Raw genomic sequence first — 288,358 nt, 5'->3', positions numbered from 1 at the left:
GCTACAACGGGAACAGTGCAGTCCGAATTGTGAGGCCAGGTCCTCTCTGAACCAGAGCACAAGCAACCCAGGACTGGTTTCTCTCTTATTAGAGCTCATACCCCAGGTATAGCTTGGTCCAATGGCAAAATGTACCCACGTCTGGGTGTACCCGTTCCACTTACGGAGAGACACTAAAGTATACAAAAATGTCCACAAATAAAGTAATGAATGGAATGCTTGAATTAATCCCAGCCACTGGCAATTACTCAGGCCGCACCCCAGCATCATTATTCTGCACACCATACCACCAAAGTTTGGAGCTTTGGACCCAGCCACACGGAAGACCGTCGTGACTCTGCTCCAATGGGAACAATCTAGTCCGAACTTGCCAGGCATGGTCCTTCAGGTCAGAAACAAAAGCAACCCAAATCTGGTTTGGTGGCATGGTGAATGAATGAATGAATGAAAAGACTTTTAAAGCGCAACAAATGCCAATGGAGTCAAGGCGCTAATAGCAGTTAGTCTCAGGAAGGGAAAAGAAAGCCAGGAATGGCTCAATGACTGCCCATTAGACAGCAAAAATCCAGGTCTTTAAGGTCTTGTGAAATGAAGCGTGAGATTGAAGACTGGAGATCGAATGGAGAAGCGAGTTCCACAGCATGGATGCGGCCACTGAAAAAGTTCTACCTCACCATCTTGATTTTCTATACCTAGAAACAATTAGAAGATGTTTGCCTGAGGATCGCAGCTGTCTAGAGGAAATTTAGAGTTGAAATAGATTCCCGAGTTGTCCTGGACCTATATTGTCCAGGGCTTTGTGAACCATGCAAAAAGCCTTAAATGTAGTTAGTTTGTTCACAGGTAGCCGGTGAAGTTTCCGAAACCCCTCAGAGCCTGACTGAAATTTAGGGATATCAAAGATTAATTTGGCTGCAGCATTCTGAACAAGCTACAGTTTAGCCAGAACAGTCTTATTAATATCCAGGTAGAGAGCATAACAGTAATCCAACCTGGACATGATGAGTGCCAAGGCCACTTGTTTTCGTGCAGGAAGTGGAGTGAAGGGAAACACTTTAGTCAGGAATTTGATTATCCATAAACAGGTAGAAACTGTCCTGTTAACCTGACTGATAGATTTCTATTGACCACTACTGCAAGATATTTTATGAAGTCTGTTAGAGTAGGTAAGGCCCCCAGCATATCTGGCCACCACAAATTGGACCACACAGAAGGTTTACCACCAAAGATCAGGATCTCAATTTTCTCCCCATTGAGTCATAACTAATTTCTCTTCATTCATGTGGCCACTGCCTGCATACAGTTTTAACAATTGGAGGTAGTTTCATCCATGTCGCTAGAGATAGACACGATGATTTGGGTATCAGCAGCATAAGACAAAGCTTAGCCAGCGGAGAACATACAATATGGACAATGTAGGGCTCATAGAAATGCCCTGAGGCACCCCACATCGTATCATTTTAGACTTCGAGCAAAACGGATCCATCATGACCATCTGAGACCTGTCACTTAGAAAAGAGCCTGAAATTTGAGTGCCAAGTCTGTGACCCCCAGTTGCTGGAGCCGATCGATAAGCCAGGTCGGGGAGATGGTATCGAAGGCTGCAGATAGATCCAACGCTGCAGCCTCCCCAGCATCCACCATGGAGCGGATATTGTTGACTGCAGATACTCCTGCCATCTTAGTCCCATGGTTGCTCCTAAAGCCAAACTGAGATACATCTAGGAGTTGGAATTGTTAGATAGTTCATAACCAGAAGGTTCAGATGTTTCTTGAGGATTTTAGCGGGTATAGGCAGCAAGAACATGGGCCGATCATTTTTGAGTTCTGTAGGGTCCAAATTGGCCTTTTCGAGCAAAGGCGTAACCACTGCTTTTTTTAAAACTCGAGGAAACGACCCAGATGTTATGGCTTTGTTCAGGGTTTCAGTAAGATGGGGAACTATATTCTCAGGTCCTAATTGCAGGACATTAGGTTCAAGTGGGAAGCACGATTTAACACTGAGCAGGCAATGTTCTGTCTTTTGTGTCAACGGAGTAAAACAGGATAGACATGCTGTGGGGCTGTCTTTAGTGGACAGATTTTTTTGTAGGCAAGATTCAGCCTGAGACTCGGCAGTAAATGAGTTAGAGGACTTAGAGTTGTGATGGTCAAGGTCTTTGTATATATCACAAATTAAGAGTAGAAGAATCTAGCCATTCTGTCACAGAAATCCTGAAAGTTCTCCATTTGCGAAGGAGCTGAGGGGACAGATAAGGGGTTGATCAACTTAAAAAGAACTCTGGTGGATATAGTTGAAGCAATCTCATCAGTTCAGTACTGAGGCTTTGCCTCTGCTTTATATTCAGCCAAAATAGCCTTTTAGGCAATATTTGTGGGAGCGAGGTAAGATTTTCCCTTTGCCCGTTCTTGGCGATGACAAGCCTGTCTAAGCAGTCCAAGTCTTTCTGAAAGCCATAAGTTTTGTGGGTCTTTTTCTTTGTATGTGAGTTACCTTGAGGGGGGCCACAATATTAATAGATGCCATGAGCCACAAGGAAAATTCCATGGCCACTGATGATGCCGGCGGGCAAAAGAATGATAGGTTGGAATGCTACCCTGAGCAATTGCCAATGTTTACACATTGCAGGCATTCCTCCGAACTTTCTGTAGTAGAGATAGCGGCTCCCTGCAGGATACCAATACTCATGTTGGAGGATACAGAGACTTTCTTGCCCAGCGGTTAGGGAGATCAGGAGTCACAGAGAGCCACAGAGGTTGTCTCCTCCAAGAACGAAGCTGGTGATGACGAGGGTTGAGCGTTGACACGAGTTGGTTTCGCTGCTCTCAATGAGGAGGTTTTCAGAACGTCAAGCCTTACAATTGAGGCATTGCTATAACACTGTAATGACTGGTGTAGAAGCTGTCCCGCAGGTGCTAGCTGCCCCGCATGATACCTTCCAGCTTCTCGTACCTGTGCAGCGTATGACGCTCAGAGCTGCAGTTAGTTACAGAAGTTGCTTTCTTCAGGAAAGAAATTTGGAAGAGAGGGAAGCTATGCCTCTAAATGGTAGTGTCACTTCAGTGGTGACTTTAATGCGGCAGTTCATTAAACGTTTAGGTACAACAACATCACTGTACTAGGCCTCAATTCGTTTCTTGGTTGTAGCCCACCAGGATGTGGCATAAGGGTCAGAGATACCAACTTTAGAAATGGGGAGTCAAGTTTGAGTAAAACACCCAAGATGATGGACGGAATGTTGCACAATGGCAAAACATTCACCCCCAGATACAGATCTGGGTTTAATTCATCGTTATGTTGCTCACCAAGCCACCCCAGTATAGACATGGCCATATGCAATCAGTCTTGACCCTGTGCCTCATGGGAACAGTCCAGACCGAACTGCCAAGCCATGTCTTCCCTGGACCGGAATCAAGCATTTTAGGACCGGTTTCTGGCTAAGTTTGAGTCCCAGTGTCAGCTCAACATCATGTGATTCTGGGCAAATCACTTAGGGCCATATGTATCATACTTCCGTTTTGCGAATTTTAAATAGCGAATCCTAAGGAATCGCTATTTAGAATTCGCAAAACGGTATGTATGTAGGTAATCTAGGAATTTTAGCGATTCCTTACTATTCCTTGTTTGCGAATTCGCAAATTGCGAATTCCCAAATAAGGAATACTTCCCATTCATTTCTATGGGCCAGGAGGCCCATAGGAATGAAGGGGAAATTTGCTAATCGCTATTTGCTAATCGCAAATTGTGCGAATTTTCAAGGGTGCAGGGGGTGTCTCAAGAACACCCTGCTGCACCCCTGAAAATGACATGTGCGCGCATATGGCTCACATAGATGCCCTAAGGGCAAGTATGTGCGTCATATGACACCCTCACAAATGCACAATTGTGCACATTTACAAGAAATCGCAAATTACCATCAACTACAGGTTGGTGGTAATTTGCGATTCCTAAACCTGAATTTGCATTTTTAAAATGCTTCATGCATAGCATTTAAGGAATCGCAAAATTACGATTCTTTAAATGCTATAGCAAAATAAGGAATCGCACATTTTTGCGATTCCTTATGATGCTATTTTTTGATACATTGCAAAAATGCTAAAAAGGCCTTTTGCGATTCGCTAAGGCCGAAATTCTGCGAATTTCGGCCTTTGCGAATCACAAAAGCCTTGATACATATGGCCCCTAATCTCCTCGTGCCTACTAAAAAGTGAATGTATCCTTGTGTAATGTAACTGGTGCTCATGTAAAGCACTTCAATACTTTCTGGGTCGAATTCGCGCTATATAAAACTGTAAAACAAAAGTCTCTGTAGTAAAATTATGTTGAATATTGAAGCACCTGATTTCAGATTATATAGACCCTGTATGCCGACAGCCCTTGACGAAGGTAGGCATCTTGCTGCTGGGTATGCCACTTCCCTTTAGATTTTGCAGGACATTTTAATCTGTAGCCTGTTCGTATGAAATATCTCTTTCTTTACTTTCTGTAAACTCTCTAATTGATTCATACATATAATAAGCCATAAAAGAACATCAAAACAGTACATCACAACATATTGCATAATTTTGCTAATTAATTATACAAAGGTAATAGTAGTTTATATACTTAATTCACATTTTCTAAGAAAATGAGGAGCTTTCTCTCACGAAAGGGCAGAAATACAAAAGACGTTCCAGCTGAACAAACTTGGGCACCTTCTAAGGTTTGCAAATATAAATATGCCATTCTAAAATCTTAACATTTCCTACTTTAAAACAATGGCTTAAAAAATACTCCCCATAACTCATATTTAATGCGTTGAGAAGTACAAAGTTCAAGGTAGTTTGTCTCGATTTTCCATCACATTGGAAATTTGATCTATCCTTATTCCACTAACCCATTTATGGAAATGCAACCATATTACGTACAGTACCCAAACGAAAATGAGTCAAAACATATCTATCCTGAGTATTATTAACTATAAGGATATCATTTTGTACTTCCTCTTGTTGCAAAATAGGTGGGAAATTTGTAACATTTGGTTTAGTTAGTTCCTTTTAAGTTCTCAGCTACTCATTATTGATAAGAAGTGGCTTTAGTTCATTCTTCATTCTGTTCAATCATGGCTCTGAACAGCCATTGACTCCTGCCTTCCTCAGACTAAGCTAAAAGGCATTCACCAACGTCCACCCGCTCCGTGGTTCAATGACTCCTTAAAGCATGAAAAATCCAAATGTAAGAAAGCTGAGCGTCAATGGAGAAAGTCCTACTCCGTTGAAGCAAAAAATGATTACAAAAATCAATTAAATCAATACCAAAAGCTGTGCAGTAGAGCAAAAGCCAACTTTGTCTGCTCAAAAATTACTGCAGCTTTAAATCAAGCTAAAACACTTTTCAAAACAGTCAAAGAGCTAGCCGGCTCAAATACCTCACCAATTCCACCTGATCTAAATAAAACTCAATGCAATCAACTTGCCGCATTTTTTGTCGACAAAGTTGATAAAATTTATCAGGTCATCCAACCTAATCAGGACAATCATGAGGAAAATCATTGTGACAGTAGTGATGTTAACAGATCAGACAGTGAAGAGACCAATTCTGCCACCCCTTCTGATAAAACCTCTACCCCTTCCCTGAGTGCTTGGCCAACACTCAACGTTGACACTGTCACCGAACTTCTAAGCACGATTAAATCAGGTTCGCCAAAAGACCCGCTACCCTGTTCTATCTTAAAATTACTTAGTATGAAAGCCTTATCTACCATCACAGACCTTCTAAATAAGTCCTTGCAAGAAGAATGTGTTCCACAGGAGTGGAAGCATTCTATGATCCATCCCCTCCTAAAAAAAGCTAATGCTGACCCGAAGGTACCCGCAAACTTCCGACCAATATCTCTCCTACCTATTTTTGCAAAAATTCTAGAGAAGCATGTCCACCGCTGTCTCTCAAATTATATAACGACACATGACCTGTTACCTTCCCATCAATCTGGCTTCTGAGCAGGTTTTTCAACAGAAACCACTCTCCTAGGTGTAACAGAAAATATTCGTCAAATGATAGACAAGGGTGAAACAGTGGCATTTGATACTGTTTCACATGCGGTACTAATAAAAACTCTTCGTTCAATGGGCATCTGTGGCCCTGCTTTAAATTGGATCACATCCCTACTTGAAAATAGAACTTTTCAAATTTTCTCAAATTCTACGTACTCTGATACCTATACCTTTAAACATGGAGTCCCTCAAGGTTCAATTTTAAGCCCACTACTTTTTAATTTATATATGAGCCCTCTTGCTAAAATAGCTAAGGATACTGGGCTGATAATGTTCTCCTATGCTGATGATTCTCAGCTTCTCTTTTCCCTTCCACCAACAGGCAATAATGATCCTTCTATCTTGAGAACAGGGCTTACAAAAATCGCTGGATGGATGAAAAATAATTTCTTAAAATTAAACGGTGAAAAAAACGAACTTATAATCCTAGGACAAAATAAAGAACTCTGGGGACCCCAACACTGGCCCCCAGAAATGGGCTCCCCTCCTATTCCAACTAACCAGGCCCGTAACCTTGGCTTTGTGGTTGATGACACTCTTAGTATGCACCAGCAGGCCATTAAAACATCAGCCACCTGCTTCGTCATCTTGAAGTGGCTAAAGAAAATCTGCTGAATGCTACCAGATCACACTAAAAGAACTGTCATTAACGCCCTTATAACATCCAGATTGGACTACGCCAATGTACTATACTTAGGGTCCAACAAAGCCACAGTCCGCAAACTACAAACTGTGCAGAATGCTGCTGCAAGACTGTTAGGTTAAATTCCTATCCATGCACCCACTACCAAACTCATACGTGAATTGCACTGGTTAAAAATTGAGAACAGAATCAAATTCAAATCACTATGCTTTATGCATAAAATCTCAGCAAACAAAGCTCCTGATTATCTGCGAAGTCTGGTACAACGTTACCGCCCATCCAGGACGCTGAGATCTCCAACAGCGAACAAATTTGCGTTGCCCAAAATAAGATTATCACGCATGGGAGGCAGATCCTTTGCTTACCTTGGTCCCTCCCTGTGGAACTCCATGCCACAAGCTTTGCGCTTAGAGGTTAATTATACCAGATTCAGAAAAGCCATAAAAACCTGGCTGTTCAACATCTAAGTCAGCTGTCCAAATTCCCTTCACTAATTCACAAGCGCCGGGAAACCCTTTGTTGGGTAGCTGTTTGCGCTATACAAACTAAACAAATAAAAAATACATTCTTAGAGTAATATATGATAAATGTGGAGTTATCCAATAAAACTTGATCTTTAAATCTCCTTAATACTTCTCTAAAATGGAAAAGCAGTGGAATGTTCTTAAAATAATTGAGAGACAAACAATGCTTTACACTGGCCTTTGTAATGGGGATTTAGGGGGTAGCTGACCATAGGGAGGACTGCCCATCAGGGTTTTTTGGGGGAAGTGGTGCAGCCCAGAGGATTGCACGAGGGTTTGGGCTATCTTTGGGCTACGCTGGTAGCCCAACATATATAGGGGTTGCCATTTTCAGAACTAGCCACCATTTTATTGTGGTAGCACGGTGGCTGGTTCCCTGCCAGGAGCTTATTTTTTTTTTTGTGTGGAGCCTTTGAGGGATAGAGTGTCACTGGCCTGTAACAGTAAAATTACACTTACCGATGGCAGCGGCAGACAAAGTAGCCATGGCTATGCGATTGCTTGAGGAGGCCAGGCGCCTCAATCGCCTGAGGGATGAGGTGCGTGCCCAGCAGGGGCCGAATCGCACATGTCTGCCCGTGGTGTTGTGGCAGTAGTGCTGGATTGCGCATCAGAGCGCAGGTCGTGGCCCAGTGAGATGGCGCTGGTAAGTAGAAGGGGCCGCTCTCGGGCTAGATGAATGGCCCATGCAAGAGAGGGAACATGCACAGCCCCAGCCCCCAGCCAGGACTGATAACCCCCTCAGCTACGTTTAGGGGGCAGGGCCGAGAGATAAGGAGGATGGCGAGCACAGATGGGCCTCCCGGGATAACCTAGAGGCCTTGCGGGGAATTCAGCCAGTGGAGAAGGGTAAGGCCTTGCTGAGAGAAACAATGGGCAAGGAACCGCCGATGCAAGGGCGGCCTCGCGTAGGGGGAGAGGAAGGGTGGGGGCTAGGTTGGTAGGCAGGGTTTGGTCTCGCGGACACAGTACAATGCCCGGTAAGTAGGTAGCAGGGAGGGTAGAATAACCTGGAGTATGGGGGGACCTGGTTACCAGCACACCAGATTGTGTGTTTCTTTTGCAGGTTGGCACGCGGTTTGGGCGGGCCAGACTCGGACTCAACGGACCTGAGAAGAAGGGACAGTGCTGCCTCATGCGGCTAGCTGGAATATGTCCTTACAAGTCTAAGGGATATCCCTGGACTGACTTTTGAACAACAATGTATATGGTGATATCACTTTAAACACACCTGATCCATACAATACCCTTTAGAAACTGGCCAAAAACTAAAATCCAGCGTTTACACTCTTTTATTAAAAAATAATCAAAAATATCCTTGGTTAAAATTTCAGAAAAAACAGGTATTCTGAAAACATGCAATGTAAAGACATCTCATACATTCAAATAAAATACATACAAATCTAATAAGTACAATACATAAAAAGAACCCTAATATGGTAAGTACATTTCACAATAATTCATTTCATATATTAAAAAAAGGACAAACAACCCCCTGTATTCAGATAGCTCGAACGATGTTTCTACAAATTAGTTAGATCCAATGGCCTTTAAACAATTAATGTAATCACACCAGAGTTCCTAAATTGGCATATGACTGGTGCCTTCTAGGCTTTACTTGGATTCTCTATTACACAATGCGTCGACACGTTTCGGTGTTTATGCCGTAGATGTGGTCACACCTTCCTCAGGACAGATTTCAGTGGGGTCATCGATTTCATGTGACTGGTATCCTTCTTGATGTTTATAGTCGGTGTAGTGGGGAACTCTGATGTAGTATAGCACTGTTCTCGTCAAGAATCGTCATTAAACTTTCCCCCAGCTCATTAAAAGTTTGCGACTTAATGTGTTGGAGTCTTAGAATTTCGTGTCAGTATTGTCATAAGATTCAATGTATTATACAACTGATTTTGCCTGATGTTGACTGGAACACTCCCTCCGTTCGTGTTCTTATGTCTTTGATCTTTTTGGGATCTGTACATTTAATTCTACCTGTGTTCGTGGTTCCCTCTCTTCTTAGATGTCCATTGCCTTTCCTTTAGTATACGAATATCTACCTGGATGTTTATGGGGGCTTTCCGAGTCTCGGTACTGTTAGGGGGTAAAGGTAGTAGAGGACTGCTTTCGGACAATGTGCTTTTCAAAGAGGCTGGGCCTATTTTGCGTAAGACACTGGGATCAGTGGGCCTAGATCCGAGCAAGTTTGGGACTCATTCCTTTAGTATAGGGGCAGCGACTGAAGCGTGTAGGCGGGGATAGGCTCCCAGGACCCATCATGAAGATGGCTAGATGGTCTAACGGTTGTTTTTTTAGTTCCATCAGGGGGAGGTACATGGGGGCGAGTAAGGTACTGGTTATCAACTTTGTTTCTTTTGCAGGTTCTGTTCCAGGAACGCAGTTGCTGGGGATGAAGATATGGATTGTGGGCCACTCCTTCTTGAAGTAGGCAATGCGGCAAGCTAGGGCAAGCAGCCATGGATCGAATTTGGGTTTTAATAAAGACTTATATTTTATCTCTTGGGTAGAGAAATAGAGATGCTTTGGAAAGAGCTCATTCCATGTTTAAATAAACTCATAGTGGGAAGGAAATGCCCTGATATGCTTATCATCCATTTAGGAGAAAAATATTTGGTGGTGCAGAAAGGCTTGGTGCTTATCAAGAGCATAAAGGAGGACCTAGAAGAGATACACAGGCGTTGGGCAGGCCGCACATAATGCGGACGGAATTTATTCCCAGGAGGGTATGGCGCGGAGCGGTAAAACCGTCTGCCATCGACAAAGCTAGGAAGAAATTAAATGAGGAAATGCGAGCTTTCTGTAGGCACAATGGGTTTGGGAGGATCGATCATCCTTATCATCGGTATGAGGACTTTGAATTTTTGAGGGGATGAAGTACATCTGTCGTTCATTGTGATAGAACTATACTTACTACAGAGGAAGCTGGTGTTGGCCAAGGCATTTGGGGTCGAATGATCTGGGATATTTCACGACAGGCATAGCGAAAGCTGGGTGGGTGGGGGGGGGCAGAGAAAGGACGGGGTGGGGGTTGTCCCCTCTCCCCTTCTTCCTCTGGGTGAAGGTGGGCTGAGAAGTTGGAAGATTTACAAAAATGTATTGTTTGTCAGCGGAAGTTCAGGCAGAATGGGACCGGGTAGGAAGGTCACGCCTGGATGACATAAGAAGTTCAAGGTTAGGTAGGAAGTTCACTGAGGTTCAAGGGTAGTTGAGGTAGGAAAAGGGAACAGATTTTAGAGGTCCCACTTTCAGTTGGGTAGCTCTGATGCAAGTATGTTATTGAGGCTTGAACTTATATAGGGAAGAGTTTATTTAGGGGTGGGATAGTTTATCTTAGGTGACTGAAGATGTATTGTGAGGATATAGTTTGTTATTGCAAAGGCCCTAATTATGTTATGTTGTAATGTGCACCTGTTTCAATAACACTGCCCTTTTCACACAATCATGGAGTCAGTGGTCTGTGCTGCCCCTCTTAACCAATGGGGATTTGGGGGGCAGCCGATCACAGGGAGGTCTGCCCCCAGGGGATTTTGGCAAAGTGGTGCAGCCCAAAGGACTGCACAAGAGTTTGGGCTACGCTGGTAGCCCAACAGATCTAAGGTTTGCCATTTTGGGAGCCAGCCACCATTTTATAATGGTAGCATAAGTGGCTGGTTCCCTGTTAAAAACGTTTTCTTTATAGGGACATTTGCAGTGCGGGATGTTTTATATTAGCCTGGGTTCGTCCTGTTGCAACAGGTGTGCAGGGAAAGCTATGTGTTTAGGTTGTCGCTTGATTCAGGGGCATTAGCAGTTGGCTGAGAAGTTGCCATGATTTACAGACGTTTATTGTTTTTCAGCTGCAGCTGAGGCGGAAGGGGAACGGGTAGTAAGTTCACGGTTGGACAACATAGGAAGTTCAAAGTAAGGTTGGAGGTTCAATGAGGTTCAAAGGGTAGTTTAGGTAGGAATAGGGAACGGATTTTAGAGGTCCCACTTACAGTAGAGCATCTCTGATGCAAGTATGTTATTGAGGTTTGAACTTGTTATGGGGGTGTAATTTAGGGACACTGTGGTTTATCTTAGGTGATTAAAGATGTATAGTGAGGTTATAGTTTTCTCCTGCAAAGGCCCAGGTTATGTTGTAATGTGCACCTATTTCAATAAAGCATCCCTTTTCACATAAGCACCGTGTATGTGGTCTGTGCTGCCCCTCTCCCCAAACAATGTGTGTTCCTGGCTCTAAATCGAATGCCATAAAAGTATTGACGTTATGATTAAAAAGCATTGATTGTGGTAGTGATGACTATTCCACCAAATGGATTTACTACAGTTTTGTGAATTCTGCTACTACTGAGGTAGCTCTGTAATTTTTCAGTGGACTGTTTGCAAAAGAGAGAACACTCAAAACAGTTACATAGAACAAGGTTTCGAATTTCATGTAAATAAATCGTGAGGTTTTTCGAGAAACATGAGGTTCACCCCTTAAATGAAGCTTTGACAGTTTTGCATATTCTTGTTTAGGTAAAAGAGTCAAAAGAGGTTTAAAAGAATGAACTCAAGCTGCTTTGGCATCAAATTGGGATGTGATAACATACATTAGAGATAAAACACAGGTTTATCTGAACACACTGCATTAAACAACGGGTTGTGACGCTGATACCAAGTTAGTGCCAGTGGTGTTCAAAAACCCAATATGCTTCTCAGATAGTTGATCTTCAGACATTTTAGGAAGAGTCAAATGTAATGCTTTAGAAAAACAAAACCTAAGTAAGAAGTACTATGATATTGCGAAAAGGAGAAAAGTTTGCACAACTGAGGTTCAGGACTAGATGAGCATCAGAAAACAGTGGAGGAGGAACAAAGGGGAATCTAAGCCTAAGGGACCCATTCATGTGGTTAAGATGATGGTGCGGCTCCTCAGATGCAAGAGTCTGCTCTATTCAATCCTGGTACTGCTCTCATGCCATGAGAGCAGCGCCAGGATTGGTTGGCGCAGCTTCCTGGTCCCGGGTTAGAGTATGCCTGGAAGAGAGACGACCGGTGGAGGAGGAGGTTGTCCTGCATCCCCCCTGCCCCACCACCCTTCGTACATTGCTGCCGCCACTGTTAAGGTGTTGAAAGATTTTGTTTCATTAAAGGAGAAAGGGTGGTGGCACAGGAGGTTTGTTATAAGGCTGCGAAGTTAACACATGAAGGTATTGATACCCGAACAGTGTGCAACTTATTAGGAGTGGGCAGGTTCCAAAATTGGTCCTGGTACTTCAAGTGCCAAATCCTCTGTTGGTGGTGGAGTTTGAGAGACAAATAATGAAGAGAACAGCTCTGTAGCTCGGTGCTTAGGTGAATTGTTTGAAACAGAGGGCGCTACTAAAGGGTATGGTCTATACAAGATGAATGATATACAGTGTAATTCACAGAGACGTTTCTGGGGTGAAGATAACTCAGTAACACTTGCAAAAAGGGTCCAAAGATACCTTATAAATTCGAATATTTTGTGTTATTTTGAGATGTTTGTTTAAAATTTAATAAAATGAAAATGTAAGTATCACCTGTTCCTGTAAAAAAGGATTTATGTTGTATATGTTAAAAAAATGTTGTTCTTAATTTATACTTAGAATTTCTTTATGTTACTTCTGTTTTTAACTTTATCATGCTTGAGTAAAATGTTGTACTGGTTCGGTTCTGCGTTCCATCACACGTGTCAGTGTTTGTGACACTTCAACTAACTCTTATCAGTTGAGCTTTCACCAGTTGATGTTGTGCAGTGATATCCTGTGATCTGTTTCATTAAACGTACTTTTGTAGGTCTCGGGTGGCGTACTGCGCACATGCGCACTCGAGCTCACAAGATTTTATGTTTCAGAGTGAACTTCACTAGCAAGGGTTAAGCCCCGCCCCTCTTCTCCATTGGCTGGCCTCCTAAACGGTGGCCAGCCATTGGAGAAGAGGTCCTAGTGACGTTCTTCTTTCTCTTTAAGCCCCGTCCTTTTCAGATTGGGTTCCTTGACTTACTGCTAAAGTAAAAGGTTTCTTATCTTCTTTATGGGTCCAGATGGCCCCATAAAGAAGATAAGGAACCTTTTACCCCAGCAGGAAGTTGGGGCGCCCAGTCTGAAAAGGACGGGGCTTAGAGAAAAAAGGCTGTGTCATGGCGAGCGCTTGTTTCAAAGTAGTAGCTGATCGCATTTTGTGTCTAAAGGTTTCTTGGTGTTACAGTCTTGCTACTAGACGTGTTTATATGTCGTTTTTGACTGTGACAACCTTACCGGATGTCCACTGCGAAACCGCCACATTTTTACCTTCAGACTAGATCCGTAGCCGAAACTCCAAATAATCTCCTATTCTAAAGGCATTTTCCCTTTAAAAGTGATATTAGCTAAAAAGCTCATCTCTCGCGTTCATAAATCCTGAATAATCACAGACTTATTTTGTCCTGATTTTCCATTTACGTGAACTAAAGACCCAAGTGGATTCCAGCAGTGGTGGTTGTTGGCAGCCAAGCGTATGTGTGTGCATACAATTGTTGCAATCTTGGCTTGATTCATCTCTTGCGTATTTGTTTTGCGTGCGCTTTTGTGTGGGAACCGAGCGCATTCACTTCTCGGAAAAATGGATGGTGTTTACACGGATCTCTCGTTCGTCCTCCCTCGTTCCTCCTCCCTCGTGCGTGGTGCGGGTGGTAGGAGAGCGCCGTTGCGCGAGACGTCGAACTATGTAACTTCTGAATTACGTCCCAGCAGAGTCCAATATATAATTTCAAACCAGTGAAATAATGGGGTTTGAGTCCTTCTCTACCAAACTCCCAATGCGAATCAGCATTGATGAATTTGTTATCCCTACGTTTAATGTTGTTGTGACTATTATTAGACAAAGATGATTAAGCTGTATGCTTTTGCTTAAAAGAGTTCTGTAGTGACATAGAAGATTCAAAATAGTTTGGTTACACAACAGTAAAAGGGTAGGACCTCTTTTAACAATTAACGGTGTCATGAGTAATGAGGCTACGAGAGATAAAATTTTCTACATTTTAACATAGCCCTATGCTCTAAGACGTACCCTCAACCTGTACATGCTAAGGCTATCCGCAGTCAGAGGCATCCAGCTACTCGACAACACGCGCCACTCCAACATTAGTTCTTTCAAGTCAGGCTCTGGTTTCTGTACTGTTGGAACAGCTGCCCAGGGCGGACTGGGTACCAAAAGTGGTCCTTTCAAAGATGTCCAAAAGAACCCCTGCTTCCTTCCTGTCTCCCTTCATGCCTGTCTCTTTCTATACAGTCTCTCACTTTCTCTTTCCCACATGGTTTTGACTGCTGTCATATATCCCAAGGAGCTGGACGCACCGGCAGAGGCTGTCAACCTTGCAAAACTGGACTCCATGGCTCCAACTAACCCTCAAGGACATAAATACCTAATGGAATAAATAGCCATTCCGGCCTTGCACAGACTGTGTATCATTATGGGTAGGTTTGCAGTACTGGATGAATGATAGCTCCCAAAACAAGGAACAACTTGTCAGTCTGGTGTGCTTTAGAGACCTCAAAAGAGTGAGGGGCCATTTATACCAAAGAGGTAGAGAACCAAAATAGACCAAAGTCAACAAAACGAATATCCTCCTTGGTAGACTGAAACAAATCGATTTCCCCCACACAACTGTAAATACACCATATCACCAAAACATAAATTAAAAGTTAAAAAAGGGGGAAAAATGATTACATTCAAAAGGGTCCCAAATATATTTGAACAATTTATTACAATAATCATTAAAAAGCACATACCAGACAATTTCATTTAAAAAAACAACTAATTGTGGTATACACTTTCAGGAGAATATAAAAAACAACATGCATTATATCAATTGAATCCCATAAAAAAAGACGAGTTAACATTTGATTTGAAAAACAACAGAGTGGGAGAACACATTAGACAGTAAACTCATGTCATTACATATCACACCAGTCTGTAATAGATCATTTGTAGCAGTCGCAATATTTCATCTATTATTTTCTCCTTTGACACACAAATGTCCCAAAGATCTAGTGTATACAATGTTTTCTTAAAAACGGCATCAAAGCGTTTCGGTGGGTACTAGCATATGACATCCATCTTCTTCAGGAGAAGCAATATCTCCCAGCTACACTTTGTTATCTTCGAAATATACGTATACCAACTCCTGGTGCACCTCAAAAGGAGTCTATAAAATCCAAATTGGAGGCAAACAATTGTACCTTCCGACCACTTCATAGGGATCTGTATTCCATGTGTAACAAACCACTATTATGTAGATAATGTGCACAAGGAGTCAGCACCTCTAATATTCTTCCAACATCAGACCCCTCAGGCGAGTGATGGCGAGTAGGGGCACCAATATCAAATTTCCATATTAAAATCCTTACTTCTGAACTTTCAGGCGGCACAAGTTGCCTATTTCAACCGGCCGTGAATCGGGGTAGGAATGCCTCAGTTCGATCATTCGTTTTGTTGGCCTTAGAGACCGACAAGAATTATCTCTGTGGAGCAAAGCTGTGTGTGATTGATAATGGAGTCTAGTGGAGGCTGGCTGGTATGTGGCCGGGGAAGGGCTCGAAGTGAGAATGTTCAGGGAAGCTTGTGGAGTCAGAGGTTGTGGATGACCAGAAGCTACAAACATTTTCAGCCCAGCTGTGGTGGAGATCAGATACAACCCAGTGGTTCACTCTTGGCAACAATTTTACCTTCTGACTTAGAGGATATTGAGGAAGGAAAGATGGTAGAGTAGAACAAGGCATGATGCTTTAGCCAGCAAGAGCACAATAGAAACAGGGACATTGGAAGTGGGATCACATTGAAGCCTTGAGTTTTGGTGCCAAAGCTCAGAGCAAGAGAAACTAGAAACGATTAGCTGGCAAACTGCTTTGAAGATGGGGTAACTTTGCCAACTTTTTCACTCCCAACTCATTCCTTTGGTAGGACAGATTTAGAGCTGTATATGGGCAGAGCGTCACAAATCCTGATACCATCAGTGTCAGGTCCCACTGAAGGCTCTTTTCGTGCAGTATAAAGGTACGAGTGTGATGAACCAGGGACTCTAGTTTGCACTGGATGTGCCTTTCTCAGTTAGTCCGAGTCCTTGCACTGGTCCTTGAGTGGTATGGGTAGTCCCAACTTTCTTGGAATACGCATGTCTATTTCCTGGCCACTATCTACGCTCCCTAAAGCCAGAACAATTACTCTCTGGCACCAGGACACAGACATCAAAGGGAGAAAGACTAGACCACTACCTTCAGGGCTCCATCAGTGCTTCCAGTGCTCACTGTTCTGCTGGTTCTTCACAGTCAAGATGTCTGACCCATAACAACTAATCGTCATTGCACACAAGAGATAGCAGGTTCAGATGTCTGCTTTTCCAAGCAGACAACAATGTTATTTCCTTCTGTTCGTCTCAAGTCAAGTTATGTTTTGAGGTGCTGGTGGTGAGAATACTATTTCACAAAAACCTATTGCAATGTCAATAGCTCAAACTCGGGTAAATATGCAACCTATTGCATTGCAAATGCAATAGGTCTCGTATTTGCGAGAGATTAAGCCATTGGCATTGTAAGTGACAATGCCATTTATTTATCAGTTTTCAAAACCAGCACATAAATAAAAAGTTTGTTATTTACAATGCCAATAGCTCTAACGTTTGCAAAGGCGAGACCGCTGCATTGTAAATGCTTGTTCTCTCAAGCTTTTTGGATCATCTACGTTCCCTAGAGTTTGGAGTGAAAAACAACTGCTACAGTACTCACTTTTTGAAGTTGTGATGGGAATATGACCTAAATTCAGGGACACGCAGCTGTTCTTTTTTGAGCCCTGGCTGCAGCACATGCTCCGAGGCTCCCCTGTGGCCAATCCTGACGTTGCTCCCATATTTGAAAGCAGAATCAGGATTGGCCTGAGCGCTGTGAATTTGCACTCCCAGAGAGACTAGGAACTTGTGCTTTGCTGTCTCCAACCCAGCAACGTAGCTGGGTTGGAGCCAGCTCAGTGCGCATGTCGGTTTGGCCTGCCTGAGACAGCCGGCCAAACAGACATGCGTGCTGATAGCCGTGCCCACCACTCACTGTCCTGACTGCTCCGTGATGTCCTCACCCCCAAGTCTAGAACTTGAAAAATATAACAACACTAAACCCATTTTATTATCAAGTTTTGAGGCTGGCGGGTGTGGGGCGGAGCGCTCCTCCGCCGAGCCATCACTGGTTAAGTATGATGATTCAAAAACGATGATGCTCAGAGACTCAAGGGTGAGGGCCAGGACTGTCAGGCCCATAACACCTTGTTTGAAGGACGGAGGAGGGAGCTGAGACCAGAGGGCACATAGCTATGCTGATTTCTCCCAGCAGCGCGAGAAACTCACAGACTCCATGGTAAGGGTCTGGACTGCAAGGCATATAACATTCCATTCTAAGGAAGGAGGCGGGGTCTGAGACCACTGAGCGCATATCTATGACACTTACTCCATGCAGCACAGGACGCTCAGAGATGTAAGGACTAGGACTGCAAGGCCCATAAAGCCCTGCTTAAATGAAGGAGGCGGGGGATGAGACCACCGGGCGCATACCTATGCCGCTTCCTCCCTGGAGCATAAGATGCATTCGGAACACGGCTGGGCCAAGAGCGCTCCCATCTGTGCCTGCCCAGGCTGGGCCCTGTCTCTGACTCTTCACGTCATATTCATCCAGGATACATGAGGTACGAACCCTTCAAGCATCTTTAGGAAACTGTCAACACCTGTAGGCTTTTGAGAATGGGGAATCAAATGAGTAATCAACCCACAGAGTGTGCCAAGAAAAAAAAACATACCATCTAAGTCTATCACTAATTATTCATTAACAGTAATGGATGCTATTGACACTGAGATTGGCAGAGTTGATACAAAGTTGGATGCCACACTGAGGGAACTAGTGATAGTGGTGGCCCTAGCAATCCCATGCCCGCTGAACCCATGTGCCTCCCATGAGCCATTGCCTTTAGTAGCATTTGAGTCCTCTTCTTCTTCAAACAGCCCATGTTTGAAATGAAGTAGAAAAGAGCCTGTAAGACCTAAAGGGGTGAATGCATCATCAACGCTCTGCACCCCAATTCTGCATCCAAGTGTCCGAGTTAAAAGGCAAGCCAGCACCATTGGCAGTAAAGTTCCTTCGGATTTCACTGACTTGGGAAAGAATGTTAATGTCTTTCTTTCGCAAACTTTATTTCGGCAATTGTGCCATCAAAGTGCATATAAACATCACAACAGCACTTATTATGCACAAGAATAAAAACATCAATAAATAAATTGGTTCTAAAACCAAAAATACCCTAAACATTTGCACGATACATGTATACAGATTTAAATACAATAATTCATAGGAAGAAAAGTCGAATAAGCAGTTCAGTACCAATACATGTATGCAGTTTTCAAATTCTATTTCATCAAAGTTATTATAAAAGTCTGAAGGTGAACCTGGAGATATAGGATCTGATACTGATATTGCAGTAGTCATTTTCTATCTAATCATCAAAAAAGTGGGACTACGCATTGACTTGTATCTGTTTTTAAGATTCTCATCGCTTCTTTATATCCTCTAACGCCTATGTTGTGACAGAGTGGAAAGATCAATTTTTTTCTACTGCTTTGGTAGGCAGGGCAGAACAACATGGCGTGCTCTGCCGTTTCTATGGAATTACTAAAGATGGACACAACATATCCGATGCCCTTAGATCACGCACCCAATTGACTGTTAAACAATGGAACGGCATGGTCCTATACCTGAATTGCCGATACAGCTTCCTGGCGGCCGCAGGATCTATTTCATCCAGGAACTGTTCTTCCGCAAATTCATCCTTCAACAAAATGAAAATCAATCACAGGAAGCCAAATTAGACTGAGCGAACATGGTGCTAAATTTGAATTGCCAATAGCCTCTCTTGATTGGTTCTTTGGTGACAGTACAAGCCTCCACGGGCGCCCCACAAACTATCCGGCCCAATCATAGTAAGAGTTGTTTTTACATGCCTAAGTCAGGATATGTTACCTGAGCCAGGGATACATAGAACCTCCTTAAGGCCTAATTAATCTAAGCGGAGCCCTGGGGTAGCCCAGAGCCTCCTCCAGTACAGATTGGGCTAACAACTGTTTCTGAAATGTATCTAAGCCCCATATGCAGTCTTAAGGGAAGTAGCAGGGAACTAATGGGGAGACCAGTCAGTTGTCACATAAAACTATTTTTGACTGCCACCAGAGTGGACACATCCATACGGTCCCACAGTTCAGCGCCACAGAGTGCGGTTCCTTGGGCCTGACAGTTATAAATTTGGGGTGCCAGTGAATTTGGGCAAAACTGGGAGCTTCTATGTATTTTTTACAAAACCCCTGGCTGTTTGCTCTAGTATTAATCTACGCTGGGCAATGTGGGTTTGCCACTCAAGATGCTCCGTTAGGGTAATTCCCAGGTAGTCAAAGGTGTGTACACTCTCCTATGGGGACCTTCTTAGTGTGGGGTTTGGGCGGATGGAACGACAAGGATTAAAAAACATGTATTTGATTTTACCAGTGTTTATGTCTAGTCCCCTCTGCCTACAAACATTCAAATTGATAGAGGATTCTCTACAGGCCCATTCGTGTTTTTGATAATAGTAGCATATCATCTGCAAACATTGTGGCAGGAACCATAATGTTTGCCAGGTTTGGTGCATTGGACTCGCAGTGTTCCAACTAGGCTACCAAATCATTATTAAATAATGTGAATAGGGTAGGTGCAATGACGCGTCCCTGTCTAACCCCTCTGCTAATAGGGAACGGGCTGTTATTTTGCCCAATTAGCCACATCTTACTTGGGCATAATTATTATTGTGCAGTCTAATAATCAGAGACAAGAGATAATGAGGAACCCCTATATTAGCAAGCATTTGCCAAAGAGTAGAACGGTGTATAAGGTAACAGAGTGTGGTGGAAACACCCCTGGTGATGAATCCATGACCCCGCCAATTGTGATCCCCCAAACGGCAGACACTCTGATCTGACACTCCTGGGTTGCCACACCGGATGCCCACAGGGGATGACAATGGAAACATACACTCCCACCACTCAAAGAGGTACAGCTCGACTGGGCTGAGGCACCCTGGTGGTCACTCCGACATTCAACGAAACTGAAAGATAGCCCTCGCACCAGCCCCCACCGTATGGCGGTGGCAGCAGTACAACGCAGACGAGCGGGCAGCTGCAGCGATGCCAGCGGACGGAGGCTGACGACCACTTCCCCCAAAAAAGAACTAGAGTTAGCACATGTTGTGCAGTTTGGACGCATCGCCACAAGGGATAGGTCCTTTTATTTGGTACAGGTTCCTGATGATTTACTTCACTTCCCCCCAGTTTTACATCCTTTCCACATTTCCTGGGAACCAAGCATGCAACATGCAACTATTAGCTCGATTATCAGAGGTCGTCAGTCGGACACAATGGGGGGCCCGAGAGAGGCGGGGACATCATAACACGAGGGGCACCACCCAGACATCAGGCATAAATGACGGCTAGGACCCCCAATACAGACCTGAAAGTTATAACATTAAACGTCAGGGGCATGCATACAGCCAGTAAGCGGTATGCGGTTTATACCTATATGAAAAGGCAGCAAGCGCAGGTGGTACTCCTCCAGGAGACGCACCTTACAGGGACAGAGGTGGACCGCTTGTGCAAAAAATGGCGAGGAATTATCTGCGCCAAAACATACTCCGGATTTGCTAGGGGCATGCTCATCTGGATCAGACCAGGGATCCCCTTCAGAGAACAATCCAGGGTGGTGGATAAGGAGGGCCGGTACTCCCTAATAACGGGTTGTCTTCGGGGCAAGGACATATTGATTGGAAGCATTTATGCCCCCAATGTAGAACAGGAACAGTACTGGGCCTGCCTCAAGGGAGCACTAGCACAACACCGCAATGCCGTGGTTGCTGGGAGGGGATTACAATTGCACCCTGGACATCAGCTTAGACAGATCTCAATCCCCCACCCCCCGCCCCCCCCCCCGGCACATTCACCCGCGCTGAAACAGGCAGAACAGTTTAAAAAATGGGTAACCCACTGGACATTAGTAGATGCCAGGCGAGAAAAGAACCTGAACTCTAGGATCTATTCCTTTTACTCCGCCCCACATAATCTCAGAGTGAGACTTGATAGATTCCTATGCTCAGTAGCGCTGCTCCCCCAAATACAACACATTGACTACCTAGACAGAGTACTGTCCGACCACAACGTGCATGCAGTGACCCTTCGATGGAGGCCACCTCACCCCCCAGTCCCTACATGGAAGCTGCCCCGAGAATGACTCACGGACCAGGCTTTTTGCCATACACATGGTGAGCACATTCAAGAATACTTCTCCCTTAACGGGGGCACAGCATTCTCTAGATCAGTAGAATGGGAAGCATTCAAGGTTGAGGCAAGGGGGCACTGCATTCAACACATAGTTGGGGTGCAACAGGTACTAGAACAGTCACTGCAATCAGCGGAAATGCGACTGGCGGGCCTTACCAAAAAACTAGACCAAGGGGAGGCTACTCCAGAACAGGTGGCGACAGCAAAAACAGCATATGCGGAGACCATGAGGGACCTCCGCAAGTAACATTTTAGAGTATATGCCACCAAGCGCACCGCGAGGGACACAGGGCAGGTACACGCCTCGCCTGGCTCGCGAAACAGGACACGGCCGTGCCACCTGTCACAATACTACAAGATAACACTGGCACCCTTAAACAATCGCAGGTAGATATACTACACATTTTTTCACGACTATTATACAAGAGTTTATCAAGCCCCGCACAGGTCTCACATCTAATGTTAACCCACTTCCTCCAATCTGTGCCTCTACCCAATATCACCGGTGGTGGGGAAGGCGATAGACGCTAAGATACAACTCCCAGACGTCACCCAAGCCATTAGGGCACTGGCGCACCGAAAGGCACCGGGAGAAGACGGCTTTCCCCTCGAATACTATGCCGCTTTTTCGAGGAAGCTGGCCCCGCACCTCGTAACCGTATATAACGAAGCGCTACACAAAGGCGTCCTACCCAGTTCACTTAGAGAGTCTGCCCTGGTGATTTTCTTAAACCTTATGTATATTTAACGAGGACCCCCTGAGTACATGGATTTTGTAGTTCCTAGGTCAGGGAAAGTAATATATTTGAAAAACATATTGACTCATTGTGCCACCTATCTACTAGAGATAATTTTTTAACTTGTGTTTACATTTAACTTGTGTATAATGTTTTTTACAAAAATGTGTTCTATGAACTTTTAACCGGATTATTGTGTTATGTGACTAAATTGTTAAACTTTTTTAATTGTATAATAAAATACCATGTTTTGTAGCCAGTTGTAGCCAATTGTTCATTTCTACTGTTATTGTGTTTTAAACATTAGTTGCCTAGGTTGTTGTTTTTCAAATATTTTCTTAAACCTCGCAGAGATCCCACTCTCCCGTCCTCGTATAGACCCATAACTTTGCCCAACACGGACTGTAAGATTAGAAAAAATACTGGTGGACAGGTACATACAGGTTCTTCCACAACTGATACACCCCAACCAGAACGGTTTTCTCCCCTGACGCAACGTATCGATGAATACACATAGATTCTTTCATGTACAGGACAGAGCACAGGACCATTTCCCACGGGCCGCTTGCCTAATCTTAGACCTTGAAAAGGCCTTCGACACACTCTTATGGCCATATTTATTTGCAGTTCTTCGCAAAATGCAGGTCGGCCTGACCCTATTGGCATACACGCAGCTCCTTTATAAGGGCCTCACCACCAGGGTGAGAGTGGGTAAATATATTTCAGACCCACTTCGGGTGGAGCGAGGTACGAGGCAGGGGTGCCCATTGTCCCCCCTCCTCTTTGCCTTGGCAGTGGAGCCTTTAGCCATCAGTCTACGACAAGAGGGTGAGGCCTGGGGTATCCCAATCGCAGACACGGTTCATAGCGTACCGCTATATGCGGATGATCTCCTGATTTATGTGCGGGATATCACAAACGACCTCACGCAAATCTGGGAAATATTGCAGACTTTCGCACAAGTCTCCGGACTTAAAGTCAATTGGGGTTAATCAACAATTTTCCCCCTTAGCCCACACCTGGCTCCTTTGGAGGTCATGATAGGACCCCAGACGCTTGGCTGGAATACTGCAACACCCAGATATTTGAGGGTGAGATTATACCACTCACCTGAAGACCTCTACGAGGGAAACCACAGCAGAACCCTGGCGGGACTACGTACGGCAGTAGCCTTCGGGAAGTCCCTGCCCCTGGCCCCAATAGGGCGTTTAGCATTAGCAAAAATTATAATGGTACCCAGACTGCTACACTCCTTCACCAATCTTCCGGTGATACCACTGCGCTCCTTTTTTCAAGAGCTGGACACACTACTTACAACGTTGAAATGGGGAGGCGGTAGACACAGGGTAGCCTTACGCACGCTCTACTTGCCGACCACGCAAGGGGGTTTAGGGGCCCCCTCCTTCGAAGCTTACTTCATAGCGGTACAGCTTCAGTGGCTGTCCCATTGTACAGCGGAACGCCACATAGAGGAGACACTTACTAACGAAGGTCGGGTACCCCTCTCAGCCATCCGGAGACTGCTGATGCCGGGCACTAAGCCGACACGAACACACCCCCTCCAGGTATCAATAGCCCGCAAATGTATGATGCGTATTCACCGTATGTCAAGGGGCATACCCCTCTACTCCCCACTGCTCCCACTAGTGGGATTTCCGCAGAGAGAGAACTACTACACATCCGGAGCCTTCCGGATATGGACGGAACACGAGGTGACGGAGATTGAAATGCTGTTTGAAGATGTGCAGCTGAAAACGTATGCCCGCATGAGAGACTGCTATGATCTCCCTCCTGAACAATTCCTAGTGCACCGACGATTAGTAGACAGCGCCCAGCAATGCTGGCATCTCACTGAAGGGGAACCACCGACACACCCGGTCCTCCACACAATCCTACGTATGGGCAGGGGCAGACACTTAGTCACCTGGAATTACAAGGCAATTTGGGAACTGACCACGGCCCCTCTGCAGGCCTTGCGCCAAAAGTGGGAGGATGAAATAGGACTGATGCTGCATGACCAAGAATGGGAGAAGGCTCTGGAGTACCCAAAGAAAGTATCAAGAAACGCACAATTCAAAAACATTCAATTCAATATATTACATTGCGCGTATCTAACACCACACCAGCTTCACCGCGTTTATCCCGACACACACTTCGCATACCCCAGGTGCCAACTGCCGGAGGCAAATTCCAATCACATGTTCTGGGACTGTCCCACAAACCAGCTATATTGGGGTAGGATATATTGGGTACTGAGGGCGACTGTACACCTCATGCACCTTACCTAATGGGAGGCATGGGCCCTGGGAATCTTCCGCAGGCGGAAGACAGAAAAAGTGCAGGGCAGGTTTGCATCCTTAGCCAAACTCCTGGCAAAACTAGGAATAGCCATGTATTGGAGGGTGCCGGCAGGACCCCCTGAGGCAGCCTGGATAGGGGTGGTTAGAAAAATGGGGGGCAGCGGAGGAAACACTGTTGCAGGAGGAGGAGGTGAAAGGTATTTGCAAACACCCCATCTCTATGGAATGGGCACAACTCCTATTTCAGTTCCCGCGAGAGACAACACAAGACGACTCACCCGGAGCAACGCCATCCCAATCCCAGACTCTGCCCCTGTCCCCGATAGTGAGAGCAAATATGTGCCCCCAGTAACCATATCAGATGGAGATCTGGCCCGGAGAGAGGGCCTCGCTATACTAACACCCCGACCTATGGCAGGAGACATAATCTACCATAGCCATCCTCAGCCCCCCCACTTCTGATTCCGAAACTACAAACATCTTGTAGACAAACTGACACCAACCACGCGACAGACACAGACTGCACAGCTTTATAAATGTGGACTTCCCCAGGCTCCCCCCCATTCCCCCTACTCCTCCACAGTTCATTCTTTCAAGTTCTTCCTATAACACGGCAAAGTTGGCTTCTATACATTGGGAACATAAACATGGCCATCGACCAAAGTGATAGACGGGGATAGAGAGGGGGACTTTATATCAACCCACACCCTCGCGGAAACCCGCACACATAGGCACATGGCATTGATCGACACACCGAAAATTACATCAGACCACTGAACGGGTGATCCATGTACAATCTTTGAATGTTTCAAATGTGACCTATGAGATACACGACGAGAAGGATGCTCCATAATGTATGTTTATTTTTTTATGTATATGCTGCCTGAGTTCACGTGACATTATGTATGTTATCAGCGTAATACAATGATGTACCATAAAAATACAAATCCCAATAAAAAAATGTAAACAAAAAAAAAAGAACGTTGTTGGAAAATGCTTGGGTCACTAAAAGTCCTAAGAAAGACCCTAGACTTACTACCTCTCTAGGCCAGGAAATCTCTCATACATGCTCTAGTCACATCCCGGATGGACTATGGCAATATACTATACTTAAGAGCCGTAAAACAATGCCTGAATAAACTGCAACGCATTCGGAATGTGGCTGCACGATTGGCCTAAAACCTCCCTAAAGAGCATCCTCTGCCAGGGGCCAGGATACCCTACACTAGTTGCCAGTGGATAAAAGGATCATCAACAAAGCAATGTGCTACTGCCACAGAATTTTGTGGAGAGGAGGTCCTAGTTATCTACACTCCATGTTAACTCCACATAATCCTGTTCACAATTTGAGGTCAACAGGAGCACATCTGGTTAAAGTGCCTAGAGTCCAAAGGGCCCGAATGCCTGTTATTCCTTCTGGTCCATACGCAGAGAAGGGACCACGGTTAATGTCACCATTTTTTAAAAAACAAATTTAATTCAGTTACATCTCATCAGATATGTACCATATAGAGGGATGAAACTGTCATGCTTCTGGTACCGGCAATCACGGTCTGCCATCGGAGTACGGGAGCAAGCGGAACTACAATACCCAGACTCATTGCGGGGCACACAGCACGTGAGCGACGTCCTCTCCGAGGCCGCAATATCATGGCGGCGTTCGAGGAAAAGAGCGCCGATAATTCGTAAGAGACCTGTGTTGTTGGTGGTTAAGCGCCAGCGACTCTTGCAGAGAATCACAGAGAGGCGGTAAGGGTGCACTTGCACCATACCTACGACCGCTTCCAGATGGGTGTAAACCACTCTGTTTTCTTTGAACCGCTCGGAGGGCTCCGAGAGCGGTGTTTTGCTTCATTGATTATTGTTGAACCCAGACCGAGTCTTCTGTTGGAGGAGACCGTGACTTCCAAACGGTCTCATGCAGAAGCGATTCGGGTCTGGGATTTTGTTTGATACTTTGTTACCTCAAATGAACGAGACTCTCCTTACAGTCTCAAGGGGTATCTAGCAAAGATGTATTTGCTACGGAGGCGTTACAGTGAACTTGCTCACAGGGATACAGCCAGAACTGTTGGTTGGTACTTTGCAATTGGGATCAACCCATACAGAACCGTTATACTTACCAATGTGATTACAAAGGAAAGTGCTCTTGGTTGTTAACTCATTTCTTCGTGTAAAACTCTATGGTCTTGGGATACAAGCCTTCAACGTTTCTTTGTTTTATATTACAGGAGAGAGTAGGGGGGTCAGTACTCACGAAGAGATAAGGTTAAGCCTCGCACCGCAGTGATTATGGTATGCGTGCTCTCCTTATAACATATCTGAAGCGTGATACATGTACAATATAAACCAGGGTAACACGGTATTCTTTGTTTCTTGTGTTGCATTCATAGAGTGTGTAGCCGCCTTCTCTCTTCTATGGTTACAGCACCACGTATTTTGCTTTACAGGTGAGGGAAGGGAGTAAAGCGTATTACCACTGTCATTGTTTGTGCTATAATATATAGAGTGTTACTTATGGTTGTTTCCTTCTTTTGTCTCCCACAAGATCTCCATCTCCGCTGTCCCCTTCCCTCCCCGCGCTTGATTTCCTCTAAGTCTGTGTTGGTTCACAAGCCAGATTTGGGGCGATCTAGAGGTGGGCTTCTTGAACTACATCTGCACCATCCTGAGGATCGAACGGTGGAGCCTGACAGAATTATCGGTCCACGAAACGTATTTCCTCCCGGTGGTGGTGATATTAAGGATGGCTACCCTAGATGACGTACTAGCAGCTTTAGTATTGGTACAAACTGAGCTAGCAGCCTCCCGCCAAGAAACAGCGGTTCTGCAGACGAGGGTAGATTTGATGCAACGTAACCCTTTTGATGCAGGGACTCCCCCTCCCCCGGCATCAGTGGTTGTGGAAATGCCTGTTCAAGTCCCTCTAGCTCCTCCTGAACGGTTTTTTGGTGATAAGAAAAAAGTTTAGGTATTCATGACGCAAATCATGCTCCACTTTGCGTGTAAACCCAAACTCTTCCAAACCAACCAGGCCCGAGTGGCCTTTCTCATTTCCTACCTGGGGGGGATGGGGGGCCGTCACGGCGGCGCAATGGGCGGTTCCAATAGTGAGGGGTGAGGACGCCATGCTCTTTGATTGGGATACCTTCCGGGCTGCCTTTGAGAAGACATTTGATCGGCGGGCAGAAACCTTCTCTGCAGATAAAGATCTGTTGAAACTCAGACAAGGCCCTAATGACTTAGTTACCTACCTGAACCATTTCCGGAGGTTGGTCGCTGAAACAGATTGGCCGGAGGCTAAACAGTCCGTGATATTCTACCAAGGTCTTACAGAAGACATGAAAGATGTTCTGGCGCAAGTGGACCCCCAACCACGGACGTGTGAGGCCCTGATCGACCTAGCCCTCCGATTGGACCATCGGCTCAGAGAACGGAAAGGGGATCATAAAAGAACCGAGACCTCCTTTGTCGACAAGGGACATGTAGCAGTGAAAGCGGAAGGAGGATCCGAACCCATGGAGGTAGGAGCGGTATGTGCGTCCCTCACGTTAAGCGAAAGAGACCATCGGAGAAAACAAGGGTTGTCTTTATACTGTGGCAAAAAGGCCATTTCCTCAGGGAATGTCCAGTAAAACCCAAATCTGGAAGATTCCGTCCCGGTCAGATGGCAGTAGTCGAAAAGCGGGCGGAAAACTCCAACGCTTGAGCCGCACTGAAGGGATCAGCTCAAGCGCTTGCATCATCCCTTCTGTGGATACCAAAGAGTTCCAGGACCCTGATCACTTCTTCATCACTATGGAGATCTGTATCAACCAAGAAACTCAAAGTCTTCGGGCAATGGTGGATTCGGGGGCAATGGGCTGTTTTATGGACAGCAAGGAAGTGGTACGTTTGGGGGTTCAGTTGTTGAGTAAACCAACACCTGAACAGGTGTTTGCGGTTGATGGGCATGAGTTGGAATCCGGTCACATTCGTCAACATACTCAGGAGTATGAACTGACTTACAAAGGATACCATCGAGAAAGGCTCTCGTTTAACATCATCCAAGCCCCTCTGTATGGCGTTATTTTAGGTTTGCCTTGGCTGAAAAAACGCCGATCCGGAGATCAACTGGACTGATCACCCTCTGCTGTTTCAGTCGAGATATTGCCATACGAACTGTCTAGTGGAGCCAATACTACCATCAGTAGTGTTAGCTACGGGATTGCACATCGCCACGGCCGCAGAAAAGGAAGTGGAACTTCCATCTCCCTACCACAGTTTTGGCAACGTATTCAGTGAGGCCCAAGCTGAGGTGCTTCCGCCGCACAGAGAATACGACTGCCGCATTGACCTGGTCCCGGGAGCGGTGGTGCCCTGCGGTAGGATATACGCACTAACTCAACCAGAGAACCAATACCTACGAAAATATTTAGACAAGCTCCTGGAGTTGGGGTTAATACGTCCGTCCAGGTCTCCCGCAGCGTCGCCCCTCTTTTTTATTCCAAAGGCCAATGGGGAATTGAGGTGCCGCATCGACTTCAGGGCATTGAACACGATTACCATAAAAAACCAATACCCGCTCCCATTGATACCGGTGTTGCTGGAACAGGTACGGTATGCATGTATCTATACCAAACCTGACCTTAGAGGTGCATACTACCTTGTCCGCATGCGTAAGGGGGGCGAATGGAAGACAGCCTTCAAGACGTGGTACGGGCTATTCGAATATCTAGTGATGCCCTTTTGGCTGTGTAATCCCCAGCCGCTTTTCAATTTTTTTTAAATGAAGTGCTGCGCGACTTCCTGGACATCTTCGTAGTCGTCTATATAGATGACATTCTTATCTACTCGGACTCTATAGACGACCACATTCAGCACGTACGAAGAGTCCTGCAGGCCTTACAGGAACACCACCTCTTCTGCAAACTCACGAAATGCGAGTTCCATGTTCAAACGGTGGAGTTCCTCTGAGTGATGCTCACCCCCACAGGTCAAGTCATGGCCGAGAGGAAGGTACAAGCGATTTTGGATTGACCTTGCCCCAAAACCGTCAAGGACATCCAAAGCCTGTTAGGCTTTGCCAATTTCTATCGGCGTTTCATAGGCCATTTCTCCAACCTCGTAGCTCCTCTCACCCGGTTAACCAGGAAGAACGCCCTGTTTGTCTGGACCACGGAAGTACAGGGAGCTTTTGAACAACTAAAAGCAGCCTTCACCACGGCTCCTGTCTTAATACATGCCAATCCGGAGCTGCCCTTCATCGTGGAAGCGGATGCCTCCGACGCCGCAATAGGGGCTGTTCTAGCCCAACGACATGCTACCACAGGATACCTCCATCCTATCGCTTTTATGTCTCGGAAACTGAATACATCAGAACAACATTACACCATAGCTGAAAAGGAGCTCTTAGCAATCAGGGACTCCTTCCTGGAATGGAAGCATTGGCTGATGGGGGCGTCACACCCAGTTACGGTTTATACAGACCACAGAAACCCGCAGTACATGAGAGCAGCAAGACACCTAACCCCGAGGCAGCTCAGGTGAATGTTGTTCTTCGCGGAATACCGCTTTGTTATCACCTTCCGTCTGGGAATGGACAACAAGAAAGCAGACGCTCTCACGCGCCAAGAACAAGGGGGTTGTGGCGAAGTACCTACAGAGAGGGCCATCATTGAACCCAGCAAAGTGGTAGGAGTGGTTCAAAATGAAGACTTTCTGGTGAAAATACGGAGAGGAATACAAACCTTCCAATGGAAACAATGGTTCAAGAGACATCCGGAATGGCGCATACACAAGGGCGTTCCCTTAAGAGGCAAACAGGTGCTTTTAGCCAATAACGCCCTAAGGAAACAAGCCTTCAACTGGTGTCACGCACTTCCAAGTGCAGGCCATATGGGAACCACTAAAACCCTGGAAACCTTGCTAAGACAGTTATGGTGGCCCTCCATACGGTTGGACGTCTTCGCTTGGGTAAAAGACTGTAACACCTGCATACAGATGAAAACAGACCATAGACCACCACAGGGGCTCCTACAACCTATGCCTACACCCGAAGTACCTTGGGAAAGGTTTTCTGTAGATTTTGTTGTAGGGCTTCCTAAGGAACAAGGAATGACCGCTATCGTAGTGGTCATAGACTATCTGACTAAGATGGGCCATTTCGTTGCCTGTAAACAGGCTCCCTCCTCCATCCAGCTAGCACACATCCTCCTAACCCAGGTTGTTCGTCTCCATGGCCTACCCAGGGTCATAGTTCCAGACAGGGGCGCTCAGTTTACTGCGGGGTTTTGGAGGGCTTGGTACGCTAAATTGCAGATCTCTTCTTCCCTCTCAACAAGTTTCCACCCTGAAACAGACGGACAGACTGAGAGGTTGAACCAAACACTCAAACAATACTTGAGATGTTTCGTAGACACCACCACTGATGCTTGGGTTGATTGGTTGTGGACAGCGGAGATAACATATAACAACGCTATTCACTACTCCACGAAACTCACGCCCTTCTATTGTACTTACGGTTTCCACCCACGTTTCCTTCCTTTTCTTCTACCTTCCTCAGCTACCAGGCTTCCAGAGGTGCGCAACAGACTACAGTTAATGCGCAAAACCTTTACTGCAGCGCGTAGGAATCTAGATAAGGCTAAGGCAGGCTACAAGGTTCAAGCTGACAAACATCGTAGACCAGGAATAGGTTACCAACAGGGTGATTGGGTGTGGCTGTCCACCAGAAACATCAGGTTTAAGAAACACAGTATGTTCAATCCCAAGTACATTGGCCCCTACAAGGTGGTGAAACAAGTCAACCCTGTATCGGTCAGGCTGCGTTTGCTTGCCCACTTCCGTATACATCCAGTGTTCCATATGTCACTGCTGAAACCCTCGGCCCGTCCTGTAAAAAGGGCTCCTGTTCCTATCTGGGTGCAACATAAAAGGGAGTACGAGGTGAAGGGGATCCTGGATTCCAAACGGGTGAGGGGGAAGGTATGGTATCTAGTGTCTTGGAAGGGCTATGGCCCGGAGGAAGACTCTTGGGAACCTAGGGATGCTATTAATGCTCCCCGCCTTTTGGCTCGTTTCCATCGCTTGCACCCTGAGGTGCTTTCTGGCTGTCAGTGACTATCGGAAGGGGGATGTTCTGTCATGCTCCTGGTACCGGCAATCACTGTCTGCCATCGGAGTACGGGAGCAAGCGGAACTACAATACCCAGACTCATTGCGGGGCACGCAGCACGTGAGCGACGTCCGCACCGCGGCCGCAATATCATAGCGGCGTTCGAGGAAAAGAGCGCCGATAATTCGTAAGAGACCTGTGTTGTTGGTGGTTAAGCGCCAGCGACTCTTGCAGAGAATCACGGAGAGGCGGTAAGGGTGCACCTGCACCACACCTACGACCGCTTCCAGCCGGGTGTAAACCACTCGGTGTTTTCTTTGAACCGCTCGGAGGGCTCCGAGAGCGGTGTTTTGCTTCATTGATTATTGTTCAGCCCAGACCGAGTCTTCTGTTGGAGGAGACCGTGACTTCCAAACGGTCTCATGCAGAAGCGATTCGGGTCTGGGATTTTGTTTGATACTTTGTTACCTCAAATGAACAAGACTCTCCTTACAGTCTCAAGGGGTATCTAGCAAAGAGGTATTTGCTACGGAGGCGTTACAGTGAACTTGCTCACAGGGATACAGCCAGAACTGTTGGTTGGTACTTTGCAATCGGGATCAACCCATACAGAACCGTTATACTTACCAATGTGATTACAAAGGAAAGTGCTCTTGGTTGTGAACTCATTTCTTGATGTAAAAATCTATGTTCTTGGGATACAAGCCTTATTTATTTATTTATTTGTCCAAGGCGGAGCCCGAGTTAGTAGCTTGCAATAATCTAAGGATGTCTGTAGTAATTACTGATGCAAACGCCAGAAATTTCTCTTCTTGAAGAATACTCAAGGGAGACCTGTGGAAGTCCTCTCGTAGACTCAAGGCGACCTGTGGCTCAAGAGAGGTGAAGATGGCCTGCACTTTGTTATGAAAGAATTTAGCTAAAGACTCACAGAGTTCTAAACTAGGAGGAACGGTCACTGGCTTGGGAGTAGCTAAGCCAGCAACGGTGTCAAAGAGTTCTCTAGAAAAGTTCTTTGCCCTCTCAATCCGATCTGTAAAATATGTAGTCTTAGCCTGCCTTAGAAGATCCTTATACATCCTTAGTGCAGCTTTCAATCTGGCCTTGTCTGTATCATTATAGTTGGAGCGCCAGATGCGCTCCAACTTCTTACAAACAATTTTGGCATTCTAAGCTCATCTGTAAACCATGGGGCTGACGGGGCCGATCTCGTTGAGCGGCATACTTTCGGCGGGGCTAGCGTGAGACAGGCCTGATCGATCCATTCCGTATACCTGGCCGCCGCTTTGTTCACATCTATTGGCAACATTGAGCTAGAAGACAGAAGTAGCTCCTCAAGAGCAGTGCCCTTCAGTTTTTTCCAGGGCCTTCTAGTCATTACTGTGTTCCCGTCTGGCGTAGATTTACGCACGGGGGGGAAGGGGGGGCTGAAAATGTTAAACAGCACCACAGCATGGTCTGTCCAGGCCATGGGTTCGACCTTTACAAATCTTATGTCAGAATTGTTTGCAAAGATTTCGTCTAGCGTGTGTCCCGCCAGATGTGTCGCTCCCTTAACCAACTGAGTAAGTCCTACTCCGTGCATTGCTTCAAATAATGTGAGCGTATCAGGATCAGTACTGTCCTCTAGGTAAAAATTAAAGTCGCCTAGGTCTATAAAAGAGTTTGCGCATAGGGCTTCCTCAAGGATATTATTCATCTCTTCGAGAATAAAGAATACACCCTTTAATGGACTGATGATTAGATAACTGGAGCTTAAATCCCATGGCTTCACATGTTTTAAGCACCATAGGCTGAAAGGACCCTTGAATGGAGGCCTGATAGATAATAGCCAGCCCCCCCCCCTTTTCCCTGGCCTATCCAGAGCAAAGTTCAAATAGTTGGGTGGGGTTGCTTTAGCTAGGTCTGGCCCAGAAGCTGCATCAGTCCAAGTCTCTGTGATAAAGGCAATTTTTATGTTTCTATCCTGAATGAGTTCCGCACACTCTACACTATGTTTTACTAAGGATCTTGCATTAATCAGGAGGCAGCTGGTGTTAAGCTCTCCCAGAACCTCTTTCAGAGAAAAGGTCCTATGAAGTGACCGGATCCGCTCCCACATAAACACAGGGAGTGGTATCAAGCAGGATGAACAACGATGCGGTCTTACCTGGCCATCGGTATCTGGCCTATAAATAGTACATCCCTCTATAGCAGTGCTAGGATTAAGCTTCAGCAGCTGATCACGGCTGAAGACCCGTCGAGGCGGGGTTCCAGAGCAATGTGGTCCAGGGATTATGGCGCTAGGCGCAGGTCCGGCGCGGACGGGCGCAGACGGGCTTGCCTTCGGCGCGCCCGCCCGCTGCGCGGGCGAACCCATGCCGTCATTTGAGGAGCAGGAGGAGGGCAGGAGGCAGCGAAAGCTAGACCGCCGACCTGTCCTACCCCCAAGATGGCGGTTCCCTGTGCCCCCTACCGCAACAGCGCTTAATCGGCTGTGCGGGGGTCGGGACGTGTTTGCAAGCAGGTATGTGTCCCTTCAACGTTTCTTTGTTTTATATTACAGGAGAGAGTAGGGGGGTCAGTACTCACGGAGAAATAAGGTTAAGCCTCGCACCGCAGTGATTATGGTATGCGTGCTCTCCTTATAACATATCTGAAGCGTGATACATGTACAATACAAACCAGGGTAACACGGTATTCTTTGTTTCTTGTGTTGCATTCATAGAGTGTGTAGCCGCCTTCTCTCTTCTATGGTTACAGCACCACGTATTTTGCTTTACAGGTGAGGGAAAGGAGTAAAGCGTATTACCACTGTCATTGTTTGTGCTATAATACATAGAGTGTTACTTATGGTTGTTTCCTTCTTTTGTCTCCCGCAAGATCTCCCTCCCCGCTGTCCCTTTCCCTCCCCGCGCCCCTCGCTTGATTTCCTCTAGGTCTGTGTTGGTTCACGAGCCAGATTTGGGGCGATCTAGAGGTGGGCTTCTTAAACTACATCTGCACCATACTGAGGATCGAACGGTGGAGCCTGACAGAAACAGTGCCATCATGTTGTTGAGATCATTTAGCAACAATCACTTTAACAGTTATGCATTACTATGTGCAGCTTTTCAACTAATGTCTCCATTTCTTAAAGTGTACCTGTGTTCATCCATCTTAGCAGTATTTCCAGGAGAACCATGCTCTATATCTCTATAAACTAGTCCTCATTCATATCTATCACAACAATCAACGAGTAACAAAATATCCCCTCTCCTCTCCCCCCCCCCCCTCTATCTCTACTCATCCCCCTCCTCCCCCTCAGGCATGTCGCTCAATCATCTAGCTCTCAGTTGGGAGTAGTATCTGATCATGTAGGGCATCTGGCATCATATTTCAAGAAAGTAGGGATCCACATAGGAGGAAGCCACTATATAGTACATGCTTGCAAACTCCTAAGCTACAAGCTCAGATAGGACAATGTTTCTATCCTTATATACAATTCTCCTAACTCAGGGGGTGGTTCAGTGTCATCAGTCTGGTGCTTGAGTAAGTCCACCAACGACACCTATGCTCTCGCCGTGTCTAAAATTTTTTCATTACTGGTTCTCTGGGCCATTTGTAATCTAAAAATCCCTTCACAGTCAGCCCATTTTGTGAATTCTTGTCGCCATTGTGAGATGTTAGGTGCAGTGGTCGCTTTTCAATATCCAGTAATGTCTCACTTAGCTAGGACTTACCCCAGGTCAATGAATTTGCTGGTAACTTTATTTCAGGCAATATGAGAGAACCACTGCAATAGACAAAATACCGGGGTCAGAGTGCTATCTCTGTCTGTTATTTCACCTAGTGTAGCCGTTACCGCTCTCCAGAACCGTTCTAACAATGGACACTCCCAGCGCATGTGCAAAAATTCTGCGTTTTCTAGCTTATAACGTGGGCAGGCTGTGCAAGTCCCAAAAAATGTGTTACTTTTGCGTGGGGTGAGATACGCTCTGCGGAAGACATAAAACTGAATTCACTGAAATCTCGCCTTTCTGGAGCATTTCCACGCTCGTTCTACCAGTGCCCCCACGGCTTCTCCTCTATGGGGATCCCACGGTCTGCTTACTATTTGATACGCAGGCTCTCTACGGGGCGCCTGATTTCCTGGGTAATCTGCCTATACAGGCAAGTAACCGCTTTGATAGTCCCAGCCGCCGATACTACATACTGGCATGGGACAGAGGTCGGCGGCTCCGCCATCCTCTTCTTCCAGTGCTTACGGATGACTGCTGGCAATGCAGCATGCAAGAGGAAGTCATGCCGGGGCAGATCATACTGTTCTAATAGATCATTTAAGGGTATGAGGGTGTTGTCCTCATAGAGGTCTCCAATAGTGGAGATCCCCGCTTCTTCCCAATCCCGTAGTCTCTGCCAGTCTCCCCCATGTAGCAATGCCTCACAAACCAACAGCGGAATCTCAGGTGCATACGGGAGTCTCAATGTGGCTCTTTTGTTGGCCTAATTCCAACATTGCCGCATCACCCACAGATCTCTCTGGGCCTCTCTTTCGCTTAAGGGAAGCCGAAGAAGTACCAGAGATAGCTGTCTCAGGTCCAGGTCCATGTCCCCATGGGCCTCCCCAGCACGAAGTTCCTCGCCATCCATTTTGTGAACCATTGAAGTTGAGCTGCGTGGTAATAGGCCTCAAAATCAGGGACAGCGAATACCCCTTCCCGTCTAGGTCTCAACATGGTGGCAAGCGCTACTCTGCGCCTACTAGAGCCCCATAAAAATCCAGTACTCATGGTGTTAAGTTGGGTAAATAATTTTTGCGGTATCCATAGTGGTAGGGAGCCAAAGTAGTAAAGTAGTTGTGGTAGAGTTACCATCTTTAGCAACACCACCCTTCCTGCCACTGATAGTGGGAGGGTTCCCCAAAACTCAAAGTTGCTTCTGGTGGTTCACAGTGCTCGTCAGACATTACCTTCAAATAAGTCAGAGTGTGCATGGTAAATCCGCACTCCTAAGTAAGTCAGGCAGTTGCTTTCCCACCTCACGTCCAGCGCATACGGTGGATCGCCTCTACCACTCTGAGCAGAAAAAAGGCACGTCTTATTCCAGTTGACTTTGAGGCCCGCTACTCGCCCCAATTTGGTCAGCAGTTCTCTAGAACCCCGTAACTCATCTGCAGAGTTGGCGAGGAACATAGGAGATCGTCTGCGTATACGGCGATAAAGTGAGACTGACCCATCCCGTCTAGGCGCCGGTAGCATCGTCCCGATCTCGCATGGACAGCCAGCAGTTCCACTGTCAGTGCGAACAGGAGGGGAGACAGCTGGTATTCCTGTCTCGTACTTCTGCCCACAGTGCAGGCCTCTGATATCGCTTGCCCCGTGCGCACCCTGGCAGTCGAGTTTTTGTACAATATTGCCATCCAGGTCACAAATCCCTCGCCCAGTCCAAAAGCTCGCAGAACCCTAAAAAGATATGACCATTCAAGACTGTCGAAGGCCTTCTCGATGTCAATCAACAGGATGCACGCCTCATCCCTGTCTGCGTTGGATTACCCAGCAGTTGAAGCAGTCTGCGTATATTCATGGCCGTATTCCTGGAAGCACGGCTAATGTCACCATGTATGGGCAAGAAGCGGAGGGAGGTTTATCACTGGCTGCTTGGCTACTCAACTGGGGTGGACCAGCCCAGCTTCCTCTGGGCGTGGATGGGCCTGCCTTTGTCCCTGGCTTTTCCCGAGTGCAGCCCAAGCACGTCCCCATTACGGGAGGCCGTGGCGTGCTTTAGGCCCATTGTTGGTGGAGGCCCCACCCCTTCCTCACTCGCTGCAGTGCCTAAGGGCGCTAGGAATTCCGGAGTCGGTCGTCCCTTTCCACAGGACTGGCAGTGCTTACAAGGACCTGGGCCCCCAGGTAACTCGCAAAAATCACACACGTCCCTCACTGCAAGATGCCACGGCATGCTTTAGGCATGTTGTGGACAGAGGTACTGATGCCTTCCTTATTTGCTGCAGCACATCCGCGCTAGGGATTCTGGAGTCGGTGGCCCCTATCCCTGGGGCTGGAAGTGCTTACAGGAGTCTGGAACCTCTCTCAGGAATCATGCAAAAGCCACAAGCATCCCAATTTTAATGACTTTAGTGGAAGAAGTCTTGGCAAATTGGTCAAACTGGATAACCAGTTTGTTAACTTTTGCTCCTCAGTATTGGCCAAGTCAAAAGGTTTGGATGAGAAATTGGTAAACCTTTGTAATCCTTCTGGCAATAACCAGCATCCAGATTTAAATATTCAGACTCTAGCTGGTAATGATCAATAAAGATTCCCGGATGGCTCTTTGCAGCCCCAAACATCAGCTCATATGGTTACCACTAATTTACCTGCTGATGTAGATTCACAGTGGGGCAATGATATATCGGGGACACAAATGAATTACCCCCACTGTAGATTCAAAGGAAACTAGGTTGCTGGGTAACTTTGAAAGTTATAGAGACCCGAGTAAGAGCATGCACCAACAAGCACTCTATATAATAGCCAAATCAAGGACACTGACATTCGCCCCCAGATTCCACCGGAATTTACGCCTCATATTATTGTTTTGGAAACTGTTCCTAAGCTAGTGAATTCATGTACTCTTTATTAAACAAAGTGGTCCATTGGCTTAGGAAGCTTTCGGGTTAGACTTGCAATGTGTATGCAGAGATCATATCTGTAAGGAGAGTCTCCTGGGTTGGCCCACGAACCAAGACTTTACCGGGGACTACAAAAAAAAAACACTTACAAAAACCTGATTTCACACGAGTGATGCTACATTATTTGTACCCCTTAACAATCTTGCATGGGCACATTAAAGCACAACCTTTAGGCTAGTTTTACAGCTGCTGAGTGGCCCTTTTAGACTACCGCCTGAAAGGTCTCATTTACGGGACATTGTGAGTTCCTTCAGGTATCCAGCAGGTATGAAGCTCTTTCATCCCTGGAACCGACTGGTTGAACAACCTAGCACCATTTGGTTCGTATTTATTGACTCAGGGGCCTCTTCTTTTCATGTGGACGATCTTCATGTTGCTACTGTGGGCCCTGCTGTCTTATCGAGCCTTAATGTAATTTCATGGAATATGGCGTGTTTGCGGTCTAAATTGCACAACCTTGACCCTGATTTGCTGCATCTAGTCAGTCAGTATGATAACATCAGTTGCCAGGAGATGTAGGAACAAGAAACTCAGCCTATTAATGGGTATTCCACGTGCTGTATCCCTGCTACCCCGTCACTTGCAGGAAGGGCTAAGGGTGTTCTACTTACCTTAAGTTCTATCAAACTAGCTAACTCTATCACACTCTTTATCATCAAATATTATTGTTCAAGATCCAAAAACCATTCTATCTTACGTTGATAAACTTTTATCAGAAACAATTTCTATGACAAAGTATGTTGATGATTTGGAGGACCATTTGTTGAAAGCAGAGAGCACAAAGAAAAGGGAGACTTTGATAATGTGGGTAAGGGATTTTAATGTTTACACATGTGATTCTAAAATTATGGAGTCTTGTGGGCCTCAGAATGATTTCAGTTCAGTTCAGAGGATCTTTATTCGGTGATTAAAAAACACCACAAAAGCACATATATATACAATTTAAAAAACGATTAAATGCAAATAATTAAAAAACTTTACAAAATTCACAGTCAGGCCTGCTCTCTTGTTTTCCTTAATCTTAAAGAAACTTTCATAAAATTAATTATACAGCACAATGTACGGCACAATGTACGGGAATGATTCGCCCTTTGTAAGAAAAGTAAAGCGGCTTTAGCATGTGTCAACTTGGCCTGTTTTAAAATGTCTACCAAAAATCTACGCCTAGGTGTTGCATAAAAAGGACACAAAAGTACGAAATGAAGGGTGTCCTGCGGTGACCTATTGTCTAAGCCGCAGGCACCCTTCTGCTCAACTGATAATGTAAAACCTGGTGGATCAGCCAGTAAATTAGGTAAAAGATTAAGCCTAAAATGGGACATTAAAAGCCTTTCCTGAGCAGTATACATGAGGTAAAGGTACGGCTCCATACCCTCGGTACTCTTAACAAGGCCATGGGCCCTTACTGAGTGTTTGGTACCTTCAATTGCTGCTCTACGTGTGGTTCTCCAGTCCAAGAACGATCTCTTTATTTTAGGTTTGTCCTATAGTGAGATTGCTGTGGGGTTTATAAAAAGATCCTTCCGATCTAGGTCTTCCAAGGTAATCTTCACGTATTTCAACCACGGTATTTCCAGGCCTTTGTCCCTATCCAAGCAGTCTCTTAAAATTTGTCTACTCAAGACTGCCCCAGGATTTGCCCAGATTTTTATCCATGCCATGATCGGTCTGAGCTTAACCAGGTCCTCAATGTATGGCCTCCCTAGTTCCCAGTGAGCAATTACAGCCCTTAAAGTGTGTGAGCCATTGTTCAGGGAGGATATTTGCACCAATCTCAGGAGCATTACTGTCCTGGAAACACGGTTTGTTAATTATTCTCCAGAATTCTGTCATGTCCCTTCTATCTGCAGCCTCCCTTAAAGCTGCCCATTCGTCTGCTTGGAGTGATAATTTCCTCTTCTTTACTGCACTCTTTTATGCCTGTCTACACTGCACTACTCTTTGTTTGTCCCTAGGATGGTTTTTTAAACTCGTTTTTAACTCCTTCAGGACACGCGAACATTCCCTGTCGAACCATCTCGGGTGGGTAATATTTCTCATAGGGACACTTGACTTAATGAGCCCCTCTACCAAACTAGTTACTAGCCCAAACGCCCTAACCAACAATGGCCCCTCAACCGCGAGATATAGGCACTCGCCAATAGGTACTTTCCCAGTGACCATTAGTGATTTATAGAATGCCTCACCATCAATTTTTTACCACATGAGCCGTCTTCCCTGGTCCGTTACCCTCACAGAGGTACCAGCCACAGGACCTATCTTAGGTCGACCCAAGTGCATGAGCTCTAAAACCAGAGGGTTGTGGTCACTAAATGGGCTCCAATCAATCCCCACCGATCTAATCCAGTTTTTTAATAACCTGGACGCTAAGATATAGTCAATAAATGACAAACACCCTCTCCTTTTAAAAGTTGGGACATGGGTTCCGTCTTGCTCCAGTCTTACCATATCAATGGTATGTTCCAGGACATGGGTTTTAAGGAGTTTACTAAAGGCCATTCCCTCAGTTATGTGTTCGAAATGAGGGCCTTTCTCAACTGGACAGCGGGACCATTCTGCATTCACGGGGAACAACGTTGGACATAAGTGGCAGTAAAGATCACCCATGACTAGAACAGTTGGTTCCAAGGCCCCTTTCCTTTCGGCTATCTCCTGGTTAAGTCTATGGTCTAATTCCTGGAATGTGGGATTATTTTCTCTTGGGGCTCCTGCATTATATACATTGAACAGGATCAGCCTTAGCCCGCTACTCCTAAACCCCAATGCCTGAAGATTATGAGATATCCAGGATGGACTGGTCATGTTCCTTGCAGATTTAAATCTACATATACAGATAGTCCTCCCATTGCTCTTCCTGATCTCGATTTCTGGGCGGGCACAAAAAAATATTTATACCCTGTCATATGGAAGAGAGTACTATCAACCACCCAGGTCTCTTGTAGACTAATTATCTGGAACTTGCTTATGTATTGGTGCCATTCAATATTATCAAATTTACTCGCTAAGCCGGCTATGTTCCACAAGACTATTTTTAGCCCCCCTTCTAGTGACTGGTCACAGGCTGGTCCCTGGGCACTTAGGCTTTCAGTAACAGACCCGTCATCAACCCTTAAAGACATTACTTGAACCCCTTGACAGTGTAGTGAAAGCGGGGATAAATCATCTCTTAACTCCTCCTCACAGCTGGTGCCTCCCGATGCGGGCCCAATCTTTCATTCTATCGTACTGACTGGTTTCACCCCATTAGGTCCTATTAGTGTGTGAACCTCTTCTATAGAGAAAGGATTTATGAGAGCAACCTTTTGGGGCACCCGCAGCCCCACACCTCGCAGTCCCTGCGGGTTCATGTTCCCACCTTCTTTTATTGCTGGCTTCTCAGCTATGAGGGGGGACCTTGTCAGTCAATCATTTTCCTCTAGGGACGTCAAGGAACTAAATCTGTTGGTCCATTTAGATAGTTCCCAATCTCTTGCCACAGGGCCACACAAAGTGTGGCTTCGAGCCTTATTTATATTTGGTCCCTCCCTAGATCTCCCAAAGAGGTGGGCCGAATCATATGAGACAATTTGTCTAGGATAAAAGTATCCTAATGGCAAGGATCTTATACTACTTGCCTGATTAACCGTCCCACGGGTTAAAATGTGCTGCACTACACTTACATCCCTGAAATTCACAATTATGCAATTCCCCACTATACCTTTACACCTGGTGCCCATCCAGATCACCCTTCTAACGTGGAGAATTTCCCCGTTTTTATTACATGCAAGAGGCCTGCTCTGATTCAGCCAATGTGTGGTCTTATTTCTCAATTCAGTGTGTGACTCTCTCTGCTCCATCTTTAAATCTGGAACCCCCGCGAGTACTACTGTGTAGAGGTACGCTTCAGGTGGTAAATTTATGATGGGTAGAGTATCAGTAGTTGATATATTGGCCACACGACCAATTTTGTTTACCGCTAATACTTCAGGTGTGGGAGAATTATTACTTTGCCGTTCTGTCGATGGCAAGGAAAGTCCCACCTCTGCCCGTAAAACCCCCTCTCCAGAAACCATGCCCCTATCGTGGGATGCTCACTGGACATCCTGCTGGATTGCATGACTGTCTGTTGATCTTGACTGGTATCAATAATGATCGAGTTATTTGTGGTACCAATATCCAAGGAAATACCCTGCGCCCTACCCCTATTCTTTAGTTCATTTATAATTTTATCCAGCCTACTAGCTAATGGCTTTATCTGACTTGCAATGAATGATTCTAGATGATTGTGCAAGTCTAAAACTATTTGAGCCATCCAGCTCGGGGGGGCTAACAACTGGGGCACCTGCTCGGCCTTAGCTTCTCTCAGCGAACTTCCTGATTCTGTTGAGGGGAAGCTTGTTTTAGTTTTCTTAATTCTTAGCTTCTTTGGGCAAACTCTTCTTTTCCTGCTAGTTGCAGCTTTTTTGCCGGGCATAGATTCCACCCTATCTACACCGGTACCCAGCTGCGCACAAGGGATGCCCTGATTGGAAGACTCTAAAGAGATGAGTGGGGAAATGACCATCACCTCATTCTCTAATTCCTGGGGCAGAGTGGGTAGGTCAGTTATTGGTGTAAGTGACAAGCGTCTTTCCGTGCGCTCTATTTCGCTCAATACTGCCCCGATGGCTTTCTGCAACATACGATCAATTGCGGTAGGCTGTGCGGTAAAAAGGGGGGGTATACTTTTATCATGTGAAACCACCCGGGGCGTGAGAGGGGAATTCAGCTTTGCTTTAATGGAGCGGGTTTTTACTTTACTGGCCATACTGGGAGAAATAAATACAATATACCCAGGATGAGTCTGATTTTGCAGAACCCAAGCGCTCAAATTGATTCTCCTCCCCTTACCAAAATACAATCCAACATAGTAGAAAGAAAACACAAACCAACCCCCCAACCCCATCCCTCTCAGTCAACTTGCATTTTACAGGTCCCAAAATCACTGTACAGTCTGCCTCCCCTCTGTTCTTTCTTCTTTCTTGATCGCCGTTAGTCCACCCACACTAATGCCAGTTATCACAACCACGAGGGGGGCCCAGCCCGGCCTCCCTTGGCCCCCGACGGCCCGCCCTTTGCCCGGGCATAGTCCGGCGCATGTCCTGCGGGCCGGCAAAGACATCCCCCTTTACACTACTACCGGCGAAAGGGGAGGGCTGTAGCTGGCGCAAAATGCCCCCAAGGCTCCTGGGGCCGGTAGTCTGTTGCAGGCACCCTCTTGCACACCCGGCGCTGTGTTTAAATGTACCATTTACTCACTTTAGACATACCCCTTATGGGGATACCCTGAAAAGAATCATTTTATCAAAGAACCTGGTCTTTGCACAGGATTTAACCACTGTTATTGTTAAACCAGCTCAGACTTTTATTGGGGATGGCTCTTGCCGCACAATTGATCACATGCTTTTCTCATCAGACTTAGTACCTTTTTTTTAACCATGATGTGGTGATTAGCTGTATTAGAGATCATAACCCACTCACAATTCAGCTGACAATTGATCTACTTAACAAAGATGCTCGGGATCCTATGAAATATACTAAGAACAGGGGAGTCCACATTATGTGGAATTCGGTGGACAGGTAATAATTTATGTGGGATTTAGTTGTAAATAATCAGGCATTAATTAACCAAAGTTTACAGCAGGTGGGTGCCCCTAAATATATTATTCAGTCATTTACCTCCTTAAGCACCTATGTTTCATCAATGCTAACCAAGAGCAAACCTTCCAGTTTGGTCAAACCTAATTGGTACCATCAAATATATTCCAAAGCTCACACAAGTCTGAAGTTAGCTCTGGGGAAATGCCAACAGGATAAGTCCAAAATAACAACAGCCAGGTAAGCCTATAAGGCCTGATATGAGCCACAATGTACCCCAACATAGGCCTAGGTAGATGCACAACATTTTACCTACATTTGTCCTACCTTGCTCTACATAACAGTTCTGGCGCTGACCTTTTACCTAGTTATGTGCTGAATAAATGTTGTGTGGTTTTCTTCGAAAAACTAGCCTCATTTAATATGCATAAGGATTCCTATCACAGTAGGTCTACCATCTTCTGTATAATAACTGCACAAAAGCCACCACAATCGTCATCCTTAGACGACAGGCCCACAGTACCATGACACATCTAGGTAGACCCCTTGATGGTACCTTTTGAGTATATAAGTAACACATCGTCACTGGGCAAACCAGAGGAGAAGCTTCCATGCTGACACGAGACGCTGAAGTCCTTGCACACAGATACTCCAGCTCGCAGTGGTCTGACATCCCTTGCGGGGTGTCTCCCTCGAGGCCAAGACGGGGTCCTTTATTCTCTCCCATGAGGTAATGGGGTTGGCTCTTAGGGGGATTCTTGGCTACACACCTACATACATGCTAGGTACATTTAGTTAGATTTGCGTCTTAGGAGCGCTCATGATTACTGCCATGTATCTATATTCCTGCATATATTTACTATTTTAGCACCATGGCAAAATTCTACCTTTTATTTACTCTGTTGGTGCTTATAACCGTATACATCTGTTTCTGTCTAATGGCTGTTGCAGCACACGTATTTCTTACTAGAATGATGCTAGTTCAATAAATGCTTATTGAAAACGTCCCCTCCGTTTATTCTGTATATTTCTCTGAGAACAAGTGAGCACGAGTGACTGAGCGAAAAGTAGTACACTGTTTTCACGATCCCCGAGAGCTCAGGGTTGTCATGTTCGATAGTTGCCAGAACCTATTCGCTCCTTGGTAAGGTTGTGGGGCTTAGAGTGGCACTGTGAGCTAGCTAGACTGCAGACTAACATATGCTTTGGGGGTGTCTGGAATCAGTCTGAACACCAAATCTTTAGTTTATGTTGTCTAAACGTGCAGGTCCTATATAGATTTGTAGGAACTACATGACAGGCCACCATCCTAGCAAGGAAGGCAGACATTAGTACCAAAGCATGGAAAGACCTGAAGATAGCATGTAACTTAAACGACCCCAGTGCTTTTTGGAAATTAGTAAATCACCCTTTATTTTATAGTTATGACAGACAACATATAGACGCTGTTATACCGGTTGAGCACTTTACCACGATCTTTGACCGTAATAACCTGAACCAGACACCTCCCTCTGTGGAAGAAATGTGCTAGGACGTTAAAGCCGCTGTTCGCCTGAGTCAATCAATTGAAGTTACAGATATCATCTTGGCTATTAAAAGCAGACCTCTGGAAAAGTGCCTAGTCCAGATGGAATTCCCTCTGATTTATTTAAAGAGCACCTTTAATTTTGGGCCTTTTTGGTCACAAACGTTTTAAGAGTAGCCCTGTAGGACCATTGGTTTCAACCTGGCATGAGGCAGTAATTGTACTTTTATTTAAAAAGGGGGATAAAGACCAACCTTGCTGCTATCGCCCCATTTCATTCTTGGCTAGCACCGTTAAAATTTTGGGCTGGGTAATATTGTCCAAACTCGAAGATTGGGATTTGAGACCAGAGTATTGTCTGATGTAGAGTTCTGGTTTCATCCAGGCCTGTGCACAGTGGGCCAGAGTCTTAACCTATATCGTAGTACCCAGAAATATGTCAAGGCTAAAAAGGGATCAATACACCTGCCATTTATGGACCTCACATGTGCCTTCAATACTGTCCAACGGTCCAAACTTTGGGACATTATGGATGGCATGGGGATAGATAGAGCCTTAGTTAATCTACTTCGCCGGTTACAGGGGCAAACATCAGCCAAGATGTGTTATATCAGAGAGGGCGACCTATCACCCTAAATTAATTCCACAGTAGGGGTACGCCTCGGCTGTGTATTAGCTCCCTTCCTTTTTTTAACTTTATATTAACATCATTGAAGAATTCCTTGGATCTAGAGAGAGAGATTTGCCTAAGGTCGGCTCTTGCCATGTACCTGTACTACTGTACCCAGACAATGCGGTCCTCATCGCAAGAACTGCCAATGGGCTGCAGACTCTTCTGGGCGCCTTTAATATCTTTATGGATGATCTTGGGATAAAGACAAACCTTTCAAAATCAATCATAATTAAGTGTGGACTCCAGTTTTCCAAATCTCAGAAACGTAATCTTTCTGTAGTAGAGATTACCAAAGCCCAAAACGTTTCATACTTGGGAATCCTGTTTGATGTTGCATTCAATTGGAAGTTTTTGTAAAAAAATTAGAGCTTTACAATTTCAAAGGTTTGTCGATTCTATTTTCTGTTTTGCCAAAAAGCTAGGGCATAAACTGGTGAAGTAACTAGTTTATATTTTTAAAAGCAAGTGCCCAGCTATTGACACATTTGGGGCAGGAGTGTAGTGATACCTCAATGCCTGCCCCATTCAAAGGGTAGAAAACAAATGCATATGCAGACTTTTGCATGTTCCCCAATCCTCACCTACTACATTCTGTCACACCGAGGTGGGCCTCAGTTTTGTAGAGCATTATATTAAACTACAACTCTTGTTATTATGGTTAAGAATCTGGAGGAATCCAGGAGCGTGTCTTACCAGAGACATAATATTGGATTGCCTTGTTCTAGACAACGCAACGGGTATGCTGTGGTTGTCTTACTGAGGTAATAGAAATTTTCAGGTAGCTAATGTGTACCCCCACTCGCACCCTATCCATGCACCCATGTTCCATGTATGTTGTGTAGCTTCTGTTCTATACATGCTAGAAAGACGCAAATACATTTGCGTCCATCCTTAACATGTTAACTTTCCAACCATACCAAGAAATCCAGTTAATTATGTTCCTAGGCATACGATGCCACCGTCTTTATATGGTGCACTTCTGAAATTCGCACACGTTTTCTCCATGTTTCCTGGCCCAGTCGAGCTAGGCCCTTAAACGAGGCCTCTCTGCCCCATCTCTCCTGTCTCCGAAAGCTGTACGCATCCCTGACCCCTGCCTTACTTCCTGCCAGCGCAGCGGTGCCCGGCTCGGCCTGGACTGCCTGCCAAGTTCATGTTTTGCCTACAGGTATCTGCTCAGCCTCCTCGGAAACACATTCCAGTCTAGTGAAATGGGTAAACATATTCCCGGCTGCAGAGCAAAGGGCCCGGCCTTCCTGTCCTCCTTACAAGTGATTTACTGAACCCGTTACCATGGTAGGCCCATGGCTCCGCGCATTGCACCAAGACACGTATGCATGCTAGCATTCAATATTGAATGGCCCCTGCCCGAGAGACCTTTTTACTCCAGACATTACATCCACCAAACATCAGATACCAGATATGCTATAGGTACAGGTTGCCCTGACACTCCAGACACCAGTCTCCTCCACTAGTGCTAAAGTCAAAGCCCCCAGTTTCACGTCATACTAGTTGCACGCGCATACAGGTGAAGGGTTTCTGCTGATTCTGCAACTTTTCTCTATGTACCCACCCCCATGTGACGTATCTTGTGACGTTTCTCTGACATGTACAGTGCACGCCCATGTGTATGCCTCTTTTCACGCCTCCTCTTACGCACATGTGTTCTTATCTCTCTCTTTTCACCTGTTACGCCTACTGTATTGGATTCAATTGTAAAGTTTTACTATATATAATGTGTAATGTTAATAAAACGTTGACTGTCCCTTCCTGAACCTTAGAGGTGACAGAACATGATGCTCCATCCTTGAGGATAATTCCATTAAAGCCCGTATGACTCAGATACCACGGACTCTGCCTCTCATTTAAATGAGCTGTCTTGTATTGATAATTATACGGAAAAATTGCATAGGTAAAATTATTTACCACATTACACTAAGAAGTTTTAAGGAGCTGGGGATTTCAGAGCTGTTTTTAAACCCAGAGAACTCTCTGCATCTGGTCCCCGCTTTGGTTACAGCTTTGTTTTATAAGCAGTGTCACTTACAATGTACCCAGGGCAGACCTGTGTGCAAGTGATTTATGTACACTCCTTTGGACCACCACTGTGAGACCAACCCCAGCAGTTTACCTCTAATTCAGCACTAAAGAGTGAAACAGCTTTCTCCTTACTAGCTACGTCTTAATTTACTTCACTTTTTGCTGGCCTTCCCCAACACAGGATCATGGTTTGCATCACTCCCCACATTCACGTGTGATGGCAACTCCAAGCAAAACACAATGCACCTTATATTATTCTGTTCACTTTACACCTCACAAAGGAAACGTTTTCTTCTTCCAGTTTTACCTAAATATAACATGAGATCCCACAATATGTCCTTTACCTTTTACAGCAGCTAGGGAACCCCAAGGTATGCGAAGCAAGGATCAATTTTATAAAAATGCTCCTTAGCTATCAGAAATAGATATAGACTTCGATAGGACACATAGATTATTTTTCTTGTAATTATTATTGTACGTTATTATATTATTTTTATTGTTCTTGCAAATGTTTTTTGTTTATGATTTTTTTCTTATGCACTTTGTTTAGGATACGCACTTTTATGTCTCAATGAAGGCGAATAATGCATGATGACTGAATGACTACTTTCTGGCTACCATCAAATAGGATACATTGCAGCCATTTTAAAGTGGTACCAGACGAGCATTAGTCAAATTTATGCAAAACACTGTGATCGACGGTCTTTCATCAGTGAAGTTAATTTCAATTGCCAATATCTCCAGTAAAAAGAATAGAGACTTGGTATATGTGTATTACAGTCATGCAGTGCATGATTCAGATCTATTTAAATTGGAAACGAGTGTGGAAAGAGCCAGGCTAGGTGCATTGGGTAGTAAAAGCTGCATGTTTATGTTTCATGCTGTGTGGAGTGCCAGGTTTCGTATTCTGGTAGCATGGCTAAAGTTGCCACCTGACCAGCACTTTCCTGGCCTGGAAAGTATTTCTACTACTACACAGGCAGATAAAAAATCATTGAACTGAGATGTTCTTTCTCCTTTGAAAGACTAACTTAAAGCAACAAGTTCAAGTCGACTATACATCAAGATAAAATACATGCCAAAAGCCCGATTCAGGCGAGTGACTCCCGAATTCTGAGGCCCAAAATTGCTTAATTACGACTATATCTCGCCTGAAATTGCTTCTGATACTATAGAAATCAATCGGAGAAATACATTCTGCGGATTACATTTTTTTAATCTTCCACTTTCCTCTTCTAAAATGTTGGCATGTATGTGATAAAATGAATGCTGGCTAAGCAATTCATAAATGTTTTTCACTGCATGTTGGAGACATAATTATTGTATTACAAGAGAATATAGAAGATTTTACACAAAATGTTATGAGAGTATCAGTTCATGTACCTTCAAAACAAGCCCAAATGTTTAGTATTTTTCTGAGAAAGGTGACAACCCTATTGTGGTCTGTGTGTTGGGACAGATTGGGGGCAATTCAAGGCATTATTAGTTAAATCCAGGGCGTTTCGACCTAAAATGTCCACAATCAACTAATCTTTTGTCATTAGAAGCTAATCAATAATTATGAAAAATATCGAGCTAGGTAGGCACAGCCACCAAATTTCTCGTTGGTCTCTTCTTATCAAATTTGAAAAACATGAACTCAGTGCATACATAAGCTGAAAAAACATTTTTAAATTAAAAAGTGAAGTCACGACAATTAAAGATATTCCAATTGAACGCTAAAATTGGTGAATTGTAAGATAGATGCTGGTCTCAAAACTACCGTATGAGGTGCAATTTTGATTGACTCGCTCTAGATAAATTTTAATTTTAGAAGAGAAAACATAGAAAAAGCATACTTTATATAGCCACATTTGACAAAACAAGATGTTTGTAGACTGAAAGAGATATAAATACGTTTTAGTTACCGAAGGGAAAGGAGGAAAACATTTCTGTTCTTTAAACCAGTTGCCAGGGAACCGTGGACACTGGATATGTTTTGGAATGCGGGCACGTCGTTTTATAATGCAATGGTCAGCTCCACAATCGAATACGTGTCTGGACATGAAAGATGTAACCAAGCTACAGTACATGTTGCTGACCAGAGACATCCCCCGCCTCTCGGTAGGAGGAAGAGGACAGTCACAAACAAATACTGCGTAATGACTGGGACACAAGAGGCACCATACGCCACGTAAACGGCGTAATCATGTTGTGAGGATACGGGTTTGAGGTGGCCGCGTGGTTGCTGTTCACTTGTCTCCAGGCGCGCGGCTGCAACGAGACGGTTACTAGGACGCTTTTCATGCGCCGCAATTAACGTAAACTGACGGCGTTCCCAACACGACAGGCCAATAACTTGGCAGATCAATCATTTCAAAGCGACCAATCAGTGGGCACTACAGCATAAAAAATGTAAATATGACAGCTCTCGTGTTCGGGGTACTTAGCCAATAGAAAGAGCGGTTATGGAAGAAGGTGGTACCAACGGTCTGAGTGACAGACAAATACCCAACCAAAACGGAGGCGGTGTTCTGAAAGGTGTGGAATCACGAGTTCGTCATCCAATAGCAGCCCGAGAGTAGTGAACTAACAGTGACAAGAATTCCATATAAGACTTGTGCTGGCAGTTGGAAGTTTACTCTGCGAAGACTCGAGAAGTCTAGTCTGATTATCTGCCGAAGGCAATACACACGTTGGGAAAATGAGAGAAATCGTCCACCTGCAGGCCGGCCAGTGCGGCAACCAGATTGGAGCCAAGGTGAGGTCTAAAAGTGTGGTACCCGCGATGTATCGGAGATGGAAGCCTGGGTGATTATATTATCTTGTTACTTGTGGCGCAACATAAAATAACTGGAGAGAATCTACGAGGAATAGGTTGATTAGGAACTGGGAAGAACGTTTTCTTGATCAGAATGCTGTTTAACTTGACTGGTGTATGTGTGTGTGTGTGCACGGTATCCTGGTTACTGATTAGTTAACTTGCGAGAGTTAAACGATGAGGCTGTTGGCGGCTTCGCTGGTGTCCGGCTCGTGCCGCGAGCTTTTTAATGTCGATAACTGGGTTCTACGTATGCTCTCGATGCCCCGTTCTCCAGCGTGCCTGTTGGAGTCACGGTGGCAGTGAGTGCTCGGACTGGGTGGTGAGCCATGCTCCGCTGTCCTGACTGGCTGGTCCGAGTAGCGCGCGGACAAACAGGTAGCGGGCGGGGCCTCAGGTGACGGTTGCTCACCGCCGTCCTCGAATTTGACGTTTGAAATGCCCGCTTGGCGCGAGGTTCCTGTGCACTCAGTAGTTGATTGAATTGCAGGCAAGAAGGGCCAAATTCATACAGTGTGCCGCGGGCATTATGACCATCTTTGAGTGGGTGGGGGGCGCAGGTGTCGTAGTGAGCCCGTTGCTAGAACTTTCCATCCGCCGCGAGCTGACAGTGCAGTTACTTGCGAGTGCCGCTGACCGGGGTCCTGAGCCAGGTCTGGACTTCCAGTCACACGGCTGGTGGATTGTGTTTGTTGTTCTCAGCGGAGTAACTGTTGTCTTTGCATTTGATTGATAAACTCCTTAACTTTTTTTTCAGTTCTGGGAGGTAATAAGCGACGAACATGGCATTGATCCCACTGGCACATACCATGGAGACAGTGATCTTCAGTTGGAAAGAATCAATGTCTACTACAACGAAGCTACAGGTAAACCACATCGAGATTCATTCTAAATGACATAATGCATAGTGGAACCTCCAGTTAGCTACAGTTGGTGTATTTTCTGTGTGTACTACACAATGCGGTGATGTGCCGTGGCCATATGTGAAGTATTTTTGTTTTTGGTGGCGCCAGTCGTGACGAAACCTGCTCGAGTACATTGCTCGCTCACCCTTTTTTGGACAGGCAACACCTGTACTAGTTTAGTAGTGCACCACGAACAAACCGAGGCTAATTACTAAAATGTTCATCTGCGTAGTAAATTGACTTTCATTCCTAGAGTCACTAGATTAAGTACGTAGTTCACTTTACGCACTCCTGGTTTCTAACCGTTGTAAATGACCTGTTCAAGTGATTCATAGTGATAGCTTTCACTACCTTAAGTTGATTCAAACTTTTACTGTAGTATTGTTGACCCTTCTTGGGCTTGTCCTTTAGCGGACCAGGTAACTAGAGCAATGGGAAGTCGGGTATTTTCCTACTACGATGCAACTCTGTCCGACGTCTTCCCTAAATGGCTATCTGAACCGGGCCTCTCGCTTACGAACTGGTCCCAAAAACCTTTTACCGAGGGTGGGTTTATTTTTGTTTATTTTCATATTTTTTTTGTCCCTGGCGTAAAACATACAGTGAGCGATTTGAAACTATAGTATTTAGTAGCACGGTAGTAACCCAAAACGAGCATAACTAGCGCCTCTTTCGTGTAAATTCTGCTTTATTTAAAGTTATTTTGCGTATTCATACCATGTAAAATAATTGAGCATCTTTGCCAGTTTACTTTTGTGCAGGTGCACCAGTATTCATAGGATTTTAACATCTAGGTTGTGCACGTTTTGGCGATGCTTTGCATCGATGTCGGTGCATATTTGACGCATTTCTAAATATAAATGTAGCAAACCTGTTTTGATCTAAATAGAAATACTGATTTTTATTTCTCCTTTAAAATGCTGGTCAGGTTGTAGCAAAATATCAAATAGTTAGTAGACTACTGTTTAAAGGCGATATAAGACATGTACTGCTTCATGAAACGTCAATTCTCTAATCGCACCATGTACGTCTTATCAGAAAATGATTTGCATAAATCAAAAATACCTGAGAGCTAAACATTTTATGGAGTTGCACATTGCCCCCCCTCCTATGTTTTTAAGCACTTTTGCAAACTTCAATTGACTCTAAATCTAGCTGTACAGGCCGTTATGTAGCGTTTTTCTCTCAGATATTTGTAATTTTTTTATTAAAGTATTAACGCTTTGTTTTGTAATTTTTAGGCGGGAAGTATGTTCCTCGAGCAGTTTTGGTGGATCTTGAACCGGGCACCATGGACTCTGTGCGGTCTGGGCCTTTTGGACAGATCTTCAGGCCAGATAACTTCGTCTTTGGTTAGTGCAAGCTTATATCTATTGGATCACCCCTAAAAAGGCTGTCCTGGTAACAAGCCAGTTATATTCAGTTGCTGGGTGGGGGTTTACTGGGGCGTGACCGTATCTTTCAGCTTCATGCATTCTGTCTCATCGTGTCTAATAAGTGAGTAATGGTAATGACATGGGCACCCCACACGCTGTGCTTTTTTGGGCTTTAAATTAAATATTGCAAGTCTATAATTGGAGGCACTTCCAATTAGTATTACCTTTTGGACAATTTCGAGAGGTAGTAGCAAAGCTCCAGACATCTTGGAGGGGCACTAGTAGTGGCACCAATACATTTCACCAAGTATGAAAACTTTCCCTTTAGAAGGATATACTGACGGGTTTTAGTAGGTAAGAAATAAGGTGGCTTTGAATTTGAGTGGTTAAACAGATGAGATGTAGTAAAGATGTAATCTTTAAAGACCACGAAAGGAGTGTAATATAACTTATTTGTTCCTCCATTCTAGGTCAGAGTGGTGCTGGTAACAACTGGGCAAAAGGCCATTACACAGAAGGTGCAGAACTGGTGGACTCTGTGTTGGATGTAGTAAGGAAAGAGGCGGAGAGCTGTGACTGCCTTCAAGGTTTTCAACTCACCCACTCCTTGGGTGGTGGCACTGGCTCCGGCATGGGTACACTTTTAATAAGCAAAATCCGTGAAGAATACCCTGACAGAATAATGAACACTTTCAGTGTGGTGCCATCCCCTAAAGTATCGGACACTGTTGTTGAGCCATACAATGCCACACTTTCAGTCCACCAGTTGGTAGAAAACACAGACGAGACATACTGTATTGATAATGAAGCATTGTATGACATCTGCTTCAGAACCTTGAAGCTTACCACCCCAACTTATGGTGACCTGAACCATTTGGTGTCTGCTACTATGAGTGGTGTTACTACTTGCTTGCGCTTCCCAGGTCAGCTGAACGCTGATTTACGTAAACTTGCAGTAAACATGGTCCCCTTCCCCAGGTTGCACTTCTTCATGCCAGGCTTTGCCCCACTCACAAGCCGTGGTAGTCAACAATACCGTGCCTTAACTGTTCCTGAGCTCACACAGCAGATGTTTGATGCAAAGAACATGATGGCTGCTTGCGACCCTCGTCATGGCCGGTACCTCACAGTGGCAGCTGTGTTTAGGGGCCGCATGTCCATGAAAGAAGTAGATGAGCAGATGCTTAATGTACAGAACAAAAACAGCAGCTATTTTGTGGAATGGATCCCTAACAACGTGAAAACTGCTGTCTGTGACATTCCACCACGAGGCCTTAAAATGTCTGCTACTTTCATTGGTAACAGCACTGCAATCCAAGAGCTGTTCAAGCGAATTTCCGAGCAGTTCACAGCCATGTTCCGCCGAAAGGCCTTTTTGCATTGGTACACAGGGGAGGGTATGGATGAGATGGAGTTCACAGAAGCGGAAAGCAATATGAATGATCTTGTATCAGAGTATCAGCAATACCAGGATGCTACAGCAGAGGAGGAGGGAGAGTTTGAAGAAGAGGCTGAAGAGGAAGTTGCATAAAACTTAACTGATGTAATTATGTTGTATGAACTCTTTATTCGTTAATGAACCGTTTATCCTGATGTTTGTCCCTCTTTCCTCCGCTGTTTCCTGCATTCCGTTTCTTTTCTTCAATGCTGTACAGACTTGGCACCACAATAAAAAAAGCATTTTTCATAGTGGCGTGTCTTGCTGTTATGGAGTGTTCGATGGTGGTTCTTGTACTTCAAACCGGATACTGCTTGTATGGCTGCTTAGTTGCACCGTGTGTGATTCCTTGCTTGTATGCTTGCCTGGCTATCTCAGCAAATGTAAACCCGTAGCTCGACCTTGAACCTGAGATAGAAAGACAAAATTACAATTAGTAGTAAGGTCATGATGTAAACTTTATTTTTTTGGTGTGGAGTATAGTTATGTAAGTTTTCTATGTCCGCTTAACATTGTCCACTTAACATTTTACTTCTCTTGACTATTTCATTTTACTTCTCTTGACTGTATTTCAGTAGGCTATCTTGGTAGTCTGAAATACCATTCAACTACCTATCTTAGAAGCACAGTAATTTCACGTCCTCTCATTGGGCCCATGATTACCTGACGTAATATCTGGTGTGCCCCCCCCCCCCTATTTGCTATTAATGCATATTGCTGCAGTTACATAGTCTGCAGCCTCCTGGCATAATGTTCCTGTTGCCTAAAGTGCCCAGCTACTCGGACGCATCTGCTTAGATTTCCAAGCGGCTGTAGAATTGAACGCTACCAAGTCTGCCTTCTCGTACTTTTTTTTATTCAACCCCTGCTTCCCAACTCGGTATACACTAGAAATGGTAGAACTCTTGCTCCTAATTGGGTTAAGGTGCGTCAGTGCACTTAAAGCATCAGTGGTGTCTCCTAGCTAAATTGCATAGGAGGGGCTTTACTCCTGTATCTCCCACATTTTTGTAGTTGGTGATGGAATCTATTGTGCAGTTTTATTTTGATGTGATCGGTTAACGAATTTTCCATTGACTTCATTGGGCTGTAGTATTGCTGTGTGATGACTGGTAAAAATGTTCATACTAATAACATTCTTTATAGAAAACGTACAATGGAAAATGGTGTGCTCTTCTGACTGAGTTTCTTGTAGTTACAATCGGCCTGCCCCTGTCTCAACCTGAGAAGGATGATACTATCCACCTGTTTTAAAAGCATTACAGAATGCTTGTAATCGATCTTCCTGTCATCAGTTATTTTGTCATACTCATTTTGCACAATTGAAAGCCGATTCGAAACGTGACTGCAGACTCCTGAATTCCAACGCCTTTTTGTGGGCCAATCTATTTAAGATGTAACCCTTTCTGCTCCACACAAAGACCACTGATTACTTTAGAAGTGCGCCTAGTAGCGAATCTCTGCGGTTTGGTGTCTTGAATGTTCAACTTTAGTAAAGCAGTGCCATGCTAACCCCTAGTGACTAGTTTTAAGAACACATTTGTTGTTAGACCAAATGCGAGTTCGAGATCTTTGGCAGTATGCTATTGGAGTGGTACTTTCAACGACTGCTTCAAAGATGCTTTAGCGCACGTATGTCCACAAAGATAATGCACTAGGGCAACTGGTCAACCATGATTCAGAATCTGCACTGGTGAGGTGGGCTTATGAGTAGTACCATGGACCAAATTCACAAGAAAGGGGTATGATCCAGTCACTTCCTCTTATCCCTAACCCCCTCCCGGTTGAGCCCAGATCTAATGTAGCTTGAGTTCTGTAGATCAGCTGCATGGGCCATTCTCCCATGGCTACCCGCCATGCAAATGTCTATGTGGAACTAGATGGTAAGGAGTGACTGCACCTCACTGTGTGCTATGATTCACTTCTACCCCTGGAAAAGCCTTTGCAACTCCAGGCCCTTAGAAAGGAATGTATTTGGAACTGCTTCCCCTAACAAATCACACACTGGTTTTAGAGCCTCATATTTTCAGGCAGTCTTCAGAAGTCTCTCAGGCGGTCATTGGACAAGTAGCAGATCTCCGCCTGCAGTAGTTTCTTCCATCAATTGTGGCATTTTCTCACATAAGGACTGTTCAGTATGCTATAGGTAATACAGCATTTGCTGGTCTCTTCCAAGACTGGTTAACACTAGTGCCATATACTTTCAGGATTCACTCTTTCATTCGATAATCCACTCTTGGATTGGTTAAATTGGCCTCAGGAAAGGTCTAGAATCCTTTCAGCTCTGTGCCCCTTTGTTCATGAGAAGTAGGCAGTTTCAAGAGTAGCTTCAGAGGAAGGGGATCAAAGTCTATCCATTGGAGGCTAAGACTCAAATCTGGTACTAGTTGCTCTGACCAACCTCCAATAATCTCCCTCCCAAATCACCGAAAGAATCTGTGATTTATTCCTACTCTATCCCTTGGTCCTGCATAAGTGACGTATAGGCAAAGGGAGAGTTACATATTTTTTTCTTTCTCCAGGCTAGTGTTGTCCCAGTGTGCATCCAGAGATGAGGTAGACTGCTAATGTAATCAATCCAGTTGGTACCAACTACAGAAAGGGCAGGTGTTGTACCATCATTAAAGAACACGAGCCTCTGCCCAGATGAAGGATCCGGAGAGTGACCCACTCACCTCCATCGTAGATTGCGCCTCTGAATACCATTCCCTTATTTAGGTGCTTATAATAGTGCTGTTCAGTGTTCCCTGCACTGGCACACTTGTGCCTGCCTAGTCCCAGTGCAAGCACCATGGTGCCTGCACTGGGGAGGATTGTTTTTGTGCAGGAAGGAATACCTTCCTGCACTAAAATGATCCTCTTTATTCCTTTCTGTACACGTGCTCTGCAGAACGCAGCCTACATTCTAAGGAAGTAATGAGGAAAAATCTAGTTCTCTGGGTAGGTGCACCATTTTGGTACAAAACCATGTTTATAGGTGTTAAAGTCCGGGTTTGCATCTTAATTAATGGGTGGTGCATGGTAAAGCCTTGCTGCACCCATGGTACGCTTTCCCGATGCAAAGTAATGCAAGGCAGTAAGACGCAAGGTCTAGTTATTTAAATTAAAATTAAGCCACGTAAAACAGGCTAGGGGGAGGCCAAACCCATCCTAATTGAGGGCAGACTTGAAACGAGCCATCCATAGATTTGGTAGTCTCTGGATTTAAACATAAACAACTGACACGTCATGCATTAACAAACTTTGCTAAGGTGCATGGGATTCAGACCACCTTTCAAGTCTGATTACTAGACATGACATTTAATGGAGACGACTTGCTTGAAAATGAGGCCCGTTGTGCCTTGCAACCAAAGCAGATACATGCACTGCAAAGGTGACGTAAGCCTTATCAGCAAGGCACCCAACCGCCTTTCAAAGGAGATTTGATCACCTTTACGGTTTTTACAATGCGTTTACTCTATAGTGACTAAAAACGATGATCACAAGCAGTCAGTGGGGGCTTAGGCCTGTGTGATATTCCTGTAGAGGAGGGCCCCATGCAAGAGATAACGGGCAAAAACAAGTGTGATAACTACTGCACGAAAGCTTATTTTAGCCAAGCGGGGGGGGGGGGGGTGTATCTGTCAATCAGTGAATTGAGAAATAGTCGCACCAGAGAAATGGAGCTGGACAGCCTGACTGGGTCACACTGAAATCCTTTGAATAGTTGCCTCTAATCCACGATCCTGTCCGTTTGAGTCAGGGAAACGATTGTCCGCTGAAGACCAACGTTCAGTAACTGTTTTGGAAAAGTACAATAAAGGGCTATGGTGGTTCCTGGGAAAAAATGGGGACTACTGAGGGTGTTTTTTTCCTTGATGCAGAATAAATCTGGATCTCCAGCTCTTTAAGAACTTTTGGGTTTTGAACATAATTATGTGTGCCAGGGTAGTCCTGCTGTTGGTTGTGGTACTGTACCTGGGAGGGCGCTTTCATGTGTCCTCTGCATCTGGCATGACTACTTTCACGTCCCTATTCACAGTAAATATCTTAAAAGACCTTTGATTGAATGTGGAACGGGCGTGCTGGAGGTGCAAGTTCAAGCCCTTCAATCTGCATTCCAGAGCTAGTGTCTACAAAGAGTGTGGTACTGATGTCGTATAATCTGCGCAGGTAAGTGATCCACGTTCTACTACTAAGCAGAGGACTGCTTGGGCATTGTATCCTGAAGAGACTTGCTCAGGTTCCAGAATTGTATCTATTCAGACTGACTGTGAAGCAGAAGTTAATATAAAGGCCTGCATGGAAGACTACACATAGAAGTTTGTCTGGATTCAAAGTCCTGCAGAATACTTCCCGAGGAGCACAGTCCCAAGCCTTCTTGAATGTGACCAGCAAATATGGTGGCAGCCAGATATTTGTTGATGATACCGAGCTTCATGTTATGCTTCATTAGGTAGGGAAAAACCTAACTCCAGCTCAGAAGGGAAATTGGGACATTTGCCCTGTGTAGAAGCAATGTAAATGCAGAAGTTCTAGATTAAGTAATTGAAATCCTATTTAGCAACGGATAAAGGAATCCTGTGCCATCAATGCCACAATTGGTGGACAGAATGCAGAACAAATCAAAACATTCACCCCCAGTCAAGAGATCTGGGATTAATCCATAATTCTTTTGCTCACCATGCCACCCTAGTTTAGACCTGGCCATATGCAAATTGTCTTGACCATTTGCCTCAGGGAACAGTCCAGCCCGCAGTGCCAAGCCAGGTCCTCCCTGGACTGGAAACTAGCATCCATGCCACTGGAATCAAGCTATCCTGGCTGAAGAGGGGTGAAACTCCGAAACCGGTCCTAGGATGCTTGTTGCCAGTCCAGGGAGAACCTGGCTTGGCAGTTCGGGATGAATTGTTCCCATGAGGCACAGGGTCTAGACTGATTTGCATAAGGCTGGGTTCAAACTGGAATGGCATGGTGAGCAAAAAAGTTGATGGTTTTAGGCCCAGATCTCTGTACTGGGATGAATGTATGACATTGTTCTGCATTCTGTCCATCAACTGTTGTTTTTGCTATTGTCACCCGAGTGGGAAGGGTATGCCCAGACGTGGATCCCGTGCTCTCCCTGTCACTGGAATCCGGTCCTAGGATGGTCCCGTGCTCTCCATGCCACTGGAATCAAGCTATCCTGGCTGACTAGGGTTGAAACCCCAAAGATGGTCCTAGGATGCTTGTTTCCAGTCCAGGGAGGACCTGGCTTGGCAGTTCGGGCTGGACTTATCCCATGAGGCACAGAGTCAAGACTGATTTGCATATGGCTGGGTTCAAACTGGAATAGCATGGTGAGCCACAAAAACTTTGGATTTAGGCCCAGAACTCTGTACTGGGATGAATTAATGACATTGTTCTGCATTCTGTCCATCAACTATTGTTTTTGCATTTGTCACCCTGAGTGGGATGGGTATACTCAGACATGTGTCCCGTGCTCTCCATGCCACTGGAATCAAAGCTATCCTGTCTTGTCTGAATAGGGGTGAAATCCCGAAACCGGTCCTAGGATGCTTGTTTCCAGTCCAGGCAGGACCTGGCTTGGCAGTTCGGGCTGCACTGTTACCATGAGGCACAGGGTCCATACTGATTTGCATATGGCTGGGTTCAAACTGGAATGGCATGGTGAGAAAAAAACAATGGATTTAGGCCCAGATCTCTGTACTGGGATGAATGTATGACATTGTTCTACATTCTGTCCATCAACTGTTGTTTTTGTCAACCAGAGTGGGACGGATATGCCCAGACGTGGGTCCTGTGCTCTCCATGCCACTGGAATCAAGCTATCCTGGCTGAAAATGGGTGAAACCCGAAACCAGTCCTAGGATGGTCCCGTGCTCTCCATGCCACTGGCATCAAGCTATCCTGGCTGAAGAGGGGTGAAACCCTGAAACCGGTCCTAGGATGCTTGTTTCCAGTCCAGGGAGGACCTGGCTTGACAGTTCGGGCTGGACTGTTCCCATGAGGCACAGGGTCTAGACTGATTTGCATATGGCTGGGTTCAAACTGGAATGGCATGGTGAGCAAAAAAACGGTGGATTTAGGCCCAGATCTTTTTTACTGGGATAAATGTATGACATTGTTCTGCATTCTGTCCATCAACTGTTGTTTTTGTCAACCAGAGTGGGACGGATATGCCCAGACGTGGGTCGTGTGCTCTCCATGCCAATGGGATCAAGCTATCCTGTCTGAAGAGGGGTGAAACCCCGAAACCAGTCCTAGGATGCTTGTTTTCAGTCCAGGGAGGACCTGGCTTGGCAGTTCGGGCTGGACTGTTCCCATGAGGCACAGGGTTAAGACTGATTGTGCCTCATTTGGCTGGGTTCAAACCGGAATGGTGAGCAAAAGATGATGGATTTATGCCCAGATCTCTGTACTGGGATGAATGTATGGACAGAATGTTCTGCATTTTGTCCATCAACTGTTGTTTTTGCATCAATGTCACAGGAATGGATGGAATACATACAAAATATAAAACAATTTCCCTGTATTTAATTAATAGACGATGAGAAGAGGAATGGGCAGGAGGTGAAAAGTGATCAAAGGGTGAACATGATAGGAAGAAGGGTAGAAAGGTTAATCTACAAAGCCCTACACAGTAATTCCAGAAAGTCTTAAATGTATCCAACATTCCTTCAAAATGATCAGATGTTTCCTAGACAGACAGCTTGAGCAGATTCCTGGTTTCAAAATACTGGTTGCAAGTTGTGAACAGTGTGCTAATGCGCGAGGCGACCTATGTAGAAATAGGTCATTTTGCAAATTACTGATTTGTATTTGCATGAAAATCAAAGTCGTAGGTTGCAATTTTTTACGCCTAGGATTCACTGCCATCACAGGGATCATCTTGTCTGTGCTTCCTTTTAAATAATGAAATATATATTTTTTAAATACAGCCATTTTTCCGTAAAGGGAAACAGTATGTGTTTAAAAATAAAAAATGAAAGTTTTCAGTTTTATTTTTCAAGAATAGGCAGTGGGCTCTTAAAAATATTGTGTAAACATTCTCAGAGAGGAAGGGATCCAGAGAGGATCCCTTCTCATTTGCGAAGGACAAAGTTGGTGGTAATGTACAAATGTTTTGTGACTGCATATCGGGCGCAAAACATTCGTACATACCGCTATGATTTGATATTTGGAAGGGATGCCCTAAACACGCCCCTTCCAAGTACCGAATCGTTAATAGGTTGGTAACCAAAATTGCGATTCAGTAATGTTACCGAATTGCAAGTTTGGTGCATTAGAAAAAATCCTTTTTGTGTTCACAAATGGCCTGATTCTGTAAATCTGGCGTTTTTGACTGCATAAATTTCCGGTGGAAGGGAGTTCCACCATTTAGGTTAAGGCTAGAAGTACGAAACGTGGGTTGCAAATTGCAATCAGTATCATTGGGACTACTGTGACATTTTGTGAACCGATCTATGTACTAATAGGTCAGTTCACAAAATTCGGAATCTTAGTGGGTCACAATCCGACCTACCAAATAAATGTTCATGAGGTAGGCCACAAATTGTGACTCATTAAAAATGGATGCTATCACAGGGAAGGTGGTCTTTTGGAGTCATTATACCCCCAAGTCTGGGATCACATTTAAATGAAGGAGACCTGCATATGCAGTCAGTTTTTGTTAAAGGAAGTCCGGTTGCATTATAAATGAAAAGTGTTTTTCAAAAGGTTGTATGGCACGTTGCAGTAGCCTACTCCCCAACAAACATTTTTTAACATTCACAAAGGGGAAGGGGTGCCAAGAGAGCCCTTCCATTTCGCGGATGAATTACTACCCCAGCTTGGGGATTGGTACCTTTCCAATGGTTTACTACTGCTATTTTGGTCCTTAACCATAGATACATATGAATAGGAGTCGCTATTTGAAAAGGACACTACAACAATCCACTTCCAAATAGTGATTCCTTATCCATTTCGGAACCCTATTTAGGAGTTGGTAACTTTTTTTGGTAACAATCACTGAAACGGAGCATTTGCAACTGAAAAAATGCTTGCTTTGTACATATGGTCCTATGTTTCTTGGAGGGTTTATATATTCTAAATACCACCATTTTAGTCACTAATATTGTCTATATTAAACATTTCTTATGGATCCAACGGTGCGTTGAAACTGATTTATCAAAATGATGCAACATTAGCATATGTTGATTTTTATTTTTTTAACTTGGTGATCTATGACTAATGTAACAGGGTCATTTAGACACTTGTAGTTTGTCCTCCAGTTCAGCAGTGGATCTGACCTCACCTCTCCTGGCAGAGGACTACCTGCCATGCCTACAGATTCCTCCCTGACTGATGGGGAACTCTGTGTTTTTGATGTATCTAATTTCACTAAAGTCTTACTAGGTCTGTCACCCAGGCTATAAATTATTTTTAGATCTCTGCAGTGCGAATTAATTTCTGTTAGAGGGCAGCTGGGTGACCGGAGAAGTATTTAACGAAAAATATTTATCAACTAGGCCTCAAACAAGGGTGCACTCTGGCACCGATTGTATATAATGTTAAAATGGCTGGCCTGGTTTATAATATGTGTTGCCTTCATGCTTTTCCTCCAAAGTTTGAAGCTACACACATACCTTTGTTATATATGCTGACAACCCAGTCTTGTGGGACCATACATTTGTAGGTTTTCGGCATACTTTGGTTTATCTTTCACGATACAATGGACAAACAATATGTGAGTAATTCATTTGACAAATACTTAAATAATTACTTCTGCCCACCAACAACGCGGTGCGAATTGGCACATAAATGATGGGGAAATTGCTAAAACTAAGTCATATCATTATCTGCCTTGCTGTTTCTGGTCTTGTAGGTTCTAATAGTCAGTTAATAAAGCTGGAAGTGAGAACAATGCTTCACTCTTATGATCTTCCCTAGTGTATGACTGTATCTTTTATGGTTGTGTTTGCTTCTGAATAAAGATTTGTTTTTATTATTATGATATATTGAAACTTCAAGGCAATCTTTCCAGTCCATCCATCTTTCCTATTCTCCAAGTTGTGGCAGCTAAAGATTATGCAGCACTGGCATATGGCATGTTTATATTTTGTCTTAACCCCTTCGCTGCGGGGTGTTTTCCCCCACGCAGCGCCCCCATGCTGGTGACGAGCCATGAGGCACAGCGGAGCTGCTCTCATGACGAGCTACTGAGCTCGTCGCAGCCGCCCCCGTTTTTAGAACGTTCAGCACAGCGGGGAAATTAGCCCCGCGAGCTCAGCTCGTCATGAGTACAGCTCAACTGTACTCCATGACGAGCTGAGCTCGTCACCAGCATGGATGGTGTTAAACTCTACAGATGTTTAAATCTCTTCCATTGTCAATGCTTTCAGAGAAGGTTTGGTATGAACAACTTTGTTTCTTAAGCCTTAATTAGACTAAAGCTTAGAGAAGTGAGGATTTCAATGATGGCGGAGGGCCTCTTTCTAAATACTTTGTCAAATTGACATTTAACTAAATACTGGTACACTTTGTGACAAGAGTTCATACCTTGTTCTAATTGACATATTTTGAAATCTTGTCCCCGAGTGCAGCTAGCTCAGCCTTTGATTAAATATCAGTTTGTTCCAGACTACCTGATTGTGACTCAGCAGCAGTTGGGCCCATTTGGAATTTGCATTATTTTTAAGTTCGACCCTAGAGCCAGCGTATGCGCTGCTCTGCGAGGCTTATTGTAGAGGAGTAGGTGAATAGAAGCTTCGCCCATATTTGCGATTGGCTTTTGTCATTGTCTGTCCTAATTGCTGGCTTCTGATTCATCGGTAGGCTTGGTAGTCCCTCCTTAGTACCACCTCCTCTTCATTTGCCACCTCCCATGGCGACTTTGAGTGTTACACGGTACCTGCTATTTAGACTGGCAGCACTATTTTCGTTAAAGAGGTTCTCCTACTGCAGGCACGACGTGCTTTGGTGCCTTCTCTCCCCCCACCCCATCCCCGCCGGTTGTCCCTACCTTCAAAATTCCCCCACTCTCCCTCCTGTTGTCCGTGCCTTCTCCCCCCCCCCCCCCCCCCATTGTCCGTGCCTTTTCACCCCACCCTACTCCCACCCTCCCGTTGTCCGTGCCTTCAAAATCCTTGTGCAGGACATCTAACCTGGGCTTATATTGGAATTCTATAACGCATATTAGAAAGCCCATTATCGCCGTTTTAGCGGCATTTTCCTGCCGCTAAAACGGCGATAATTTTAACGAGGTGCTTGTTAACATGCCCCTGTCTTCGTTTTTTTGTTTTTGTTTTGCTTGATAAAGATTATGGGGAATTTTTCCCGGAGATATTCTAAAGCAGTACTAAACATGTAAGGAAGGACGTCGAAATATGAAAAAACCCACCATCGCAGATGATTGTTTGGCATTCACTTCTTGAAAGTGTATTTAAAAAAATCATCATAGCAAGACACACTGGTGTTGAAAATATGTTAAGATGTGGTCAGTGCTTTTCTCCTGTCACACTTACCCTGGACTCTAACAAGCCTGTTTACTACGGGCCCATTTCACATGACGTTCCAAACATCTCAACTGATCTTCAGATTAGGCTGGGTGGTTCTGCATTCCATAGATATTAACCAGTCCGTCTTGTATTGCATTCACTGGTTGAAGGTTTGATAATCATTTGTGATCTGTTCTTTTTATTAACTAGAGCTTTAACTATGGATTGGTCCTCTAGTGACACCGTGGGTCCCACTGTTCTTTATTTGTGGATTCCCTATTCTGATAATGTTCACAAATAATGACAGTACTTTTGACCAGATGATAAAACAACAATTCGTATTCACATATTCAAAGTGACAACAATGCTGAGGTTCCCCAGCCCTCATTATTTAGCAATTCTATTTCTTCATTTGAGTTTTTCTTTGCCACTTGCCTAATCACTTACACCTGAAACACAATTTCAGCACTCCAATGTCTTTGGGTTCACAGAGTGGAGCTATACGCACACAGCTAGCCCCCATGCCATCTAATCAGTGCATTTCGTGATGGTACTACATCCATTGAGAAAAATGAGAAAAGCCACGAGTCACAGATATTGAGCATTTTAACATACAGGCATAGTCTTGTCATTTCATCTACTTTTGTAAAAACACCCCTGGGATGGTGAATGTTATATTTTGTAACTCAAGAATTTCAGCACAGCTATCATCTTGCACAGTCCATTGAAAACAATGGGGTGAACCCAAATAATCAATAGGACCTGGGTAACAGTAGTTATGTAGAAAAGGTGGTCCTAGATATAAGTCTTAGACGCGGCTAGTGATGTAGATGTTATTACTTCATAATCAACAAAGGATCAGAATGAATCTGAATATACAACCACATGGAGATGTAATGCAAGCTTAAATCAATTCAAAAAATGCAATACATGCAAGTAACCCAACACAGCCAATAAATTCAACAAATGCGACTGCAGTTTATTTACAAATTTATAAAATTCAGCAAAGGGAAAAATTGAAAGGAAAGGAAGTTGGTGCTCAAGTGAAGGAAAGTAAAGGGATAGATTTAAGGGTGATTGAGTGCAACAGAAGGATTATTTATACATTGCACACGTAAAGCCTACCCATTTACAATCTATATACAATTTTATATACAGGGGGACAGGGAAGGGCCGGTGTAGGCTAGGAAGAATTAATGGGGGGGGAATCGTCGACGTTTCGACCCTGGCGCAATATGGGGGAAGTCACGACCTCTGCTGCGGGTCTTCTTCAGGACGGTAATGGGGGCAAGGGACAGGGAAGCACCTGTAATAATAAATATGAATATTTTACAATTTTTAAGGGGAGGTCAAGTCTAAAATGATAAAGGTTGTGTTGGGTACATTACCAAATAAAATTAGAACGGTGTCACGATTCCAGGTCAGTTGGGCGGTACACCTATCAAAGGCAAAGACAAACCGGAAAAACTGTTAGCCCATCTCCAAAGGCACAGTCCTCCCAGGATTGTCAAGGTAGAGGTGAAAGGCAAAGTTAAAACTCACCTCTGAATAGTAAATTCAGCTCAGGATTGGGGTTCAGTCAAGAGACAATATGTCCTCAATGGGCACTCGAATTCATTCGTGCTGCGTAAGGAAAATTGAGCCAATCAAACCCATGGTACGGTTAACCTCACGGTTTGTAAGTGTCATATATTAGAGAAAAAAAAAAAAAAAAAACACACTCACCCTAGTCCGATATCATGATGGACATTGTACCAGGTGACTGCAGGCGAATTATAATTCAAGTAAATCTGTATGAAAAAGGAACCAGGTATGAAACCTATGTTATAATTTCCTACACTACACATGTAAAAGGCTCGACAGTGAAAGTTGCCATACAAATGATCGGTGATCACCGAGGGGTTAAACTAGGGTGTATTCAATAGAGTAAGCTATCTCAGGCCAGGTCTAAAAACACCCGTCATAATTGCCAATGCAGGATGTATCCTGCTACATACATATTCCTCAGGCTCTGGTGTGAGAGTCAACCCGGTAATTCAATCAAAAATCACTTCCAACCGGTTACAAAGATAGTCGAGGAGATGCACAATTAACGTGCAACGAAGCGCTACTGTTGATTAAATAAAGCTAATAATGCTTACGAAGCCGCCTACCCTGCCGAGATGATGATTACCTTTGGTATTCGGCTTTCGCTCCAAAAAATTCACGGGGACAAGAGCAGAAATTGTTTCAGTCGCTCAGACTCGCCCGGCAGCTTCCGTGTCACGCGACCGGTTAACCACGTGGTCCGAGGCAGCCAATTACAACTAAGTAGGCGTCGGACTCGAGAGATTAATGAAGGACTAAAGAATTGAGGACGCACCGAAGTGAAAGCAAGGAGCTAGCTAGGGATGTGGCAGAGACATATTGACAAGTGGTTATTTACCACGCTGGGGATACCGTGTTAATCGAAATGACCCTATGGCAAGTGGTTATTTAACACGCTGGGGATACCGTGTTAGTCAAAAAGCAGACCGCAGGGTACAGATAAGCGGCCAAAACATTGTTCCACATTTTATAAAAAATAACAATTATTAATTATTTGGCATTTTAACAAGTGAGACATTGTTCCACATTTTCTAAAAAATAACAATTATTAATTATTTGGTATTTTAACAAGTGATTTACATGTTTACTTTTCATGACTATCCAAGGCAAAAGTAATTCAACCAGTTAAATTTAAAATGATGTACATAAAAAACACAAATAATACAATCACATGCAACAATATATATCAATTGCATTTACATAGGGATAAAGTGTTGTAGCTGATATTAACACCTATTAATGAAGAGTTGCCAATTATAGTGGTACATGACATATGACAACCAAGCAGAAGGGGGAGTTCCTACCCAAAGGAGGAAGAGAGATGGTCAGCCAGTAGGTAGCAGTGCCATTTGTCTCATGACTTCCTCCTGTTCAATCTATCAGCTTCCGTGAGTGCAGATGGATGCATTTCTTTGATACGGTCAATAGGGGCCTGAATGAACAGGAGGAAGTCATGAGACAAATGGCACTGCTACCTACTGGCTGACCATCTCTCTTCCTCCTTTGGGTAGGAACTCCCCCTTCTGCTTGGTTGTCATATGTCATGTACCACTATAATTGGCAACTCTTCATTAATAGGTGTTAATATCAGCTACAACACTTTATCCCTATGTAAATGCAATTGATATATATTGTTGCATGTGATTGTATTATTTGTGTTTTTTATGTACATCATTTTAAATTTAACTGGTTGAATTACTTTTGCCTTGGATAGTCATGAAAAGTAAACATGTAAATCACTTGTTAAAATACCAAATAATTAATAATTGTTATTTTTTAGAAAATGTGGAACAATGTCTCACTTGTTAAAATGCCAAATAATTAATAATTGTTATTTTTTATAAAATGTGGAACAATGTTTTGGCCGCTTATCTGTACCCTGCGGTCTGCTTTTTGACTAACACGGTATCCCCAGCGTGTTAAATAACCACTTGCCATAGGGTCATTTCGATTAACACGGTATCCCCAGCGTGGTAAATAACCACTTGTCAATATGTCTCTGCCACATCCCTAGCTAGCTCCTTGCTTTCACTTCGGTGCGTCCTCAATTCTTTAGTCCTTCATTAATCTCTCGAGTCCGACGCCTACTTAGTTGTAATTGGCTGCCTCGGACCACGTGGTTAACCGGTCGCGTGACACGGAAGCTGCCGGGCGAGTCTGAGCGACTGAAACAATTTCTGCTCTTGTCCCCGTGAATTTTTTGGAGCGAAAGCCGAATACCAAAGGTAATCATCATCTCGGCAGGGTAGGCGGCTTCGTAAGCATTATTAGCTTTATTTAATCAACAGTAGCGCTTCGTTGCACGTTAATTGTGCATCTCCTCGACTATCTTTGTAACCGGTTGGAAGTGATTTTTGATTGAATTACCGGGTTGACTCTCACACCAGAGCCTGAGGAATATGTATGTAGCAGGATACATCCTGCATTGGCAATTATGACGGGTGTTTTTAGACCTGGCCTGAGATAGCTTACTCTATTGAATACACCCTAGTTTAACCCCTCGGTGATCACCGATCATTTGTATGGCAACTTTCACTGTCGAGCCTTTTACATGTGTAGTGTAGGAAATTATAACATAGGTTTCATACCTGGTTCCTTTTTCATACAGATTTACTTGAATTATAATTCGCCTGCAGTCACCTGGTACAATGTCCATCATGATATCGGACTAGGGTGAGTGTGTTTTTTTTTTTTTTTTTTTCTCTAATATATGACACTTACAAACCGTGAGGTTAACCGTACCATGGGCTTGATTGGCTCAATTTTCCTTACGCAGCACGAATGAATTCGAGTGCCCATTGAGGACATATTGTCTCTTGACTGAACCCCAATCCTGAGCTGAATTTACTATTCAGAGGTGAGTTTTAACTTTGCCTTTCACCTCTACCTTGACAATCCTGGGAGGACTGTGCCTTTGGAGATGGGCTAACAGTTTTTCCGGTTTGTCTTTGCCTTTGATAGGTGTACCGCCCAACTGACCTGGAATCGTGACACCGTTCTAATTTTATTTGGTAATGTACCCAACACAACCTTTATCATTTTAGACTTGACCTCCCCTTAAAAATTGTAAAATATTCATATTTATTATTACAGGTGCTTCCCTGTCCCTTGCCCCCATTACCGTCCTGAAGAAGACCCGCAGCAGAGGTCGTGACTTCCCCCATATTGCGCCAGGGTCGAAACGTCGACGATCCCCCCCCCATTAATTCTTCCTAGCCTACACCGGCCCTTCCCTGTCCCCCTGTATATAAAATTGTATATAGATTGTAAATGGGTAGGCTTTACGTGTGCAATGTATAAATAATCCTTCTGTTGCACTCAATCACCCTTAAATCTATCCCTTTACTTTCCTTCACTTGAGCACCAACTTCCTTTCCTTTCAATTTTTCCCTTTGCTGAATTTTATAAATTTGTAAATAAACTGCAGTCGCATTTGTTGAATTTATTGGCTGTGTTGGGTTACTTGCATGTATTGCATTTTTTGAATTGATTTAAGCTTGCATTACATCTCCATGTGGTTGTATATTCAGATTCATTCTGATCCTTTGTTGATTATGAAGTAATAACATCTACATCACTAGCCGCGTCTAAGACTTATATCTAGGACCACCTTTTCTACATAACTACTGTTACCCAGGTCCTATTGATTATTTGGGTTCACCCCATTGTTTTCAATGATCTCTTGAGCAGGGAATCCTGCGAGGGTTGTCTTCTGTTTGTTGAACTGTCTGTATTTTTTGTATGTTTATATCTCTGTTGGGAAATGTCAGAGAATGAGACATTGACCTATAGTGAAGATTACATTAAAAACCTCATAGATAAACAAGGAAGTGGTAGTTTCTTGGGCCGTACTACCTAAATGAAAAGGTTAATAAACTAGAAAGGCTCGAAAAGAAACTCATAAGAACGAGGCTACACGGACACTCCCTCACCCAATATCTACAAGCTAATGTTATACCAATAGGGTTGCAGGTTCGTAACGAGCCCGCAATCTTTGTAGATAACCCTAAATTCAAGGGTAAGTTCAGCTTCATCTCAAATAACTGTTCTAGACATTGGATGGTCTTGGGGGTGGAGACTGCTTTGGAAGAGGTTGAGCGTCTAATAAAAGAAATAGGAGATCTAAGAAAAGAAATCACAGAAGATTCGGCTTTACTTAATGCTAAGGAAGCCCTTGAACGACTGGAAGTAACGCTGAAGGAATTTGATATCTTTACGCAATCCACCAAGTTGGACAAGTTGTCCAAGGATATCAAATTCTTTGATAAAAAAGCTGTCTACCCATACCTAGCAGAGGGTTACTATAATCAGGACTCCCAGGGTAGATACAGTACTAGAGGAAGAGGAGGGTTTAGGAGGTACAATACTTTCTCCAACTCCTCTGTCAGCAGTGCATCAGATTCAGAGCAACCCTCTACCAGCACATCTGCACAGCAAGACACCCACCCTGATTTTTTAGAGCAGGACCCATGGGAGGAACAGCGCGGCAGAGGCCGCCCCTGGGGTCGTCCCAGGGGACGGGGCCGTACCAACTGGAACCAGGGCAGGGGACAAACGAATTGGAATCAGGGGCGAACACACTCTGGGAAACAGGTCCAATTCCGACAGGAATCACATGGAGAAATTCAAACCCGCAAACAACACTACAGGTGGTAAATCCCATTGCCTTGGCTCACCAGCCTAGCTCTCTAATCAACCTTTCCAATCACGTATTGACCAATGACGAACAAAAAATCCTGGAGAAGGGTTTATCTTTTGTCCCGGCCAACCTGCCGAATAGTTTCAATCTAAAATTGGAGCTTCACCAGTTCTTTCGGAAAGTCAGGCTGAAACAATTCTTTAACAAAATACCACATCAGCCGGTGTTTAGCAATACAGGTCTGAGACCACCCTCTACTTTTACACCACCCGCTCACATGATGCCACACAAGGTCTTAGCATTTGAGCAAATAGTCATGGGTGATATAAATAAACTACTGAGGGACAAGAAATATGTGAAATATAATGTCTCTAAACAGGAAAGGATTGCGCTCCAAAGCTTGAAACAAAATCAAGATATAGTGATCAAGCCCGCCGACAAAGGCGGGGCAATTGTAATTCAGAACAGGGATGATTATGTAAAAGAAATCTGTAATCAGTTATCTGTGACTGAAAACTACATTAAACTATCAACCAACCCCACCAAGGAAATTGCCATAGCAATTAAAAAAGTCACAGATAATGCACTCTGTGAGGGATTTATCACCAAACAGGAACATGAGTATCTGAATAATATACACCCTCGTGTACCCACGATCTATACCTTACCCAAGGTACACAAAAGGCTCCATAATCCACCAGGGAGACCTATTGTGTCTGGGTGTGGCTCAATTCTTGAGCCATTATGTAAATTTATAGATGTCTTTATCAAACCTATTGCCGAGAACACAGCTTGTTATCTTAGAGATACCATGCAGGTGATCAAGTTGATAGATGACAAAGGATTTAATCACAGTGAAGAACTATTGGTAACTATGGATATCACCTCCTTGTATACCAACATCCCACAACATGCAGCCCTAGAGGTGATCAGAACGGTACTGGATGATAGGGTTAGGCCACATAGAGTCCCTACCAAGTTCATAGTAGACCTATTAGAGATCGCTATGAAACGTAATTTCTTCATCTTCGATGGAGATTACTTCATGCAGATAAACGGCGTAGCCATGGGTGCCAGCTTTGCCCCAAATTTGGCAGTGATCTATATGGATCATTTTGAACACAAATGGGTGCTTTGTGAAAACAACCCACATAGAGGCCATATCAGTTTATGGCGTCGTTACATCGACGACGTCCTGCTGGTGTGGAAGGGCTCGAAGAGCGATCTACTTGTTTTTTATAATTGGCTAAACGGAAGAGATGCTAACATCCAGTTCACAATGGAATGTAGTAATCAGGCTATTAACTTCTTGGACATCACCATTAAGGAGGAACATGGTGTGTTACATACCACCTTATTTCGCAAAGCAACAGAGAGAAATACCCTGTTGCGATATTCCAGTCATCATCCCCGTAATCTCAGGGACAATCTCCCTTACGGACAGTTCCTGAGATTGCGGAGAAATTGTAGTTGCAAAGTGGACTACTTTTCTGAGTCTACCATCTTGATGACTCGACTGGTTGAGAGGGGTTACCCAAGAAGCCTGGTGAAAAAGGCTCGAAAACGAGCATGGTTCTGCCATAGAGAAGTACTGCTAGAACCAAAAATAAAGAAGGTGAGCGAAGAGGAGAGGCTGATATGTGTTACCACATTTAATACCAAGAGTACAGAGATCAAAAGAATTATTAACAACCACTGGCACCTGGTAGCAGAAGAGACAGGTTTGCCGGACCCCCCTATGCATGCCTTTCGTAAAGGAAAGAGCGTCAGGGATTTTGTTGTACATTCTATGCTGCAGAATAAAAATGGGGAGAGTCAGACTACATTATGGAATCTCCCTAGTGTTGTGGGTCATTTTAAATGTGGATCCTGTAAAGCTTGTGACATGGCCTTGGAAGTCAAGGATTGCACATATAATGACTACACTCACACCATGCGAAACCACACCAACTGTAATACCAAGGGGGTAATATATGCCATCTTTTGCCCCTGTGGTTTTATGTACATAGGGCAAACTGTCCAAAAGGTGAAAACCCGCATTCTGCAGCATTGCAGCAGGGTCCGGTGTAAAGTACAAGGGGCACCATTAGTTGATCACTTCGTCAGATTCAATCACACACCGGAAAGTCTCAGGTGGTGTGTTATTGAAAAAGTCAATTCCAACCCTAGGGGAGGGAATTTGGCACAATCTATCAGCTTCCGTGAGTGCAGATGGATGCATTTCTTTGATACGGTCAATAGGGGCCTGAATGAACAGGAGGAAGTCATGAGACAAATGGCACTGCTACCTACTGGCTGACCATCTCTCTTCCTCCTTTGGGTAGGAACTCCCCCTTCTGCTTGGTTGTCATATGTCATGTACCACTATAATTGGCAACTCTTCATTAATAGGTGTTAATATCAGCTACAACACTTTATCCCTATGTAAATGCAATTGATATATATTGTTGCATGTGATTGTATTATTTGTGTTTTTTATGTACATCATTTTAAATTTAACTGGTTGAATTACTTTTGCCTTGGATAGTCATGAAAAGTAAACATGTAAATCACTTGTTAAAATACCAAATAATTAATAATTGTTATTTTTTAGAAAATGTGGAACAATGTCTCACTTGTTAAAATGCCAAATAATTAATAATTGTTATTTTTTATAAAATGTGGAACAATGTTTTGGCCGCTTATCTGTACCCTGCGGTCTGCTTTTTGACTAACACGGTATCCCCAGCGTGTTAAATAACCACTTGCCATAGGGTCATTTCGATTAACACGGTATCCCCAGCGTGGTAAATAACCACTTGTCAATATGTCTCTGCCACATCCCTAGCTAGCTCCTTGCTTTCACTTCGGTGCGTCCTCAATTCTTTAGTCCTTCATTAATCTCTCGAGTCCGACGCCTACTTAGTTGTAATTGGCTGCCTCGGACCACGTGGTTAACCGGTCGCGTGACACGGAAGCTGCCGGGCGAGTCTGAGCGACTGAAACAATTTCTGCTCTTGTCCCCGTGAATTTTTTGGAGCGAAAGCCGAATACCAAAGGTAATCATCATCTCGGCAGGGTAGGCGGCTTCGTAAGCATTATTAGCTTTATTTAATCAACAGTAGCGCTTCGTTGCACGTTAATTGTGCATCTCCTCGACTATCTTTGTAACCGGTTGGAAGTGATTTTTGATTGAATTACCGGGTTGACTCTCACACCAGAGCCTGAGGAATATGTATGTAGCAGGATACATCCTGCATTGGCAATTATGACGGGTGTTTTTAGACCTGGCCTGAGATAGCTTACTCTATTGAATACACCCTAGTTTAACCCCTCGGTGATCACCGATCATTTGTATGGCAACTTTCACTGTCGAGCCTTTTACATGTGTAGTGTAGGAAATTATAACATAGGTTTCATACCTGGTTCCTTTTTCATACAGATTTACTTGAATTATAATTCGCCTGCAGTCACCTGGTACAATGTCCATCATGATATCGGACTAGGGTGAGTGTTTTTTTTTTTTTTTTTTCTCTAATATATGACACTTACAAACCGTGAGGTTAACCGTACCATGGGTTTGATTGGCTCAATTTTCCTTACGCAGCACGAATGAATTCGAGTGCCCATTGAGGACATATTGTCTCTTGACTGAACCCCAATCCTGAGCTGAATTTACTATTCAGAGGTGAGTTTTAACTTTGCCTTTCACCTCTACCTTGACAATCCTGGGAGGACTGTGCCTTTGGGGATGGGCTAACAGTTTTTCCGGTTTGTCTTTGCCTTTGATAGGTGTACCGCCCAACTGACCTGGAATCGTGACACCGTTCTAATTTTATTTGGTAATGTACCCAACACAACCTTTATCATTTTAGACTTGACCTCCCCTTAAAAATTGTAAAATATTCATATTTATTATTACAGGTGCTTCCCTGTCCCTTGCCCCCATTACCGTCCTGAAGAAGACCCGCAGCAGAGGTCGTGACTTCCCCCATATTGCGCCAGGGTCGAAACGTCGACGATTCCCCCCCCATTAATTCTTCCTAGCCTACACCGGCCCTTCCCTGTCCCCCTGTATATAAAATTGTATATAGATTGTAAATGGGTAGGCTTTACGTGTGCAATGTATAAATAATCCTTCTGTTGCACTCAATCACCCTTAAATCTATCCCTTTACTTTCCTTCACTTGAGCACCAACTTCCTTTCCTTTCAATTTTTCCCTTTGCTGAATTTTATAAATTTGTAAATAAACTGCAGTCGCATTTGTTGAATTTATTGGCTGTGTTGGGTTACTTGCATGTATTGCATTTTTTGAATTGATTTAAGCTTGCATTACATCTCCATGTGGTTGTATATTCAGATTCATTCTGATCCTTTGTTGATTATGAAGTAATAACATCTACATCACTAGCCGCGTCTAAGACTTATATCTAGGACCACCTTTTCTACATAACTATCATCTTGCACAGGGCTGCCCTCTCCAACAACTAGGACCGTTTTATTCCAGTATGAGGTATTCATCTCCAGATTCCACATACAGTATCCAAGTTTTCCCTGAGGAATGATTGGTCATCCAGTGATACTGAGATCTCCAAGTACTTGAAATGTTCGATCCTGGTGGGAATGGACAGTCCCCCTAACCTCCATCGGCCCAGACCTACATTGGACACAGCATTGACTTTTCCTAATTCATGTACTGCTTTGAATATTCTGGGTAGATCTACAAATATGTTTTAGTCTCACAAGGCAGCCCTCATTGAAAAGTGACTGACTTCTTGATTGGTATGACAAACCCTCTGGAGACTCCAGTGTTGGGCATCTCATATCTCCATTGCCAAATAAATTGGGACTGGCCTCCCAGAAGACAGGCTTGCTGGAGGTATATTATGTTGCCTTTTGCAGATATCATCCTCTGTACTATTCGCCTTTTAATGTTATTGCCAAGGCAACTGATGTTCCATGTCATAAAAATAAGTGACCTTACCATGTTGGGCCACAGAGGTTATCACTTCTATTTGGGCCAGGTAGGGCACCCAATATTTTGGGCATCTCCTTCATTTTACCACAACCTCTGCTCATAATGCTGCAAAGAATAATTCAAAATCTCTACTGTCACCTCCTTCACATCACCATGCAGTGGATTTAGAACTTCCTACCTTGCCCTTATATGATGACCCATCAATGAACGTTTTTTACTTGTTAGAAGATGATTACCAACAAATGTCATTATCATATCAGAAACTAATCGCTTGGGGGCAGCCAGGTCCAGTCACTATCTCTTTCCCTTCCCTTGTTTAAGGGAGAGGTTTCGATCATCATGTATTATTTGCCAGGCCATAACACTTGAACAGACCACAATGCTCTAAAACATAGCTTAAACACATTGGCAAAGCCAATCGCTCTTGCTAAACACATATAAGGTCCTAAAGGCCAGACCTACTGGCTATGCCAATGGTTGTTTCATGCAGAGTGGGTAAAAAGTTAGTTATGCAGGTTTGTTGCTACAGCTGCTATCTATAAAGTAGGTTTTAATCTGTACACATTAGACTGCTACCTATCGATGGAGCAGAACCGCATCTACTTAAAAAATATTGAAAACAAGTTATACGACAGATAAACATCGAACAAAAAGCTCATCAAAATAAAATAAAAGAAGAAACCGAACCGCTTAATGCTAACTTGCTGAAAAATATAGATAGGACAATACTCAATTGATTGATATTAGCAAATAAATAGAATCGATCATTCACGTTCAGCCAAAGCTAGTAACAATGCAGCAGTGCCACCTAGTGGCCGAAGTTCCTTATGGCACCATGGGAGTATGAATTCGGTTTAAAGCGACTAATATTCATATGGCCATCCCGGGATGCCTGTCACCCCCTCCCAACACAATCCCCAAGGATGGGAAGACGGACGCAGTTCTGAACTTTTGGAAGGCGGGAGGGAGTTACCCTCCCGGCCGTATTTATTAAATATGAAACAAAATTAAAACATTAAAATAAACGTTTCATATCATGTACAATTTTTCATTTATAACATTCCGATGCAGACACGTTTATTGGCTAACCTTAACAAATCTCTAATACAAAGGTTCTCCTAGCCGAGTCTAAACATCCTGCAAATGCATACTTTCTAAATAAAAATTGTACATCCTAACATTACGGGCCAACGGCAAGGTCTTAACCGGTGTCAGATCCCTACTACCAGAACTCCCCCCTCACAGTGTGAGGGGCGGGCGCACAGAGGACTGTACCTCTGTGCCAACTTCCAATTTCCCTTGTCTTAGCGGGGGCCCTTTATTTAACTCGACGCCATCTTAGTGGTCGTCCGAGGACTCGTGTGAGGTGTCTAGAAGGTAGCGTGGACCCCCCTCCCACCCCACACTGTTCATCACATCCGCCGTCGCGGATATCCTGGCCCCGGGAAATTCCTAGGAGGGGCATCGAGCCGCCTCCTCCCCTGGGAGGGGCCTATGACCGCCTTCGCTTCGGCGACCCCATACTTAGTGGGTGCCGCCTCCCCGTGTGAGGGGCCAATGGCCGCCTCCCCCCGGGCGCTCCCATCCATAATGGGTGGCGCCCCTCCTCTAGGGACCTTGAAATTACTGCTCACCGATCATGACCTTACCGCCCGACCAAAATAAATACGACGTTTTATGAACCTATTGAAGAAAAGCGAATAACTTAACATTCTAATATTTTTTCAACACATTTCTCAATTAGACTATGATACTCCGCTGCACTGGGGGAGAAAATGTTATGAAGCAAATCACTTTATTGCAATAAAACAGCAACATCTTTAATAACCACTACAACCAAAAAGGATACTATCAAAGCAAATCAATTTTTTATTGCACTACTAACGTTGCCATAAGGGGCTGGTGGGTGGGTCAAAATTGCTCCTTGTTCCGTCGAGGGCTTACGTGCAACGAGAGGGTGCAGCTTCCAAGCACAGGAACAAGAGGATGCTTCTTCGGATTGTTGCTCCTTTTATTCCTCTTCGGGAGGGCGTGTACCCTTCTCCGGTACGCCTACGGGGCGTGGCCAACGGCGTAGGTGTCTAGGACAACCCTTCTTGGGCGGGAAAAGGCGCGCCCCGGCTACGCCGCTTCGGGCATACCAGCCGAGACACGCCCCCCGCCCAAAATGGTTTCCCGGGGGGATCCGGGCCCCCTACCATACGTTCGGGGGGACCTAGTGGTCGCCCCTTTCCATATGGCCGGGATGACTGTCACCCCCTCCCAACACAATCCCCAAGGATGGGAAGACGGACGCAGTTCTGAACTTTTGGAAGGCGGGAGGGAGTTACCCTCCCGGCCGTATTTATTAAAATATGAAACAAAATTAAAACATTAAAATAAACGTTTCATATCATGTACAATTTTTCATTTATAACATTCCGATGCAGACACGTTTATTGGCTAACCTTAACAAATCTCTAATACAAAGGTTCTCCTAGCCGAGTCTAAACATCCTGCAAATGCATACTTTCTAAATAAAAATTGTACATCCTAACATTACGGGCCAATGGCAAGGTCTTAACCGGTGTCAGATCCCTACTACCAGAACTGCCCCCTCACGGTGTGAGGGGCGGGCGCACAGAGGACTGTACCTCTGTGTCAACTTCCAATTTCCCTTGTCTTAGCGGGGGCCCTTTATTTAACTCGACGCCATCTTAGTGGTCGTCCGAGGACTCGTGTGAGGTGTCTAGAAGGTAGCGTGGACCCCCCTCCCACCCCACACTGTTCATCACATCCGCCGTCGCAGATATCCTGGCCCCGGGAAATTCCTAGGAGGGGCATCGAGCCGCCTCCTCCCCTGGGAGGGGCCTATGACCGCCTTCCCTTCGGCGACCCCATACTTAGTGGGTGCCGCCTCCCCGTGTGAGGGGCCAATGGCCGCCTCCCCCCGGGCGCTCCCATCCATAATGGGTGGCGCCCCTCCTCTAGGGACCTTGAAATTACTGCTCACCGATCATGACCTTACCGCCACAGGCCGGATAGTTGACCGGCTATCCGGCCCCCCCACAAACTCCTACTAAAGGTCATGCTTTACAAACCCCTTAACCATGCTATGAAGTCTCCTACGAGTAAGACATTCCCCTCCCGGGACAAATGGACCCCATCTTCGAGATACATGTGATCCCCCCGAATACATCCATGCGGAATACTGTGCAACTGTTCCGAACGAAACAACCTACCAAGCTTGTTATTGACTTTCTTTACTGAATGATGCAAAGCTGACACAGAGAGGGCCCCCGCTACACCTTTCTGGGAATAATGTGCGACCATGCTATCGTGCACCCCAGGATCCTTCTCGCCAATCAGCTAACAGTGGATAGAACCTGCTCGAGGAGTACCCGCCGACCGAGCGTCACCAAATCATTGCCTCCCAGGTGTACTATGATTATAGACGGCGGTGACCTTGTCCGCCCTAACAGTCCCTCCACAAAACATTGAAACTGGTCAATACAGAGCCCGCCCCTTCCGTGGAAGGTCACCCTGTACCCGTATTCCCCAGCTGCGTGAATCATGTCACCTGCTTTGAATACGTCCCCGGCACGCCTCACGTATGAGTGGCCCACGACCCACACCACTCTCTCCTCAGCCGTTGGTCTTTGACCGCTGATCCCCAGGTGTCGGGTCGACTGCACAGTCCGCCCCGCATCGCATGCTCGCGAAACTGTAAACCAAACAAAAACAAGAAGCGTGAGTGCATGACATTGGCTTCACAACATGTGCAACCGCACATACCTTTTATAACAGTTCGAGGACCATCGTCCCAATTGTTTCACCATTTCCACACTCTGACCCCTGGCTGTAGCTTCTGTAGCAGCCCCTATCCTAAAGGAATGGGTCCCAAAATCGCCCGGGTCCAAACCCGCTGCCGCGATTGCCATAGTTAACACCCGCTGAAACTGAAACCTTGTCAGTGGGGTGGCGTCAGTGTGTCTCAGCAAGCTTCCCCCCCATGCTACCGCCCTTTGCGCTAAATATTCCTCAACGCATTGTACTGGGCACATGGGGGACCCTCGCATGCGCTGAACAACAATACTGTCCCCCATCGCACCCTGATCGGTTTTAGACCTGGCTATCGTGATCACCATTGAATCACCCTTGATCAGGATGTGTTCTCGACACAGACCTCCCCCCATATCCTTCTTATTTTTTGCTACCAGCTCGCTCACCCGCATAGCCCCATGGAATGCTAATGCGAAAGCGGACCGAAATAGCACTGCCTCGGACTGGGAGGAACATATCGCGGGGAGTACCGACATCAACAGGGACAACATTTGTAACCCAATAGGGCGCCTTTTGTCTACTCTATGACCCTCGAGGCGTTGCCACCCACGCAGTGCCTTTTTTACTAAAAAGGACGATGTGGGGTCCTTGATGCCATGCGCCTGCGCCATGAATGCAATGGCGGCCCGGTGCGTATTAGCCGTCGCTGCTGATCGGCCCGCCTTATGGAGTGCTACTAAAAACTTCAGGACATACTCCTCCTGACCCCAGTTATCCCCTCCTGCTGGACCCAAAAATGCACAATAGGAACGAAACGCTCCTTAGTACGCTTTCCTTGTCCTGGGGGCTAGGCTTGCTCCCACGAGGTCCTGTAACCCGGGGCACCGAGCAACCAGAGAGCTTCGGGGAATGGTGCCGCCACTATGTCCGCGGAGGGTAGATAACCCCTGAAGGCCTGCATGTGGGAACGAGAGAGCGCATCAGCCGCATGATTCAACACACCCGGCACGTGCCTCGCCCTAAACTGCACGTTCAGTCTCATGCAAAGTAGTACAATTTCCTTCAATAATCTCAATATCCACTTCCAGCGTGCTGCCTGGTTATTTATGCATTCAACTACGGTCATGTTGTCGGACTAAAACACCACCGAGCGATCACGAAACTCATCCGTCCATGCCTTCAAAGCCACCAAAATGGGGAACAATTCAAGAAACCCAATGTTACCTTTGAGCCCACTGGTGTGCCACCACGCCGGCCATGTTTGCGCCGACCATCGATTACCAAAAATGGCGCCAAATCCAACGCTCCCCGCCGAATCGGTCCACAAACCCAGCTCGTCCGAGGATGCTGGTGGCTTGCTCCACACCACTCGACCGTTGAAATCCGCCAGAAATGCCAACCATATGCGCATATCCTGGCGAACCTCTGCAGACAGTCTCGTGCGATGGTGTCCTTCTTTGAGACCGACCATGGCTTGGGCAATAGAGCGGGAAAAAGGGCGGGCCATTGGTATTACTCTAAGGGCAAAGTTAAGCTGGCCCACTGCTTGTTGCAACTGATGGAGAGTCATTTTTTCTTTGCTAATGCACAATTCCAGAGAAGCCCTGAATTTCATTACTTTGTCCCTGGGCAAACGGAAGCATCCCTCCACTGAATCGAGCTCAATTCCAAGAAACTCGAGTGAGGTAGATGGTCCCACCGTTTTCCCTGGTGCCAATGGCACGCCGAACCTTTTCATGAGATTGCAAAATTCCAACAAAGCCTGTGCACATTCCGTGTCACCGTCTGGCCCCAAGAACAAAAAATCATCTAGGTAATGCATAACCTGTGTATAGCCCGTAGCTCTGGTAAACGCCCATTGCAGAAAACAACTGAATTTCTCAAAATACGCACAAGAGATGGAGCAACCCATTGGCATACACCTATCCATATAGTTGCGTCCTTGGAACATAAAACCTAACAGACGCTGATCCTGAGGGTGTACCGGGAGCAACCGGAACGCTGATTCAATATCTGATTTAGCCATCAGCGCTCCGGGCCCCAGGCGATTCAACATGCCGACGGCCTCATCAAAGGATGCGTACCGCACCAAACAAACTCCTGGGTCAATCGCATCGTTCACCGATAGACCCCTAGGAGCCGACAAGTTGTGAATTAACCTAAACTCACCCGGGTCCTTCTTGGGGACTACTCCCAACGGTGAACATACAAAATTAGCAACTGGCGGTTGCCTATATGGGCCGGCCACCCGGCCACGGGCAACCTCCTTTGCAATCTTAGTTTCCACCACGGCCGTATTCTGCTGGACCGACAGTTGGTTTTTACACAGTGCTTCCCCCCGAAAATCCCCCACCGGGATGTGGAAACCATACGAGAAACCGTCCCGCAACACCCCGGCGGAGACATGATCAGGGTATTCATTTAGCCAGGGGATCATTGCCATGATATCTACGGGGGTAGGTAGCGAAGCCCCGTGGTCGACATTAGACCTGTTTGGCCCCTCCCTTACCCCCTGTGTCACCATTTTTGGCTCTACACGAAGTCTCGGGGTGTGAAGAGTGTCCGCACCCCGCACACTCATGCCTGAACTTACATGTCCCTTGTGGCCTCGTGCACTTGCCTCTATTAAAGTTCCAACAAACCCCTTCTCTACCCCAATTCCCACCGTTCCTCGGTTGGTGGTCAACTGCGGGGCCTGTCCGAAAGGGCGCCGCCGATTGATGGCGGGAGGGCGCTGACCCATTCCCGCCAAGCGAAGATGACTTCGTCGCGCCCGGCATGAGCTGCTTCTGCCAAGATATGGAGTCGAGACAATCCCACGTCAGAGATGAATCGTGCTCCTTGGCCTTATGAAACTTACTATCATAACCCATCCATACATCACCCTCATACGTGTCATAGAACTCCATTATACGTGTCTGATAACAGGCTAATTCCGACAAAACCTCGGGCCTACGTTCCCCCATGACTGCAGTAAACATTGCAAATGCCCTGGCCCAATTTGAGATTGTCTCATCAACCCTGAAACCCGCCATTTTCGCACGCCACACACTCGGGTGCCATAAATCCTTCTGAGATTTAACATACTCCACCTCGTGATGATCAGTCAGGAGAGAAAACATATTCACATACTTATCAGCCCAAATCAATTCCTTCGTGGCCAGCGGAATATGTTGGACCACTTTTTCCCTTCTTGAAGGCAACACCCCTTCCCCTGCCATTGGCAATGGCTGCTTACCCGAATCCACCGCTGGTCCTGCTGTTTTTCCAATGCCAGACGCCGGTCGTTCTGGAGGAACCTGTGAGGGGACAAGAGGGAGATTCGCCTTTGCGGCATCTCGCAATTGCCGCAACTGCTTCATTAGTAGCCTGGCCTCCTCGGCCGTGTCTCCTGGCGCCGTCGTACCCTCGATACTTTTGCCGAGCCATGCGGCTAACTGGGCGGCCAATTCTGGAGGCATGTCCTCCCCATTAGTGGGCGTAACTACAACAGGGATCGGTTGGCCCGCGTCCGGCATCGGGACCGGGGCCTCCATCGGACTAACCGGGCTCGTCGGGGGTGACTCGGGAACCGGGGCCTCCCCCCCTGCCGCCCTATTCCTAGCCCTTTTACCTCTCCCCGCGGGGACTACTCCCGGCAATGCTGGCCCGATGACCTTCTTCGGTCTGCCCGTATTATTCATTGCCGCCATCTGTTTTTTCATGCTCGCCATATCCTTCATCAACATGCGAAGCATCTGTTCAGTCCCTGCCTTCTTTCCGGGCCTCTTGCCAGGCATCGTTGTGGGATATTCGGTCCTTGCTGCGCAACGAGGTCCTGGATCCAAAGGTGGGAGACGCTGAAAGAGAAGAACAAAAATTACAAGTTCTCAAAATTGCTCCTTGTTCCGTCGAGGGCTCACGTGCAACGAGAGGGTGCAGCTTCCAAGCACAGGAACAAGAGGATGCTTCTTCGGATTGTTGCTCCTTTTATTCCTCTTCGGGAGGGCGTATACCCTCCTCCGGTACGCCTACGGGGCGTGGCCAACGGCGTAGGTGTCTAGGACAACCCTTCTTGGGCGGGAAAAGGCGCGCCCCGGCTACGCCGCTTCGGGCATACCAGCCGAGACACGCCCCCGCCCAAAATGGTTTCCCGGGGGGATCCGGGCCCCCTACCATACGTTCGGGGGGACCGAGTGGTCGCCCCTTTCCATTCACCCTTATTGTATTGTATTGTAATTGTATTTATATAGCGCATACAACTCCTGATGAAGCGCCAAATCGCTTTTTCGGCGAGTAGCACGCTACTCCGGAACCCAAAAGGATTAGTGGTAAACTAATATAGTGAAATAAGAAATCAATTTGGGCGGTGGTTATGTTAGTATGTTATTTGGATTGAGAAGGACAGTGGAGGGATAGAAGAAGGAAAGGTGTGTATTTATATAGCGCTTGCTACCCCTGATGAGGTGTCAAAGCGCTTTTTGTCGAGTAGAATGTTACTCCGGAACCAAAAATGGATTAGTGGTGAATTAGTGCAGGGTGATATGAAATTAATTTAATTTTAGCAGTGGACGTGTTAGTCTGTTATTTGGATTGTAAAAGGATAGTGGATGGATAGAAGATTGAAGGTTTTTTATTTATATAGTGCTTGCTACTCCTGATGAGGTGTTGAAACGCTTTTTGGCTCTTAGCACGCTACTCCAGAACCCAAACAGTATTAGAAGGGAATTAGTATAGGGAAATATGAAATTAATTTGAGCGGTGGACGTGTTATTTGGATTTATTGGATTGAAAAGGAATATTGGAGGGAAAGAAGAGGGAAGGGGCTAGAAAGGTTTTTTTTTGAGTTCATAGCAGTAGGAGGGGGTTTGGGATGAGTAAAGAGGAGGTGGAGGGGAAGAGTCAGAGGGAAGGGTTTAGAAAGGCTTGTTTGTGGGATCTGAATATTAAATGAGATATGAGAAGATGCAACAAGGGGAAGAGGTGAGAAGAATCTAGAAAGGGTTATTTTGGGCATCATAGTAGTGGTATGGGTTTTGGGATGAATGAGAGAGTAGTGGTAGAGGATATATTGAGAGAGGTATAGGGTGAGAAATAGGGTAGTGCATTGGAGAGAGTAGTAGAATGAGGTTTGAGGTGATTCAGAGTGGAGGTAGAGGATATATTGTGAGAGAGGCTTGGTGCGCCCCTCCAGGTCATAGGACAAGCCCAGGACCTCACGCATGTCAAGAGACAGGTGTATAACTCTGCACACACACTAGATTAGTGCAGGAGACATTGCCATCCCATTAAGGCCACAAAAGATGATGGGGTGAATGCTTGCAATTTGTCTAACCAGAGGCAATCGCTTGGGGAGCATAAAGAACTGCCAAGCCAGGTCCTGTTCAGAGTGGGCCTTGCTTGGTAGTTCGTGTTTGGACTGTTCCTGTTGGAGTAGGGCCAAGACTGATTTGTGTATTGATGCATCAAATCTGAGGATGGTGGGCGAAAGAACAATGGGTTGGAAAGCTATTCCAAGTGATTTACAGTGACTAGACTTATTGGAAGCATTCTTCAATCACATTTTCAGTATTTGATGTACCACACTAACCGGCCACGGGTATGCCCAGACTTGGGTCCCTTGGTCACCATGCCACTGGCACTGAGATACATCTGACTGAAGAAAACCACTCAGGGTGAAATTGGTCTTTTGTTCTTGTGTTCCAGGTCAGAGAGGTCCTTGGCTTGGCAGTTTTGGCTAGATGGTTGCTATTGGAGTAGACTCCAGACAGATTTGCATACAGCTAAATCTAATCTGTGGGGGCATGGTGGGCAAAAGAACAATGGGTTGGAATGCTACCCCAAGCAATTTCCAGTGATTAGAATTATTGCAAGCATCCATTTATCACCTTTTTTGTGTTTGATGTGCCACCCTAGGGGTCAATAGTAAGCCCAGACATAGGTCCCTTGTTTACCGTACCACTGGGACCAAGGTACACCTGACTAAAGAGCCCCCATGAGGGCAAAACCGGTATTTGGTTGCTTGTGTTCTGGAAAACACCCCATTAATGACCTAGACTTTGTTGGCACTTATCAACTCTTGTAATTCTTTTTAGGTATACTGTATATTGCATCAATATTGATGCAATATACAGTATACCTAAAAAGAATTACAAGAGTTGATAAGTGCCAACAAAGTCTAGGTCATTGATGGGGTGTTTGCTTTTTGAGTGGAGGGCGACCTATGACTAGCTTTACCCTCTAAGCTCCGGGTAGTTTCAATGCTTGTGTTCTGGGCCTGGTTTGGCAGTTCAGCTGAACTGTTCCAATTGGAGCAGAGTCAAGGCTGCTTCTCAAGTGGAGAAGTGTGGCTCAATGGTTAGAGCGGCAGACCCTGATGCAGAGGTCTGGCCCGGGACCAGGGTTCAATTCCCGCCTCGGCGGGTCTTGGGTTCAATTTCCTCAGACCTGATAATTCTCGCCTCAGTGCCTATTCTAATCATGGGTCCCACTCTGCAACTCTGGGCAATAGCTTGCTTAATCTCCACAGCGGCCCCAACAGCGCTGAGGTGCCTGGATTCACCTTGAGGGTGCCCTGAAGTGGACATTTCACAGGGAAAAACCAGGAAGGGTTCCACAGTGTATGCGTTACACCACCAGGACACCCCAGTTGGGGTATTAGTGCGCTTTACAAGTACAAATTACATTTACAATTACATATAGCTGCTTCTAATCTGAGGTGGGATGGTGGTTGTTAGAACTGGGGGTCTCTAGTTGGCTGAGGTATGTACCATAGCCCAAATAGGGACCCTTGCTTCTAATTCAGGGAAAGGAAGGACACCTTCTCAAATAGCCCCTGCTCATCCCCTCAGTAGCTTGGCATGAGCAGCCAGACTCATCTCCAAATGTGTAAAGTATTTGCAATCATGTTCTCATTAACCAATGTTTAACACCACAAATGGACTCCACACGAGTTTATACAAAAGATATACGATGAGACCACACAATAAAAATCCAAGGCTGACGGGTCCACTACCTAGCTGGTGCTGCGAACGACCGTTGGCCGACGCAGCCCCACCCATTTTTCGAACGTTCCTCACTGGCGGGGAATGTTCGAAGCAGCTAAGGTATTAATAAGCAATTCTCGATGGTCCAATGCAGTCTTAATGCAATGCTATGCAGTTCATGATGCAAGAATCAGGCACTTCATAATGTAAAAATAATGCAGTTCATTATGCAACAATCGGGCAGTTCGTAATCCCAAAATATGCAATTCATAATGCAACAATCAGGCAGTTCGTAGTGCAAAAATGATGCAATGTGTAATGCAACAATCAGGCAGTTTGTAATGGAAAAATAATGCAACAATCAGGCAGTTTGTAATGCAAAAATAATGCATTGCGTATTGCAACAATCAGGCAGTACCTAATGCCAAAATAATGTAATGCATAATGCAACAATCAGGCAGTTCGTAATGCAAAAAAGAATGCAATGCATAATGCAACAATTAGGCAATTCATAATGCCAAAATAATGTAATGCGTAATCAACAATCAGGCAGTTCATAATTCAAAAATAATGCAATGCGTAATGCAACAATCAGGCAGTTCATAATTCCAAAATAATGTACTCCGGCACTGATCGCGGTGCTCTGGACGGTCTCTATGCCACTCTTATTGACTCGTGGTCAGCTACAACCAAAATATGCCCCCAAACACGGGTATGATGGAAAACAAAGTGCAGCTCCACACTCCGGCCCCGGTACTGCCACTTTTCGGCAAGTACAGGCCGCGATACCAACTTGAGCGGAGGCTCACACTGCAAAGATGGGAAAGGCAGAGAGCGTTTTTCTCGTAGCCCGCACTCTGCCCCAGCTAGCTACACACGCAGGCTCGCTGAGCATTACCTGGGAGGCATAATCTCACTCTCCTCTCCTCGCAGCTTAGGTCTCCAATGCATCTTTGTTGATCTTAAGACAGTGGAACTCGGACTACCAACGGTGAAGGTTTGAGGTCTCTCCTTGGCACAGACAGGCTCGGGCCGGCGGCGGTGAATTCTCACAGCTCCTCTGGGGATGCCGGTCCGGGTCGATGGCAATGACCATCGCAGCGCTTCTGGTCACGCTGTCGATCAAAACAGAGAACACGACTGCTCTGGGACACACAGTCATGGGGCAAGTTCCCACGCAGGTCTCTGGCTGCACGAAGCATAAACACACAGCCTCACTGAGACTCACTTGAGCTCCCGGTGCGCACGATCACAGGGCAATCCCCACGAAGGTCTCAGGCTGCACGAAGCACATGCTCACAGTGTTGCTGAGACTCCCTTGGACTTCAGATGCACACGATCACAAGACAATCCTCACGAAGGTCTCCAGCTGCACGAAGCACATGCACACAGCATCGCTGAGACTCACTTGGACTCCGAGTGCAAACGATCACAGAACAATCCTCAGAAAGGTCTCAGGCTGCACGAAGCACATGCACACAGTGTCGCTGAGACTCACATGGACTCTGGGTGCACACGATCACGGGGCAATCCTCACAAAGGTCTCAGTCTGCACGAAGTACCCGCACACAGCGTCGCTGAGACACACCTGGAAATTTTTATGTTCCCGAGTTTCCACAACTGGTTACCAGCTCTCCTCGGGCCCTTGGGGACAAGTTACTTCAGGACACAGCACACAGCATAATCCTTTCAAGCTGGGGGACACAGCACACAGCAAAGTTCCTTTGCCTTTCCTTGGTTAAATCAGCAAACTGCAGGCCAGCCCCAGAGCACACAGAAAGGGTTAGCCCTTTCCTTCAGTCTCTACAGCTGTTTCTTCCTTGGCAGAGGTTCCTCTTGACTACAAAGTAGTTTCAATCCTTTACAGTCTTGATCAGTCCAAAGTCCATGGGTTTCAGCTCTCATAGTTATACCCCTAAATGTCTTTGAAGTCTTTGTGTTCAGGGGGACACTGACCCCTGTCCAAATCAGTTCTGGGTATCTCCCTGTCAGTGACACCTTCTTCCTTTGATAGTGGGGGTCTGGATCCTCAATCACTCAGCAGGAGATGGAGCCATTGTTTTATGGCAGCAACCCAGGCATCTTCACCTCCAGGGGCTACTCCTCCCCTCTACACTCCAGATGCAGGTCATCTTGTTGCTATCTCACCTCCTTCCCTGGGTGAAGACATTCCCCAGATCCTACCACTTTCAAATCTAGACAGTCAATCCACAACCAGGCAGAGACACACAGAATTGTTAAAACACAAAAAAACAGCCACTTCTAAAAGTGGGGTTTCTAAACACGCAATGCAAAAACCACCTTCACAAAAAGATGTGTTATTAAATTGTGATTGCAGGCACACTAAACCTCACCTCTCCATCTTAAGCCTATGGGAAGATAGGCTGGAAACATTACACAGCCTCCCCATTCTGTCATATGGGCAAGATGGCCTTTCAACAGTGAACAACGAAATGGAGAGTATTTCACTGTTAGGACATGGTACACACCTTAGTACATGTCCTACCTTTCAGAGACACTGCACCCTGCCTGTGTGGGGGGGGGGGTACCCTGGACCTACCATAGGGGTGTCTGATGTGCATGGAAAGGGAAGGGTAAGGCCTGGCAAGTGGTTGCACTTGTCAGGACAAAATGGCAGTTAGCAAACTGCACGCAGGCATTGCAGTGACAGGCCTGAGTTCTCTATTTAGGGCTACTTGTGTGAGTGGCACAATTAGTGCTGCAGGCCCACTAGTAGTAGTTGCATTACCAGCCCTGGCACACATAGTGCACTTTACTAGGGACTTTACTAGTAAGGCAAACATACCAGTTAGGAACAACCAATTACCATAACACTTTATACAAGGAGCACTTGCACTTTGACACTGATCAGCATTGGCAAAGTGCCCAAAGCATCTAAGTTGGCCATGTCAGAAAAAAGGTCTAGGGGGAAGGCAAAAAGTTTAGAGAACCTTATCCAAAAAGGGCCAAGTCAAACAGTGCGCAAAAGAACAATGTGTTGGATAGCTACCCTGAACGATTGTCAGTGGTTACACTTATTGCATGCAGTTCAGTTCAGTTCAATAAGCTTTATTCGGTTGAGATAAAATCGAACACAAAAGCACACATTAAAACATAATTAAATCTGTAAAAATCATTAAATCAATGGAATACATTCTTGACATTAGGACACATTTAAAACATCATACTTTTCCTTAGATTAATTGATTTTAAAATATAAGTTGCAGTATAAAAACAAATATCAGGCTCTTGCATGGTAAACAGCAGGCTCATAGCAGCATTTGTACTTAACCTCATAGATGCTCGTAAACATCCCTCCCCAGTGCTGCGCTGTCCATTGGAACTAGTGCTGAATGGACGTCCAATGGTCGTGCGCAGCACTGGGGAGGTAGTGCTGCCGTCGGCCAACGCCCCGACGCAGCACTTAAGGGGTTAAAGTGCAATATTTTTTAAACAAGAATTTAAGGAAGGCAATACGGAGGTTCAAATATAAGTCACAAATAAGGAGAAAGTGCAAAGTGCTCTGGTTAGTATGTCCATCGCATGGGCACGGGGTAGTGGGATACTTTTTAACACAAGGAAATGCTACCAAATTGTGGACAAGGCCTAATCTCATTCTTGTAAGAACGAATCGATGTGATGACCTGGTAACCTGACACAGATAGGCCTGGAACCCATTAGTTTCTAAATGAGAGTAATAGAACTGGCAAGTTGTCAAAAGCTCACTCCTTTTTTTACGGTCACAATTTTTCTCCCGCAAAAACATATTTTTCAGTTCAGTCTTAGGAATTTCTATTACTCCATTGGGGTTTTCCAGGATATTTATATTACATAGGTCTTTGAAGGTTTGCGCTATATAGTTGAGCCAAGGAATCTGAAAACAATTGTCTAATCAGAGACAGTTTTTAATAATGTTTCTGTTAAATGTAGTCTCTTCTTTCAACCATATAGATCTCCATAACAAAAATGGTCTTAACCCAATTAGATCTGTCAGGTAATTAATCCCCACTTCGCTATGTATAAGATCAGAGGATGCAGAAGTGGGCAAACAGAGCAACTTTTTGAGAAACTTATTTTCCTCTTTTTGCAAGTCATCGTGATGGTAATGGCCCCATACCCCGGCACCGTAAAGTGCAATCAAGGTACATCTGGACTGGTAAATATGCACCATATCTTTAATTCTACAGTCGCCGATTTTGGCAGCAAACCTAAAAATCCGGTGCACACTTTTTACCAATTTGGACCTTACATTTATCATTTCCTGCGACCATTTACCGTTACCGGAAAAAGTTATCCCTAAGTAACAGAACTTATCTACTGTTTGTATTTTCTGTCCTTCTACAAAAAAGTATTTAGTTTTCCCGGGCCTCACGCCACAAATCATAGAATAAGTTTCGGTCCTATTACTCTGCAATGTTCTACCCTTAATAAAAGCAACAAATTTATCTATTAACCTCTGTAATCCTATAGGAGTTCTCGATAGGAGCACGGCATCATCCGCATAAAGGAGAATTGGCACATCATGGCCATCCACCTGAGGAGCATCCGACTTAACAAGTTTAAGCTCTGCGTCCACTGCATTAATAAAAAGTGTAAAAGGCAATGGAGCAAGGACGCAGCCTTGCCGGATGCCCAATTTAACTTCAAATTTAGTGGTACACTCGCCATAAAGCCTAGCCAGAAAAAAGTTTATAGGCTCTGGGGCACTAAGACCTAGTAGGATCGGCAATGCATGCATGGCCGATCACCTTTTATGTGTTTGAGGTACCACCCTAAATGACCACGGGTATGCTCAGACATGAGGTCCTTTGCTCACTGTGCCAGTTCAACCAAACTACAACCGACTGAAGAGCCCCAATCAGGGCGAAACTTGTCTTGTGTTGCTTGTGTTCTAGTTCAGAGACATCTTGTCTTTGCAGTTTAGGGTGGACTGTTCCTATTAGAGCAGGGCCAAGAGTTATTTGCATATAGATGTGTCTAATCTGAGGTGGCATGGTGGACCAAAGAACAATAGATTGGAATTCTACCCAGAGCGATTGCCATTGGTTAAACGTATTGCAAACATCCTCCCATCACTTTTTCTGTATTGTATGTAGTGCCCTAAGTCGTCACGGGCATGTCTAGATGTGGCTCCATTGCTCACTGTGCCATTGGATACAAGCTACACCAACTGAAGAGCCACAAACAGGACAAAACCTGTCTTTGGTTGTTTGTGTTCTGGGTCAGAAAGGGCCTGGATTGGTGGTTAGGGTGCTCTTTTCCTTTTGGAGCAGGGTCAAAACTGATTTGCATATAGCTACGTTTAATCTGAGGTGGCATTGTGGGCAAAAAGAACAATGGGTTGGAATGATACCCCTAGTGATTGCCAATGGTTAGACTTATTGCAGCATCCTCCTACCCTTTTCTGTGTTTGATATACCGCCATAAGTGGCCAATGGTATGTCCAGACGTGGGTCCCTTGCTTACTGTGTCATTGAAACCAAGCTATATCCGATTGAAGAGCCTTAATCAGAGCGAAACTGTTCTTGGGTTCCTTGTGTTCCAGTTTAGAGAAGGTCTGCCTTGGCAGTTCGGGCTAGACTGTTTTTATTGGAATAGGGTCAAGAGTAATTCGAAAGTAGCTGCGTCTAATACGAGGTGGCATGTTGAGCAAAAGAACGACGGGTTGGAATGCTAGCCTGAGCGATTGCCAATGGTAAGGCTTATTGCAAGGATCCTCCCATCACCATTTGTTCATTTGACATTCCCATCCCAACGTACACTCTCAAGCTGCCTCAGCACTGGCCTGGAACCCTAGGACTCAAATAATGAGACAGCTTCTCCTTTGTGAATAAGTTACCACCCCCTTTGAAGTGTTGATTACCTTTGAATGGCTTGTGGTTGCATTAGCTACATAGCATTGTGAATTACAATTAGGCAGGGACTCCCTTCTCAGGGCACCTCCCAATTGCAATTGTTAGTGATTCACAAAACCCCTTTTTTTGAGTTGAAAAGACATTTCGCACTTGAGAAATGTGTTTAGGACATGACCACACACCATTTTGCGGTGGTAAACCCTGTGACTCCACTAGTTGCATGGCTTGGAAACTCAAAACAGTGTCACATATCTGGCCCATAGTTAGAACTGTGATTAGGAAAAGGATGAGGTGGTGATGGCTTGATTTGTTAGCAGCAACCTTTATTACAACGACCCTAAATAATCAAGCCTTTAACTGTGCATAGTGGAATCTGTGGTGGGAGAAATGTATTGCCATGTTTTTAAGGGTAATAAAAGCAATTTACAATATACAAGCAGCATTTCTTGTACTATGCGCTATAATGCTGCCGAAGCATAAACTTAAACCAGTGCTAATTTAATCAAAGATGGTTTGAGTGCCACAGATAGCAATACGAACAATGAGACTGTATGGTCACTTTGAGTGTAGGCTGCTATGAAGCAATATACTTTGGAGTGGTAGGATGTTTTCATGGTACTGCATCCTTATGTTTACCATCTATTTTTAAAACAACTGCCATTGCACCTGATATGGTGTTTTGTTCAATTCTCAGAAGGCTTAGGTAATGGCGGCATTATTTCCAAACTCACCTGGAACGAATCCTGTATATCTAGGGATGATTCCTTCGGGGCGGTAAATTTTAACCTTAGGCCAATGAGTTAGCAATGGGTGGTCTTCTGATCTTCCGAAAGGGGATCTTATCTGATGCTGAGAGAGAAAACAATGCAATAACTGATTTGTGAATGAAAAGGTCCCCAGTAATACATAATTATGAACAGTTGTGACTGACAGGCCAATAGCAGCCCTGATAATTCTGAATGCTCAAAACTCTGTTGTCTAGTGCCAAATCTACTTTCCACTAACAAAATACCAAACACAATTTCCCAATACCCAGTAGTGTACAGCAAGGAGGCTTACTAAATTAGACATTTATTTATAACAAGGAACTGTAGCAACATGAAGAAATTCCTCTTATAACAGATTTCCCTGCAGTGGCAGCAGATTCCTGCCACGAGTGACACGTCCAGAGCAGCATGTTATAGTACAGCTTCAGTGTACTTGTGTGTGTGAATAGTAAGATGGATTTCAATTGCCCCAATCTGCATGGTTGACTGCCTTTGTGTTTGTTGTAAGAGTTGTGCAGAACACACCACATGCTTTCAGTGCTACTTGAAGGAAGAAAGCCCCAAGGATCTACAGAGATATGTTTGACTGAGAAGCCAGGGGAGTAGATGTTCCAAATAGGTACCTAGCATTGCTTTCTCCTGCAGATCAATTTTTAGACTACATGGTGTGCATCCATCTTAGATAAAGGCAAGGCTATCTTTGGGGACATTGAGTTTAATTGAAGCAGGGGGAGTGTATGTGGCTTGATTAGGTCTGTATTTTTTAAATGTGGTTCGGTAGAAGGGCAGACTGAGGAAGAGGACCAAGAGATTTTCCTTCTTTGGCTTATATGCCACTTGGGAATGAAGAAGATCTTACCTTTGCGTTTCCTCAGAGGAGAGTGGAGCGCCTGTGATGGTAGGGGTCATGCATACAGTGTACGCCGCTTTGGTTGGAGGATTGCCCTATAGCACCAGAATAGAGACACTGTGACCGAGCCACAAAGTGTGAGCTGGCTTACAGTGTACCTTCTGCTGCATATATGTTCTTTTATGTAAATATTCAGGAATATGCACTTTTATTGAACAAAATCGAGGGGAATAAAAACTGTATGTTGAAGCAATCCATGAAATGTTTTCCATATTTCATGGGTCCCTTTGTGGGTGGGCCTGGGTGGGCTGTGAAATATGAGTTTCATCATCATAATGATAGCCGTCATCCACTATACAGAGCTGTATCATTGTGTTATGGCCACTAGAAATATGTTGCAACAGAAGACCACATAGTATGGCATGAATGAACATTGTGATTAATAGTTGAGAAGGGTGAGAGCCCCGCTCAAATAATAATCACAATCATTGTCATTTCGAACCACAAAAATCACTAATTAAACCTGTACTTAACCCTACACCTCGGGTAGCTTGGCACAAATCAGTCAAGCTTAACTTAGAGGCAATGTGTAAAGTATTTATACAGCACTCAAACAGTAATAAAGTGAAAATACAACACAATAAACCCCCCAAACTGTTAGACCTGGCACCCTTAGAATGTTTCCCCTAACGTTTTGCCTTCAGACCTCCTGTTTTTGCGGACTTCGTTTTCCTGGTCTTAGGATTCTGGGCACTTTATCACTGCTAAACAGTGCTAACGTGCGGATTGGTGACGGTACAACGCGTACCGTCACAACGCGTGCTGTTACAACGCGTCCCTTACAATGCAAGTCGTTACCAATTTGCGTTGGGGGCGCGGATATCGAATAGTATAATTTACTATTCTAACACCAGTCCCCGTGGACACTAGGGAAGGTGTTGGAATAGTAAATTTACTATTTTTAATCTTCTAGCGCCCTCCAGCGCAAGTCGTGGTAACGACTTGCGTTGTTACGGACGCGTCGTAACAGCACCGCGTTGAAACATCCGCGTTGTAACGGATGTTTCCCCTAACGTGCTTGTGTTTTCCCCTAAAACGTGGTAAAATTGGCTTATTCACAATTGGCATATTTAATTTACTTATAAATCCCTAGTAATGTCCACTACCTCTGCCCAGGGCCTGTAAATTACATGCTACTAATGGGCCTGAAGGACTGATTGTGCCACCCACCTAAGTAGCCCTGTAGACATGTCTCAGGCCTGCCACTGCAAAGTCTGTGTGTGCAGTTTCAAAACTGCCATGTCAACTTGGCAAGTTGAACATCTTGTCAGGCCCGGACCTTCCTTTTTTAATACATATAAGCCACCCTGAGGGTAGACCTTGCACAGCCCAGAGGTAGGGTGCAATGTATATAGAAAGCAGGACATGTACTTTTACATTATATATGTCCTGGTAGTAGAAAACATTCAAAAAAATAATTTTCACTACTGTAAGGCCCATATTACCCATAGAATACCATTGAGATCACCTTATTACATCTTATAGGTGTAATTTACAAATGGGAAGATATAATTGGTTCTTGTTTGGTGTCTCTGGATTCTAATTTAAAATCCTAATTTATGGTGAAGTTAGACTTTAAATTAAAATTCTGAAAATCACACTTTTTTGCATTTTTTTGCATTAGCCATTTGATGTCTTGAGCCTGTCTCTGATCACCTGACTGGATGTAATTGGCAGTTGGGCTTTGTGTGTTCTCCATAGAGAGCCACACACAATGGAAGCATTAGGTGTTACTGAGTGGGCTGTCTTTACAGGATAGGACCCAGACTAACTTAAACTTGAATAGGCTGTGACCCTGCCCCACACAAACAGCTGCATATCCCCTTTAGAAAGACTGGACCAGGGAAGGTAGTGCAGGGCAGGGCATCTGTGCACTCCAAAGACACGTCTTTAAAGTCTCCCCCACTTCAAAGATACCACTGGGTATAAGTACTAGACCTCAGACACCACCACTTGAGTACACGTCTGGATCTGTGGATACTCTTCCAGGAAAGAAGTACTGCTGTGCTGCTGAAAGGACTGCCACTCTCCTAGACTGCTACTCTGCTGGACTCCTGCTTTGCCATGCCGACCTGCTTCCCTGTTGCCAGGGTGAGAATGATTGGACCTGCAGCGCTTGAAGCCAGGTGGCTGACCTCCTGATCTTTATTTTTTATTTAATAGGAGTTTTATATAGCGCTGGCCAGACCCGAGGGTATTGGAGCGGTTCACAACAGATTTAGAGCAGAAATCGCATAAAAAAGGCAAAGGTAAACGTAAAAGTTTGACGGATTCGTTGAGTTTTGCGTCCTTGAGGTAGGGAGGTCCTGAGATAGCATCGGTGAGTGCACAATGTCCTGGGTTAAACCATTTTCCAGGGGGAGGAAACAGGGAGGGGGTAGGGGAGCGCGAATGAGGTAGATAGTGGCGGAACATTGCCAAAGGGTTGTAAAGTGCAGGAAGAGGTAGGTTGTGGTGGAACATTGTCAGGTGACAGTGGACTTCAGGTTGGTGCGTTTCATCAGTGATTCTCGTTTCGGGAAGGCATGGTTGAGGTAGAGGTCTTTTAGGAGACTTGAATTTTATAAAGGAAGGGATAGTCCTGATATTGACTGGGATGGGGTTCCAGATTTTGGGTACGTTTCCAGTGAAGGATCATGCAGCGGATTTTTGTTTGCGTGTTTTCATCGGGATGAGTAAGAGGGTGTTGGAGCTCCTGAGGTTTCTTGTCTGGCCAGCTTTCTTGAGTTTGGAGGCCAGGTATTCCGGTTTCCCTGTGTGCAGGGCTTTGTGCATGAGGCAGGCAGTTCTGAAGCTGGCACGCATTTTGACTGGGAGCCCTTTTAGTTTTCTGAGTGCGGGAGATAAGTAGTCTCATTTCTTAACCCCGGAGACCATTCTGGCAGCTGCATTGAGGGTTGTTTTGAGTGGCGCTAGGTATTGAGCTGTACCGTTGAGGACTGCGTTCCCGTAGTCGAGTCTAGATATCACTAGTGATTGTTGGCTTGTTTGAGGTCATTGGGCGGTATCAAGGGCTTAATTTTGTTGAGAAGCTTCAGATTGAGGAAGGCACTCTTTGCAGAGATCTTAATGTGGTCGGTCATGTTCAGTTTTGCGTCGAGGGTGATTTCTATAGATTTTATCGAGTTAGCCAGGGTGAGATTGCGTTGAGAGCATTGATTGATTCCAGCCACTCTGCGATTTGGGGGTTTTCTTCTTTGTTGGAGATGAGTAGGATTTCGGTTTTGTCTTGATTGAGTTTAAGGTGGTTTGTTGCTGGCCACTGTTGAATTTCTTTGAGAGTGTAAATGAAGGGTTACAGACGCAGGAAGCTGTGAATAAGTTTATTCGGCTCAAGAGCAGCACAGCGACAGGATCATAGTACAGCATCCAACTGACCAACTGTCAGCATTCCACTCCCAGCCTCAGAACTCCCAACACTCAGGGTTCCAACTACCAGTGCCATAAGGGCACAAACACAGAATACTACATTATCCTCATTTCTGCAAACAAAAGGAAGAAAAGAAAAGAGTAAAGAGATACACAGAAAAAACAGAAAAACAAAAAGAGAAACGAAAGAAGGAAGGAAATGAAGAAAGAAAGAAGGAAAGAAAGAAAGCCTGACAAAACACAAAACAAGGTAAGCACCTAACATAGCAGGACAGGGAAGAAAAGCAGAACTATCTGAACCTGACAGGAATCCTGGGTACCCTCAAACTCCTGCGAAGTGTGGGCGACAAATCTTCTTTACAACAATTGTAGCCAGAGTTGGTGGATTCAGAGGAGGCAATTTTAACTTTGACAACCTTACAGACATTCCACCAATGGTTGTTGTTAACTCGCACAGCATTGCCACAAACCTTGTTGACAACAAACGGTTCAGAGAATTTACTCCTGCCTTTGGTGACATGAGCAGGATTCTTAATGCGAACAACCTCACCAACACAGAAACCATGAGACACCACCCTTTTCCTCTCATCAAAATGACTTTTCTGCCTAGCCTGTGCTTTGTTAACATTTTCTCTCACAAGACCATCAATGCCATCTATGACATTCATCTTGACCCACTTGGACATCCAACCTGGACAAATCTTAGTCGACGGTTTCCTCCCTCTTAGAAGCTCGAAAGGGGAGAAACCAGTGGAAGAATGTGCGGTCGTACGGTAAAACCATAACATGGAGCGAACAGCGTTCTCCAACACACACTTACTGGCAATGGCCCATTGCACACAGTTATTCAACACACGGTTCATTCTCTCGACAAGACCATTGGACTGGGGATGGTACAAGGAACTCTTCTTGTGAGAGACGCCACTTTGTCTGAGAAAACACTCGAAATCAGAACTAACAAACTGTACCCCATTGTCGGTCATGATGCATGAAGGAAAACCCTCCCTAAGAAAAATATCCTTCAGGAACAGAATGACATTTGCGCAGGAGGGCTCATTGACGAACCGAACCTCAGGCCATTTGGAATAGTAATCAATGGCCACGATTGCATATCGTGAGGTGGGTGGTAAGAGGTTAAAAGGTCCGACCAGGTCAACTCCAATCTTTTCCCAAGCTCTTTCTGGAAGTTGAACCGGTTCCAGGGGGGGCGTCCTCACTTTAAGACTTTTGTCAGAATAGTTGCATATAACACAACCATCAATCATTGAATCTACACACGCATCCATTTGTGGCCACCAAAAAACATCTCGCAACCTGCGTTTGGTGAAAGTTTTCCCTAAGTGGCCTTCATGCGCACCATCCATAAGCCGTTCCCTCAAACTCTCCGGAGGAATCAGCCTACCACATCGCAAAAGAATACCATCCTCTACAGTGAGTTCTTCGGCAACCTTAACATACGTCTGAAAAGGTCCAGAGACATACTTCTCCCTCGGCCAACCAGACTTCAAAAATTCAATGACACGAGCAAGGATAACATCCTTGGCCAATTCTCCTCTCCATTCAGTTTCATTCACAGCACACATGCCTTCTAAGTCTAATGCTGCTACAAAACAATCCTCCTGATCATCTTCCCTCTCAACCTCGGAGTCGTTACCAGAGATAGGAAAACGTGAGAAATAGTCTGCCCTGACATTTTTTGCTCCAGGCAAATAGGTTATGTCAAAATCATACTGTAGAAGCTTGGTCGACAACCTTGCAATCCTAGGGGTCCTTAATCTTTTCACCAGACAAAATTGAGACCAAAGGACTATGATCCGTGCGTATAGTGAAATGACTGCCCCAGAGAAAGGAATTGAATTTTCTGACTGCCCACCAGCAGGCCAACAACTCTTTCTCGATGACCGAGAAATTCATTTCTGCACCACGCAAAACTCTTGACGCATAAGCTATGGTGTTATCAACCTGACCATTCTTCTGGGTGAGCACAGCCCCTAGACCAAACCCGCTAGCATCAACAGTCACCACACATTCCTTATTGGGGTCAAAAGCTCTAAGTACACTGTCACTCACTAGCTGAGACTTGATCCAACGAAAAATTTCATCACAGTTCTCATTCCACACAAAAGGTACATTTTTCTTGAGCATGTTGGTTAAAGGTTGAATTTTAGACGCGTAACCTTTGATGAATCTAGAGTAGAATTCACTCAAACCTATAAAGGATTTTAAACCAGGTTTATCCAGGGGAGGAGAGGCATCGACAATGGCTTTTACTAACCCTGGACGTGGTTCAACCCCCTTGTGAGAGACTACATGACCAAGGAATTCCATTTTCTCTTTGAGAAAAACACATTTCTCCCTTTTAAGAACAACACCTTTACTTTGCATAATGCCTAACACCTGACTCAAAGAAACATCATGTTCCCCTTTGCTTTGCCCAAAAATTAAGACATTGTCTTGGAAAACGATCACTCCGGGAGTGTCCTTGAACATCTGAATCATTAACCTCTGGAAAACTGCTGCCGCAGAGGCAAGACCAAAGGGCATTCTACAGTATTGGAAGCTGCCAAAAGGCGAAACGAAAGCAGTTAAATGCCTAGAAGACTCACTCAACACCACCTGGTGGTATGCAGATGCTAGATCCAACTTGGTGAACCACCTAGCGCCCCTGGTAAGAGACAACAAATCGGTGATCTTAGGCAAAGGGTGCGAGTCAACCCAGATGTTTCTGTTAAGGCTGCGTAAGTCGACACAGACGCGCAAATCTCCATTCCTTTTCCTTGCAACAACAAGGGGAGACAACCACAACGATGACTCGATAGGTTCGATAATTCCTTTTTTGCACAAATCCATGAGTTCCTTTTCAAGACTATCCCTGACACTAAAAGGGACACCCCTTACCTTATGCTTGACTGGACTGGCCCCTTCCTTAACTCTGATTTCGAGTTCGAAACCTCTAATTGTTCCAAGCCCTTTACTGAAAACAGAAGGAAACTTAATGGCCAAACCTACCACATAGTCATCAGTTTCAACAACTGCCAAACTCTCTGAAATTAAAACATCCTCTTCCATCCCAACCTGTTCTTTTGCACCTGGTCTTAATATTAACCGAAACAATCCACCATGGAACCAACCCAAAATGTTAAGACCCTTGCAAGCCACATAAATTTTCCCAAAAATCTTCCTCCCCCTGAACTGAATGATATCCTCAAAATACCCATCCAATGCTATTCTGCGCCCCTCAAAGGATACAGGAGCTCTGTCGGGAGGTTCTAGCTTCCTTCCTGGCCAAGTCTCATCAAATAGCTCTTGGGTGATCATAGTGACCTTTGCTCCTGAGTCTACTAATAAAGAAATGATTTTATCACCCACACCAAAATTTTCATAAGGATCAACACAATCCGAAGGGTCTCCAACAATGACTCCATCATCACGCACAGCTATGACCATGTCTTTGTCGATTTTGGTAGGCACATCAACGGAATTCTCCCCCTCACGAACTACAACAACCATACCTTTAAGATCATCTTGGATGGTACTAATGTGATCTTCCCCCCTGCTGGTGTTTTCATTGGATTCTGCAACACATCCTACCCCAGTAGTGTTAACCTGACTCTGAGACTTATTGCCAAAACTCATATTCCCCTGCCTTGGATTTTGGCAAATTTTTGCAAAATGACCATATTTCCCACAGGTGCGGCAAGTAGCACTCCTAGCCGGACAGAACTTATTATCCTTATTGTGAGAGGGATTCCCACATCTATAACATATGTCACGTCTAGAAAACATATTCCTATCGTTGCGTTGTGGATAAGAAGGAAAGTTCTTCTCAAAAGGTTGTTGACCAGGACCAGTTCTGGTTTCTCTGTTCTCCTTGGACCTCACAATGGAGACTGTCTCTTCGTTCTTTTTTTCAAGTTCTTTAACCTCTTTCTTCGATAATTCAATACTTTTGGCTGTGCGGATTACTTCTTCCAGAGTAGGATTCCCTAACGTGAGCAACTTCTGTTGTATCGACTTGTCAGTGCACTTGCAGATGTACTGATCCCTAATCAATTGTTCTCTGAATCCTTCAAACTCGCACTCAGCACTCAATTGTCTCAGAGTGGAAACATAGGTTTCCACATCTTCGCCTGGGAGTTGGTCCCTTTTGAAAAACTTATGTCTGATCACAACGAGACTAGGTTTCACGTCAAACCTCAACTCCAATTTCATCCTTGTCTCGACATAGTCATCGATGTCATCTTCATTGTTTCTTGCAATAGGAGGTAAGTGTTTAAAGATTTCCCTACCCTCGAAACCCAAAGAATGCAACAGAAGACACTTCTTCCTTTCTGCGCGGTATCTAGACGCGCCTACTGCACCTAGATAGGTTTCGAAGGCGTCAAACCACTTCCTCCAAATTATCGGCGGATTCCCTGGTGTCTCCAGGAAAGGCGGTGGAGGCGAAACTGATTGCATTGCAAGAAAAAGTAAATTTGAGTGAAAAAGAAAGCAAAAGGAAAACAGGTCTTGTGATGTCGCTGTGCCAACTGAAGAATAATTTTTTCCTTTGAACGTTCTGGATGCTGGCTAGTAAAGTAGCAAAACAGGATGCAGCAGTGAAAACTCGTTTTGCTTAAATTAATTTCCTTTTTGGTTCTACTAACTGTTCATGTAGGAGTAGAGCGTTATGGAGGAGAACGTTGTTTTTGTTTTAATTGTTCCTTGACCCACAGCGTGTAACGCACAACAGTATATTCTGTTTAATTTTGTTTGGCGCTTTTACATTGAAACTTGCCCCACAGCGTGTAGCGCACAACAGTATTGCAGATTATTCGTGGTTTGCCAACCACGTTTGATTACATTAGTCAAAATGGCCGCTGCGTGCGTGGTCCCGCGTTGCCAACCACAGACGTCACTGTCAAAATGGCCGACGGGTCGTAAACAGCGTGCCTAACGCTGCCAACCACACGCTCCACTCAGCGCCAACCACGACCGTTGCGCGGCAGCTCTCCGCCCCCAGATGGACGCGCAAAGAAAACAATTCGGAACACTTATCTGGAAGTGTCCGTCGTCGTGCGCTCCGCTCAGGACAGATTCCTTCTGTGGGGTTCCGCTCTTCTCCCTCAACGCGACTCCTCTTCCTCGCCGGCGCTGAGGCACTCCGACCTTCTCTCTCGATTCTCCAACATTCACGAGGTGAGACTGCAGGTCCGTTTCATGCTCTTGAGCATCGTCGCCAACATTTCTGTAGTGTAAATGAAGGGTCACAGACGCAGGAAGCTGTGAATAAGTTTATTCGGCTCAAGAGCAGCACAGCAACAGGATCATAGTACAGCATCCAACTGACCAACTGTCAGCATTCCACTCCCAGCCTCAGAACTCCCAACACTCAGGGTTCCAACTACCAGTGCCATAAGGGCACAAACACAGAATACTACAGTGTTGTTGAGTCTTAGAATGTTGTTACTGGAGGAGGTTTCCAAGTAGATCTGGGTGTCATCTGCATATAGGTGAAAAGGGATGTTGGCTTCTTTGAGAAGGGTGGTGAGGGGTTCCATGTATGTGTTGAACAGTTGAGGGGAGATCTAATGCCTCCGAAACATAACAGGTTTCCAACAACCATGCATCTGCACCTAGACTCTGCCATCAGAGAGTCTATCCTGCCAAGTGGTGTCACTCGAGTCCTGGACCCTTGGAAGTGGGCCTAAGATGCTTACCAGAGGAACCAACGCATCTCCTCTGCTGAGCGGCGCATCCTGGAGCCCAACCAACATCTCCGACCCAGGTCCTCGCATTTCTCATTGACGCCAGGTCGAGAACGACACCATCTTCCACATCGCAGCCTCTCAGATCTTCAGAACCAACTCCTTCCGAGCTGTGTGCCGCATCCTTGAAGCCCTGACTTTGGATCCCAAGCCCCGTCAATGGGATTCCTGATGACAAAGCAACAGGACCTCACATAGTAGCCTCGCGGTATCTTAGAACCAACGCATTGCACCGACTGTGCGATGCTTCATTGCCTTTGATCCACACAGCGCTTCACAACCAGGATTTACTATAATTTGTTTAACCCTTTCGATGCTGATGACGAGCTCAGCTCGTCATGATGCACGGTTGAGCTGTGCTGATGACGAGCTGAGCTCGTCATGAAGTATAGAGTTTACAGAATCCCAGCACAGGGGAAAAATATGCCTAGCAGCCAAGGTGTTAATGAGCCTAACTCGGAACCTGCAGCCAACCCACGCCCCATCGTGGTCAACCAGAACTTGTGATCTGGCCCGGTCTGGCGCAACCGTATATCACCTGTTTGCGCTTTGTGCTTTTTGGAGCTATTTCAACTTAAAACTTTAAAAATCATAATCTCCATTCTACTAATTGGATTTTGTCATTTGGTCTGGTTTTATTTTTTTGTAGTCTACTCTATATTTCTGAACCCGGTGTGGGAACTTTTTGTGTAGTGCATTCACTGTTTTACTGTTTGAAGTGTTGCACAAATACTTTACACATTGCCTCTAAGTTAAGCTTCTGCCAAGCTACCAGAGGGTGAGCACAGGTTAATTTATGGTTTGCCTGATTTTACTCTGATTAGGATTGTGGTTGCTGCTTCACCAGGGCTCATACCACAGTCAACCGGTAATCTAATTTCTAACACAAACCCATATAGAAAACTAAAGTAAATTGTAATACATACCATGACATCAAACAATTAAAAGGTATGAGTTTTTGGTGAAAACAGCTCCAAAAAGCACTAAACACCACTCACAGCTATCTGATCACATTGGACTGGGTCAAAGTCACAAGTGTAGGCCAACTGCAATGGAGTGCAGGTCAAATGCAGGGGCCAAGTTCATCGCTGGGGGGTTTTAATTTTTCAAAGTTCAAGTTCACGTGAGGAGCCTCAGCAGGAGGTCATTGTTTGAGCGAGGAGCAGTTGTCACTGGAGCTTCGCGCTGACAGGAGATGCAGGCGATCACTGTTTGGCACAAAGCACAAGTCACTGTCGGGAACTTTGCATTGGCAGAAGACACAGCGATAACTGGTGATGCGAGGAGCCCAATCGCAGTCATGAACAGCCCAAACGTCTGGATTTTCACCTTTAACTTGTTTATGAAGCAATAAGAGTACACTCTGATGCCAGCCAAGGGTCTAAGGCATTGGGGGCACCTCTTGGGGATCAGGACTCATTTCAGGCAGAGGCCAGCCAGCAGCAGGGCTCAGGCAGGTACAATTGGTGCTGGGCTGTGCAGTTGCAGAGAAGACCTCTGAAAGCTTATTGTGTCCTTGTAGCTAAGACGGGCGGCCAGCCAACTGACCCTAAGAGTCACTTCTGGGGATCCTGGGTACAAGGCAAGCAGGTCCAGTCTTCCTTCTTCAGACAGCAGGGCAACCCTTCTTCTGAATTTTCCACAGGTCCAGGAGTGTTCCATGGAGAGGTTCTGAAGGTGCCTCATTTCAACCCAGTACCAGCCTTTGTGTGGGGCAATCCCTGGCCTGATTCCAAACTTGTTTTGGCCAGTTGTTCACTTCCCTTGGAATTGGCTCCATTCTGTCTACGATAACAAAGAAAACGGCAGGCCTAGTGCTAGGTTTCTTTGTGGGTGCTCTCGGTTGGGTGCTTTGAAGTGTAATCAGGGCAGGGCACAACTTTCCCCTAGCGATCATGTCAGGAAGTCCCACTTCCTCTACACCCACATCCCTTTTGTCCAAAGTCTGGAAGGATTACACACCACAACACATGAGAGCCATTACAATCATGCGACCCTGGACAATGGCAGAAAGGAACATTTGGTTTAAGCAGAAAAATTACAACTGTCTAAAAGTGGCGTTTTCAGAATAGTAACTTAAAATCCAACTTTGCCATTAAATAAGATTTTAAATTACAATTCAAATTAGTGGAAGAAGTATTGCTATATCTGCTCCCAAACTGGTTATCATTGATTAATTTAATAAGTGGATAGTGTTTTTTTAAAGTATATATTAATTGATTAAAGATATTAATTGTGTATTTCTTTTAATTGTTATGTGTTCGGTTACATATTTAATTACTTTATTTTTGGGTTGGGAGAGTAGCATTTTAGTAGCATTTTAATTAAAATATAAATTATTTGATAACCATTGATGTTAATTTTCAAATTACTAATTATTTATTTACATGTTAAATGTTATTTTATTTATTTATTTTTCATTTGGGTTTATGGGTTTATGAGTTTATTGCGGGACTGGATGGCTAGTATTTTAATTAAAATATAGAATTTGTGATGATAATTGATTATTATTCTAATTATGATACAGGTTGAATGTGCATTTTTATGTCCATGTTTAACTTGTTATTTCATTATTTTCCGTTTTAGATTTCTGAAGCATATTTGTGGGTAAATCAAACTTTTTGGGGGATTCATTGCACTGGTCAAGAAAATTGTGGTCAAATGTTGAGTGAAATCTTGCAACAGGCCCTGATCTGCGGAAAGATTCTCCATTCCCAATTACACTTGGAAACCCCATGCCTTCTCTTTTTTCAGACAGTCCAGAATAGTATGTTGAGTGCCCCTGCAATTCTGGGTTTCCCCGCAGGTAACTAGAATGGTTTTGACACAGATACCAGACAAGGCTGGTCGAAACACAGGCACTAAAAACTGCTACACTACTGTTTCATACAATCTCATTCACTACTCTTCACACAATCAGAACTATTCTCGCTGCTGGGCAGTCATTTTGAGTAGCTGGGGAAGCTGACACCTTCCTGAATTATCTTACGGTTCACAGGGCCGAAAGCACACTGAGAACAAGCGGGTTCCAGCGACCAGGCATGTATCCATGAAGCGTAAAACTAAAATAGGAGTGGATTGCGTCCTTACAGTTTTCACTCATCCCTCCCAGAAGAACATCTATAATCTCTAGCCCTAATTCTGAGATAGTCGGAGGAGTAGGTGTTATTTTCTGAACCCAACAAAATCTGACTCTCAGGGTTCGCAATTTTATCGGGTGTGATAAATAGCACCTATCCTGACTTTTTGGGAAAACTATGCAGATTGTGTTACTGTAAATACCATATTGTTTTTCCCTGTTATATTCTGCCACGTTTGACCTGCAGAAATTTCATGAAGGGTGATCTATTTAACTCCTCGGGCTATTTGCCGGGCAGTGAATACAACCCAACATGGTCTTCCGGCAATGCACACACAGGGGTTTGCGCAAGGGTCTGAAAACTCTGATCAACTCAGACACAGCTCGTCCATGTAATACCAGCTGGACAATCTATAAGAGTAGGAGGCCACACCCTTGGATTCAAATGACTCTAGCGCTGCCTTAAAGCTACAGTGGTAATGTCCGTAATTATTGATGATGCTTAACCAATTTTCTCAGAAATAGAGAATAAATCTGAGTTCTGCAATTATTTTGCTATTCTACATTGTTACCTGTGCATGCTTTGGTACTGCACACAGAGAAGGATTGTGTATACTTCTCCTTCTGCAGTGGCGTAACTTGGACAGTAAGATTGGGGGGGGGGGGGGAGCTTCAGATTTCCCAACAATCACGCTGGTGCATAATGTTAAAATACATTATACGACAAGCAGGGCTCACGAGGGGGACTTATGGGCAGCAGAAAGGGAGAGGAATGCAGTTTGGTAGGGGTGCTAAGTGAGAGAAAGCACATTATTTTGTTAAATAACCAACATTTTTTAAGTCTTTCCAAACAGAGAGTGTGTGTGTGTGCATTGTTGACTGGGTGTATAATAGTTCCTGTTCAAATCCGACAGATTCCTCACCATATCCGAATGAAAGCACCTGTGCCCAATTATTTGTCACAAAATACATTTAGGAACCCCCCCTTCCTTCCAAAGCTATACTCCTGAGCAGGACTCATACTCAGCTCCGAATGGCCTTTTGCTAATTTCAGTGACTCCTAAACCTCTTGTGAGGCGCATTAAACACAACCCATGATCACAGTAGGAAGGGAAAACCCTATAGACTCACCAGGAATCATTTTGACCAGCACCTTTCTAAATTTACCTGGATTCTGGTTGACTAACCCTGAGTGGGCTAGGTAGAGTGAGAAGGAAACTTTTGTCCATGTTCCATATAGCATTCCCGTAGGGTACTTACCCTCTCCTGACGGGCAACACACTACACATGCTATTTAACAGAGTCATTGCCAGTTACTTTACAAAAAGTATCATTTGTACCTGTGCGTTCTCAAACTCATTCAATGAATTCTTAACTCCTGTCCGATAATTCTCCCCAATGTTCCAGGTGAACCGTGGTATGAACCCGGAGTATCCTTGCAGAGGAAAGATAAAAGAGAGTCCATTAAATCTCATTTCATTCATTCTCATCTCCAGCTGACTTTTTCTGATTCCAGCAAACAAAGGTTTCAGAAGAGGAAGAAAGATCAACTCAGCTGTTTTCTTACAGAATATGTAGGTTTTCTGTTATCTTTCATTTCATAGTGAAATCTACAGCTTGAATATAGATCTATGCATCTGTGATTAAAATATATACTTCTACCTACTTGCTTTCTATTAAACGCAAAATGTTGTTTATAGTTTTCGAATAATAATAAAACATATTTTTAGTTGGTGTGAAAAACCTCCATCCATTCACCACAACTGACTATTTGTTTTTTATGAGATATGTGCTGTCAACAAAACCTTAATAACTCTTCATGACTAGTGACAGATCAGCACTGGCCCTTCTCAATGAACCTTCACTGTATGTCAAAATCATCAACACTGCCCCATAGCACTATTTAACCTTCACTGATCATCCTCCTTATTGTACTGACATCAAGCAGGTTTGTTGTCTGCCAAAAATATCACCAAAAAAAAGTTTCATGTAGCCACCCACGCCACTGCCCCTTGACACTTCTCACACCAGCTGGCAATGCCAAGCCTCATCAAGCACCCTGCCACCTGCAAATCCCTATTCCCTTGTCCGTAGACCACCATGAGCCTCCCTAATGTTTCCATAATTTGTCCTAGTTGGTCCTTTCCTCTGAAACAGCAGCGCTTGCCCACGGAATTCTACCCTATTCCTCTCCAAATCAAAACATGATCTGAAATCTCTTTTTCTTAACCTGAAAAAACCCTGAAAAGACCAAGTTAGTGAAACCATATATCACCCTTCCGCCATACTACTTCCGATTGAGCGTAACGTGCCTTCAGTTCGTCGGAGAGATTGACTGCAGGATTTTTTTCTTGCCTGTGGTGGAGCACCACCATAAGCACAACATGGAAAGTGTAAATAAGTATATATCTACCTACAGCACAAATTAAGTTTCCAAATACACCTCCTGGTATTGATTCCAATGGTGCCATACCTATTTATTTGTTACTACTCAAATCTTCATGTATCACATATATACCCCTGCCACCCCAACACAAATGTTCCCATGCACTATTTGATATTAAGTGCAGCTGTCTTGTTAAAGCAGGGGTCTTCAAACTGCAGGCCAGCCCCCCCCCTAGGAAGGCCTCAGGTGATCTCAGGGGGTGCCCCTGGCTCTGGCCAAAAGAAGCATTATGCTCTGTAATGGGCCATCACTAACCTCTTTTGTCGTTTTTATACTAGTTGGGAGTCAAAAGGAAAGGGACTCCAAATATTCTTCGAAAACCCCAGAGACACACTGTGGATACTTCTAATAGATACAATTTAATAGAACAAATGTGAAAAATTCTGAGGGAGCCTGATGATTTCTTCACCCCCTGGGGAGGGGGAGGCGTGCCATTAAAAAGTTTGAAGACCACTGTGTTAGAGGGGCTGAACATTTCAATACTTTTCAATAAATAGATCATTGCTCAGTTGAGATTGATACATCTGGCAGGAAGGCTAATAATAATAATCAGGGGATAAGGAACGAAAGGTCTTTTGTCCCCTCTCATCATGATCAATATACATTACTGCCTTTATGTTGAAGCTTGCACTCACAGTCAAAATGTCTCAAGTCTAAACCTGTGCTTCGAGTTATAGCTCTACTACTGACGCTACTCAGACTCTTGTTTTTTTCTGTAGTATGCCATTTTTTTAATGGCCAATGTTATCTACATTTAAGTGAAGGTCTTTTCTTTTTTATATTTTATAGCTCTGACTGGACATTGATTTTAATATGTGCAATTATGATTGAACTACTAAATAATGGCTAGGACGTTCGACCTCGAAGCTGGGGAGCCAGGTTCGACTCTCGTCAGGCATGCTCAGCATCCTGTGATTCCTGGCAAATCACTTAAAGGCACATGCATCAAAGCTATTTGCGATCGCAAACGGTGCGAAGCGCAAAAAATCAGCCATTTGCGATCGCAAAATTAGCTTTTGCGATGCATGAAACAACTTGCCACCGACACTTTAAAAAATCGCAATTATTTGCGAGTTTTAAAATTGCGATTGCATTTAAGGAATTGCAATTTGCGATTCCTTAAATGCAATGCAAGAACCACTTGAGAATAGCGATTTCGCTAATAGAGGGTGCAAATTACCATGAAGTTGAACTTCTTGGTAATATGCAAAAACTTTGAAAAATGCACTTTGGTGCATTTTTCAAAGTTTCATGTTGCGCTCACACATGACCTTAGGGCAAGTGTGTGCACAACATATGTGCACAGATAAATTTCAGGGGTGCAACAGGGTGTCCTTTTGACACCCTTGCACCCTGAAATTGCATGCACAATTTGCGAGGACCTATTGGTACTTGCAAATTGCACATGCAATTTCCTATTCATTCCAATAGGCCTGTAGGCCCATAGGAATGAATGGGAAGCCATTCCTTATTTGGGACTCACAATTTGTGAGTGGCAAATAAGGAATGTGTAGGAATCACTATTTTTATAGCTATTCCTACATGCATTGGCTTTTGCGAGTCCTTAATTGCGATTCCTTAATTATCACAATTAAATTTGCACTTGAAAATCAGACCTTGATGCATGTGCCTGTTAATCTCCCTGTGCCTAACAAACATGATGTGTCCGTCTGTTAAGCAACTGGTGCTCATGTAAAGCGCTCTAATACCTTCGGGTCGAGTTCGCCTTATATAAAACACCAACCCCAAAAAATCAGATAAAATATCAATAGGTAAGTGCCTTAAGGGAAATATAGATTTGCTACTCCTAGCTCCACATCTACGTACCTTGAAGATATATGTACAGCGTCGGTACATATATTTGAAGTTAAGTACAGAGGGCTCGATTAACAGAACTAACTTAAGACAAAATCCTAAACTTACTACCATTTTGGTATTCACAGAAGGCACTTACTCATTTTGGTATTCACAGAAGGTACTTACTCATTTTGGTATTCACAGAAGTTAGTAGTCCTAACTTTAGGACTCCTAAATGCCTTCTGTAAATACCGAAAGTCTTAAAGGTAGGATTTTTCTCAGTATGGGAGTAGTAAAGTTAGGACTCCTAACTGTAGGACTCCTAAATGCCTTCTGTGAATACTGAAAGTCCTAAAGGTAGGATTTTTCTCAGTTTGGGAGTAGTAAAGTTAGGATCCCTAACTGTAGGACTCTTAAATACCTTCTGTGAATACTGAAAGTCCTAAAGTTAGGATTTTTCTCAGTTTAGGAGTAGTAAAGTTAGGACTCCTAACGAGTCCTAACTTTACTAATCCTAAACTGAGAAAAATCCTAACTTTAAGACTTTCGGTATTCACAGAAGGCATTTAGGAGTCCTGAAGTTAGGACTCATAACTTCTGTGAATACCGAAATGAGTAACTGCCTTCTGTGAATACCAAAATGAGTAAGTGCCTTCTGTGAATACCAAAATGGTAGTAAGTTTAGGATTTTGTCTTAAGTTAGTTCAGTGAATCGGGCCCAGAAAACCCAGACATACCTGTCAATATATATTGTTTTATATTTTGTCCTCGATACTTTGTACCCTCGATATTCTGACCTCGATATTTAGTATGCACACATGTAATTACTGCTGTGGAATATTCTAACCGATTTCCAAACCATACCATCACCTTCTGCATGAAGCCTTGAATGTTTGGCATTCTATTGAATGGTGCCCCCTGGCACCCATTCTGCACATTAGTACTATGGTAACTGATTTATTCAAATATGTAAGATTCTTTTTTCTTAATTTGTCCAACAATCTTTACTTCTTGTCATTGACACGACTAAATTTCGAATCAGCCTTGTGTATCTATGGGTATGATATCAGAATATCACATACTAAATATTGAACTACAAAAATGTTGACAAACAAAAGATTAACAACTAAAATAATGACACAGCTAGTATATTTATATAGGTAAGTATAAGGTTACTATACTTAAATACACATATAATCAATCAATCATATAATTTGTAAAGTGCATTACATACCCGCAAGGGTTTTAAGGTGCTGAGGGGTGGGGGGGAAGAGGGTGCTATTGCTACTGGTCAAACAGCCAGTTCTTGAGTTGTCTCCTGAAGGTTAGAAGGTCTTCGGTTTGTCATAGGATGAGGGGGAGGGTGTTCCAGGTCTTGGCGGCGTGGTGGGAGAAGGATTTGCCTCCTGCTGTGGTTCTACGGATGTGCGGGATGGCAGCATGGGAGAAGTCTGCGGAACGAAGTTTCCTGTGGGGTACGTAGAAGGAGAGTCGACTGTTGAGATACTCTGGGCCGGTCTTGTGGAGTGCCTTGTGTGCGTGTATCAGGAGCTTGAAGGAGATTCTTTTGTCGACAGGGAGCCAGTGCAGGTTCCTCAGGTGGGGGGCGATGTGGTCGCGGCGCGTGACATCAAGGACCAGGCGTGCAGAGGCATTCTGGATTCTTTGCAGTCTGTTGATGAGCTTGGTCGGGGCTCCGGCGTAGAGGGCGTTTCCGTAGTCGAGTCTGCTGCTGACTAGGGCCTGGGTGACTGTTTTCCTTGTGCCTGTCGGGATCCATCGGTAGATTTTGCAGAGCACACCGAGGGTGTTGAAGCAGGAAGAGGAGACAGCGTTGACTTGTTTTTTTTTTTCAGAACAAATTTTATTTCGTTGACAACTGGCATATAGGACACCGTCCCTCAAAACACCGAAGGACCAGTGAGCAAATAATAAGGCATTGCAGACATTTCAGTTCAATCAACGTTTTTAAATTAAAACAGCCCTCCCAACCCCCACCCCCTACCCTCCACCCCAGTTCCAACCCCCCTCCCCTCACAGTGTCTACAGAGTCCAAGAGCAGAGATAATCATGTCACTAACAGTGTGTACTTCCATTCACCCGGGCTCAACTAAGAATTGTTCGGCATCAACGTCCTGTTACGCAGGCGGGTCCTGCCATAGCCCTCTGTAGTCTGCCCATCGCTTCCATATCTTAAAATGTTTCCGGGGGCAGCCCCTAGCCTTAAACACTGGACGCTCCAACCCCATGCAAAAATCCAAACCCCTCTTCCACACTTCCAGCAAAGGGGCCCTGGGGTCCTTCCAGGCCCGGGCAATGTCCCTTTTGGCTACTGTGAGGCCCAGGACCAGTAGATGGCGCTTATATATGTTTCCTCCAACTTGTTCCATGATATGCAACAGGCCCAGCTGCGGCGAGCGAGGAAGGTCCCAGCCCAGCACCTCAGACAAGCAATTCCACACTCCCATCCAAAATCTCGACAATTTTTCGCACGACCACACTGTATGGATAAACGTGCCCACCGCTCGCTCGCACCTCAAGCACTCAGGGGAGGCAATCAATCCAGCTCTCCACAGCCGGTCCCTGGTGTAATAGGCCCTGTGTAAATATTTTAATTGGATGAAACGTAAGCGCACTGCTATTGCCGCTCCTCTCGGGGCTTCTAGGGCCTCACGCCAGTCCTCCTCCTCGAACTCCCCGATGTCACTCTCCCATACGGAACGCAATTTGTCTAGTGGAGAGGAGCAATGAGGGACCAGAGTCTGGTATATGTTGGATATTTACTTTTCTTCTAGTTCCCCATAAACACCTTAGCCTCTAGGGGACTAAATTCAGGCAACGAGTCCAGGCCTACAAGGGAGGGGGACAGGGCGTGTCGCAGCTGTAAGTACTTTGGGTTCGGGGCCAGGGGCGTAACACAAGCCCCCGCAGCCCCCGCATTGCGGGGGGGCCACGCGCTCCAGGGGGCCCTGTCCGGGCCCCTCTTCACGTAATAAATACACATGTGACGCACTGTAGGCTCTAAAATGGTGCGCAGCACGGACCCGGCTGGGGCCCCTGCGGGAGTCTTTGAAATGGTGCAGGGGCCCAGCCGGGGCCCCGCGAGTCTTTGAAATGGTGCGGGGGGGGGCCCCGGCTGGAGCCCCTGGGAGTCTTCGAAATGATGCGGGCCCTAACCGGGGCCCGAGTCTTCGAAATGGTGCGGAGGGCCCCGAGAGTCAAGTCCCAAATGATGACGGGCCCCGGCCGGGGCCGTCGCCCGTGTGAGTGTCTGAGTGAGGCACTTTTGTGTGACCAGTTATTATTATCACCAGTCCACTCGAATCTATGAAATGGCGGCGCCGTGGACAGAGTGGATGCATGCGAGCGCAGCGCGCACACACTTGTTTACTCCCGAGAGACTGAGAGTCCTGACTTTCACTTTCCGTTGCCGCGTTTGCGCAGGGGGGGGGGGGGCAGGGCTGTGAGTGGTGACCAATGCCAGGCAGCCCCAGGGGTACAACACATGCGCAAACGCCGGCGGCGCTGTGCGCAATGAGCTCACACGTTTGAGTAAAGTGTGGCGTGTGGTATCACCAGGGCGCGCATAGCCATAGTCAAGAAGACAGAGAAGAACGAAGACAAATCCAGGCCCGCCCGCCCACGCTCAGGACTGTCCGAACTCCGAAGTAAGTCCGTAATCGGCGGGGCCTCCAGTGTGCTTGACAGCCTGGAGGAGTGTATCTCCATCTGTTTCTAATGTGCAAATGGATCAGGAAGGACCCGGTGAATACCCCCATAGCTGCCAAGATTTCAGATTGTCATGTGTGACATTTTCAAAATTTCAGTGTAGTTATGAGTGACATTTCAACAACTATGATTGACATCAAGTGATGAAGACCAGGGAAACAAATATCAGAAATAACCGACATACCGAGCCCCCTGCCCCCCCCCCAGACAGATGTGTTTAACTTTAAGGGTATTGGTATCATTTTCCTAACTCAACGTTATAAGCAACGGCCTTTACATTTAATTAGAACTGTAAGTTTCAATTCAAATTTACACTCCAAATTATTTAGTTGCAAGTGTGACTGGAAAATCAATAAATATTTGCGCACCAGACACAAAAGCTAATTTAAGCTGTTCCTTCAGTTGAGCCAGTAGCGCAGCACATACGATAGCTCTGACCTGAAAAATCGCTGCCTACACATAATAGCAATAGATATCTCGGTAGTCCGTATTTCAGGCAGCTGCTCAATCTTTGCGCGCAGATACAGACAACCCAGGGAAATTTGCGTTACTCTCTCAAAGGCGAAACTCGGTTTACACAAAAATATCAAACATCTGCTAAAATAAAGTATTTCTTTAAACTCCAACCCCTGTGGTAGCTTCCCGCTTTTCCAACAGGGCAAGTTAAGCAGTGTAATTTAAAAAATAGATGCACACTGCCCGGGGGTGTGGTGTGCATCCTCGCGCTATTTTTAACGAGTTGCACGGGCCTCTACCCACCCAGCACCTACCACTAAGTAAAACAAGCATTTGCAATGCATTAGGTCTCGCATTAGGAAAGTTTGAGCTATTGGTATTGTAAATGACAAATTTTTTAGTTATGTGTTGGTTTTAAAAATAGCGAAATAAATAGCTTTGTCATTTACAATGCCAATTGTTTTAACTTTCGCAAACGTGACCCCTATAGCATTTGTAATGCAATATGTGTTTTATTTACGTACACCTGCGACTCGAGCCCTGGTGGTTGGTATGGATAAGTGAGCTGACAAAAACACCCAACGCTTCCGCTCAGCATCCTCATTTAATTCACTACCATTAGCAAGGGGGGCACATGTCTGTCCACCCAGGGTGCTATTTTAGCACAATCCAGCTCTGCCTATGGAAACCCTCCAATCTGGCAAATGCTAAGCCTGACAGGGGCATCATCCGAGAGGTACTGTGGCCAGTTTGAGAATAATAAAAAGCAAACATGTGTTTAGTAATTATTAACCGGTGGTATGGGCGCCAAAGTCAGTGAATTCAACATGGTGAAATGATGAATCACCGAAGCCAGGATTGCAACCAGTAACCTGCAGGAAACAGTTCCTTCGGGTAGACTGACCCTATATGTGCTTTAACCCACTGAGGTGCAGTAGCAATGGGGCAGGAGTTCACTGACCAGACAGACCACCCCAGAACCACACAGCCCAGACACCATCAGAGGCACTCCCAGTGCTGCAAAAGAACCCCCCGCATGGCTGTCAAGAGGCACTTTGTCATGAATGTGACTTTGCCTCAGTCCTGTTTTTTCAGCCAGCCGAGCAGCGCTGGAATGTGGAGTTTCGCGGTTCTCATGCGGGCCTGTGGGCTTAATGTACTGGCTGAGATCCCAGGGCTGGCTGACAGTCTCAATCAAGATTAGGGCAAGACCAGTCAACAGCTACACTACTACAGAAATACCCCTGGAACTACAAGACTCCTACGGCAAAGTTGCCAAAGGCCCCGCACGTAGCTATTGACGCACTCAGCCCATCCTAGCTTTTCACTCTACAAACTTTTTCATGTTGGGATTTAAAAACCTCTAGTTCTAAATGGGAAAACGAAACTACAAGCCGCATGAAGCCAACACTGCTATTAAAACAAGGGTAGTGGCGAAGTGACAGATGACGTGGGGCACTGCACAGCCTTGCTCCTGAAATTCAAGAAAAAGTACACCCCTCTGCCCCAGCCTTACAGTTTAGTCACCATAACAACCTCACGAGAGATCTCCTAGTACAGTAGAAGGGCCATGTTAGGCGCCACAGGAGACGCCCGCAGCACTAGAAGCGTGTCCTCAGCAGCACTAGGCGAGACAGCCTCAGCAGCGATAAATGAAGCGCCCCCTTAGCACTGCACGAGTGAGTCCTGTGTCAGCTCAACTGAAGAAGCCCCAATGCAGCCAGAAACACAGGAGCAACAGGCAAGGGAACTCTTAACACTAAAGGAGAGTCGGCCTCACTAAGGAAGAGAGGCACTCGGGCCAGGCCTCTGCAATACTACAGACGAGACATGCTGAGCGCCAAAACCGGAGAGACAGCTTCAGTGCCACGACTGGACAGACATCCAAGGCACTGCCGGGCAGACAGCCTCAGCACTACAGGAAGTGCACACGCAATACAGGCCCGCAGCACTACTGGAAGGATAGTCTCACTCACACTCTAAGAGAGACAACCTGAAGGGAAACTGCCTCTACAACACCACCAAGGAGGCCCGCTTGAGCACTGCTTAAGGGGCGCCCTTAACCTGCCCAGGGCTGTGGCCTCTCCGCAGAGAAGCCCTCGGCACACTTGATATAATGTAAGAGAGCAGCCCGCTCGCAGGACCCCCGACCCCCCCCCCCCCGTGGACGCAAATATGCTCCGCTTCCTTACCAGGTCCTGGGCCGCGGGGCTGAGGCAGTTCTCCATTTCCTCCATGGTGGCCTCCACTAAAGCTCAGAGTTAAGCCTTCCGTGCCGGCGTCCCAGTGCCGGGCAGACCAGCTTCTATCCACTCCACTCGCCGCCGCCTCGGTCCAAGACGAGCCTGTGGTCCAAAACTTCCTATGAAACCACCCGGCCCACCTCAAACAGCAAGCAGAGGGGTCAACGGGGCTCCCCTCAGTAACTCAGCGAAGCCTGCACGGGGATGACGCCCCCTCCACCCTGACCCGGGCGCCCTTCTGGCCGGTCCGCGGCGACTCCTAAGCACGGGGACCTCCTTGGACGAAGAAAAGTTTCCACCGGAAAAACAGGTTGCACAGGTGCGTCTCTGAACAGCGCTCGCGCGGCGGCGAAGCACCTGCCTCGGGCCGGAGAGTGCACACAGGGCTGCCGGCACGAGGTCTGCTCAGAGGGGGCGCGCGCCTCAGAGCCCGGGGCCGCAGAAGCTGAGGGCCTTGGGTGGGGGGGGCTGCGCCTCACACCGAGCTCGCTTTCGTCATGGAGACGCCCCGTCACCTTCCTGTGGGCTCCTCAGACAGGACAGCGCCCGCCTCGAGCACTCCAGAGCCGGCCGGTGTGTGCCAGGACGCCTGACTCACCGGGAGGGCGCGTCCCCGGCGGGCTCCACCTCTCTCTTCCTCTCATGTTCGCTCCCCACTCGGGCGCTAATCGCTATAACAAGTTGGACCAGTGCAGCCAAATTTAGATACATGCAAACCAAAAAGTAACACAAAACTTCCTGTTGTTCCCAGTATGTTCAGCTGTGACATCTCTACATAGGTAATAATCAGATATGTACATATCAATTGCTTTGGAAAACAAGTCCCGCGGCGACCCGGAAGCTCTTGGCCGGCCGGCCAATCCGGTCGCGGCCGACCGGAAGTCCCGCCTCCCGAGGTCCGCGAGCTGCCGGCGCATGGAGCGCCCTGCCGGTCCGAGGTAGCCCGGGTCCCCAGGAGGGGGCCGGGGAGAAGGAGGAGTGTGGCGCCTGTTGCGGGGCTCCTCGGACCTGAGGGAGCCCCAATTGAGAAGAGGAGACGAGACGAGACGCGCCGTGAGGAGCGGAGCGCGAGAGGAGCCCTGCCGGAAGAGCGCAGTCGGTGAGTGGGGCCCAGGGCTGATGTGAAGTGCGTGCGTGCCTGTGTGTATGCCTGGGGGGGGGTGGAGGAGGGGGGGGAGTGTGTGTGCGTGTGTGCGCGCGAAGGAATGTGTGTGCGCATGCGTGACTATGTGTGATTGAGAGAGAATGCGAGGTAGGGGATAGTGTGCCTGTATGTGTGCCGTATGCCTGCGTGTGCATGCGCGTGCCTGTGTGTGTGTGTGTGCGTGCATGCAGAGGGGTGGGGGCTGCCTGTGTCTGTGTGTGAGCAAGGGATTTGCTTCGCGCATGAGCAGCTATCAGACGCTCGCTCCCGAGGTGAAATCTGACCTCGTCAAAGCGCGCGTCTGATAGCTGTCCACATTCCTAAATACGGGCCACAATAGGTCTGAAGCAGACACCTTCAATGCTCACGCATTGAGGGTAGGTCTGCTCGACCTAAAAAACTGGTCCTCCTCAGAAACTGGTAACTTTTCATTTCAAGCGCCGACTCCATTTCTGAACAGCAGGGCGTCGCCACGGGAAAGGAGAAGGCAAGGGGCAGCAGCACAGCGGAGATACTGCCAAGGAAGAGAGAACGGCACAAGCACCCCCTGCGGCTATTGTTAACTCTACCACCGCGCCAAATTGCCAGGCAAACTTTACCTCAATTAAATCACAGTGGCAGGAGTTAACTTATAAAAACAAACAAATACTGACCCTATGTATGGATTTTTAAGTGACATGTTTTTGTTATGGAGAAAAACGTGACCTTTAATTGCAGGTCCCTTTTATAAAAGCTATAGTTAAAAGACCACACCAATTACATTCTTCATTTCTTTGAGACCACCTTTATTGCCAAAGCCGATCACTAGAGGCAATATGAGTGTACTGTGGTAATATGATAGATTCTAAGTAACAAAATACCTCTCTGCGGGGTTTATTGCAGTGTAATAGAAATTTTACGTTATATCCAGGGTCACTGGAATTATGCGACTGTGCAGCTGCAGCGACTTTAGCATAATTATTGATTTGCCACATAATCTGCAGATTTTAACAAAAACATTTTTTATTTCTAGTTGAAACGGTTAAAAAAGTGCTAAAATGCAGCATCATGCGTTGCTGCGCAGTGAAAGGCCCTTTGCAAAACTGATTATAACTGAATATTGCTATATTTGGGTGTTAAAATGGTACTAATGAGATGCAATCAAAGACCATACAGTGTTAACAAGTTTAAAATGATGAAATAATGAAGTAATACTATTACAAAATGTGCCACATTATGCCACATAGTTTGGCCCTCTCCTGACGCATAATTCCAGTGGCCTTGATTATATCCCTAGTCACTTTTTCATAGCTTCTCATAATAAATGGATTTGGCCTATTGCTTAAAGTAAAACTGATTTGAATCATTTTAGAGAGCTAGCAGGTAAGCTAAAGTCTTTTGAAAAAAGTACAGCCTATGTGCCTCAGCCTCTCACTTTCCTGAGGCTTGCCTGGTACTGCGACGAGCTGGACAGCGCTCAGAGTCCGCAAGTCAACTGACTGTAGTGACTGAGTAATTATGGTAATTTATTATCAGGCATCTGAGATTATCAGTGCTGGGGCCTCTCACATCCTGTTTGGGACAGTTGGGGCCCACAGTGCCCTTCTATTTGTGGTGCTTTGCAGCAGGTTTAAGATCCTCTTAGAGTTTCTTGTTGCTCAAAAGGATGTTATTTCTGATATTTATAGGTTTCCCACGGTCTTCATTGCTTGATTTTGCTCTCGAGAAAGTGTTACTCATAGCCTTTGAATGTCACTCATAATTACACTAATATTATGAAAATGTCACACATAAGCAATCTGAAACCTTGGCAGCTATGCACTTACACACAAGGAAACTGTGAATGAATCCCTTTATGAGTGCAAAAATGACTTGAATATGAAACATATTTTTACACTTGTAAAAAAGCTATTTACATTAAATGTATACAAAAAGGGTTGGGGAATCAAACCCTGTATCGGTGTACAGAGCATTTTTCCACATATTGCTTCTCAATCACATTATATAGACTTCCCTGTGTTTTGGACTGCTAACGTGATATTTTTGTCATATGTTGTAGTAGAATGTATTTTCATATTTTTGGACATTTTTTGAAATGGGGATGCAAGTATAGGCTCTTGTGAATCTTGATAACAACATGTTTTTTCTTTGATTCCTCTTTAGCCAGATGACCTTCATAAGAACTGGAGTGGTATGAGCAAATTTAGAGCTCCTAGTGGTATTCGGAATGATTATTATTATTTTTTTTTTGGCATACCATGTAAAGAATGTTTTCACGATTTATCATTTGCCAAATGATTACCCACAGAAGTTTGGCTTCCGCTATCTTTATTCTAAAGCTTGCAGTTTCCAGTGGAGATGGTTTGTGGTTGTGTTGGGTATACTGTTGTATTATGCTTCCTCTTGTTTGGCTTCTTTTTGGTAAGGATTTTGAGAGTTCCCATGGCGTTATCAGGACCACAGTTGGTGCTGCTGGGTAAGGTTATGTGGGACTACACTTTTGTGAGTTTTGTAAGGGTGGTCTTGTAACAATGTTAGTCACCACTGAGACTAAACCAATCGGCACCCTTTAAATGTTTGGGGATCAAAAGATCACCATCAAGAGTGTCTGATTCTTTTGTTGGGTCTCGTGTGGAACCCAATATTGTGATTTAAAAGTAGATTCAATTGAGGCTCTGGGTATATATTACATTATATTTTTGGGGGTGCTGATCCCTTGGGTGGTTTAGGTTGTTATTGTCTTGGTTGTGCTGAACTCACCCATGAACATGTATTCATTTCAGACATCCAGTGAAGGGGAGAACTAAAGGAAAACGTTTGTATTTTGCCAACAGGCACACACCAAACTTCTCTTATTCTGACAAAGGTCAAGCCAGACACATTTAGGCAAACTGTTGATTCCGATAAATGGAGTAACCTATTTCCAGACATTCGTACTTGACACAAATAGACTGACCAGGCAGAAAGGAAACACTATCTAAGATGTAAAGGACTAACATGACTTATTGCTGGTCAGATTAACAATATCCAGTGCTCCAAGTCCTGACAAATTCCTTTTACCCTTTTTGGTTGGAGACAATGCAGAAACCTATCAACATATATATGTGGGGGGCCCAAGCTCTAGTCGGCTCTGTGCACAGGCAGCAGGCCTCTGGCTTGAGAGCTCCTGACTGGGTCTGGACCATGGGGGGCCCCCTCTATATATTCTGCAGGGGGGCCCCCTCAAGTTTCGTTACGCCACTGTTCGGGGCATGGCATATTCCTCACGCAACGCCTGGAACGACTTAAGTGTCGTGCCTTTCATAACATGCCCCAATGTGGAAATGCCTATGGCATCCCAGCCCCGAAACCCCTCCAAGGACGCCAGGGCCGGTAGTTGTCCTTTCTGCCACAGCAGAGTCTCTCTCGTCAATTTGTTCCACCACCCCATACGGCGTAGAGCTCCCCGCCACACTCGGAAGACCACGTGGGTGACCACGGGAAGCCTCTTTCTGATGGTCACGGAATATAGGATAGTATGTAACGAGTTTGGGTCCATCATATAGCGCTCGAGGGCATAAGCCGGGTCGCCCCGGTCCCCGTACCACCATTCGTTGAGTACCAGCAGGTGAGACGCTTGATAATAGGACAGAATGTCCAAGGTGGCTAGACCCCCACAATACGTAGAGAGAAAGCAAGTACGAAGGCCCAGAGAAACTGGCTTAACGCCGAGTTCACTTGTCGAAACCACTGCGGCGCTATGGGGTATGGATGGTTTTGCAGCTGATACAGGAGGCGCTGGAGGGCCACCATCTTGAATATTGCCGAACGACCGTAGATGTCCAGGGGCATTCTGGACCATGTCTTAATATCCGATCGTACGCGATCCCAAACAGGAACCACGTTACATGCCCAGGCCACTCCCGGTACATTGGTCAAGAAAAAGCCAAGATACTTAATACCGACAGCCGCCTCCTGCAGCGCAGACGCCCAGGGCCCCTTCTTTTTACGTCCCCCCAGCACCCACAGCGTAGATTTCCGCACATTCAAGTGTAAGCCTGATACCTCCCCAAAAATACGCATTATCTCAAGAACTCTAGGCCCTGACCTGTCTATGTCCGTAAGAAAGAAGAGGACGTCGTCAGCGTAGAGTGCGCTGCGATCCGACGGACCCGACTCCCACTTGAGCCCTCGTAACTGCGCGTCCATCCGCACCCAAGCCGCAAGCGGCTCCATAGCCAATGCAAATAAATAGGGTGATAGGGGACAACCCTGCCTGGTGCCCCGGCCGATGGAGAAACGGTCCAACACCACCCCCGCCACTCTCACTGACGCCGTCAGGTCTGAGTACAGTAATTGCAGATATGAGAGGAAACGAGGCCCAAGATTCAGGCGGGACAGAAGCGCTCGAAGATAGACCCAGCTTAGAGAGTGAAAGGCTCTGTCTATATCGGCCAGCAGGAGCGCCGCCGGGATCCCGGTGGCTCGGCCGCCTCTACCACCACCTGGGCACGACGAATGTTGTGTCTCGTCGCCCTATGGGGCATAAATCCTGCCTGATCAGGGTGAACTAGGTCCGTTATGTAGGGGAGAAGACGATTGGCCAGGGCTTTCACCAAGAGTTTTGCTTCGAAATTTTGGAGCGAAATTGGTCTATATGAGGAATGGTGTTCGGGGGGCCTCCCGGGTTTACAGAAAACCACGATTCCGGCGTGTCGCCAGTCCGCCGGAAGGCGACCGCGCTCCCTGGCCGCCTCTAATGCTTTCCTATAACGCACCCCCAATTGAAGATGAAAGGTTTTCAAGAACTCACATGGGAATCCGTTAGGTCCCGGGGCCTTTCCAGTGTTGAGCTCCCCAAGCGCCGCACCCAACTCCTCCAGTGATAACGGGAGCTCCAGCCGATCGCGACCCTCATCCGAGAGCGCGCGTGGCGGAAGGTCAGCCAAGAATTTGTCGACGTCCTCCGCGGGGAGAACGTCCTGAGGGGCATAAAGGCCCGCATAATACTGTGCAAAGCTGGCTGCAATATCCTCCGGGGCCGTCACTGGGCCCCCCGCTCGTCGCGGAGCCCCGGCAGGGACTGCGCATGGAAGGTATTCTGGCAGAGTCTGTAGAGCATGCAACAGGACTTATCCCCCCACTGGTAGATTCTACTCTGCATGGCTAACCACAGTTGGCGTGCCTCGTCCAGCAACAGGGACGTATAGGATTGCTGTGCTAATAGCAGCTGCCCTACAGCCTCCGTCGTACCCCCAGTGTTACTCTCCCCCTCCAACTCTCGGACTCCCCGCGCCGCCTCCTCTATGGCCCCTCTGCGGGTCCTACTGGCTCTCGCACACCAGGCAATGTCGACTCCCCGGATCACGGCTTTTAGAGCCTCCCACAGGGTGGCGGCGTCCATGTCGGGCTCATCATTGTCCTCCCAGTAGTGAGATATGGACTCTCGAATATGCGACTGATAGTCGTCTTGTTGTAAGTGCCACGCAGACAGGCGCCACCGAAAGGGTTGTCGCTGCTTATCAAGGCCTAAGTCTGATGTCACAGGAGAATGATCGGAAAGACCATGTGGAAGAATAGACGTGGAAGCCACTCTCCCTATCCAGGGGGAGGGAGCAAACAAGTAGTCCAACCTAGAAAAGGACTGGTGCACCGTGGAGACGTAGGAGTATTCGCGACCCAGGGTATGCTGGTATCTCCACGAGTCAATCCATCCCATTCCCTGCACCATGCCGCTCAGTTTCGTGGGGGTGTCTGCTGGGGGCCTGTAGCGATCCATTCGTCCATCCATCACATCATTCCAGTCACCACCCACAATCGCCAGTACATTTGGGATATCAGCCCACACCGCAAACAACTTTTCAATGAGTGCCTCTTATAACGGGGACGGGGCACACACGCTTCCAAACACCATTGGTTTGTCTCCAACCATACCTTTAACGAACGCAAATCTACCATGGGCATCGATCCATTGAGTCTCGTGTACATAGGGGAGTCTGCGATGCACGAGGACTGCTACACCTCGAGATCCCCTCACAAAGCCCGCGTGAAACACTTGTTGGTAGCCATATCTCTGTAATCTGAGGGTTTTAGTGCCCTAGAGGTGCGTCTCCTGCAGGAGGAGGACATCCGCCCTTTCCCTTTTCCCCAGTTGCAACACCGCTCCACGTTTAATTTTATCCAACATCCCCCGGACATTCCAGCTCACCACTCGCAACAACGCCTGTAGACTGCCCGTTCCCCGGACGTCAGCCATTATCGATAGGAGGGATAAGCAAGATCCCGGACATCCGGAGCAACACACACACACATATTTGCAATCGAACTCGCGCAGAACCTGTGCTCAAAAAGGCAACCCCCCAACCACCCCCTACTCCTCACCCTCCCCCCGTCCCACCCAACTGCCTCCGCAACACCCTCCCCCTCCCAACCCCCACTCCCAACTGTCCCCGAAACACCCCATACCTCAGCAACATTGAAGTACCTGTCGCGGTTTAGATCGTCATCGGCCCCCAGCGGGAGTTCCGAGAACCACTATCCCAATGGATCCCCAAAAAACACTACCCACTCAGTTACAACTACCCCCCCACTCACTACCCTTCCGAACTAAGGGCTCATAACCGCCCTCTCTAAGTCGTCCCCCAACCCTCGCCACCAAACCACAATGTTACTTGTTCAGCTGAAAACTCAAGTAGTGATCTGCAGCAGTTGTCCATGTTCAGGAGAGGTGTAGTTCCCATATCAGGTCTGAATCCGAAGTCCTTCACACCCCTTAGAGGCTATGATGTCGGATTTTGGGAGTCCGCAGTCTCAGCAGCGTCTGCAGCAGCAGTTTCATGGGGAGGATTCTTCTTTGTGCGGGATCTCCAATTGCTCCTGCTTTGTGACAGCCGGGGGGTCCGAGGAGGCCCCGTTATGGAGGATGTGTCCGAGTCCCGACCTGGGGAGTATGCACTCTGATCCGGACTGTCTCGTCGGTCCAGGTAAAAACTTCCTCCGGAGTGTTGAAGAATTGGGTCTTGGATTGAAAGACCACCCGCAGGCGGGCGGGGTGCAGCAGAGCGTACTGGATGTTTAGGCCCCGCAGTCGCGCCTTGGCTTCAGTGAAGGATTGGCGCTGCTGCTGTACCAACCTGGTGTAATCTGGGACTATAAGGATTTTATGATTGTCAAACAGCAGGGGCTCCTTCATGCGCGCTTGCCTCAGGATCGTGTCGCGGTCGGGATAGTTAAGTAGTTTGGCGATCACTGGTTCTGGGACGAGCTCCCGGCGGAGGTTTTTGAATCAGCGCTCAGTGCGCGTGTTCTATAACAAAACAGCGCGAAAGGGAGTCCAGAGGGAGCCACCCTTCTAGCCAGTGGATCAGGAAGGCCTCCATGTCGCCCTTCTCACAGCCCTCCGGAAAGCCCACAAAGCGTAGATTGTTCCTGCGTGCACGTCCCTCAAGCATCCTCAACCGGTATGGCTAGGCCCTTCTGTATTCCCTCCATATGGGCCACCTTCTTTTTCAGGGTCACCACGTCGTCTTCCACTCCTGTGATCCTTGTCTCCGCTTCTGTAATGCGAGCCACCGCATTGCGCAAATCCTGGCGCAGTAGCGTAACATCGGCTCCAACCGCCCCAATTTTTGTGTCTAGCATGTCCCTGGACTGAGTTATCGCCGCCATGAGGGCGGCGTTATCAGGGCCCAATGCTGAGGTACTCCCGGCCGCTCCTGCACTCCCGGTCGGCCCAGTGAATTTATCTATTGGGCCTTGCTTCAAATTGTGCCCACTGTTGCTACCCCTCGTCATGCTGGTCTGTGGATGTAGGCAACAAGTCCAGGGCATTGCGGGGGCGCCGACAGGAGTTTGGGTGTATGCTCCTAGGCCTGTGAGCTCGGCTGCCTGCGCCGTACCTCCACCCCGCGCCGGTGGCACCGCGTCGTGCTTGCTCCTCCTATAACGCCCTGGCCGGCAGGCGCACGATGGTGGGCACCGAGGCAGCGCCGATCTCCCTGTCGTGCATGACGCCGTGAGTGAGGAGCCGTCCAGGTGAGGCAGCCAGTCCCAGCCGATCGTCCTCTGGTATGCAGCGCCAAGGAAATAAGTTCAATAGGAATTTGGGGGGAGAGAGGCGCCCCGCCGCGCCCTGGCTCCGGCCCGCAGCGTCCCCGCAGTCCGATCCGACCGCCGAGTGGGACCCGTGCGATCTCTGTCACCACCACACCACGCCTGTAGTGGAAGTTGGGGTATTTCAGCCGCGCTGTCAGGCACCGTAACCCGCTCCCGCCGCGTCGTGAAGCACACAGCGCAGGCTCAAGCACCGGAGGGCTCGGACCGCTCTCTTCTCCTCTGCCACGCCAGCCGCGTCCCACTTCCACCCGGCGGCCCGAAACTCAAGGCCCCGGCTCTCCACGTGCAGCAGGCCGCACCACCTCAGAGCTCGGATCTCCGTCCAACAGTCGACTCCAGCTTCCAAATTGCAGTCAGGGCACCGCTACCGGTTCAGACTGCCAAATCGTCTGGTTTGGGCATCCTAGGGTCGGGGAGACACAGGATTTTCGCCGGATAAGTGATCCGCGGGATGGAGCTCGCTTAGGCTGCGTCCGCCATGTTCGCCGCCGTAGCCACGCCCCTCTGCGTTGACTTGTTTGGTCATGGTAAGTTTCGAGTCAAGGATGACTATCAGGTTGCGTGTGTGGTTGGTGGGTGCGGGGGGTGTCCCCAGTGATGCGGCCCGCCAGGAATCGTCTCAAGCTGAGGAATTGGGCCCGAGGATGAGGATCTCCATCTTGTCTGTGTTCAGTTTAAGGCGGCTATACTCCATCCAGTCGGCGACAGCCTTCAATCCCTGGTGGAGGTTGGATTTGGTTGTGAGGGGGTCCTTGGTGAGAGAGAGGATCAGTTGTGTGTCGTCGGCGTAGGAGATTATGTTTAGGTCGTGATGTCGGGCGATGCGCGCGAGATGCGCCATGTAGATGTTGAACAGCGTCGGGCTGAGGGAGGATCCCTGTGGGACCCCGCAGATGATCTCGGAGACTTTGGAACAGAACGGGGGGAGGCGGACTCTCTGGGTTCTGCCGGAGAGGAAGGAGGAGGTTTAGTCCAGGGCCTTGTTTAGGATCCCTGCGTTGTGGAGTTGTGGAGAGGTCCAGGAAGCTGAGGTCCGCCGTCTCGCTGTTGTCCAGTAGTATCCTGATGTCGTCTGTGGCGGTGATGAGGGCGGTCTCGGTGCTGTGGATGCTGCGGAAACCTGACTGGGAGAGGTCCAGGATGCTGTTGTCTTCGAGGTAGCGGGTGATTTGGATGTTGACTATCTTCTCGATGACCTTAGCTGGGAACGGAAGCAGGGATATGGGTCGGACGTTTTTCAGTTCGCTTGGGTCCGCCTTGGGTTTCTTCAGTAGGGCGTTAATCTCGGCGTGCTCCCAGCTTTCAGGGAAGGTCGCGGTCTCAAAGGAGAGGTTGATGACGTTGCATAGGTGGGGTGCGATGGAGCTGCCGGCTTTGTTGAAGATGTGGTGTGGGAAAGGGTCAGACGGCGAGCCGGAGTGGATTGTGCCCATGGTCTTGATTGTGTCTTCGATGCTCGCGTTGGCCCAGGTTGTCAGGGGATCGTCAGGGGGTTGTTGTCGGAGGGGTGAGGTGGTTCCGGTGTGTTGGGGCCTGTTAGGGACATCCAGGGGTTGAAGCTATTGTGGATGTCGGCGATCTTGCGGTGGAATAAGGAGGCGAGGGAGTCGCACAGAGCTTGCGACGGTGGGATGCCGTTGGCCTTGGAGCTGGGGTTGGAGAGTTCCTTCACGACGTTGAAGAGCTCCTTGCTGTTGTGTGCGTTGTTGTCGAGGCGGTCTTTGTAGGTGGTCCTCTTGGCGGTCCTGATGAGGTGTTGGTGGTTGCGGATGGCGTCTTGTGGGCTGCGCGGCTGTCTGGCGACTTCTCGCTGAGCCACATGTTGTCCAACTTCCGACAGGGGGTGAACCAGTTGGCTCTCTTGATGGTGTCTTTGAGGGTTGGTTTTTTCAGTGGGGCTTAGGTGTTGGCGCAGTCGTCCATCCATCATCTAAAGGTGCGCGCACCCTCGTCAGGGTTGGTCGGTGGGTTGAGTGCGAGGTTTGTTTGTAGTTGTACTTCGGTGATTTTGCCCCAGCAGCGACGGGGGATCTGTAGGGTGCGGCAATGTGCGAGGGGTTTCCGGAAGGTGAAGTAGATGCAGTGGTGGTCGGTCCAGGTGCGTTCGGAGATGTGGCTGAAGGAGACGTGTGGCCTAGAGGAGAAGATGGCGTCGAGCGTGTGTCCGGCGATGTGGGTTGGCAAGGTGACGAGCTATTCCAGTCCGATGTTGGGGAGGTTGTCTATCAGGGTGGCAGAGTTGCTTTCGTTATTGTTCTCCAGGTGGAAGTTCAGGTGTCCGAGGAGAATGTAGTTGGTGGAGGTTAGTGCGTGCGTGCTGATGAAGTCGGCGATGGCGTCGCAGAATTGCGGTCGGGGTCCGAGTGCTCTGTAGACGAGGGTGCCTCTTAGGGTGGTCTTGGGGTCCGTGTGGATCTGGAAGTGCATGTGTTCGGCGGTGCAGAGAGTGTCGTCGGTGTTTGTTGAGACCCTGATGGTTTTCCTGTGGATGATGGCGATTCCTCCTCCGACTCCGTTGGTGCGGTCTCTGCGGGCGATCTTATATCTGTCGGGGATGGCTATGGCGATGTCTGGGGAGGAGGCTTCGTTCATCCAGGCCTTAGTCAGGAAGGCGACGTCTGGAGATGCAGTGTCGAGTAGGTCCCAGAGCTCAACTGCATGTTTGCGTGCGGAGCGGGTGTCGATCAGGATGCATCGTAGCTGGTTGTGTTTTGTCGTGGCGGGTGTCTCTGTGTCTTCGATGCAGGAGAAGCAGCAGTTCTGGCAGGCGATGGGGCCGTGGGTGCTCTTCTGGGTGGCTCTGCACCAGGCGGGGGTCCGTCCTGGGTTGAGAGCGATGAGGGTGCTGGTGTCGTATCGGAGGCGATCTTCATGGCTGGTGCGGGGGCCAGGGGTTCTGGCGCTGGACGCGGTCCAGGCGCGGACGGGTTCAGACGGGCTTGCCTTAGGCTCGCCTTCGGTGCACCAGCGGCGCGGATGCGCAGCTGCCGCCATTATATGTACCTTAATGAAATATATGTCTTCAGGTATGTTGAATTGGGAAAAGTAAATATAAACTTACCTTTATATTCTTACCTTCATGATATTTTGGTTGTCAATATTTGTGCTATAATATTCTTGTAATATGATGTTTAGTACACAGTATTCTGACATACAACCGTTTTCAAAAATGTGTCAGAGGACGTATCTGCTAGGAAAATCTAGTTTCTTTTGCAGTATCTGTCAATGTAGCCTGCTGATCTGTTGTCAGATTGATGGAGACACTGATCAGATCTATCATTTTACTTCCTCAAAGTGGATTAGATATAGGTCTACATTTTTGCAATCCTCTTCCGGTAGGAATGCCATCCTTTGGGCCTGACCAAAGTTCAGTGCTGGCGTGAAAGATGAATTTTTCTCCAAAGATGCGCCCATTCTCCTCCTCAAACCTAATACATAGTGCAGTATATGCAGTATATTTTGAAATGGAGGCTAGGAATATATATTCCCATCTATTCCTCAACAAACATATCAAACATAGTGGCCAAAATCAGGGTAGAAAAATGATATCCCACCTCCAACTTGGGTGTTTATCTATTGGCAAAACGGATGCACCTAGCATAATATCTTGTGTTTTCTTCATTATTTCTTTCATGCTCAAATAACCTCTTCAAAATTATTTGTACAACTTTTATGAAGGCCAAATGCCTTGAGTCTGTAACTGGGAGACTTTGGTACAAGTGCCATGCCCCTAAATGAGCCCTCTACACGTATGCACGAATGTCAGGCAAAGCCTGTGGCTAACATTGGAGTTACCATGGATGTCAACCCGCAGAAGTCTACTCTGCTGAGGATATAGGACAGTCTTCAATATCCATTTCCGTCTACAAGGGAGCATTCAGAAGAGAGAGTGTAATGAGGGGTGGGCCTTGCTTGCTTGTGCCTTGGCTCTTACCTCTTGCTTTATTATAAAAATACGTTCTACCTTTCTAACATGTAGGAAACAGTATCTATCAAGCACTGAAACATATAAAACATTTAAAAAATCCATATTTCATGGTGTTCGTGCATCAAGTGACCTATGAGCATACCCAGATTATATGCACATAAATAGGGCACAGAAACGTTGAAGATATCTCACCACAGCCCCCAGATTTTCTCATGCTTGTGATGTACCTGTAGCTCAATAAATCATCTCCTTTTTTTGGGAGCAAAGATCCATACTTCTCATTCACTCTGACCAAAGGGGCCCTGTCAGACCACCAGTATTTACCAATGTTTTGATTGGTTGCAAGAAATCCCACTCCCACCAAGGGTCCCACCTTGAAGGAGCCACCCAGCTCTTTTGTAAGTCCCAGGAGCTCTAGTTTGGGTGTTAAGTCCATCGAACACCTCCACAACTTCCAAATTGGAATGAAGAAATCACCTCTCACTCAATTGCACTTAGGACAGTTAAGAAACTGAAAGTTACCTCTCTTCTAGAGGTGCTTTGTGTAGCGTCTTCCCAGCGTGGGTACCCGTACATGACAACGCCACACACAGAGCTTGGTTTAACACATCTTTAATCTTCTGCGTGTAACTGCAACTCAACATTCTAAAGCAGCCTTCACTGCAATATACTCTATCTATTATGTTATAGCTCTACGGAGTTAATCATGAGCCAAAATGGTTCCGTTATTGTTAACTCGCAAGAACATTCCGTTTTCGGTATATTAAACTCTGATATGCTATTTGAACTGGAGCAGGCAAAGCCTGGCTGATATAGTCAAATGTTGGGAGTCCATCCTTGCCTTTCTCCATTCCTCTTTTGCCATCTGATACCATTTTAGCTCCCAAAGGGTTTGCAATGCCAAGATTTGGTTGGGAGTGTTTATAAAGAGTGATCAGTAAATCTGTGAGAAGCTCTTTCCTCTTGGCTCTAGCAGGCTGCATTTGGAAGATTTACTAAATCTTCATGGTAGACCTCAACAACATGTCTCATCGGCAAGCATTTGTAGCAGTTTGAATTCCTTTCTAAATGCTACAAAAAAACTCATGTACACTCACTCCAATATGTCCCCCAGCTTAGCAATCCCTAGGTGGACCCAAGACGAAAGACAGGTAAACCAACAAATTCATTAACTATTTTACTTTCCATAGTAGTATTTCATATGTAAATATGCCATCCTGTGTCCTCCAGCTTGGGGCAATACTCACGCAGTCTAAAACCTCTTTTGAAACGGAGGCGAGCAAACCAGGTATTGACAACCCATAACTGTATTGCAATAAGTCAGGCCCTCAAAATATTCTATATATCTTCTCCCCCCACCTCTCTCTACCCCTTTTGATGTTTTATTTCTCAGTTCACTCTGTAAATATGTAATATTTAATTGTCCAAGGCTAATCGCTGGTAAAATGTAATCATGAGTAAATTTACTATTTGTATATATATTTATATATAACTCTAACCACTAGTATATGTAGTAGACCTTTGTACTTACTACCATTCCTATGAGTTTAGAGTTTATCCGTTTGTATCTCTTCCTTGAGTGACTTTACAACTTGTACATTTGCAATTTTTTTTGTGGGTGTATCTCTTCGTTGTGTGACTTTACAACTTGTACATTTACACATTTTTCCTGTTTGTATCTCTTATGTAACTCATGTAAACCAAAGTCCTTATGTAACGCAACTGGTTCTTTTGTAAAGCGCTCTGACACCTTCGGGTAATGTTTGTGCTATATAAAATCGCATTAAATGAATATGGAGGGCAGGTTATACGTACATCCCAAGAAACCGTCTTTTACAACTATTACTTGAGTTACCCAATCATAAAGGTGCATATCATCATCCATCATACACTGTGTGGATACACTTGTAAAATGCTATCCACTGTACTTTGCTCCCCCGCAGAATAGTAGTCGGTATTTTCTAGTAGCTCCAGCAATACTCAGTTACGTTTGGATCCATCTGGGGTTATTGGAAGGATATAGACCATCTTTATTCTGCTGTCTTCATTCCTACGTATTGAACAAAGTTAATCTTGAGGTAATACAGAACTCAAAACAGCACTCAAGCACTTCCAGACTTCTTTTAGAATTGTTTTGGGCCTCATAGTCTCATTTCAGATAAATCGTTCCACGTAGCTTGTGTATCACATGAATTTCTACACTTGCTCATCCTTGGCATGTTGACTCAAGCTTTCAGTGTGTGGAAAGTCTTTTTGGGCCTTACAGATTCCTTGCTTTCTGGAAATTTCCTCTGCTGCTAATGACTGCAGCTCTCCTCTCACCAAGCTTTGCCATACTTCACGTTCATGTCCTCTATAGCAGGGGTTGAAAAGACTTGCCCCCTCTTACTTTCTTCTTCTGTTTTGTTAGTGTTGCTGATCTTAGAGACTGCCCTGTTTGCAGCCTGCAACCTGTTTGGAGCCACCCACATTCCTCATAGGGGTGCATTGTCACGCAACCTATCGGCTTACACCAGATGCAAATAACCATTCTACTCCTAGCCTCGGTTCTCTGCCACTCCAGGAATACCACTGCCATTGAGAACCTTAAACTGCAGTCAACAGAATACTAATCCCTGTGTCTCTGTGCTGGGATATCTACTATTGTGGCGGCAGACCTATTTTCCTTAACACTGCAACTACCTGTCCATTCAGCCTGTAAATACGTTATTGTGTTTGGAGGACACATGCCATGCCCAAAAACTCAGCTTCTGGCCTTCTAGGGGATGCAGCAGTACACTTCAGCCAATCTTCCCTCTACCTTTGGATGAATTATGGATTTCTGAGTAAAGCGCAAAGGACATACCTTTTTCCCTAAAATGCGAATCGCAGTTCTTGTAATACATGAGCTCACAATATCAACGCTTAGAGCGAGCCTTGAGTTTGGAGTTTGTTTAGGGTAGTTTTTTTCGGTGAAAGTACCCTTGGGACTAGGAAAAAAGTGATTATTGAGAAAGTTACTGTGATTTTTTATTGGGCCTAACTAGGCCAGGAGTTCCCTCCCTGTGATCCTTTTTTATCCACTGTTTGGCGTGGTCCCTTTAGCTCTTTTGTTCTATTCAAACTGGTCTCTTTTGCACCTAAAATCTAATTTACTCAAAATAGGCTGGAACACTCCACTGCTTTATCCTAGGAAATTCGTCCTTTTGAGTCCAGAATCATCCGGGGAACCGTGAAGGAGCCTTTGCAAAGCCACCGACTACAATCTTCATCTTCCTGAAGGCGTGATGCACTGTGAGATACATTATTTTCCGTCTTACACACATCAACATGACAATGATTATGTCCTGTGAATCCTTACCTTTAATGCAGCTACTCTTTGATCTTGGTGCATTTGATGCCCAGCGCTTGCAGAATCTAACCAATCTAATATCGTCTTAACCTCATGCTTTAAAGAATCATTTCCAAGGTTACAGGACAACATGCCAGGTTCTAGGAGTTCTACTATCTGCGCTGATGAAAGTGTTGGGATTCTCCTTCTACTGGCATGAGAGCGTGAAGCACTGTTGGTTAACAAAACCAGCCCCCAGCACTGCTGCTTTTGTTACTTGGAGCAGATATAGCAGCATCACTGCACAACTGCCCCCCAGTAACAAAACCAGCTCCCACCACTCCAAAACCAGCCCCACCCTTCCAGCCTCCTGGGCAAACGCGCAATGCCTGCTATGGCCAGTCCAGCCCTGGGCTACGGCAAGCAGTATTGCACAGCCCCTGCCTGCTGCAGCCCGAAGAGCCCGACTAGCAGTCCTGCTGACATTTTGGACATTCTCAGAGAAGGCGGAACATGTCTTTTTCCACCGAAATAGTAAACAAGCGTTTGCAATGCAATAGGTCTCGCATTAGGAAAGTTTGAACTATTTGGTATTGTAAATGACAATTTTTTTTATTTATGTGTTGGTTTTGAAAATAGCGAAATTAATAGCTTTGTCATTTACAATGCCAATAGTTTTAACTTTTGCAAATGTGACACCTGTTGCATTTGTAATGAAATATGTGTTGTATTTACGTGACTTAGATGTATTGATATTACAAAGAACAATGTCTTTTAATTTTTTTTTAATAATTAATACTTAAATAAAAGTTATTATAATTTATAATGGCAATAGCTTAAACTTTTGTAAATAACTTTTGTGAAGATTATGTTCAGTGTTTTTTATTGTGACGAGAATCCAAGAACAGAAGTGAAATATTAACATATTTTTGTGACATTTGTAATAAAGCTTGAAACATTGAGAGAACATATTTAAACCAGTTGTTGTTGAATGGTTGCACAGATTGATGCTTTGGTGGCGCTGAGTGATGTTGTGTTGGCGACGAGTGATGCTGTGGCATTCAGTGATGCTGTGGTAGCACATAGTGATGTTGTGGTGCCCCTGAGTGATGCAGTGGTGGTGCTGAGTGATGCTGTAGTGATGTGATAGATAGAGTGAGGGCGATAGATAGATAGAGGGAGGGTGATAGATAGATAGAGGGAGGGCAACCGATAGATAGATAGAGTGAGGGCGATAGAGTGAGTGCGATAGACAGATAGAATGAGAGCGATAGATAGACAGATAGAGTGAGGGCGATGGATAGATGGCGATAGATAGAGTGAGGGCGATAGATAGATAGATAGAGTGAGGGCGATAGAGTGAGGGCGATAGATAGACAGATAGAGTAAGGGCGATAGACAGATAGAGTGAGGGCGATAGATAGAGTGAGGGCGATAGATAGAGTGAGGGCCACAGATAGAGTAAGGCAATAGATAGAGTAATTATGTGGTGTGTAATTATGTGGCACTGAGTGGTATTTGTAGTGTATGTTGCGTTGAGCGCAGTGTAATTATGTGGCGTGTAATTATGTGGCACTGAGTGGTATTTGGAGTGTATGTTGCATTGAGCGCAGTGTAATTATGTAGCATATAATTATGTGGCACTGAGTGGTATTATGAGGAGTGTATGTTGTATCCAGTAGAGTGTAAATGTGTGGCGTGTAATTATGTGGCACTGAGTGCTATTGTTTGGAGTGTATGTTGCATTGTTTGCAACTGCCTCTGAGCATGTTCCATTACAGGGAGAAAATAATTGTCTTAGTAGAAAGGTTAAGTGGAAGAAATAGTCACAGATGTGGTTTTGTACAAAAAAAGAATCCCAAGTGAGGTACAGCAACTTATACGCTTATGAGCTAAAAGGTGCGAATCCCAGGTTCAAGATCTCTGCGGTCAAGCATTGCAAGAGTACTGCACAGTATCCGCACTGCGGTGCATAATTCTGCAGCGAGTCTGCTATAAGTAGAGCTTCAGGCAGTGCACAGAAAAAAGAATAATGCATACAGACAACAAAAGTAGGGAACATTATATAATGATGGTATTGTGTTTTCTTTGGTTTGTTTAACAAAAAAAAATAATACCATTTGGTATAAAACAAAATCCACAAGAGGGCGACAAATTGCATCCAAAAATGGCCTTATTGCTAGAAGGATGGGGAAGCATCCAAATGGGAAACAGTAATTTTCCTGGCGCTTCAAAAATCCTAAAACTGGAGCTGTAGACGGGCTGTGCCACACATTCTGAGCCCTGTGACCGAAATATAAGCCATTAAGGGCTTAGGCTCCTAAAAGAAACAACTCCGGCTTCTGGTGCTGTCCCGGAGAGTTGCGTTTATCGAGCACCTTATTTTATGGAAGACTGGTGCCGCTCGGAGACTACGTTGTCGTTTTATCACTGCAGAAATATGAAATTGTGGTATTGGAGGCGTGAATTTCGTGGCCGAGGTACCTATTGTGATCTTTCTGCATCGAAATTGAAATAAGGGAGAAGAACTTGCGATTGACCTCTGAGGCGTTCCGTAGTCTTGAAAACAATGTGTATTGCGGACAGTTCTGCATCTAGCCACAAGATGTCAGAAGAGCAAAATCTGACCTGCGGAGCGCGTGAAGTGGATGGTGGCAAATGGACTCGAAGCGGCCGGTCGCTTTGATGTTCTTGGCTTGCTTTGTGGGATGGCGGGGGAGCAGCTTGGGAGGCATTCCATTGAAGTCTGGTGCGAGGCTGATGGGTTTGACGTGCACTCGTGTCTCACACGACTGGATAACATGAACTGCACGTAATCCGCGCTTGGTCAAGAGTTTGTTTCGCCTACTATATACTCGCTATTAATCCCTGGAAGATATAGTAGCGAGACCTAAAAACTACCTGGAAAAACACCTGGTAAACCTGGGAGTGAGCGGTTATACTCCATTTTTGGAAAAACTCGTAAGGCCAGACTTTGCAGCGCCGGCCAAAACTATTTTGGCCCTCCACTATGTCCTCTGCAAACTCTGGGTAACTCGTAGCGAAGTCCTTGGTGTTTGATACACTTGGAGGTGTCAGAACATACTCTATCGATGCTCGGGACAAGTCATGCCTTTCTAGAGGCCAACCATGGTTCTAGGTACTGTACAGTGGGCGACACACCCATACACCACTGCAGATAGTGTCACACATGAACAGCAGCTGCACATGTCTATCCAACATGAGACAAAGATTTAACTGGGCACATCCGGAGAGAATATTGATATTCTCAAACAATGATTCATGCTGGACAAGTGCCCCCAACAGACAAGGTAGGCAGCAGCTCACATGTACAACTAGATGTCACCCAATGCCTGTCACTCCAACTGCCTAAAATCGTTTCACACTTGGATACATATGACTGCATCTCAGAATATGCACAAGCGAAATGCGTCCACAGAGCTAGGAAATATGGTGTAGATGGAGCTCATTGTGAACAACCTGATGATGGCTGACGAAGAACCCACCCTAGATGACCATGGACATCTTATGAAGGAACTTTCTCTTCAGAGAATGAAGAAATAAGGAAATTCTATGGTGGGTAGTCACAAGTCACCAGTGCCATGCAGTGGCAAACCATCACAGGAGGAAAGCAAAAGCCAGATGTATTTGCTGTTATGACACAGACCAGAGTCACCTTTCTTGGCACAGGTAAGGCAAAGGCTACTTACTACGTATGATTGCTTTGCAGTATTTCTGTTAGCAGGAATAAGTGCCTCAAGTTTTTCCCACTTTCACTGCATTTGAGGCACTCCCTCTGCTACAGAATCGGAACCTCAATAGTACCACCTGACCTCATGTCCTCCACCTGTCCTTCATAAAGAAAGTAAATGCAGCCATGCAAAGAACATTCAATCATTTTCATGCACACATGACTATTCCTAAATGCCATTTGTGAATACAAAAAGTCGTAAAGTTAGGATTTTGTCTCAGTTTAGGAGTAGTAAAGTTAGGAATCCTTACTTTACTACTCCTAACTGCCTTTTGTGAATATCGAAAGTCATAAAGTCAGGATTTTATCTCAGATTACTTTTATGAATTGGGCCCATTGTTTTTAGGAAGTGAGTGCGAGCGGAATGAAGGATGCAAGGAGCTTGGAATGCAATCACTTTTAAGGTTAGTCTGAGACAGAGCACGTGCTGTCTTGTAAAATCTCTTATAAACAAAAAAAGAAAAAAATGGGCTTAGAACCCGCCCATTAATAACCAATGGTTGCCTTCAACGTCACTCTCAATTCCTTGTTTGTTTCTGATCAGGGCCTTCTCCTTTCCAGTGTTGTCCCTGGCATGGATCATGTACCAGCTAAAGCTTTCTGAACCCAGTGTTCTTTGAATGATTGTACTTTACTGTGGATACGTTTTTGTTTTAACTTTTCGGGTTGCACTCTAGGAGAGTATATGTGTTTGCAGTGCATCCACATTTCACTGCGGTCCATCATCTTGCCTCTCCCAGTCCTTCTTTGTGCTGATTGCCAGCGGTTTTGTCTGCCAATGCCACAATTTGATTGCTCCATCCCAGCCTTCATCCTGCTGTAGCTTCCTCCCTCCTGCCATCTGTGTTATTTCACCAAGGTTGTCCACTAACCCTCTTCCCGATGGCCGTTGTTTTATTTCCATCTCGCCCCTTCCAACCCTATTTTGCCACACTACAAAAAACACATTGACAAAGCTGTGCAACATGGCTGAAAATTAAAGTAAGTAAAAGCGCTACAACACACCCAGCAATGAGCACATCATTGCACTTTATTTTTATTAAACTTTCAGGCATGTTGCACACCAGCCATGCTGCTGTACAGCATGGCTAAACACATTGACAAAGCCAATAGATCCTGCATGAGTAAAACCAATGATTGTTTCACTGGCAGCCAAAGAAGTCTTTTGGTCTTACCAAATATTTGGTCAAATTTAGGAATACCATAGAAATACTCACTCCAGCATTTTTAATGCACTGAAGTCTATGTAAACCTTTTCCCAGTAGGATCAAATAGACTCCATTTCAGTAAAGCATGCACAAGTGGATACCAATGTTTAAGATAATGACCTAATGCACAACATTCAAAATAAACAAAACATTGAGGAGTAATTGCAGCTGGGAGAAACTAACTAATGTGATTGCAGAAATTTGTAGGGCAGGGGATAATTTGGCATCAGCCATGACTCCAAAAATATCCCTTATGGTTTTGTGCGCAGGCATTTTGAAATGGGCCACAGACTCCCAACAGTTGGGAGCAGTTCTATGCAAGAAGTAAATTGTATTAGAAGTGTAGGAAAGTGCCACATTTTGTATGGTCTTCCCCCCCTGTTTGCTCCAAATGCTGATGGTTATGACTCTGATAGTGCACTGGAGTCTTCTGCCCAGACCCCAGTACTCTCTCCGATAACTGTTATGTTCAACTTGATAATCCCAAATTGGCAAAAGCTTTACCCCCATATAAATCGGTAGTATATGTACCAGGGGTACCAAAAAGGAGTCGCTAGGGCTGCAGCACACGTTTGTGCCACCCTGGGTGACCCATGGAACCTACTGATAGCAGGCCAGCAATTGCTGATTGCCAGAGCAGTGCAAACTGCTCAAACTCGACTGTGCCCTCACCATGTGTGGAACAGTCACCTACACTGCCTTTAATGTATGTAAATTATAAAAAACAACAAGGGCACCCAATCGAGTCAGCACTGGACCTCGGGGAACATATGAGTAAAGACAACCCTGCCAGATACGTAATCACCGTTTAAGCTGCCCGTTTAAATTGGGACTATCCGGTTGATCAGCGGATAACAACTGCCCCCTACTCCCTTCCACCGGCCGGCACCCACTGTGTGCGCCTCCCCCAATGCGGCTATGTCGCAGGGTTTCGTTCTCTCACGGAACTGTGTACAGAGACCTAGAACCTGGGTGAGTTAGGGTCACCCACAACTCACCTTTGTTTCAGAAATCCCCTTACCAAGCTAGCTACAGTGTCGCATCGGCAGTAAATACTTCCCAATGACTTAGACAATCCAGAACATGAACTTAGAATACCTCAGGTATCGTGGAACACATGAACACTCTTTCGTTATATTATCATTCCAAACCGAAACTGGGAGGCAATGAAAACACGTGCAAGTTTGAAATGTTTATTTTTCAATGCAGCATTCTCAAACGCAGTATCTTGTATAATATCAACATACATATTATAAAAATCAGAGTCAGCAGCATAGTCACTAATCCATAGTAAGCAAAAGGTGATAACATGTTATGATGCAAAATCTATAGAATTCTGTATCACCTATATTTTGCGCACCCTAATTAGCATATTATATTATATCTAAGAAGGTCTCATCTGGGTTCTTAGCAGGGCGGACCCATACCTCTAATTCTCAGTAGGAGGAGATCACATCAACCGCTACCAGCTCTCAGCATGCGAAGCATCAAGTGTGTTGATTCATTCCCTGTAACTGTTTCTTAAACCCACGTAGAGCCAAATGTTGGCACAAACATTATTTGTGTTATGACTAACGTGGTGCGAGGATCAGGCCTGCAGCAACCTTGTGTTAGGTTATTCTGAGAGTGTGCAGTTCTCAGTGTGCAGACAGTTGTACCAATTGTACCAAGCACGACTGATATCAGTGCAATAACATATTATTCTCAAATAAATCACATCTTTCGTCTAGGTTAAAAGCTGCAATAACAATTAGGTGTCGTGTGCAAACCGAAGCAGAAAGAAAATATGGCGTTTAAACATTTAATAAGCACATGCTAACTTAACACAATATATAGAAACGTAGTAACCATATGACACCCCCCCAATGATCCGAGGACGGTTAAAAGAGAAAAATATAAGCCAATACTCTATGAGAGGCAAGACATGAAAGCAGAGTTCAATGATATTGAGCCAAGCTAAATGTATGTAAATGTATGTAAAATTTAAAACACAAAAATGTATGTATGAATGCCTATAGTGGCCACACAAAATATAAAAAGTCGAACTTGAGGCCTAATTTCAATTAATAGGCCTAGAACATATGAAAAAAATCGAATGTTCGTATTGAAAAAGGCACCATTCAGAATTACTAAAAAGTCACGTGCCATAATGATGGAAGTATTCAGAGTCATTCCTCGTTGAATGAATATGCAAAATAGGTAGCTACAGCTTCCAACATGAAATCACTGCCATCATCCGAAAACAGTTCAGCCATCCAATTAAGCAATGGGAAAGAACATACGTGCTCCTCCAACACTGATTCCTCTAGCAACATCAGAGGACAACTCAGTGGGTTCTCGAGAACGCTCTGTGCCAGAAAGTCATGCGCCGCTGCGAATATGTCCCACTGACCCATTAGTCCATGCATCGCTGCCACAGCCATAACCCTTTCGCCAGAACAGACCAACTCGTGAGCCACTACGGGGTACATCAGCTGATCAAAGTTGACGTCAGGAGAAGTCGGTAAACAGAGACACAAATCAATGGCCCAGTCGAAATCACAGCTCAGGCAATGAAACACAGGCTGGACACAGGTGAAATAGGAAAATCTGAAGGATAATCCAAAAGCCGTGCTTAATGTCGCAAGCGGCAATGATCCATAATAATCAAGCATCCGGTTGCGAAACTGCATCAGTAGGGGCTGTGCGTTTCCTTGCGCAGGATGGGCATCCATGTTTTATAAAATAAAATATCACCAGAACGCCTGCAGCCGAAGCCAGCAAAACAGGAAATCCGCCAAACAGGCTAGCGAATATAGAATGAAAGAACGCAGGGATAATACCAAATACTTTTTCAAATGTAGTCACGAGACCACTGCTAACCATTTTAAAAAAATGAGCCAGGCTCGTTGTGGAGGAGGCATTGAAGATTTGATGAACCAGCTCGCAGAAATGAAACGGCAAATCAGTACTTAAAAGTGCTTGTACTTCTGTGCGTGTGTTTGCTATGTGAAGGACATAAGTTTCGCGGGCAGAGCTCAGGGCCACCTGTTTTTGAGACAAAAGGGCTCTTATACGGCCTAAACCATTGAACTCAGCTCTCAAGGTTGGTATTCTTGGCCAAATTAAAACTTCTGAATTCCCATGCGTGGGTGGATACAACACATTCTTGCAGCAAACCACCCTTTCTGACACGGTAACCACATAAGCGATACCAGCCTCTAACCCACAACAAAACTCGTTATTCAAAAGTAAATAACTACCGTTGGACAACAACGTGAACGTGGGAACTATTGCAGGAACTGGTGTCCCTTTCAAAACACAGGCCAAATTAGGTTTGTCCTGATTACAAGAACCATGCAACTGGATGTGTCTGCATATTAGTGAGCGGTCAGGCGACTGTGTACATTCTTCACCATTCAGATTCACTTCATTGCCCTCCTTAAGGCATCTGTAAGTGTATGGTAAAGACCATGTCTCATGGAGGAAAGCGCTGCCTAATGGTTCATATCGCCCGATGGCTATATATTTCATACAATTTGTAAATTTATACAAAGCAAAAGGTAATGTTATAACACCATGAATAAGCCATGTTGCTGCAGTCACTTCAGCCACCGAAAATGGCAGGGATTCTAATTTTTCAATATGTAACATAGAAAATGTTGCATCTCTCATCGATAGCATGCGCTGTTTTTCAGTCAGATTAAACGGGGCAAATAATGATGAGATGTTCATAAAAGTCCAGGGCACTCGACCAGACTTAAGAGTCTGTAGTGTCCACGCAAATTGCATCACAGAACGCAATTGATTTTGACCATGATATAACACGGACACTTCATCATGTACAATGTCAACAACAGAAGACACAATATTGTTTAACGTGTAAATTCGGGAAGAAAGCGTGTTAATGCTGTTATCAACAACTGCAAGCACCTTCTCTAAATTAGCTTGATCAATAGCTCTCAGGCGTTTAGCAGCCTCAACCTGGGTAACTTTCCAAATTTCATTGTAAATCGCATACAGCCATCGTTTAGATCTACCTTTAGCTGGGCCTTTTATAAAATCGTTCAAATCCACATCATCATTTAATAGAGACAGATGTAGTTTAACTGCAGCTAAAGTGGAATGTTGTAACCAATTCTGACACAGCTTCCCTACTGAATAAGTCGTGACAGTATAGTCTTCTTCAAAACGGGGATCGAGTCTGACTTTTGTGAACCCCTTAGCCAAACCCAGAAAACGGTGTTGGCAAGAATCAGCACTCCTATGCCATACCAGCCAACCCTTGGAATCCAAACTGGAAATGTTAAAGGACGAATTGTGTAAAAGAGTTTGCAACTCCTGAATGGACAAATCAGTAAAATTACTCCAACCTGTATATTCCTCTAAATCTGGGATGGTTGGTTTATTCAATTTTTTAGAAGTAGCCAATCCAAAGCATGTTGTTTGGAAAATGGATGAATTTAAAAACAACATGTGATTCGGGATGAGACATGCACGCTGCAAAGCCTCAGTGCCTTGTACCTGCCAATTTTTGGTACCCCAAACCGATTTAAGGTCAATTGTTCCTTTCCAAAATTCGTAGCCATCTACAGCCAACCTGTCTAGAAAGGACTTCGAATACAGCAATTTTGTATCGGTAAGTCTAACTTTGGACATGGACTTTTGTGTCATTTTAAAATAAAATGATTCGGGATTAGATTGATTAAAGTCTGTAAAATAGGTGTATTTTTTCAGAAACGTATTGGAACTGCCCCCAAATGGAGTAGGGCAATGTTCCCATTGTGTATAATTTACAGCAACCCTCCTGGAGTTTGTCTTATGTAAAAAATGATTACCATAGTGTTGAAAACAAAACAAATCACCATAATTAATAGAATCTGTGTACAGATCTTCAGCATCAAAGGCAGCATAATACTTTAAATCAGAGAATAATGCTTCTACGGCCTGAATATCCCAATCATCAGAACGTATATCTTGTTTAATTACATCTCCCATGTTTACTCTAAGCACATTTGGAACATTAATCACTTCAGTAGGCCCATGTATCTGAAACCTAACCGCATCCCACACAATCCCATCAAGGACAGGCCAAGCAGTAATGTTAACTGTATTTAAGTTTCGTTTCAGTCTGTGCGCAGAATGTGAAGAGGAAAGAGGGGCCAATGTTCCATTAAGGTACCGAATTCCTGTTCTTTCTTTAACGTAGTGACCATCAATCAGGCGGAAAAAATAAAACACAAAACCAATTGACATAAAAAGATAGAATGAAAATAGGATCAACCAAATGTATGTCCAAGGCGGAATTAAAAAATGTTTTTTAAACAACGTGGCATATCTTGCAATGTTTGTGGGTTTCTTTGAAGTTTCCGAAACAGAGTCAAAAGAGAATCTGGACTGGCCTGCCAAACGGGTCTGTAAATCAGGCATCGATAAATCAGCAGGATAAGTGTAATTTAGCTCATCAATGTTAGTATCAGGAATAGTATTTAATAAAGGACTGGATATGGCAGGCATCTCGAGGGACACCTCCTGTTCTGCACCAGATGTAATAGCCAGCACAGAGTGCCTCACCATGGAAGGACAGGATACAGCCGGTGTCATGCTATGAAGAATCGGCCACCCTGTGTGTCTTGACATTGTCAATAGAAATAAATCTGTTTTCCTTACGACCTGGAAGTGGTGGTAAAATGACTGTTCTTGTGCCCTTCACTCCAAGAACTCGAACCGGTGCTCGATATGAGGGACCAAACTCTTTCTTGTTATCGATCTTCTCTCGAACCAGTTCTCCAACTTGGGGTAGCCAGCCAACTACCGGGATCTGCAGCGCATCATCCGATGTGGAGGGCAAATGTTCCTTTGCAAGACTGTCTCTGGTCTTTTGTAGATTCTGTAAAACATTGCAATGTTCATCTACGTCAAAGGACGTGGCCTGGGCCTTGCTGTCTAGCCCATTGAGGTCAGGTACATACATCTTGATACCAAAGAGCATTTCGTATGGGGTCCGCCCACCCAGAGACCTTCTAGGGAGATTATTAAGCGCACGCTGCACGCCTATGAGGTGGGCTAACCAGTTTCTGCCAGTGCCTATAACTCGAGCTGTCAAAGATTGCTTTAAGTCGCGGTTCATTTGTTCAACTACACTATTACCCTCGGGTCTGTAGGGACTCGAAAATTTGACTTGGACCCCCATCGAACCCATAGCATCCTTATACGCCTTAGAGGCAAATGCCGGACCCTGATCCGAATGGAAGGTACCACAGGCAAAAATTCCCACAAAGACTCGCAAATCCTTAATTACAGTACGTGAATCAGCGCTCCGATGCGGCCATACCCACAAAAAGCGTGTGCATGAATCAACTGCAACTAAGATGTACTTATACGCAGTATCAGAAGAAAATGGACCGCAGTGATCCAAATAAACACATCCAAGCGGTTTATTCGAGATGTACAACTGTGTCTGAGGCGGACGCGCAGCAGTCAAAGGCTTAATCTGCTGGCAAATGTCACATTGAAGAACATATTCACGCGTCTGTTTGTACAGTCCCCGCCACCAGAATCTCTGTTGTAGCTGAGTTACAGTGGCCGAGACGCCCGCATGCGCAGACGCCACACCTTCATGCGCCGCTGTAATCAAAGCAGCTCTGCGATCCGAGTTGGGAACTAGACGTTCGCCAACTTCAGGGATTTTCACATAAGGAACCTTATCGGGACTTAAGTGGTATGTGTATTTAGAAGGGAACCCCGCAGGATATTTACTTCCCTTCTCCGTTGCAGCAATAGCTGCCAAGATGTCATCATCTATTTTGCTTTTGGACCTCGTGACTGCTGCAACTAAGTATTTTGATACCGCTGACTTCGCTGCTTCATCAGCAAGCGAGTTGCCAACAGCGTGGACCCCCACGCGCTGATGACCGAGAGTATGAATCACAAAGACGAGTGGCAACTTCTCTTTAAGTTCCGCCACTCGGACCCAGATCGTTTTATGTTTTATTGTGCTACCTTTGGTGTCACGAAAATCATTCTGAATCCAAAAGAACAAGTTTTCATTGTAAGACTGGACACAGTAGTAAGAGTCACTTACGATCAAAGTCGTCACACTAGGATCTGCGTACTCCAATGCAAGCATCAGAGCACGAAGCTCTGCTAATTGTGCGGTGCAGTCCCCAAGCGTCTGCGTGTGCACGACACTGGACTCGAACTCATCGTTCACCATGGCACCGACCACAATGGCGCAAGCGGAAACGTAGGCATGTTTAGAGCCATGCGCAACCTGCGCCGAACCATCAGTGTAAATGATGCAATGGAAATCCTCCAACGGCCGCATTGCTAATGGAGCAGGATGAACAAATTCATACTGTAAATACTCCTGTGACCGTAAAGTGGCGTCAAAAATAAACGTGACATCCTGGGACGTCAAGGATGCAGCCCATTGAATCCACCGAGGGTGCAAAGCTTTGGAATTAGGTACACTGGCTTTCGTAACCGCCTCTAAGGCAGGACACGGGGTAACAACCAACATGCGCTTTCCTTGTGACAGGGCACGTTCCTTAAGAATTGCCATCTGCACAGCCGTTAAAACTTTCTCCACAGTGGAAAAACGCAGTTCAGCCGAAGTGTACAAGTGTGACTTGTAAGCTATAGGTACTGTATCTCCTTCATTAAAAGTCAGGTACGTGAAACCCACCGCCCCAGGGATAATTCTTATCACCAGGTTGGTCTGGTTATCACGAGTCTGTAAGTATTCAGAAGCGAGCAAATCAGCCTGCAAAGACTGCAGAATGGCCGAATGCTCAGGCAGCCAGCATGATTTGGAAAAAGATGGTTGTATCAAAGCATACAAAGGCTTGATACGTTGGGCATATTCCGGAATGTATGTCCTCCCGAAATTCAGAAAGCCCAGAAGAGATTGTAATTTTTTCAGTGTTGTCGGAGAGCACATTTGTGCGCATTTCTCCAGAAAATGGGGTGCTAAACCCTTCCCTTCATGGTTAAGCTCGTAACCTAGAAACAACACTGTGTACTCTGCAATGTGCGACTTTGCAAAGTTAAACTTGTAACCCATGTCAGCAAAGTTACAAATTATGCTATTTATTCGACACAGATGCTCCCAAAGATCGTCGTCTGTGAGATAAATGTCATCCACATACGAACAAGCAACTGGATCGAAGCTCTCCAAAAGAGAGACAATGCGTGCGGAAAAAACTCCAGGACTGTTCTTGTAGCCCATTGGGAGTCGTTTAAACATTTTTTGCACACCGGCGCATGTAAAACTGGTCCATTGGGAACTTAGACCGTCTAATCTATGGGCATAAAAACCATTGGAAATGTCAAGCGTGGTTTTGAACCGTTTACGCTCAAGACTATTCACTAACGCAGAGCCATGCGTATTCTGTACTGCACAGTTACGGCAATGCGAGTTCAAATGCCTATAATCCAAAACCAAACGATATGAGCCGTCCGGCTTGTTCACAGTAAAAAGGGGGTTATTCATCGGTGACACACACGTTTCAATTACACCTTGATATTCCAATTGTTCAAGGATAGCTGCGACTGAAGCTTTCGCTTCACGCCGTATGGGATATTGAGGTTGAGGCTGTGGCTGCGACCGTAAAGGAATCTCGTGGCTTGGTGACAATTTATCCCAGCCACACTGATTGCGGTACACAGCCGGCGCAAGTGCCAGAGCCCACTCTTCTGCAAAATGCAGCGCCTCCACCCTCGGCACAGTGTGCGCGAAGCTGGGTAGGATTACCTCCTCCCCTCGCGGAGCTGCGAGAACAAAAGGTGGGGGCCAGTCAGCCTCCGAAAGCAAAATGTCATATGTAGACGAGAGATTTTCCCAAAATACCCCTTTTACAGTTCGCTGCATGTCACCTTCAATTAACAGGACAATTTCAAAAAGTCATTCAGGGGGAGCAACATGCGTATCAGCAGTTTCAATCACAACATAAGAATCAGTCGCTGGCACCTTCAACAGTGGACGGAGGGTCTCTCTCACTATGGTAATCTCTGCTGCGCTGTCCAGCAAGGTCAGAGCCCACGTCAGATTCCGAAGCCGCGTTCTCACTATCTGGGGCATAACGATGCGCGGTCAGGGCAGCAACTTTCTTCGTGGTAAACTGTGGCCTCTTGGGCGTAGAGCCTTCCTGCTGATCTCCACTGGCACGCGGGCGGGGCTGACCACGTCCTTGCTGGCCACCCCGGCCCCTGCCGCCCCCTCCACCACCGGTTGACAGAGCCGATGAGTCCTGAAAGGAACGAGGAGAGCGTTGGTCAGAAACCTGAAACCTCTCAGGCGATTTAATCATCGCGCGGTCGCGCAAATCATAAACACGATCCGACTGCGCAGGCAACGGAGACGCAGGAGCAGAAACCTGTGTTTGTTGTTGTTGTTGCTTACCCTGATTCTGCTTTTTAGGCCAATTTTGCTTTTTGGACTTTTGTTGACCACTAGTTTCCGATGTCTGACCCTGGGGCTGTTTCTTCTCCTTTTCAGGAAAAGATTTAACCCCCTTCGCATTGCGGCCAACCATTCTGTAAGCAGTCACAATAATCTTTGCCAACTGTCGGGGTCGGTCGGCCTCGGGAACCAACGCTAATGCGTTAGCAACTTGAAAGTTCACTGCATCCCCCTTGACATTCGCAAGGATCAGATCGCAAACCACATCAAAGGAGCCACACAGGCGCATGCCCAATTCAACAGCCGCCTCTGGTCCGTGTTCGTCTTGAACACGTTTAAGGACCCCACCTAGATTGGTCACAGACGGGGAGCCATAGCACCTCGAATAGACCGCTGCAAAAGTTTTTCCCCAGGTCTCACAGTCAACAAGGTCAGGAGCCAGATCTTTCGGTAAACTTAGTGTAAGAATCCGGTGTTTATCACCCGGACTCGTATTGGGAAACACAGCTTCCAGCTGGCCGAACTTCTCAGCAAGCCAGAACGGAAAATCGTCCTTTTCCTGGGGCTTTTTACCCATCACGGAATTAACCATGACCGGATTGATTTTCAGACCAGCATGTTCTGCTCGAAGCTGTGCGCCTCTAGGGGCCGCGTTCTGAACATTACGGCTAGTGTAATGAACAAGCGCTCTAATCACTTCCACCGCGACTTCATGAAGCCGCCTCAGTTCCCCCACGTTACAAGTGGCACGTCGGGGGTGAGGAGTAAAGCCAGCCAAAGCGGGCCAAGGAGTGCCCGGAATGGACAATGGGCCTAACCTCGGAGCGGTTAAAGCGTGCGGTAGGGCGCCACCAAACCAAACTCCATGCTGCCAAGCGTCAATAGGAACTTCCAGTGCTCTGTACGGAGCGTACGCAGCCGGTACATCTGAAGCAGTGTATGAGTGGAACACACCAGAATTAGCGTCCACTGACGGAAATGTCACCCACGGAAAAAATAGTTTGTACGGGTAAGCATGTTCCGCACTCACCACCAGAACCACAGCCAAGCCCTCCAGAGGAACATCATACATCCGCAAATGGTCACGCACCGCAATGCGACTATGCTGCGGGATGTCCACGGCTTGAGCCATGTCAGCACAGGAACGAGAAAAAACAAATAATACTTTGTAGCACAACTGGGTAGTAATTCAAAGAAACCGTTTTAGATAGATTCAAGCTTGGAAAAGACCTATTTCAAAAATAGGTAGGTTTTTCCGACACTGCCGTTTTCCGGAAACGGGAATGTAGGCGTTAAGGTTTGAATGATATACTACTCGAGTGTCATGAAATAAGGCCAATCAACGTATGGGCGCCATGTCGCAGGGTTTCCGTTCTCTCACAGAACTGTGCACAGAGACCTAGAACCTGGGTGAGTTAGGGTGACCCACAACTCACCTTTGTTTCAGAAATCCCCTTACCAAGCTAGATACAGTGTCGCATCGGCAGTAAATACTTCCCAATGACTTAGACAATCCAGAACATGAACTTAGAATACATCAGGTATCGTGGAACACATGAACACTCTTTCGTTATATTATCATTCCAAACCGAAACTGGGAGGCAATGAAAACACGTGCAAGTTTGAAATGTTTATTTTTCAATGCAGCATTCTCAAACGCAGTATCTTGTATAATATCAACATACATATTATAAAAATCAGAGTCAGCAGCATAGTCACTAATCCATAGTAAGCAAAAGGTGATAACATGTTATGATGAAAAATCTATAGAATTCTGTATCACCTATATTTCGCGCACCCTAATTAGCATATTATATTATATCTAAGAAGGTCTCATCTGGGTTCTTAGCAGGGCGGACCCATACCTCTAATTCTCAGTAGGAGGAGATCACATCAACCGCTACCAGCTCTCAGCATGCGAAGCATCAAGTGTGTTGATTCATTCCCTGTAACTGTATCTTAGACCCACTTAGAGCCAAATGTTGGCACAAACATTATTTGTGTTATGACTAACGTGGTGCGAGGATCAGGCCTGCAGCAACCTTGTGTTAGGTTATTCTGAGAGTGTGTAGTTCTCAGTGTGCAGACAGTTGTACCAATTGTACCAAGCACGACTGATATCAGTGCAATAACATATTATTCTCAAATAAATCACATCTTTCGTCTAGGTTTAAAGCTGCAATAACAATTAGGTGTCGTGTGCAAACCGAAGCAGAAAGAAAATATGGCGTTTAAACATTTAATAAGCACATGCTAACTTAACACAATATATAGAAACGTAGTAACCATATGACAATGGCTAGGAATGATTAGGCTTTACTCAGTCCTGATGATGATCTCTGTAACTATGTAATGGGATCGAAACGCCGTCGACAACTTCTACACCATATACTCTGTTGTGTATCTGTTACTATATTTCAAGTAATGGTGTAAATGTGAATTCTGTTATTGCTATATGCACAGAAAACATTAGCTTTTGCCTAAAAACCTTTCTCTACCTTCTATCCACTCCGCTAACCATGACAATTTGTAAACGTCTGGGCACCGGCTTGTGCCCATCTCCAAGAAATTGTTGAAGGTATCTCCTAATATTGTGGATCTAAAATTAAATATTAGACCTCTGCCCGGCTGGGCAAGTCAATTTACAATATAGTTTCCATTGTGTCTATATTTACCTTTTGACTATATTCCTCCTTGCATAGGACCACTTTAATGTATGTAAGGCACTCCTAAGGATGGTCTCCTCAGCCCAGGAGGCAGAATCTGTTATATTTAAGGTGTGGACATACAAGTGCAGGCATATATGTGCCTGTAGTGGCGTTCCCCATTGGAAACCACTCTATGTGTTAGCGGTCTATTGGATAACATGGACTGCCATTCAGGCACTCTCAAGAGCGCCTCACCGGCGGCCAGGTTGGACCTGATCTTATTGGACCTGGATTATTGTCCCTACAAGACGGTCCACAGCCACCAGGACAGAGGTGGTTTACTGAGATATTTGGAGATGTGTGATAAAATCCAACATCACTATATGCCATGATTCCCCTGGCAAGGGCAGTGCTAATAACATATTTCGAGCCCCCGAACATAACTGGCCACCAACATTGTTGCAAGATCAATTACATATTTTAGATTGCTCTGGATAACATCTTATTACTCTTGTTTTTCATCATTTAGACTCCTTATTGCATTCTATGTTCAAGTTCAAGTTCATGTTTATTTGTTTGATTAATTAATATCTTACAAAACAAATACATTTTAAAATATCTTTAAGTAATCAGTAGTTTCAAAAACGTCATGCACTTAATTATGCTCATATTTCATTAAAATGAAATCTAATTAAAAACTTTCCTTAAGATTTTTCATGATCACAGATAAAAATTTTACAAAAGCTGAATTCATTGGTAGATCTTTCGGGTTTAGACAAGCCATTACTGCTTGTCTACAAGTCCTTATACCTCGGGCATTAAATAACCTCCTGAGGATTACTTTCCTTTCTGTATCCATTACAGAACACAGACATACCAAATGCAAAATATCTTCATGTCCCCGTTTACATAACCTACATGTCGTATTGCCCTCATTAGTCTTCCATGGTGGAAGATGGCACGAGCCTGGCCAGAGTCCAAAGCGTACTTTTGTAAAAGATCGCTTACTTTGTTGGAACCATGGAGTTTCCAGGTATTTTTGGACTTGCTTTTTTTTATATTCGTTTATAATTGGCCATGCGTGCTTTCTTTTCACCAATATTTCTTTGTCTTTTAGCAGTGATAGGTGAATAGCCAATTTATTAATTGTTTTTTTAAAGCTTTCTTGGGTGATTGTATTTTTCCAAATTGCTGTTATTCCAAATTCTTCTTTTGCTTTGTTTAGATAAACCCATGCTTGAAGTTTACGATTATCTCTTACTTCATACCATAAAGCTCTAGATAATTGATTATCCTGGTCGTTTTTACACGGTTCCAGACTTTCAGAATTTGGCCTTGTCGGGCATATTGCTGATTGTTTATCCCAAACTCCAGCCTTACTTGTGCCTGCGAGGCATTGCGTGGTAACTGGAACAGTATTTTGTAGGTTTTTGCCACTGCTTTGTTAATTAAGTCCGCATCCTTACCATTTAGAACTTCGGCACCGTATGTTAAGGTCGGAAATAGTTTGGCAGATGTGATTTTTAGTAAAGGACTGTATGTCAGAGCAGTTAGTTTCTTTTGAATGATTCTAAAAGCAGCAATCAAGCTGTTTGCTTTCCTGGTGATATCTTTCCTCTGGGGGAGAAAGCTTCCATTCTCATTAAATAGGACACCGAGATACCGATAGTTGTCAACTTGCTCTAGCTGAGTTTGTCCCAGCATCCATTTGTTTTTTTGTCTTCTATTCCTTGTAACTACCATTACTTTTGTCTTTGTCTCATTTATTACCATTTGATTATCCTTTGCATAACTAAGTGTTCGATCAATTAGTCTTTGCAGTCCCACTTTTGTCTGACTCAACAACACCACGTCATCTGCATACAACATATTTGATAATTGTGTTCCTGCTAGCCTTGGTGGATGTGAGTTCACATCATTTAATGCATTGGTGAGGTCAGCTAAAAATAAGTTAAAAAGTAGTGGTGCAAGGACGCAACCTTGCTTAAGGCCACGCGTCACCGGTATTTTACTGGATAAGATTTGCCCATCTCCGATCCTCACCCTGACCCAGTTTTCAGAATAGAGTAATTGAATAAGGTTCAGAAGTGAGCCCGGGATTCCATAATCTTCAAGTTTTTTCCATAGAAGGGACCTGTTGACAAGATCAAAAGCCGATTTAAAATCAACAAAACAAAAGTAGAGGGACTGCTTAGATAAAAGTGCCTTATCCGTTAAAACTGATAAAATTAAAATATTTGTTGTGGTACCTAAACCTTTAACAAACCCGGTTTGGTTTGGGGGTAATGTTAGCTTTTCTTTAACCCAATCTGACAGAGTTGTTAGTAAAAGACCCGCAAATAACTTTGCATCCGTATCTTGGAGAATGATCAAGCGATAATTTTCTGGTAGTTGCCAATTACCCTTTTTGTAAATGGGAGATATTAATGATCCTCTCCAGGTTTCCGGTATTTGCTTTGTTTGGACAACTTCATTAAACACCTTTGTCAGGTAAATAGCCCCTAGAGCCGGATCTTCCTTATAAAGTGCAAATGGTATTCCATTGGGTCCCGGTGCTCCATCCTTTTGTCTCTTTATTAAATTGGCTACTTCAATTTCTAAGAAGATTTTTACCACATCCATTTCTTGCCCTCTTTCAGTCTTCAATTTTTGATTATCCTCCTCCGAACGGAATTCTGTTTCAGCATATAGGGTCTTTTTAAGAAATCTCACCTAATCCTCTTCCGTTATTGGGGAGGCTACCACGTGTTTGTTGGATCTATTTAGATCATTAATTATTTTCCAGAATTCTCTAGAGTTCGTTTTGGTTACTTGCGTGAAAATTTTTTGTCCACAATTCCTGCTGGGCTTTGTTTTTTTCCGACCACAACAATTTTCTCATGTTCTTGTTCGCACTTCTCAATTGATTTCTTATTTCCTTGTTCTCCGGTAACCTGGTTAGCTGTTTCCTAAGATTGTTACGGGTCCGCCTTACCTTAATAATTGTGTATGGAAGGTTGATACTAATATCTCTTTTTTCATTGATCCTTAGTTGGGTTTTTCTACTATTTGAAGTACCTTCATCCAATTCGACCGCTTTCTGGGTAAACTGTTCCCATTGCTTAAGAGTAGATTTGATTGAATGTTCATTAAAACATTTTTGGACCAATTTTTGGGCCTTTTTTTCCACAACATATTTTTTATCCGATTTCCAAATAAGTTTCCTATGGTTAATCGTACCGATCTGACCTTGTGTAGTTAAATAGTTTTGGTGTTTTGGAAGTTCAAAATACATTTCCAGTATTTGCTGGCTATGGTCACTCTCAATTACTTTTTTTAGTCTATAGGATCCAATTTTATCAAACATGCCTATTGACATTAATGTAAAATCTATTCTTGATTTTGATCCTTGATTATGAAATGACCAGCCAGCAGGTTGATCGGTTGGGAACCTATCGTTCAATGCTCGTAGACCCATTGCTTCCAGATCCATCAGTAGGTATTTTCCAATTGAGTTTTATTTTGTATTTACGCTAATATCAAGTACCTGTTCCGGGATGGACCATTCATAATTTTGGGATTGGATAAAATCATCCCGTGTCATTTGGATCAGCAAGTTTATATTAAAATCCCCTGTAACTAGAATATTAACGGTCGGGTCCAGTATTATTTGATCCAGTACAAATGCTACTAGTTCGACACTTATGTTCTTGCGCGATGACTGGTTTGGTGGAATATATATGTTAAGTATTATTAATGTCTTTCTGTTTTTTTGCTCACAGGTTGTAAATAATATCTTAACTGCTTGTATATTTGCATTATTGGTGACCATCTGTTCGTGCTTGATTTGCAGGTCAATCCCAATAAATATTGCCAATCCCCCACATGGACGACCAAATTTGCAATATCTGATTGCTGGCACATAGTACCCTTTATAACCTTGCAGAAAGAAGGGGTCAATTTCCCATGTCTCTTGTAGGCATATGATTTGGTAGAGATTTGACAGGGAATCTACTTCTGCATTTTTGATCTTTTTACATAATCCATTTATGTTCCAGGAGCATATAACAACCGGTTGCCGAGCAAACTTCCTTTCTTCCAATTTGTTTTGTTTTTTTCCCTGTCAGTGGTCATGTAGTGCAGTCCTTATCCAATCTTCGTTTATTCGATTAAATTCTACAACTTTTATTTCTTCCGTGCTCTCTTCATTGGCCTGTTGTGTACTACCCTGCGGGTTTTTTAGTATAGAGTACACTGGGTTGTTCTTTAATTCCCTAATAGCCTTTTTTGGAAGTTCCTCCTTTTTAAACGGAGTTGGGTAAGGCTTGGGCATAGGTTGACTAATTTTTATCCCCCAACTTTCAAAGATTTCTTGCTCCTGCATGATTTGATCCACTAAGCAAGCAGTGTTTAACGTTAAGACCGTGAGCGGTTGAGTGCCTTCCGAATTTTGTACAAAGCCCACCGATTCAATGTCCTTTGTTGTTATTTTTTCTAATGAAGGTATTGATTTCATTAGTTGTAGGATATTACCTCGATTCAAAATATCGCTGTTGCCTCTTGAATCATATAACGGAGTCAAAAGTAGTTGTTTCAAGATCTTAAAGGGTACTAAATCTGTCTTGTTTTCATTTCTTTTTTGATGGGTTTTACAGATAATTAACTTCTCTTGGCCAGTCTTTGTAATTGTTAATTCTTCATTGTTACCTATATAATCGCTAATATCCACCTTTGTATTTGCTGGTTCTGAGTTAATCGCAGCTTCACATAACTGTTTTCCTATAGAATCTGAGTATTTTCTTTGTTGAACGGAGTTTGTAATTGCATTCAGAAAGATATTATGATCTTGACTAATTGTTCTCTGTAGCCTTAACTCTGAGTGATTTTTTTCGACATTTTGCGGATTGTTAGACTCTACTGCAGAAAACTCGGTCTTTGTTTCGTTCGGGTTACTTTGAATTTCCCTTGAGTGGCTCCAGGAAATACATCCATTTCCTTTTTGAGAGCGTGTTATTTCCTCATCGTGGATTTTTTTCCCTTCCTCTTGTTGTTGTTTTTTATTATTATTTTTTTTATCTTTGGTTTGCCCTTGCACCAGTTGTTTTTGGGCCATAATATCTTCTAATTTAATTTCATTGAGTGCATGTTGTTTGTTATCTATGTGAGTTTTTGTTGACTTATTAAAGATGTCAAAGTATTTTTCATTTCTTCCCACCATTTCGGATTGAGTTGCCTCCACCTCACTTTTTTCTAGATCTGTTTCTTCTTGTATTGATCCTTCCTGATTCATTTCTACGGATTTCTGTGACAGGGGGTATATTTTTACTAGGTTTCCATTTTTTACCTTGTTTCTAGCCTTACGAATTTTTTTCCTTTGTTCCTTCGAAATTTTATAACCTTGACCATTTTCCTGTTCCGTATTTGTGTTATCATGAGTTTCTTGATTGGTGGTAATTATCAAGTCAGTTTCCCCATTTTGGCCTATTCTATTTTCCATTTGCTTTGATTTATTAACTTCCATTAGTTCCCCTTGTTTACTTAATGGAATATTTATATGTTCATAACTGTGGTGCGGAGACTGACCTGTCTCCTCCTTTTTGTTGTTATATTTTTTTTTTTACTATATCTTTAACGTCCTCCAGTATGGTATTCACTACTTCAGGTATAGTTGAAAGTTTATTTATAATTGGTTCACAAGTGCATTCAGAGGTATTACTTGCTGCGTATTTTTGGGCTTTGGTAATTAAGTGGTTTAGCTCTGACAATTTTCGGTCGATTCCGGCGACTGCATTAGCCATTACTCCCAGTATTTCTATTTGTGTGTCCATTTTGTTTGACTGATATGTCAGTGCTTCTAGTGTTAGAGCTGAAGTTTGGTAAAATATGTCCCATATGGCTCCTGGATCTTGACTCATTATATTTTTTGATTTTTGATCAAAATGTGTTTTTGTAGCCTGGGTTTTATTGACCATTTCCTCTGTTTCCTCTATATGGTGTGCTCCTTCCAGTTTTTTCTTTTTTACTAAGTGATCATCATTATCTTCATTATCAATACCATTTGGCGTCTGTGATCCTTGTCTTTCCCTTTATGCGTTTATCTGGCTTGTGATGGTACATTCTGCTTTTACATGACTCACATCCCCATATATTGGGATAACACAATCTTGCTTTTTTTCTGTTTGATCAATGGTATTGTTCCCGAGCTTTTTTAATGGTGTCGTTTCTGCTATATGTGTTTTCATTATGTCAGTATCGATTTCGATGTTGATTACTTCTTGTAGTTTCCGCTTTTTTGTTATTTCCACTTTAACTTCTATTGGTATTGGAATATCCCATGCTGGAAGTCCTGCGAGGTGTACAGCAGGTTGTTGTATTTGCTCTTCAATCTCGCTTTTGACCTTAAATATTCCTTCTGCATATTTTTTTTGTTGCAGTGGGGTATGAAGTATTAGTTCCCTTTTTTGGTCCAAAGTTTCACCTAAAGAGTCATTTTGTTTAATCTCAAATATACAATTTTTTTCCTGGTCTGATTCTTCTGTATCCCTGTTTTTTTCCTTAAAAATGTTTAATGGTTCAATTGGGGTTTGCAGTCGATTTTTAGATGTGTCTGCTTCCATTGACATTAGTGTCCCAGTCGGGTCAACCAAAAAATCGAATTTCTGCGGTATTTTGGTTGATTTTTCAAACATCCGAGCAATTGGTGAAATCAGGGTTTGGTTTACTCCTTTTGCCTGCCCTTTTACCTTTTTTTGTACCTTAGGGGCTTGGTTCTTCCGCACCCTCTTGGTCTGGGGACCTGCTGATCTTTCCTTCCCGGAGCGCATCCCCAGTTGTCTTATTGTTATTCCGCTGCACAATTTACTAATCTGCTTACCGCTATTAACACTCTGTCTTTTAGGTGTTTTAAGTTCCCCCTGGTCCCCCTATTGTTATAGGCTTATGACCTGTGGGTTGCAGCGGCGTTGCAGCAGGGTGGTTATCACTCCGCCGATCTCCGCGCTCACACCTGCACGCAACCTGTACGCAACCTGTGCAACCCGTGTGCCACGTACCAGCTCAGGTCTTCTCAGGTCTCCTCAACACTCAGGGCTCGATCTCGTTCGGTCTCGCCCTCGAGCCGATGGCTTCATTGCTTGCTTGGACCTGGGATCAGGGGTTGAGTAGTGGTGGTCTGGCCCCGGTGGCGGCTAGGCGGCAAGGCTTCTCACTCGTTTCTCACTCGTTTCACACTCCTCACGTTAGCGCTCACCCTCCCAGGCCCGTCTGCCCCATAGGTAAGGGACAGCTGCCGTTAGGGAGAGGGCGGAGGCGGAAGGTAAGTGCTGGGCGATATGCCTGTTTAGTGGCTACTCTTAGTCAATTTATTGTCATACAATTCGAAAAGATATCTCAATCAGTGTGTTTTTCTATATTGGATAAAGCAGGGAAGAAGGATAACGGGATGGAACTACCACTCGTACCACTCGTACCCCGCTACCACGCCTCTGGCCGTGTAGTCCGCGAGCAGAATTGCGAGCAGAATTGCACTATTTTAATCACTCAATCACAAGCCGGGCCAGCCACCCCCCCCCCCCCGTATCCTCACTCACCAAATGCTGCAAACTGGGTGAGGGGAGGGGTTTTTTCTCGACTCATCTCTTTGGGCCAGTATGCTGCTTCTGATAAGTTGGAGCTTTTGGTGCGCAGCCTGCTGCCTGGGCTGAGTGCACCTACAGGAGGAGAAGTCTTGATTGTGTCTTCGATGCTCACGTTGGCCCAGGTTGTCAGGGGGCTGTCGTCGGAGGGGTGAGGTGGTTCCGGCGTGTTGGGGCCTGTTAGGGACATCCTGGGGTTGAAGCTATTGTGGATGTCGGCGATCTTGCGGTGGAAGAAGGAGGCGAGGGAGTCGCACAGGGATTGCAACAGTGGGATGTCGTTGGCATTGGAGCTCGGGTTGGAGAGTTCCTTCACAACGTTGAAGAGCTCCTTGCTGTTGTGTGCGTTGTTGTCAAGGCGGTCTTTGTAGGCGGTCCTCTTGGCGGTCCTGATGAGGTGGTGGCGGTTGCGGATGGCGTTTTTGTGGGCTGTGCGGCTGTCCGGCGACTTCTCAGGAGAGCTTTGATGCTAGGAGTTCCGGGGTGAACCAGTTGGCTCTCTTACTGGTGTCTTTGAGGATTGTTTTTTTCAGCAGGGCTAAGGTGTTGGCGCAGTCGTCCATTCATCGTCTAAAAGTGCGCGCACCCTCGTCGGGGTTGGTTGGTGGTTTTAGTGCGAGGTTTGTACTTTGATGATTTTGCCCCAGCAGCAACGCGGGATCTGTAGGGTGCGGCGATGTGCGACGGGTTTCCGGAAGGTGAAGTGGATGCAGTGGCGGTCGGTCCAGGTGGGTTCAGAGATGTGGCTGAAGGAGACGTGTGGGCTAGAGGAGAAGATGGGGTCGAGCGTGTGTCCGGCGATGTGGGTTGGCGAGGTGACGAGCTGTTCCAGTCCGACGTTGGCGAGGTTGTCTATCAGGATGGCAGAGTTGCTGTCGTTGTTGTTCTCCAGGTGGAAGTTCAGGTCTCCGGGGAGGATGTAGTCGGTGGAGGTCAGTGCTTGTGTGCTGATGAAGTCGGCGATGGCGTCGCAGAATTGCGGTCGGGGTCCGGGTGGTCTGTAGATGAGGGTGCCTCTTAGGGTTGTCTTGGGGTCCGTTCTGGAAGTGCATGTGTTCGGCGGTGCTGAGAGTGTCGTCGGTGTTTGTGGAGACCCTGATGGTTTTCCTGTGGATGATGGCGATTCCTCATCCAACTCCGTTGGTGTGGTCTCTGCGGGCGATCTTATATCTGTTGGGGATGGCTATGGCGATGTCTGGGGAGGAGGCTTCGTTCATCCAGGTCTCGGTCAGGAAGGCGATGTCAGGAGATGCGGTGTTGAGTAGGTCCCAGAGCTCGACTGCATGTTTGCGTGCGGAGCGGGTGTTGATCAGGATGCATCGGAGCTGGTTGTGTTTTGTTGTGGTGGGTGTCTCTGCGTCTTCGATGCAGGAGAAGCAGTAGTTCTGGCAGGCGAAGGGGCAGTGGGTGCGCTTCGGGTGTCTCTGCAGCAGGCGGGGGTCCGTCCTGGGTTGAGAGCAATGATGGTGCTGGTGTCGTATCGGAGGTGGTCTTCATGGCTGGTGCGGGGGCCAGGGGTTCTGGCGCTGGGTGCGGTCCAGGCGCGGATGGGCGCAGACGGGCTTGCCTTAGGCGCACCTTCGGCGCTCCAGCGGCACGGACGCGCAGCTGCCGCCATTATATGTACCTTAATGAAATATACATCTTCAGGTATGTAGATGTTGAGTTGGGAAAAGTAAATATAAACTTACCTTTATGATATTTTGGTTGTCAATATTTTTGATATAATATTCTTGTAGTATGATGTTTAGTACACAGTATTCTGACATACAACCGTTTTCAAAAATGTGTCAGAGGACGTGTCTGCTAGGAAAATCTAATTTCTTTTGCAGTATCTGTCAATGTAGCCTGCTGATCTGTTGTTAGATTGAAGGAGACACTGATCAGATCTATCATTTTACTTCCTCAAAGTGGCTTAGGTATAGGTCTACATTTTTGCAATCTTCTTCCGGTAGGAATGCCATGCTTTGGGCCTGACCAAAGTTCAGTGCTGGCGTGAAAGATGAATTTTTCTCCAAAGATGCGCCCATTTTCCTCCTCAAACCTAATGCAGTATATTTTGAAATGGAGGCTAGGAATATATTTTCCCATCTATTCCTCAACAAACATATCAAACATAGTGGCCAAAATTAGGGTAGAAAAATGATATCCCACCTCCAACTTGCGTGTTTATCTATTGGCAAAACGGATGCACCTAGCATAATATCTTGCGTTTTCTTCATTATTTCTTTCATGCTCAAATAACCTCTTCAAAATTATTTGTACAACTTTTATGAAGGCCAAATGCCTTGAGTCTGTAACTGGGAGACTTTGGTACAAGTGCCATGTCCCTAAATGAGCCCTCTACACGTATGCACGAATGTCAGGCAAAGCCTGTGGCTAACATTGGAGTTGCCATGGACGTCAACCCGCAGAAGTCTGCTCTGCTGAGGATATAGGACAGTCTTCAATATCCGTTTCCATCTACAAAGGGAGCATTCAGAGGAATGAGGGGTGGGCCTTACTTGCTTGTGCGTTGGCTCTTACCTCTTGATTTATTATAAAAATACATTATACCTTTCTTACATGTAGGAAACAGTATCTATCAAGCACTGAAACGTATAAAAACATTTAAAAAATCCATATTTCATGGTGTTCGTGCATCAAGTGACCTATGAGCATACCCAGATTATATGCACAGAAATAGGGCACAGAAAAGTTGAAGATATCTCACCACAGCCCCCAGATTTTCTCATGCTCGTGATGAACCTGTAGCTCAATAAATCATCTCCTTTTTTGGGAGCAAATATCTATACTTCTCATTCACTCTGCTACCAAAGGGGCCCTGTCAGACCACCAGTATTTAGCAATGTTTTGATTGGCTGTAAGAAATCCCATTCCCACCAAGGTTCTCACCTTGAAGGAGCCACCCAGCTCTTTTGTAAGTCCCAGGAGCTCTAGTTTGGGTGTTAAGTCCATCGAACACCTCCACAACTTCCAAATTGGACTGAAGAAATCACCTCTCACTCAGTTGCACTTGGGACAGTTAAGAAACTGAAACTTACCTCTCTTCTAGAGGTGCTTTGTGTAGCGTCTTCCCAGCTGGGGTACCCGTACATGACAACGCCACACACAGAGCTTGGTTCAACACATCTTTAATCTTCTGCGTGTAACTGCAAACTCAACATTCTAAAGCAACCTTCACTGCAATATACTCTATCTATTATGTTATAGCTCTACGGAGTTAATCAGGAGCCAAAATGGTTCCATTATTGTTAACTTGCAAGAACATTCAGTTTGAGGTATATTAAACTCTGTTATGCTATTTGTACTGGAGCAGGCAAAGCCTGGCTGATATAGTCAAATGTTGGGAGTCCATCCTTGCCTTTCTCCATTCCTCTTTTGCCATCTGATACCATTTTAGCTCCCAAAGGGTTTGCAATGCCAAGATTTGGTTGGGAGTGTTTATAAAGAGTGATCAGTAAATCTGTGAGAAGCTCTTTCCTCTTGGCTCTAGCAGGCTGAATTTGGAAGATTTACTAAATCTTCATGGTAGACCTCAACAACATGTCTCATCAGCAAGCATTTGTGGCAGTTTGAATTCCTTTCTAAATGCTACAAAAAAACTCATTTACACTCACTCCAATATATCCCCCAGCTTAGCAATCCCTAGGTGGACCCAAGACGAAAGACAGGTAAACCAACAAATTCATTAACTATTTTACTTTCCATAGTAGTATTTCATATGTAAATTTGCCATCCTGTGTCATCCAGCTTGGGGCAATACACACGCAGTCTAAAACCTCTTTTGAAATGGAGGGGAGCAAACCAGCTATTGACAACCCAAAACTGTATTGCAATAAGTCAGGCCCTCAAAATATTCTATATATCTTCTCCCCCTCCCCCCCGCTGGTAAAATGTAATCATGAGTAAATTTACTATTTGTATATATATTTATATATAACTCTAACCACTAGTATATGTAGTAGACCTTTGTACTTACTACCATTCCTATGAGTTTAGAGTTTATCCGTTTGTATCTGTTCCTTGAGTGACTTTACAACTTGTACATTTGCAAAATGTTTTCTGGTTGGATATCTTCGTTGTGTGACTTTATAACTTGTACATTTACACATTTTTCCTGTTTGCATCTCTTATGTAACTCATGTAATCCAAAGTCCTTATGTAACGCAACTGGTTCTTTCGTAAAGCGCTGTGACACCTTTGGGTAATGTTTGCGCTATATAAAATCGCATTAAATAAATATGGAGGGCAGGTTATACGTACATCCCAGGAAACCGTCATTCACAACTATTACTTGAGTTACCCAATAATAAAGGTGCATATCTGCAATACCAATCATCCACCATCATACACTGTGTGGATACACTTACGCTTGGATCCATCTCGGGTTATTGGAAGGATATAGACCATCTTTATTCTGCTGTCTTCATTCCTACGTGTTGAACAAAGTGAATCTTGAGGTAATACAGCACTCACAACAGAACTCAAGCACTTCCAGACTTCCTTTAGAATTGTTTTGGGCCTCATAGTCTCGTTTCAGATAAATCGTTCCACGTAGCTTGTGTATCACATGAATTTCTACACTTGCTCATCCTTGGCATGTTGACTCAAGCTTTCAGTGTGTGGGAAGTCTTTTTGGGCCTTACAGATTCCTTGCTTTCTGGAAATTTCCTCTGCTGCTAATGACTGCAGCTCTCCTCTCACCAAGCTTTGCCATACTTCACGTTCATGTCCTCTATAGCAGGGGTTGAAAAGACTTGCCCCCTCTTACTTTCTTCTTCTGTTTTGTTAGTGTTGCTGATCTTAGAGACTGCCCTGTTTGCAGCCTGCAACCTGTTTGGAGCCACCCACATTCCTCATAGGGGTGCATTGTCACGCAACCTATTGGCTTACACCAGATGCAAATAACCATTCTACTCCTAGCCTCGGTTCTCTGCCACTCCAGGAATACCACTGCCATTGAGAACCTTAAACTGTACTCCACAGCATACTAATCATTGTGTGTCTGTACTGGGACATCTACTATTGTGGCGGCAGACCCATTTTCCTTAACACTGCAACTACCTGTCAATTCAGCCTGTAAACACGTTATTGTGTTTGGAGGACACATGACATGCCCAAAAACTCAGCTTCTGGCCTTCTAGGGGATGCAGCAGTGCACTTCAGCCAATCTTCCCTCTACCTTTGGATGAATTATGGATTTCTGAGTAAAGCGCAAAGGACATACCTTTATCCCTAAAATGCGAATCACAATTCTTGTAATACATGAGCTCACAATATCAACGCTTAGAGTGAGCCTTGAGTTTGGGGTTTGTTTAGGGTAGTTTTTTTCGGTGAAAGTACCCTTGGGACTGGAAAAAAAGTGATTATTGAGAAAGTTACTGTGATTTTTTAATGGGCCTAACTAGGTCAGGAGTTCCCTCCCTGTGATACTTTTTTTCACTGTTTGGCGTGGTCCCTTTAGCTCTTTTGTTCTATTCAAACTGGTCTCTTTGGCACCTAAAATCTAATTTACTCAAAATAGGCTGGAACACTCCACTGCTTTATCCTAGGAAATTCGTCCTTTTGAGTCCAGAATCATCCGGGGAACCGTGAAGGAGCCTTTGCAAAGCCACCGACTACAATCTTCATCTTCCTGAAGGCGTGATGCACTGTGAGATACATTATTTTCCGTCTTACACACATCAACATGACAATGATTATGTCCTGTGAATCCTTACCCTTAATGCAGCTACTCTTTGATCTTGGTGCATTTGATGCCCATCGCTTGCAGAATCTAACCAATCTAATATCGTCTTAACCTCATGCTTTAAAGAATCATTTCCAAGGTTACAGGACAACATGCCAGGTTCTAGGAGTTTTACTATCTGCGCTGATGAAAGTGTTGGGATTCTCCTTCTACTGGCATGAGAGCGTGAAGCACTGTTGGTTAACAAAACCAGCCCCCAGCACTGCTGCTTTTGTTACTTGTAGCTGATATCGCAGCATCACTGCACAACTGCCCCCCAGTAACAAAACCAGCTCCCACCACTCCAAAACCAGCCCCACCATTCCAGCCTCCTGGGCAAACGCGCAATGCCTGCTATGGCCGGTCCAGCCCTGGGCTACGGCAAGCAGTATTGCACAGCCCCTGCCTGCTGCAGCCCGAAGAGCCCGACCGGCAGTCCTGCTGACATTTTGGACCTTCTCAGAGAAGGCGGAAAATGTTTTTTTCCACCGAAATAGTAAAAAACTACCTGGAAAAACACCTGGTAAACCTGGGGGTGAGCTTTTATACTCCATTTTTGGAAAAACTCGTAAAGGCCGGACTTTGCAGCGGAGATACCGGCCCAAACTATTTTGGCCCTCCGCTATGTCCTCTGCAAACTCTGTGTAACTTGTAGCGAGGTCCTTGGTGCTTGATACACTTGGAGGTGTCAGAACATACTCCTTCGATGCTCGGGACAAGTCATGCCTTTCTAGAGGCCAACCATGGTTCTAGGTACTGTACAGTGGGCGACACACGCATATACCACTGCAGATAGTGTCACACATGTACAGCAGCTGAACACGCCTACACAACATGAGACAAAGATTTAACTGGGCACATCCGGAGAGAATATTGATATTCTCAAACAGTGATTCATGCTGGACCAGTGCCCCCAACAGACAAGGTAGGCAGCAGCTCACATGTACAACTAGATGTCACCCAATGTGTGTCACTCCAACTGCCTAAAACCGTTTCACACTTCCTGGATACATATGACTGCATCTCAGAATATGCACAAGCGAAATGTGTTCACAGAGCTAGGAGATATGGTGTAGATGGAGCTCATTGTGAACAACCTGATGATGGCTGACGAAGAACCCACCCTAGATGACCATGGACATCTTATGAAGGAACTTTCTCTTCAGAGAATGAGAAAATTAGGAAATGCTATGGTGGGTAGTCACAAGTCACCAGTGCCATGCAGTGGCAAACCATCGCAGGAGGAAAGCAATAGCCAGATGCATTTTCTGTTATGACACAGACCAGAGTCACCTTTCTTGGCACAGGTAAGGCAAAGGCTACTTACTACGTATGATTGCTTTGCAGTATTTCTGTTAGCAGGAATAAGTGGCTCAAGTTTTTCCCACTTTCACTGTATTTGAGGCACTCCCTCTGCTGCAGAATCGGAACCTCAACAGTGCCACCTGACCTCATGTCCTCCACCTGTCCTTCATAAAGACAATAAATGCAGCCATGCATGGAACATTCAATCATTTTCATGCACACATGACTGTTCCTAAATGCCATTTGTGAATACCAAAAGTCGTAAAGTTAGGATTTTGTCTCAGTTTAGGAGTAGTAAAGGTAGGAATCCTTACTATACTACTCCTAACTGCCTTTTGTGAATATCGAAAGTCATAAAGTCAGGATTTTGTCTCAGATTACTTTTATGAATTGGGCCCATTGTTTTTAGGAAGTGAGTGCGAGCGGAATGAAGGATGCAAGGAGCTTGGAATGCAATCACTTTTAAGGTTTAGTCTGAGACAGAGCACGAGCTGTCTTGTAAAATCTCTTATAAACAAAAAAAGCAAAAAATGGGCTTAGAACCCGCCCATTAATTACCAATGGTTGCCTTCAACGTCACTCTCAATTCCTTGTTTGTTTCTGGTCAGGGCCTCCCTATTTCTCCCTTCCAGTGTTGTCCCTGGCATGGATCATGGACCAGCTACAGCTTCCAGAAGCCAGTGTTCTTTGAATAATTGTACTCTACTGTGGATATATATTTTTTTTTACTTCTCGGGTTGAAGTCTAGGAGAGTATATGTGTTTGCAATCCATCCCCATTTCACTGTGGTCCGTCATCTTGCCTCACCCAGTCCTTCTTTGTGCTGATTGCCCGCCGTTTTGTCTGCCCATGCCACAATTTGATTGCTCCATCCCAGCCTTCATCCTGCTGTAGCTTCCTCCCTCCTGCCATCTGTGGTATTTCACCAAGGTTGTCCACTAACCCTCTTCCCGATGTCCATTGTTTTGTTTCCATCTCGCCCCTTCCAACCCTATTTTGCCATACCACAAAAAAACACATTGACAAAGCTGTACAACATGGCTGAAAATTAAAGAAAGTAAAAGCGCTACAACATACCCAGCAACGAGCACATCATTGCACTTTTTTTTTTTAAACTTTCAGGCATGTTGCACACCAGCCATGCTGCTGTACAGCATGGCTAAACACATTGACAAAGCCAATAGATCCTGCATGGGCAAAACCAATGATTGTTTCACTGGCAGCCAAAGAAGTCTTTTGGTCTTACCAAATATTTGTTCAAATTTAGGAATACCATAGAAATACTCACTCCAGCATTTTTAATGTACTGAAGTCTATGTAAACCTTTTCCCAGTAGGATCAAATAGACTCCATTTCAGTAAAGCATGCACAAGTGGATACCAATGTTTAACCACATGGCTGCTAGGCGTTTTCCCGTCCTGTGCTGAAGATCCAAAATCACCATAATTCATGACGAGCTGGCCTTGTCATCAGCGCACGGCAGGTAAGCGCCATGACGAGCCCAGCTCGTCATTAGCTTCGAAGGGGTTAAGATAATGACCTAATGCACAACATTCAAAATAAACAAAACACTGAGGAATAATTGCAGCTGGAAGAAACTAACTTATGTGATTGCAAATATTTGTAGGGCAGGGGATAATTTGGCATCAGTCATAACTCCAAAAATACCCCTTATGGTTTTGTGCGCAGGCATTTTGAAGTGGGCCACAGACTCCCAACAGTTGGGGGCAGTTCTATGCAAGAAGTAAATTGTATTAGAAGTGTAGGAAAGTGCCTCATTTTGTATGGTCACCCCCCTGTTTGCTCCAAATGCTAATGGTTTTGACTCTGATAGTGCACTGGAGTCTTCTGCCCAGACCCCAGTACTTGTGATCTCTCCTTCAACTGTTATGTTCAACTTGATAATCCCAAATTGGCAAAAGCTTTACCCCCTATAAATCGCTAGGATATGTACCAGGGGTACCAAGAGCATTAATGGCAAAAGGAGTCCCTAGGGCTGCAGCACACGTTTGTGGCACCCTGGGTGACCCATGGAACCTACTGACAGCAGGCCAGCAATTGCAGTCACCTACGCTGCCTTTAATGTATGTAAGGCACCCCTAAGGATGGCCTCCTCAGCCCAGGAGGCAGAATCTGTTATATTTAAGGTGTGGACATGCAAGTGCAGGCATATATGTGCCTGTAGTGGCGTTCCCCATTGGAAACCACTCTATGTGTTAGCGGTCTATTGGATAACATGGACTGCCATTCAGGCACTCTCAAGAGCGCCTCACCGGCGGCCAGCTTAGACCTGTTCTTATTGGTCCTGGATTATTGTCCCTACAAGATGGTCCACAGCCACCAGGACAGAGCTGGTTTACTGAGATACTTGGAGATGTGTGATAAAATCCAACAACACTATATGCCATGATTCCCCTGGCAAGGGCAGTGCTAATAAAAACATATTTTGAGCCCCCGAACATAACTGGCCACCAACTTTGTAGCATGATCAATTAAATATTTTAGATTGCTCTGGATAACCTCTTATTACTCTTGTTTGTCATCATTTAGACTCCTTATTGCATTCTATATTTAATTACTATAGTGGGCCATGAAGAATCCGAAATAGTCCTGGTACATTTCATATATGGTCATGAACATCCTATGTTTCTGGTACAGCTTTAGCTTTTCTATACCAATCTCCTACTATTTCTTATCCTTTGTATGATAAAATTCTGCTTTCCTTCATACAGTTTATTACAAACTGCTATCTTGAGCGGGGCATATCAATGGGTTTATATAACCATAAAAAATATCATGATCAGTAATAATTTTGCATGGTATTTTTGTGTCTTCCAGGTGCCATCTAAATTTACTACAATCATGCGTGTCAGAACTTGTTTGGGGGTCTCGGGAAGCAGAGGTTTTGGGCCTCGATTGTGGTGATGTTGTCTGTTTACCTTTGGCGTCCACTGACCATCCTATTATGGACCTTTTTTAAAATAAACACCAACTGCTCCCCTGTAGCACGTGATTCTCAGGCAGCAGCTTACAGAGTTGGAGGCTTACTTGGAGTTGGTGTGGGGTTAGAGACTCAGAACTCAGTAATACTCCATGTAGTTCTTAATAAATGAGTTGTCCAGCCAGTCCTGTATCTTAGATACCAAAAACTACTTTAATCTACACACACAAGTACTGGGGAATTGTACAGGAATTCCTTCACCAACTATGGGAAAATAGACAGGCAATGCTCACAGTGATCAAGTGATTTGGATCTGTCCGGAACGTTGACCCTGTGGTCACTCCATATGTGTGTGGGGCTGTACTGTCCTGATGGCAAAACTGAAGGTACCCAGGTGACTCTCAGCCCACGGTCCTCTGTGCTGTTGTCTTCAGTCTATGGAGGGCATTCAGTAGGTGCAGCCACCCACTGGCAGGGTCACTGCCGGCCGGTGTCTTCTCAGACCTCTCTCCAGATAGCAGAGCAGTTGCAGCCAGGCAGAGGAAAGATTACAGCTCTTCTCACAGTGATCGCAGGTCCAAATAAATCAACCACCCAAATGAAGAGAGAGCACGCTCCAATAAGTCTTCAATGCTGTGAAATGGGAGTCCAGTGGGGGATTCCGAATGTTCCGGGAGTTCACACTTCAAGATCCCCCTGAACCACAGACACAGAGGGAGGCCAGCTATTGCAGGGGCAGCATAGCATTTGGAGGACGTCAAAAATCACAAGTGAGCCTTGCAGCAGCAAGGCTCCCCAGTTAAGATATCAGACAAATGCAGCACACACTGGTAACACTGGTAACACCAGTGACTCACCCATGCCAGAGAGAATGGCTGAGGAAATGCCTAGGCCCAGTAAAGGGCAGCCGGGGGCACACACGATGGGCAGAGTGCAAGAGCTGACCAGAGCCTCTCCACTGATCTCTCACTGGGCACAGCAGTGTCAATGTAGATAGTGGTTTCTTGATAAGGCCTCTTCTCTGGGCAGCCACTCTTGCAGGGTCACCCAAGTGCCCCACTCTTAGGCTCCTCATTAAAATGAATCTTCAGCTCTTTCAGAAGATTGTTGCTGACTTGCCAGGTCACATCTCCTCCCCTAGCTGGGAAGCTGGATGTCAGGGACCATAGCTCTGAAACTCAGAAGTTTCTTCCACACCCTGCAGGAGGTCACCTTGGGGTGGTCAATGAGCACTCCTGGAAGAGTGACTTGGATTCAGCCCCTTTTTTATACCCTATGTGCGGATAGGGTTTGTGGATTCTAATGGCACAGCCTCTGTCTTCTCAAGTACCTGATTACCAGATTATAAAGTATCCAGGCGACAGCAGCGAAGTTAGCACTCTCCCGACCACGCTGCTCCTCTACAACACAAGCACTGGCGGATCTACATTGGCTCCCAGTAGCTCAACGGATCCGGTTTAAATCATTGTGCATTGTGTTCAGAGCACTCCATGAACAAGGACCTAAGCCACTTCAGGATAGGTTTCAGCGGTACAAGCTTACCCGGAATCTTCGCTCTTCCACTGCCAATTGTGCGAGAGTGCCCAAAATAAGGAGGGTGACCCTGGGAGGAAGAGCCTCCAGCGTGGCAGCGGCTCGCCTTTGGAATGATCTCCCTTTAGAAATCAGGAGAACACAAGGCCTGCTGCTGTTCCATAAGAAAATTAAGACCTGGCTCTTCCCCAGGATATACTATGCCTCCACTTGAGGGTAGAAGTAGATTTTCTGTATGATAGACCTTTTTTCATCATGTAGCCGACAGCTCCTGTGCTGGATAGTTCTCTTAGCGCCAGGATGCCCGCAGGGTTATAGTGCGCTCTATAAATGTTTTATAATAATAATAATAAGTTAACATGAAGACGGAGTGTGACTGGGGACATCCTGCTAGGAGAGACCCAAACCATGGGCACAAAAGGGAGTCACGCCTTCATGCTTTGCACTAATTACACATTTGGAAACCACCCCTTTTAGGCAACAAAAGAACAGGACATGACAAAAGGCTAGCCCTGAATTTATAAAGACACTGCTGTCCTGAATTCTCTTACACCTCCTATCAACCTTACAGGGATAACACCGGAAAAGAACGAAAAAGCAGGACATGGAAAAAGGCTATCCTTACACTTTCACAGAGAACACTGTTGCTAGCCCTCTCACGCCCTTGAGTGTGGCTCAATACAAAAGCTACAGGAATGCTAGCAATGCACGTCACTTGTCATCCATTTTGGAAATGATCTTTAAATTGGAGATCCCAAACTAGATTCCGCTAGTTCCCACTCTCATCGATGGGAGATAAGCTTGTGATATATCTTGGTGTACACTTACTGCATCACACATGTATGCGGCATCCACACATGCAGGATACCCGGGAATCCCCCTTTGCAAATGATGAACAAACAGAGGTGAGGTCATTAGGCCACCAATCCACTGCAGGTTAAAGTTAAAGGACCTGTGCTGCTTCTTATTATCCAATGTTACCACCACTGTTGACCTTGCGTAATCCAATGAGCTAACAGTAGTCATGCTCATGATGGGTCACAAGCCATAACTGTATTGGAGCTAAGAGCACATGCATGATTGTTTTGTGCATCAGTACTCTCTTCAGAAGTATTCAAGGACATGGGTAAATGCTTTCAAAATCATGTGGGGGGATTCGGAAAATTAAAATCCCATACTCTAAGCCAATAAGACTATTCTACCTGCCTATCTTGCAACAAGCTCAACAACCTCACTGGCTCTTAGCACAACTACAGCCGGGACACCATATGACTAGACATTCATAGGTGCATAAAACAAAAATAAAGGCAAAAAACCACCAGTATTATTGCACTAAGGGTCTGGAATGACACCCCTTCATCCATCACCTCCTCAACAACCTTTGTTCAGGAATGAGCCGAAGACACCTGTCTAAAGCTCACTACATCTCAATGAAATAACAGTCGTCCTCAGCTTTTAACTCAGGTTCTCTTCCACTCATTTACTGCATGTTTGGCCCTGTACAATAGGCTTGATTTGTGGTATACAAATACAACATGAATACGTATTTATTGATATTAATTACAATGAAAAAATAGATTAGGCTGGTTTCTGAGAATGCATGGAGTTTTAATAGGGAACTGCAAAACTTTAAATTATTCTTTCTTCATCGATGCAACATTTCTTCCAAGAACCATTGGACCTTGCCCATTTCTCTCCCCTCTTATTACTGTCTGTAGTACACCAGGTGATTGGTACTGTGTGGTCTACAGGCAGAATGCAGGAACCCCATCATCTTCCCCCCTTTCATCGAAGTGTTGCAGCATTGCGGCTCACCCTTAACTTGGGGGCAAATTTCCTATCTACGTTTGACAATCAATTGCATGAATGATCTCTGACTAGAAAGCCACCCAGAATATTTTGAAATATATAAATACTGCATCACTTATATGCAGCTTGTGCAAAGCAAGTGTTGAATGGTGCGTAATTATACTCAAACTGTCTCGAGTGGTGAAAGCGGTCTTCCATTCATACCCTTCCTTAATTTCAAAAGGATCTAGTTTCATCGTAGATGTAGTCTTAACACTTTCTCAAACAATTTTCCTGTTGAAGGCAATGGATTAATGTATTTGGCATTAATCCATTTGTCCATATCTTTGGCATTAATAATATTGATACTGCTAGAAGTAATACAGGTGCCCAAGTTATCCAGAGAGAATTTAGGTATTATTCCTCGTGCGATCCATCTCTTTAGCCTGCTCAGCACCGTGGGATCTCAACAAGCACTGGGCAGGTTCTACTATCTCCTCCTGTTACACATATGTGTGGGGTGCATTGTGTTTCCACTCAACCTGCCAGCCTCACCACTGGTCCGCCACACATTACATGGGTTTTTGAGCAGCGGACACCAATTTCCAATCAACCTTCAGGATACACTTTCGCCATGTTCGCCGAATACACTTTATGATATTGTTCCTGGTCATAACCTAAATCGTTGCCACACATTTTACACTATGAAAAAGAGCCTTGATTTGACTTAATTTACAGTCCTGACCACTCAGTGACCTGACACCCTTCATGAAGTATCTCCTGAAGGGAGAATGTTTAATGCCCCTCTTCACTTCACTGATTCTATTAGGTCAGAAATAGCAGCTGCTGAAATTTAAAACTGCCCTTGAAGTCTGGCAAAAACTCGAAACGTCATAATTGTCGCTGAATGCGGGCCGCATTTCCGTCTTTATCAAACTTCGCCCGAGGTGAAGTCAAACCTTCCAAGTCCACTGAAAGTCTGGAGGTTTTCTTGCAGGATGTCCCATAAATGGTTGATTCTGCAGCAGTACAAGGTTTTTGGTGGCTTGCAGCCCTCCCTGAACATGTATAAAGCAAACTAAAGGGAGGCGTGGGCGGTGCTTGGTGTATGGGGGCTGTGGCAGGAGACAACACAGGTGGCAGGGGGCTGGGCTGAGAAAGAAGAGGACAACTCTGGATTGTGCCCTAAAGAGAGGGAATTTAAAGCAGGAGATGTGGGATGATTGTACTCGTCCACTAGCCCCCTGGGGTCCCTCATGGCAAGCTGAACGATTTCTGGCTGCTGCAAAAAGCAGCGAAAGCCCCTCTTCAGTGTTGAAAAAAAACGTTGTTAGCATCATCTACTCTTGATGAGTCTATGACATGAGCACCCTTCAGTTTCACAGGCAATTATTAGGTTGCTGTATCATGTTTTTATCAAAGGTTGTGGACGAATATGGTATATGACTTGAGCCTGCAAACAATTCCCTGAGGTCATTCTGGGTCGGGGTATCGTGTGCACAGTATTCATCCTAGGGAGTGTGGTGCAGTACATTTTCCATCTCTAGCCCACAGAGGTGCTGTGGACGTAGGTGCCAAATATATTTTACAACGGAAAGTTATTGTAGCCATTTTTATTGCTGTAATAAGTGAATTGGGGTGTTCTCTTTAATTTTTTTGTGCACTACTCGAAAGGAAATAAATAAAATTCAAGTGAACTTCTCTACATCTGCAGAGGCTCACTTTGTACATGCCTTCGTACACGCATCGCACCATAAAACAAGCCCAACTTTTGTAGTATTTTGTTCTTCTATGGTTTTTCTTTAAGATCCGTATGAACAAATCTTTCTTGATAACTCTTAAATTTCGGCAGGCTTTATTTCTAAGTAATTACCCACGCCTTTCTTTTCAATACTTGTGAATGGTATAAGGGAGGGTGAGGTTGTGCAGAGCAAGCCCGGCTCATTAGGGATCAGGGTAGTGACAAATGTGTAAACCCTCATCAGGGGCTGGAGAACAAGATGTCCGCCAGTTGGGGCAGCTGGGCTCACCTGAAATGGCCGTCCGCTGGAGCTTGTATGGCAGCTGCAGGTGAGGGAAGCTATCACAGCGCATAAGCTCTTCATCACACCTAAGCTTTGGTTGAGGAAGACATGGGTACTGCTTTCGAAGAGGCTGAAACCAAAAAGAAACTTGAGATCAATCATAAATCCAGTGGAAAACACACGTACTCCTAGATTTGAGGCCACCATACTAACATAAGGTTAACAAATGGCTGCACACCACCAATGATGCGACACATCTGTCCTGGGCTTTTCTACTATGAATCATAATTTTCAACTGTCTTAGTTCATTTGAAACAACTGAAGTACATCAGAACTACAATTCCCAGAATTGTTGTTAAATTAACCCCTGAACGTGAGCACCATGCCCTTGATGATATGGAGTCACTTATATGCATTCTTGTACTGCTTTTATCAAAGGCTTCATGTGTGACATAGAACAACAATCACACATATACAAAAGAATCCTCAGGTCTAGAATTGACAAACAAAGAAGAGACACAAGAGATTATATCTCGGAGCTTATGGGGGGATCCCTCCTTTAGGACGAAATCCCATCACCGACCAATGGTGGCATTCTTAGTGGGAAAACCTAGCCCCGCCAAGGGCTACAACCTCTTCTCTGAGAGGGAGGAGCTAAGGGATGTTTTGTTCTTACTCTATCTAGGATCTACTAAATCCAGCAGATGAGAGGAGAAGAACTGGTTGGGTGAAGCTGCAGGTGCACTGTTTTTAACCCTGGCACTGAAAACGAGTTAATAAAGTTTCCCCTTCGCTCTTGGTAGATAGTTTTAACACCACTATCCCCACTTTTTGTTAATTTTGTTGCGCTGCGCTCTTCACCCAACCAGTTCTTCTCCTCACATCTGTTGGATTTAGTACATCCAAAGAACAAAACATCTCTGAGCTCCTACTAAGATACACAAACAGTTACATGATCTGGAAATTTGGAGCCTGGACCACATACATATGGACTAAGACACTGTGACATTCATGAATAGATATAGCACATACAACCGGGATGTTCAGGCTTCACCCAGGCTGGCTAGACCCATGCCAGATTTTCGGGATTTATGCCATGTAAATCGGTCCTATTAAGATTCACTCTATGTAGCTCCATCTTAGGTGGATAGCCTCAAAAAAAGTCATGGATCAGTCATCCTGTGTCTCTGCGAAACACCTCTGATCTACACAACCCAATAGGAAGAGCCCACTAACTTCACAATACTCACGCAGTTGTGAGTACAGAGAAATTGTGGAAAAGGCAGATGTGCTTTACAAATACCACCTAAGAATAACATGTAACGGATTGACTGCAAGCGCTTAACTTGAATGGAATAGGCTGGCCGATTCCCCTGAAAGGCTAGTGAAAATACTGACAATGCTGCTAAAATATTATCCAATCTGCCTGGCTGATGTAATTATTATGACAGGTCATAATAAATGAAATTGTGCATTGACTTGAGGTGGGTGGACTTTGCTAGACTTTGGAAAGTGCCATTGGTCTGATTTATAAGAGACAGCCAACAGGAAAACAATATGAAGAATGTCAGGCTTCGCATTAGTATATCTACCGGTACCACTGCCCTATTCAGTGTACCCCAGATGGCAGGGCTCTTAGAGCCCCACCATCAGCTCGACCAAGGATCAGATAAAGTGGTGGAGCAACCACCCAATCTAGGGAGACTGACGCCATGTCTGCCACCACGTGCTGGTGAGTCAATACTGTGAGTGAAGAATTGCAGAAGATAAAATGTCAGACTTTCACCAAAAGGTAAATATAGTGTCACAATGTACCCAAATGTTGGGTTTTCTTTTCCATTGTAATTATTTGATGGTTGACATTCTGCGAGGAGTTGCAGGCATTGATGGAGTTTCCACTAGCAGTTTTCTCCCTAATGTTTCCTTATGTGGTGAATGGAGCCTATTTGTTGGAGAAACCTCTGCCACCCTGGTGGCAAACTTTATGCACTGACTTGGTGAAAGTTTGCCAGCCAGACTGTAAATCTGGTCCTATGTGACCTTGTTCCTGTTGAATTTAAAACTGATGATGTAGTCAAAGTCGATTGCTTGTCCTAGCAATTGAACCAGCATTTGAAGGAATAGTTATTTAAACTAATTTACCCAAACCTTTTTTAAATACTGGGGTAAAAGCAATGGAAGAAAGATATCAAAAGGCACTTTGTGACACAATTCAAGAAGTTCCCAGTATTATATGAGCTGTTGTCTCTGTGGAGGAACCCTAAATTTCCAAAACAGATTTTCAATCATACCATCTGGAGACAGGTTCACAATTTAAAGATATTGAGATGGAAGGTCTGTTGAAAAATGTGTTAACTTCAGAGACATCTAATTTCGCAGGCCCAACTGGCCGTTTCTAATGGCTATAAATAAAAGTTGTTACTAGAACCAAGGAATTCCTATCTTTGGGAATACTAACTATAATTACAGAGTGGCAATCGGATTTAATGTGATTTCTTTATTTTTATCTATTATATTTGGCATGTATTTGTTTATATATTTGCATAATCATGTGATAAAAAATGTATCTTTTTTGTTCCTGCAGTAATTCAGAAACTTTACAGATACGGTCTAGTTTATTTTTTGGGCTTCCTCGCTACTTTTTAATAGGATTGTGCTACTTATGAAGCCCAAAGTGAATGAAAGCCAATCACTGTTGTTATAAAAAATTAAGATTATTATTTTTTTCTAATGGCCAATTACCATTTCCTCCATATAGCTGTTTGTGTAGCTCACTGCTAGGTTGCATTTCCATTTTGTTGCACAGGAATACATAAGGAAGAAGTTTTATGTTTGGCTTGTCAGGCACAGTTTTATTTTGTGAGCCAGAGAGCATGCACGGAAAACTTATGATGATTAAGATGCATTCTACTTGTTATGTATTTGTTTATAGGTTTCCATTAGCATGTGGTCTTTCAGTCTTTTGTGTAGTATTTTTTCAAGTTTTTTCTTTGTGCTTCCTTGCTACTTTTAGTAGGAGTGTGCTACATATGAAGGCCAAAGTGAATGAAAGGCAATCATTCTTTGTGTTTAAAAATTGCGATTTATTATTTTTCCTAGTGACCAATTATCATGTCATCCAAATAGTAGTTGGTGTGGCTCCTTGCTAATGCAATTTATCATTGTGATGCACAGGGGTGCATTAGAAGGATGATTTTTGTTTGGCTTAATGGGCCAGTTTTATTTTGTGAACCACCGATCATGAAAAGAAAACTTATGTAAATTAACATATAATCTATTTGCTATGTATTTCCATTAGCATGTGACCATAAATGGAACTTTCATTTGTTCATGTAGTAAATCTGAAACTTTACATATGCAGTCTAGTTTATTTTTTGGGCTTTATTGCTACTTTTAGAAAGATTGTGCTACAAAATCACTATTACTAAGATGTTGGCCCTTATAACTTCATAACCACTTCATAACATTACTTGCAATAGCAAAAAGATTTGTCTACATAGTCTAATGTACGTTGCTGTGAAATTTAATTACAATCCACTCAGCCATTTTGCCACTATGTGAAATACAAAAGTCCATGTGAAATGCATTGGATTTCAAGTGCTTTTTGGACCCCCCTTTTTTTATTTGCACCCACTTGACCAAACACCACAAAACCTTCAATCCTCTGACAATGGAATAGGTGCAACAAGTCTGAGAAAGTTTTGAGAAGATTCGTCAAATGGATAACATTTTATTAAGGGACAGATTTCCAAGAAATCCCTATATCTAGTAACCTTAACTATGACTACAGAGTGGCAACTGCCACTCTGATATATTTCATATCCAAAATTCAAAAGATCCCTTGAAAGAACACATATCTCCTGGCCACAGTTGACGTTGTTGCACTGTATACCTGCATATTTGTTTAGAGACAGACCGTTAGCAATGTTTGATCACTCAATGCTTCTACTTGAAATGTTAAAATTCTGTTTGGAGAATCATTTTTTCCTTTTTGAGTACCAATGGTACAACAAATTACAGGGATGGTGATGGGAAGCTGCTTCGCTGCAAGCTATGCCTGTATGTTTATGGGGTGGTGGGAAGCAGAGCATATCTGGAATGAGACGAATGAGGAATACATGAGTCATCTGATCCTGTGGACTTGTTACATAGACAATATTTTTCTGATGTGGGGCGGTCCACAGGATATATTGGAAGCGTTCCTGAGGGGAATAACTGATAAAAATTTGAACTTACAATTTAACAGCAAACTACATTGCAAAACCATTGAGTTTTTGGATATACAGGTTGAAATGAGGGATGACACAATTCACACTAGACTATTTAGGAAAGAAGACATTCTCCATGCCTGTAGCCACCATCCAGATAAACTAAAGAGGAGTATCCCATATTGAGAACTTCTGGTGGCGAAGAGGAACTGCAGCACCAAAGAGACATATGCAGCAGAGGAAAAAAGGATGGTAGGAAGATTTAAAACGAGAAGGTATGCTGGAAAAACTATTAGAGCAGCAATTGAGAAGGCAACTAAAATAGATAGGACAAGTTTGCTAAGTTTGCAGGATAAAAATAAACAGGAGGTGAGATTGATATCAACTTTCAATTTTGAATCCAGGAGTAGGATGAGGATCTGTTCTTATTGTTACCCCCACGTTTTGCTGGTGTTTCACTGTTTTTCGACTTTAGTATGGCTGGGGCAATGCTATCTAGGACCCCAGCCTAGCTGCTTCCTCTCTAAATTGATCCCATGTACTATAGGTACACCCCAGTTTGGTTACTGGGGTACCCTTGTGAGTCGCTAGTATATGGTACCCTAGGTAGTAAGGGGCATAGGTACCCCAGAGGCCTATCAGGGGCTGCAGCATGTATTGTGCCACCCCTGGGAAGCTTTCCTAAATGACACCACAGGACTGCTACTGCAGCCTGGGTAAGGTGGTGCATGCACCCCTTACTAAGATATAGGTTACCTATATCTACCTTAAATCACTGCACACAGAAACCTATCAGTCACCCCTATGGCAGGCCTTATCAATCCTGAAGTCAGGGTGCTTGGTTTCATGTTAGAGGGTGCCCATGCATGAGCAGGGACCCTCTGCAGCCTTTGGAATCTATTCTCTGGGGATGTTCTGTGATGCAGCCAGTCCATATACTCTTAAGTGCATTATAACTTTGCGGTAAATGCTAACTTTGGAATGGCTGCACGGAAACATGTTGTGTTTGGTGTCAAACACTTTAGAAACAATACCCCCCACTCGCCAGTACTGGCAGCGGGGGTATAAGCCCACCCTTCTAGAGGGAGAGACATGTACACACCGGTATACCCGGTAACAGTTTTAAAGAGCCCTGGCATCACAAAATGGATGCTGCTGCCACAGACACAAGTCTGGCCTCCGGCTGCTGGATGAAACTCCGGCAGGGGAGGCCTGGACAATAGGTTTCCTGTCACAGGGAGGTCTAACCATCTCCCAGACAGGCTTTAGTGTATTGGGGCTGGGTGAGTGCACTTCAAAAGTGCTTTGAAGTCTGCACTGCGGGCACATTTGGTGTCTCTCTGCATAGTCTAGTTCAAACCAATTGCAGGGGCTACCAGCCCCTGCTCTGGCGTGAAACTGGACAAAAAAATGGGTGTAGCCACCCCTCTTTCTAAACCCTCCCATAGGTGGGTCCCCAGAGTATGTCCAACCCCTTCCGTAAGGAACCCTTGGCTAGAGGACTTTAGGTTACACCTGGACGAAACTCTGCTACAGAAATCCCAGAACTTCGATGATCTACACAACTAGACGACTGAAGAATCTCCCTTGGAGTAAAGGAGTTACTGCCCTGATTGGCAGGCACCAATGAAGCATTTGCCGGTCTGCATCTCCAAAGCTCCCGGCGGACTCCGAATAGTTTGCAGCCCGGGAGTTGAATTTCCAGACTTCTCAGAGGCTGACCCGAATCCCCAGCAAAGTTGAGACCCGCAGCCCTCGTGCGTAATCTGGAACCAGAATTCCTGGCCACCGTGCACATTTGCAAGTGCATCAGCATCTCGACGTCTCTTGAAGCTGGGCTTTGGGTTACTTGTAGCCAAAGCCCCAAGCACCATTTGCACCAAAGATTGCTGGCCTACACTCCACGAGTGTTCCGTGAGCCAGTCTGAGTGCGTCCGCTCGAGGCCCCTTCACGATCCCTGGTCTGTCGACTGGTGGGTCCCTGTGAAGGAAACTCTGACTTTCCATGGGCTTCCCTGGTTGCTCCAGGTGTGCCCTGAGTCTCCACCACTTGGTGAGTCCCTCAGACCTTGCTGGTCTGCACCGAAGCATTTCTTCTTTTCCAGCGTGGGTTACTGTTGCCAAGGCTTGCTGGGTCCAATCCTAAACTCTAAAACACTACCCCCGGCACGACCCCCTACACTACCCAAACACCACTGCGCTACCCAAAACCCTAAAACACTACCCCCAGCACGACCCCCTACATTACCCAAACACTACTGCACTAGCCTAAACCCTAAAACACTACCCCTGGCACGACCCCCTACACTACCCAAACACCACTGCGCTAACCTAAACCTTAAAACACTACCCCTGGCACGACCCCCTACACTACCCAAACACCACTGCCATGTGGTGCTTTTTAAGTTGAGGAATTAATTCCTCTTCAATCTTGAGGGTCCCTGAGGGCCAACTAGCCCACCAGGTACCTCCAGTATTATTTATTATTTTATGGACTTGTAGAGCGCAACTTAACCCGTAGGCATCAAGGCGCTGGAGGATGGTAAAAAGAAAGCTCAAAACTCAGGAGTCGTCAGAGGAAAAGTTACAGATATGCTTTCTGAAATAGCCAGGTCTTAAGGGCTTCGCGGAACAGGGTATGGGAAGTATGTGCCGGGGAGCTGCGTTTCAGTGAGGTGTTCTGAGGCCAGGCCCCTTTTTACACATCTCTGCAACGCAGCTTTGTGGAGCTTACTGGAGGTAGCTGGTGGGCTAGTTGCACCTCAGGGACCCTCAGTATTAAAGGGGAGTTATTCCCCCAACTTAAAACGTGCCACGTGGCACGTTTGCACAGTGGTGAAGGGAGGGGGCGGGGCCTGAGTTCACATGTGTGCAAACACACCCTGTGGCGCGGTTTAAGTTGGGGAAATAATTCCTTGTCAATCCTGAGGGTCCCTGGGGGCCAACTAGCCTACCAGGTGCCTCCAGTAAGCGCCACAGAGCTGCGTTGCAGAGTGTTGTAAAAAGGGCATGGCCTCTGAACACCTCTCTGCAACGCAGCCTCCTGGCTCATTCTGGAGATACCTGGTGTGAATTAATTCTCTAACTTAAAATGCGCCACAGGGCGTGTTTGCAGACATATCACCTCAGGCCACACCCCTTCCTTCACCACTGTGCAAACGTGCCCTATGGCGCGTTTTAAGTTGGGGAGTTAACTCTCTTTCAATACTGAGGGTCCCTGAGGGCCAAATAGCCCAACAGGTAGCTCCAGTATGCGCCAGGGAGCTGTGCTGCAGACAGGTGTTCAGAGGCCATGCCCCTTTTTACACCTCTCTGTAACGCAGCTCTGTGGCGCTTACTGGAAACACCTAGTCGGCTAGTTTGACTCTAGGGACCCTTAGGATTGAAGGGGACTTAATCTCTCAACTTAGAATGGTGACAGGGTGTGTTTACACAATGGTGAAGGGAGGGGACGGGGCCTGACGTGATGTGTGCAAACACACCCTGTGGCGCGTTTTAAGTTTGGGAAGAATTCCACTTCAAACCTGAGGGACCATGGGGGCCAAGTAGCCCACCAGGTGCTTCCAGGAAGCATCACTGCGCTGCGTTGCAGCGAGGTGGTGCAGGCCGTGCCCCTTTTTACATCTCTCTGCTACGCAGCTCTGTGACGCTTACTGGATGTCCTACAAATTCCAATTTACTTACCTTTTATCAGGAGAGACCTCAGTGCTGCATCTTTTAACCCAGCACTGAACCTGAAAAGTAATTCTAACCGTACTTACCAGTAACTTGTATTTCCTTGTATAGGAATCCATTGTCTGGTTTTCACCAGAAAAGTTTCTAAGTGATGATTTTCACAAACTACAAATATTCCTTAAAAATCGCCTCTATGACTTAAACGCATTCTTTCAACTGTTTACAGGAGATGCATCAGTGCTGGATCCAGGATCCACCACTGAGTAAGAAAAAGTAACGATAACACTACTTACCTGCTAAGTGAATTTCCTCCCATAGGATAACATTGGTAATTCTATGTGAAAAAGTTTCTGTCAACTTTTAAAATACAATAATATTCCTTAAAAATCACTACTGTAACCAAAACGCTTTTACTCAACTGTTTACAGGCGATGCCCAAGGACTGAATCTAGGATCCAGTCCTGTGGTTAGAAAAGTAATCCATAAAGTAACTAATTGCATTTAACTAGAATTTCACATTGAACTCAATGTTGCATTGTATTTGAAATTGTGTTGCCCATTGCACAACTGTAAGTACTGTACTTAAAGGTCTATTGCCTATTTCCAAAGTATTTAAACTAAAGTAATTCATTCTGAGAAGGTATATTTTGCAACGTAATGTATAATGTAAATATAATGTAATTTTAAAAAAAAATATCTAAAAATAAACAGTGTAAAAAAAATGTAGTAAATCAGTATCAAAAAAATAAATATAACAATTAATATATTTAAAATTAGTCATTTACAAAACCTTTGAAATTCACTGAAAAAACCATAGGTTTCAGACATGTTATAGTTAGGAATTAGCATTTAAAAAACCTTCGAAATTCACTGAAAAACCATAGGTTTGAGGGCTGATATAGTTAAGAATTAGCATTTAAAAAACCTTTGAAATTCTCTGAAAAAACTATAGGTTTTAGGGGTGTTATTGTTAGGAATTAGCATTTAAAAAACCTTTGAAATTCACTGAAAAAAACATAGGTTTTAGGGGTGTTATAGGTAGCTGGACATTTCACTCATACAAAACCATTGAAATTCCTCCAATATAGTTAGTTGTAGTAACTATAACTAGCGCGCCCACAATCCACTGCAGATGATGTCACATATTACATCATTCATGGCATGGTCAGTGACATCACTGATGACATCACTGATGACATCACAAATGACATCACGGATGGCATCATTCACGTGACAATCTGATACATCTCATCATACACTAGTATAACCTTTCAACACTCATTATAAAATATGGAGTACCATATTTGAAACCATTGTCACACCAATACAAGTTTCTAAAAACCCACCCAGTGAGATTCACTCATACGTGCTAACAAAGATCAATAGAACACTAGTAAATATATTTCCAAAGGTCGTAGTCAAATCCTGCTTTCCGCAGAACAACGAAAGAAGCGAAGACCACCAAGTAAGTGCAGTTTCTCAGCGTGGTTTATTCAGTGCAAAAGATCCAAGCCTGCAATGTCGCCATGACGCGTTTCACCTCGTAAAGAGGCTTGCTCACACAAAGTGTCATGAACACAAACGAGGGTTTTTAAAGTGCAAATACATAATTAGTCACACCTGTGCAAATTGCATTTTTTTCAAATACTGACAATTCATGGAAAGTGAAGACAAACTTCATATTTCTAAATTTGAATAGAGGGCATAGTGCCCAAAGGGTCTCAAATGTGCAAAAACGCAATGTTCTAAAATGGTCATCATTTTTGTACAAATATATAAATATATAAATAAATTACATTATATATACATATATACAACGCTACAAAAATATATATATAGATCCCTATTGGGCTATAAATATAATACTATGGCCCCAAATATTTCATATATGTACACAATGATTAAGACAAAAGTCTCTAAACAACCAAAAATGGTAAACTCAAACGACCATATTTTCATATATATACATCCACATAATTTTTACAGTATATATAGCACATTAAGTTTGGAGATCCCTCATTTATCATCACTGGGCATGTTTGTCTTCATTTCTTTAAAAGAAAATGTAAAAAGAAATTGTGCCCAAGTGGGCATATTTAAGGCAATATCACAAGGTGTTTAAATTGAAAGCATGCACTTTATGACAACCTCTTTTAGTCACTGTATAGCAGGAGAAATGTTTATAAAGTGAAAATAGTGAATCTATACTAATGGTTAAAAACATGCTACAGTTGACAGCAGGTAGCAGAGTCAATTAAAAGAAAACCAAAAAATGGTATAGGGGGAAATTACTATTTACATCCAAGCAACACTGAGTATATGCCTACTTGAGGAAAAGATTGTATATCAGTTATTTAGAGGCAGGTGTAAAGATCCTCGCTATTGTTGAGACCTCCCGGGCTTTTGGTGTTGAATTCAAGAATGAATCTGGTTACCAGGAGGCGCAGTTTTGCGTCCCGGTTACCCCCTCTTTTTAGAGGCAACACTGTATCGACCAAGAAGTACTGTAGGCTACTGGGATCGCTCCCATGTACAGCTTCAAAGTGTCTGGCCACTGGGTAGGCCTGATCCTTCCCGGAGATTGCCCTTAAATGCTGTAAAATGCGCTTGTGTGCAGGTGGGCGAGTACTTCCCACATATTGCAATCCACAAGGGCACTGCAAGACATAAACAACATATTCTGTCTTGCAGGTTAGTCTTTTATTGATGATAAAGGGTTTATCCGAGAAAGGACGTTGGACCTGGGTTTTGTTAATCCCGTGGCGACAAGCCTTACACGTGAGACACTTTTTGAAGCCAGTGATGTTATCTATCCAGGACTTAGTGGGCTCTAACATGTTGTTGACTAGTGCACTGGCCAGGCTGGGGGATTTGCGAAACGTTATACTTGGTTTGTCCGGTACCAGGTCCCCTATAATAGGGTCACCTTTAACCAGGTTCCAATTTTTGTTTAGGATCTTTCTAATCTGGGAGTGCTGGTTGCTATAGGTCACAATGGCTCTAGATGTAATACGCTCATTGTCATCCCCTTCCGCATCGAGTTTAGACTTGGGCATGAGTGCATCTGATCTCGAGATATCCCTAGTACGTCTGATAGCTCCTTCTATCAGAGTACTGCTATACCCTCTCTGTAGGAATCTCGCTTTGCTAGCTTGTTGGGCCAGATTGCATTCCAAATCAGAACTGCAAATTCTCCGCAGTCTTAGCATCTCCCCGTAGGGGATGCTGCGTATCAAATGTTGGGGATGCTGGCTGCTGGCATGTAGGACCGTGTTTCCGGCAGTCGCCTTCCTATGCAATCTAGTATGTAAGGCTCCCTCTCTGATGTATACCTCCACATCAAGGAAAGTGACCTTTTCCTTATCGATGTGTGATGTAAATTTTAGGTTCAGATTATTTACATTCAATAAGTTCGCAAATTCAGTAGCCTCATCATGTGTGCCTCTCCAAATAAAAAACAGGTCATCAATATACCTTAGGTAGAGCACGACCTTATGTTGCATTATTTCCATGTGTTCGCCCATTAGGACCTGTTCCTCCCAAAGCCCCATATGGAGGCAAGCAAAGCTTGGGGAGAAACAGGCCCCCATAGCTACACCCCTCATTTGCTGGTATATTTGATTATTAAAAACAAAGAAATTTTGTTCCAAACAAATTTTTAACATACCAACAAGCATTTTGTTGTGTTGCATGCATTCCATGGGGCGTTTGCCTAGGTAGTGCTCAACAGCCTTAATACCATCACGGTGTCGAATTGATGTATATAATGAGGATACATCCATGGTAACAAGTAAAAGTTCATTGTCCCAGGTAATTGAGGCCAGTTTGCACAAAAAGTCAGTTGTGTCCTTCACATAAGAACCCAAGTTCTTTACCCATTCCTGGAGAAAGTAGTCTATATAGCGAGAAATACATTCAGTAGAGCTGTCTATGGCCGATATAATGGGCCTGCCAGGGGGCACAAGGGGGTCCTTGTGCACCTTCGGAAGTAGGTAGAAACTGGGGATGACTGGATAATCCTTCTTTAAATATTTATATTCATCAAATGAGATGAGACCACCGCTGCGCCATGCCATTAGTTTCGAGTTCTGGTCCGCCCATGCTGCTTTTACAATCGATAAGTTGCTCTTTTTATAGCAGTCAATATCGCCAAGCTGGAGTTCTGCCTCCTTGATATATTCCTCCCGCTTCCATAGGACAATATTACCGCCCTTATCGGCAGGCTTAACTATGACTTTGTTGTCATTCTTCAATTTTTTGACCAGATTGTAGTAGCAGGCGTTTTTCCTGTTGACTATTTTCTCTTTGTTATTGGAGGCAATGTAGAGTTTTTTCAAGTCACCAATTATAAGCTCATGGTACACATCCAAATTGTCATGAATAGATATTGGGAGGAAAGTGGATTTGGGCTTGAAAGGGGTTGTACTGGTGCCCCTGCCGCCGATTTCATCACCTGTCATTGGAGCTCCCACATTCTCACATTGCAGCTCTAAAATTTCTTGCATTTCCAAGCCTTCACTGGCCGTTAGTATCGATGGACTAATTGGAGCAACTGATTTGGACTTTTTGTAGGGGTGTTGTCGGTGGAATTTGTTGAGCTTTAATTTCCTCACATACCTGAAAACATCCATACGGGTGTCAGCATAATTGAAGTCCCTGGGGGGACAATACGACAGTCCCAAAGATAGAATGGAGGTTTCATTGTCAGTTAAAGTTGTATCCGTGAGGTTAATTACTGAGGGGGCGCCGCTGTTTGCCCTCTTTTCCTGTTCCACCTTCCCCTGTTTGATTTCTTTTCTCCTCCTTGCTTTATTGCATTTCCTGCGTTCTGCCCGCTTCCTGTTTGTCCTCTGTTTCCTTGTGGGGCCTTTTGTTGTGAGCTTGAGCGCAGAGTGTCCCTTCTGTTCTCGCACAGGCAGCTCACCTCCTGTGCTGGGGTAAGTTTTGTAAACCCCAATTCCTGCGTCTGCGCTCTGGAGGTACCTTCTTCTGCCTCACTTTCAGCTGCTGAACTCAGGTCCGCAGAGGAGATGGAGACTGAGGTTGTTCCCCTTGTTTTTCGTCCTGTGTTTCCAAATTTAGCCTTGATTCCATCGAATTTGCGTGCAAATGTGAAGATGTGTCCATTCACATAATCAAGCCTGTCTCTTTCAAATTTGAAAGCTTTACGTTTCTTGATGATGTCCTCTTCCTTTGTCAGTCGGATTTCCATTTCCTCCCTCAATTTCTTCATTTCCTCATTCACATCATTTTTGGCCAGCTCCGCCTCTATTTCCTCAATTTCCGTTTGGAGCTTAAGTCTGTCACTCTCGGCATACTTAACAAGAATTCTCATTAGCCTTGCCGATGACTCCAGGTTGGCAGTGGCCCATTCCTCGAGCATATCGGGGTCCGGATTGTCGTAGCTCGGGGCTAATGTGATTCGAAGTCCCCTAGGGACCCGCCCAACCTCCAGGTATCTTGTGAGGGATTTATTCTCCCACCACTTGGCCTGTTCCTTCTTCGAAAGTTTCTCCAACTTACGGAAAGTGTCTCTAACGGTGGGATTGGTTTTAGTTCCCTCCGGTTGCTGATTGGATGTTGCAGGTTCTCCCCCTGCCGGGCTTTCAAAGACTGACTCCGCAGCCTGCTCTCTGTTCCGCAACACCGCGGCAGACATTGCAATTTGTGGCAAAACGTTGTTAAGCACTCAAGCCAAGAAACACAACTAGTGGCGCACGCTGTATAGTATCAGCGCGCACTTCACACGGCACACTTTCCGCTGCAACTGTTGTCGCTGTCTTACCCGGAAATGGGCTGCCAAACACCACGGTTTTTCTTCGGCGTTAACGGCTCCACTTTTCCACGGCAGACGTGTGCTTGTCTCGCAGGGGCGTACACAGCTTCCTCCTACCGGAGTAACAAAGAACGGTTCCGGGTTACAGAACCACTGCTTCCTGCCGTGTCGTCGCCCAGATGGAAAGGGGTCTCGCTCGTGACCAGGAAGCTTCCAGTCACAAAATACGTCCAAAGGTCGTAGTCAAATCCTGCTTTCCGCAGAACAACGAAAGAAGCGAAGACCACCAAGTAAGTGCAGTTTCTCAGCGTGGTTTATTCAGTGCAAAAGATCCAAGCCTGCAATGTCGCCATGACGCGTTTCACCTCGTAAAGAGGCTTGCTCACACAAAGTGTCATGAACACAAACGAGGGTTTTTAAAGTGCAAATACATAATTAGTCACACCTGTGCAAATTGCATTTTTTTCAAATACTGACAATTCATGGAAAGTGAAGACAAACTTCATATTTCTAAATTTGAATAGAGGGCATAGTGCCCAAAGGGTCTCAAATGTGCAAAAACGCAATGTTCTAAAATGGTCATCATTTTTGTACAAATATATAAATATATAAATAAATTACATTATATATACATATATACAACGCTACAAAAATATATATATAGATCCCTATTGGGCTATAAATATAATACTATGGCCCCAAATATTTCATATATGTACACAATGATTAAGACAAAAGTCTCTAAACAACCAAAAATGGTAAACTCAAACGACCATATTTTCATATATATACATCCACATAATTTTTACAGTATATATAGCACATTAAGTTTGGAGATCCCTCATTTATCATCACTGGGCATGTTTGTCTTCATTTCTTTAAAAGAAAATGTAAAAAGAAATTGTGCCCAAGTGGGCATATTTAAGGCAATATCACAAGGTGTTTAAATTGAAAGCATGCACTTTATGACAACCTCTTTTAGTCACTGTATAGCAGGAGAAATGTTTATAAAGTGAAAATAGTGAATCTATACTAATGGTTAAAAACATGCTACAGTTGACAGCAGGTAGCAGAGTCAATTAAAAGAAAACCAAAAAATGGTATAGGGGGAAATTACTATTTACATCCAAGCAACACTGAGTATATGCCTACTTGAGGAAAAGATTGTATATCAGTTATTTAGAGGCAGGTGTAAAGATCCTCGCTATTGTTGAGACCTCCCGGGCTTTTGGTGTTGAATTCAAGAATGAATCTGGTTTCCAGGAGGCGCAGTTTTGCGTCCCGGTTACCCCCTCTTTTTAGAGGCAACACTGTATCGACCAAGAAGTACTGTAGGCTACTGGGATCGCTCCCATGTACAGCTTCAAAGTGTCTGGCCACTGGGTAGGCCTGATCCTTCCCGGAGATTGCCCTTAAATGCTGTAAAATGCGCTTGTGTGCAGGTGGGCGAGTACTTCCCACATATTGCAATCCACAAGGGCACTGCAAGACATAAACAACATATTCTGTCTTGCAGGTTAGTCTTTTATTGATGATAAAGGGTTTATCCGAGAAAGGACGTTGGACCTGGGTTTTGTTAATCCCGTGGCGACAAGCCTTACACGTGAGACACTTTTTGAAGCCAGTGATGTTATCTATCCAGGACTTAGTGGGCTCTAACATGTTGTTGACTAGTGCACTGGCCAGGCTGGGGGATTTGCGAAACGTTATACTTGGTTTGTCCGGTACCAGGTCCCCTATAATAGGGTCACCTTTAACCAGGTTCCAATTTTTGTTTACACACCAGCACACATCATATTGGCTTATGTAGTCATCCTACTCACTTATGCAAATATTTGATCATACTTACATTTACTCAGCTACACACTTATACAAACACCACTTTAATTCTTTATATAGTAACTCAGATAGTAACTCATACTTAGTGTGTTATAAAATCACTATTGCATGTATAAAGTTTTCGATAGTCACTCATACAATCACTGAGTCTTATGTATACTTATTTATAAACAACAACTGTCACATACACTGCCTTTTATATGTCTAGTTTGTTGGACATGTATCATTGAGAAATATATTTACTCATCAGCACACCCATAAAGACATTCACTCATCCAAACAATTGTTTCCACATACAGTCTTAACCTCATTTACCTACTAAATCAACTATTTACACATCTTTGGACAGTCACATACCTCCCACCCAACTACACACACATTCACTATCCCATACAAATACTCATCTAACTAATTATTAAGTAATATAGACTTTCAAATAACTGGTAACCAACTTATGTAGTAGTTTACGCAACAAGAGATAGAGTGATACAGATATTCACACTGTTTAATCACTATCCCATATATTTAGAGAAACACTTTAGTTTAGTCACTTAGACAGGCAATCACAGTGCTACTAAATCCTCCATCAAGACACTTATACATCCACTTAGTCTTCAATGCACATTGCTATATATGTAATACTTACTTAAATATCAAACCAAACCACATTCACTGGATGATGCCATCAGTGATGTCATTTGAGATGTCATCAGTGATGTCACTGACCATGTCATGAATGATGTAATATGTGACATCATCAGCAATGGATTGCGGGCACGCGAATTATAGTTAGTACAACTAACTATATCGGAGGAATTTCAATGGTTTTGTACAAGTGAAATGTCCAGCTAACTATAACACCCTTAAAACTTATGGTTTTTCAGTAAATTTCAAAGGTTTTTTAAATGCTAATTCCTAACTATAACACCCCTAAAACCTATGGTTTTTTCAGTGAATTTCAAAGGTTTTTAAAGGCTAATTCCTAACTATAACAGGCCTCAAACCTAGGGTGTTTTCAGTGACTTTATATATATATACAGACACACACACACACACACATATACACATATAAAAAACAAAGGTTAATGCGACTTTATAGTTAGATGACTTTTTAATTTTTTTTTATTTTTTTGATTAAGAATTCATGAAATACAATGAAAACCAATTTACATGATTAGAGGAAAGAGGATAAAATACAAAATATACAATCGACCATCATTATAAAGACAGAAGTAATGCAGAGATCGATTTGGCAACATACATAAATTAATATCTAATTAAATTGATTCCTTTAAATAGTTAATAAACCAATTACATGCGATATCATATATCCTGTGACGTTTTGAGACAATTTGAGGACCGAATAAGCTCGCTACACTCTGTTTGCCCGCCAAGCAGCCACTGGTGCCCAAATCTTCAGTCCCAATTCTTTTGTTTTTTTTCCCTTAAGTTCATATAGGGCCGCCTCAACATTATGTATTCCTAAGAGTCTAGACATCCACATTTGAAAGGTTGGGGCCTCAGTATCTTTCCAGGCAGCTGAGATTAATATTCGAAGTACGGCTGTGGAGATAAAAGACCAAAGCCTCATCTCGATATTTAAATTCAGTTTACTTTCACATCCTACGATCATAAGTGTTGGGGACAGGGTTATTTTAGCATCTAACAACCCCTCCCAGAATGCCTCAATTTTCTTTTTAATTGATACGAGTTTCTCACATTGATGAAACATGTGGATGATGTCAGCCGGAACTTTAGAACATCTGGGACAGTTATGATCCACCCTCTTGCCCCAATCATAAAGCTTGGAGGGGGTGTAGTACAGGTTGAATAATGTTTTGAAGTGCTGAGCTCTTAGAATGGAGGAACGTAAGAATCTTCCATCCATAAAAAAAGGGTCTATCCAGGTCGATATCTGGATCCTCCAATTTAGAAGCCCAGGCTGCCTCAGTTTTACACATGTCATCCTGGGATCCCTCCACAAACAGCCTGTACACTCCATTGATTCTTAGGTCTCCCCCTTCATATAATCCAGTATTTTACACCTCTTGTTTAAAATGATACGAGGCCTTTTTGATCTGATTGTGCTGACCACCTGAGCATATTTATAATCTTGGTTACCCTGGAGGGAATACCTTTGTTTCAGTTCTTCGAGAGATCTACACTCGTCCCCTACCATAACTTGCCCCAGTGTCAAGATACCCTGTCACTCCCAGTATCTCCAACACCCGTCATTGCTTAGGTTAGGGAAGAGACCAGAATTCCAAAGTGGAGTGTGGTGGTTATATTTAGATATTGACAAGGCTTTCTGAGCTGCAGCCCAGACACCCATATCCCTTCAAGTATTTTATAGCTTGTTTTTTTGTAATACCTTCTTTCTGGTCTCCTTAATAATACCCCGGTAGCCTCGCTGCCAAGCAACATTTCGAAAATAGAGGGAATAGCATCTTGTCTGTTCGAGGTATTTGCACTGCTTCCGACGGGATAAAATAATATAGCCATCTGCGTAAGGAGACAAGACCAGTGATAGTATCTAAGATTTGGCAGTCTCAGGCCCCCCTTTCCTGTGGCAAAGACATGTATTTCATGGATCTTCTGACCTTTCCATATTGCCACAGGAACTTCATGAAAATAGCTTCTATTTCTTGGATAATTTTTCCCTCTATTTTAAAGGGATCGCCCCGGAATTTGTATAATACCTTAGGGAACATAGTCATTTTGATGACATTGGCACAACCTATTATTGAGAGTTGCAATGTATCCATTCTTTTCAGATTCTCCCTCATTGATTTCATAAGAGGGATGAAGTTATCTCTAATTATACGCTCCGTCTGTGCGTTAATCGTTACCCCGAGATACACCACGGAGTCGACGAATCTGGAGTCTGATTTAATTATAATCTTAGAACACAATACCTGGGTCTTGCCACACATTTAAGCGATACCCTGACTGTCTCCCGAATAGGCTCGTGATTGCCACCACTTCACGCAAAGCCACGTCGGGTTCAGTAGTAATGACAGCCAGATCGTCGGCATATGCCAAAATTTTTGTTTGGAATCCCTTCATGACTACCGGTTTAATTACAGTGTTATTCATTATCTGGCGTATTAGAGGATCGATATATAGTGCAAATAAGATGAGTGAGCACGGGCATCCCTGCCTAGTCCCACTCGTAATATAGATCTTCTCCAAGCTCTCACCCATCATTTGAATCTTAGCAACTGGGGTAGTATACATTGCCTGAATAGCCTTCCAAAACTTTGGCCCAAACCCCCTTTCATCGAGCACCCTCCAAAGAAACTCCCATCTGACGCGGTTGAAGGCTTTCTCTGCGTTGAGGATGGGTCTAGATTAGACTACGCAAACGCCCTTTACCTAGGACTCCCTAAATACCTCGTGGGGCGACTTCAAGTAGTCCAAAATTCAGCTGCCCGTGCCATCTACGGGCTTCCCAGACGCGCTAGTGCCTCTGACCTGTTAAAAGAACTGCACTGGCTTCCCATAGCCAAGAGAGTCCTTTTCAAAAGTCTGACGCTGACCTTCAAAGCCCTTCATGACATTGGCCCTAGTTACATTAGGAAACGTCTTGTTTTTTATAAGCCTAATAGAGCTTTAAGGTCCGCCTCTTTGTCTAAAATGGTAGTTCCGACCATCAAACGCGCTAGACAGGGCGGCCGCTCTTTTCACCACTTGGCTCCTCGTGCCTGGAACGAGCTTCCCCTTTCTCTTAGACAGACCCCCAGCCTTATGTCCTTCAGAAAGGCTTTAAAGACTTGGCTTTTCACCAGATAGGGCCCCCGCCTTTCCTTACTGTTCAGTTATGTTGTTGCCCCCGAAGGACCTCTTCGCCAAAGCGCCGGGACACTCCTCTTGGAGTAGCTGTTGCGCTATAGAAGAACGTGTTAACATAACATAACATAACATCATTGCGACCCCCCCCTCCCCGGCAGCATGGATATCGAACAACGTGATGGCTCGTCTGATGTGGTCCGTAGTTCCCCTACCGGGAATAAATCCATGCTGCCAGGGAGAGACCAGGGTCCCAATGATCCGTCCCAAGCGGGCAGCCAAGATCTTAGCATATAATTTATTATCCGCGTTTATCAGGGATATCGGCCTGTAGGAACCGTTTTTTTTTTTGGGCTTACCCTTTTTGTGAAACAGCACGATATTCGTGCTCATCCATGACTCCGGAATTATGCCTGTGTTTATTATTCCATTTAATAGGTCTAACAAAAGTGGGGATGTTTCCTCGAATTCCCATTTATAAAATTCCAGTGGAAGACCATCGGGGCCAGCAGCCTTCCCTGCTGCTTTATAGTTAGATGACAATGTCAGTTAAAACATAATATTTTAAACAAGAATAACAATGAAATTCGCCAGTTCTAGTTTACTGAAGTAACTATAACTTGCAACCCTGCCAAGCACAGTGATATCATCAAATATGTCATTTCAGATGTCATCACTGATTATATGACCTTCATATTATATGCCATGAGTTATGTAATATGTGAGGTCATAAGCAGTGTATGGCAAGGTCGTACATTATAGTAACTTCAGTAAACTGTAACTGGTGATTTTGAGTGGTGTTTTGAGATTAAAATGCAACATTTTAACTGACATTTTCCCCAAATTATAAAACCACTTTAGCCTTTGCTGGTTTCAGTGAACGTCTGGGTTTTCTTAAAAAGTAAATTAAGACTTTTTTTACCATACCTAACTATGCCAACACCTTGCTGCATCAAGCAAGCCGGGCTGAAGACCGCTGGAATGCCAGAAACCGGTCCTCGGAAGATTGTTTCCGGTCCAGGGAAGGCATGGCTTGGCAGTTCGGGCTGGACTGTTCCCATGAGGCACAGGGTCAGACTGATTTGCATATAGCCATGTCTGAACTGGGGTGGCAGAGTGGGCTAAAGAATGGTGATGGATTAAACCCAGATCTTTTGACTGGGTGTGAGTGTTTGATTGGTTCAGATGCTCCGTCCATTACCACCCCCTTTTGTACCGCTTTTGGCCGCCATAAGTGTGGCAGGGTATGCTCAGACGTGAGTCCCTTGCTCACTTAGCCACTGGATTCAAGCAAGCTGGGCTGAAGACAGCTGGAATGCCAGAAACCGGTCCTCGGAAGCTTGTTTCCGGTCCAGGGAAGGCATGGCTTGGCAGTTCGGGCTGGACTGTTCCCATGAGGCACAGGGTCAGACTGATTTGCATATAGCCATGTCTGAACTGGGGTGGCAGAGTGGGCTAAAGAATGGTGATGGATTAAACCCAGATCTTTTGACTGGGTGTGAGTGTTTGATTGGTTCAGATGCTCCGTCCATTACCACCCCCTTTTGTACCGCTTTTGGCCACCATAAGTGTGGCAGGGTATGCTCAGACGTGAGTCCCTTGCTCACTTTGCCACTGAATTCAAGCAAGCCGGGCTGAAGACGGCTGGAATGCCAGAAACCGGTCCTCGGAAGCTTGTTTCCGGTCCAGGGAAGGCATGGATTGGCAGTTCGGGCTGGACTGTTCCCATGAGGCACAGGGTCAGACTGATTTGCATATAGCAATGTCTGAACTGGGGTGGCAGAGTGGGCTAAAGAATGGTGATGGATTAAACCCGGATCTTTTGACTGGGTGTGAGTGTTTGATTGGGTCAGATGCTCCGTCCATTACCACCCCCTTTTGTACAGGTTTTTTTTTTGGGCTTACCCTTTTTGTGAAACACCACGCTATTGGTGCTCATCCATGACTCCGGAATTATGCCTGTGTTTATTATTCCATTGAATAGGTCTAACAAAAGTGGGGATGTTTCTTCGAATACACATTTATAAAATTCCAGTGGAAGACCATCGGGGCCAGCAGCCTTCCCTGCTGCTTTATAGTTAGATGACAATGTCAGTTAAAACATAATATTTTAAACAAGAAAAACAATGAAATTCGCCAGTTCTAGTTTACTGAAGTAACTATAACTTGCACCCCTGACAAGCACAGTGATATCATTAAATATGTTATTTCAGATGTCATCACTGATTATATGACCTTCATATTATATGCCATGAGTTATGTAATATGTGAGGTCATAAGCAGTGCAAGGCAAGGTCGTACATTATAGTAACTTCAGTAAACTGTAACTGGTGATTTTGAGTGGTGTTTTGAGATTAAAATGCAACATTTTAACTGACATTTTCCCCCAATTATAAAATCACTTTAACCTTTGCTGGTTTCAGTGTACTTCTGGGTTTTCTTAAAAAGTAAATTAATACTTTTTTTTACCATACCTAACTATGCCAACACCTTGCTGCATAAAGTCAAAGGTCCGGCATGCTACGGGGTTGGCATCAGGGCTTGGCCTGCAGGCAAACCCTGCAGCCCACCCTTGTTGGCGGCAAAACCTCCACAGGTGGACAGCACTACACAGATTCCTATCCCCAAATTAGCCCTTATTTTGCATTTTTATGATCCCATGGGACCCCAGTTAAACTCCCTTTTAGGGACTAATTTTGTCTCCACGTGGTCACGGTGGCCATGGGATCGCTACCCTGCTTATTTTTACTGTAAACACAGGACAGAGGGACCAAGTCCCTGAGTCCTGTAATGGTGGCAACAACATTTATCTTTATTTTATGGCGAGCCAATCACAGCCCTTCAGGCCTGTGGGATCGGTCTCGTTCCCACTGGTCCAGCCAATCAGAATGCTTAGTTTTGTCATTTTGTCCCATGGGATTCACTTGGCGCTCCCTTAGGAGTCCTGCAGCACTAGATATCTCTATGTTTTTAACCTTACTTTCACCGGAAGAGCGGTACACATTTATACCAATCACAAAAAGTATGCTATCTTTTTAACCTTACTTTCACTGGAAGAGCAGTACCATTTACACCAATCACAAACAAGTATGCTATCTGAGTAGAGATCTAGCTTTCTGTCAAATTTGGTATCATTCTGTTCAGCCATTTTGTCTGTATCATTGTCTAATTTTCCCTTTGGAAATTGCATGGGGGAAAAGTGTATTTGACCACCCTTTTTTCGGCCTCTATTTGATGGATCACCCCACAACTTTCTAGGAAGGATAGCAAGGGCATGGGGAAAGAACCAACCACCAACTGTGACTTAGTGGTGCGAAGACTTAGACTGGTGCTGTGTGGAAGAAAAAGTGGTGTTTAAAAGCAGAGGTTGCCGGAAGAAATGGGATAACATTTGGGGTTGTTGGTCGAAATATAGAGTACATTGAGAGCAGAATACTTGCATGAATCAGTATACATCCATAATGCATGAAGTGCTCCATACTAAAGTTAAGAAACAAAGGACAGCTGTGGATGACATTGAACTCATTATTGTGATACCGTAGTATAAATGTAAGCGAGTGAAAAATATCCCTATATATGTATGAAGACCATAATCTGTCCTATGAAATCCAAATGTATTGGCAAGTTTGTTAATATAAAATATTTAAAATATTTTTTTTTGTACTTTTCAGGAAAGAGCTAAGGTTACTGAACATTTTTTTTAAACTTTCATGAAGATTCATCAAACTTTGCAAAGGAAAAAGCAAGAGAAAAAAACGCTCTTTCTATGGAAGCTCTGACCTAACTGTTATTAAACAGTGGCAACCCCCACAGAGTGAGTGAGTGAGTGTGAGAGGGAGAGAGGAAGACAGTGTGTGTATAAGCACATTATACGCATGTTTGCTGAAAATGTTTAACTCTGACTTTGTATGGATGTACTAGATATCTTTACCTATGTAGGTATGTAGAGATACACATATACTCAGAAAATGTAAACCATTTTAAGCAGCAAGAGGGCTCGTGCATTGCCTCAAATTCTGCTTTGCATTGAAAGGAGAATGGGCAAATACATGTGCAGGCCGGGTGCAGGGGCACATTCAACAGCTACAAGGGTAGGGCCCAAGGGAGAACCAGGGCAAATAGAGCTGGCGCCCTGGCTCCACTCAGCACTCCCTCTAGCGACGCCACTGCAGGTACAACTTAAGATATATTTACCCTCAGCGCGTGACTACAACAAGCGATCTGCTCGGCCCGCTCTCTCTTGGCGATTGTTTTCGACAGGGCTCCCAGGAACTCCTCCCCGGAGACAATAGCCGTCTGTCCAAATGTCTTCCCGTTCTGGAATTTCGCCACCGGCAGGTACCCTGCGAACCGAAAGAAGACATGCACACTCTTGAATGCAGTTTATAATTTAAGCAAAACCTGACTGTCGAGGACAAAACATAAACTGCAAACAAAGCAGGCGCTGATAGACTCCAGGCAGTACAAGGGAAATCCCACGCTGGCGGAGGACACTGGGCCGCTTACAGGACTGGATGGGTCATAAACTTAGGCCATCGGCAAATACCAAGAAAGGCCACTCTTCGTTCCACCACGTGCATTTTTCTATCACGTGACAAGCCCTTGACATTCCTGTCTGGGGCGGAGCCTCATGGAGATAGCTACCGAGAGGCTCTGCCCTCCACCAATCAGGGTTGGATTGGGATCAGGATTGGGATCAGAAATAGGCCTAGACACCCAAAACAGGCCCGGGCACCCTAAAAGAAAGTGTCCCAGTCCCACTGCTTCCGTTTTTAAGTATTCTAAAAAGAAGAGTGGGTGGGGGCAAGAGGCATGTTTATTTAGCTTCACTGAGATAAAATAAAATGCAAACGTTGCAAGGACTTTTTGTGCATTAGTTCACAATGGTGAACCTACCTGACTATAAGTGAGGCCACTTCTACTTCAGCACCATGCTCCTGCTCAAACTGCATACAACAGTGGGCTGGTTCAGTGAGAGACAGGGAATGACACCTCCGCTCCTTGGTAAAAGGGAGATAATAGAGGCAAAAAGGCCGCTCAGGTCCCCACTGGGCCACTGGAGGCATCTGAACACCACAGACTAAATCAGTCTTCACAAAAAAGCAGCCCACAGCTGGGACTTAGATACTGGCCCATCTCCCACTACCTGAGTGCCCGCCTTACCAATCCAACGCTGCAACCAATGCACGTACCCCCTTTCCAAAAAACAAAAAATCACAAAGGGTCTTTGAGGCTGTCGCCAATGTCCCTGGGTGTTTTCACACCTCTTAATGGACATCGGCTGCTTACTGCCTCCAGAGACAAGCTGTAAAGCCACTCTGTGCAGTGCTTTCCAGCATGTCTTCCCTGCCTCCCTGTGATTTTGACTACCCTAGAGGTGTCCGCGTGAAGGCAGGGGCGGCCTTAGGCATGTGCAAGCTGTGCACCTACACAGGGCCACCAAACCGCAGGGGCCACCACACCAATATATATTCTTAATATAATAATCCTATGAGGATGGATACATATTTGCGTGGCGGCCCCTGGCAGGGATTTGGCGGCCTCCGGCTCAGTTCCACTTCCAAACCGAGAGGTAAACCAATTTACGCATCCACTGACCACTCAAGTAACCACTAGTGCCACAGTTAACATTGCATAATCATAGCCGTTAAACACAATAATATAACGATCAGTAGAGTTTGGCCATTAAAAAATACACAGTTTATTCAATACAATACATTATTCTGTACAGAAGTATGGCGACAACTTATAACTAAAGCACAAACAGATATCCCCCTATTAGGAACAAGCACGGACCAGGAACTGAAGCTTATCTAACTTTTGGTTCCAGTCTCCATTTAAAATCAACACTGACTATGTAACAGGACACTGGCATAAGTAGCTACTGGTTGTAACTAATTTTGAAAGTTCCTTAGACATGCTTTGCAGCAAATTATTCCCTGTTAAGAGTAAGACCCTAGATAGGTTTATAAAAAATTAGGTAGAGGACATGATAGCACTATGTGTATTAATAAACCATAAAGCGGGTCGTTAGTAAAAACAAATCGCCGCTTATCATGTTACAAACAAGATAAACAATTTTTGATTAGAACCCCCGGAATAAAATGACCATGCAAATTTAAGGAAAAATAGAGAATAGACGCAAACAAGGCACCAAAAGTCTATTAGCCTTAAGGAGATAAAACTGTTAGAAAATACAGAATAAGGAATTAAATGTTTTTTTGTTCTTTGTAGATGGTTAATTTATAAACCACGTAAGGAGGACTCCCCTTGAAAAAAGCGCTGTCATCACAATCCATTATCACATGCGCAACCCAGGCTGTATATATATATGCTGGGCTGAACTTTAATAAAATCAATTTGCACCACGTTGGGTCTCGCTGATTCCTGATTGACGGTGTGGCTGACTGCGCTGCGTTGCACTAGGGACTGGACGTACCTCATATATATATATATATATATATATATATATATATATATATATATATATATATATATATATAAAAAAAAAATTTACTAGGTAAGTTGTTTCCGGTAAACCTTGGGTATAATTAAGGAATTTGAGACATTAGTTCAGTACAAATTAAAATGAATATTCATTACTTTCAGTTTCCTGTGAGAAAACACAGACCTCGGTGGCTCCCTTTTACACATCTACATCGAGCTTACTCGAAAACTCTAAGGTAATAGGTCTGTCATAATTTTAAGATCGATATTAATCAAGACCAAATCAGTGTAATAAGCGGGTTTCCTTATCTATACCAAAAGGTTACTTTTAATCAAGACGATTTAGATTCCATTCAATTGATGATACAAAACCTCTGGAATCCAAGAAGAGATCCTCAAAATAATGAGAAGTCTCGAATAGAAATTAATTGATGGAGGTATGCAATTAATTTATCATTGGTGACATGCATAGGCTTCTTTCAATGTTCTATTATTAGCAAAGAAAAACTTTGAGAACCCTCTATAGTTTATGTAATCTGTGCTCTCACTGAAAAACTCATGTAACAATGTTGCTCCACAGCCTGGAACCACAAGCCACTAGTTTGCCCTTAAGAGTGCCCTTAAGTACCATAAAGTTTTTTTGAAATATTGTGAAATGTTGTTCTTAGAGGATTGAAAAAATCAACATCTGTATAAATTTTGATATGTGTGGAAAAAAGTGTTGAAAAAGTACACTAATTGTATGTTTCTTTTGTTAAATAGAAAACTGTCCTGATGAAGGTTTAAAAGCAAATACTGAAACGCTGCGTCGACAACTTGTTTTTTCTTTTTTAACGTGTCTATGTGTATTTACACATTTTTAATTTTGTTTTATGGTACTACTGTGCAGAATAATGTATTGTATTGAATAAACTGTATATTTTTTAATGACCAAACTCTACTGATCGTTATATTATTGTGTTTACCGGCTATGATTATGCAATGTTAACTGGTGCACTAGTGGTTACTTGAGTGGTCAGTGGATGCGTAAATTGGTTTACCTCTCGGCACCATATTTGGTTGGTAAAACTGTAGGGACCTGTTTGTTTACTGTACTTTCTCTCCTTGTCCCGTATTGGATTTTTAAGGAGACCTCCCTTTTTCTTTCATTTGCAAATCTAGGCATCAGTTATAAACTTGATTCTTGCCTCATTGGCAGTGTAGGTTGTATAGGCTTGGAGAGATGTGGGTTCAATTTCTTGTTGAGGGTATAAGTCTGGCTGTAGAGTATATTGTGGCTTTCAGTGGAATGAGCAAAGACTGAGGCATACTTGTCAAGGTGACATTGTGAAAGTCAAGGTGAGGGATGACCAGTGCATGGGCTTCTGTTCTAAGGTCGTCAGTTGAAAGAAGTTCCTTATTTTTAGAGCATGGAGATGAAGAATTTCATCTGTTGCTAACTAGGTATTGTAAGACATTAGTGAGAGAGAAGAGTCCAATGTAAAGCCTAATTAATGACTTCACTGTTGCAGAGAGGAAGGGTGAGAAGCATTTTACTCTAAGTTCATTTGTTTTGTAAACAATAGGGGGTCAGGAAGGTGCAGGGTGGACTGGTCAACACTTCATCTCTCTTATGAAGATGGAGGGCTTGTGGCCCCAGCCCTACAATCATATTATTTGGTCACGTAACTTCCATGGTTTGTCCCTTGGCCAGAGTCAGGGGCTCTAGGGAAGCTCAATCAGCACAGGGGGCATTAGGTGGAGTTGCTCTTTTGAGCATCCATCTGTTTGCATCTGTACCCCTCTTGGGTAGCTCTTCTCCCAGACACTGCGAGATACTGCTGGAGCAGATCCCTGCGAAGCAAACTCCAAAAGGTGGTGTATGCACCAGAGATCCCGCTTTTGTCTCTGCAATTCTCTATTTCAGTAAAGAACATAGCAAACTATACAGAATTGAGCAGAGCAGGGGGTAGCACAAGTCGGCCATATTTGATTTGGGTCTACTGAGAAACTTCACAGACAGAAGAGAAAAGTGCAGGTTTCAGGCAGGTCCGTTCCTTTCATCTGAGGCCATATGCAACTCTGTTGGTGGTACTTGGGTAAAAGCTTACACAGAGATGGATCAACCATTAAAAGTCCTACTGACGTGGGGTGCAGGGTGTCACTTAGTGACCAGTTTCTACAAACACATAAGAACGAAGCAAAAAACAGATCTTTTGGAATTCAAGACTAAATAGGAGGAGGATTTGGAGTGCAAGCTCACTGACAGGGACTGGACAGCCATCCTCAGGTACACCCAATAGATCTTAAGGTGTGGCTTAAACAGCTTCAATTGAACTTTTTACACTAAACTTACCTGACACTGGGCAGGTTAAATTTCATGTTCCTGACCTTCAATGAGGAGACACAGGCAGCTTTTGATTGTATGACATGGCTATGTCCTGTACTGCAATCTTTTTTGGGGGGAGTGGTGGGGCTGTTGTTAGAATGAAAAGGGGGTGATTGCACCCACACCTCAAGCATGTCTCCTGGGTCTACTGCCCAGATCGAAGTTAAATAGAGACTATTGGGATTTTGTGGATTTAGCGTTGGCCAAAAACGCCATCGCTACTCACTTGAAGTCAAATTATTCTCCAATCCTCAATGGCAACGGGAATTGAGAGTCTGCGATGAGACAAAAGATTGGTGAGACAAGCCTCAATTACAAGTGTGGGAGAGGAAATAAAGTGTCAGCGTGGGACATCTTGTTGAAGTTAAACCCTTCAGCGCTGCGCGAATTCCGCTGCGGCGCTGAAGGTTCTAAAGAACCTATGGACTCATGACGGAACGGTTCCGTCATGAGCACAGGCCAACCGACGCTCATGACGGAACCGTTCCGTCATGAGCATGCAAGGGGTTAACTTCGAAATCTGATAACAAACCACCATGACCCTCTCCTCCACTCTTTGAACTCTTAACAATTGCAGCCTGATGAATGTTTCATTGTAATTGGAAACCATTCTAACATGTTGTGCACCCTACTGACAACCTCTAGCCATATTGACTTAATGGTTTGCAGTATTCGTTGAATGATGTAATGCAGTGGTTCCCAAACTTTTGACTCCTGAGGACCCACATTGACTCACCACTGGAAGCCGGGGACCCCCAGCAATTTATATGATTGAAATTTCAAACATTAAAGGAGTGATTTAAAAAAATAAACACACATGTGGTGCACACAAAAAAATACACAAATTACTACGGATTTTAGTATTTTATATTGAAAGAGTTTGAAAAAACAGAAAAGTTTATTGGGAATGTTGGTGCTGCATCTCCGTGAATAACTTTTAAATGGTTAGTTTTATTTCACAGTACAAGGCTCCTGCCAGGAAACTCAAAGTAGCCCTGGCAAATGTTTTCAGACAAGTCCCCATACAGTGCACACCAAGTGCAGTGAGTGAGCCTGTCCACTACAAAGGGGGCTTTGGGAGGCTCTCCCCACAAGAAAATTTAGGATACAATGGTGCATTCTACAACACATTTATCATTATATATTGAATTATATTAGTTATGAAAGAATAGTAAATGAGGACCTTACTATGCACCAGGATACAACAATATTTTTTTGATTTAACATTTTATTGAAAAACAAAAGCAGAGTCATCATCCAGTAAACAATCAATACAATACACAATCAGATATAATGGGCATTACAGAAAGAAAATCACATTAGAGATCATTACAACGTCTAGGTCCAGCCTTATCCATAGCCATATCCACAGTAGGGGAGGTACAGATCTCACCTCTATATACATTCCAGTGTCCCCACTTTTTGTCCCATTTTTTGGGGCATCCCCTGATCTTAAATACAGATTTTTCAGCCAGCATGCATATATCCATTTCAGCCACCCAACCCACCAGGTGAGGCCTCCGGGGGGCACCCCATTGCATTGCCACTGCACGTTTCACCAACAGGAAACCCAAGGCCACCCATTGAAACTCCACCTCCGTGAGGTCTGTGGCACCCCACACGTTAAGAATCCCTTCTTTAGGGGAAAGAGGAATGGGTTTCCCTACCGCTTCTGTCATTTTGCGAGCTGCCCTGTCCCAAAACTGCTGGATTACTGGACATTCCCACAGAACATGGTAAAAGGAACCAGGGAGTCCGCAGCCTCGGAGACACATGTCATCAGGGCGCCTACCTAGTTTGGCCAGGAGAGGAGCGGACATATAGACTCTGTGTAGGATTTTCAATTGGATCAACCTGAAGCGGTGATTTATCGCCGTTTCCCTGGAGGACATCAGCGCCGATCTCCATTCGTCATCATCCAGGTTTCCTACATCCCCCTGCCACTTGTCTCGCAGGGAGAGTCGGGCATATTGTTGCATAATTTACGGTATGTGCAAGATATTGCCTTTGTCAGGAGAGGTTCCGAGAGTAACCTATCCTCAAGAGGTGAGGCCTCCGGAAGGGAGGAAAGGTCGGACACATTTGTAGTGATAGCATGTGTAATTTGGAGGTACCGGAAGGCCTCGGTCTGGGCAAGAGCCTGTCGCTGTTGGAGATCGGTGAAAGTCAATAGTTTCCCCTTGTGGATCAAGTCACCTTGGTGGAGATGCCGATCATGTCCCATCTATCAAACCCCTTATGATGGCAGAGGGAACCTAGCTTCTGTGAGGCCCAGAGCGGGGTAGCCTTAGTAAACACATCGGACCATCCCAAGCTCCTGGTAGCTCATTGCGAAATAGCTATGGTTTGTGATATGGGTCCCACATAGCGATTTCGGGGGAATTTACCATATAGGGCGCCCAAGTACCCCTCCCATCCTGTCTGGTAGCGTTCTCAATGAAAGGCCGGGTTTGTAGGTGACCCATGAATCCAGGAGTTGGTAGCCACCAATTCGGATGCCCAATAATAGAGGTGCATGTTTGGCAAGGCAATACCCCCATGGTACCATCCCTGAGTAAGTTTGTTCAGGGCAATTCGAGGCGCCTTTACATCCCATAGGAGGAGCCACAAGTCACCCTCCAATGCACGGAAGTAGGAGTCAGCAATTGGGAATGGACAATTTTGAAGGACATATAAAAAATGTGGGAGTGCTAACATTTTGAAAAGAGCCGCTCTGCCAGGAAGGGATAAGGGCAACGCACGCCAGTGAGATACGTCGCTATGGAGCCTCTGTAATGGGCCTTTTAGGTTGTGATTGTAGAAGAGTTTGGAATCTAGAGTAGCAAAAATGCCCAGATATTTGAATCCGTCCTTGGCCACGGCAATTGAGAACCCTCTTGGAAGAGCGGGTGGAGGGCCATGGAGACAAAACAAAACCGATTTGGACCAATTGATTGAGAAACCAGAATATTTACCCAAATTTGTAATGACATGTAACAGACTGTTAATGGAGGATCTGGAAGAGGAGACATAAACAAGAATATCATCTGCATATAAGGATATTTTATCAATCGCATCATCATTCCACCGCAACCCTTTGATGGAGACATCAGTTCGTTTCTAATGGGCTAAGGGTTCCAAGGTAAGTGCAAACAGGAGGGGGGAGAGGGGACACCCTTGTCTGGTCCCTCTATGCAGTTGGAATTGTCTGGAGGTGTGGGCGTTGACTCGTACCTGGCCCAACAAATCAGTGTATAGTAATCGGACCCATTGAATGAAAACAGGGCCAACCCCAAAACGTTTCAGGACCTAAAAAAGGTAAGACCACTCTATGGAATCGAATTCCAGGGTGGCATCAAGGGACAGAATTGCGGCATCCTCCTGTATGTAGGGCTGCCTAGCCAAGACATTGTGTGGTCTGCGGAGGTTTAAGGCCGTGTTTCGGCCCGGAAGGAATCCCGATTGGTCTTCATGCACCAGGGAGGGGAGGACTGTAAGGAGTCTGGTAGCCAGAAGTTTGGCCAGATCGTGACCTCAGCATTTATGAGAGAAATCAGCCTATACGAGCCGCAGTCAGTGGATGATTTGTTAGGTTTATGGATGACTGCTATTGAGGCCAGGCGCTGGTCAAGTGGCAGACTGCCACGATCAAGACTTTCCTCAAACATAGCCTTCAAGTGAGGAATCACCTCTTGGGCCATCCCCTTGAGGAATTCAATGGGGACACCATTAGGCCCCATAGCCTTGCCCGATTTAATAGCAAACAGAGCATTCATAAGCTCCTCATTTGTGAGATCAGCGTCCAATCGTCCCTATCCGAGTCGGAGAGAGTGGGTAACTGCATTTCCTCCAGAAGGAGTCAGGATTCGTCTGCTGAGTAGTATGCCCTAGAGGAATAGACCTCTTCCAGGTGATCTGCAAAGGCCTCAGCTATAGCCAGCGGGTCAGTGATGCGTGAGGCATTGGGATGGATCAGCAGCGGAACCCATCTAGAGTCCTGTTCGCGGCATTCTAGCCAAGCAAGCATTTTACCTGCCCTGTACCCCAGCTCATAGACTTGGTGGTGAGTTTGCAACAATTGAGCTTGAGCCTTTTCTAAGGCCATCATCTTGTATTTACGCTGTTTAAGTGTGAGACGGGTAGCTGTCTCATCGGATGGGTTAGTGTTGAGGTCTGACTCCAGGTGGAACAATTCGGTTTCAGTCTGAAGCAGTAGCTCGGACTGCTTAAGTTGATATCCAGACTTAAGAGCTAGCGCCATCCCCTTAATAACAGCTTTGTACGCTTCCCGGATCGTGACGGCCGACTGGACCGAACCAAGGTTCTCGGCAAAATATTACTCGGTATGTTCAAGCAGGCTATCTCTGATGTCAGGGATTTTCAGAAGCCATGGATTGATGACTATGGGTCCCCTGGTCACCTGCCGATGGTAGGTAAGCTCGACAGTGAGCGGAGAATGATCTGAGATACCTCGGGGAAGTCCCTTTGGGTTGCAAAAGAAACCAACATCGACCGTGTGGCAAAAAATATAATCAATGCGGGACATACTATTGTGGGCATTGGAATAGTGTGTGAAATAAGAGGTGTCGGGATGAGATGTCCACCAGAGGTCTTCCAAACCCATCGCCTGCGTAAAGTCTAGAAGGTCTGAACCCTGCCTTTGGGAAGCACGCTGGGGATGTCTATCTATAGCGTCGTTCATCGTCATGTTAAAGTCCCCACCAATTACCAGTGTACCCTGGGGGAGGTCTAACAGCAATCGTTCTAGGGTCATCAATGCATCTTTGCTCAGTGCTGGTGGGATGTAGGCCGAGATAACGTTTAGGTGTCATCCCTCCCATATGGTCTCGGCCACCGCAAAGCGGCCCATGGGGTCAGCCCATGTCTTAGTACAGGTAAGTGGAAGGTTTTTCTTGACAAGGATGCCAGTGCCTCGAGAGCCAGAGGTGAAACCGGCATGTACCAGTCGATTGTACCCCCCTCGATGGAGTGCCCGACAAGGGTTGCCCATCAGGTGTGTCTCTTGGAGCAACACCAAATCAAGAGCGTGACGTTTGAAATACTGCAAGGACCAAGAAAAAATGGAAAAAGGAGGAACCGATCTACATTGTTTTTACAAAATAGGAGACAATCAATTCGCCTATTTCTATGCCATAAGTTCAATGTTAAATTAATCAAACATCCTAGACGTCATCACTCGCACAAGGGGACATGATTGTACATTTTATTTTTTGTAATCGACATAAATTCTTTTTATCTCATTTCTTATTCTCTTTTTTTCTTTTAACAAACATAATGTTTTTACAAGCACTTTATACACCATATACCACTATATACATACCTATATACACCTCTATATACAAATTAACAACATAAACACTTTTGACAAAAATAACAAATGACAAAAACCCAGAAACTTTTTCTTTTTTCACCCAAAAGAAATATTGCAGCAAAGGCTGAGTGCCCTCCCATTAACTCTAGGGGGTGCACTAGGAGGTAGTCGGACAACAATGGTTCAATGGGTACGGAACCAATGTCAGCGGGCTCGATAAATCTCGCCTCGGTGCCTCTCTAACCATGGGTCCCACGCTGCAACTCTGGGCAATAGCTTGCTTAATCTCCACAACGGCCCCCTCGCTGCCGGGGATGCCTGGCTTCACCTTGGGAATGCCCAATAGGGACCATCTCACAGGGAAAGCCAGGACGGGTTCCCCAGTGGTACACAGCGCCAAGAAACCCCAGGGTGAACGTGCGCTCTACAAATTCATCATAACATAAATGCACAAATTTACAGAACCCAAATCAAAAAAAGGTGTCACAAGGCATTAATTTCCAAAATCAATTTCAACACAAGGACTCCTCCATATGAAAAGTGTCGACGCGGTCGCGTTTCGGCCTTCCGGTAAATCTGGCCTCTTCAGGACAGGGCGATAAAGAACAAAAGAAACTCAATCCGGCAGCAGCAGGTTACTGGTCACTTAAGGAACACCAACAACTTCTTATAACAAGCTGGCTGTGTTGTATTTTCATTTGCATCCCAGTCTCTTTTCTTTACAATGTCCACAGGCTCACTCTACTCAGCAAGTAACTCCTCTATTCACCAACGCACGGGGCCGCCATCATGGTTGGGAAATACTGCAGCATCACTTCTCTCTTTATTTTGCTTCCAAGGCCATTAACATTCCAAGTCATGAGAGTGAGAGCCCTAGTGTGGGATTGTGTCATGGTGGTTTGTATGCTAAAAGGTGGCTATAGGTCCCACCTGGAGGAGCTATCGATAACTTTAGGGCCATCAATGTGAGTATGGTTGCAGTCAGGGGCTGAGCCAGATGGGAACAAGGACAAGCATCGCTCAGAGATAAGGTGGCAACAGGGCCGGACAGTGGCGTCCATTATGCCCAAAATCGAGTAGGACAATAACCAAAAAGAGGAAGAAACCCCCCCTCCCTCCTGCCTCCCATATTCCCACCCTACCCCCCTGCCCGCGGACTTGAAACTATCCACACCCCAACTTGGCTGGGTGCCTGTCGCCCTCCCGAACATGAATGGTGTACTTGGTGAGCCGAATAAGTCCCTCGCCAATAAGCATAATAATATAACAAGTAAACAGGATTAGGTTCTAACTGACCTGCATGCAGTGGTATATCTTAAAAGAGCATAACATACGTTTCAGATGAGCGTCCCGCCCCACGTTCGACCAAGAAAAGTTGCACAACACATTGAGCTTGGTATTCAGTTTGCCCCTGCCAGAAAGGCACAACATTCAGCAACAGTGGATATCAGGGGCACCGCTCGACACAGGAGACGTCCATTATGTACGCGGGAACAACTGTACTAAGCTGATTATTCTCCTGTCGACCCGGCAATTTGCTCTGGTGGAAGGTCTCGGCGTTCGCCCGCTTCAGTGCTTCTACGATTGTCCCTAGGAGATACGACCTGACACCATCCGTCCAGCCACTCCCACACCAAATCTGGTGACTCAAAAAACCAAGCTTTGCCCTCGGATTCCACACGTAGCTTCGATGGAAAGAGCATGGAGTATTTGATGTCCTTGTCCCTTAGGGCTCTTTTCAATTCAAGAAAGCTGCGTCTCCTGGCCTGTACTTTCACAGTGAAGTCTGGAAAAAATGTTATCTGAGTATTATCCAGGTGCAGGGGACCTCCCGTACGGGCCGATTGAAGGATGGAGTCTCTGTCCCGGAAGTTGAAGACTCTCGCAATGATGGGACGTGGGGGCGGCCCTGGTTTCGGGTGACCTTCAGGGACTCTGTGTGCCCTTTCGATAGAGAAGTAGGCAAAGAGACGTTTGGGTTTGAGGTGTTTTTGAACGAGTTCCTCCACGAAGAGGTCCACTGTTTGCCCCTCCATTCGTTCCTGAACTCCTAGGATGCGGATGTTACTGCGCCTCGATCTACCTTGGTAGTCGTCCAGGAGTTCGCCCATGAGGAGCTGCTGCTTCTGAATGAATGAATGAATGAATGAAAAATAATTTACAATGCGCAGAACAATAACCCGCAGGTATCAAGGCGCCTAACAGAAGATCAGAGGAAGATCAAGAAAACTTAGGACCTTAGACATAGGCTTGCTTGAAGAGAAGGGTTTTTAAGGCAGAGCGGAAGTTCTGAAGGGACGGGAGAGATCTCAAGTCCAAAGGAAGTTCGTTCCCGCCATTTAGGAGCAAGGGTGGAGAAGGCTCTGCCTCCCCACTTGGCTCTTCGTACACGGGGGGCAGTCAGAAGCAGTTTACCCGAGGAGCGCAAGTTACTTCGGGGGGCATAGAAGGAGATGATGGATCCTATTCCGGTGTCACTCTTTTTAGCAATGGCTCTATAGGTCATGCAAAGGACCTTGAAGCGGATTCGATGTTCCATCGGTAGCCAGTGCAGTGTTTTCCTGGCTGCAGTGGCCGAAGAGCGTCTGGGCAAGTCCAGGACAAATCTAGCTATGGCGTTTTGGACTACCTGTAAGCGCTGCAGCTGACCTTTATTAAGTCCAGCATACAGCGCATTACAATAGTCCAGACGCGAGCCGATAAGAGCCACAGCTATTTGTTTTCTTGCCTGGAGAGAGAGATATTTCCTGACCCTGCGCAGGGTGTGGATCAGGCCCCAGCAGGTGGAAACAGTTCTGCTCACCTGATTGCCTAAGTCGAGGGCGGGATCTATTAACACCCCGAGATTTTTAGCAGAGGATGTGGGGGAAGGGCAAGTTCCAAGGGAGTCAGGCCACCAATTGGCTGACCAGATGTTTTCTTTCCCCCCAAACACCATCACCTCTGTCTTCTCCCCATTCAGTTTCAGAGAGTTCCGGATCATCCAATGACCAACCGCCTCCATGCAAGATCTAAACTTGGAGGCGATTAGGTCATCTGAACGGGGAAGAGAGACAAGGATTTGAGTGTCGTCTGCGTACGAGACTACCTCCATCCCAAATGATCTTATTAGTTTGGCTAGAGGGGTAACATAGATATTAAAGAGGGTCGGGCTAAGTGCCGACCCTTGAGGAACCCCACATAGCAAAGGATGGGATGGAGATAGAAACTCCCCAAGCTTGACTCTTTGTTCCCTCCCCGTGAGGAAGGAGGTCAAGAGATCCAGAGCTGCGTTCTTCACCCCTATCTCCCTCAGCCGAGATGTAAGTACTGAGTGGGAGAGGGTGTCGAAAGCCGCAGTTAGATCTAGCAGGACCAGGAGAGAGGTCTGGCCCTCATCTACTGAAGTGCGGATCTTATCAAGCACGATGGTGAGGGCTGACTCGGTGCTAAATTCTTTCCTGAATCCATGCTGGGAGGAGTCTAAGCATCCCGAGCTTTCTGTAGGAGTGCCACCTGTTGTTGGAGTGTCGATGTGTCGTCGATGAGGGAGGCGGTCTTAACCTCAACATCCTTGACTTTAGAATCAATCTTGCGGAGGTCCGCCCGTAGGAGGGTGACCTCAATGTTGACAGAGTCAATACGCGTTTCAAGAGAGGTACGTACCCCAGCAATCGCCTCCATCACATCCTCAAGCGTAAGGGATTTCGTCGCAGGGGAGGAGGGCGCGCCCCTCTGGTCTCCAGCAGGAGATTGGTCCCTACCGTCACCCTTAGTCGCCCAAGTAAATTTGGTAATTTGCTTCTGGGAAGTGGATCTATTGCCTCTGTTGCCCACCATATTGAAGGATGCCGGCTGAGAGCCACGTTGTGCAGGCAAGTAGTGGTTACACTCCACGACAGCTGGTTTAAAAACAGGGGGGCAGCCCGATCGGGTCTACCAGGTGGTCAGCGTGTGGAGGCGGTCATCCCAGGCGCCACAGCAGGCCGAGGGAGGCCAATCCGGTAGGAGAGGTATAGCTAGTCCACCCCGTGCACAGGTCCAGTATGGCGCCAATTATGAAGATTGACCCAAGTCTAGGGCATGAGCGTCCGTCTATCCCGACATGGCAGGGATCCTCTTAGGGTCAGTATTCACAGAGCACCTGAGTACTACAGGGTGAAGGCCCCTTCAGAGGTGGGTCCAGTGCTCAACGTCTATCCAGAAGGTCCAAAGGGCCGCGGAGGGCACGCGACACACCCTGGGGGCCACTGGATGGCACCACCATAAATGCCGCAATAAGCGTTGTTGGCCAGGGGTCAAGGGGGGCCAGGGTTATAGCCAACCCGGCACCTAGGCAGTTCACAGCGCAGTCTAGTGGGCCGTCCTCTCAGGCAATAGGAGGCCAGTGGGTACACCCTGGTAGCAGGGGTCAGTCTCCCGGCAATCGGCGCCTCAGCTGCTCCAGACGCTCCTGAAGGGACGTATGGCACCCAAGGACCACCACCCGGTCTGTAGTTCTGGGCCGAGCGCGAGCGCCAGTGGAGCGTTCCGGGGCACGTCTCTCTCTCTCCGCCCCGCAACACCAGGTGACAATAGGGCTCTCAATGGGCGCGGAGGGTGGAGTTGCGTAACATTTCCGGGGTCCAGCACTGTTGAAGAGAGGTCCAAATGAGTCCCGGCACCAGGCCACAGGCCGGGGACTCTTGTAGTCTGGCAGCCGGCGGGAGGGGCACGTCGTGTTTTCACAGCGGGGGCCACCCACGAGCAGTATGAGGCAGGCGGGGCTCACCTAGGTGGCAGGTAGCAGTCTTCCGCAGCTCCGACGCCGCAGAGCTTTCCCCGTATCTGTCGCAGGAGCAGGCAACAGCCTCATCAGCGGATCCCTTCGGAAGTCCGCGATCGGGGCCGCCATCTCGGGGGAGCAGCAGTGCGAGCCACCGATCGGGAGATGTTCCTGCGACAGCTAGGTAGGACGGTCGGGAGTGGGGCCACGGGTCAGCAACGGATCCGATCCCCAAAAAGTGTAGGGTCAGTGAGCCATGGAACGGAGTTTAGAGCGGATAATTAGGCGAGGGCCGAGGAGCCGGTTCAAAACGCGGCCATTCCTCTCGACTGCAGACCACGCCCCCGCTCGGATACCACAATATTTGTTTGGATTCTTCAATGATTCCCTTATTATCACACTCCAACAGGGCCACTCATCTCTCCATAGTACATCTGTCAACTGTATTTCATTTGTTTTATAGCGTCTCTCATACCATAAATTTGTCGAAAGGATCCTGTTTTGAAATACTTTGCTGAATCCCCTCAACTGAACCTCGGCGAAAATGAGGAATTTTGTTCATGCAAAAATCAGAAAAATCAGAAAAATGATGCTTATTACACAAATACATTTAGGCTGTTGTCAGTGTGAAAATTGCATGTGAGGTGTGGCTTTGCATGCAGTGTACCTGTACTTTAGTTACTTGAGTTCCTCCCGTGTACAAAAGTCATGGGATGAACCGGCTCAATGTGTAGTTTTATTACAGTATTGCAAGTAAAGTACAGGTACATTGCATGCAAAGCCAGAAGGTCCAAAAGACAAGACCTATTGGCTTTGCCAATGCTTGTTCTTTTCAGCACTAAGGGACAGATATATTATGTACAGGTCGCAAAAATATGTTTGCACTTTGAGATCAGTATTTTTGGGACCAATAAAGACATTAACCAACCTACTTAAGTACTAATAAGTCAGTTTAATAAATCTGATTCGGAGTGGGTCTCAGTCCAATCTACCTCATGTATATTAATGAGTTAGGCTGCAAATTGTAACTCACTTTATCACAGAAATGTTGGCCTGCTAGGGTCAGCAGACCACCATATCTCTGGTCACCTTTCAATAAAGTAAACTTTTTTTCCCTTGATTGAAAAAAAGGCTTTTTTTTGTGGAAAGTTTTTTTAGAATATGCAGTTATCCACTGGGTCACTGCCTACTTCCCAACATTTTATTTTTTTACATTTTCCAAGAGAAATTGGCCCTAGTAGATTACAAGGAAGGGGTTCCACAAGGGTTATGTTAGACCTAACATCCTTGGGGTGGTTTCACCCTAACTTTTAGCCTCCCGACCTCCTTTTTCGCTGACTTCGTTTTTGCTGGCTGTAAGATTCTATGCACTTTACCACGGCTAACCAGTGCTAAAGTGCTTGTGCCCCCTGCTTAAAACACAGTAACATTGGCTTATACACAATTGGCATATTACATTTAATTATACGTCGCTAGTAAAGTTTACTACATTTGCCCAGGGCTGGTGAATTAAATGCTACTACTGGGTCTGCTGCACTGATTGTACCACCCACTTTAGTACCACTTTAAACACATCTCAGGCCTGCCACTGCAGCCTGTGTGTGTGGAGTTTGAAACTGCTGTGTCAACCTGGCAAAATAAACCTTCTCCCAGGCCCAAACCTTCCTTTTTAATTCATATAAGTCATCCCTCGGGTAGGCTTTGGACAGCCCAGAGGGCAGGTTGCAATGTATGTAAAAAGGAGGCATACTTTTAAGTTTTACATACCCTGGTAGTGAAAAACTCATTTCAAAATTATTTTTTTCACTACTGCAAGGCCTACCTCCTCCATAGGATAACATTGGAGTTACCATATTACATTTTATAAGTATAACTTCCAAATGGGAATAGGTAACCAGTTCTTGTTTGTTGTCTCTGGGATCACCTTTTAAAATCCTAACTTCAGATGAAGTCAGATTTTAAACTGCAATTCTTAAAAATGCCACTTGTAGAAAATTGGAATTTTGTTGCCTTAGCCATTTGTTACCTGTAGCCTGTCTCTGGGTCACATGACTAGGTGTAGCTGACAGTTGAGCTTTATGTATTCCTCCTAGACACACACATTGGGGAGCTTAGGATTGATTGGATGGGCCATCACTGGCAGGATGGGAGGGAGTAGTTGGGCCCATCACTGGCAGGATGGGAGGGAGAAGTTGAGCTCATCACTGGCAGGATGGGAGGGAGGAGTTGGGCCCAGCCCCACCTGCACTTGAATAGGCTGTATCCTGTCTCCACACAAAAGGCTGCATACCTCTGTAGTTATGATGGAGCCAGGGCCAGGTAGGCAGGGCATCTGTGCACTTCAAAGGCATGCCTCTAGAAGGTTCTCCCCAATTCAAAGGCTTAACTGGGTATAAATACTGGACCTCAGACACCACCACTTCAATTGGAACAAACTTCCGATTTGCCTCAGACTGGAAACATCGGAAGTCAAGTTTAGAAGTCTTTTAAAAACTCACCTGTACAGCTCATAAAGCTCGATGGCGGATTGAATTGTTGCTTCTTATGTTGTTGCCTGCTGCACTTCTCTCCATAGCGCGGGGACACGCCGTGATGGCGTCACCAAGCGCTTTACAAACTACTTTATTATTATTATTATTAATACACTTCTGGACCTGTGGATTCTCTGCCAAGGAGAAGGACTGCTGTGATGCTACAGGGAATGCCACTCTGCTGGACTGCTGCTCTAAAAAAACTGCTGCCCTGCTGTGCTGACCTTCTGCCCTCTTGCCTTAGAAAGCAAAACTGGACCTGCAACTTAATTTTGAACCCCGGACCCCAGAATATCTCCAAGGTCTAGTCTGCTAGCCTCATGATCTGTGCCCCAGGGAAATAAATGGGCCCCTAAATAGCTCCTGGACCCAGCGGCAACAAGTTCCTGACCCCCAAGTGGTGCCTCTCCGGTTCTGTACCTTTAGTGTGACTCAGGGGTGCTGAAATAATGCTTTTGGGTTCTTCCCAATCATGAACGGGCCCATTTGCACTGAGACCGCGCAACTCACACAGAAAATCCACATGGAGGGCCGCTCGCCCATCTCTTCACACTGCGGCATTAACAGCTCATGGGGAACTGCTATCATGAAGCTCCAGCCTATCCCACCGCAATGCCCAGCCTGCTCTTTGCACCACAGCAACAGCCTCCAGTGATGCTCTCCTCGCGGCCCTCTCCAACGTGAATGGGACTCTCGCCACAAAACACGAGAAGGTAGAACTTCAGCGGGTCTAATCTGGAACTGTGTCCGAACTGCGCTTCATCTCAGTTGTCCTAAACCTTTGATTTTGACCCAGTCCAGCGTGACCAGATCGCCCTGGTTGCCACTTTTGTGCTTTTAGGTGCCATTTTACACTTTATTCTTTAGAAATTCTGGTTCTATTGATTGGATTTTTGTCATTTTGGTCTTGTTTTAGTTATTAAATAAGCTCTATTTTTCGAAGTTGGTGTGGGATCCTTTTTGTGTGGTGTTTTCACTGTTTGCAGTGTTTCACAAATACTTCTCACATTGCCTCTAAGTTAAGCCTCACTGGTCTGTGCCAAGCTACCAGCAGGATGAGCACAAGCTAATTTGGGGATTGCTTGTGTCTTAACCTGACAAGGATTGTGGTTGTTGCTTGACCAGGGCTCACACCACAATCAACCAATAACCCAATTTCTCACAGATTACTACCTCAATTCAGGAGTCAATAATTGTTCAATGTTTTTCAACCAGACTAAAGTTGCAAAGCATTTATACATCCCTTACAATTCGCAGTTTGGGAAGGACACTTACTAATGCCCAAATGCGAATCAGTATCAATTTGCATTCACATTTTAGGAGTCTGTAGAAGTGTACCAGCTCCTAAAATCGAATTAGTACATAGGGAGCACCTGGTTTGCATTGCAAATACTTCTATTTTAGTGAATCATAGATTTGCTACCGCAGACTAGGTTAGTACATCTGCCACTTACTCTGGACCTCAAAAACTCTCTTCCGCTTACTTACAGACAAAAAAAATTCAGGTGAATTATCACAAACTGATTAAAACTAGGGATTTTACGGCGATGTGGAGTTGTTTTGATACTACTTCTCTTCCTGTAGCACCAAGAAGCTTTTGTAGTGATCGAGCGATTTAAAAAAAAATGTAGAAGAGAAAAATGTTTTAGGAAAACATCTCAGGTGCCGCTGAAAACTTTAACTCAATACCAATTGTTCTTCAGTTTAGTCATAGTTATATAAAACATGTAGTTTTTGAGGGTTTGATTTATGAATTAATTGAGATGCAAACATTTTGTAGAAGATTAATGGACCTCTTAAGGAAGACTGGAAATGTACCTATTATTACCCTGCTTTCTGCTCAGACGCCTGTTGAATTGCAGACTTAGGAGGAACAGTACTAGCTGCTGTTAGCGCAAGACGTTGGCAATAGAGACTTTAGAAATAAAAATGTAAATGAAGGTGAAAGGCCGAAAACAGCCTTTTCTCAGGACAATTAATGCTGGTAAGAAATTCGGTTATTAGTTGTTCAAGATATGAGGGCTGCGGAGTAGGAGGTCCACAATTCTTTCCTTACTGGGAACCAAGAACCCCACTGTAGCATTTTCCTCACTCAAGGTAGCAAAGCTGAGCAGTTCAAGGTCTACTCAGGGATAGTGGTGTGGGCTAGTAATCACAATTAGCTGGCACTTAATAAACGCACTGATTGTCCAGTCAGTGTTTTGTCACTACTAGATAATAAGCAGTCATTTACAAATATATGCATCAGGCAGATTGGAAATACTTTAGGTGATATTCTGCAAACACATTTGACCCCTAATGGGACATGATCCCCACATTCAGAATACCCAGCCATACCAGCTAGAACATCACAATATAGGAGGATATCACTTTAAATAAGGCAATCCTATTGGCTTTGTCAAAGGCTCATAGTAATAAGGCAAACCTATTGGCTTTGTCAAAGGTTCACCATATTAAAGACAAATTATCCATGCTATCAACAACCATTATATCATTTTAATTAATTACCATGTTTAAATGTAATGTATGGTTTCTAAAGCATTTGAAATCAACAAAACATGTGTTTGTCTTTAACACATTTAGCTGACATAGAATGCAGACACAGAACCGATCCGTAAAGGGCATTGCATCCCCAGGCTGTGGAACAAAAGTTTCTGCCTTGGGAATAAACGAGAAACTGTAGAAAAGTTTCCCCATGTCATGCATTTTAAGTCATGGAAGACATAAGGTCAATATTTAAAATATTAAGAAAGTGGGGCTGTGGCGCTCCTGTAGACTACAAGCAGTTTTTATATATGTTGGTTCCTCTGCCCATTTTGGGGCCACCAAAAAAAAGCAAGGCAAAATAGGCAAAATCAGCCCCAGAGGGCATTATGGGGCAGGGGATATTAATTAGTGGCTCTCCCGTTGCTTTTGGAACAGATGAATTATTAGCAGGTTGCGTTGTTGGTAAGTGACTTCTTATTTTGTTGGGGATGTCCGATCCCTCCTGGGCACCTCAACATCTCCTATGGTTGGGGCTGTGCAGGGGAGCCCACTCTTGAGCTGACCAGCCAGCTCCATGTCCAGCTGTCTATCTCTGGTTGCACTGGCTCCCTGCGCCAGCTTTTATCCTGGCCTTTATCTCTGCTGCTCTTCTCCTCCTGCTGGATGCAGAATCCGGATGTTCTCCCAACTGGTCGTTAGGGTGTGTAAGGGAACCAGCCTCACTGGTTCTGGAGAGACCCATTGGTCCTGGGGTCAGCTGTGGGCAGAGTCTTTAGTCCTTTAGGGCATCATGGGCTTGTCCTTCCTGCTTTTCATAGTGTTGCAGTTGTCCAATTCCAGTGTTCAAATCTCTTTCTCCTCTCTCTTGTGCAAGAGTTTTTAAATGAAAGGTGGGGAGTTCTAGAAGTCAGACACCTCTGGCCAATCTTAGGGTGCCACATCACCCCTCTACCACTTTCCCAACCCTCCTGCATAGCATGCTGGAACAATTTGAGATGGTGCTGTTAAGTGATCTCTGCTCACATTCCCTCTGGAGGCCTTAGCTCCTCCCCTAGCTAACATCATTGCCATGCACTTTCTCACCAAAACTTAAAATGGGAACCACCTCCTGTCCCAACCCTGGTACAGTGTGACAGCTAATTAACAGATGCCTATTTTCTCCCCACCCCTTCCTCCTCAGGAGGTAAGTGATGCACTGTTAATTACTCCTTTTGTCTGGGGAGGCCTTTGTTCCTTCTACTGGGGAGCAGTGTAATTAACTTGGCCCAACAGGGTGACACACGGCCTGGAATCTGATCATGAGCTGAGCCAGAGAAATATGACAGTTCTGGGTGACCAATAAAGTGCTCATGTAGATGCTTGGGACTTGCATATTCAAACTTGGTGTACACGTTTCACCCAATTTTGATAGTTTACTGGACCTTGCAAGCTCCAAGGGAAGCGAAGCTGCGCTTTTAGGCATAAGGCAGATTCCCCCTATGTGAATAACACAGTGACACTGCAGCTAAAACCGTAAAATCTACTGACCTTACCTATGACTGCCCATCAATATTATAAGGCTTATCCCAGGTCAACATCTAACCTTGTGGAGTCCCCTCTGCGCCAGGCTACCTGTGCACAGTTACCAGGCAGCACACAATGGTAGTCTCACATGCACAGCCAGCACACTTGTGCACACATATGTGCACAAGTGTACACATGTTACCAGCTGCATTGCAGCCTTATCGTAACAGGAAGACACTGATGGTAAACATACACAGTGTATTTACCATGTGATTACCATGGGTGAGACACAAGTAATGAGACACACTGACAGTAAAAGGTCCAAAACCGGGTGATCGAGAAATAAAAAGTCTTGGCGTACTAAATGGGCGGAATCCATTTGAAACAATGGCATAAGCCCAATCAAGGTATTTGAGTAAAATGTGATTCTCAAAAGGCCATCTGAGATGTCCCATTTAGCATTCCACAGTCTGTTCCTATCCATCTTTACTCAACAAACTCTGCATTCTAAATTTGAACCACTTCAAACTATATTCCTCCGTAAGGTATAGAGAGCTATACAATCATTCATAGTTGAGTGATAGTAATGGAATTACTTTTAGATTATACAAATGCTCTTTCACAACAATTAACATATGTTTTGCAAATATTTTTGCAATAGCATCCTACACACACACACATCTATTTAAATAGCAATCAAGCATGAGTTGTAGAACCATATTAGTAACCCTATCAGATTCTGTGCTTTAGACCATTTGGAATTCTGGTATTTTACTAAGCAAACAGAACCCTCAAGTGATTATGAACTGAATTCCCTATGGCTTTGATACACCCAACAGGAATGTTGACCCTTTCAACCATGCTTGTTTCTCTCCATAGTATTCAAAAATAGAATTGTGACAATTGTCTTCCAAAATCAGTGGGGTTTTTATGGTTACATTTTCCCTACTTGGGTCACCTTTCCAAATGATCTTTAATTAATATTTTTAAGAGAGACATTGGTAATCACAATATTCAAATTTATGTACTTTTATCAATGCATTATGGTCCTATTTGCTACCATAATGATCTTTAAACATTCCTCCTTTGGCTGGATAAAGGCTCTCCTAATATTCTTACTTAGAGGTCATTTTTTAAAAATACCGGCTTAGCATACAAACCTTTACACCCACTGAAGACTACTCTTAGAATTGCAGTTTCCATGTGCTATTTTATTCATTACCGTTTCAAATATCTATTCATACAATTTATTTGGCTCCAATGTTTAAGCATTCATTTCTAAAGGACCTCTCCTTCAATACTGGCAGATCATTAGACTTCTACTGTACCTGTAAGCTTTTTTAGCACTAACTGCCCAATAGCTTTACATTAGTCTCTTGGGGCCAGATGAAGGTGGGTAAATACCGGTCGTAATGCCGAAATTCTGTAAATTACTGTGTTACCGACCGGTATTTAGCCCTGTGCGATGTAGGTGACTTTAAATCTACATGCAAATTAAGGAATCGCAAAATAGCGATTCCTTATTTTGCTCTTGCATTTAACACTATCAATGCTACAGCAATTCCCCCTCTGTGCTGATGATCTATGAATCCCATTGTTCATGACGAGCTCAGCTCGTCATGAGCACACAAGCAGTGTACTGCATGACGAGCTCAGCTCGTCATGAGCATGGAAGGGGTTAAGGAATCAGAAATACCAATTCCTTAAATGCAATGTACGTAGCCCTAAAAACAGTGCACCTCAGCCTTAAGGAATCGCTATTTACCATCAACTTCAAGTAGGTGGTAAGTAGCGATTTCCTTACAAAAAGCACTTTGTTGCTTTTTTTAATGTGCCATGTGGCACACATCCATGCCCTTAGGGCATGTATGTGCGCCACATGTGCACACAAGCATATTTCAGTGGTGCAACAGGGTGTCCTTTGTACACCCTGGCACCCTTGAAATACCTCCCGCTATTAACGATTCGGTAATACCGAATCGCTAATAGTGAATCTCTTCCAAGTCTTTCCTATGGGCCTCCTAGCCGATAGGAATGATTGGCTAGGTATTCCTTAAGAACGAATCGGAATTAACGATTCGTTATTAAGGATTCGGTAATAATTGCTATTAAGGACTCGCTAAATGGAAGTTACCCACATCTGGCCCTTGGTTTTATATGAAATTTAATTGTTAATGTTAGATGGCCGTAGTCCTATGATTGGCTGTCATCACTGCTTAAGATTCAATTAGATAGAGGGGCACAAGCATCAATCCCACATTTTGCGATTTTTAAATAGCAAATTTTACCGAATCGCTATTTAGAAATCGCAAAATGCAATGCATGTAGGATTTGCATAAAAAATGTGATTCCTTAAAATTCCTTAATCGCAACTCCCAAATTGCGAGTCGCAATTAAGGAATTGATTCCCATTCATTCCTATTGGCCTAGAGAACCATTGGAATTAATGGGAATAGCATGCACAATTTGCAAGTACTCCATAGGTACTTGCAAATTGCGCATGCCATTTCAATGGTGCAAGGGTTCCAAAAGGATACCCTGTTGCACATTTGAAATTCAAATTTTTACACACGTTGCGCACACACATGCCCCAAGGGCATCTGTGTATAAAATGTGTCTTTGAAAAATGCACGTTAGTGCATTTTTCTAAGAAATCACAAATTAAAATCAACTTTAGTTTGATGGTAATTTTCGATTCCTAAGATCGAAATCGCATTTTTTTAAATACATTGTATTCCTTAAATGCAATTGCAATTAAAGTAATCACAATTTTAGCGATTCCTTCAGTTGCGATTTTTGCATTTGGGATGATGCAACCCACATGCAAAAATTTCGGTCGCAAAAGGGCAGATTCTGCATATCTGCCCCTTTGCGATCGCAAAAACCAATCATGCATGTGCCCCAGAATGCTTTACAATGTTATCAACATACAGGTAATGCACCATTCACAATTTATGCATTATACACATCCGATAAAATAATTTAGAGTATTCCCCTGTTGTGACTTTACCAGTTGACAGTAATGATCATCATATTTGTAATACCACATTCTTAGCAGTAGCTGTCTTCAGTGCCACATCTACTGCTAAAGTCTTTATATTTTCCATTTCACACTTGAATAAACTCCTTGTTCACCAGTCGCTCCAAACAACCACAGATTCAGGCATTGACAAGAACTACGTCACCCCCAAAATGCCCGGAAGCATACAGGAGCACTTAGAAGCAGAGTAGATTCGTTAGTTTACCTGGCACACGTTTGGGGTATAAGTTAGGGCAATAAAGAGCAATTTTTTTAGATGTTGGGAGCAGAGTCAATGATCAGAGTAGATTATCAACCTTTCTTGATATTTGACATATTGTGAAATTACATAAAATGTCTGAAAGGAAGACAGTACAAAGCTTGGAAGTCTAATAGTTTTTTATAGGCACATGGTTGATTCGTGTTCAGGCTGTGAAGCTGCAGTCATAGGGTGTATCCTAAGGACCTCTTTCGGTGGTGGGTCTCCCACACCAGATGCAAAGGGCAGTCTTGTTTTTTAAAAATATTTTCTGGATATTTTATTGAACATGTTATTATTGAGTGTACTTTCTTATATCTAAGCATTAACTATTAGCTAATGCTTCTTAAAACTAATTGAGTGTGGCATCTTGCATATTACCAGAGGATACTATATTCCAATGGCTTTGTGCTATAATGATGAGGTACCAGCTGGCAAGGGCCTCAGTTGCCTACACACTGGTGGAAATCGCCCACAGTTGAAAGGCAATGCAAAATCGCTGGGTTCACCCGCGACACAGAACTCACAATTAAAGAACCCACCGCCAGAAAGACTAAGGGATGCATTCAGACATGGCAGGTGAACTGTCTGTACTTTAGTTGAATGATTTTTCCGGAAGTCTGATCCTAAAATGAGTGACAAGTGGGAGCGATAATTATTGGCCTGCCCCGCATTTTATTTTTAGTTTTTTACAAACAAGTTAACAAAGCAAGAATTTGTTTATGAAAAACAATCAATGGCTCTGACACACAAGTATTTTTTTTTTCCTGCACATGGGGCTGTTGTAGGTTTTGTACCTCCATGCCCCACATAACGGACAAAAGGTAGAGAAAATATGCATCCGGCGGACCACCCCAATTGGCAGAAGGGTCTCTGCCTTCTATGGTAGAAGTATCACTGCTTCTGAGTGGTTCTCCACCTCTAAAAGAGGCAGCGGAATCAACTGCATCATCTGTAAAGCCAGCACGGCTCGCAGCCCCGCCTATCTGGCTGTCAAGCTCACCATTTTCCGGTGGATCTTAGCACACCCATGGCCAGGAGACCATCCGAAGGAAAAAAACTGCTAAAAAGCAAAAAAACGGCAACAGGCCATCTCCGTGGACGCATCCTCAATCTGTAAAGATGTCTCTGTTAATATCAGGGCAAACACTTCCTTTCTTCAGTTTAGGGAAGGACAGAAGACATACCACTTTAAGATTACTTTTGGGTATTACAAGGGGATTGCACCACCGGAACGTCACTTTTTCTGACGTTCCGGTGGTGCAATGCCCTGCTCCATATTTACAAAGTGGTGTATAGCCACTTTGCATTGCTTAACGCCGCTTTGTAAATATGGTACCCTTTCACACAGAAATTTGCGTGAAAGAGGCATACAATGGGTGTTGCTGTGGGCATTCCAACACAACACCCATTGCTTTTTGACACTGCCCCAGATTTAAAAGGATGTGTAAATCTGAAGAAGCGCCAAAAACTAACGCCATTCGAAAGCAGGTGTCAGATTGGCACAACAAGGAGAAATGCTGTTATTCCTCTTCGTTTTTGCTCTTTCTATGTGTGCTGTATTCATTAAAGTAAGTTTACGTGAAGGAAACAATTATTCTCTGCAACACAGCCACCCTTGCGCCATAGTGCAAGGGTACATACATGTCTGTGTTGGTGCTAGGCAGCTATTTATAAAACAGAGGGGTGCGCCATATTCTTGTAAATATGGCGCATCCCTGAGTTTTTTAAATGGGTTGGCGCTGCAAAATTGTTCACAGCACAGTGCTGCACCATTTCCTGGTAAATACAGCTCACTATGTTATGATGGCGTAACATGTCTACTTTCCTCTCCGAATTAACACACCCTCACTCTGTGATTGTATATCTGCCTTGGGCTCTCTACAGCGATTCGCTGCCTTTGGGCTTGATTTGCTCAAAACAAATACCACATACATACGTACATACCTCCATAATAGCACAAGTGTGCACCCCTGAAGTGAGTGCTTCCTCATATGCGTGGGAAAGATAAAGGAACCATTGCATGCAGCCTCAAGGACATTACAGAAGATAATAGGAAATCATGCAAGTGAGCATAGTACCTTGCAGTTTGTTTAAATCAGATTTGATGCACTCAGTATCCAGATATAATCAGCCACGAGCAACTGTGCGGGGAGTCTTCCTGAAATACATGAAAAGCCCAGTTTGGTAGATCTTGCCAGTAGTACCAGAAGAGTTTATTTTTCACCTGTTACTGTATGTGTGTTGTCTGACAGCATGTTTGTCGGTATGTATGTGTGTATATTTGCCTTAAGGTCCTGTTTGTGTGTAGTTAAACATATATACATTTTGCATTTTTCCACATATAGTTGTTTTAATGCATTTATAATGGATCACTGAAACAATATCGATGTAAAAAATATCGAGTTACAAAAATATCGAGGTAAAAATATAGAATACCAAAATATCGACCTCCTTTCTCTAAACAGGTAGGTACAAAAATATCAAATCAAAAATATCGATGTAAAAAATATAGTTAGTCAAAATATCGAATTTTTAAAAATGCTTTAAATTAATTAAAAAATAATTAAATAATAAATATAATTAACTTAAACATACTTAAACTACTTAAATAACCTTAAAATTAATAATTAATTAATATAATTAAAAACATTTTTTTACAAATTAATTTGTTAATACATATATATATAAACATAATATTATTAGAATATTTACAATATTTTTACCGTAGGATAGCGGAAAGTGTAAAATTTACTATAACCAGTCCTTTAAATGCAACAGTAGAGAAAGCGTTGGATAGCGAAAGGGTTAAAATTACTATTCCACTCCAAAGAGTGCAACAGTAGGGAAAGTGTTGGATAGCGGAGGGGTAAAAATTACTATTCCCACTCCAAAGAGTGCAACAGTAGGGAAAGCATTGGTTAGCGTAGCGGTAAAAATTACTATTCCCACTTCAGAAAGTGCAACAGCAGGGAAAGTGTTGGATAGCGGGAGGGTTAAAATTACTATTCCCAATCCAGAGAGTGCGACAGTAGAGAAAAAGTTGGATAGCGTAGGGGTAAAAATTACTATTCCCACTCCAGAGAGTGCAACAGTATAGAAAGCGTTGGATAGCGTAGGGGTAAAAATTACTATTCCCACTCCAGAGAGTGCAACAGTAGGGAAAGTGTTGGATAGCATAGGGGTAAAAATTACTGTTCCCACTCCAGTGAGTGCAACAGTAGGGAAAGCGTTGGATAGCCTAGGGGTAAAAATTACTATTCCCACTCCAAAGACTGCAACAGTAGGCAAAGCGTTGGATGGCGGGAGGGTTAAAATTACTATTCCCACTCCAGAGAGTGCAACAGTAGGGAAAGCGTTGGATAGCGTAGGAGTAAAAATTATTATTCCCACTCCAGAGATTGCAACAGTATAGAAAGTGTTGGATAGCGTAGGGGTAAAAATTACTATTCCCACTCCAGAGAGTGCAACAATAGGGAAAGCATTGGATAGCGAAGGGGTAAAAATTACTATTCCCACTCCACAGAGTGCAACAGTAGGGAAAGCGTTGGATAGTGTAGGGGTAAAAATTACTATTCCCACTCCAAAGAGTGCAACAGTAGGGAAAGCATTGGATAGCGTAGCAGTAAAAATTACTATTCCCACTCCAGAAAGTGCAACAGTAGGGAAAGCGTTGGATAGCGGGAAAGTTAAAATTACTATTCCCACACCAGAGAGTGCAACAGTAGGGAAAACGTTGGATAGCATAGGGGTACAAATTACTATTCCCACTCCAGAGATTGCTACAGTATAGAAAGTGTTGGATAGCGTAGGGGTAAAAATTACTATTCCCACTCCAGAGAGTGCAACAGTAGGGAAAGCGTTGGATAGCGTAGGAGTAAAAATTATTATTCCCACTCCAGAGATTGCAACAGTATAGAAAGTGTTGGATAGCGTAGGGGTAAAAATTACTATTCCCACTCCAGAGAGTGCAACAGTAGGGAAAGCATTGGATAGCGAAGGGGTAAAAATTACTATTCCCACTCCACAGAGTGCAACAGTAGGGAAAGCGTTGGATAGTGTAGGGGTAAAAATTACTATTCCCACTCCAAAGAGTGCAACAGTAGGGAAAGCTTTGGATAGTGTAGCAGTAAAAATTACTATTCCCACTCCAGAAAGTGCAACAGTAGGGAAAGCGTTGGATAGCGGGAAAGTTAAAATTACTATTCCCACACCAGAGAGTGCAACAGTAGGGAAAACGTTGGATAGCATAGGGGTACAAATTACTATTCCCACTCCAGAGATTGCTACAGTATAGAAAGTGTTGGATAGCGTAGGGGTAAAAATTACTATTCCCACTCCAGAGAGTGCAACAGTAGGGAAAGCGTTGGATAGCAGAGGGGTAAAAATTACTATTCCCACTCCAAAGAGTACAACAGTAGGGAAAGCATTGGATAGCGTAGGGGTAAAAATTACTATTCCTACTCCAGAAAGTGCTACAGTAGGGAAACTGTTGGATAACGGAAGGGTTAAAATTACTATTCCCACTCCAGAGAGTGCAACAGTAGGGAAAGCATTGGATAGCGTAGGGGTAAAAAATTACTATTCTCACTCCAGTGAGTGCAACAGTAGGGAAAGTGTTGGATAGCGTAGGGGTAAAAATTACTATTCCCACTCCAAAGAGTGCAACAGTAGGGAAAGTTTTGGATAGCGTAGAGGTAAGAGTTACTATTCCCACTCCAGAAAGTGCAACAGTAGAGAAAGCGTTGGATAGCGGGAGGGTTAAAATTACTATTCCCACTCCAGAGAGTGCAACAGTAGGGAAAGCGTTGGATAGCGTAGGGATAAAAATTACTATTCCCACTCCAGTGAGTGCAACTTTAGGGAAAGCGTTGGATAGCGTAGGGGTAAAAATTACTATTTACACTCCAAAGAGTGCAACAGTAGAGAAAGCGTTGGATAGCATAGGGGTTAAAATTACTATTCACACTCCAAAGAGTGCAATAGTAGAGAAAGCGTTGGATAGCATAGGGGTTAAAATTACTATTCACACTCCAATGAGTGCAACAATAGGGAAAGCATTGGATAGCGGGAGATTTAAAATTACTATTTCCACTCCAAAGAGTGCAACAGTAGGGAAAGCATTGGACAGCGTAGGGGTAAACATTACTATTCACACTCCAGAGAGTGCAACAGTAGAGAAAGTAAATACTTCATATATGCAAAAAAATAAATTAAATATTAATAGCAAATACAAATTAATTAACAATAAATAAAATTGTTATATCATATAATAATTAATCATTTAAAAATACCCCAAAAATAATTATTACAAATAATTACCTATTATTACAAATTATTTACCAATTAACAATTAATTAATTAACAGTTAAAAATGTTTTATTAATTACAACAAAACAAAACCAAAAAATAAATAACAATATTTATTTATTCATAATTAAATTACTTCCCACCCTATTCCCCTATAAACCCACAACCCACTACAGAAAATAAATTAATAACATTTATATAATTAACAATTAAACTATTAATTAAAATTAATGATCAATTATATTTTAATTAATTACCAATTAAAAATGTATACATCAATTAATTCCAAATAAATACCAAATAATAAATTTAAACATGTAATTAATTATAATTAATTTACTTCCCACCCTATTCCCCTATAAACCCACAACCCACTACAGAAAATACATTAATACAATTACATAATTATCAATTAATGAATTAATTAAAATGAATTACCAATTATTTTTTAATTAATTACCAATTAAAAATTTAAATATCAATTAATTAAAAATAAATACCAATAAATACATTAAAACATTTAAATAATTAAATGTAAATTACTTCCCACCCTATTACCCTATAAACCCACAACCCACTACAGAAAATACATTAATAAAATTAACATAATTAATCAATCAATTAAAATAATTAACAATTATATTTTAATTAATTACCAATTAATTATCAATTAACTTTTAATTCTAAATAAATACCAATAAATAAATTAACATATTTAATTAATTATAATTAAATTACTTCCCACCGTATTCCCCTATGAACCCACAACCCGCTACAAAAAACACATTAATAAAATTAACATTATTATCAATTAATCAATGAATTAATATAATTAACAATTATATTTTAATTAATCACCAATTAATTATCAATTAACTATTAATTCTAAATAAATACCAATAAATAAATTAACATATTTAATTAATTATAATTAAATTACTTCCCACCCTATTCCCCTATAAACCGACAACCCGCTACAGAATGATATTACGCAAAAATTAAATACCATAAAATTAATTAATTAAAATAATTTATAAAACAAATATACACTTTTCATACATATACTAAAATAAAAAATACTTTAAAAATTATTATTAACTTACTTACCTCAAATTCGATATTTTCGTTGTCTATATTCTGTCATTCTATTTTTTTGTTGTCTATATCCTGTCATTCTATATTTTTGTTTTCTATATTCTGTCATTCTATATTTTTGTTGTCTATATTCTGGCATTCAATGTTTTGTCCATTCTATATTTTTTGATTCGATATTTATGCTATTCTATTTGATACTTTTGTAGTCTATATTCTGTCCATTCTATATTTTAAACTTGATATTTTTGTAACTCGATATTAAAAACTCGATATTTTGACTGTATACCATTTATAATATATAATTTTCCGCTTAGTACATCTGTATATCTCTCAGCGTAACATTCAGTAATATATGTATCAGCGGTGGCTGCTCCGCTAAGGCAGAGGAGCGTCGCCCTACTGTTCTCGGAGAGGTGGAAAAAGGAAAAATAAAATGATAATAACAGAAAGTTATTATCATTTGATTTTTAGTACGGGCTATGAGACAGGTAAGGGCGGGGTGGGGCTGGGGTCACAGGGAGGAGGAAATGTATGTACCATAAGTGCTCATGATAGTTTGGCCGGCCAGTCATGCACACGTAGCATTTCTTAATCCCTTCCTCAACTACATCTGGAATGACTCGCTCAAAACCGGAATTTTCCCGGAGTCTTGGAAACATGCCCTACTGGTCCCGATTTTAAAGAAAGCTAATACAGATCCTAATGAGCCGGTGAACTATCGACCCATTTCTCTGCTCCCAGCCCCTGCCAAGGTCCTTGAAAAGCTAGTGCAGCAACAACTGGCAGGTTTTCTTGAAACCCACGGCCTACTTCATAAATCCCAACATGGTTTTAGAAAGTGCCATAGCACTGAGTCTGCCCTTATAGAAATGGCCGACTCTGTGCGGTGGAAACTGGATGGGGGTTCCAGAGCGGTGCTGGTGCTGCTCGACTTGTCGGCAGCATTCGACACTGTCTCTCACCCCATCTTGATTGACCGTCTTCGGTCGAAGGGTATTCAGGGGAAGGCCCTGGAGTGGCTGACCTCTTTTTTGTCTAATCGCACCCAGGCAGTCTATACTCACCCTTTTACCTCTGTTAGCCGTACCCTGAAATGGGGTGTCCCTCAAGGCTCGGCTTTGAGCCCACTATTGTTCAATGTTTATTTTTCTCCTCTGGCTGAACTCATTGCAAGGTCGGGCATCATAGCTACTTCCTATGCAGATGATATTCAGCTGCTTTTCTCCTATGAGAGTGCCACGCAAACTACTTTTGATCCTTTGAAGGATTGTCTGCGGGACATTTCAAAATGGATGGACCATAACTGCCTCCGGATGAATGCGGCGAAAACGGAGGTTCTCTTTTTCCATCAACCCTCCCCTCTTGATTCAACTCTCTGGTGGCCACAGGAACTCAGCCTTCCCCCTGTCCCTAAGGACTCTGTAAAAAATCTAGGGGTCAAGTGGGACTCTAATCTTTCTTTTAGCAACCAAATACAGACCGTTTCAGCCGCTTGTTTTTCCAAGATCAGGATGATTAGGAAATTCATCACCTATCTCCCTAGTGATACCAGGAAAACCATAGTCCAGGCATTGATTACATCTCACCTGGACTATGCGAACGGCCTGTATTTAGGGTTGCCCGCGGGCCTCCTACATCGGCTCCAGACAGTCCAGAATGCGGCTGTTCGGCTGGTCTGCGGGGTTTCCCTACGCACCCATATTTCGCCACATCGCAGAGCATTACATTGGCTTCCAATCCATCAAAGAGCTGCATTCAAAGCCATGACCTTAGCCCATCGAGCAACTAGGGGTAGGGGATCGGCCTACCTCTCTGTTAGTATCCGTCCTTATTGTAACTCTCGGAACCTCCGTTCCAACTCCCAACATCTGCTTTCCATACCAAGATTCAGGAAAGCACGTTCTGGAGGTAAAACCTTCCAGGTCTGTGCCACAACTCTCTGGAACAAACTCCCGATCGCAATTAGGATGATCCAGGAAGAATTACCCTTTCGTAAGGCACTAAAAACTTTTCTCTTTTGTTAATTCCCCCAGGACTATCACTCTGCTTTCACTCAGAAGCGCCGGGACACCCTGTTGGGGTAGCTGCGCGCTATATAAATTACACAAATAATAAATACATTTCTCCATCTGGCTGTGTTGCACAGCCGGGTGAAGAACAGTCCCAAGGCTCCCAGGCATTGTCTGAGTGACCAAACAGGCCTCTCTGACCAATCATGACGCTGCTGTCATGCTGGGGACAGCAGCATCGTGATTGGCTTAGGTGAGCCTATATGCTGCGGGAGCCAGGAAGAGAAGAGAACAGAGGAGAAGCTGCGCCCATGATCAGGTAAGTGATCTTTTTACATTTTTTATCCTCCTCCCTGCTGAGCCTCACCCCCCCCTGTTTCATAGCAGCCGCCACTGTATGTGTTAGACATATTGGCCCCGATTAACAAAGAACCTCTGCACTCATGGCGGAGGCTCCTCACTCATGGCACTATCTCAGCAATGGGAAATTGAAGTGCCGAGATTCTTTATGAATCGGAACCATTGTATTACATTCATTTCCGATGTTGATCAAAACATGGTGCTGCAAATTTGTATATATGAATATTTAACAACAAAGTGTGGGTCTTTGTATTGTTTCACTTCTCATGTCTTTAGCTTTTTATTGTTTGTACTTGCTTAGGAGTGAATTTTTCCCTTTTTGCTGGAGAATTTTCGAATACTTGGAAATAAAGGAACAGATTAGTGAGTGTGTTTGAGGTGTGCATTTTTTCCTAGTTTGTGCGACTGTGTTTTTGTAATGTAATGTAATGTAATGTAAAAAATTCTTGTAGAGCGCACTTACACCCAGCGGTTTCATGGCGCTATAGGCAGTGAAGAGGCAGAGAGAAACAGGTGAGACAGAAGATAGAGGAATTAATTGTGCGCCTTTCGGAACAGATGTGTTTTCAAGAGGGACCTAAAATGAGGGTAAGAGGTAGTGAGCCTAAACTCCAAGGGGAGTGCATTCCAAAAGGAAGGGGCAAGAAACGAGAATTTGAGCCCTCAATGTCTCTTGCGTTTGAAGGTGGAAGTTTTGTGTAGCGCAAGATGGGAGGACCGGAGATTCCGGGGGGGGGGGTGGGGGGAGGGGGAATGTGGTGTTGTAAAAGGGAAGAGATGAAGGCTGGGCCAAGGCCAGCCAGTGCTTTAAAGATCGTGCATCCCAATTTAAAATTGCACCGTTCAGCAACAGGGAGCCAATGAAGGGTTTTCAGTAGTGGACGAACGTGCTGGTGCCTAGGCTGATTGAAAATTAATCGTGCCGCCTGATTCTGGACCAGCTGTAATCGGTTTAGTTGGTAGTCAGGGATGCCAACATAGAGAGAGTTGGCATAATCGAGCCTGGAAATAACCAGGGCAAGTAAGGCCAGGGTGAGGGCCTCTGTGGTTAGGAATCGAGATATCTTACGGATTTTACGTAAGTGAAAGAAGCTAGAAGAGACCACCGCGTTAATTTGGGGTTTCATCGATAGGTCCTTACAGATGACCACCCCTAGGCTTTTGACAGAATCAGCAGGGCGAGGGGGAAGGCCTAGGTCAGTAGGCCAGAAGTTGGAATTCCATGGATTGGATGTACCCCCGATAAGAACCAGTTCGGTCTTATCGGGGTTAAATTTCAGGTGGTTTGCTCCCATCCAGTCACTGATGTGACATAGAGTGGACTGGAAGTTGTGGATAGATTGATCCGAGGAATCGATGTCGAGGATCAGTTGAATGTCATCTGCATAATTAAATGCAGTGACATTACTGCCTCGTAAAGAACGAATGAGAGGGGCAAGGTACAAATTAAAAAGAAGGGGGGAAGAGAAGAGCCCTGCGGGACGCCACATGTTAACTTAAACTTGTCAGCAGAGAACTGGGATAGGCGGACAGCCTGATGACGATTGCTCACAAACGAGCGAACCCAGTCAAGGGCAGAACCCCGGATGCTGGCCTCCTCGACACGGCCGACCAGAATATCATGGTCGACCGTGTCGAAGGCGGCCGATAGATCGAGGAGTACCAGAGCCTGGCTGGTGTTGCCGTCCGCCCCTCTCCACAGCTCCTCCCTCACTGCGAGAATGACTAACTCAGTTGAGTGGGCGGGTCGAAACCCGGCCTGTTGGGAGTCAAGGAACTGTGAGTGTTCAATGAATGGACTCAAACAGTGAGTAACATGGGCCTCGAGGACTTTGCTGAGGTAGGGTAGTAGGGAGATGGGGCTGAAATTATTCATAAGGGAGGGGTCGGCATTGGGTTTCTTGAGGATAGGCACCACGACCGCGGTTTTAAAGGAACTAGGGACTAAACCTGTTTTGAGTGAGTTATTGAGGAGAGTCAGAGGGGGGATAGGGCAGGCCGAAAAAGCATCACGCAAAATGTGGGTGGGGGGGCAACAGTCAATAGGGGAGCCGGAGCTCACCTTATTTAACAGAGTTCGAAACTCGTCTTCCGAGATAGGTGGTATCTGTGTAATCTGCTGCGAGTTGTGATCTGTAGACATTGAAGCAGAGGAGGATAAATTAGGGGGGGGGCCGAGCAAGAGATACTGTTTTTTAATTTAATAACTTTTTCAATAAAAAAAGAATTAAGGGAGTCACATAGTGCCTGGGAGGGGGAAGGTTTGATGGTAATCCTATCTGGGTGTGAAAGTTCTTCCACAATAGAAAAAATGTCCCTCGCCTTGGAGGCTGAGTCAGTAATTTTCTTAGAGAAATAAGATGTTTTGGCTTGCAAAATAGCTAGCTTATAGTCTTTAAGCAGGGTCGTGAATACCAGCTTCTTATCAGGAGTGTAGTCTCGCCGCCAACAGCGCTCAGCCTGTCTAAGTTTGAGTTTTCTTTCTTTAAGTTCCTCTGAGAACCATCTTTGCGCGTCATGGGGGCGTTTTAATCTAACCTGTTTCAGTGGGGTTACAATGTCGCTAGCAGACTCAAGCCAGTGCTGCAGGCCCAGCGCTTGGGTGTCCAGCGAGTCGTCCTCCGGTGGAAAGGAGGCTCTAAGTAGAGTGGCAAAGGAGCCTAAATCGGCCCTATTCCAGTTCCTAGCAGAGAGGTTGCCCTCAAGGGTACAGCTTACATGGGTAGTAATAACAAGAGAAAAGGTAATAATAGAATGGTCTGACCAGGTGCAAGGAAGGACAAGGGGAGAGGAGATGTCCAGTTTGTAAGTCCATACCTGGTCAAGGCTATGGCCCTTGATGCGAGTTGGTTGGCGAATGTGTTGAGAGCAGTTCATACCCAGCAGCAGGTCGGAGAAGGTGGACGAACAGACACTCTCTCTATCATCAAAGGGCCAGTAGTTAACGTTTTTTAGGGCTAGAGTTGTAATTATCTTTGACTGAATTTTGTTTGTATTATTTTATTTATTGGTGGTTCTCATCTTCACTACCATGGGTTGTTTGGGCTGTGCTTTTATTTATCGATGTGTTATTTTGGCTAGTCGCCAGGTTACTACTTCTTTCTTTCATCTACTAATCTGTGGGACTGTTGTTGATCTCCAGACTATTTCTCGCTCTTTTTCCTACTAATAATGGCAAATCTAGAAATCTGTTTCAGATTTATTTTGGTTTGAGTGTGTGAATAGACCAACCAAACAGTGTGCACGGGCATGTAACTTATCCTGTGCTACAGTTCTTCTGGTGTTCTCATGACCTCCATCAAATATGTATTGATGACCGGGTAGTTTTATACCATATGATTATTGAAGTCTGCTTTTTGGATAGAGGATCTGGGGCAAGACATGCTCATTTGGGCATGCATTTTATTTAATCTTTGGGGGTAAGATGTGTCCTATGTATATAGTTTAGCTGGACTTACTGAATACTTAAATCTAGCAATTCTTAACAGGTTTTATGTACCTTCTAAAGCTTTATCCCATTCTTTATCAGTTGATTCTTTATCTAGATCCAGCTCCCCTTTATTAGCCACTTTTGTTGGTTTAGTCATGTTATGTATAGCTTTGTCATCTAAGCCACATGTTCTTGTCTGTGTGCCTTTATGTATGCTCTCAAAGCGTATCACACACCACCATATGTTCAGTACACACCAACAGATAGAAATAAAACAGCACAAACCTATTGGCTTTGCCAGTGATGATTGCCACTGTCATCATAACAAGACTTTATTTTATTTCATCTGACAATATGATGGCTCCTAAAGGTCACATGGAAGTTTAACTACTTCACCTCCCCTTCCTATCATATCTTTTTGTTTACAGAACATATATACTAGCTGTGAAAATGTGATGCCCACAGTTTATTACAAATCACATCATATCCATAAAGTTGAAAGTAATTCTTGATCTAGACCAAAACGTGTTGACGGAGACAGGATTTCAGGCAAGATTGTAATTTGATTTGCACTGAGAGCAGATTCGTTGATTCCCACAACTTTTCTTTCTGGTTAGATGATTGCCAGTTCTAATATTTGTTTACTGCTATCTATTGGAATTAATTGAAAAGGGTACACGTTTACAGAGTCCTTTACTATTATCACATTTTGTTGAGAGTAGCCACTTAAGTCCTCCATTCCGCAGCTGACGAGCTTGTTATTTCCTTCATTGGTTCATCATTTTGTTCACAAAAAGCCAAATGAGAAGATTTTGGTTGAAAATCAGTGGCGATTGGATTAAGTACTTTTGGACGCAGAGAGTCTTGAAACCTTACTTGGACACTGTTTGGGTAATTCCTGTCCGATGTTATGCCATCAGATGTTATCTTTTCTATTATTTTCTTTTAATCTCTTTCTTCGTTATTGGTGATAACAAACACAGAATTGTTGTTGTTCGCTTGATCTAAAATAAGGAAACAAACAATCTTCACTTTTTAATACAATTGAGAGATCCATTAGGTGATTTTGCTTGTTAACTGTAAAGTTCTAAAACAGCTTGAACCATTCCTTAAAATATATGTAATATATCTTCTTCCTCATGAAATTTAGAGGCTTCTAATATATATATGTTGTTTTACCGGTCTTAGATTTGAAGATGTCCAATTACATTAAAAAACAAAACTAAGATAAAGTTGAGCATTTCATAATCGTGTTTCCTATGATTAGTTACTTTTTTCATTGACTTGAAAATTGATGGAATAAACTTGGATATTGCAGAAATTTAACAGAAATAGAAGAATTTACCAGTTAAAACTAACAGCTTCATGCCACAATGATCCTTGTAAAGAGGAGCTCAACTTCGTTATAGGAAATAAAACATTCTGAGTGCTTATAAGGATGCTTTATTAAAAGAAAGATCTGATTGAGCTAATTAGACATTACATACAACATTTCCATGTCTTTCTCTCCATCCCTCCATTTTAACATTTAGGACCTCATTCTGCACAATCAACATTGGTAATTCTTCACCCAGGATTTCGAATACTGCCAGGGTTTTGAGAAGCAGAATTACCATACCATTCCAAGTTTTCTCCTATTCAATAGGGAATTCTGAAAATCAGTGTTTTTGTATCAATATAAACAGGTTATTCTCAGATAATTTATAATCAAGTATTTAAAGAAATACCCTTTTCAGAGGAAGTAGGATACACAACTTTCAAGATTTGCCTATAGTACCAGGAGAAGAGTTAAGACCGATGGCTAAACTTGTCACCATTACCAATTGTTGACATTTGTTTGTTTGCTCTCCTGACCCAATCCGAACAAGCACTGGTGCAGAGCAGCAGCAGGTGATTTACCGCAACAGGTAGAACACAGGGCTTTAAAATAAGCTGCAATTAAATTAAATGGCTATTCTATGTGACTCTTGGTGAGTTTCCCTTAGAAAAAACATGTATTCTCAAAGAGGTAGTTTAAAAAGGTGTATTAATTTAGGGAAACTCTCTGGCAATGAGATTAACTGTTTGAAGGACTGCCTTTCCACGATTCACGTCTCTATACTATTCTTGTATGGGAACTCCTTAAGGCAACAGTAAGGTAGTGCAAGTTCAAGATGGGCCCAGAATTGATGCTCAGTTGATTCACTCATGTATATCAGACAGTATTAAATCAGTTGGCTTCCCCATTGACAAACGCCTCAACTTCAAGACATACATTGCAGAGAAGAATCAGACAGAATAGTGCCAACTATCATTGCCTTAGTACTTCTGCAATCCAATTTCAGAAGAGCCCTACACCCATTAATCCTTCCACAATAAGATGGAGGCAAGGCTCTTTTGGCTAGGTGCCCAGACTCTGACCCCACTAAAACGAGTTTTCCACACAGCAGTAGGATTCATTAGGAGCTTAGAAAGCGACCAAGCCTATGATCAAGGATGTTCACAGACTCCTTCAGACCACAAGCAGCAAATTCAAGAACTGCTTTAGTAGCGCATATCCATATGTATCTGGTGAGCACAATCAAGATCTCTAGTTGCCTATGTACTGCAAGCAACAGTGATATCTGTTTAAGGAGAAAAGAAAATAAGCCTTCTCTTGCTACACATCTAGGTTCTGGAATGCCATCCTGAATGGTATGGCACCTGAATATCGACTTCAAAACAGTGCTTGACATCATGGTCAAAATAATGAGATTGTAATACAGGTTGTCCTGGTCGGCACTCCTAAAGTTTTAAGACATTTCAAAGGATGCTGCAAACTATGTCCTCTTTCCCTGTGGAAGTGAAAAATGTGGGTTCTCTTTCCTGAGCAGTGAGCACACTACGGGGGCCATTATGATCTTGTCCCGAAAGCATTTCAACCGAATCAGTTCCAGAATGCTTTCCGGACAACTCAGATCGAGGGAGTCCGACCGAGCGATTTAGATGCATCCGGATACGATTTGGTCAGACTCCCATTGACACAGGCTCCCAATGAAGAAAGGGGTGGCTGGGGAACATCATGCACTCTTTTGTGTTCAGGCACCATTGCGATTCCTGAGTATCTCATATTTTGCCATGTTTTATTTTTGTGATTCATCATATACTTAGCAATTGCATATGATGTGTCCTTGTTTTGAATCTCTCTGATGTGTTCTAGCATTCGTTTCTTGAGAGCACAGATTGTTGATCCAATATAACGTTTGCCACAGTCCCATTCTAACAAATAGACTACAAAGTGTGATTCACACGTGATTTTATTCTGGATTTCAAAGATTTGTCATTTTGGGTCCTTAAGCGATTTTAGGTTTTTTTCCACTTTGCAAGCTTTGCATGACATGCATTTAGTAAATCCTTTCTGTCGCTTTTGCAGCCATGTTTCTTTTTTTTATCTGTAAAGTGGCTGTTAACCAGTGTGTCTCCAAGAGAAGGTGGTTTTCTGAATGAAATTAGAGGTCCATCACCAATTAGGTTGCCAATGTCCGGATCTTTTTTAAGCACATTCCAATATTTGGTTACAATTTTTCTATTTGTGCACTTTCTTTGGAGTAAGTCAGTATGAGATGTGGTTTGTCTTCATCTTTTTTTTGATTTTTTTTGATTTTTCTTCTTTTTTGTTTTCAATTAGGGTCTCTGTTCTTGTTTTTCTTCTTGCTCTTTGTTCACCACGATTTATGGTCTTCTGTTTGTACCCTCTTTTCACGAAGCGTTGTTTGGTCTCCTCAAATTTGCTCTCCATCTCCGTTGCTTCGGAGCAATTACGCTTCATCCGTAGAAATTCACCATATGGAATGTTTGCTTTCAGTGACACAAAATTTAACGGGGCTTGTCTTTGCCTCGTCGCCGGCACCAACAGAAGGGACGTTTGCTACTAATATATATATATATATCAAGAGACCACTCTTCACGCCGCTTTCCTAACGGCGCCCAAGTTTCCAAGGGAAAAGAGAGACGGACACCAATTGTTCTTTTTACCGCAGCCGCAGGTAAAATTTATTCAGCATTTTTCTTAAATGTGCATGTTCCGAACAGGAAACCCAAACGCGTTTTTCGGCGTTCTCAGACGCCTTGCTCGCTGGTGATCAGTGCAGATATCCCCGCCCCTTCTTTAAGTTGAGGCTAACCCCGTGATTGGTGACCGGTGCATGATAAACATGGAAAACATACTGGTATTTTGTCAACAAACAGTTATGAGTCTAGCTTGCTGAAAACATATTTTAAACACAGTTACTTTGCCCCATTCTCTAACTCCTGTGTGTTGTTCCCCATATTTAGAATTGATCATTTTACAGTCATACTTATACGTTTTCTGACAGTTTTTGCACTCGAGTAAATGTTAATTTCATATGCCTGTTATTCGAGGTCATTATCATTTACAGTTAACATTTCTCAAATGTTGACAACTACAATTCATAACATACTATGATTCCATGCGTTGTTTGTATCATAATCAAACTTAGTAATTTTCCATTCATTTTAAACAAAGCACCTTTCCGGTCACAACACCCCTAATAGTGAAAGTGAATTTAAAAATTAATTAAACAGTGCAATTGGTTTAATGGAGCCTCTCAGCCGAGAGTTAAGCTGCAGAAAACCGCCTGCTTGATAATAAGTTGGGATAAGGGTATGAGGGATAGAAGCGTGCGACTAATTCTTATTCATGGTGGAACTATTTCTAACTGTACAAATACCTGGGCAGTGTTGAACTTTAGCTTATAGGATGGCATATCTGATCGAGCACACTACTCTTTCTAGAATAGTGGGTATCCTATGTCCTGAATGATATATCTTTGGAATTTTATATTATGAGGTTGACAATTCATTGTGTAATCTGTGGTCATGAATTAAAAAGAAATGGCCTTTATTATTAACGGCTCTTCTGATCCTCTTAAATTTCAAAATTCATGATGGATCGCACAAATATCTTGTTGCCTAAAATCCATCTATGATTGTTACATGAGGACTGTATCTAAGACAATAAATATGTGATTTGTATTAAAATGTTTAAGACTCATATTAAACACTTTAGAACTAGACTACACATATACATATCAGTAGTTGTTACCTCTGGACAAAAAATGCCAGTTTATCTGTCATACCCCCATTTGAAGATTTTTACAAAAAGTGAAAAAGATCTTTGCAGATATTGAGTCCTTTAGGGCTCTTACTGTCTAACTTGATTATATATCTAGTTTCGAGTTGGCGAAGCAATTTCTCCCTGTCACCTCCTCTTTTTCTGCCAGGAACATGGTCAATGACATAATAGGTGAGCACATTCAAGTTGCTCTCATGTTCAGCTTTAACATGGCGTGCAACCGGGTACGAAGGATCCGAATTAACGGTCGCTCTTAGGTGTTGGAGGATTCTGGTTTGCACTGGTTTTATCGTGCTGCCAACATATCTCAGCCCACACTTACAATTCAGAATATACACTGCATACTCTGTCTTGCAGTTGAAGTTCCCTTTTATTTTTATGGGCTGATCAGAGTATGCGTTAGTATACGTGGAAGTATTCACTCCAAATTTGCATGCTCGGCATGTATGGCATTTAAAAAATCCATTTCTGGAAGGGAGCCAATTCTTATTCCAAGTCTCAGGATTGGTTTTCACTAATTTGGATTTCATGAAAATGTGAATTGAGGTTTTTGATTGTAGATCTCTCTCAGTATGCCATCCGTCATCACTATGGGCCACTCTTTACTCATAATTTTTCTGATTGTGTTGGATTGCCTACTGTATGTTGTGATAAACCTGCATGTTTTATTCAGATTGTCTGTATTGGGGGCCTCTATTTGTGAACCTTGGTCTACCTGTTTTTTCAATAGATTCTCCCTAGGGATCAATGAGACCTTGTGGAGGGCATTACGCAAAGCTTTCTCCTTGTAACCCCTTTCTAAAAGTTTGGACTTCATTTGGGACAAAGCATTTTCACACATAATGTCTGTGCTGCATGATCTCTTTACTCTCAAGAACTCACCATATGGTAAGCTTGTTATTGTGTGTTTTGGGTGGAAACTATTAGCATGGAGCAGGGTATTGCCTGCAGATGGTTTTTGAAATATGCAAGTTTCTACCTTTCCATCTTGAATGATGATTTCTATGTCCAAAAAGCTAATCTTGGAGGTATTAATATGATGTGTAAACTCCAGATTGCATTGATTTACATTGATGTTATTAACAAAGAGAAGCGCTTCCTCCTTTGTGCCATTCCACACTATGAAGATATCGTCAATAAACCTCCACATACTCACTACATGTTGGTCAAAGAGAGCTTTGTGTTCCCTCTTGAGGACATGCTCCTCCCACCAGCCCACGTGTAAACACGCGTAGCTGGGGGAGAAGCATGCCCCCATTGCTACACCCTGTTTCTGTCTGAAGATTTTACCATCATACAAAAATCGATTATTAAATAGGCACCACTTAATCATTGTAAGGAGCATTTTGTTGTGACCATAAAGTTCTATATTTCGTTGATTTAGAAAGTGTTCCACTGCTGCCAGTCCTTCATTATGCCTTATGCAGGTATACAGTGCTTTGATATCCAGAGTCATCAACAGATAATTATCGGACCAATCAAGTTCATTCAATTTTATCAGGAAATCTCTGGAATCCTGCATAAAGGAGGGTAAGTTTTTTACAAAGTCCTGTAGGTAGAAATCCACATATTTCGACGTGTTTTCAAACATATTGTTTTGCGCTGAAATTATTGGTCTGCCCTGTAATGGGTCCAATCCTTTGTGGACCTTCGGGATCAAATAGAAGTTAGAATTAGAATGAAATTAGAGGTCCATCACCAATTAGGTTGCCAATGTCTGGATCTTTTTTAAGCACATTCCAATATTTGGTTACAATTTTTCTAATTTGTGCACTTTCTTTGGAGTAAGTCAGTATGAGATGTGGTTTGTCTTCATCTTTTTTTAGATTTTTTTGATTTTTCTTCTTTTTTGTTTTCAATTAGGGTCTCTGTTCTTGTTTTTCTTCTTGCTCTTTGTTCACCACGATTTATGGTCTTCTGTTTGTACCCTCTTTTCGCGAAGCGTTGTTTAGTCTCCTCAAATTTGCTCTCAGTCTCCTTTGCTTCGGAGCAATTACACTTCATCCGTAGAAATTCACCATATGGAATGTATGCTTTCAGTGACACAAAATTTAACGGGGCTTGTCCTTGCCTCGTCGCCGGCACCAACAGAAGGGACGTTTGCTACTAATATATATATATATATATATATATATATATATATATATATATATATATATATATATATATATATATATATATATATATATATATATATATCCCAAACATCCATCCGACTCCGGAGAGTAAATGGCACGTACTCATGATCGGTAGGAATAGGGCAAATTTATTGGTTCAGGTCTCCCACGACCCCGCAAAGACAGAGAGACGCGTTTCACCTGCGCAGCAGGCTTTGTCAATCCCATTTGGCGCCTAAATTTTAAAAGTATATATAGCCCTCCCCTCTAATGCAGGCACTGCAGGCACTGATAAACATGAAAAACAGACTGCATAGGTAAATTCGTGTGTGGAAAAACATACATAGCATGTTAGATAGGTAAAGTGCATAATGCAAGTTAATAAAAACAAAAGCCGCATAATGCAAAGCCATCCTATTAAGTGAATTATGTCCTATCATATACATTATGTCAGTGCATTATCAGACTGGGAGAGTGTATATATCAGTGCTTTGAATAGTGTGTCGTAACATATTGTGGTATTCCATACAGTCATTTTTTTAATGTTCCGTATCACCCCAACTCTCCAGGGCAGATCGAGAGAATACTTCTTTATCAGGGTAGTCTTGTTCTTGTGGTGAGTCCGTGGGTTGTTCTGTGCCATTCCTTGCTATGAAATGTTGAAATGCCTATTTGTATGGTTTTTTCTGGTGGGCCTGCTAATGTTGCTTGTTGTGGACCATGGTGATCAATCTCTCCATGCAGTCTGTCACTTTCCATTTGCTCCACTTGTGATTCCTTCTCCTAGTGAGTACCAGAGAGGGGTCCGTAGTCATGACAATACCAGGCCCTGGAGGCGTATGTTATAGTCTGTCAGCGCTGCAGCTGATTCCTTACATTTATGTGCACTCATCTCTGTGCTCAGGCCACAAACCCACACAGACATCTGTTGAGGAGCATCAATCCAGCCCCTTATCACATGGGGCCCCCAGGCACCCGGCATGCACCCTCTCTCTCCGGAGATGGCCCGCTGCTGTCCCAGGCTCCCCAACAGCTTCACCTCCTGCCTCCACAATTTTGGGCCACTCACCCAGCCACTGGTTCACTCTCTCCTCTGACTTCTTCTTGTTCCAGGTGGATCACCAGCCACTACTGCTCCCCGGGGTTGGCACCATAATGGGGCCCAATCTTGCCCACAAGGTGGTCTTCACCCATACGGTCTCATGATTCAAGGATGCTGCCTCCGAATCCGGCTGGGTGGCCACCTTTAACTGCGGCTTGCAGAACCTCTGCTTTCCTGCTGTGAGCTCTCCTTCAGATCAGCAGAATTCAGCCCCATCTGCCACACAGGTGTCTCTGCTGGCTCAGGATCTTAGTGGGGACAATCAAACCCACCTGGTTACACAGAATTATGACTGGTGGCGCCGTCATTGGCGGAAGCTAGGCCTTAGTATGCAAACTTGCTTTGGCTGCTTGTCCATGCCCAGAATCAAATCCACCTGGTTACACAGAATTATGACTGGTGGCGCCGTCGTTGGCGGAAGCTAGGTCTTTGTATGCAAACTTGCTTTGGCTGCTTGTCCATGCCCAGGACCAAACCCACCTGGTTATACAGAATTATGACTGGTGGCGCCGTCATTGGCAGAAGCTAGGCCTTAGTATGCAAACTTTCTTTGGCTGCTTGTCCATGCCCAGAATCATTAATTTATGCACTTTCCTCCAATTTGGATTATGAATAGTAGATTGCCCTCTTCCAATATATAATCACTTTTTCCAGTGTCTTTCGGACTGGAATTAAAATACTAACTCCTCCTTTTTTGATGCACTGTCCACAGTTTTAGTTGGATTGGAGTTGGAATAGTAAATGCCAATCCTTTTTTTATGCAATTCACCAGTGTTTGCATGACTGGAGTAATACAAATAAATGTCATCCTTTTCACTTATGCCCTTTTCACAATTTTTGTTATATTGGATTTAGAAAAATAAATAGCAAAGCATCAATGTATGCACTTTCCTCAATATTGTTTGGGCTAGGGTAAGAATACTAAATGTCACTCCTCTCATTTATGCCACCGCCATTATTTTTGTTAGGCTGAAGTTAGAATAGTAAATCACTTTCCTCAATGTTTGTGGGACTGGAGTTAGGATAGTAAATCATACCCTTCTCATTTATGCACTTTTCCCTATTTTCGTTGAATTGGAGTTAGAATAGTAAGTTTTGCCCCTCCGATTTATGCATGTTTCCCAATGTTTGTAGGACTGTAGTTAGAATAGTAAATCTCACACCTTTTATTCATGCAATTTCTCGAATTTTAGTTGGATTGGATTTCGAATAATACATTTCAACCCCTCAATTTATGGACTTTAGTCAATTTGTGTTGAACTGGAGTTAGAATGGTAATTATCATCCTTTTATTTATGCATTTTCACCCAGTGTTAATTGTATTTGAGTAATAATAGTAACTGTGACAATTTCATGCACTTTTCCCAATGTTTGTGAGAGTGGAGTTAGAATACTAAATCTATCCATTTATGTATTTTCTCTAAATTTATTCCAAATTAATAGTGTGTCATATAGGTAGATTTATATATATACGTAAATGTTTTGGAAACGTATTTTCTACATTATACATTACGTTATAATAGCAATAATATTCAAAAGCAAAAGGAACTTAATTTTTTTAAAGGAATTACATTTTATATGAAAAAATGTTAAAGTGCAAGATCTGTTTTTAAAATGCAGATATATTTCTAGTGTAAAATTATTAGGATTTCAAGGAATATTATGTTTAAATGTTTTAGTGCTTAATATAGTTCTGATAATTGATATTATTGTAGCAGACATTATCGACTTCAACATCATAGGTATGAAAAGTTTATATTTTTGTTGTAGATATTTTTACATCAATAATCTTGTGGATGAGAATCATGACTGGTCCCCGATAAGTGGAATTCATAACTTGCAAAAACTAGTAAGCTCTGTCCATAACAAACATTTCTGTAATTTGTGAGGCCGTCCTAGGTGATTCAGCAACAGGCTTAGTGGTATCCCGGCAACTGGGGGCATGGGCGGCCTTAGGCATGTGCAAGCTGTGCACCTGCACAGGGCCCCAAATCCCAGGGGCCACCACACCAATATATATCCTTAATATAATAATCTTCTGAGGATGGATACATATTTGTGTGGCGGCCCCTGGCAGGGATTTGGTGGTCTCTGGCTCTGTTTCACTTCCAAACACCCTGACCCCCCCCCCCCCCCCTCTTCACTGGCCTCCGAGCTCCGCCCCACCCGGACCCCCTCTTCCGGGGCCCCTACCTACGCTCCCTGCCGAGGGCCACCATGAGCCTAGAGCCGCCCCTGCTGGGGGAAAGCTAGCCATCCACCAAATGCCACAGTAAAAGCAAAGTCCTTTTTTCTTAGGTCGTTCACATTGATTGAAGGGCAGGGTGTGTTGTGATCCCTGCATGGGTTCATCAACTGTAGCCATAGTTTTATTTTTATTATAATTAGTGGTATGACAAGCAACAAGTATAATTCCGACACTCAGATTTCCCCAGTCACTCCTGTGCATCAATCTGCAGAGCTAAATCAGTGAAATCTGAGGATGCGGTTGGTTGATTCCCTACTGATAACAAGGCATCCTTCAGCTCATTTGTGAGTCCCTGATAAAAATCAGTGGCAGCTGACTCATCCATCCAAACAGCCTCATTGGCCAGGTGTTGAAATAGCTGCAGTAACTCACGAGGTCCTTATTGCCTTCTTTGAGAGCTAGCAAGCCAGTGTAAGCTAATTGTATTATATGTCTGATTCAGCAGATAGTGGTAAACTGTGCCTTAAATTGAGTCCACAGTGTAGTTATACTTTGAGATGGAACTTCCATCGAAGGAGCTTTTTTTGTTTTGCTAATAACTTTGACTCCACTTCATGAATCATCAAGAAAAAGCTCATCCACCTCAACTCCTTTCTGCTAATCAGCAGAGATGCGCCAGAGGAGTTGCGGCGCATCTGTCCACCCGTGCGCCACCACTGATGCGCCGCATATACCATGAGGCGCACCGTGGCGCTCGGATGGGCAGATGCGTGACGCATCCCCGACGGAAATGCGGCGCCGCTCCAGAAAGTCTCGGGGATGCCCTATCTCTAACATGCTGAGTCAATCCTTACGCCTGCTTCAAACAGGTGCAGGGTTTTGACGCAGCATGGCCTTAAAAGCGACTGAGTGAAATTTTGTAGATTTGGCTCAGCCACTTTGAGGAGGCATTCCTGCACCGGAACGTCCCCCCCCTGCCAGAATACCTACATTTGGCGCAGGGCTTTACAACGTGACCCATCTCCCAGATGAGTCAAATTGTAAATACCCCGTAGCATTGCACTGGCTTTGCGCCGCCGCTGCGCCACAAAAGTGACGCAACAGCGGCGCAAAAGAGGTGCAAGGGGCTTGAAAATCTGCCCCTTAGAATTTTATTACATGACGTGCAAGGACATCCCAGCACAGTGATATACATTTACCCCCTGGTGACTGAGGTCAGAGAAGCCACCAGGAGGCATGCATTGATTGTAGATGGGTAGCAGTGCAAAAAAGTAATTTTGTTTGTGCAACAGAATACTTTTAATTTATTAAGTCGATAACATGTCCTAAAGATTCCTGCTGCATTTTTCCATCAAAAATCAAATATGTATGCTGCTTTGACCATAATGATAATTTCTAAGAATGATCATGTTTTAACCAATGAACTATAGCAATGAGGACAAGGTCAGGGAGGGGCTTGCAGGCCACCAATATTTGACCGGCCCTTTCTGGGACACCAAATGCCATTACTGACATTGGCCATTGGTTTAGCTGAAATGTCTTTAAGTAAAAAAGGCATTAGTCTCTCTTTTAAGAATTGTGGTGCGTTAATGTAGTGAGAGGTGGGCTAGCATGAGAAAGTGAAATTAAGTCATGATGACTGTGAGTCATTCAAGATGTTGGGTGTACAGGAATTGTATGGCCCCTAAACAGCACACACTGGTCACTCTTTTGCCTACTGCAGTCTGGATGCGTCCAGCTTTTCTATCAGAATTGTGGGTATTCCAGATAAGAGACCATATTAGCTCTAGCAATTACCATGTTTATAGTCAACAGGTGCTTACTGAGAGAAAAAGACCTATTATTTTATAATTTAAAGTACCTTGTGGAAGTAAAGTGATGAACCTGGGATATGATGAATTTCTGTCTCCACAATAAAATGGAGTGCAGCAAGATTTCTAAGGTTGTCACCTTCACAATTCGAATTGTGATACGTAAATGCATTTGTTGACTTTTGGTTGAATAGCTCAGCAGAGTCAAACATTTTGAGGTCTTTTAAAGTTAACCAGCTGAATAGCATTCTGCTCATACACCAAATGTAAATCACCAAAAGAAAACTACATTGATTAACCGCATCGCTGCTGCGGTGATTTTTGCGCTGTGCGGCTGTTTTCCCTTTTCCGCGTTACATGATGAGCTCAGCTCGTCCTCAGCACACGCCACCCGTGGCTGATGACGAGCTGAGCTCGTCATCAGCGTCGAAGGGGTTAATGACAACATCAAAAGAAGGAAAACACAACTCAACATACTACAACACAAGGGGAGAAAATCAACAAATGAAATTTAACAGAAAATATACAGGTAAATAAACAGCCATCGCAGCAACAAAAAGGTAACACTATTCCATGTGCAAACTTTTTATCAATTACCCTTCTAAAGAACTCAACATGATTCTGGTAGAATTCACAATTTGAAAATATGGAAAATTACCTTAAGGGAAACACAGCTAACACTCGCATGACACATAACTCAAATACCATAGAGAGGCACATAAGCAATCCTTCACTACGTAATACTTTCAAAATCCTCTTAGAATAATAATTTCACAAAATTATCATTGCAAGAAGAGAAGCAGGATCACCTTGTTATGTTATGTTATGTTATGTTATGTTATATATGGATTTGTATCACGCACTGCTACTCAAGAGTGTCCTGGCTCGTTGGGGAAAACAGTGACCGAGCGGGCTGGGGCGGCTACACTACTTGTTTAAACAGATATGTTTTGAGAAGTTTTTTAAAGGTGGTAAATTCTTTTGTGTGTCTTAGCGTATCCAGCAGGGCATTCCACATGGTGGATGCTCTCACCGCCAGGGACTAACCTCCCAGGCGGGCTCTTCTAAACCTAGGGATTACCAGCCGCCTTTGCGCAGCAGAGTGCAGATGACTGGTCGGGAGGTAAAAAGCAGACCTAGCACTCAGGTAGGAGGGGCAGGGGCCATGGAGAGCTTTATGTGCCAGGACCAGGGCTTTAAAGCGTACTCACTGAACAACCGGGAGCCAGTGAAGATCACTCAGTTGCTTGCGGACACTTAGTCTCCTCGGGATGTCAAGGAGGAGTCTGACCACCGCGTTCTGCACAACCTGTAATTTCCCCAAGAGAAATCCAGGAGAGCCGATGTAAAGGGCATTAGTGTAGTCCAGGCGCGAGAGTATGAGCGCCCTGGCTACAGCCTCCTTTGCGACACGAGGAAGGAGGGGGAAGAACTTCCTGAGGGCTTTCAGGGTACCAAAGCAGGCTCCTGAGAGTCTCATGATCTGTTTGCGGAAGCTCAGATCGGCTCCGAACCAGATCCCCAGGTTCTTGGCTACCCCACAGTCCCCCTTGGGACAGGGAAATCCCTTGGGCCAAAGGGATTCCCTGAATGCCATCGGAAATTGTCTATAAAGGAGCACTTCTGTTTTTGTCCTTGTTGTATTTCAGGCTAGCATGGGCCAGCCAGGCAAAAACCGAGGATAGACAACGCTGGGCCTCAGCCGTCTGGAGGTCGTCACCCTTCCAGGTGAAGAGAAGTTGGGTGTCATCGGCGTAAGCCATAATTTTGGCCCCCATTCTCTCCACCAGGTAAATAAGGGGGGTCAGATAAATGTTGAATAGCAAGGGGCTCAGCGTTGACCCTTGCGGGACCCCTGTGGCCACTTTACTGTCAGTTGAGGTAAAGGGGGGCATCCAAACTTGTTGAGACCGATCTTCCAAGAATGCCTTCGCCCAGGCAAGGGCTCTGCCCGTAATACCAATATCTGACAGCCTGGCGAGAAGCTGGAGGTGGGGTACCATGTCAAACGCGGCAGAGAGATCCAACAGAATCAATGCTGCTCTGCCGCCCCTGTCCAGACACTCTCTAACGGCTTCCGTAACCTCCACCAACGCTGTCTCGGTGCTGAAGGATGTTCGGAAGCCCGATGGAGCAGGGTGCAATGCACCCGAAGATTCCACAAATTTTTCCAACTGTATGAACGCCACCTTTTCACACCTTGGCCAGGGCTGGAAGAAGGGAAATGGGGCGGTAGTTGGATAATAGGAGCAGGTCCGCCGTAGGTTTTTTAATAAGGGGCAGAAGTTTGGCATGTTTCCATTGAGGGGGCACCATGCCTGTTTGAAGTGACTCATTAATCAAGGCCCCCACCACAGGTGCAATTATTTCTGCCACCCCGCTCAGGACCCTCGCAGGGCAAGGGTCCGCTGGTGACCCCGATTTTAGGGATTTCAAAATGGACAGAACGTCCTTATCTTCGGCCCGGTCAAAATGCGCGAAGAGCTGACTCGGCATGTTATTCTGTGGTGACAACAAAGTAGGGGGGTGTTGAGCCGGGGTAGGAAGCCGTAGGCTTGCCTGAATTGTTTGAATTTTATCAATAAAGTAGGTAGACAACTCCTCGCACCACTCAGCAGAGATGGGGGCAGAAGATGATTCAGCCACAGGTGACATAAAGCTGCGAACAACAGCAAAGATCTCTTTACTGTTATTGTTGGCTCTGAAAATTCTCTCAGCAAAAAAAGTACTTTTGGCTACCTTAATGGCAGCATGGTATTCTCTTCAGACCCCGTACCTCCAAAAATCCTTAAAGGTATCCTTCACACTACCTACATAGGGGAGGTAGCTAGGAGCTTACTCAGCATGTCTTTGGAACAAGGGTTTTCCCACCAGAGTTAAAAAAACTTGTATTTTAAACCACTCCTCAAAAAGAAAAACCCTGACCCACCTGGCACAGCAAATAACAGACCAATATCTAATTGTCTGTTAGTAGGTAAAATAATAAACAGAGCAATTTTTACTTAACCTGCCATGTTTATGGAAGAAAATGACTTGATGTCAAACCGACAATCTGGATACAGACTAGGTAGATGCACAGTCAGGCCACATATCAATTTACGATGGCCTAAAATTTGCAGTGAACATGATCGGAGTTACAAACCTACTTTTTCAGGACCTATCAGCAGCATTTCACTCTGTGCACCCCACATGCTACTTCAGAGACTCCATCATCTTGAATAATGTAAAACTGCTAAAAAATGGGTTGCCTCTTACCTCAGCTACAGACAAAGCTTGGTATACATAGTGTTTTTCCATCTTCCCCTCACACCCAACACTATGGCATCCCTCAGTGGCCATTATTTCTCTCTTATTATTTAACATCTACCTAACCCCCATGACAGATCTAGTTAGATCATTCAACCTCACCTGTTACAACTATGCAGATGATATGCAAATCATTATAAAATAGATGGCCTGAAAAACCTCTACAAATCAAAACTTGACAACTGCCTTTTCACAATAAATGCAGTCATGATGAGTAAACACCTAAACCTCTAAACTGCAAATACAGAGATCATGACGTGTGGACAATGTTAAAAACACCAGCCTACCACTGTATGGACCAAGAAACTTGAGATCCCTCTAATGACATCTAGAGAGGTAAGAAGCCTAGGGCAACCATGAATAGACACGTATCTTTGACACCACATGTCAACAAAATCACAAAAAGCAGCTACTCCACAATGAAAACACTGCAACACATCTTACCATTCTTTGGATACTAACAAAAGCTACAGTCTATCCTCACACTTGTAATCTCCAAGCTTGACTATGCTAACAGCCTATACTTTAGCCCCCCCAGTCTCATCATACGCAAACTACAACTAATATAAAAAGCTGCCATAAGACTCCATCACCTCAACCCCAAGATAACACAAGACTCCAGTCCTGCAATCACTCCACTCCTACTTGTAGCTATACGAACAAAGATCAAGGCACTCTTCATTGTCCACAAAGCCTCCAAAGTAAAATAACTACTATAACCTTCAACATAAATTAAAGCAACAAAAAAACAAAATAGGACACAGTATTCCGGGCTTACACCACGGATCATCATACCACCTTAATACAGGAAATCCTTAAGAGGCACTGTTTTCTCATTAAAAGCTGCCAAGCCCTGGAACTCAATACAAGCCAAGATTCAAAACATTCTGGAGCGTTTACATTTCATAGGAGAGGTTATAAAATTGCTATTTCCAGGATAACTACATCATCCTATAACCCTGGTAAAGAATCCAGAATAATAATCAGTCCTTCAAGTATAATCTATGCACTACTGTCCATAGATATGAAACAGACGAACTTGGCACAACTTTCTCCAGCTAAGTTATGAAGGGTTGGACTATACCTAGCCCTGGTATTATATACTAATTTCAATGAATTTACACCCAGTACTGTCCCAGTCCAGAACAATAAACCATCCATCAGTAACTGAACTTGCACGGAATAACTGAAGAGATGTGCCACATACTGCTGGCCAAAGGAAGACTCTAATTTAGTCTGAACTAGCTACTTACAAAGAATGCTTCTTGGCTTTTCACAATGACATTCGTATATGGGTTGATAGTAAAAAGGTAAATACCAGCAAATCTCCCTACCATCTCTCACTCCAACCTATGCCTGTTCAGGGTCGTACATTTTATGCATGTATGTATGTATGTATGTATGTATGTATGCATGTATGTATGTGTGGTATTTTAATAGCCTGAACCCAGGCAAAAGTCAGCAGAGCTCTAAACAGGGTCAAGGACAAGCATAATGTCAACGAGTAATAGGAGGAAGCGTAGGAAGCGGCCGCTCCCCGTGCATCCTGCCTGACTGCCACAGCGCTTTACAGAGACTGGTATTGTAGCGCTATACGCCTGCCTGCCATAGTTTTGCCTGCCACTGCTGCCGCCTTGTATACCTGCACTTTATGTTTAAAAATTGCATTGTGCGCTCAATTCCGATTTTGCTAACGTGCACCTCGGCATTTTAACATCGATTGTCAGCCAGCGCTCAGACTCACTTTTCTAACTCTACGTAGCGCCGGTGCCACTGCCCTCAGCGTCTATCCTCTCATCCACCCCAACCTCGCCCAGGCTGTATTTCGATCCCCCCACCATTTTGGTTGTTGTGCCTAACCAGCACCTAGAGCCCACCTCCCGCCTCCCAGCTGCCCCTCCCCCGCTCCGCCCCCTCCACTATCCATTAATGTCAGATGTCCCAACGCGCAGCGTCCACGCGCTACGGCCGCGCCGAAGGTGCGCCAAAGGTAAGCCCGTCTACGCCCGTCCGCGCCTGGACCGCGCCCAGCGCCAGTCCCCCTGGCCCCCGTCCCACCCACCCCACCCGCATTACTTACGCCGCCTCCACCCTCCTAGCCCGTAACCCCGGCCGACTCTTCAACTGCGCCCAAGCCGCCCCTGGCCACACCCATGGACCCTTCTCTTGCAATTCCTGAAAGTTCGACGGCACCAAGACCAACTCCTCATCCACGAACACCAAACAGAGCTCCGACGCTAACCACCTTAAATGCATCCTGCTCAACACCCGATCGGTCCACAGGCACGCCATCGACCTCTGGAATCTACTAGACACCATCTCCCCGGACGTAGCCTTCCTAACAGAAACATGGATGAACGCCTCCTCAGCCCCAGACATCACCATTGCCATCCCGGAAGGATACAAGATCATCCGTAAGGACCGCACCGACCAACAGGAGGAGGCATCGCTATCGTCCACAAGAATTCCATCCGCATCTCAAAAAGCTCAGACGTCAACCTTGCCAGCGCCGAACACCTTCACTTCCAGATCCACACTGACCCCAAGACAACACTCAGAGGCACTCTCCTCTACCGGCCTCCAAGGCCCCGTGCACAATTCAGTGACGACATCACTGACTTTATCACCCCACACGCCATCCCCTCCGAGGAATACATTCTATTGGGTGATTTCAACTTTCACCTGGAAAAGAGCAACAACAGTAACACTACCACCCTCCTGGACAACCTCGCCAACCTCGGACTCAAACAACTTGTCACCACCCCCACCCACATTGCAGGTCACACACTCGACCCTATCTTCACTTCCAGCAAACATGTCTCCTTCAGTCACACCACAGCTCTCCATTGGACGGACCACAGCTGCGTTCACTTTATCTACAATAAGACCACAACCCACAACCATCCTCATCCTACCCTGCGAAGAAACTGGAACAAAATCACCATCGACCAGATCTCCTCTGTGCTTCTTCAAAACCCCCCTGCCCACCCCTCAAACCCCGACCAAGCAGCCATTAACCTCACCCAATGGCTATCCAACAGCGCCGACATCCTAGCACCGCTGAAAAAACGTCAAACCAAACTAGGCAGCAAAAACGCCTCCTGGTTCAACGATGATCTTAAGAAATCGAAGAAACTGTGTCGCTCCCTCGAGAAGGCCTGGAAAAAAGACCCAAACACCAGCACCAGGGACGCCTTCAAAAACGCCACCCGCATACACCACCAACTAATCCGGTCTGCCAAGAAAGCCGCATTCAAAGACCGACTAGATAACAACGCCCACAACAGCAAGGAATTATTCAACATCGTCAAAGAATTCACCAACCCATCAGCCAACTCCAACGACATTACCCCCTCCCAAGCCCTATGCGACTCACTAGCTTCCTTCTTCCACAACAAAATAGCAGACATTCACAACAGCTTCGACAACCGACCCGAAGACCAACCCACCCAACCTTCTGCCGTACCTTCACCCCCCTTGAACATCCTTAATGACTGGAACCCAATCTCCACTGAGGACACCATCCGCCTGATGAACTCCATCCACTCAGGATCCCCAACAGACCCATGCCCTCACCACATCTTCAACAAAGCAGACTCCTTCATTGCTCCACACCTCCGAGACGTCATCAACTGCTCCCTCAACTCCGCCACCTTCCCGGAAAGCTGGAAACACGCCGAACTCAGCGCCCTTCTGAAAAAACCCACAGCTGACCCCACCGAACTCAAAAACTACCGCCCCATCTCGCTCCTTCCATTCCCGGCCAAAGTCATCGAGAAAGCTGTCAACAACCAGCTCGCCGCCTTCCTCAAAACCAACAAATCCCTCGACTCCTCACAGTCCGGCTTCCGAGCCAAACACAGCACTGAGACCGCCCTCATCGCAGCAACAGACGACATTCGAACTCTACTGGACAATGGAGACACAGTCGCCCTCATCCTCCTCGACCTCTCCGCAGCCTTCGACACAGTCTGTCATAGCACCCTTCTACAGCGCCTCAGAAACATCGGAATCCAAGGAAAAGCACTGGAATGGATCACCTCGTTCCTCACCGGAAGAACCCAGAGAGTCCGCCTCCCACCATTCAAGTCTGAGGCCACTGAAGTCATCTGCGGTGTACCACAAGGATCTTCTCTCAGCCCCACCCTCTTCAACGTATACATGAACCCCCTCGCGGCCATCGCACGCCAACACAACCTCAACATCATCTCCTAGGCTGACGACACTCAACTGATCCTCTCACTCACCAAAGACCCAAACACCGCCAAAACCAACCTACATGTAGGAATGAAAGAAGTAGCCGAGTGGATGAAGCACAGCCGTCTGAAACTGAATTCAGACAAAACAGAAGTCCTTATCTTAGGTACCTCCCCCTCCGCCTGGGATGACTCTTGGTGGCCAGAGGCCCTTGGAAAAGCACCCATCCCGACGGACCATGCACGGAACCTGGGCGTCATCCTGGACTCCTCGCTCTCAATGAACAGACAAGTCAACGCCTTTTCATCATCCTGCTTCAACATTCTTCGCATGCTCAAAAAAACATTTCGCTGGATCCCCACCGAAACTAGAAAACAGTCACCCACGCACTGGTCACGAGCCGCCTGGACTACGGAAACACCCTATACGCCGGTACCACCGCAAGAATCCAGAAAAAACTCCAACGCATCCAGATCGCTTCAGCCAGACTCATACTAGACATCCCGCGTAAAGACCACATCTCTGGTCACCTGAAAAACCTCCACTGGCTCCCCGTCAATAAGAGGATCACTTTCCGCCTCCTAACCCACGCACACAAAGCACTTTACGAACTGGGACCTGAATGCCTCAACGCACGACTCTCCTTCTACACCCCCTCTCGCCAGCTACGATCCTCCAACCAAGCCCTTGCTACTGTACCTCGCATCAACAAAACAACCATGGGAGGTAGATCCTTCTCCTATCTAGCAGCTAAAACCTGGAACTTCCTCCCTACCCACCTTCGCCTCACTCAGAACCACCTAGCATTCAGAAAGCAACTTAAAACATGGATATTTGACAAGTAATTCCCCACCCTTCTTCAAGCGCCTTGAGACCCTCTGGGTATGTAGCGCGCTATATAAATCTTTTGACTTGACTTGACTTGACTTGGTTTGTTGATAATTAATGCATTATGATGCAGTGTTCTCTAAAGACATTGTGATCAACCTATTTCTAAATTGGGCCAGTGTTGGGGGCATCCTGACTGAGGGACGTTCTTCCAGATCCTAGGTGCATAGATGGAACAAGCCTTCTACCTTGTTTTTGTCTTTTGTACACTTCTTAGTCTGCAGTCTGATATTGTCCAGACTGCAGGTGTGCCTAGAACCACCAAGGATGGTGACCTTGTCTGCAAGATAAGCAAGGTGTTGGTCGTCATAGCTTTGTAAATTATGAATCTGGTTTTCAAGATGGCGCAGACCAGAAAAGGGAACCAATGGAGGTAGATCAGCACAGCAGTGATGTGTCCATATTTCTTTACACACTGAATCAGAATTCTGTGGCATGTAGGATGCCCTAAATGGATGCCATTATGCCATCTGGGAGACCATGGAACAGTGCAAGATAACAAGGGCTTGAACAGCACCAGTTTCGAGGTCACTTTCTGGAAAAAATAGATTCACATTCTCCAGAAGAGAGAGCTGATACTTGCCATTTTTGTGTTTTTTGGCAATGTGTTGATTGAGAGTGATGTCGGTGTCCATGGTGAATCCAAGTCACTGTCCCTTCAATGAAAGTTTGGCTTCGAAGCTGTTAAGGATCATGTCATTGAGGTGGTACTGCTTCTTGATTCTTGTTCTTGGCAACTAACAGGAAATCTGTCCTGATTGGAAAGAACTTCAGGTTGGTGCTGGACATCCAGGCAATGTTTGAGGTGTTGGATGTCAGAAGCAAAGTAGACTTTTTTTTAGAGTTGTGTATCATTGGCAACTTTTTGAATCAAGATGCTGTTATCCCTGAGTAAAACACCAAACAGCTCCATAGAGAGGGTGAAGATGATAAGGAGCAGTATGGAACCTGGGGGGACTCCATAGCTGAAATTGATCTTTTGGGACCTGGATGACCCCATGTGAACAAACTGGTGCCGGTTGGAAAGGTATGAGGAGAACAACTGAAGGACATTGCCAGTGAATTCCATACGAGACTCCAGGATGCATTTAAGCATGGGAAGTTCAACAGCGTTGAAGATAGCTGAGAAGTTCAGCAATATCAGGAGGCGGGGTCATCTTCATCTGCTCCGCTGACTACATCCTCCTAGGGGACCTCAACTTCCACCTGGAGAACAACAACGACCGCAACACCACCACCCTGCTGGACAACCTCGCCAACCTGGGACTCAAGCAACTGGTGACCACCCCCACCCACTACGCGGGACACACACTCGACCCCGTCTTCTCATCCAGCAAGGACATCACCTTCAGCCATGCCACCGGACTCCACTGGACGGACCACAGCTGCGTCAACTTCAGCTTCGCAAGGACCACGATCCACCACCACCAGCAACAGGCTGCACGCAGGAACTGGAACAAGATCACAGCCGACCAGCTCGCGTCCTTCCTGAGCATGAACCCTCCCACCAGCACAACGAACCCTAGCCAGGCGGCCACCAACCTCACAAAGTGGATCAGCGACTGCGCAGACGAGCTCGCCCCCTGAGGACCCCGCCCAGCCGGTAGCAAGAAAGCCCCATGGTTCACCGACGAACTCAAGAGCTTCAAGAAGAACTGCAGAGCCCTCGAGAGAACCTGGCGCAGAGACCCAACACCGGACAACAGGACTGCCCTCAAGGTCGCCACCCGAAAACACCACCAACTCATCCGCGCCACCAAGAAAACTGCATTCAAGGAACGACTGGACAACAACGCACACAACAGCAAAGAACTCTTCAACATCGTCAAAGAGCTCTCCAACCCCAACGCCGGAAACAACAACATCACCCCTTCGCAAGACCTCAGCAACTTCCTCGCCTCCTACTTCCACAACAAGATCGCGGACATACACAACAGCTTCAGCACTCAACCGACGAACACCACGACCGAACCACCACCCCCCACCACCACCCTCTGCGCCTGGACTCCGATCAGCACCGAAGACACCGTCCGCACGATGAACTCCATCCACTCCGGATCTCCGACCGACCCCTGCCCTCACCACGTCTTCAACAAGGCCGACGCTATCATCGCACCCCACCTGCAGGACATCATCAACACCTCCTTCGACACCGCTACCTTCCCAGAGAGCTGGAAGCACGCCGAACTCAGCGCTCTACTCAAGAAGCCATCGGCTGACCCCACCGACCTCAAAAACTACCGCCCCATCTCGCTGCTCCCGTTTCCTGCAAAAGTCATCGAGAAGACCGTCAACAAGCAGCTGGCCACCTTCCTCGAGACAAACGGATCCCTCAACCCCTCGCAGTCTGGCTTCCGGGCCAACCACAGCACCGAGACCGCCCTGATCGCAGTCACCGATGACATCCGAGCGCTGCTCGACAACGGAAAAACAGCGGCCCTCATCCTCCTCGACCTCTCCGCAGCCTTCGACACTGTCTGCCATTGTACCCTAGTACAACGCCTCAGCAACGTCGGAGTCCAGGAGAAGGCACTGGAGTGGATCATCTCCTTCCTCGCCGGAAGGACACAGAGAGTCCGCCTCCCTCCGTTCAGATCTGAAGCCACCGAAGTCATCTGCGGCGTCCCTCAAGGCTCCTCGCTCAGTCCAACCCTCTTCAACATCTACATGAGCCCCCTCGCAGACATCGCACGCCAGCACAACCTCAACATCATCTCCTACGCTGACGACACCCAGCTGATCCTCTCCCTTACCAAAGACCCCGCCACCGCCAGAGCCAACCTTCATGAAGGGATGAAAGAGGTAGCCGAATGGATGAAGAACAGCACTCAGATAAGACAGAAGTCCTCATCCTGGGATCCTCACCCGCCGCTTGGGATGACTCCTGGTGGCCCCCCGCCCTAGGCAGCGCATCCAAACCAACAAACCACGCACGCAACCTGGGCTTCATCCTGGACTCCTCCCTCTCCATGACCAGACAAGTCAACGCCGTCTCCTCGTCGTGCTTCAACATCCTGCGCATGCTACGTATGATCTTCCGGTGGATCCCCACCGAGACCAGGAAGACGGTCACCCAGGCCCTCGTCACCAGCTGTCTGGACTACGGCAACACCCTCTACGCCGGAACCACCGCCAAACTCCAGAAGAGACTCCAGCGGATCCAGAACGCCTCAGCACGACTCATCCTGGACATCCCCCGTCGCAGCCACATCTTCGGACACCTGAGAGATCTGCACTGGCTCCCGGTCAACAAGAGAATCACCTCACGTCTCCTCATCCACGCACACAAAGCCCTACACAGCCAAGGCCCAGGACAGCCGCCTCAACTTCTACGCTCCCAAACGCCAGCTTCGATCGACCAGCCACGCCCTCGCCGCCGTCCCCCGCATCCGTAGAGCCACCACAGGGGGACGGTCCTTCTCCTACCTCGCCGCCAAGACATGGAACTCCCTACCCACCCACCTCCGCCTGACCCAGGACCACCTCGCCTTCAGGAAGCAACTCAAGACCTGGTTGTTCGAGCAGTAGCAGATCCCCCTCCCCCAGCGCCTTGAGACCCTCTGGGTAAGTAGTGCGCTATATAAATGCGATGATTGATTGATTGATTGATCTGTGGTCAGGAGAGCATCACCTATAGTATGTAAGATAGTACCTATACTGTAGTATAATCTGAAGCTAAACTGGTAGTCGCACAGGAGAGCTTTACCATTAATCACATCCGTGCGGTACGATTTACCGCACGGTGCTGAGCCCTAATGGAAACGGGTGTGGTCATGACGGAACGGTTCCGTCATGAGCACAGCTCAACCGATGCTCATGACGGAACCATTCCGTCATGAGCATCGAAGGGTTATTATGAGCATGGACTTAAACATAGACTAATTTTAAGTGAACTTGCTGATGAATGATACATGAGCGATGGGCCAGTAGTTGACAATATTAACTACTGCTTTTCTTCTGCTCTACCCATGTACTCATCTGCAAACTCAGAGTGCCCAGTAGCTCTCCTTCTGCTCCAGTTAATCAGAGAGTGAGTCAGCTTCCCATCTGCTTCTGCTGGGCACTGCTGTGTAAAATCAGTGCAGCTGGCATTTGCTGTGTTTCTGGTTGGCGCAAGGACCACACGCTTCTGGAAGTGTATTTATCTCTGTATTCCTAAGTCTATCCCACATCTAGGGAGGTGGGAGCAAAAGCCCTTTGTTCTGCTCTGTGCAAGAGAAAATGAAATTGGATGCCCCATTGCCTTACAAACTGTATTTCCACAATCTTCAGGTAATGGCATGCTCTCAGGTGCAGTAGCAACTTCTTCCTTCTACAATTTCCGGGAGCATGCCTTCTCTCCCATATTGAGAATGGTAGAAGACGGGGAGTGACCTAGTCATATAGAATGGGATTCACTGGGAGCTTAAACTAAATTACTCCATCCAGCCAGAAGCACTTAGCTGCCCCCACAGCAGTACTATTCCAATATGAGTGTTCTGACAGGCAAGGTGACGGCCTGACTTTCCAACACTAGGTCCTACATTAGAACAGCCAAGTCCTGTTCATGCTGGACTCAGATGAAGGAGAGCAGCAGAAGGCAGTCAATTCAGTTTCTCAATGTGAATGCACGGCGTGCTCATCCATAACAAGCAGTCACTACCAGATGGAATTGACGTTCAATCTTTCCAAAAGGCATTCACAAAAAAAGAAGTGGAAGAGGCAAGGTCCATGTTAGAAATGTGGGTCTCTAATTGGCTGTGGTATACCCTCTGTCCAAGTAGGGAATCCTTCCTTCTAGTCAAGGGCAGGGGATTAAACACCCAAGATAACCCAAACTCACTCTCTTGGTAGCTTGAAATGAGCAGTCAGGCCTATCTCAGATGCAATGTGTAAAGCGATTGTGCATAACATATACAGCAACTCAGTGAAAATGCTACAAATGGACACCACACCAGTTTGGAAAAATAACGTATCTTTATCTAAACCAAACAAGTCCAAAACATCACAAATCCAACACACACAACTCAAAATATGACTTTTTAAAAGTTTCAAGCAATTCTGTCCATAGAGAACTATGGATGCATGATTTTTAAACAAGGTACCTCAGATGCATCAAAATCAACAAGGCAAAACAGTCGCAAAGAAGGGAAGTGTCAGAAACATTTGACACACAGGTGCGATGCATTGCAATCCAGGATGCGCTGGAGCGCAAGGGGAAGCAGTGAACAGGTGCTGTGTCGCTTTCTTCAGCTGCAGTCCCACGATGCGTCAATCTTAACAGATGTACAGCCGGGCCTGCTTCGGTGTCAGTGCGGAGGGTATCAGATCTTGTAGACATGGTGCCCTGAACTCAACGTACGGCGGATTTTTCAGCTGCGGGCAGGCGCTGCGTCAAATTCTTCAGCCGCACGGTGGCGGTACATGGAAATTTCTCCCGCACGCCAGTGCTGTATCAGAAAACAGGAGCTGGAAGGGCAAAGCGTCGATTTTTATGTCTTCAAGCAGTTCTTTGCAGCAGGAACAACCTCCAAGGGCCCAGAACTGGATTTGTCACCACAAGGCAGGCCAGAACTCCCAGTAGTGGAGTTCAAGGATGCTGCAGGTGAAGTCTTTTTGTCCCTGAGATTTTTTAACAGGAAGCAAGCGCTGCTTCAAGCCCTGGAGAATCTTCTCAAGTATGATACAGCAAAGTAAAAGTCCAGTCCTTTCCACTGCCCACAGACAGAAGCAGCAAGTGCAGGCCAATTCAGCAATGCAACACACAACAAAGGGGCAGTACTCCTCCTGACAGATCTTCAGCTCTTCTTCTTGGGAGGATCCTCAAGACCCAGAAGTGTTCTAAACGTTTGGGGTTTTAGGTCCAATACTTATACCCTTTTTAATCTTTGAAGTAGGGATCAGGATTGTGTGAGGCCAGGCACAGTCCTTTTCAGGTGCAGTTGACAGCTCCTCCCACCACTCTAGCTCAGGAAGACCAATTGGCCTGGTGATGGGCCATTAGCATATGCAGGGCACCTTTTTTTTTTACTGTCTAGAGTGAATGCACAAACAGGCTCCTACCAGTCTAAACCAGGCATTGATTCCACAGGCAGACAGAGGCAGAAGGATGGTTAATCAAGAAAATGCCCACTTTCTAAAAGTGGCAATTTCAAACACACAATAGAAAAGCCACCTTTACTAACATATGTTTCAATAAATTCTGAGCTCAGGGAGCCCAAACTCCAAATCTCTAGCTTTTCCCAATTGAAAGTTATACTTGTAAAATGCACAAGTCAGCTCCAATGGTAGCCTGTGGTGTAGCTAATTCTTGCAATAGTAAAAAATGAAATTGGCAGTACTTCACTATCAGGACATGTCAAACACCAGTACATATCTTACCTTTCACATACACTGCACCTTGTCCATGGGGATAATGTGGGCCTCCCTTAGGGGTGCCTTACATGTAGTAAAAGGGAAGGTTAGGGCCTGGCAAGTGGGTGTCCTTGCCTGGTTTACATGGCAGTTAAAAACTGCACTCACAGACTCTGTAACCGCAGGCCTTAGACAAGTTTACAGGACTACTCAGGTGGGTGGCACAACCAGTGCTGCAGCCCACTAGTAGCATTTGATTTGCGGGCCCTGGACACACATAGTACACTTTACTAGGTACTTACCAGTAAATCAAACATGCCAATCATGCAGAACCAATTGGAATTGCAAGTTACACAGGAAGCAATTGCACTTTAGCACTGATCAGCAGTAGTAAAGTGCCCAGATAATCTAAACCAGCAAAAACGAAGTCTAGAACATAGTCAAAAATTTCAGGAGGCCGAGGCAAAAAGACAGGGAGAACCACGCCAAGGATGCCAGGTCTAGCAGTCCACAAGTATACATTTTCATTAGATCAGGGGAGGGTAATAGGGTACAAGTATTGGCTAAGCCAAGACACATGCAGTGGTTAAACCACTCTTGAAAACAAACTTCCTTGAATCCTCTACTCCTGGAAAAGTATAGAGCAAACTCCCTGCTTCCTTTCCTTGGCAAGATTTTAGAGAAGCATGATAACAAACAATTGTCTGAAGTTTTGGAGAGGAACAATCTTCATCTTTAACAAACAGGCTTTTGCCACGGCCATAGTACTGATAAATCCTCTTGGTGGTGTTTGAGGACCTCAAAATGATATTGGATCAAGACAGTTCAGCTGCTATGATCCTGTTGGATCTTAGTGCCATATTTAATGCAGTATCTCATGCAATTTTGCTTTAGAAGCTATGTAACTCATGGGTGACTCTTTAGATCTGGAAATGTCTTGCTTTCTTTTTGAAGGACCGTAGTTTTCAGGTCTATGATAAACCTCTGTCATTCAAGTGTGGATTGATCTGGGGATCCTAGCTGAGCCTAACACTGTTTAATATGTTTTACAGTTACAGTTTATTAACTTTATTCGGGTAACTTGGTACCCATAGAAGCACAGCATCGTAACAGATTAAATGACAAGCGGAGAGTTTAGAAATACAAGGCAACGAAAAAAAAAAAAGAATTACAATGATATAACCGTAACATTTTGGTGAATTAGATTACAAGTTAAAAATAACTTCATTAGTAATAAATAGGTAAATAAATTACTATTATATAAAACATTATGTCATCCTACAATTATACAAAAATTAAATTTCAGGGATCAGACATCGACTTACGTGCTCTAGTAGAGATTCTTAAAATGTACTTATACGAAGGATCAACTCTTCATCAGCCAAAGAAACTAAGCACGAATAGGCGTTAACCAGAATAATAGGCCTTCTCTTTTTAAAAAATGGATATAAAAGCCACTTTGTTAATGTTAATGTTAATGTTAATTGTGTCTTTTATAGCGCTCAGCTACTCGAAAACAGTGCCCGGCGCTTTATTGACAACCTGAAAAAGACAAACACAACACAGAGATTTAAGAAAACAGAGTCAGCAAAATAAAAGGGAGTCTAAGTTTTCAGGCCCTTCCTGAAGGCCAGCAAATTCGAGGTACTGCGCAGTGTCAGGGGCAGAGAGTTCCAAAGCTGTGGAGCCCGAGACCTAAAGGAGCGACCTCCAATGCGGGCCTTCTTCACACGAGGAACAGTGGCAAGAAACAGCGACTCTGATCTCAGAGATCGTGGCGGACGGTAGAAGGCGAGCTTCCTTTGAAGGTATTTAGCCCCCGAGGCGTAGAGGGCCTTGTGTGCAAGAGTCAGGGCTTTAAAAACTATCCGCTTCCAGATAGGCAGCCAATGAAGAGACTGCAACAGGCCAGAGACTCTGACTCGCCTGTGCAGGCCAAAAATGGCTCGCGCTGCCGCATTCTGGACCACCTGCATCCGTTGCAGGAGATACTCCGGCAGGCCAAGGTATAGGACGTTGGAATAGTCCAATCTTGAACCAATTAAGGCCTGTACCGTAGTCCTCCTATGGTCCTCAGATAGCAAAGGAAAAACCTTCCGAAGCATCCTGAGGAGACCAAAGCAGGTGCCAGTGAGGGCAAGGATCTGAGATCTTAAAGTCAGGCCGTTGTCAATTTTAATCCCCAAATTCTTAGCCAACTGAGACGATCGCACCGGAGGAGACATATCAGCGGGCCACCATACCTGCCAGTCTGGATCGGATTGACAGCCGAAGAAGAGTACCTCAAATTTATCTGAGTTGCACTGGAGGCTGTTCAGTTGGAGCCATTCGAAAACAGCCCCAAGGCACTCACGAATACTCTCTCCATCAAAATCCTCTCCTTTCCCACAGGTAAAGAGAAGCTGGGTGTCATCGGCATAGGATATGATCTGGGCCCCGAAAGACTCAGCCAATGCCGCCAGAGGGGTCATAAAGATGTTAAATAGAGTTGGGCTCAACACAGAGCCCTGCAGGACTCCGACTCCCAATGGAGGCATCTCAGCAGAGCTAAAGGAGGCCCAGACCGTTTGTAGGCGGCCAGCCAAAAATGATCTAAACCAGCTAAGCACCGTCCCCCTCAGACCGATCTCATGAAGTCTGACGAGCAAACCCTCATGCGGGACGGTGTCAAAGGCCGCCGACAAATCAAGCATTATCAACATGGCTCTGCCACCCGAGTCCAGCGTCTCCTTGATGGCTTTGGACACCTCCAGCAGCACCGTCTCAGTGCTAAGATTAGGGCGAAAGCCCGATTGAGTGGAATGAAGTAGATCGTATGATTCCAAAAAATTAGAAAGCACAGTGTGCACGTGCTTCTCCAACGTCCTATACCTTGGCCTGCCGGAGTATCTCCTGCAACGGATGCAGGTGGTCCAGAATGCACACTTTGTATATCTTATATAATACTTACAAAATAATAAAAAGTGTAAGATTGATTGACCAATCTCCCCATCATAGGGACATGGTATGTGACCAAGGTTAGAGTAGTAACCAAGAGGAAAACACAATGCAAATCTAACAGTTCCTTCTCATAAGCGGAATAATAGGCTCCTTTCCCAATAACTCATGGATAGAGTAAGGTACATAGGTAGAGGATGGTGATACTGTTCAATTGACATATAACTAAGAACAGAAGATCTCTTGGATTCCACTTCAATCCTTTCTGTGTTATATAAAAAATAGAGGGCATCTCTTAATTCCTATTTAGACACAGTTTCAACTATACTTGGAATTAAAAAGATACATTCCTTGTTGACACTGCGTAGGCTTTGGTGCACTCCACTCAACCGAGGGATGTCCATCCCTTTCTCGCACAATGCGCCGTGTGAGCAGGCGCTGGTGGGCAATGCAGCGACGCTGCACTGGTGGGCAGTGTGAGGAGCATGCCCTGCTAGACAATATAAGGAGTGTGACCTGGTGAGTGGTGAACAGGGCTGGCTCTGGCGAGCAGTGTGAGGAGCTCACCCTGACGGGCTCTGCGAGGTACCGGCGGTGGTCGGTGGCACAACATTGAACAGCAAAAAGAAGTTCATTCTCAGAGTTAGAAAGAAATATTTCGAACCATGGAAAAGCAGCAAAGAACACGCCTAAAAATTTAAACATATGACTCCCTCACTAAAGATGATGTCCTCCTGAGTCCAAGCCAATAGTTATGGAAAGTCAACCTATTATTTAAGGCGATAGCAATTCACAAACCATTCTTCACCTTTCATCGCGGAGGAGGGGAAGGATGCAAGTTGGTGGAAATGGTGAGAGCGCCCATTTCCATTTCCATTTTATGTTTGTTTATTTTGTTTGTAAAGCACAAGCTATACAGGTTAATTGCTCCTATAAGTTCTTATAGAGAAAACATTCAAATTGTGAGTCTGTTACACATTCCTGTCGCCCAGATTTTTATGGAATTCAACAAACTTTGAGATTCAAGATCATGTTCCTGTTTAACAAAAGTGTTAGCTGTTTACTTGCACGAATAGAAACCAATTGCTGTTGTAGATAGCAGTTTAAACTATTAGGAGCGCAAGCCACCGCTCCGCAGTCCGCCCTCTGCTCACAGTAAAACTACCGACTACCTACCGGTGTATCCAGGTATGTACTTGTCTGCCCATCCCGGGGTTTGGACCCGTGTCTGCTTAGCTTCGGCAGCAGCGCTCAGGTAGTCTCCGGGCCGGCTCAAGTCCCAGGGGAGTTGCGGCTTCGAGAGCGGGGCGAGCACAGACTTGGGGCTCTTGTCGACGGTGGGGTCTGTCAGGAGGTGGTTGGTCGCGGTGCCAAAGGTGCTTCCAATCTGATAACGGAGCTGCGGGTAGAAGCCGGTGTATCTGAGGAAGAGATTGGCAGAAATGGTTAGTCCTTGAATAGTAGACCCCTCTGTTAATGGCTTTCATATAATGTTACTTCGGGCATAATCCTGGAACCAACTAACACGGGTAAAGCCAATAGGTCTGGCTTTTTTTTTTGGTAATAGTTTGGCCAGTTTGTGTACGCCGCTACCATCTGACCTCGACGTAAAATCCCATAATAAAGCAACATCATTGGCTGCAACACTAAGGAATGCCCCGGTTACTTACCGGTAATCTTCATTACTCCGAGTCCATGTCTTCCTCGCCACAGTAATCACAAATGAGCCTCTGGCTCCACACAGAACTCCAAGTACAAAAACAGCGCTCTAGTCTCCCTCTCCCTCCTCCAAGATGGCCCCCAGTGGCTCCAGCCAATCCCATAAAGGGACACAGAAGCACCAACATGACCTGAAGAACCAAGCCGCAGACATGAAGCCACCACCAGGGCCGGGAGGGAAGGGAAACTATACTGTGGGCGAGGAAGACATGGACTCGGAGTAATGAAGATTACCGGTAAGTAACCGGGGCATTACCTCCTCGTCCTGTCTTCCTCGCCACAGTAATCACAAATGAGCCGATACCAAAGCAATCAGCTTCATGTAAGGAAACAGACCACACCAGCAGTGTAGTGAAAACATATTTAATATACAGAGGTATAGCAACAAAAAGGAAAACATCTCAAGGAACCCCCGCTGACAAAACAGAAGAGGCAAAAGAAACAGAACCCCCACCCCCAACCTGGAGGCGGTAATGGGACATGAAGGTATGCGGGGAAGACCACGTAGCAGCCCTGCAAACATCCTCCATGGACACCCCTTTGAAAGAAGCCCAGGACACAGCAACAGACCTGGTAGAACGACCCTGAACAGGAAGTGAGGGGACCTCAGAAACCGAAGCATATGCCAACATAATGGCCTTCTTAATTCAACGACTGATCGTGGAGAGGGAGGGTTTTAGGCCCTTACGCGACAAACCAAAATTGACAAACAAGTTGTCCACTTTACAAAAGGAAGACGTGCGTGACAAATAAACCAATAAGGCACAACGAACATCCAAGAGGTGCAAAAGCGATTCCTCACCGAGGACGGATCAGGACAAAGAACCGGAAGAACCACCTCAGCAGACCGGTAAAAATAAGAATCCACTTTAGGAACAAAGGTAGGATGAGGGCGCAAGACCACACGGTCCGACAAAACCAACAAAAATGGGGCAGGACGAAGGAAAGCACCCAACTCACCCATACGCCTGGCAGAAGCAATTGCCACAAGAAACACCACCTTGAGTGTAAAAAATTTCAAGTTCACCGACTCCAAAGGTTCGAAAGGAGCCAACTGCAAGGAACGCAAAACCAAAGGAAGGTCCCAAGGAGGAGGACACATGATAGGACGGGGGCATTGGAAGAAAGAGACTTAAACAGTCTAGCAACCAATGGAGAAACAGAAACCAAAGGGAGGACATGAAAAGCCCGAATGGTGGCCCATTGAGCTCGAAGAGTCGAAATGGCCAAGCCCAACACAAACCCATCATTCAGAAAATCCAGAATGCGAGCCGGATCCAAAGAATCCAATGACAGCCCACGACCAACACACCAAGAAGCAAAATTATCCCAGTGCTTGGCGTAGGACTTAAGCGTAGAAGGCCGTTGGGACTGTTGAATGACCCCAGCCACAGTCACAGAACAACCCTCACGAATCCGAGAATCCCTCTCAAGAGCCAGGCCCGCAGACCCAGGGAACGGAACACAGGCAGGGGAAGAAGAGGACCCAACAGAGGATAAGGAACGAACGGCAAGGCCCACCCCGGAGACAAAGCCAACTCCAACAGTAGGGGATACCAAGGGCGACGCTTCCAACAAGGAGCAACCAGAAGCACAAAGGACCCCTCCCTCTTGATCTTCTGCAACACAGCAGGGATCAGGGGAACAGGAGAAACGCATACAACAGACCCTTCAGCCAAAGGAACGAAAGCGCGTCCACCCTCCAGGCATCCCGGCAAGGCATAATCGTGCAAAAGCATTGGATCTGGGCATTGTCCTGGGAGGCAAACAGGTCCACAATTGGACAGCCAAACATCACCTGCAACCTCCTGAACATCCAACGTGAGAGGGACAAGGACCCCATGGAAGGAAAAACCCGGCTCAGACAATCCGCCACAGTATTCTCCGCGCCAGGCAGGTAAATGGCAGACAGGGACTCAAGATGCAACTCCGCCCAACAACAAATTCGACGGCTGAGGCAACTGAGGGAGCGAATCTTGCACCCCCCTTGATGGTTCACATAAGACATGACAACCTGATTGCCCGTTCGGATCTGCATGTGGTGACCCCGAACAAGATCCGAGAAATCCAACAGACCCAGAAGGACAGCCTTCAACTCCTTGTAGTTGGAGGAACATGACAACATCGACTGAGGCCAAATCCCCTGAGTCGTCGAATCCCCCAGAGTAGCACCCCACCCCAGCAGGCTGGCATCGGTAGTGACCACTCGGGCGGGAACAATCAGAAAGGGGCAGCCCCTGGATAGATTTCCGTCGTCCAACCACCAACTCAGGACCACCCGAACAGCCTCTGACATAGGAACCTGAACACCCATATCGAGGGAACAGGGGTCCCAATGCGACAAAATGTGGGACACCACCAGGTACATGTGGAGGCGAGCCCACGGCACAGTCAACAATGATGCCGACATCAGACCCTGAACCCTCAACCACAGGCCCACTGGATGAGAATGCCCCACCAACAGGGCACGGACAGCAGACATCAGGGACAGAATTCTGGGAGGGGGCAGGAACACCATCCCCAACTAAATCTTGAACAGAGCCCCAATGAAGGTCAATTCCTGCGCAGGAACCAGGGAGGACTTTGGCACATTCACGAGGAACCCATGATGTTCCAGGACATGGCACACCCTCTGGACATGTAACTCCGCCTTTGGAAGAGAAGAAGCAGAAATTAAAATGTCGTCCAGATAGGGAAAAACACTAATGCCCTCCCCATGTAAATGTCCAATAAGAGGAGCGAGAATCTTAGTAAAGATCCTGGGAGCAGAGCAGTGCCCAAAAAGTCATACCTGGAACTGGTAATGATGACCCAGTATGCAAAACCGGAGAAACCTCTGAAAGTCCGGATGAATAGGAACATGCAGGTAAGCATCCCTCAAGTCTATCGATGCAAGGAAATCGCCCTGAGACACCAGAGGAAGGATCAATTGAAGGGAAACCATCTTGAACCCCTGGTGAGGGATGAAAGTGTTGACCCACTTCAGGTCCATCACAGGGTGAAGGTCCCCGGTGTGCTTGGACACCAGAAAAAGTATGGAATACATCCCTTTCCCCTACTGACCGCTGGGCACAGGAATCACTGCCTTTTTGATCAATAGGGAATCGATGCCTTCCAAAAGTGCCAACTTTTTCACAGGATCTCTGGGACAAGGAGTGGCCCTGAAACAGTCTGGGGGTGTCTGGGCAAACCCAATGCGCAAACCCTCCGAAAGTACCGGAAGCACCCATTGGTCTACACAGTCTTCCGCCTAGAGTCCATGAAGCAAGTTAGGCGACCCCCAACTGGACCTAAACCAGGAGCGATCCAGTCAGGACTTGGAAGCAGGAGCGGAGGAGGCAGAAGCGCCGGAGAACCGGAACTTATCAAAGGAAAGAGCACCCCGGCCACGCTCCCTACCACGAAAGGGCTGACCAGCCCGACCCCTCTTAGAAGGACCAAAAGACCTCTGTGAACCAAAGGCACGGAACCTGCCAGGACGTTCAGGAGCAAGTAGTTTATGATTAGGCTGTCCTGTTTTCAGTTTCTATTTTTGGTAAATTCTGGTGGTGTTTTTTCAGTGTTTTCAATATCTTAAAAAACAGTTGTTATCAGTGGTTACACACTTTCACGCCACTAAAAACAACAGAAAAAGTGTTTTTCCGGTGTTTATGGAACGTTTTGCTTTTATCATTGCTTGCTTTCTGCACTCAAAGAACATGGTATATAGACAGTGTACGTATAGTGTATATGACGTCCAAAGAGATTTTTGCAAGTTAATCTTATTGCAGTACACCATACAATACTTCTTCAGTGAGTCTTTGGTCATGTGCGCTCGTGCTTTCCTTCCCATGTAAACTTCTGTGAAAAGGCCCTCTCAGCATTCATAGCCGCTTGGGCTGAGAACCGTCAGCTAAGGGACACAGTTAGGATTACTCTTTCTTTGATGCCACATAAAGCACAAAATGATAAATATTTGTGTTTTCGTTCCTGGGCATAAGAAAACAGTGCACCAGAATGGACTAAAAAGTCAATAGCATCCCTCATTAACTCTGAAGATTGTAAAGATGCTTTCAGCATACCATCTAACAAGTGGCAAGGATCTCCTACAGGGAATCACTTCAGCTCGAGTATCAATTTTGACAGGTAATCACACACATTTTTTTTACACGTAGCTGAATCACTACAAATACAAACAATATCACTCCAATCTTTGTTGAACTTGGAAAGAACCTTTTTTGCAGAGCATAACAAGTGACACTGCGTTCCATGCTTTCCAAAAGTCTAGTGTCACGTTTTCACCACTATCCCAGATAGGTAATATATATACTTGTCACTATACCTTGCCTTTAATGTTTAAAGCCTGAGGTGTTGGGAATTCACCTACTATCAATACTGACCCACTAGAAACTATGGTCTGATGTATTAAGGGGTTTTACCCATTCTCTATGGGTAAATGTGATGACACATATCAGGAAAGATTTTTATGAAACTAGCCATTTTACCTATTAGTGAAAGAATCAAATGCAGCCAAAAAATCAAATGTGAGTTTGATATGTCCTGATTCTCTACAGTTTATAAAATAATTAAACTAAACCTAAAACGTGAAACTAAACCCTGCATCTTTAGACCAAAGGCCAAAAAACTGAAAAAAGTAAAAGGAAGAAACAATATTTTAGTGGCATCCCTAAAGAACAAAACTCAAGCAGAATAATGTTAGCCAGTCTTTCTTACTGCTTACTGCTAGCTTGTATAACAAAGTTACATTTTATTGACCCCTTCAGTAAGAACAAAATGACTCTTTCACTTTCTTTTTCCATTCTTTGAATGGCATTAAGTTTGTGGTTGTGCAGGTGTTTTTTCAGTGTTTATATGTTTTCACCGGTGAGGGCTATTTTTCTTTCAGTGGGGTTTTATCAGTTATTATAGGTTTAAACCTAAAACCCCACAGCCTATTTATGATCCTCCGCCGCCGTCTTCACCATCTCGTCCAGAGGCGAACCAAAAAGCTTAACCCCAGAAAAAGGAATCTTCATAAGCAAGTTCTTCTTTGCAGCATCAGCCTTCCACGAACGGAGCCATAACTGACGCCTCGCAGCCACAGAGGACCCGGCCGCTGAAGCCGCCGCCCCCAGTGAATCAAAGGAGACATCCGAAAGCAGACGAACCTGCTGCTCCATCATCGCCAGGGTAGAAGAAACATCCTCCCCCTAGTCCAGCAACTCCGACAGAGACTGAAAATCCTTAAGCAAGGACTGGATAGTGTAAGACGAATAGGCCGTAGCCCTGATAGAAAAATTCGCAGCTGCGAAAGTGCGTTTCACAGCACTATCCACATTACGGTCAACCGGGTCAGCAGGAGAAGAATCTTCCGAAACAACAGTCCCATGGGAAGACAAGCTGGCCAACAAAGAGTCAACCTTCACAGAGGCAGGGTAATTCACAGCAAAATTCTGCAGCGGGTATCTCTTACTCAAAAAACGAGGAAAGGAACCTTTGTCCACATCCTTCCATTCATTCTCCAGGACCTTCAATACCGAAGAATGGAGAGGCAAAGAATCAGGCTCAGGACGATGATATTGCGAAAACAGATCGTCTTCCAGAGGCACAACAGAAGCAGGAAACACAAAGTTATCGCAAATGTGACCCAGCACCTCCTTCAGGTCGGCACCCTGCACAAAGCGACCCCTGACATCAACCTCCTCATCATTATCTGAATCAGCATTAGCAGCAGTGCCATCAACTCTCACCTTTTTTGCAGGAGGGACAGGCACCTGACCGTTCAATGCAGCAGACACAGCAGAATTGATCATCTGCTGCAAGATTTCCATCGAAGGAATTTGCACCCCAGAATCAGAAGCTACGGCCAAAGAATCAGGAGCATCAAGATCAGACGAAACATCCATGACAGCCAGCCACATTGTAGTGTAGTTCCTAGTTTCCCACTAGGCCCTGCGCATTGGAATAACATAAACAGTAGTATCGATGTAGAAGTGCGGATCTTCCAGGCCTCTACTGACTATGCTAAACTTAATTGGGTTTGTTACCAACTAGCTCAGAGGTCACTGGAAACTTTCTTCTCTGCATAGGAAGTGATCAGCTTCCCTGGCACAGACAAGAAGGGATTCAGCTTTCCAACAACCGTGCAACATGACAACTTTGCTCCTCAGATCAAGAGTCAATCTCTAGGGTCGTGTGAAACAATAGACATGTATTTCACTCAGTCAGATTAGTGCAGATTACTTTCACAATATGTAGAGAATAGAGAGACGGGCGTTTGTCAATAAAGGGTTAACATTTATTGAACAGTCTTTCTTCTCGTACAAGAGAAATGTATTGCCACAATTGCAAGACTTGTTATGATAAAAAGTACGTACAGTAAGATAAGTATTGCGAAATAATACTGTAGAAGCATTGATATGGTTTCTTAGCCATACAATGATTTAAAAGTAATAAAACATATATACAGTCATATATACATTAGGCTAAAATACTCAACTGGTGCTTCTAACTACGCCTACCCCAGTGTGCCTGACCTAAGCCTAACACGTGGAAGGGGAGTAAGTAAGTAGCTTTAAGTTAAGTTGGTTTTGCCAAGGTTTGCTTCAAGAATTCTCATCTAAGGGTTTAGTCAACACCATACCTCTGAATAGAATGATGGAGGTCTGGTATCTCCTTCAGGAGGCACTCGGTATCCCAGTCACCCGCGAGGGCAGACTAGAAACGCTGGAGCTGGATTTCTCAGCAGAAGAAAGGCAGCGTCTCTCTTCAGCGCGTCGAGGAGGAGGAGGGGGGACAGCGTCCGCGGGCAGCTTGGCATCTGCTGGGCTCTTCGCAGAGGGACGGCTGTTCAGCTCCTAAGCTCACCACACCATCGTTCGCGCTTTAGCAGCGATAATGGTATCAGTAGCTTCACCACCAAAGGGACAGCAGCAGCATCAGCGTACTGCATACAGCATACAACAGCAATGGGACACCAGCAATTGCTTAAGGCAACGTTGGTAGTATTTATACCTGACAGGTGCCTGGTTTGACGCAAGTTTGCTGGACATAAGACGTCAATTAAAGATGTCACTAGGAAGTGATAGCTATCAGTTGCTCATTAGAGTTCCATTACTAATCAAAACACAGCAAGCGGGGATTTCCAGGTTTGCTGAGTTTTTATCTTGTTGAAGAACTCGGCGTGTTAATCTAGGAATATCAGATAGTGACTTCTGCTCTGTCATTGCACTAATTGGTTGCAAAGGAAGTGGCAGAGAACTATTCTGGAATGTGGCTCTGTTCGTGTGAGGCCAGAGATGACTTTCTGAATATCGCACTTGAACGGTTATGCCAATATAGGGAGTAAATGGATTTATAGCCGAATAGGGGCATAAGGTCACAGTATCGATCAGGAACCTAGATAAACACGCAACACCCACTCCACGTTTTCATGTCCATCAAATTACTAAAACTAGAGCAATAGGATGCATGTGTAACATTGCCCACCCCAAAATACATAAATGCATTCGAAATAGGCGTATTTTGTAATACGTGAAATTTAGGTACTGTACGTTTTTTGAAGCATAGAAATCAATGAACGATTATGCAAAAAGAATTACACATGAAATATCTCTGAACAGAAGAAGGGCGAGATAAATCATCACATATAAATGCATTGCAATAAATGTGCTAGAGGCTGATGTAAGTTTGTTATGTCTCTAGATGTGTGTAGAAATAGAAGTTTGAAGCTTCTGTTCTCTAAGAATAGTTTTTACGTTAAGCAAAGAATTGTTCGTGCCAAAAAAAGGTCAATATTAAAAAATGTCCAATTCAAAAGAATTAATGCTTGAACGGGGAAATAGAGTTCCAACGCTTTTAGCAGTTTTTGTTGATCAAAACTGAAGGCCGAATTCAGAGTTCATGGGAACGCTGTGTGTCGGAAAGCTTCTCAAAAGTTATTGTTTCTGTACGGGTGAGAACATCGTATCAGACAGGCTCTCAAAGAATTGGTCTACAAAATCAGGTGACAGTTCAACCAAATTTGATAGTGCTGTAACTTGGCAGGTGTGAGAATGATTGCTGTCATCATAGTCGGGATCAGCAATGCTCACAGAAGGTCGTACCTGGGTGATGTTGCTTTTGTCACTCGCTCCACTGTTACCACCTAGTCGTAGTACAGGAGTCTCAACGAATGCCGTCATCAGGATTGGTAGCCGCTGGAGACAACACAATGCGTGAGCCGTTATTGGACTGAGCAAAGTATCGACGTCCATTGGTACTGCTGATGGAAGTGAAAGACAGATGTCCAACACGCACTCATCTCCGCATAGCATACATCGAAGTACCGGTAAGATACAGTTCTGCCATATAGGTCTGAATGAAAGGAACCAGGTCATGTTTAGATCTCTCAGCCTGGCCAATCCGAGGACGTTAGTTATCCTGTCCCGGTAGCGCATTGCTAGGATTGTCTCTTCCATTCCCATGGGAGCTATGTCTGAGTTTCGGCTTGCCATAACGAAGCAGGAGGGTCAAAAATAAAATCCCTGCAACGAGTCCCAAAAATAGTGGTATCCCGCCAAAAACAGAGTGAACAAAATTAGGAACGATTCCCAAAATTGCTTGGAAAGGTGTTAGCAGTCCCGTAAAAATCGTCTTAAATATGCCTGGGATGCTTGTGGCACTAGACATGTTAAGGAGTTGGCTGAGCATTTCTACGAAATGCACTGGGCAATTTGTTGATAAAAGTTCATGAACTTCAGTAGCTGTCCTTGCAACTAGAAGATCATACGTCTCTTTTGATGACGTTATAGGCACTGTTGTCTGTAAAAGCACAGACTTCATTTTGCTTAAAGTATCAATTCGTATAGAATAGAGATTCAGACGAGGCCAGATGGGAGTCACTGTGTCTGCAGGCCCACTCGGGAACAATGCCTGCATACAGCATTTGACCATGGATGTTACGCTTACTAGATAACTTTTCCCTGGCACAAGGCCACAACATCTGTGATCAGTTCTAAGAATGTAACTCCCGTTTGCAAGTTGCATAAAGAAGGGCTCTATCTGAGTTGCAGGTGTGACTAGCTGGTGGCATGAAAGGTTGTTAGAATTTCCATCACATGCTCCGTGTAAATTAATACCTTGACACAAAAGTGTACCGCTCAGTGAATGTTTACAGTTGTCACCACTAAGAAATACATTTTTGTCGCTGTCACTATAGCAAGAATGTGTGTATGGTAATTTCCATTCTGATTTTACATATCCTTTACCCAATTGTTCATACTGGCCAGTAGGTATGTATTCAAGGCACTTTTTAAATTGGAAAGTTGTTATCGGAATAGTGATAATTCCGTGTATTATCCATTCAATGACAGGACTCTCTGACATTGTCAATGGTAATCTCTCAAGTTTTTCGATGCTCAGGATTGTATAGTCTGCTCCTTTCTGTGCCAAACTGATCTGTTTATCAGTAAGGTTAAAAATGGAAAATAATGACGTTGTGTTGATTAAACGCCAAGGCACATAGCCTGAACGAAGATTTTGCAGCGTCCAGCCTAATTGTATAATAGAACGTAATTGAGATTGGCCATGTTGTAACATTAGCAAGTCTCTATCTATCACATCAAAGGCAGAGGATACAATATTGTCCAACGAATATATTCTGGAAGACAGAGTCATTAACCCATTGTCCACTACAGAAAGTGATTTTTCCAAATTAATACGATCAATTTCTCGTATTTTTTCTGCAGTTTCAATTTGTGTGACTTTCCAAGCCTCGTTGTACGCAGCATAGATACTGGTCGCTATGAAACGCTTTTGACGCAGTTTGCGTGGTCCAAGAATGAAATCGCGCAAATCAGCACCATCTTTTAGTAAAGACAAGTGTTGCTTAATTTCAGCCAGTGTGGATGATGTTAGCCATTCAAGGCAGAGTTTCCCTACACTGTATGTTGTTATTATCCCTGGATGTTGTCTCTGGGAGTATCTAGGGTCTAGTCTGGTCATTTTTAACCCCTGTGTTTTATTCAGGAATCTATCTTGACAGTTGTTTGTGCCAGTAGGCCAGATTAACCATTTTTTCCAATTCAGGATGTGTTCTGTTAAAATGTAAAATTTGTGATACGTCTAACTCAATATCTGCAGTTATATTTTCAGGTATTGGCTTTGGTATAGATGGTTTGTTAAGGTCTTTGATCTTAGCTAGGGCAAGACAGGATGGTTGGTGTATTGTGTCATTTAAAAACATCATTTGTTCTGGTATCATGCAGGTTCTGAATAGTGCTTCAAGGCCTTGTACCTGCCAATCTTTTGTACCCCAAATTGTTTTCGTTTCAATGTTATTTTTCCAATAATCAAAACCAAATGTCATCATTGTGTCATAAAATGCTTCTGAATATATCAATTTAGAATTTGTCAGCATTGTTTTCATTCCTGTTTTATCTAACAGTTTGTAATAAAACGTTTCTGCATCACTGGTGTTAAACCCTGAGAAGTATTTGAATTTCTCAAAAAATGCTTTAGAACTGCTTTTAGGTGGTGTAGCACAATGTTCCCATTGATTATACATAAAAACATTTCTAGGCTGTGCAGATTTATGCAAGTAATGATCACCATAATGTGTGTAACAGAATGTTTGCTCATAACTAGATGAACCTTGTAAATAATCATGATCTGTGAATCTAGCTGACATTACTAAATCAGACATCATGTCATTAATACTGTTAAAGTCCCAATCATCAGAGAATGTACTAGGTTTTACAAAGTCACTTAAGGAAACCTTCAGTTGATGAGGATACTTCAGGATTTCGACCGGACCATAGATCTCATAGTCAGTTTTCTCCCATACTACCCCACCAGGTATTGGAATTGCTGTGACATTTACTGTTGACAGTTCTCTTTTCTTCACATGGGATGATCTGTGTGGTTTCAGGACTAGGTTGATGTTCTGACTTGCTGTGTCCATTGTACTATATTTTCCCTCAATGAATTTTCCCAAACACAGTACCATGATGAGCCAAAGCAGGAGGAAAAATACACCTAGACCGAACCAGTACTCTAACCATGGGGAAACAAGGTAGATTTCCTTCAGTTGATGAAAGAGTTCCGTTGCTTTTTCTTTAAAAGTCTTTTTTGTTTCTGGCATCACTTCGGGGTCGTTTTGATCTTCAGAGAAGTTGTCGAAGTTGATGAAATAACCAGAGGCAGTTCTGTCAATTGATGGGATTGTTCTTTCAATCTGTCTTTCGGTAGCATTTTCTGATGCCACATTAGTGTAGACTGGTGTTGTTTCTTGACGAACTGTTTCAATCTGTGTTTCAAGAGGCACGAGTTCCATGGCATTATTGCATAGTCCTTCACTGTGCACTGCAGGCTGATCGATTGTGATTAGTCTTTCAGTTTGAACCTCTTGGATTGTTGCAAGTTTGGATATTCTGTTGTTTCTTGGGAGTCCACTGGGCCTACTGTTGATTATAGGCCACATGCTTGTGGTTTTACCAGGTCGATGGACACGACTCTGTTCTCCTTTTTACCAACAACTGATCTTGTTCCGGTGACTGCCAAGACAGGTACTGCTTTTCTGTAAGAAGGCCCAAATTCCTTCTTCACTGCGATCTTTTCTCTGACTAGATCCCCAATCTTTGGAATCCAGACAGGCCTTGCTGGGGCTGTTGCTTGTGGTGCCTCGTCAGTGGTATCTGGCTGTTGCTTTAACTTTATGTTGCTTAAGGATTTTCTTGTTTCATTCAGTTCCTGTAAAACAGCCAAACGATCTTTGACATCAAAGTCTGTTGTTTTTTCTTGTACCACTGACATCTGACTATCGAGGTCCTGAATGTTCATTCTAATTCCGAACAATAGTTCGTATGGGCTGAATCCTTTTAGAGAATTTCTTGGCAAGTTATTAAGACTAGTCTGGACACTGATTAGATGTTTGACCCACCCAGCGCCTGAACCTAATACCTTCGCTGTTATAGATCGCTTTATGTCCCGGTTTTTTCTTTCAACCACACTATTCCCTTCGGGGTGCGACGGACAAGAATACCGCAACCCAATTCCCATGCTGGCCATGGCCTCCCTATAAGCTCGAGAGCTGAAAGCAGGACCCTGGTCAGAATGGAACGTGGTAATTGCTTATATGCCGATATGACTCGCAAATCTTTTATAACTGTTCTAGCGTCAGCCGAGCGCTGGGGCCACATCCATATGAACCTCGTACAGGAATCCACTGCTACCATGATATATCTATAGTTGCCGTCCCTTTGTAGGGGACCACAGTGGTCCAGGTAAACACATGCAAATGGTTTATCCGAGATAAGAAGGGGTGTCTGCGCTGGTCGTTTTACTGTTGATACTTTTAACCTTTGGAATATGTCGCATTCTAATACATACTTTTTAGTTTGTATTCTCAAGCGAGGCCACCAATATCTCTGTTTTAATAGTGATATTGTTGCGGAAACGCCAGCGTGTGCAGAAGCAAGCCCTTCGTGTGCCACTTTGATTAGTCCTAACCTGTGTTCCCTGTTTGGAATTACTCTATCCCCCACTCCAGGGATTCGAGCAAAAGGAACATTATTCGTATCTGTTAAGTACAAGTACTTTTCAGGAAAGCCTTTTGGGAGTGTTTTCTTATCATTTTTTACTGACGCACTGACAGCTTGTAGAATATCGCTGTCTATTTTTGTTTGTGACCGAGTTATCGCAGCTACGGAAGCCGTTTGCACAGCTGCCTTCGCGGCTTCATCAGCCAATGAATTCCCTGCAACGTGAACGCCATCACGTTGATGACTCAGAGTGTGTATCACGTGAGTCTTTTGTAGTTCTTTTTGCAAAAGAACTACCTGTTCCCAAAGCATTTTATGCTTCATTGTGCCAACTTTTGCATCTTTGAAACCGTTTTCCACCCAATTCTGCAAGTATTCATTATAAGATTGTACGCAATAAAAAGAATCACACACTATTAGTGTGGGGAATTCGCGATCGGCATTTTCTAGCGCCATCTTAAATGCTACTAATTCAGCTCGTTGAGCCGAGCAATCTCCTAGAGATTGTGTTTTGGTGACCATTGGTCTAAATTTACCTTTGTGCCAGCGACCTTTAACAATCGCGCACGCAGCACTGTAAGCTTGCTTACCCCCAACTGGGGTTGTGCTGATCCGTCAGTATATATAATACTTCCGTATTCTTCGAGAGGCAGGATTTCAATTGGCAGAGGACATTCATATTCATATTGTAAAAATTCCTGTGTTTTTAAGTTAGGATCAAATTCGTAAACTACGTCTGTTGCAGCAAGAGAATTAACCCACTGAATCCATCTCGGATGCAAAGCTTTAGCATTAGGAATGCTTGCTTTAGTTACCGCTTCTAAAGCCGGTATAGGTGTTACGATTATTATTCGTTTACCTTGTGCTAGGGGCCTTTCTTTTGCTACAGCAGTCTGAACCGCAGTTAGAATTTTCTCAGTTGAACTGAATTTTATTTCAGCCTTTGTGTACAAATGTGATTTGTAAGCTATTGGTACCTTTTCTCCCTCATTAGAGGTCAGGTATGTGAACCCGCATCTTCCTGGGATGCCTCGGATTACAAGATCACGTGTGTTGTCACGTGTATCTAATTTTGTTTTTGCTAACATGTCTGTTTGCAGTGATCTCAAAATTTTTGTGTGTTTTTGAGTCCAATTGATTTGTTTAAAATCAGGTTTAATCAGTTCGTAGAGAGGTTTAACCCTCTCTGCGTAATTTAGAATGTAAGTTCTTCCGAAATTCAGAAAACCTAGAATGGATTGTAAACTCTTCAGCGTTTTTGGAGCTTGGAGTACAGCGCACTTCTCTAAGAAGTTGTCCGCTAGGCTTTTCCCTTCACTTGATAATTCGTACCCTAAAAATAGTACCGTCAGATGGGCAATTCGAAACTTTTTAAAGTTGAATTTGTAACCCTCTGCTGCGAACCCAAGTATAATGGTGTTCACTCTTTTCAAGTGAGTATCCAAGTCGTCGTCTGTGAGATAGATATCATCTACGTAAGATAATGCCTCATCATCATATATTTGTAGTAACTCTGTTACCCTAGCTGAGAATAGTCCTGGGCTGTTCTTGAACCCCTGTGGGAGTCGACAGAATTTTTTCTGCGACCCAAATGCAGAGAAAGCGGTCAAATATCTGCTTTCCGGTGCAATGTTTTGACAAAAGAAACCATTAGATATGCCTAATGTCGTTTTATATTTTTTCCTAACTATGTTATTCATTAGGGCTGCACTATGCGAGTTTTGTACTGCAAAAGTTTTGCAACATGTATTAAGGTGTCTGTAGTCCAAAACTAGACGATATGAATTGTCTGGCTTGGAGACAGGAAACAAAGGATTGTTCATTTGAGAGGTGCATGTTTCAATCACCCCCTGGTATTCAAGTTGATCTAAGATCTCCCTGACTTGTTTTTTAGCTTCTTGCTTAATGGGATACTGCCGTTGGGCAGTTGGTTCACTTTTTAATTGGATTTTGTGAGGAGTTGAGTCCTTATCCCATCCTACATGATTTTTATACAATGCCGGTGCCTGGGCTACTGCCCATTTCCTTGCATATGTATATTTTTTGTGAATCGGAATGTGATTCGAGAAGGCAGGCATAATCACTTCTTCGCCACGAGGGCACTCCCTGACAAACTCTGGGGGCCAATCTTTTTCAGCTAACAGAATATCATAGCCTTTTGAGAGTTTATCCCAAAATAGACCCCTTATTTTCCTAGTCTTATCACCCTCTATACGCAATGTTATTTCGTATATTTTATGGGGCTCGCTAAGTCTGGTGTCGGCAGTTTCAACCTGAATGTATTCATTCGTGTCCATTGTCTCCAGATGACTCATCAAGATCTTGCGCGCTATACTGATTTCTGCTGCACTGTCCAACATTGTCAATGCCCACTCCCCGTTTTTCAACTGTGTCCTCAGTATTCTCGGCATGGTTGATTACTCTAATACTGGCTACCTTCTTTTTCTGACATTGAGATTTTTTACTCTGAGCAGGTTCCTTGTCTTTGGACTTGGTGTGCTCTCCTGGGTCTGACCGTCCTCTTCTTTCCGAATTCTGTGTAAAAGATCGAGAGGTACGTGTATCAATACTTTGATATCTATCAGGTTTTTTCAGATTATCCCTATTTCTAAGGTTATATTTTTTCTCAGAGGGCTCCCTCTGGGGAGACTGGCGTTCTCGAGTCGGAGTTCTTTCCCTCCGTCGAGGAGACCTTCCCCTGGACTGGAAAACTTTTTCCTTGGGAGTGGATTGTTTATTTCCATCCCAGCTCTTTTTAGGAGTGTTTAAATTATTTTTAATAAATAATTTTTCAGGATTTTCGAGCAGTTGGGGCTTAACTGGTTTTCCACCCAAGCTGTCTCTACCTAATTCTTCATAGCATTTTTCTATGATTTTTGCAAGCTCAACAGGATCTTTTATATCTGTTTCCTTCAACTTCTGGCGAATCGCCACAGATGCTGCTTCTCCTTTTATGTTGGCTAATAATATAGCCGAGACCTGCTTGAAGTCTTTCAGTAATTTCATACCTAGATTTAAAGCGTGCTCTGGACCGTATTCATTTTGAATCTGTTTTAGCACTTCTGGTATTACTGCCATAGACGGAACACCGTGTGCTTTTGTGTAAATGGAAGCAAAGACTGTACCCCAAGTGTCGCAGTCCTCCACGTGTGGTGCGATTCCCATAGGAAGGCAGATTGTCAAGATTCTGTGTTTCTCAATAGGGGTAGTATCAGGAAATACTGCCTCTATTTGAGTGATTTTCTGTGCTAACCAGAAAGGAATTTGTTCCCGTTTTACGGGTGTTTTACCAAGACATGACTGTATGTTCTCTGGTGTAATTTTATTAGTGTTCCCCTGATGAGGGGTCAGCTGTGGTACATTAACAGCTGGCTGGACTGTTGCAGTCCGCATTACATATTGGACTAATTGCCTATGTATTTTTATTAATGTTTTTAGCTGTACTAACAGCTCTTCCTTTGACATTTTTACAATGTCCGGATGTGGTGTGTAGCTGGCTAGAACCGGCCACGTTGCTCCTGGTCTACCTAGTGGACCGAGCCTGGTAATGTGATCATTGTGTTTTAGGGCGCCATTAAACCAGAGCAGGTGCTCTTGAAATTTAAGTGGAATTTCAATCTCCTCGAAAGGAGCGTACTCTTCCGGAGGTTCCTCTATTTTGTAATAGTGAAACTCTTTTGTTGTAGCGTTTGCCGCTGGAAAGTTTATCTATGAATAGAATACCTCTGTCTGCCGATATCCGTGAGCCTCTATCACGAAAATTACTGTACCACCTTGTGGTGTCAGTCCGTTCTCTATAAGTTTTAAAGTTATAGATTTTCTTAAGTGGACAGGGATGATAATTGCATCCGGGTCTGTGTGTAGGAGACTCGAGTCTTCCTCTATTAGTAGGGTTGCCAGTCTAACTGCTTCCCTTTCTTCTTCACTGTCTGTCATTTTTATAAATGCAGGTTTTGCAGAGTTGGTCTCCAAGGAGACAAAGATTAGGTGCACAATATTTTGGAACACTGTATCCTTCAACGTTGAATAAACCAGAGCTTTACATAGGAATCTCTTCCTACTGAGTTTGGGCGGATTTTAACCTTTCACCCACTCCAGACGTCTATTGGAGTATTTACGGGAGAAAGGGGTGTGAAATATGCACAACTGAGTTACTCTAACGTCTTGCGTTAGTTTATCGCCTTACCAAACGTTGGGCGCCATGCAGTGTAGTTCCTAGTTTCCCACTAGGCCCTGCGCATTGGAATAACATAAACAGTAGTATCGACGTAGAAGTGCGGATCTTCCAGGCCTCTTCTGACTATGCTAAACTTAATTGGGTTTGTTACCAACTAGCTCAGAGGTCACTGGAAACTTTCTTCTCTGCATAGGAAGTGATCAGCTTCCCTGGCACAGACAAGAAGGGATTCAGCTTTCCAACAACCGTGCAACATGACAACTTTGCTCCTCAGATCAAGAGTCAATCTCTAGGGTCGTGTGAAACAATAGACATGTATTTCACTCAGTCAGATTAGTGCAGATTACTTTCACAATATGTAGAGAATAGAGAGACGGGCGTTTGTCAATAAAGGGTTAACATTTATTGAACAGTCTTTCTTCTCGTACAAGAGAAATGTATTGCCACAATTGCAAGACTTGTTATGATAAAAAGTACGTACAGTAAGATAAGTATTGCGAAATAATACTGTAAAAGCATTGATATGGTTTCTTAGCCATACAATGATTTAAAAGTAATAAAACATATATACAGTCATATATACATTAGGCTAAAATACTCAACTGGTGCTTCTAACTACGCCTACCCCAGTGTGCCTGACCTAAGCCTAACACGTGGAAGGGGAGTAAGTAAGTAGCTTTAAGTTAAGTTGGTTTTGCCAAGGTTTGCTTCAAGAATTCTCATCTAAGGGTTTTGTCAACTCCATACCTCTGAATAGAATGATGGAGGTCTGGTATTTCCTTCAGGAGGCACTCGGTATCCCAGTCACCCGCGAGGGCAGACTAGAAACGCTGGAGCTGGATTTCTCAGCAGAAGAAAGGCAGCGTCTCTCTTCAGCGCGTCGAGGAGGAAGAGGGGGGACAGCGTCCGCGGGCAGCTTGGCATCTGCTGGGCTCTTCGCAGAGGGACGGCTGTTCAGCTCCTAAGCTCACCACACCATCGTTCGCGCTTTAGCAGCGATAATGGTATCAGTAGCTTCACCACCAAAGGGACAGCAGCAGCATCAGCGTACTGCATACAGCATACAACAGCAATGGGACACCAGCAATTGCTTAAGGCAACGTTGGTAGTATTTATACCTGACAGGTGCCTGGTTTGACGCAAGTTTGCTGGACATAAGACGTCAATTAAAGATGTCACTAGGAAGTGATAGCTATCAGTTGCTCATTAGAGTTCCATTACTAATCAAAACACAGCAAGCGGGGATTTCCAGGTTTGCTGAGTTTTTATCTTGTTGAAGAACTCGGAGTGTTAATCTAGGAATATCAGATAGTGACTTCTGCTCTTTCATTGCACTAATTGGTTGCAAAGGAAGTGGCAGAGAACTATTCTGGAATGTGGCTCTGTTCGTGTGAGGCCAGAGATGACTTTCTGAATATCGCACTTGAACGGTTATGCCAATATAGGGAATAAATGGATTTATAGCCGAATAGGGGCATAAGGTCACAGTATCGATCAGGAACCTAGATAAACACACAACAACATGAATGAGTGCAAAAACAAACACAGGCAAAACACAGAACAGCCCGGTAAAAGAAGGACCAGAGGTTGCTAAGCAACCTAACAAACCCCTCCTCGACCCAATTGAAATGCGCAGTCGGAAGAGCCGCGCGCACACACAGGAAAAACAGTCTCAGACTGTCAGCGTGCCGAGCCGAGCCGAGCCCCGAATGCGCCCCCATCTAATCACAGATGCGAAGAGGCAGTAGACCATGCCGACGCCCAAACCGGCAGCAGGTAATGAAATGCCAACGGAAGCCTCTGGCCCCCACAGACATCGCACCCGGCCGCGTAACGTCCGCTCAGCAGGACGCACGGCCGGGAAAGGAAAAGTAAATTAACGGCAGACAGGACACAAGGCGTCCCGTCCAATAACAACAAACACAGCCGCAAACAAACGCCATGAAAGTCCGCTAAGCAGGACGTGAGGCACATAGGCAGAAGAAGGGGGAAAAAAATTAAAACATGAAACACATGCAAGAAAAAACGAACAAACATCGTAAAAAATCAACCAAACACTACTTTCCCCCAACTAGATACCAAAGGGCAAGGGGAACCGCTAAAGCAGGATCCCAGTCCCACTCACCTGACCAGCAGGTAACACAGCACTCGGAGAAGTGTAGAAAAAAAGAACAGGTCGTGTTGGTGCTTCTGTGTCCCTTTATGGGATTGGCTGGAGCCACTGGGGGCCATCTTGGAGGAGGGAGAAGGAGACTAGAGCGCTGTTTTTGTACTTGGAGTTCTGTGTGGAGCCAGAGGCTCATTTGTGATTACTGTGGCGAGGAAGACAGGACGAGGAGGTAATGTAGGAGTAGGCCCCTTTCCTGAGCAAACCGCATTACCAGAATTAAGATGCACTCTCAAAGAAAAGTTCTGGTTATTAAATGGAGTCTTCCAATGAACTGTAAGTAGTTAACTTGAAGGCATGTAAACAAAGTTTTAACAAAAGGAGAGTATTTTTTGCATCTTTAAGAAAAACCCAGGTGTGTTTTATTTTTACTTTGTCAACAAAAACGCTTTAAGTACAAAAACATGTTATGATGAAAGAAACACATGGGGTGATTGGTGAATACTGCTGTGTCTCTATGAATGGCTAACAAATGTAAACAATGCACACATCCTAAACAAAAAGCCATAAATCCGCAATTAACTTTTCATTTGTCAGCTTAGTGAATACATTAAAGAATGTACACTGGATCTCAACTAGAAGCTACGTTTCATGCCCCACCTGCAGCCTACCGAAAGGAATTCTTGATGCCCTATCAGCACCATCCAATGGCAGCACAAATAGGGCAGTGTAAGTATTGGGATGGAAATGTATCCGATGTGATGCTGTACTGTGCACTCCTGTAATGGGTTATTGTCAGAACCGGTTTGACAGGCATGCACCCCTGCCATCAGTTCTTGTCAGACCCGTTCTATGGGGCTTTAGGGTAGGCAGAAGCTATTGAACACTCAAGGGGACTGCTGAGGTGGTGTGCCACTAGTTTCCTCGGCTCCATCCTAATCCTCTGCAAACAACGCCAAGTACAACGCTTTCTAAACTTGACTCTCAGGGTAGCGAGGGCAAGCAGTTCAAGCCTTCTCTGGTAAGCAGTGTGGAGGCCAAGACATTAGAACTCACACATTAGCAAACAGACACAGTAACTTAAATGCCCAGTGCTGTTCTTTTAAATCAAAATACTTTCATTACACAACACAATGATGAATACCTAGTTATGTTCTTCATAAAATGGGATCCCCTCTCACTCTAATGTCCTCTCTCCACCTTGGTAACTCCTAGACACTATAATCCCCAATGCTGGTGTTAGATAAATGGATAGATGCAGATTATCATAGTAATTTCTTAGGGAGAATTTGAGAGCATAACATAATCGCTGGAGCTACACCCTGGACTCCTTTGAGTCGAACATGTCAAGCCTGGGGTGCGCGTAGTCTTGAAGCATCCCTCTTCAGCAGCTCTGGTTGCTGGGAACTCCTGAGACTTGCATGCCTGCTCCTGCTGGTCAGGTTGTGGGCCAGGTGCAGTCTGAACTTGCCTGGGCTGCTCTTGGGGAAGAGGGCTAGTGGTGCTGATAGAAATCACAACCAGGTCGGTGTCCTGGTACTACTTCGCCCACAGAGGCAATCTCTCAGAACAAACAGATGTTCTTTAGTGGCTTACCAGGGGGGCCTCCCCAGCCAATCAGGCATTCAATGACGAGGTGCAATTTCAGGCTTGCATGTCAATCGGACATCCTATGCGAAGTGCAGTTTTGGCCTTCCAGCCTGATAAGGTGTGCAATGGTCAGGTGCAGTTATATCTCCCATGCTGATCAGAGGTCCAAAACCAAGGTGCATTTGCGGCCTCCCAAGTGGATCAGGCAGTCAGCAGGGAGGTGCTGCTGCACTGCATGGTTCACTGCTGCAGTGGACAGTGGGCACCGCCCAGAGGACTTTCTAGATACAGTCTTTGCATCAAGTCTTGGACAAAGACCACACAGAGATGCCATGGACCGTGCTCGATATGGGTCGCTCCTAGCTTCATTCTCAGCCAACGCCTGCTTTCTGTAGGTGATTCACACACCGGGATCATGTTGAGTTTCTAATTTTCTGACAGTCTTACTCCTGCAGGGATAAGCATGATATATTCCTTCAACTGCTCTTTGGAAGAAAGTGCTGGCAGAAAGTGCAGACTTCAGTTGATGTTCACTCACTTCAGAGAGTCTAGCTGTCAGGCTGATACCAACACTGGTTACACTGCAGCTCTTCAAGTACTCCACAGAATACTTGACCATGGATAACTTTGAACAGAACCTGTGAGGGAGAGGATTTGATGCCACTTGTGTATGGACTTTCTAGATGGGATGTGGCTCCATTGTCTCTAACTCTGAATAAGTTTGAAGTGCTTTTCTTTCAAGTGTCCTTCTCAGGCTGCTCTCAAAGACCCAGTCTTTGCATTAAGTGGTCATTCTCACAGCAGGTAGAATTGGGGCTGCCCCCAAGCAAGAACTTCTCAAAGAAGTGTGGAAATCTTTGCACCTGGCTGTCATCAGACTTTCTAAAGCAGTAATCAGTGTCATACCAAAAGGTACACCTGGACTAGGAACTTCCTCACTTTAACAAACAGAAACTGCAGCCCCATTTCTCCTTTACCACCTACCAACTGCAGTGCCCAAGAAGAACTAGACCCTTTTTAAAAAATTTGTCATGAAATTTTTAAAGGTAGCCTGTCTCCATCCTTCTCCCTTCAGAAATCTCCACACTCCAGATTCAGAAATGTTAGGCTATACACTTCCCCTCCTTGGGAAGCTGTCCTCATCCATCATCTTGTTCCATGCTAAAACAAGGGCATCCAAAATGAAACCCACTTCCCTACACACTCTCTCTCTCTCTCTCTCTGTTTCTCTCTCTCCCTCTCTCTCTCTCTCTCTCTCTCTCTCTCTTTCTATCTCTCTGTCTCACAATCTCTCTCAAAATCTCAAAACACGTCAATACCAGTTTGAAAGACAAAAAGGAAATTCGGAGCCACAGACATTTCGCGCCGGATTGAAATGTCTGAGTCTCCGGGTTTCCTTTTCGTCTTTCAAACCAGTGCGTACGTGTTTTGAGATTTTGGTGATTGGCAGCAGTCTGTCTATCTCCAGACCGTACCATTTTTAAGATTCCCCTGACGAAGAGCAGCTGTTTATGCCCAAAGTGCATTGGAAATTGTGAATTGTTTATCCTATGTGGGATCTGTCTAAACATCATCCAGCTCATGTGAAATGATACGTTTTCCCTGAGATGTGCTTGTGTCAGCACAATAAAAAATGAATGAGCTACAATCAACGCTTCAGTGATGATTGGACAACTGGCTTTCTTATTGTTAAAGTTGCTTTTGCATTGAGATTTGGTGCACACAATATTGGGGTTCGTTTACTTATTTAATATAAATGGTTTACACTATTACAGTGAACATTAGTAGACCACCCAGTGTCTAGGACACTCGTCCTAGTTTTCTTTTTCACTTTTGGAAAGTGGGCATTTTCTTGCTTTCATCAATCACAAAAAAGGGGAGAGGGTCTAAAGATAAGTTCCACCACCCCACGAACCCCCAAAAATATATAGTACACACACCAAAGGGGGGGTGGGGAACAACAGACAAAGTGACGCAAAGACAGGACTAAAAAGTCAAAATTAATTGAAAAAACTGCTCTCACTCACACACAATGTGCGTGACATGCTTCATCATCGGGTCTGCTTGCAAAACGCCCCCGCTTAGCCACGCAGGGGGCGGAGCATAGGGGGGGAAAAACAAAAAAACACACTACTCAAAATCAACAAGTCCAAACAACATATAAGTGACATACAGTGATCACATAGATTAGTGTTGTCCGTCCGGACTGGGTAAGTGATAGACTTAATGTGCAGGTTGGAAG

General features: G+C 44.7%; 2 protein-coding genes across 2 annotated transcripts; one reads left to right on the top strand and one right to left on the bottom strand.

Moving 5' to 3' along the window:
* Positions 1 to 50,717: 50,717 nt before the first annotated feature.
* On the top strand, positions 50,718 to 54,977 carry LOC147659495 (tubulin beta-4B chain). Its single transcript, XM_086951703.1, has 4 exons — positions 50,718 to 50,947; positions 51,765 to 51,873; positions 53,154 to 53,264; positions 53,759 to 54,977. The coding sequence occupies exons 1-4, from the start codon at positions 50,891 to 50,893 to the stop codon at positions 54,817 to 54,819; spliced, it is 1,338 nt and encodes a 445-aa protein (XP_086807829.1). The 5' UTR covers positions 50,718 to 50,890; the 3' UTR covers positions 54,820 to 54,977.
* Positions 54,978 to 55,024: 47 nt separating this feature from the next.
* LOC147659494 (ciliary microtubule inner protein 2A-like) lies at positions 55,025 to 270,901 on the bottom strand. The gene is made up of 7 exons (XM_086951702.1): positions 270,807 to 270,901; positions 265,200 to 265,444; positions 197,353 to 197,501; positions 173,878 to 174,001; positions 108,162 to 108,256; positions 93,681 to 93,798; positions 55,025 to 55,134 (listed from the first exon to the last, which is right to left on the bottom strand). The coding sequence occupies exons 1-7, from the start codon at positions 270,899 to 270,901 to the stop codon at positions 55,025 to 55,027; spliced, it is 936 nt and encodes a 311-aa protein (XP_086807828.1).
* Positions 270,902 to 288,358: the final 17,457 nt, after the last annotated feature.

Source organism: Lissotriton vulgaris, unplaced genomic scaffold, assembly GCF_964263255.1.
Source record: "Lissotriton vulgaris unplaced genomic scaffold, aLisVul1.2 SCAFFOLD_1337, whole genome shotgun sequence".
Taxonomy (NCBI): Eukaryota; Metazoa; Chordata; class Amphibia; order Caudata; family Salamandridae; genus Lissotriton; species Lissotriton vulgaris.
This window is presented reverse-complemented; position numbering and strand designations above follow the sequence as displayed.

Coding starts and splice junctions, on each gene's coding strand:
- LOC147659495 (XM_086951703.1), top strand. CDS start 50,891: ATGAGAGAAATCGTCCACCTGCAGGCCGGCCAGTGCGGCAACCAGATT. Junction 51,874..53,153: donor CTACTACAACGAAGCTACAG/GTAAACCACATC, acceptor TGTAATTTTTAG/GCGGGAAGTATGTTCCTCGA. Junction 53,265..53,758: donor GCCAGATAACTTCGTCTTTG/GTTAGTGCAAGC, acceptor CCTCCATTCTAG/GTCAGAGTGGTGCTGGTAAC.
- LOC147659494 (XM_086951702.1), bottom strand. CDS start 270,901: ATGGAGCAGCAGGTTCGTCTGCTTTCGGATGTCTCCTTTGATTCACTG. Junction 174,002..197,352: donor GTTGTAGTCACGCGCTGAGG/GTAAATATATCT, acceptor TTTTGGTTTCAG/CCTCTTCGAAAGCAGTACCC. Junction 108,257..173,877: donor CCAGCGGACGGCCATTTCAG/GTGAGCCCAGCT, acceptor TTCCTCTGCAAG/GATACTCCGGGTTCATACCA.